General features: G+C 32.2%; 2 protein-coding genes and 1 long non-coding RNA gene across 4 annotated transcripts; 1 reads left to right on the forward strand and 2 right to left on the reverse strand.

Moving 5' to 3' along the window:
* Positions 1 to 5,475: 5,475 nt before the first annotated feature.
* Positions 5,476 to 33,651, reverse strand: LOC127717916 (uncharacterized). The gene is made up of 11 exons (XM_052223782.1): positions 33,475 to 33,651; positions 29,283 to 29,336; positions 29,050 to 29,071; positions 22,035 to 22,292; positions 15,899 to 16,837; positions 15,554 to 15,660; positions 12,015 to 13,259; positions 11,226 to 11,256; positions 8,555 to 8,823; positions 7,608 to 7,635; positions 5,476 to 6,828 (listed from the first exon to the last, which is right to left on the reverse strand). Exons 1-11 carry the CDS (start codon positions 33,592 to 33,594, stop codon positions 6,518 to 6,520), a joined length of 3,384 nt encoding a protein of 1,127 aa, XP_052079742.1. The 5' UTR covers positions 33,595 to 33,651; the 3' UTR covers positions 5,476 to 6,517.
* A 4,324-nt stretch (positions 33,652 to 37,975) lies between these two features.
* Positions 37,976 to 221,412, reverse strand: LOC127717917 (putative ankyrin repeat protein RF_0381). Its single transcript, XM_052223783.1, has 15 exons — positions 221,148 to 221,412; positions 191,761 to 191,806; positions 189,213 to 189,299; positions 147,447 to 147,545; positions 83,682 to 83,780; positions 79,569 to 79,667; positions 76,211 to 76,309; positions 74,017 to 74,115; positions 59,518 to 59,622; positions 54,639 to 54,737; positions 53,847 to 53,945; positions 49,412 to 49,510; positions 43,063 to 43,161; positions 38,988 to 39,086; positions 37,976 to 38,103 (listed from the first exon to the last, which is right to left on the reverse strand). Exons 2-15 carry the CDS (start codon positions 191,794 to 191,796, stop codon positions 37,993 to 37,995), a joined length of 1,329 nt encoding a protein of 442 aa, XP_052079743.1. The 5' UTR covers positions 191,797 to 191,806; positions 221,148 to 221,412; the 3' UTR covers positions 37,976 to 37,992.
* Positions 176,306 to 182,208, forward strand: LOC127717918 (uncharacterized). 2 transcript variants are annotated; one of them, XR_007989469.1, is made up of 5 exons: positions 176,306 to 176,636; positions 178,250 to 178,321; positions 180,639 to 180,807; positions 181,278 to 181,373; positions 181,788 to 182,208. It is a non-coding gene; the product is annotated as an uncharacterized LOC127717918 (long non-coding RNA). The 2 variants fall into 2 exon arrangements; XR_007989470.1 differs by lacking the exon at positions 176,306 to 176,636 and adding an exon at positions 177,645 to 177,666.
* Positions 221,413 to 288,358: the final 66,946 nt, after the last annotated feature.

The following is a 288,358-nucleotide window of genomic DNA, read 5'->3' on the forward strand; positions in this document are numbered from 1 at the left end:
CGAGTATTGTGAAAATAATTGTATAAAGTTCGAGATTGCATGTTAGTTACATAAGCGTGTCATTGTTTGTGATATCCTGTGGTGTTTGTCGTTGATGGAATATGTTCGTTGTTGTTCTGTGGTTTGCATCTTGTGTCGACTATTATATTATTTGTTTGTGCGTTTCTCTGTGATGAGTGTTCTTGCGTGTGTTTTTGCTGTATTGCTGTCACGTAGTGTTGTCATTTTAGCGATATTTTTTAACATTGGCATAGGGCGGGATGTTTAGCTAGCCATTTAACCAGGTCCAACCCACCATTTTTTCTTAGAATGTCCTGTTTCAAGTCAGGAATATGGCAGTTGTCATCAAATAGTTCGTTTCTATGTATGTTGGCGTTTGTTTTTGTTGCACTTCAGTGTTCCTGTTGTTCCTTTGTTTTCCTCTGATAGTTGATGTGTTTCCCTCGGTTTTAGTTTGTAACCCGGATTTGTTTTCCCTCAATCGATTTATGACTTTTGAACACCGGTGTACTACTGTTGCCTTTATTTAGTTGATGAAAAGACTCATAGGAATAACTATCTATTCGTGTTTACTTGAAAATAACAGATAGTCAATACAATGTATTATCGAAATTTGATTAACTGAGAATACTCAAGTATTTCCTATCTCATGATATATGAGTATGCATTCTAAATGTAGGTTCGAATTGTTTGTATTTCGCATATATGTATTTTACTTGTGCAGTTATTCTTGTTTAAAGTTTTTTTTTTGGCTTGACATTATGGTTCATAGATAATCCCGTTGTATCATCACAGTCAAGAGATCTAACAAGATACCAAAACTCATTAAATGATGGTCCTTTTACCTAGTAAATATAATGATTTGTTTACAATTCAAGACAATATGTGTCAGCCAAGTATTGGATCCATCATTTTTGAAAAAAACATTATTGTGTAAATGCTGATGTTAAAATGAATATACGTCAAAATGAAAACATCCCTAAATAGTAAAAATAACAAGAATTCTGAACTCTGAGGAAAATTCAAAAAGGTAAGTCCCTCATCAAATGGCAAAATCAAAAGCTCAAACACATCAAACAAATGGATAATAACTGTCAACCTGGCTTTATATCTAGCTAAACCTCCCTCTTGAATGATAGTCGCATATAATTCCGTTACATTGACAACAATGTGTGAACAAAACAAACATACATAGTAGGTAAACATGTCAAATATTGGGGTACAGCAGTCAACATTGTGTTATAATCTTAATCACTATAAACATAAACAAATATGTCGACAAAGAAAAACAAAAAGGCATATAGACAAAGCAGATTAGTAGATACGAAAGACTAGAATACAAATATTTACCATAGCACAATAACACAATGACGGGATGTATAAGTACCGAGCCACGTCAAATGATATTACCAAACATAGACTAAACAGTTAAAGTCATAATTTACAAAGACAAATTAAAGAACACTACAACACGTAATTAAGTTGATAATCAACGTCAGTACCTAGAATATATACTTCAAGAACATCGTGTATTATTTGTGAAGTTAATACGGAATATTTATCAACAAGGTCATGGTATCTTCTGATGAACATTTTTAGAAAAAGGACAAGACGTTCTTTGGTATAACCCAGGTTCCTCAACCTTCTGCTCAGACACTGATGATGTTTTACAAAGTCTGACTAGCAGCTGCAAACTCTTGAATATCGAATTAGTTGGGAAATGTATATCCCATATGCAGGTGAAGTTGGTATATTGCTACTAAGGTGGGGGAAATTGATAATTTCAAAATTCAAATCGTCTCGTTTGTCATAGATTCTGGTACTGAGATGATTGCGTATGTCAAATTCAAGGTATAACTCTAAAAATGAGTCAGAGGAAGTCGTGTCTGTTAATTTCTAGTTCTTGAGAACATATTAATGGAACCTAATCAGAAACGTTTGGACTGTTAATGGAAAGAACATCATCAATATATCTGTATGTGAAATTAAATGATATGGCTTCTTTGATCACCATGTTTTTGACAAGTGTCTGGAGGAACTCCGACTGATATGAAAATAAGAAGAGGTCGGCAAGGAGAGGCGCACCGTTCGTTCATATAGGAATACCGACATTTTGTTGAAAAAGTCTACAGCCAAATTCAACAAATATGTTGCCAATAAAAACTCTAGCATACTGATCACTTGTTCCAGCATGTTTTACCTTTTTGTTCACTATTAACAAAATATGCCGTATGTTATCCTAAAGAAATAAATTTATAGCGTATGCTACCATTTTTATGTTAAAAAGCATTGTGGATTATTTCTTTTTAACGATTTTTCAATTTCACATGGTGGTATACAGGGTTGAAAAATCAAAAGTTTTGATAAAACAAATTTCAGAGAAAGATCGAGATTTAAAATTATCCAGAAGTTCTTTAGAGTTTTTTAGAATCAACATATGGTTAATACCACTAAGCGAGTTTCACAGTATTTCTCAAGACCCTCTTTCACTGCGGACACAATTGTTGTCAATCTAATGGACAATTCTTTCGTCGAACATGCCGATGAGCCGGCAATGTACCGTTGTTTGTACGAATTTTGTGAAGCTTAGGTATCCAATACAACAATAAGTCCTCCGATTTGAAAACTACACTACACTACAAGCGAACTAAATAGTCATAACATCCTAAAGGATAACCAATTGTATATACACTGTCCATTTCTTTTTACATTGGCTTTTGTTTATTGTATCTTTGAAGATGGGTAGCACACCCTTTTTAACAAATAATGAATAGCCACAAACCATAAATTACAGAAACAACAACATTTGAGTATGTTTATTATAAAGCACATATGTATATAAAGAAATCACAAAAGCTATATTAGTATGGCAATTCAAACAATATAATTCTACATGCAATTGTTTATACTTTTCAATATTTTGACAGAATCAGTAAAAAAGCTATCTAAATATATTTGATAACCGATAGAACAATTTAACGTAATAGTGCTACGAAAAACAGCAATGCCGCAATTCGCTTGATCGTTATATTATGTTTAGAAATTTTTTCTTTTTCTTGAATATACTACTTGGAAGACAAGTTGAGAAAATATACTTTAATGTTATACTAAATTTTGTAGCCAATATAATAAATACTGGGTTTGTCTATAAGATAAACTAATCATGTTTAAAAAAATATTTTCTAAAAACATGTCCTCATTAATACCACCCTGAGTGTTGATGAGTTTTATGACATGTCTTAATATTATAAAATGTTGTAGATAGTGATTGAAATATTACTGCAATCAATTTTATTTATTAATTTTAAATTTCAAAATGATTTAGCAATGATGGGTTCGTGTTGCTTAGTCTATAGTTTTCTATGTTGTTTCATCTGTACTATTATTTGTCTATTTGTCTTTTTATTTTTGGCCATAGCGTTGTCAATTTGTTTTCGATCTATGAGTTTGACTGTCCCTCTGGTATCTTTCGTCCCTCTTTTAGCAATGGCGTCATTACTTTGTTGACCGTGATGACTAGTTATGCAACAGATGAGTTCGATTATGTTCTACGTGTCGTATTCGCAATCTGTTTTTTTGTTTTCTCTTTATTAGCAGCACTTGATGACGCTTATCATCACATGGGTATTAACAGGAGCACAAGGACATATGCTTCTAGCACTAATAAACAAATTTAAGTCTGAAACAGTCATTTTGTTCTAAATAACATCTAACAGTTGTTTGTCTTTACGTCATTTTTTTTTCATTTTTGTCATAATGTTGTTTTTGTTAAACTTATGGTTTTGATTGGCCTCTTGATTTGCCTTTTTTGCTAGTAAGTTGGATTATTTATAGATACACGATTGGTTAATTATAAAAGCATTCAAAGCAATAGTTTGTACATATTACCACGTCAAAGCTACGAAAGGAGTTACCAGGAATATTTCCCTTATTTTTATTATACCCCACGGAACACAGACCGTCAGTCCTTCTATTGTCATCGCAACTACTCTGAAACCACACACCATAATTGCATCCAGCCTTGTAGTTAATTAGGACATATTATCTAGATATGCATAACTACAGACAATTATGATTCATTTTTTTTATTCATGATTTATGTCCATAGAATGTTGGCCTACTGCTGCAACAGTTTGTCATCGCAACTCCTCTGAACCAGCAAAACAGATTTATGAGACTTTGTAAATAATAAGAACATAATGTGTAGATGTCCATATCCACAGGAATTTTTTATCGGTTGACTCTTAAAGGAGTTGTAGGTATTTGAACGTAGGAATCTGAAGAGATATTCTTTGCCAAGTGAAAATGTGGGTCTTGTGGTGATGCGAGCGTCCTCACAAAGGTTTACTTGATTGTTTTAGTGACCTTGATTTGTTATCTTAAACGATTTATGAGATTTCATTTGAACATTATCATATGTATGTCACAAACTTGAGACCAGCAATCACTCATTCTTTGGGGACTTTTGCAAATCTAAAATATTCAAAAACAAGTTCTACATCAATATAAAACCCAAAACAACGATAAATGGATTGTTTGTTGGTAAATAAAGGCATTAGTAGTATACCGCTGTTCAATAGTCATAAATCGATTTAACAGAAACAAATCCGGGTCACAAACCAAAACTGAGGGATACCATTACAACTATAAGAGGAAAACAACGGAACAACAGAATCACTGAATTGCTACAAAAACAAACGCTAACATACATAGAAACGGATTATTTGATAACAACTGCCATATTCCTGACTCGGTACAGGACATTTTAAGAAAAAATGGTGGGTTGAACCTGGTTTTATTGCTAGCCAAACCTCCCGCTTATATGGCAATGTTATAAATACCGTTAAAATGACAGCATTACGTGGCAGGAATACAGTACAAATAAATGCAAGAACACTCAGGACAAAGAAATAGAAAAATAAATAATATAATAATACATTTCAACATGTATACCACAGAATAACAACGAACACCTAAAATTAATTTACGACAGCACAATAGAGTTATGAACTGTGCGTCTAACAAAATAAGCAGCAAAATATAAAAACTTAAATGGACAAAACTTTCACAAATTATTAACTCCTTTGCAATAAAAATATCACAATATGTATATACATTTACATTGTTGAACTGTTTCTTTCAATTATTTATCACATGGAGTGTAGAGTACTTGTGAATGCTTATCGTTCACATTTCTGACACATAATGATCTAACAAACACTTAAACAACCTAAGAAAATAACCATCTGGTCTACACAAAATATGTAATTGTTAGCTCATATATAGATGCTACATATATCATGCTAAAGGTGACATTATTTGTCGAAATAAGGTTGGAAGCAACGTGTGCCATAATTTTGATAATAAGCAAAAGCAAAAGATTATTAAAAAATTATTTTTGTATTTTTGTTTCAAAGCTTGTTTTTGATATGAGGAGTTACGTAAGAATAAAAATAACACTCAAATCTAGAGCTCAAAAACATAGGAAATTCAAAAGAAAAGTGGTGGTTATAATTCCTCCACAAATCGTAGTTACCTGCTTGTACATTGCATGCAATTTGTGTAAATGAACACGGCCAATGTGCGTTTTTCTATTGCGCTTAATGGTAAACACACGTTTAGTATAGTACGAAACGCGTACTAAAGCACTGTGTCATGATATCTCGGATACATTGATTTACAATATCACATTACCAGTGAAATGAAAATGACCACAACCCTTTTTAATTTAGTCATTTACAGTTTATGTGTATATATGATACAATATATCCATGATGATTAGTATACTAGTATTGTAAAACACGACTATTTATTATTAAAAAAAAAAAGTATTTTGATGTGAACCATATGACCTGGGATAAAACGTGTCGTCGTTAAACTAAGACATGACATAGCTAGGGGTGTGAACACTGGATGAAAACAATAAAATAGGATTAAGGAAATCCATATAATTGACAAAATCAAACGATAGATATAAACGGATCAGGTGAAAAAAGCAATTGCTATAATCCTGACAAATGATGGGTTCAATCTGGTTCTTTAACTAGATAAACCTTTCACTTGTACACGTGTAGAACAGTTGTTTGCAAATAAAGAGAAATAACAAGACAGAAGACCCAAAAATCGCAATGAAGGATGACAGGAGAAGAAAAAGTCGTGCATCTTCTGGAAAAAAGTCACGCATTTTTAGTATATTTTGCAAAGTCATCACAAACAATGCGGGAAACAAATCCAACTTTGTACATAAAGTGAAAATTTCGAAGCACAAGTATTTGGAATTTCATTACAATTTGTGCCTTGCAGGTAGGATATACCAATTTAATAGAGATTAAGAAAATTTCTACAGAGTTAATTGAGAAAACATTTGAAAAGAAAATCATTTCTTAACCACATGGTTTTCAATGTTTGTTTATTTTTCAATTTCTTAAAATGTTGAAATAATTTATATGCAATCTTGAATTAGTTTGCACCAGATACATACAGGAGAAAATCATTCTTGAATAAAGATATTAAAAAGTTAAAATAAATCTGATAATGTGTTGTCAACGATTTTTATATGTTTGCCAATGTTACTGAATGCATGTGCGACTTTTCTCAAAGTTGGTTTCAGATTGTGCATTCTACAAAACTTAAATCTCCATTCTTCTAAGATGTCCCGGTTCAGTCTTACCAAATCTCTTTCATTTTGTCTGTGGCTGATCTGTTCCCAGGTATGAAAATCCATTCCAAGCTCGATTAGGAACGGGAGGGAGTTCTTTCCTACCAATGGAGCCAATCTGTCAATGTGTTCTGCTGTAGGTACCAGATCCCACTTCTCAGGTTCCATGTCTGTGTTGTTCAAAGATAAAAACAAAATATTTGCTACATGAATAAAATTTCAAGTAGAAAATTTCGAAAACTGGAAAACTATTTATGAAAACACAATCATAGATAAGCTATTGGTCTTATTTTAGGAATTGCAATTATTAATATCAAGTAAGGTATTATTGATGTTTCTAATTTATGTTCAAACACATTCTAAAGGAGATACCTGTATTTTAAATTCTTATAGATGCAAAGGACACATACATGCATTGCATGTTATTCTATAGAAGTCTTAAAAATTGTTATTTATATTACTGTACAGAAGCCAACAGAAAGACCATGGCCATTGGTGAATCACAGCACTACTGAACATAGCAATTATTGTTGCCTATGTGACAATAGTGTGGAGTGTTAGGGTAACATCATCAATCGTATAACTTGTCGAATGTACATAATGTAAATTCAGACATTAATGCATGCATTTAATATCGGAATCACTGATTACTAGCAAAAATGTGACATCTCATTACTGCGATTACAAAAACTTTGTGACAGAACATCACTTCTTAAAATCTTAAGCATTTTTCGCATTTATCAAAACGTTGCATTACTTTCTGAATTTACGGTACTTCTGTTTTACGTTTAAAGTTTTGTTGAACCTATTTTGATATTTTTATACGTGTAAAGACTATGCAATAAAATACATACATATCTTAAAATTGCTTCTTAATATTAAGGACAATCTATATCCACAACCATATTACTACACTTTTTGAAAAAAATACTGGATTCACATTACTTACCAAAATCGATAGGTTGGCCTTTCACAAGCTGACATAATAAAAAAGATATTATATACACAACTGTTATTATATGATTGAAAGCAGTTTTGATGTACAATACAGTCAAATGATAAAAGATATCAGGATACTAAATATCAAATAAAAAAAAAAAGAATTGTCAGAATAGAGATACAGGCTTTTATTTTTCTTCTAATTACTTCTGTGTGTGTAACATAAATGTTATGCGGTCTATTATCAAGATGTGCTTCAATTCATACATTAGTTCTGCCAATTTGTATGTGTGTCAAACAGGTAACTTTGTGTTTTTTCTTTCTATTCTCAGGGAGAATGTTTGGAAAATATAACATAACATTATTGATGCTTGTTATAGTCTGTAATGTGTTGCTTTAGAAAACCATTATTATCCTCAATGCATTTATGTAGATTGATCGATGTTCATCAAACAGGTATGAGAGCTGTTCTGATCATATTGTAATGTTTACTTTTGTCTAATTTCAAAGCCTCAATATGGTTGTAAAAGAATGCACACTAGTACAGTCGATTGTCCTATTCTTCAAATGATGTATATATTTCATTACACTAAATCATATTTCATATCTTTCATAGTGTTATGAAGACACTTTTAATTGAAATGAAATATTCCATTGCCTACCACCATCGTGATTCAAATATCCTATAAATTTTATATTTGTTTTTCCGACAATATTTTTTGTTTTTCATGTTGTTGGTTTTAAATTGTGTTTTCACCTTACATTTATATTCATCATATTTACTTGTATATCCCCGATATGCATAATATAGGCGATATTAGGATTTTTTTGTGAATTTGTTTGTCTTTGGTTTATATATTCAGGCTAATATTGTTATAAAACATATCACATAAACAAAAATGCAATGATTAGACAAACAATGTTACCGTATGTTGTGATTCATTAAAATGTATTTACCTTGCAAAGTATGTGGATACTTTCTTTCCCAATTCTTTCTAATGCCTCTTTGATGTGTTTAAATGACACCATCCTGCTATCTCGACATTGTCTCAATATTTCAAAGCTTGCTGTTTTTGGATCTTCAGTTTCTAATATGGTTTCAACGTCCCTGTTCGACAATCCCAAATGTATTGCCAGCTCTTTAGCTTCAAATGGACTGTACAATAACGACAGGCGACGTAAGTGTAGGTCTAATGGTGTCGCTTTCAGAAACTTTTCTTTAGTAACTGTATCGAAAATACTGCATACGTATCAAATACCAACATGATTGTTATTTAAAAAAGATTTAAGATAGTTATTAGACAGTTTGAAGAGATAACTCTTACCAAAACACCGAAACATAATATCCAGATACATACTACTGTGAAATAAACAACATTGAAACAGACAAACGCATATTTTGTACAAACAACATAAAACAAGAAAAACTGATACATAAAACATTATTGCAAACTAAAACTAACTGATGAATATTATCTTCAAACAAGGCAAAACATTCGCATCAGAAAATTTTCACATATTCTTAACATTCGTTCCGACCACTGAGAAGTCAATCCCAATCAGATGGACAGAAAGGTAAGCAGAAATATGTGTCTACGATATAATGTTAGACATTATTCTGGTAACGGGTCATATATTTATGAATCGAACCGTTTATAATTTAATGCTTTTCTATACATATCAGCCGTTTGCTCTTAGTCATTATATTTGTCTAAAACATGTAACATTTACAATTCACTGTGTTATATGCAACATTTATCATCAAACTGAATAACATATATACATAAGATAAAAAAAAAAAAACAGTTGTCTGAGAGAGAGAGAGAGATTAGTAAACAAAAACTAATACTTGAAAATATTTAACACATAATTCGACGATAACGCAATGAAAATTGACAACATTTACATGATTAATTAAAAATTGTCAAAATCATTTGAGAATCATATGCACACGGGATAAAGCAAATTTTTTTTTAATAAATCATTAAACAAACTCCAATATAACCAATCAAGGAAACACGTGATATTTCTGCAGCGTCCATAAAGCTTTCCTTAATTTACCTTCATTATGAACATTCAACCTCAATAGTTTGTTATGGAAAGCCAACAGAGTCAAAATTGTAAATTAGTAAAATTGCCAATTTGTAACTTGTAACTGTAACTGTGTAATTTCACAATGCTGAATTGGTAAATTCCCAATTTGTTACTTGTAACTGTGTAATTTTAAAATTCTTAATTCGTAAATTGTCAATTTGTTACTGTGTGATTTGTACATTTGTGATTTGTATATTTGTAATTCTTGAATTTGTGATTTGTCAATTCAATATTTGTATATTGATCATTAGGTGCTACAGTATTCCTGAATCCTGATAGGGGTAAATCCTGAATTCCCGTGAAAATAAAGGTCCAATTCCGATTTCCCGAAAAAGGTCCTTCCGCCTCTGTTTTAATTTTCTGAGCTTGTCTAGAACAGGGTTTGAATTTTCTGAGCGTGTCTAGAACACGGCATGTTTCAAATATTTTCTGTAAAGAACAGGGTATGATTTGACAAGTGCATTCGGCACAGTTGTACCCAAAAGGATGGCAAGTAACCCTCCCTCACCCCACCCCTGATTTCGGGTGTCCCCCTTTCCCCCTTTTTTCTAACTGGTCACACTTTCCACTAATAAAGAACAGTGTTAGGGTTCTTCTTCATTTTGGTCAGACATATCAATAATAACCCTGACACAGAGCGTAAACGGTTTGTTTTCTTTAATATTAAATGGTACAGTTGTAAAATAATTTACCTTTCTTCATCAACGTTATCTACATTTCGAAACTGGTATCCTTCCGAAGGATACAGAAAGTCTGACAGCGTCGCCATCTGTTATCATAATACGAAATGTAGCATAAAATGAATGTACAAATTTCGAATGAACAAATCACCTACTTTGCACTCATCGCGTTAGAAAAGTGTCGATTTACAAGTATAATACGCTTTTACAAATAACATAAAAGCATAGATGCCAATCGACATCTACAATTTACAAAATAAAAATGTACAATTTAGCAATTTACAGATTACAAATAAACATATCACAAATGAAGCACCTAATGATCAATATACAAATGTTGAATCGACAAATCACGAATTAAAGAATTACAAATGTTACGCAAAGAATAGCCATATCCATATTAAGTCAAATTTGCTTGACGTAGTTGAAAGCATAGTTTATTGAAACTTTCTCAAGGTATCAACTGCGAATTGTAAAAGGTGTGCACTGCATTACGTTAGTACTGATGCAGAGCTTACTGAGACAATACAAATGAGACTCTTCGACATTAAAGGTGTCCTTAATCTTGTCATCAGAAAAAAAAACAACTTGTTAACATATGAAAATGATTTGTCGAACAGTTCTCATGCTATCAGACGAAACGATACGAATCAGCGTATTTTAATCGAACACGAATTATGTACATTAATACATACAATAGTAACATCAAACTAGTTGTCTGTTTTATATGAGTACAGAACTATCAAAATGTAAAAATTTCTTAATTTACTAAAGCTAGTAGTCCTCCAAAAGATGTGTCAAAACATAAAACTTTAAATGACGTTATACGTTATTCGACAATTGAAATACAATACCTGTACACCCTGGCGTACACTTCTCTTCATCCTGAGAAAAAAATTAAATTACAAACTTATTGAAAGGTAATTATTTAATTTTATACATCATTCGGTATACATTATTAGTAGGTTTACCGCCAAATTGATGGGATAGAAATGGGAAAACGATCGTAAAATTTACAAATTATTTTTGTATTAGCATATCAGTTGTCTATACTGCCTTGGAATAAAGAATCATCCCTTTTAGTACCTAAATTCAATCTCAGAGTAGATATGCATCGTAACTTTTCATTTTCAAATGTGTATCTATTTTAAAGGCACGACAGATAAAGTAAAACCGGAGGAATACAATTTCTAGCATTTCACCCAAAAAAAGTGTTGATTTTGATCATCAACATTATCGTTAAGTTACTACCTTTTGGTTAACTGACAAAAATATCATTTTTTCTCGGATCTTAATGGTCAATTTGACATAATTCTAAACGATAAGCAAGTTTACGATGTAAAATTTGAATGTCGAATCGAACTATGTGTGTATTTTAGTATTTTGACTTCCATCCCCTCAAAAAGAAACATTCCATAACATATATTACTGTGGATTCATTTATTTTCGTGGGTATCAATTTTCGTGGATTGGGGAACACTTGCATTTTCGTGGATATTTGATTTCGTGGTTTTGCAAATCTCTGCATACAAAGACAAATTAACATTTGTAATTCGTTGAACATTTGAATTCGTGGTTCACCTGTACCAACGAAAACCACGAAAATTGGTATCCAACGAATAATAATGAATCCACAGTAATACCTCTTCTGTAATCCACGATGTAATTGTGTGTATGCTGTGTTCAATGCCATGTGAAGGACATATCCAAAATTGGTCTGTGTTTGCTAGATCGATGACTTTGAAGAAGCATGGGATATCTGGTGAGTTACAACATATCCTGGTTATAAAAGATGCATCACTGGCTTGAGTCTGGTCGCTACTTGCTCTAATATACAGCTGACTTATTTTCTCTAAGGCTGACGTTAGACATTCATAGATGCTGGTAGCTTCATCCCTCATTATAAGTGTGTTTGATGTGGCATGAACAAGACGGGCAATGATAATCTCATCTTCGCAGGCAATGTACATATCTAAAGACGGATCAATGGTGAACACCCCCGACCTATGGAATAACATTTCCTTGTTGGTCTTGCCGTGTGTTTTCACTGCCCAGACACATAGGCAGTAACTTATAAATCTAAATGATAATGCAGGAGGTATCATAAATGATGACGGTTCAAAGGCTATGGAAATACTCCTGTTTGTGAAGCCCGTAGACTGAAGGTATCCAGTATCATCTTTAGCTCGTACCATACTTGCAATATAGTAGAAATCAGCAGGGATACGGTTGTGATCAGAACCATATCTCTTTGGTTCAACCAATATATCTAGATGGGTCATGACATTTAATAGATAATCTTTGTGTTGGTAAAATTTTACATATTTCTTTCCTTTCCAAACGCCTTCTATTGCTTGTTTTGATACCACCCCTGTCTTGCCCATTGTATCCCATATTTCTTCTCTTTTCTTGTCTCCTTCACAAAATTGCCAATCTGTAACAATTGATTTAAATGCATCGATAAGAAGAGTGGGAGACAAAATGATACGGTCGTCCAATTTATGTTCATCGAAGTACAATAACTTGCCAATCGAATGTTGAAATTTCAGAAAAACCTTCAACTCAGCTTCTGACAACGGTCTAATAGGTTGCAATGAGTTTATTTTCTTTAGATGTTCTAGTGTAATCAGCGGGATGTTGCTTCTGACCAACGATGAACATTCTAACTCTAACGGGATAAAGCACTTTGGAAGGGGTTCTCCCCATGTTGGTTGCCTATCTGATTCCCTGATGATAGCGGCCTTGATCTTCGCCATTTCTGGATCATATTTGTCTTTAGCGTTTACAAATATTTTATCATCAATCACCAATTGTTGCATCAATGGATTTTTGTGAAACATCTTGTTGATTTCTCCAAATATGTCATGTCGTCTTTGTTCAACCTCATTCTAAAACAAATACCAATATGATATTTTTACCCCTATAGGTATATCAAACAATAACTTATATTTTCATAAAGCATTTACCTGTAAGATATACATGTTGTAAATATACCAAAATTGCACCAATAACAATATTGCAATCACACCATTGCTTGCGTTTACAAAATGAGTAAAAGGGGGATTTCAAAGTGGTAACACTGATATCATTTTAAAGAAGCAAAAACAAAAGATACAGAACAAAATTACAATGTTATTTTTATAACGTAAAAACTACAAACAGACACCGATCGGAAAATGATAATCCCAAGGCAGTTCAACCTTAGTATCAGATAATAACCCGAATGATTCGCAAAGTCCACAAACAAAAAAAACTAAAGAAGGGCACTATATACATAAGTACCGATGGTGTGTATCTTATAGTAAAGTCTTTTCAAAGTATAAACGTAATATGATTGTGACCGTTCTCAAGACACTTGCCTTATTATGACGAAACGCATGTCTGGTGTACTTAGTTATAAGCCTCATACCGTTTGATGAGGTTTTGTAAGGGAAAGTATTGTATGTATCTCATTATAGAGATATGAAATATAAAACAAATAATTCTTCAAGAAATCAGATAGAAAATGGGTTAAAGTCTTATTTCTTAAAATATAAAACACAACATAAATGAAGACCCTATTTAGCATTTTAGTTGGTTATATCGAAGTGTTCATACCACGTAGATATAGGCAATGTTAGGTATGTACATACATGTATGCACTAGTTATCTTATTATGAACTGAAGCGTTTTTTTTTATATGAACTGCTCTTACGACACTGAACAATAAATAATCTTTATAAAAAATAAGAAAATAAAGTATATAGCCCTTTTAAGCGCTTACAGTAGTGAATCCAGTACTGTTCAGACTATTCGCTGGAAAGTCAGCTACATGTACAAAACAACAACATTCTGAATTACCTTAAAATTACTGACCATTAACGGATTGACTGCAAGCAAATGATGTGAACAACAAGTAAGTATCTAAAAACTTGTTACCATACTTAACGTTTTGATGTTCAGACTTTTCAGATATTGCTGATGAAATGAACATGACCGATTAAAACTAAAAAAAAATATTACCAGTCCTCACCTCGGACTTTTAATTGATTTACATATATTTTTTGAGAAAAGATTACTTAAAAACGTAGTGCATTGACAATACGCAGTAAAATAACGATTACACATATATATATATATATATATATATAACTCGTCTAAACATCAGCCCAACAATGTTAGATCTGTAAATTTGTTTTCGCAATTTTTTTGTTCTTCCCTCGCCGGGATTCGAACATAGGCTACTGAGATATCGTGACACTAAATCGCCTGCACTGTATCCGACGCATTAGACCACACGACCACCTAGGCTTCACATAATAAAGCTTTCGGTGGCCGGGTGTTACCTTTCCTCGTCAGTTTTAATCTAGCGTCGTAATACAGTACATGATATATAAGGCATGAAGATGGAATTGTTACAGATCAGCTGAAATATCTATTGTAAAGGATCCTACAAATTAATGCAAGATACAGTCACATAAATAATTATATTTATAAGTACGTCTGAACCAGTGACAACTCTACAACAGATTTATCCATCGGATCACCAGCAGTGATGGTGATACATGTCTGTGTACATTCTGTATATACAACTCGTATAAACATCAGCCCAACAATGATTGATCTGTAAATTTGCTTTCGCAAATTTTTTGTTCTTCCCTCGCCGGGATTCGAACTCATGCTACTGAGATATCGTGACACCAAAACGCCTGCACTGTATCCGACGCGCTAGACCACACGACCACCTAGGCTTCACATAATAAAGCTTTCGGTGGCCGGGTGTTACCTGTCCTTGTCAGTTTTAATCTAGCGTCGTAATACAGTACATGATATATAAGGCATGAAGATGGAATTGTTACAGATCAGCTGAAATATCTATTGTAAAGGATCCTACAAATTAATGCAAGATACAGTCACAGTAATAATTATATTTATAAGTACGTCTGAACCAGTGACAACTCTACAACAGATTTATCGATCGGATCACCAGCAGTGATGGTGATACATGGCTGTGTACATTCTGTATATACAACTCGTCTAAACATCAGCCCAACAATGTTAGATCTATAAATTTGCCTTGGCATTATTTCCTCTTTTCATTCGATTAATAGACATGAGATATTTGTGTACGTCAAATCAAATTATTCAAAATCCGAACAGTCCATCATTTTAATTGTAAAAAAATGTACTACAGCATACTTACAGCTGTTACCTGATCTTTGTGTGTTAACACGATCATAATTTTAGGAAATCCCTGAATAAGTCCTTTGCAGTATGTTACGATTGTGTTTATCCAGAATAGCAGATAATCTGTAATAATAAAAAAAATAAAAAAAGGGAACATACTTACGGGGAAAGGTATCAAAGTCATTTGAATGTATACTTTCGCTACGAATTCTACTGTCTACTAAATAAATTACTTGAGTGCTTATTCTCGCAATAATGGACTAAAGTATGAGGATGTTTTAGTTTACATGCGTTTTTTTTTATCATATTTGGAAATTTTATTCATCTAGTTTATTGAAAATTGATGTATATGTATAAATACCTTTTGATGTTTTATGTCCACTTTTTCCTGGAAGGTACTGCTCATACGGACATGGATCATCGAGTTTTCTACTCCCATCCAATACAATTATGTAAATAGCTCTGTATGTTAAAAATGTCTGATGAGTTGAATAGAACACATCCTGCCCTCCAAAATCCCAGATAATTATAGGTGCTATCTTTTTGTTGTGTAACTTCTTTTTTCCAACTTTAGAGGACTTCTCTAAGAATTTTTCCTTTGTGATTGACACTTTGATTTCTTTGACTTGTTTGGTAACCCCAAACAAGTTTTTCAGCTTTCTGATAACTCCAGGTTTAGTAACAGTTTCTATAGGCAAATCACCAGTGAAGTCTGACTCCAAAGAAGTATCATGAGATTCATTCATTGGTTTGTATTCATCAAGCGAAGCTTCATATATTTCTCTGTCATTTGCAGCATCAGTATTTTCTTTTCCAGTTGTAAAATGCTGTGCGAATTGTTCGGTCCTATTGATGAAGCCATCTGAACTTTTCCCATCAGAAACAAATCTACCTGATAACATTTCTGAACTAGGGATTTTGTCTTGAACATCTGGCTCATGTATGTCATCGTTGTCTTCTATTTTTGATTTCTCTCCTGAAACATGACCTGATAGTTTCTTTTCATTACTTATTGCCAAACTACCAGCATAATCATGTATGGTTTGAAATTGATGCTCAGACGGGGTTTTGGCTTTCTCAGATTCTGTCACGGAGCTTTCAGTAGATGACTTGGTATAGAACGATGGTGATTCATTTGATGTATGTTTAAGATCTCCTTTGCTGGCCGACAATGATCCGTCCTTTGTCACATCTGATACAGCTGGACTGGTTGGCGTTGTAACTGGTAATCTAATATTTTTATTTCTTTTGTCTTCCCGTAAAAGGGATCTGCTAACTGTGATTTCTTCCAGAGAAAATTCTAAATAAGAAATTATTTAAAACTATACATAATACTTAGATGTTTTGGCAAAGTACAATATACATGTACCAACATTAAACTAGAGGTTCTGAAGAGCCTGTGACGTTCTCCTAGGTCTATGTGCATATTCAACAATGGACACTCTCCCATATTGTAGGCGTGAACAAAATTCAGGCCTTTTGGACCAGGTGAGTTAAAAAATGTAGCAAATAAATATCTGTAAACGTATAGACGCATTTTAACCAGTGATCATTCTTTTAAATTTAAATAACAAACAATATTGATACCTCAAATATCAAAAAGGTCATGTTACGAGACATAGCTAACTTGTGTAATGTGTTTTTATAGCTAAATACAATCTATGCAAGGCAATTTATATAGCACGAAAGGAGAGATATAGAAACTCTTTCAGAATCGAGTATGGCTGTGAGATTGTTGATGCAAATCAAGGTGAATAAACTTGTCATGCATACATCAAAATATGAATTGGAATCCCCTGAGATAAAGTCTCAAACCATTTTGTTTGCATATTGCATGACATTAAATGCTGGATAAAGAAATGCGGTGTTGATAACTAGTTGGAAACCAAAACCTGTACTAATGACAGTTACTAAACTAAAAGATAGGTCGGTTGTATGTTCCCGTTACATTTCATCCTTAAATGAAAAACTTGATTTTCTTTCAGTCGACTACCACAATGACTTACGGGTCATAAAAACAACTTTGAATTGGTTAATCAATCAAATGCACCATGTATGTTTTATCAGCAAAGCAATCAAAAATACCAGACAATTGTCCGCAAATGTGCGTTTTGTCTGCAAAAAACTCGTCAGGGGCGCCCTATTTAAAACAGTTAAAAAGCCCAGTAAATTATAAAGATGAAAAAAATTAAAAACCAAATATTCCAAAAAGTTGTGACGAATGATGAGAACATCAGTTTTCCGATTTTCAAATATCACACATATATTTAGAAGACAAATCAAGGTAACACACAAACGCTGTCAAAATCGCATAAATTCGTAAAACAGTTAGATCGAGTGTCAACAGGGTAAGCGACTTCTGCAATACATGTAATGTGAATTCACACTCAGTAAACATTTCACAATCGGTAATAGAACACAATCGGTACAGTTACCAAAAACGGCTTTTTAACCGAAATTTCAAAGTTACTTTGCTACTAAGAACGGACAGTGTGAATCAAACACTGGTACTGCAACTTTCAAAAAATATTTCAAATGGTCCCATCTTTGTGCAATAATATACAACATTTGACCACTCCTTTTTTTACAATAGTATTTCCTACTATTTCTAACTTAAAGACAGATTCAAAGATGAAGTCCACACTTTCTACAAATCAGGTTTATAATATTTGATGTGGTCTTTTTGTCTTCCTGTGAACATGTACATGAGATTACACACACTCATGCACACAAAACACACATATATATCATTGACAGTCACACATTTGATACACATCAATTATTATAATTGAATACTTTTATCTTTTGTTTCAGGTAGCATGGAAAAATTTCCTTGCCTAGCAGGACTAGGCTTTACTGTGTCTGTGAATAAAAGACTGGAGATAGATGAAGTAGAAGACAAATTTATAACTAATAAACTACTTCTTGAAACAAAATGGTCAACGCAAATACAGTAATCTGTTTAAAGCATAACCACATGATCTTTCACTTTGTAAAAATCCCTCCAATTGAAAATGACAAAGACGGTCGACTGAGAACTAACAGAAAGACAAAAGATACGATATCGATTTTCCCAATGTTAACATTACAGGTTTTTTTTAGCAACATTGCAGAATTGATACAATTGAAGTATATTTGTTCAAGGTAATACGAATTTCCAGAGCTTTCATTTCTTTGACTGTCTTCATACAGAGTTACTTCATACGAGTTTTATCAGCTGTTCCTAATTATATGATTGAGATGATCCCTCCGACAGTTTTAAGGAGGCCATCACAATTTCTTTGATTGTTAAGGAATATATATGCAATTGACCATTGATCTGTTTTAATTATTGTATCCACAATTTCGTTTTCTTTTCCACGATTGTGACATGACTATCACCATGCTATACCATGCTATACTTCTAATGAATCACACCACAGATGTTGTCGCTTGATGAGCAGGAACTGCTTACCATATAGTTCATCCAAACATTTTATGTAGACTTCGTGTTGTTCAATCATTTGTATCATGTAGTGTTTTGTTAGTATGCTTGTTATTATTTTCTACTAGTGTGTTTTCTGTTTTATTGGATTGAAACGTTTGCATTTCCCCCGTTTTATAGTATTGTCACGTTAACCTACTATGTCTGTTTGTGTAGCTTGCTCAATGTTGTCAATATAACGGAGCTATACACAACTGTTATACAAGTGGGAGGTTAAGCTAGCTATAAGACAAGGTTTAACCCACCATTTTCTTTGTAAAATGTATATATCATTTCAGGAATATGGTAGTTGTTTTTCACTTGTTGAAACATTTGAACATTTGAATTTGCCTTTGAGTTCAGTTTTTTTGTTATACTTTTTAAAATGTTTTCTCTCTCTTATTACAACTGGTCCTTAAAAGACATAACGAAATCATTTTATCATTACTCCAAATTATGAATTGATATGCCATCACAAAAAAAATGAAATGAGCAACAGCAGTGCTGTTATAGCCTTTATTTGAGACCTTTAGGCAAAAAGGAATAACCCGCAGTACTATTTGCAAACTGATTGAAGCCGATCAGCTACCAGTCGAAGAAAAACGAATAGCAAATTGACCCCACCAGAAAGTAATACAAAACAATGTTTCGCACATAGATATACCAAGCATTATTCCCCCTTCAGATTTTTACTATGTGTAATATTTCAAGATGTATGATGTTTTTTGATATTTACACCTGAAATATATTTTTCCATTGCTGATGTTTTTTTTATTATCTTTTTTGGCAGCGAGGGCATAAAATTATAGATTTTTAAAACTAATTAAACCTGAGGATGATTGTAGCTATAATAATTCATTGATTTGTAATGTAGATTTGTAGAGTAAAGTGATAATATGTAAGAAGAGTTAAATGTATCTCAGAACATTCTTGATATATTCATTTTATGAATGTGTGATTTACCTCTTTTTGTCAAATTCATGCATATGATATTAAACATCTTCAATTACCCTCTATCCTTATGATGGAATCTAATAAAAGCTTTCTAATAAAAATCTATAACATCATGCCAAGTTTAAAAGCATTAACAATCAAAAATGAGAAGAGAAAAAACAAATCATGTAGAACTATACCATCGTCTGCTTATGAGTGAGTGTCATTATTGCAACGGTTTACACCAGACTACTTTTGTCATGAAAACAATACTCAGTAACACGTTTGTGGGATTAATATAGTTAACTGACATTATTTTAACTTAATATTTTTCTGTTTTTATTTTTTGAATGACTATTGCCATTCGTTTTCACTGATTGTACAATTATATTGCTTACAGTATTCATTCAGAGATGCCATTATTGATCATTATAATTTGTATTGCAACACATTGATACAAATTGGTTACCTTTTATCAAATAAGAAAAAAAAGGCATTAATAAAAAAAATACCGAAATCTCTAGATTTTTTTCAAAATGGGGATGTCCATGAAACATGACAAAATCACACTATACTACCAACGAAACAAATATAAAATAATTGTTATATTTCAAACTTAGTACAGAATAGACATCATGTGAACTGGTATGATAACCAATGAGACTTCTACCCACCAAAGTTCAAATGAACTGGAATTAAGCAATTATAGGCAACCGTACGGCCTTCAACAATTGGAAAGACCAATACTGTATAGTCGGCTATAAAATCCCCGACATGAAAATGTGAAACAAATCAATTTAGAAAACTACCGGCATAATTAATAACAAAACAATTTACAAAGAACAAATATGACAGACATGAACAAACGACTACCACTGAACTACAGGTCTTGCCTGGGGATAGGCAAATAAAGAATGTGGCGGGGTTAAACATGTTTGTAAGGGCTCAACCCTACCCTAACAGGGGACAGTGGTGCTACAGCACCGCATAAGGACAAACTGTAAGTCAAGACGCAAATGAAAATGTTCTGGTATTCATATCTAATATAATTCTTATCAAGTTGAAACTGATATTGTTCAATTTATACATGTGATGTGTACAACAGGCAAACCTGAGGCGCCATGACTGATTATTTGCAATACAAAAACATAATTTTCTGTTAATCTTTGTTACTCGTTTTCTGATGATACACTGATTTTTCTTATATTTCATGTACGACATTTAGAGGTAATTATAGGAGGCAACGCCGATGACATATACTATGGAAATATTAAAATACACAGTGATACATATATGGGTAATTATCTTCTGTGGACAAGATATTCCAGGACCTTGTGCTGACCTAAATCATTGCTTAATTTCGTAACAATTCCAAACTCGCCTCGACAGAACTTTTATGACATTAGAATATGTAATGAAAGTTAATTAGAACAACACACATTCCTACTCGATTTGTTTTCATATCATAAATAGTACGTACTGCACTAGATGTGCATTTTGACTACAAATGTCTCGTCAGTGATGCTCGGGGATAACATATTTGAAAATCAAACATGCATTCAAAATCTAAGAGCTGGTGAAAAAAGAACAAAAGTATAATTAAAGCTGTGCAATGTTTCATAACTCCTCATATGAGAGATACATTCCTTTATGTAAAATAATCTCCAAAATGTTGTAGCACAAAACTTCAATAACACGGTATGCGCATTTTAATGCAAATACTGCCTGCTGGTGTGGTTATACCTTCGGGGGCTTAAAATATACCAGCAGTGGTATCGACCAAGTGGTAGTAACAAACATTAACTGTACCAATTTTTCTGCACCAAATCCACACTTAGGCAAAAATTGTCTCTTCAGTAATGCTTGGGGCAAAATCCAAATCTGTTTTTCAAAAATTGAAGAGCTACCTACGCAAAAAAAACCAAAAAAAAACAATCAAAACATAACGAAAACTTGCAGCGAAATCAGACCTTTATATGAGAGAGATATATTCCTGAATTAAAAATGGTTTCATAATTTTTTTACAGCAAATTTCAGTAACTTAATTTCCGTATTTTCATGCTAGTACGGAAGCAAGGCTATTGGGCTATTTAAGCGTTACCTGGCTTTCCTCCAAGCCATTCCTTTGTTTCACGGTCCATGTATGAAAGACCATTGTATAATTCTATTCCATCAGTTGACATTCTGATTCTAGTTGGACGTTTACCGACAAGATATCTGGCAATAGTTGTCTTCCCTGTTCCCTGTTCTCCAGCTAACATTACTCTTGACTCAAAATGTGGATAACTTTCTTCTCCTAATAAACTGGTAAACACTTGCGCAGATTTTTTATCCAACTTCTGAACTTCAATTGGAAGACCTGAAATTTCGAATAATAAGGTTTACAAGTAATATATCAAAATCTACAGATCGGTGCAGTCGGACTGTTTATCTTTCATCAACTATTTCACCCTTATATTGTGGGTGTTGTATTGGATCAAAGCAAACACGCATACATTTTTTGTACTATTGATTTTTGATTCCAGCGTAATTGTCTGAGGGAGTAAAAGACAAAATCTCTCCTGACCAGTTATGAAGTACTTACGCTAGGTGATAACTTATAAAGAAAGAGAAGATACCAATGGGGCAAACGTAAAGCATTTGAAATGAATTAATCGTTACCAAAAATAATAATAAAAAAAAAAAGAAAAGAAAAACAGCAATAACAAAACATAACACAGAAAACTAAAGATTGAATAACACAAACATGGTAGTGTCCCTATAACGTATACATTAACACTTTCTTTATCAAGAATCGTTCGTACAGCGTTCGATCATACTCTGTACAACATTTGTGTTGCGTTCTTAAAACATTGTGTCAGCGTGCTTACATCGTTCGTTCATCATACATATATGGTATATGAACCGATTACTCGACACAATATGAAGGCTTTTTGATCTCGTTCGCTGCGCTCACTCGACAAAAAGCTTCATAGTGTGACTCGCAGCTGATATTTTACAATATCAATATGCAGACAACCTGATAATCAATTTATCGGGCTGTATTTGGGTCTTTTGGAAGTGCTTTCTTTGTTTCACCAGCAAACCGGAAGATGACTTGATAAGTTCGGGTCAAACTTATCAACGTCGGTTCAAACATTATGACGTCGCTGATATGTCCGGGTCAAAGGTATTAAGGCCGGGTCAACACATTTGACGTCACAAAGCCGTGATATGCAAATTTATTAAGAGCTGAGCAGAGTGATATAGACAGTGGGACGACCGATAAGATATCGTTTAAAGCGTGTCGTTTATCGTATGGTATCTGATAGAATTTAGTGTTTCATTTATCGTATTGTACAAAATGAAATATAACTGAGGCAATAGCCTTCAGTTGTTTACATCTGCAACTTCTGGTCTCTGGTGAAAAGTTGCCACATTGACAAAAATCCAATTTCTCCTTATGTGTATACATCAAATAGGGAAGAAAATGAATAATTACAATAATGTTTTTTTTTTTTAAATAAGTAAAAAAGGTGCTCTTGTTGATATTGGAATTCAAGACCTTCCGATTACATTACAGCTGCTACATATCAAGAACTGATAAAAAAAGACGTAGTTCTCCTTCATTATGCCAATTCACAATTATAAGTTGGTGGTACTATACATTAACATTCAATCGCACCAGAAAAAAGTATGGAGTTTGAAACAAGTATTAAACAATTTCTGTTTATTTTCCCCAAATGCCCCTGTAATCAAAATCGTTATTGACAATAATCCCCAAATTTATTTATGTGTATACATGAAATAGGGAAGAAAATGAACAATTACAATAGAAATTGTTTAAAAAATAAGTAAAAAAGGTGCTCTAGTTGATATTGGAATGCAAGACCTTCCGATTACATTACAGCTGTTACATATCAAGAACTGATAAAAAAGACGTAGTTTTCCTTCATTATGCCAATCCACAATTATAAGTTGGTGGTACTATACATTAACATTCAATCGCACTAGAAAAAAGTATTGAGTTTGAAACAAGTATTAAACAATTTCTGTTTATTTTCCCCAAATGCCCTTGTAATCAAAATCGTTACAGTTCTGTCTGGACTTCACGTGTTTGATAGAATAAGGTTATGCATATACATTGTATAGATGTGAAGTTTTGTTCCGTCACGAAATTTTTAGATAATTTAGTTTAAAAGATTACCTACATGTTTTAAGAGTACAAATGGCACATATGGCAGCCAGTCTGAACTTCCTGTCAAAACTTAATACTGTAACAAATCTGCGTTTAAATTACATTGTTTAAATTCATGCTGTTATAAATACTATGCTACTTGTTCTTATATGTAAACGTTAAATAATAAAGAAGAAAAAGCTAACGTAAGATATATATATTTCTGATCAGTGAATACCGAAAGTCCTCTTCAGTCCGCCGTTCGTTTACATATTTCGATGATTCAATGATTCAAGGAATACTACGACGATTTTTTCACCTGTTTTTTAATCCTTCATTATTAGCGTACCTACGGTCATCGAAGGTATCTGAGATACAAAAACGTGTATATCCAAGGAGTGATAGTTATAAATATGATCGTGGGCCATATGTTCGCTCATATTTAAAAATGCAGAAAAAAACATATATGCAACAATACTTTAATTAAATCAGCACAAGTTGAAAAAAAAAATATTGTAGTTCACCAAGCTAAAGTTTTTAAACTTTAAAGATATAGAATAATGTGTTACAACACGTCAAAACTACTTTAAGGGAAAATTGCTGATACTTTTCGTACCTTTTGCAAATTTCCCTCGTATGAGAATAAGAAATAGCGGACATTATTATAGTTAATTAGCATAATCTTTTGTCCAATTTTGTTAGCTTCCGCCATAGGATTTACCGTATCGGAATAATAGAATGAATATCTGTTTCTTTACATTATTTTTGCTTACAATAGTAATTTGGTTAAGACAATTGTTAGTTTAGATACATTTCAGATAAAGTAACAATCGAAAGTACAACCTAGTATATCACATACAGGTACATGAAAAGTGAACTTATTGTTTGTTTTGTTTAGTATTCTTTGAAAATTATATAGTTTCAGCATTAGCATCAATGATACCAGTTTTACCACACTTGATGCTCATTTTGACAATTCCTTTGTCTTCATTTAACCTCGAGTCCAATCTATTTGACAAATATAAAACTTATAAAAGACACTGATGAATTGATTTAACAAAACAAGGACCAGAAAATAAAGGTTAATCCGAACAAGGAATCAGGGCTATGCATTCCATAATCTAAAAACAAATCCAAAATGTTATATCCGAAACTATAAATAGATAACAATATCTCTAAGTTCATATCTGTACCAAAGTACTGGCTACTCGGATGGTGCATCTACATGTTTTGGCAAATAAAATGTTTTAATTTTGTCATACTATAATTCAGGTTCAATAAGTTTAAATCGGTAAGTAATATGTTTGACATCTGAAATAAAACATGTTTCAAAAGCATCGTAGACAACACATTAATGATAACAATTGTTTTTTTTCTTTTAATTTTAAAATCTTAAACAAATATGATACACGCGTTTCTCCATGATAGCCAGACGATTGTAAACCGTTTCTTTTCGAATGAAACAATGACAATTTATCGCAAAAGGGGGATAGTTTCTGGTGCTACCCTTGATTAGTTCAAACCTGTTTAAAGGGTCTATCTGGTCCTTCCTTTTTCATTTTGGCCTATTTATCACTTGATAAGATTACTTCTTTCTGAAGTAACTAGACCAGAAATAAGATGAGTTCTACATATTGTTGAAAACTATGATCGCAGGGAATTTGAACCGTAACCAAAGTCTTCATTTCAAATATATATTTCAAAAAGGGCATACAAGTATTTTTTCGTAAAGATATATCATAATAAGAGGCATCGTCTACGTTTACTTTTCAATACTCGTGAAGTTTGTAATTGATTATACCTTATACCTGGTTGTATTTGTCGTACGCCACGGAAGAGACCACAGTTACAACGCGTCTGATATACATAACTGTACACCTTGCTTCTTTTTTTGTGAATTATTTAACAAATAAATCAGTTTCTGTTTCCTGACAGTTTGTTTTCTTGTCATCTCCCTTCTTGAGTGTTAAATGTTTTCTTTCTACAATTATCTCATATAGATAAATAAGCCTCATTGAAACTGACCTTAAAAAAGTGATGTGTTTCTTATTAAGCCTTAATTGTCTGTACAATTGCGAATCCATTTACCAGACATTATTATAGAGTTAGATTATTACATTTAGTTGTATTTTAGAAAAGGAAAAGATACGTTATGGTAAGACTGATACTGGCACCCTTTGGTCGCGTAAAACGGGCGGCCGCCGAAGTGAGAAGATCTATATAACTTCAAATATTATAGTTGTACATTGGAATATTTATCTATCGATTCTTAATTAACTTTATCATGAAAACATTGATTGTATGTTTTACATAACATGCATAACATAGTCCAACAAAGATACTGAACTCAAAGGTACACTCAAAAAGTAGAAGTCCATAAAAAATGACAAAATCAAACGTAATTAACGAACGGAACGAGTAAAAAAAAATGTCATATTCCTGATTTACCATTCAAATCATCCGCTGATATGAACATTCCAGGAACCTGTCATGACAAAGTGTGTGGAAACGGGGAATGTGTCAAAAAGACAACAACAAGACCAAAGATCAGAAAACAGCCCAAGGCCACCAATGTGTCTTTAGATCAGTGAGAGAAACCCACCATCGGAAGCGGGGTTCAGCTGGTCCATAAACAATAATGTTTACTAGGTCTTCAAAATGGACGGCAAATTAAACTCCGAAATATTCAAATGAACCAAAATTAAAACACCAGACTAACAAGTACAGGTTCCAGACTTGGGACAGACGCACACATGCGACGGGGTTAAACATGTTTTGGGTGACTTCAACTCATCCCCAATACCCCTATATCTCTAGCCAATGTGAAGTTAACAAACACAGTAAAACTCAGTTTAAAAGAAGTTTGATTTCGATAAAAGAAAAGGTAACAGAGAAAATAAGCAAAATGACAATGATCAACATAAACTTACAAATAACTGTAGCAGTTACGGACATGCCAGCCTCAGGCTTCTATTAAACTGAATGAAAGATTACGTCTTCATCATATGAACATTAACCACAATTTCTCCCGTAAGAGGTTAATTAACATGCCATCATAAATTGTGAGTAGTGAGAAGAACATAACCCGTATCATGCAAACAACTGGTTTTAGAATAAATGTGTTTATTTTCGATGTAGAAACCCTATGTGTGAAACAATATTATTCCATAAAATGCCATCTTTAATGACTTGACAACAGTATCGTAACTATATCACTTGTGAATAAGTCTGTTAGAAGGCTGGGTTCGCTTTTTAAGTGAATAACGACATTTTTGTGCTTTGTATAGAATACTACCATAAAAGATGGGATGTGAAATACCTGAACGTATAAGATGTACAATTTGAGCAGTACAAAGTCTACACTATTAAGCAGTGTTCTGGGCCCTTGGTTTAATGTGCAAATACTTCTTCATTTAAATGGAAATCATGAGCCGGTTTTCGAAATTGGTTCTTTCGGTTTCTCAAGATTGATTCGTTTACATACAACGTGAGCAATATGAGTTTCCGTCAGTGGATATAATTTTTATTTCTTTTCTTGTAAGAGTGCCGCTATTTGTTTGTTTTAAATGTAAACCAACAACCAGTTATAAACGGACAAAAGGTAAACACACGTTTACCAAAGTATGCTTAATAAATTAACTTTTTTACCGTGTGAAAGCAATTATTATATTTTCAAAAAAAAACAAAAAAAACGCAGAAACTAGTCGTAATCATACAATAATATTGATGCGGCTGCATGGTAAGTAATATCATCGTTTATCCCCTTTTACAAACAAAAAAAAAGCTTATTGTCATGCCACGGTACATCATGCAGATGACCCTAGATCATCTTCGCTAGCCAAGGGTTACGATCCAGTCCCCTCCTCTCCACACTTGGCGGATTAAGATAGAATTTCTGATCCACGACGTTATGAATTCCATTGGTCGCAGTTGTAACTGGCTGCATCCAATAAAAAAGCGCCTTTAAGATGATCACATGTAAACGCAGAAAATGTAAATAAACAATTTCCACGTGTTGATTGCGCAACAAGTCTTTACCCCCAAAACATAGGTCGATATTTAGTGACAATTTTAAAGTTCTTAATCAACTAATTGAAGTTCCTGGGTATGTTTCTTGCACTAATGTTGTCAACGTATATTTTCGGTTCCTGTCTCACGACATTTGTTAACACAAGAATCAACCATTTGTACACCTCCACACTGTTCGAGTACTGCCATTTGTCAAGAATGATGTAGTCGGAATGGGTGTAACTTTTATCTTCCGATAGATGGCGCAGCATTGGAATCACAAATGTTGGCTTAATCTGCCAAGCCTGGATCATAACCCTTGGCTAGCGAAGATGACCCTAGATAAAGTCGACGAGTAAAGGAAATACTCGAAAATTAAGCTATATTGAATAGCCTAAAGTTGGACGAATGATATAGACCGCTGGACACAGTGTAGGAGGTATTACCACGATTTCGCAGAAACAGCGATTTGAATCCTGTTGAGAGAAGAACAAATTGTTCTCCTGCAAATTTGCAGACCTAGAATTGTTGGGCTTAATTTCAGAAGAAGTTTATATGAATAGTGATGCAAGCTGTGTATAACTACCGGTTATCCAATGATTGCTGTTTATTGAGCAAGGAATACGTCATTTCTATTGCATTTGTTATGTCATTCTGTATTTATTGTTTAAGCATTGTCTGTATCCTTTACATAATCTCTGTTTTATTAACGACTGTCTATTGTTTTTTTCCGTTTTGTTTTCATTTTTATGTTTGCAATTGTTCCGAGGCTTTTATTGTGTACATTGAGTTTTGGGGTGTGCAACCTATATATATACCTGTAAAGCATTGTTTCAAATACTTCATACTATATCGATCAACATCAGTAATACTTCCTATACAATTTACATCAGGTGTACCCGTATAGTATGCTAATCAATCATTCCAAAACTATAGGTAACAGAATACTTACCAGGCAAACGTGATTGATAATCCTGCAAAACAACATAAATTGAAATTAAAAAAATATTTCAGGCATTGTATAATTTAATGTTTACAAATTTAACAAATATACTTTTTGATTATACTTTGAATCAGTAGAATGCATAATCGTGCAAATTTGTATACAGTTATTTCAATTCAAAATATACACAATTATTGCTTTATTTTAGTATCATAGAAAAAGAAGAACAATTCATTGATTACCTTAAATAGCTGTCTAATTTTCTTATTTCTTGCTATATCCATTGGCTTATGTCCCTAAATCATAATAATATATTTATTATATTTAACTGATTTATGTTTTTTTAATCCTAAATATTATTTCGTAGAATCTCCAAAAAAATGTATTGCATCATAGTCTGACCCTCGTTTTTACGCAACACATGTTTTGAGACGTCTAGATTTGCGAAATAATGTTATCTTTGCTTAAGTATCTGACCTCATATACACATTGATTGATACTTATAGAGATTATAGATGATTTTTTCCACCGAGAGGGTGTTTCTAAGCTACAATCTCATCAAACATGTCAAAGGGTTGACCGTTTATGCAACATAGTTTACCACGAACTACAGCAAGGGGTAAAATATCGACATAAAAGGCCAATCCGTGCTAAAATCAATACAATTCAAGTTTTATTCTAATAGTACTAAAACGACAATTCGTTGGGACGAATCGCTTAAGGCAACGGCACATAACTGAACAAATTATTGATATTGAAACAGAATACGAAGAAAACTGAATTGATGACAATGATAACTTTTTGAACGCGACGTTGTTCAATTATACGTCCTAGCGTACGCGGTGTCATATCTGTCATTATGTAGTTATATCGTAATTTGTTTAAATCTAAGAGATCCAAAAATAGATCAAATAAGAAGTGTGCAAGTAAAATAAGTTTGTAATTATTTTTTATTAGTATGGAAACTAACAAAAGACACATATCTTCCTCGCGCAGTCAAATGATTAAGGATGTTCGCTCAATTATTTCAAAATAACAAGCTTTTTTTAATTTGATAGTATATACTATAGAGGGTGTTTCGTGAAAGCCCATTATTTGTGGTCTTTGAAATGTGTCCTCACCTCAAAAGAATGTAGTTTGGATTATTCAGGAACAAAGTTTATTATTTTTATAGCTTAATTTTTTTCCGAAGTTTCGAATAAGTATGAAACAACGTTAAGCTGCAATAATTTTGAACTTAGTCTGTCAAATCAAAGACAGAAACCTTCGTATTCTGTTAAATATCTTATTAGCAAATATAGGTATATCAATTCATAGCAGCAATATTGCTAATTATATAATAAGTTTGAATCAGAGACCAGACCATTTTTACGGAATACATATTCGTTAATTATTATGACGGGTGCCACATGTGGAGCAGGATCTACTTCCCATTCAGGAACACTAGATCTCACCCCCGTTGTTTGGTGGGGTTTGTGTTGCTCATTGTTGTGTTTCGTGTACTTTTGTTTTCCTCTCTTTTATTGCCAGTTTTGTGACCATGGTTCAGGCATTTTACATGTAAAATATTATATTAAATTATATGTTTAATGTATGTACTTTAAATGAAGAATCAATGGGGTGGAGACTTTGTCTTTAGTTCCTTTTCTTCAAACCATAGAGGAGTGGCCATTTTATTAAATAATATTTTCGAATTTACGATTTTACAAAGTAAACAATATCAACATGCTGACTTCTTATGATCACATATCAAATTCGAAGATAACAATACATTATATGGTACAACTAGTGTTACCTCTGATTATATGACAAAAGTGGTGAAGTAATTGAGAAATTTGAAATCAGACTGTCATTGCAACAGGAGATTAAATAATTTAGTGCGAAATCAACCCTTGACACGTTTAATTACCTAAATATTAATATCCAAAAGCCGAAGAAAAAGTTCTATTTATACAGAAAATGTATACGACTGTCATACAAGTGAGAGGTTTAGCTAGCTATTAAACCAGGTTTATTCCGCCATATTCTACATAAGGAAATGCCTGTACCAAGTCAGGAATATGACAGTTGTTTTCCATTGGTTTGATGTGTTTGAGCATTTAATTTTACCATTTGATAAAGAATTTTCCGTTTTAAAATTTCCTTTGAGTTCGGTATTTTTGTTATTTTACTTTTTTCATAATATAATTGATCCCTTCAGAAGATTATATCAAAAAAGTAAAAGGTTTACTTTGAAGAAACCAAACCCTTAAATCAGAGGCCAGACTTGACTGAAATCTGGGGGGAAACAATGGCATAAGCATAGTTTAAAAAGAAAGAATCTCATAAATTAGAACGTTTACTAGAGGAGGATATAAACAAATATAACAAACAGATAAAATTTTGGAACAGATCGAAAAAAAAAAAGATTCAAAATTTCTTAGAAAAAAATATTGGGGGTCAGTATATAAGCTCAAAGACACAATGGGTAAAAGAAAGTGAGCAATCATCAAACTATCTTATGAATTTAGAGACAAAAAAATATGTTAATATTCTCGAATCTGGAAAAATAATTGAAAATCAAAAACAAATTGTAATCATATATGAAGTTCCCCAAACGCTTTGAGTACATACCCGTGGTAAAATATGAGTATATTGATATGTCAGCTGATCGTCAACGTCATGGATTCTTTGGACTGTTACAATCTTACTCCCACGTCGTTTGCTTTTTTAATGGGTGTTAATCACGTCATTGAACAATGACGTAAGAATATACGTATTCTACGGGAAAATGCACGAATGTGAAACTGATAGTCGTCAAACCATGAAAGCATAAACAAACGATGATAAGCGTGTGTTGAAAGCCGATTTTCTTAAGTAAAAGTAAGATTATCTTTTAAATCATCCAAACCTGTCTGAGTATGTTATTATAAATCGTTTAGGTATGTCACTTATTCAGTACTTCGTATTTTACGTCAATATTAAGAGTGTGTTCAATTACGGAAACAGCAAACATTTCCCTTCTTCTTGAGCGCTTCGATCCAATGAATTGCTGTCTTTGTCCTATTAGAATAGAAATAATTCATGGGGGCTTGAATTTATATTGATTTTACCACGGGTTGGCCTTTTATGCTAATAATATTCCCCTCGCTATCGCTCGTGGAAAAATATTTAGCTTAAAGGGCCAACCCGTGGTAAAATCACGATAAATTCAAGCCCCCCCATGAATTATTTCTTAATTAAGGCCTGCATCTACTACAAAAATCTATATTCCAAAAAAGAGACGATAAATTATATTAATTTGAATAATAATATACTAGAACTATCAGCAAATATGAAAGAGTCTATAGAAGGAGAAATACTATTTATAGAGTTGAGTAATATAATTAAAACAATAACAAATGAGAACAGTAACGGACAGCAACATTCGTTTGCTATGTTTTCGTTTGAAATCATGTAGCTAATTTACTGTATGAATCTTACAATGTAATGACTTGTGGTTAATCTATTTCCATCAGCCATATGCGTACGTGACATTAATGATAAACCTTTCAAACATATTGCCAAGACTTACTTCCTTTTTAAATGGAGAAATTTTGAGCCGACTTTGCAGTGTCATAAAATATTCTTCTTTGCTGGAAATATTTCGTTAATAAAAAAAAAACCAAAAACAATATACATTTCACAGTGACAAATCAATGTTTAGGGAATGAATATTCTAAAACCAGTTTTGTATGATAATTAATTTGTCAAAGCAATGGTGCCTGGATATTTTTGACATCACTCAATGGCAGTACTTGGATTAAACCCGAAATCTACAATGAGCTGTTTTCGTTTTAATAAAATATGTATTTACATCAACATTCGTTTTTTTTTAATTTTTTTTTTAATTTACCGATTTATATATTTTGCACGTTTAATTTTTAGCTGAAGAGTTATATGTGTGTTATTAATTTTATCCTTCAAAATGTCATGCTTGTCAAGGAATGAAAACAAAGTTCTAATAATATTTCTAGATCTTTGAAGAAGCGCTTTATTTCTTTAGCTTGTATATTAGTGCAACGTACTGACATTTTAATTTCGACTATCTAATTAAAAGTATAAACACAAAATGTCTACATTTTTATACATTTTGACAATCAGAACATGCATGTGTTATCTTAACATTGAAGTTTTGTTATCGTTTATACTAATATATATGTTTGTAGATAACTTTTAGGAGTTCAGTTTTTGCACGTGTATCATCTCGTAGTTTTGTTAAACAATGTGCTAGTTTGAAACCAGCGAATGGAAAAGAAACTCAGGTTTTGATACATATTTCTTTGGATATGCTTGCATTGATATCAAGTTGTTCATATGATATTTTTTTAAAATAAAGGCACACAATTCTTTTATATCAATTACAGCAATTTATGGATTTGAAATAACATGAAATAATCTTGTACTGCTACTTACGTCATTATTTCGTTTGTTTGGATTACAGTCTCTGTTTAATAAAATAGTTACTACCGCCTCATTACATCCTTTAGTAGCTAAATGTAACGCTGTATTTCCATCCTTGAAAACCGAAAACATCAAATATGAAAGTTAATATTTGGTTTTAGTAAAAATGATTTGCATACGTAATTTTTAAACAGATATATTTTCCATGTAAGTAGTTGAATCATTGTCGTATTTTCACACAATCATGATGATTGATGTATAATAATAGGAAGTTTATATAACCATCATTAGTAGTAGTGGTAGTATACCTTTGACCTTCAAACATGATATGAAAAAACAAGCATTAACTCTGGGTGAATGAACGGTCATGGATAGACAAACTGATGTCTGGACAATATATTGTCCTCCTCGCCGTACACTTTAACTAGTTGGTTGAAACGCTAATGCATATGGACAGCATTTTGCTCTGCCGTAATGTTACGATCAGATGTCAAGTTTGTTAAAGTTTAGATTTCTGTAAAATAGATTTATCAGCTGAAGGTTTGGCTACATTTGTTAAAGCTTTGTTCCGACTAATAACTTTCAGTAGGCTTAATAAGAAGTGTTATTGTGTTTAGTACTATAACTGGTGTTGAGACACCCTTTGGTTTAATTTTACTGGTAGATGATGTTCTTAAAGGAACTGAGAGGAGATGAGTAAAGACAGAAGAAGATGTTTGACATGAAGATGAATTAGACGTTTGGTTCCTTGGTGATAATTTATTCATTGGAGTCACGACAGGTTTTGAAATTGAGAGGTTTCTTTTAGTTGACCAATAATAATCAGTCAGTGTTCTGAAAATAGCAGCTGTCTGAGATGCAACTATTGCGTAAGACTGTTTTGAATTTGAAGCGTGCGAGGCAAATTTTTCTAGCCCCTGGATAAGTACTAATCTATTCTGCTTCAATTTTATTTAAAGCTTCTAAACTGACAGATCCCTTTGAAAGAGAGCCGCTTTAGAATTTATTTTTTAGACATATCGGATGATGTCATGATTGAAGGTCAGATTGTTATTTGGAGAAGCTATGATTGATATGGTGGTTATTTTCTGAGTTTTTAAAAGATCAGCATACTGGTATTTTTTGCTACAGTCAATGAGAATGCAACCATTCTTAATTATGTTACTGTTTTACATGTTCAGTACATTCTTTTATTGATTTCTAAAACATCAAGGAATTGTTTTTGCTGCTGGTTTTGCAACATTGGTACTATGTAGCACAATGAATACATGCCAGTTTGTATTTACAAATTTTGTAGGATGTTCTTCGTCGTCACTAATCGTCCAACAGTTCTTTATCTTTTCCTATCCCCGAAGCGTGCATTAATGTCTACATGGTGAAAACTAATGTGCATTACCTTGCTTCACTTCAATTCGGAGTGCCAACTTAAGAGATTGGTATGTCTCTATTAAAAAGGAAAGGTATATCTAACAGAATCTTTATTGTTAAAGGATAAAAAAAACCGGTCATAACATCAGTGATAAAAGGACAGTAAACTGGCCTATAACATTTGAATGCAAAATTTTGTGCCATGAGTAACTTATTGACACAAGCCCTTAACTCCGACCACGAACAACGATAATAGTCTACCGTGGGGTTAATTAAAATAGAAACAAAACCGAAAAAGAAAAGGAAAATTTTTTTTGCTGGTTCCAAATTCGTGTTTGGTTTGCTTGTCTTATTCTCTTCGTGTTTCTAATTGTGCACCACTACTGTCTCACATGAAGCATACTCTTCTCAAAGACAAAAGTAAAACATCTTGCAAAGTTCATTAATTTCACTTTCAGATATATTGATGATGTTCTGTCACTCAAAACCCAACTTGTGAATTATTGTTTACATCCTATATACCCCAGTGAACTACGTAAAAGGTGTGCTTCATATCTAGATCTTTTCCTCAATATTGACAAATAGGGATGACTTAAAACTAGAACAAATAAAAAACGTGATGACTTCAACTTTCCAATTGACAACCTCCCATTTCTCAGAAGTAACTTGCCATCTGCTCCTTATATAGCGTTTTCATATATCAGTTAATATGTTACGCTTATGTATGTTCACACTATATGGACATCATTCGCAGCGATGTTCTCCTCACATAAAAATGCTCCAAAAGGATTATGAGGAGAGACAAATGAAATCGACACTACATAAGATCGACGGTTAACATAACGAATTGGTTGACCAATAGGATATGTCGGCGTTAAACTCACGAACGCCATGTTTTTGCGGTCTTTATATCGTTAGATACCAGTATAGTCGTATAATCTTTAATTCAATAGAGTCTGTCCTATTCCCGATTGTTGCAATTCTAACAAGTGTGAATTCGCACGGGGGTTTTTACATGCATAGCAGGAGACACGTTCAGAATGCGCATATAGTATAGTATAAGTACTTTCGATATTGGTGTTGCTTTGTTAAGGAAACAATGACCACGGAAATTGTTTAGCTAAAGTATAAAACATTTATTCAAACAAAATAAGTATAATTACAAATGTTGACATAAAAAGATAACAGTAATTTTATCTGTGCATTATTATTCTGTTGTTCGTTCTTGAAGCAAACATTATCGTCAAGTTTTGAGATGATATAATTAAGCTCTTTTATTACAGTTGTTTACCATTACTATATTGACTTAAAGTCAATATCTTTATTTTATTTTGCATAGGTATTATTTAGCTGAACAGTTATTCAAATGGCTGGTCACAATCGCCGGCTATTTTTACTTTGTTGCCTTGTTTGATATGTAAACATCATCTGATAGAGTAGAGTCGCCATTTTCCAAAGTGCATTTGCTTATTTCCCTTAGTAACTTGCATTATTTTCTATCTTCTTAAGGTAGCACAATACAAAGATTTTTTTACTTCCAATCTCCAACCTTGAAAAAGATGTTACTTTCTTAAAAATGCATATAAATTAATAAAAGAGGTATATATAGATAGATAAAAGATTAATCTTTTAAATGAATGCAATATTTTTGTTATGCAATCATAATGTAATCAATTATTATGCAATAAATAGCAAAATCTTGGTCAGTTCACTTGAATGAATTTAGCTCTTTCATCTCTATAACTATACAGGAAATTTTAACGAAATCTTAATCAACACAGCAGGAGCTACAAAAGGGTGTCTCAAATTATTGCTATGGTATTCCATTCTCTCATAAATCTGTAATTAGTGTAAACATCCTTACCACATAAAAGTAGATAATGTTTGATTAGGTGTAAAATTTTATCTATACATTCTATCCGAAATCTGAGACACCCTTTTGTAGATAATGGCTCTAGGAACAACATATAATAAAATCAACTTTCTAGGGGTTACCATGAAGAAGCTAATTTCAATTGAAAGTGGAAATTTCTTGTAAAATTTTGTAGACACAGTTAACATTATAATTGATTACATAATTGTTGTATAATACTAACATTGCATTAATTTGAAAGAGTAATCTGTTAGCTATCCATAAATACCACTTTTATAAATTTTCAAGCATTATAAAGAAAGTTACAGCATTTTTAAACTGGGGAATCGGAGGTATGATATCTTTGTATTGTGCTACCTTAACTGGGATCCAATTCGACAGTCGTAATATATCAGCATTGATTTTAAGCTAGACACCAACGAATATAAAAACGTAGATTTTTTTATTTATTCGAGAACTCAATTTTGTTTATACTATAACTTAATCTGGCAAACGATCACCAACCCTAATTGATTTTTAATTCGGTAACTAAGATATTGTTTGTAGTTCGCAAAAATCTTGATAGAAATACAGGTATTTTTATCTGTGTTAAATCTAAAAATGTTCTGTATCTAAGTTTAAAAAGTCTTGTTGACAAAGTCGGTGTTTATACTTCGTATAGAACATCACTTCATAACTGCACACTAGATGAGGCATGTACGGCATGCATTGTTCATCTGTCAAAACATATCGTTAACAATGCTATTGCGCATATTGTCATGCTTATATCTGTATTAACTAACTTTTATATTTACAAGTTTCAATACAGACACATATAACTTGAGCACTTTTCAAAGAACAATACAAGTGTGTATTGCACTTTGAAACCTTAAGATAAAGTTTGATGCAAAAAGGACAACAACGACGTATGTACTTAATACAATGAGTTTACGGTCTGTGACGTACTTGTTTCACTGTTCGACCATTTTAGGTTTTGAGAACTTGAAAGTCCGTGGTAGGTCTTAAGTGTTCAATTGGACGTCCAGTGTTATTACATACACATTAAATGAAATATACACTTGATAAATTTTGCGCGTCTGAGGAGCTTTTCTGGATAAACCTTCATCTGGAACTCTCAAACCTACAAATTTAAAGGCCAGGGATCCATAAATACGCTTCAACTCACGCTAGAAGCTTTATCATCAAACAGGATAGCCAAGTTGATTATTTTTGAAATGTACACATGGTGCAGTAAAATTGGTAACTGTCATGTCAGACATTGACATTTGATTATTTTTCAGTGTGATTAATTACTCACTGACCTTGTCCTGTACATTGACATCAACACCAGCGTTAATCAGAAACTTGACGACTTCTGTTTTCTCGTTGAGTGCAGCAAGGTGAAGTACAGTTTTACCATTCTGATTATAAAAATATATAATAATTTTTACCTAACATTGAATGATGAAGGAGACAATTTATGGTTTGACTAAGCTTATTTTTAATACGGTATTCAATATTGGATTTCAACCATTTTGAATAAAAAATGAACTAGTATAAGATCTATATTAGGGGGTATCATCAAGGTCCTGCAAATTAAGAACTCATTGTAATTTGATATTGATATGTAATAAAACATTGAGGAAGTGTTGTCGCAGCCTAGACTTATTTATCATGTTTATGAATATAAATGAGATATCACATGTAAACTTCATTTACCGATTCCGAAAAGTTTGTTTACTCGCAAAGAAATTTAAATGCAGAGACAACTTTCTTGCTATGTATTACACAGCGACACACAAGCTCCCCACCCCGACTACGGACTACGATAATGATATACCGCGGAGTTAAATCAGTGTGAAAAAAAAGAAAACGAAATAGAAAACTTTATCTGTTGGTGCTAAACTCGTGTTTGGTTTGTTTGCCTTTTTCTCTCATTCTGTTCGAGGGTTGGAATTTTCGAGCCTTAAGTACAAATAGTTGCTAATTTCCTGGTCGTAAACTAGTACTTTTATTATAACGAAATAAGTTCCAAAAGCGGTCTGAAACAGTTTTTTTTTACTTTTGACATTTTACTTCAAACAAACGTGTTTTCAATCATGCAATAACACGCACAATATGTGATTGTTTTTTAGATAACAAAAAGTATAATGTTTACATTCATTTAACGAAATTCGGGTCACTTTAGAGAGAGAGAAAAAAACACACGCTAAAGTCGTTTGAATAATCAGACGAAACTCACATGTGATTGATAGTTTATTCTAATTCAGTTTTCAGTTTGATATACATCATATCTATAATTTACCTCGTTCTGAAGATTGATAACTAAACCATTGTCAATAAACAATTGAACTATTTCTGTATAATCGTTAAATGCAGCATTATGCAGTGCGGTCGAACCATCCTTGTTGAGAAATTAAAAAATAATCCATTTATGTAATTAACGTGTTAATAATGTATAATGATAATGTTTATTGCTTATCCTCTTAAATACAAAAAAAAGTATCTTGCAAACATTTAAATAATAAAAATACCGAAATCCTAGGAAAATTCAAAACGGAAAGTCCTTTGCAAAATGTCAAAATCAAAAACTCAAACACATCAAACGAATGGAAAATAACTCTCATATTCCTGATTTGGACAGGCATTTCTTTATGTAAAAAATGGTGGATTAAACCTGGTTTTATAGCTATCTTAATCTCTCACTTGTATGACAGCAACATATAAGTATATTATATTGACAACAATGTGTGTGATAAAACAAACAGACATAATAGGTAAACTGTCAAACATTGGGGTACAGCAGTCCACATTGTGTTATAATCTTAATCACTATAAAAACAAATAACTATTTCAACAAAGAAAAACAAAATGGCATATAGACACCCTTTCCTCGATCTTGATATCTATATCATTAACGGAAAGCTTAATACTAAAATATATGATAAAAGAGATGATTTTTCATTTCCTATCGTTAATTATCCATTTTTAGATGGTGACGTTCCCTTGTCACCATCTTACGGTGTTTATATATCTCAACTTGTACGATTCGCTCGTGTATGTAACAATGTTTTAGATTTTAACGAGAGAAATTTATGTATTACTGAAAAATTATTACACCAGGGTTTTCGATATCACAAACTAGTCAAAACATTTACTAAATTTTATCATCGGTATAAGGACATCATTCGTAAATATAGCTCAACATGCAGACTTCTTATACGTTCAGGTATTTCACATCCAATTTTTTATGGAAATATTCTTTATAAAGCACAAAAATGTCAGTATTCACCTCTGAAACTAACAAAACCTTTAAATTGACTTATCAAGAAGGGATATAGTTACGATACTGTTGTCAGGTCATTAAAGATTGCATATTTTGGCGTTAATATTGATTCACTTATAGGGTCTTTGCATCGGCACTAAACACATTTATTTAAAAACCAGTTGTTGGCATGACACGGGTTATGTTCTTCTCATATATGTTATGATGGTATGATACTAAACCCCTAACGGGAAGGATTGTGCCTGATATTCATATGATGAAGACATAATCTTTCAATCAGTTTAATTGAAGTCTGGAGCTGGCATGTCAGTTAACTGCTAGTAGTCTGTTGTTATTTATGTATTATTGTCATTTGTTTATTTTCTTTGGTTACATCTTCTGACATCAGACTCGGACTTCTCTTGAACTGAATTTTAATGTGCGTATTGTTATGCGTTTACTTTTCTACATTGGCTAGAGGTATAGGGGGAGGGTTGAGATCTCATAAACATGTTTAACCCCGCCGCATTTTTGCGCCTGTCCCAAGTCAGGAGCCTCTAGCCTTTGTTAGTCTTGTATTATTTTTAATTTTAGTTTCTTGTGTACAATTTGGAGTTTAGTATGGCGTTCATTATCACTGAACTAGTATATATATTTGTTTAGGGGCCAGCTGAAAGACGCCTCCGGGTGCGGGAATTTCTCGCTGCATTGAAGACCTGTTGGTGACCTTCTGCTGTTGTCTGTTCTATGGTCGGGTTGTTGTCTCTTTGACACATTCCCCATTTCCATTCTCAATTTTACTCTATGAGCAAAATACATAAGCAAAACTGACAGACAAGAATACTAAAAAGTCCATAGCACAATAGTTCATTTATTTCACTTCCAGATATATTGATGCTTTTCTGTCACCCAATAACCGTTATTATGCATGCTTCCTTAATGGGTCAGTATAAATCAGTATATAGTTAATGTTTTATTATAAATAGAAAGTTATTGTGACTGTATGGTATGCAGAAGCTCATCATTTAATATTGTCTCCTTACACTGAATAAAGTGTGCCTCATATCTTGCTTTAAATCTAAAATTTCACCGACGGTCGGTTGATAGCTAAAAATTTCGAGAAAAAGCATGATTTCATCATCTAAATTGATAACTTTCCATTATCATGTAGCAATAGACCTTCAGCGTCGATATGTATCTCCCAGTTGAAAAAATAGTCTAGGGTTTAAGTTCATTATCACGATTTACTAGATAGAGGGTTAAAGATATGCATCAAGTATTCCAAACAGACAATTTGAAACGAATGTGTATCGTGGTATGTTGTTATTAATACTTCTGTTGTTTTGAATCGGCTACTATCCATTTATGGTCAGTGTGAATCCCTTGATAGATATGATTTCTTATCTTTACATAGTAAACTGCAACATATACCGCATAAGGTCAATGTCTAACTAAAATCAACTGTCTTGTATGAAGTTTGGAAGCTGTTGTATATAATACAATACAGTTGATATTTACGGACATTGCTTTGCTCTAATATTGATTTTATATTGAATTTTACATGAATACAATAACAGGATCACGATGTAGGCGAGGAAAAACATTGTATGAGCCCCTATTAGTGCACATAAGTTTTTGACATCAAATTGACATTGTTCAAAATGCGCATCCGGTGCAGTACAACTGCTTTCGATAATAATGTTGCTTTGTTGAGCATAGAAATTGTTTAGCTGAAGTATAGAAAATGTATTCAAACAAAATGTGTATTATTTACAAATGTTGACATACAACGAAACGATAATAGCCATTTTATCTGTGCTTGATTATCTTTGTGTTCGTTCTTCAAGTAAAGATTAACGTCAAGTTTTAAGATGATCTAATCAAGTTCTTTTATTGCAGTTGTGTACCATTACTTTATTGACTCAAAGTCAATATTCGTACCTCCCTTTTCATAGATATAAAGTTTGTTAGTGGAAGTATGCTCTTGTTAAATATAGTTAATATGAAAGTAATATTTGCATTACGAAAACATTATACAACATTATCATGACTATTTTACATATCGGTAAACGTGTCTATTAAGGGTTTATATTCTTTGAAAATATGCCTTCGAAATTATGCTGAACGATTTTGGCGTGATATCAAAACGAAATTAAAGTAAATCTAGCTGTGCAAATATATAAAAGAACAATACCAATGATTAAACAACTTGAAATCAACTATCTTTTTTCACAAATCTTCGAGATGAACTACTTGATCCCTTGTTAGAACTGTTTTATGCGAAAACATTATTTAGTTGAATAGTTATTCAAATGAAAGGTCACAATCTCCAGCTAGTTTAACTTGGTTGCCTTGTTGGATCTGTGAAATTCATGTGATAAACAGAGTCGCTTTTTTCCAAAGTATATTTGCTTATTTCCTTGTAGTCTCTTGTACTATCATCTTCTCAACTGGGACCCAATTGGACAGTGGTATTATAACAGCATTGATTTTAAGCTAGACATCAACGAATAGAATTTGAAAATATTTTTTACTCGTTCGATAACTCAATTTCATTGATATTATAAATTGACATGGCAAAAGATCACCAACCATATTTGATAATTATGTTTAAAAAGTCTGACTGACAAAGGTGGCCGTTTATACTTCGTTAAGGACATCACTTGATAACTGCACACTTGATGATGCATGTATGACACGACACAAGTGTGTATTGCACTTTGAAACTTAATGTTTGGTGAAGAAAGGACGTACTTGTTTCACTGTCCGACCCTTTTAGGTTTTATTAGATCTTAAAAGTTCATGGTAGGTCTTAAGTGTTCAATTGGACGTCCAGCGTCATTGCATAGACATTAAATGAAATATACACTTGATACATTTTGCGCATCTAAGGTGCTTTTCTGCATTTACCTTCATCTGAAACTCTAAAACCTTAAGCTTTGAAGGCCAGGGATTAGTAAATACGGTTCAACGCACGTTAGAAGCTTTATCATCAAACATATAGCCAATTTTATCATTTTCGAAAAGCACATATGGTGCAGTAAAATTAGTAACTGTCATGTCAGACTTTGACATGTGATTGGTTATTTTTCAGTGTAATTGATCACCCACTGACCTGTTCCTGTAAATTGACATCAATACCAGCCTTAATCAGCAACTTGACGACTTCTGTTTTCTCATTAAGTGCAGCAATGTGAAGAGCAGTTTTACCATTCTGATTATAAAAAAGCATATACCAATTTTAACCTAATATTGAATGATAAAGGAAACAGTTTATGGTTGGACTAAGCTTATTTTTAACCCGGTAGTCGATATCTGATTTCAACCATTTTGAATAAAGAATATACTAGTATTAGATCTATATTAGAGGGTATCATCAAGGTCCTGCAAATTAAGAGTTGACACATTGTAATTTGACATTTATACATGTTATATGTAATAAAACATTGACGAAATGTTGTAGCAGCCTAGACTTTATTTATGAATATAAAAGAGATTACACATGTTAACCTCATTTACCTTTTAATCCGAATATTAAAAGTGTTACACTTCAAAATGTTTACGGACGCCAAATTCGTAGCCATAATCCGTACAATTGCATTGACACTATTTAGTGTTTTTTTTTTGTTTTTTTTTGCTTTTATAGGCATAATTAAAGTTAAATTGTATAAACTGATATTATATATTGATTAATATGCCCCAATTGCTTGATGGGTAGATGTTCATGATTTTTACAGTTCTGCATGTCGTATTCATTTGTGACTTAATTGTTAATTTTTCCAACGCACTGCTTTTCTGTTTTGTATTCCAACCAATTAAATAAAAGTATGAATTATATTAGCTAGTTAATTCCTTGTTTCTTATTCAAACTTGACATCATAGGCTTATTCGCATATGGCTCAATACCTGTTTTGTTCAAACTATATGGTAAATTAAAACAACGTTGAAAATATATTTACGACACATGGCAGTATTTGTCAGGCAAGAAAATATTTATGGCAATATATAGGTCCATAAACCATGTAAAGGCATGCAGGCAGTTGGCCTCATCTTGCGGGTCGACCAACACAAATAATGAAAAAAGCCATTAAAACAAAATAAAAGAAACATAGACTACCCTATGAGTTAGAATATTGTTTCTAAATAACTTTTCCATCTGTTTTCCTCCTAAATGTCAAAAGACAACCGGACGGTTTCTGAGCAGAACAATGTTCTTCGTATTTATACACCAATATGGAGTTATTTCCTTTCAGAACGATATTAGGTCTTTTTTAGGATACAACCCGGACTATAGTTTCGATGAAAAGTGCCAGGTCATTATTTATCCCAATCATAATACAAACTTCAGTTTGTGAAAACATCCTTTGATAGTAATCGAGTGTTGTTGCTTATTGGAGATTTTCTATACAATTGTCCGTCTTAAATATTCCTTAACGGTTTTAGGCAGAAACAAATAACCCTTTACTCCATTAATAAGTTTGAAATACTAGTTCCAGAACACGTTTTTACGCACAATTGTATGAGATAAAATTATAGAATATTCTATCCTAATTCTCAATTTTTTAAGAAAGACTGTATTGTCAAGTAAAAAAAAGAGAACAAGCTCCTTTAAAACTGTTGAAGAAAATGCTTTTTCACCGAACAAATGTAATTAAACCAGTGAAAAAACATACCGCCCCTTTTATTAAATAAATATAATAAATTACTTACCAAGTAACTTTTTTTTCATATATCAAAACAATTGTTTTATTTCTTGCTTCATGCAATAACAGTTAAATTGAAAAAAACAATCAAATTGGACAGTAATAACTAACATTATATATTTTATTTCACCATATAATTTAGCCGTTGTGTGTTGTTATACATAAACACACGAGAAAAGAATATCCTATTTCAATGTGATAGGTAAAATAAGATGCAATTTTCTACAAATCTTTGCAAAAAATAATGATGTTTGACGGAAAGGGAGTCAGGTAATGCATATGTTAAGGTTTTTCATGTCGTATTACACACCTCAGTGTGTCAGAATTGCCCCCAAAAAAGATCTCCTGACAACCCATCAGTGTGTTATACAAGAAGACCTTGTAAACATTTTTTTGGAAAAGCACGAAGAGGATTGTATCGTTCACTAGAGGAATGGTAGGAATGTTCAAATTACAAATTCGTATACAACAACTTGACGAAATAAACGTCAATATAGGGTCATGTATATACACAGATAATAACCAGGATGAGAGTACTCCCCATTGACCTGCTAACTGAGATATGAAGACAATGTCACAAGTAACTCCAATATATTGTACATGTGCACTTGTAGATTTGTCATACATGAACAGAATGTCCCATAGTTTGCCGGTTACACCAAATTCTATCAATTTGAGAAAAAAATCCGTCATGCCAGATTTAATCAGCCGCCTTTTCCTTATCTAGAAAACCAACAGAAATTTTATATACTCGTTGAGTGCATATAGAGCGGGAAAAGTCCCTTGTTCAGGTACAAAACCAAACTTTATCTGTTCGAAATACTCTTGTCCTTGATTTTCCCTTATATAACAGAATTAGTATTCCATGTCAATATATTAACAGTACATATTCGAATCTAAGTATCAAATTAGATATACAACAAATCCATTTCAACAAAGTTTTGCCGCCGTATAGTGTTCGTTGCATTGATTGTCCGGTCCTGGCGGCTTACTACATTTCAAGGTTTTCATTAGATCACATATTTCATCTTCAGTGTAGGGCACATCTAGAAAGAATCTAACGACTTGCTTGATTGACTGCTGTATTTAAGAGTTGCTTTCTGTAACTTCACGATAAAATGACTGCTCAAAATAGTCATGTTCTTATTTTACAAATTTCAAAACAAATATGCAAAGTGGCAATCAAAACCATAATGAAGTTTATATACTGATGGAAAACACTATCATATTTAACTTCGTGATTCCCGACAGGATATACTTTAAGCCCATCAGTAAAAATAAAAACAACACATTATAAATTTCATGTGTCCGAAGCGTAATTTACATATCTGTACACACACTGACAGGTATGTACTGTTTATACATAACCAGGACAGATAGCACTCCGAAATATTATAATGTATTACGGCTCTTTTGAAGAAGAAAAAAAAAACAGATGTATAACGGGTGTGGTGGCCAAACAAAAAACAAACGAATATATAACCGGTGTTCTGGATTAAAACGAACCAACGAACCCACGTAAAGCGGATGTTATGGAACACACAAACATACACTAAAACGCAATATCTGCTAGGTATATCATTAAATTGGAGCTATACAGTATCATTGCACACATGTGTTACGTCAACAAACGTTTTACGTATTTTTACATACATAATTGAAATGTTTCATACATGCATTTTTGCATGCGTGGTCCTGAACATGCGTTTTACGTGTGGTTTATAACATACGTAAGACGCCTGTTTACCACATGCACAATGGGTATATAAATCATGCTGTGTACATATATAAATATACAGTGTGTGTGTGTGTGTGTGTGTGTCTTCATTGTACATGTTACAGCAGAACGGATGTTTCCTCATTTCAGTGTCCTGATGATAGCCTGTTATTTGTTTTATCAATGCAAATTCACCTATATGATGTTATAAATGAATTGTTACTCGTGCTTGAGAAGTATTCTCTCATGAATTTCCAATTATGTCGTATTCAATACTGAATTAGAAACTATTGTGTGAACTACTTCATTTTTTACCGTCTGTCTTGTTTTTTTTAACAAGAAGATACATTAGAAGTATTTCTTCCTTGTCAAATACTTTGACAAATATAATGATATGCCCCATGTTTGACTGAATCAATATATAACGGTTGTTGTGTTTAACAATGATACGGTTTGTTGAATTCTTTTGACTCTGTATCGTCTCTAGCTTGTTATTACTACCATGCATTTATTTTCGCCAACGTACATATTATATACTGTATTATGGAAATCTAGCTGACTGGCTGTCTCGAATCAGCTAGGTTTTATTTTTTTTTTATTTTTCACGGAAGAACAGTAATTAAACATTGTTTCTTTGCTGTGTGTTTTCCCTATTTTGTGAAGGGAATTGCAACACGCCATAACATTTCCATTCATAAAAATAAATGCAGAAAGATATCAATACAGTATCGGTAAATAACATAGTAACATCAGAACAAAAGCTACACAAATACGATTATAAAAGATACAATACTTCCCATAATCCATAACTTAATTTTACTTTGTCCATCCTATCATTTTAGAACAATAGAACATCGTGTTTTTGTATTTTTCTAAACCAACATCACCGTGTAATTATTAGGTGGATTAGACCTGGGATTAAGTTTATGTGTTTAACCCACGAACTAGACAGCGAGTTTAGTCTACGTATGTTAAGCATGGGTTCTACGTGTGGTCTATACTCTGTATGAACCTATTGACATCAAAATAATTACATTGACATTTTTATTTTAAGAATGAAATACTGTAAATTCTGAAATTATTGCGATGTTTTTATTCTTGCGAAAAATGCGACAGGGTTATAATCGCAATAATTTAAACTCGCATTTTGAAATTTTTTATATGAATTAAACAGGATTTTTCTCAATATCGCAAAAATTTAAATCGCATTTTAGTCTAAAATGACAAAATCGCAATAATAAATGCACGCAATAATTTCTGAATTTACAGTAGTAGGAAGAATTATTACTTTGTCCCAAATACGCCAATAAAAACTTGCCAGGACGATACCGAAATTCAGTCCTTTCTGCAAAATGTTTAATGCAACAGTGTGTTACAGATTTATCAAGTAATTTACATGAGTAGAAATGATATGGGGTATCCATCTATGACACAAATTCAGTTTGTGCACAGCAAAAAATCACAAAAAGCGAAGGAACAGCGCTTTTATTGCTGCCCTTCGTCTCAAAGCCACAAAGAGGCCTTCAACAAGGAGAAAAAAAAACTCTAACCTCACTGCAAGTTTAAGACGGCCCTAGACGATATTCTGAAGGATAGTTTTAATATCCTATATGAGAATAACTTTATCGAAAAGATATTTTTGAAATATTACGGGATATCAAAATATCCTATAGGATGTTCATTTGATACAAACATTTTTAAAAGATAGATTATATCAAAATTCAAATATCCAAAGTATTCATTGTCTGACCGTAAACACGTTCCACTATCATCCGGTAACGAGTTGAATACTGTTGATTTAGGAATTTTTAAATTAGTTATTGCTTTTTTACCTCGTTTTTAAATGTAAATACAGAAGAAAATTCCATGAACTATATCTTCATCTATGTGCTTTCACTTTGTTTTTATACAATGCCATTGGCAATGTTGTGTCACCAACTATGCTGCATGACGTCAGAGGAGTGAACTTGTCGTTTTTTTTTTCCTCTACAAAATTACAGTATACTACTGCAAGCACTATTGTGAATTTTAGCCTAAAGTAAATATTGATGAAAATCAGAAACGACCCTATCGCATATTTTATAATATTGGTTCTACTCATAGGACCAAACTTCAAAAGAACAAATTATGCAACATTGTGACTTATGTACATCTCATGTTCAAACATTTTCAAACATTGAATACGTTTCAATTACCGGTAAAATTTTGTAATACTCTATAATTTATATTTTCTCTTTCCCGTTAGATTTTGTATTGTTCTAAATAACCTAAGTTTATCCCATAATAGTTTTGTTTTCTAAAAGAAATGTTATCGGGAAGAAATTGCGACAGGAATTCCATTTCTTTAATATTTACTATTGTTATAGGAGAACATGTATCTCATAAGATTGCTAAATGCTATAGGAGAAAAAAAAATCTGCAGGATGGTTTGAAATAACCTATATGAGTAGAGCTGTATCCAATAAATATTTTTGAAACCCTAACGGATATTGAAATATTATATAGGGTTGTATTTCTTGTTTTACCTGTTGCACCAAACCCCGTTGATTGTTAAAAATATATGTTTGTCACCTATTCACTTTACAAGGACAATCATGTTTGCCAAATTGGGCTGACCTACCTTAAACAAAATGGTGGCTTGGATTGGCACTCAGAATAAGTGCAAATTAATTCGAGGAACTGCTTCACACCAAATCACTATAAGAAAGGAATTTAGAGTGATATCGCTGCATGGAACTTGCAATCATGTTAGATACAAAAAGAATCACATCGACCTATATGCTAACTACACTAACGTGCTTGTTATATGTGCTGTTCATTCAATATCATATGTAAACACGTGTAGGTGGTAACATATAGGCAAACGTCTTACATTTAAAAAAAAAAAGCATAATTAGAAAATAAAACAGACTTCACTTATGCAAACATATGGCAATTGGTTGGTAACATATTCTGTAGTCTACAGGGTTTGACACGCAATAGCTTCATATTTGACCGATCGCCAATCTTTTAGTTAGTTAGTTTATATCCAATCTACAACTTACCTTGTCCTGCACATTGATATTAATACCCTTGTCAATAAGCCAGTGCAAAATAACTGTATTCCCTTTACATACAGCGTCAAACAGTATATTCGAACCATCCTTCATAGAAACAAAACATGTCGCAGTTATTAAATAACGTGGTTAGATATATATGAGAACAAAAGTTAATTTGAAGTAACTACGTAATGTTGTCTTGTACCTCTGTTCTTTTGACTCAAAGTTATTATTTAAACAAATAGAATTATTAAGCAAAGAAACACAGCTCCTATAGGTGTCATTTTGTTTCCTGTAGTGTATGTTAATTTTCTTAATTGCAGTTACATTTGTCATAAACGTCGCACATTTTAATTATCGTTACGATTTTCATTGTTTAAACGCACAAACTGGTTATGTAAGCATAACTTATCTAACTATCTTAATTGTATCAGTTATTTTTCCATGACATAAAATCATACAGTAATAGTGCAGGTATCGATATTTTTTTCTGTTACATTCATCAACAAATCTATCAAATTATGTTGCTGGTCTTGGTTCGATACCTATTCTTATATATTTTATAATTAAAATGAATCATTTAACAAAAAAGTAAATTTGGTGAATTCCATATTTGGCCTCGAATAATACATTTTTTTTTGTCAGTCTATTGTCTTCAGATACAAAATGTTTCAAGTTGATGAAAGTGAATTATAACTTTTTTTATCAATTGTTTTATTACATAGCGTTTATATTTATCACCAAACAATAGAAATTTTGATGAAAGCTTGATTTGAATCAAAATTAAGCCAATGAAACAAGGAGCGGAAGCTTTAAAAAACATAATATTCAAGTCCGATTTGCAATCGGTTATACCAATCATACTGTTGAAATATCTGTTTTGTCGAGGCATGTGCTGTACATGCTTTATATATCTAGTCCTCAAAATCAATGCAAGTGTAACAGATTTCATTGAAATGCCGTGGGAAACCAAAATTTGTGCTATTTGTCAGGTCATGAATAAAACATATTAATTTTCAACATTATTAGTTATCTTGGTGTAATCAGGGGTGTACAGAATTTTCAACACCGGTGTAAAATCCCGTACACCCCTGAGTACACCAAGATAACGAATTTATTTCTTATGAATCGTTCCTTTACTCCTTTTTAAACCGGGATGTAAAATTTAAAAATGCTAATGATGAATTTCCAGTGCAACATTTTTTCAACACCGATGATGCTGCGCATTGTCAAATATTTTTTTTTTTTTATTTTTCTTTATTTTCAGGAAATTTGGTAATTTTTTTATGTTTTTTTAATTTTTGGGATAAAAAACATTTTTAATTTTTTTTAATTTTTTTTAATTTTTAAATTTTATTTTTTGCCCCCAAATCATTTTTTTTTTTTTTAATTTTACCATTTTTTAATTTTTTTTTTCCATTTTTGCAAATTATATTTTTTTCTTCTAAATTTTGGCAAATATCTTATTTTTTAAAATTTTTGGCAAACTTTTATTTATCCCAGGGTGAACAAGGGTGGAGTGGGTAATAAACCATTCAGATTGCAGGATTTTTGCTGCATAAGAAATAAAAAGATTTATTTCCTGTCAATGTTTGAGCTTTAATATTAGTCAATAAATCCGTATTTTAAGTTTTGGCTGAGAATAAGGACTTTATTAAAGCCTTATAGAACCCACTCATTAAAAAAAAATATATACATACTTTCGTCATTCATACAAACAAACTAACATTTTTGAAAACAATCACTGACACTATTATCATCAAGATGCTTGATATTTATTGACAAAATATTTGTCGCGTTTGGATGATTTTTTTGGATGTATGTCAACAAATCATTGAACCAACTGTGTATCTTATTATAGGTTCTTGTCGACCTAAAAAAAAATCAAAGTTTGATGACTATGTCGAACGCACTTATCCCATTGAACTTGAAATGAAGGATAACATACATACAATCTACGTCTTATCTTGACTTATATTTAAACATTGACAATTGGGGTCGGTTGAGAACCAAACTGTACGACAAAAAGCCTGATTTCAACTTCCCAATTGAATGTAGCAACAGTCCAGCAGTGCCGGTATATATCTCCCAGTTGATGCGATAGTCCAGTGCTAGCGTTTCCTATCAGTATTTTATTTATATAGGATTACTGTTTACCAAGAAGCATAAACATCAAAAGTTACAAATGGTTAAGCGGAAGAAATCCTTTACACAATTTACGGACGCCATCTGTGTCACATTTGACTAGGGATATGTTCACTTATCGTAACGAAAATTCAGTCCCCATCTTTTCGATTATGCCTAGCTTTTATGTTACTTATGGATCGTTTGTTATTGTGGTAAAGTTTGTCCTTTTAATTATTTTATTTTTTATTTTTGACAATTATAATTTTTGTTTAATTGGATTTTTTAGTGTTGATGCTCCCTTGGGATCGTCTCTCTTTTTTATACTATATAATTGTGTGTGACAGTCCTATAGTAATTTGAAAAATCCTATTGAATATTGAAATATCTTAAAAGATTATCTATTTTTACATGCAGGCAATTGACAAGGTGTTTTGTCATGTATTACATCTACCATGACCGACATGTTTGGCAAATTTAGTTGAACTACCTAAACAAAATTGTGTCTTGGGAAAAGAGCAAATCAAACTCACCATAACAAATACACATTCTAACTTATATTGATGCATGGATCTTAAAATTATGTAACGTACAAAAAGGCAAAATTGACCTCTTTTCTACCATTTCTCTAACGTGCATATACTATTTTACATACATGTAACACCATATGTGGGTGGTTAAATATTGACAAGCACATAAAAAATAAATAACAAAAAATACAGAACTCCAAGGAAAATACAAAACCGAAAGTCCTTTATTAAACGAAAATATCAAAAGCTCAATCACATCAAACGAATGGAAAACAACTGTCATATACCTGATTTGGTACAGGCATTTCCTTATGCAGAAAATGGTGGATTAAACCTGGTTTTATAGCTAGCATTTACTCTCAATTGTATGACAGTCGCATATAATTCCTTTATATTGACAACGATGTGTTAGCAAAACAAACAGACATATTAGGTAAACATGTCAACATTGGGGTACAGCAGTCAACTTTGTGTTATAATCTTAATCACTATAAAAATAAACAACTATGGCAACAACAAAAAAAACAAAACGGCATATAGACATTCTATAGTCAAAGCACAAAAGCAAAAATGAAACACAAGAATAAAAAAATATCACAAAAACACAATGGCGGAATGTATAAATACCGAGCCACGCCAAAAGAATATTACCAAAAACGGATAAAAGAACAAAGGTTAAAAATATACATAAATACTTTATACATCCACTATAACACGCAATTAAGATGCTAACAGTATCTAACATCTATATTTCAAGACCATCATGTATTGTTTGTGAAGTTGATACGGAATATTTATCAACATGGTCTGGTTTTTACCGATGAACTTTAAAAAAAAAAGGACAGATAAAGGCAACAGTAGTATACCGCTGTTCTTTGACATAACCCTGGTTCATCAACTTTCTGTTCAGACGCTGGTGACGCTTTATAAAGTCTAAGAAGGAGCTGCAAGCTCTTGAATACCTAACAAGTTGGGAAATATGTATCCCATATGCAGGTGAAGTTGGTATAATTATTGCTGCTAAGGTGGGCGAAATTTATAATTAAAAATTAAAATCGTCTTGTTTGTCATAGATGCTGGTACTGAGATTACCGCTTATGTCGAATTCGAGGTATAAGTATAAAAATAAGTCGGAAGAAGCAGTGCCTGTTTTTCTTTAAATTCTAGTTCTGGAGGATATAGTAACGGAATCCGATCAAAAAAGTTTGGATTTTTAATGGAAAGAACATCATCAGTATATCTTAATGTGAAATTAAATGATCTGGCTTCTTTGGTCTTCCTGTTTTTGACAAGTGTCTGAAGGAACTCCGACTCATATGAAAATAATAAAAGGTTGGCAAGTAGAGGCGCACAGTTCGTTCCCAAAGGAATTACGAGAATTTGTTGAAAATGTATATCTCCAAATTCAACAAATGTGCTCCTCTCTATACGTTTTTATAAATGAAACATATTAAGAACAGTAAGAATAAACAGACTTTGGATTTACATACATATAGCAAATTCCTGATTGGAACAACAATTGGTTTACATTTTGAAATACTGTCTAACATTGGTAACACTTGTATGCTATTTGTTGTTACTTTACAGCAAAAAAAACAAAAAAACAAGAGAAGTGACATCAATTACCAGACAATAGTTTTTAATGCTCCTTTATAATATAACATTCGTGAATTAAGTAAACGCTGGGTTGGCATTGACCTGCACTCTGCACTGTTTGCCACGGAAGTTATGTATATTCTCATTTTAATTCAGTTTTTCGTTTGTTATATTTCAAATCTATAACTTACCTTGGTCTGAAAATTGATCTCAATTCGATTGGCAATAAGTAAATGGACAATTTCTGTATGTCCTCCATCTGCAGCACTATGAAGTGCAGTAGAACCATCCTTAATATAGAAACAGTAACGACATTATCGTGTTAGATGAAATTGATAACCTGCTGTTTTAAATTTTACAGCATTGGATCGATACCTTTCCTGGTGGACTATCAGTCCCGAGAGAATAATCAGTACGTCGGTACTGACATGATTTATAACAAACCATTGTTGAATATATCCTTAATAGATAAAACATGTTAAAGGAATACCAATATATATGATTAAGTCTGCCTCATATCTTGACTTATATTTAGAAATAAACCATAATTGTCTGTTTTAAACAAAACTTTAATACAAATGGCATGCATTCTGCTTCCCAATTGTAAACTTTCAATTTCTCAGAATAAACAAACTTGGGATATACATACATATGGCAAATTCCTAATAGGAAATTCGTCGTTTCATCAACAATTGGTTTACATATTGAAATACCGTGTATGAAACCATTATAGGGCACAAAAGTTGTTGACATGAAATTGACCTCACACAAAATGCGCATCCGGTGCAATGCAATTGCTTCCGTTTAAAATTATCTTCCTCAAGTTTCCTTGTCCGACCCTTTTAGGATTTAAAAGATGTTTACAGTTTCCTCATGTTTTAAACATTCAATGAGGTGTCCATCATCATTGGTGCAGAAAAATTGTCATTGCAGAAATTGACATGTGACTGATAATTGTTGGATTTGGTTTATCACATACTGACCATTTCAAGTAAATTGACATCAATACCAGCGTCGATTAGTAACTTGACGATTTCTGTTTTACCGTTCAATGCAGCAATGTGAAGTGCTGTTGTACCGTTCTGGATAGAAAAAAAAACATTTAAGCTTTACATTGACTGATAAATGAGGCAACTTAAAAGCAAGTAAAACAAAGTAGGGTTGCACTAAGCTTATATTGAACCCGGTAGCCAATATCAGATTTCAATCAGGAATAAACAATACTACATTCTACATAGATATTTTGATAGAATGCATCACACATTCAGACTAACAAACAAATATAAACTATACCTTGAAATTACGTAATGACATAACTAGTTTTTGTTTTTATTTGAATTCAGATTTGTCTTTTGTATCTATCAAAAATAGGAAAATACTTGAATTATACATACTAATTCTAGAACACTTATAACATAAGATACGCGAAATATCAAAAAGTCATTTGAACACCAAAATAAAACGAAAACATTGCAATATACATGGCAACACGTTTGAATATAGAATATATTATATCTATATTAAAGGGGATTATCAAGATGCTGCAAATTAGGAGTTTACACATTGTTATGTGATATTTATCTGTATGAAAACATTGACAAAGTGTTATTGCAGCCTAGACTAATTCTTGAATGTATAACAGAGGTTTGACAGGGCAAATTTCTTTACCTTAAAATCCGAGAATTAAAAGTATGACACCTCGAAAGTTTGACGGGATGCCAAGTGTCGTAGCCATAAGCCCTACAGTCGTTTTGGCACTATATAACGCTTTATTTTGCTTTTATATGTCAAAATAATTGAAAATTGACTATATGCATAATATTATTAATTTGAAGGTTCAGGAAGATCTAGCCAATGCTCTGGGCTCTTTTACCTGAATTTTCGACGATTTTAATTGAATTTGATTTAAACATATTTTCTTCATTAAGATATGAAAAGGATTGAGCAACAGGCACAGCCTATACAAGCTCTCTCAATATTACATGTACAAGGTATAAATCAAATATTAACAGTGAAACTTTTGTTTTAATGTCATTTGTTATGTACATGCTTGAGGCTACGTATATACGTTAAATTCGGAAGAAGTACTTACTTTACAGATGTTATCTTGCCTATTAATGTTATTTTTTTCTTTGCCCAGTCTGATGTTATTTCCTCACAGTGTTTTAAGTTGTTATTTTTGTCCGTATTAAATAAAGGCAACAGTAGTATACCGGTGTTCAAAAGTCATAAATCGATTGAGAGAAAACAAATCCGGGTTACAAACTAACTATAGTAGGAAACAAAAGGAACAATAGGAACACTGAAGTGCAACAAAAACAAACGTCAACATACATAGAAACGAACTATTTGATAACAACTGCCATATTCCTGACTTGGTACAGGACAATTTAAGTAAAAATGGTCAGTTGAACCTGGTTTTACGGCTGTAACCCGGATTTTTTTTCGCTTAATCGATTTATGACTATTGAACAGCGGTATACTACTGTTGCCTTTTTGATCACATTTAATACATTACTTTTAAAGTTGGTTCTTTTTAAAGTGTATAACATAAAGTTCCTCTCAAACGATTTAGAAATATCCACAAATAGTATACCTCCATATACTTTGAAGTTCTCTGAGTAATCTTTTACGTCTGATTTGAAGTCATATTAGTTCCTAATCCATTTTTAATTTAGGCTTTTTTGGTCTTTCTGTATGATTTTTGGTAAACTTATTTTAATCTGGGCAAGCGCATCAGGTAATAATTTTACATCATAATTCAACAAGGTTATAAATAAGGTTATATGACGATTGTTGTTTAAAAAAGAGAGAGGATCTTTTTCATATATAAATGATATGGCTTTTTCCTTTTGTGAATATTTTTATATAAACAACAACCAAAAACGGATATATTTGGCCTTTTAATCCTTCCCAAAATTGTTTGTAAATTTCAACATTAAGTCCATCTAAATCTGGAACCTGTTTTGTTCATTAAAGTACTGTGATTGTTTCATAAACTACTTTCACATTCATGCAATTAAGGGCATTCTTTGATATATTCTGAATATTGTGTAGTATTTTCAATAGCGGGATTCGTAGTGGAATATACATCTTTGCAATAAATTACTTCAAGATTAGTCACTTTAGCCTTATCAGTAACTCTATTTTTGTTATCATCATACGCTATAGTATTTTTGTTTGCATCGTCTTGTTTTTTCAAGCCTTACAAAAGATTATTTATTCTTTTCTCCCTCGTCAAGCCATCTCGCATGTGATCTTATTTGATTGCTTTTATTGTTACAAATCCCCTGATTACTTTTCCACGTTTTCAATTGGTTATCAAATTCTTATCATGACACACATTCGTGATTGTATCAATTTCGGTATTTAATTTTTTTAATTCATTTTCCAAAACATATATTTAGTCGTGCAATTACGAACTCTAATTTCAAGATCAAGAATATCAAGGGTTTTTGATTCATTTGCTTTTATTCTAGTTTGTGTATTATTTTCTGATAATTTTCATAATTTCAAACACTACTATTTGATTTCCAATATTTCCGCCCTTTTGTAGTTGTGGACATCTGTAATTTTCAGGATACACAATTATGGTCGGTATATCGAAAAACAATATGTCTTATGTCACAGAAGCAGCATTTTTTTTTAAACTTCAGAACCAACAAGAAGGAAGTCAGTCATTTCTTGTTGCCTCTGTTTGAATTTTTTAACACCAAGTGAATCGGGTTGTTATACGTTCTTTGCCCGCCATATATCTGTTATATTAAGTGTTAAAATTACAGATTCATTTCCAGATACTGAATTGTCAAATTATGTCTGTCATAAAAAGTCTGTTATTTTTATTTTAGATTATTTTACGAATAACATACGTTAAAATGTCCCCTGTTATCAATTCTCTTAGACTTTATTTATCAAAAAAGGTTTTAACTGATTGAAAGAAAGAGATTCATTCTGTCATCTATTTAAAATGTATCAATAGAAGCTTCCAGTCTTCGTCTTGATAGTTATCAATAATTGTATAATCCATGGAACTTCTTAGCCATATGGTTACCCCTCGTGGATGGCTTCGACCAATGCTAAAATACATATCTAATCTATTTTCTTTTTAATAGTATCTTCTAAATTGTTAGTAAAATGTGTCTCTTGGAGTTGTTGCTTACTCCTTTGAATCAGTTCTTAATTGTGTCAGTTTGCTGTAGACATTTTGTCATTAAATCTAATTTAGGTTAATGTAGGTTAATTACGGCATTGTTCAGGGGAATCACCCATTTTCTACAGTAGTCTTTATCGATTATATGCTTTCACCTGCCATAAAACATTGCCAAACTAGATACACAATCATCGTCTGTTGTGATTCTATTTTTAATAGTGCAATGTAAGTAATTTAGAGTAATAATATCAGCGCCTGCATACATAGTATATATATGCCTGTTGATGCGATATTCCAGGGGTTGAGTTTTCTATAAAGGATCCATCGATATGGGTTACTGATTAAAGAAAGCTATTACACCCAGCGTTGTAAATGGTCAAGTTGAATTCATTCATTGGAAAGGTTTACGGACGCCATCATGTTTTTTTTTACCGTTATCGAATATATATGCCACATAGGAACACGGATATGTTCCACTTGTCGTAACCACAATCCCTCCCTCATCTTCTGCATAGTGATATTACAATGTGCGACCGGATTTTTACCTGAATTAGGTAATTGGGAACAGCTTACCCGTCCGCAACACATGAGTTGACCTCAGTGTTAAATAGGTTCGTATTACCCAGTCTCTAGTTTTCTGTATGGCGTGTTGTTATTGTTGCTTGTCCTTCCGTTGTTTTTTTCTCTTGGCAATGTCATTGTTTGTTGTTTTTTGGGGGGGGGGGGGGTGCGGGTGGGGGTGAGGGGGGGACTTTATAATTGTAATATATTCTCTCTCTGTTTTATCTTAAAAGTTTTTAATAAAATCCTAAATGATTTTGTAAAATCCTATTAAATGTTAAATTATCCTATATGATTGATAATATTTTCCATCTAGCACCCAAACTAGGTGATCAAAGTAACATGTGTTTTTGACTTTTATTACCTGTACCATGTCAGACATTTTGGCCAAATGTGGTTGATCTGCTTTCAAAAATGATGTAGCTAATTTGCACTCGATAATAGTGCATGTATTTGGTATAGGAAATATAAATTTGAACCTATATTGCAAAGATCTTGAAATTATGCAAAATAAAAAATCTTTTCTTTTTATACTTTTACAAAAACATATTTTGAAAAGTAAGAATACAAAGACTTTGGTTATGCATACCAATTACAAATGCCTGATTGGAAGTGCATCGTTTCATCAACAATTGGTTTAAACATTGAAAGATATTCGAAAATTGGAACCATGTTCATACAATTGGGGGTCGTTTAAGGGCAGCTTAAAGCAAAAAACCAAAATATTATCAATAATCAAACTGCAATTTATAATGCTACTTTATATCATAACATTAGTCAATTGAACAGACGCCGTGTTTTCATTGTCCTGCACTATACCATGTTTGCCGTGGAAGATATTGACATTTGACCGACCGCTCATGTTCATTTAGTATTTTAGTGACAATAAATGAAGGAAACACTCAATAAATATCGCTCGGCGGAGAGCCTTCTCTGTATGTTCCTATTTTAGGAACGCTCAAACCTAAACATTTGAAAGATAGAAGATAGGGATGCGTAAACAAGGTGCAACGTTGGTTTATGTATGACCAAAAAGAACCCACTCAAAATAACTCAAATAATTGTGCAATACATATATAATGCATTCAACAAAATAACCGAACTCCAAGGTTAATTAAAAAAGGAATCAGTTTGATTTATCTACTACTGACCTTTTCCTGTACATTGAGATCAATACCAGCGTCAATTAGCAACTTGACGATTCCTGTTTTCCCGTTCCATGCAGTTGCAGTAATGTGAAGTGCAGTTTCACCATTCTAGATATAAAAAAAAAACATACAACAGTTTTAACATAACGCTGAATGATAGAGAAACAACTTATGTTATCAAACAAAGCCAACCAATGCAGTGTCGCACTATTTTTTATAGTCAACCCGGTAGTCGATATCAAATTGCAATAAGAAAGTACCATTAGTACATATTGCATGTATTTAGTGTGACTTAATACAAATAAATAATTAGCAATCCATATTATAAAATGCCTCGTATATTCAAAATGAAAAACGAATATATAATATACTTAAGACATAACTGTATTGTATTTGAAGCTTTGCGGACGTCCTTTGGTTAGTTACTGTCGCAAATGGAGTTTCCGTGGCGACAGATAAACGAATATTTGCGACATTAAAATTACCGATGGACGTCCGGAAAGCTTCAAATACAATATATGTATCTCTATGAAAAATAAACAAATCATTCAATTTTAGTCATTATTTCGATTTAAAAATTGTCCTTAAAAAAACATTCCTCGACATGATGTTATATTTCTTTGGCAACATAACTAGGTGACGTCATAGGTATACTTCTGGTGTCGAACGTAAACAGCCTCAGAATGTAATACAGATTGATCAATTGAAGATTTCTATATGTAGGTGCAACATGTTAGTATTTAGCTTATTATTGGATAAATAACATTTCAATACATTCCGGAATTCTAAATGTCAACTTCCCTTAGTTACAGACAGGGAAATAAGGATGTTATATCATGAATGTGTCATTTATGGAATCATAAAGGTGATATATCACAAAATATGTTGTACACTAAATCAAACTGAAAAATTGCAATAAACATGGTTTAAGTTATAGAGAAAGTCTAAATAACTGTCCATTCCTGTGAAATAATGGAGCTAATTGAAAATGCACCTTGAATATTTAGAACGAATCTCAGATTATAACATTTTAAAGAATTTTATTTCATTTGTAATGGTTGTCTTTTCATTTTCCCCGTGTTGTACCCAATAATCCGCAGTCAAAATTTAAGATCAAGCTGACCATCTACTCACTAAATGAAGTATTTATGAACTGTAGAATAATTACTATAAAAAGAATTTGAATAAAATTCATCCATATTTATGTTTTAAGTCATTGGATTCGCAAATCTTTCTTGTAATGGGATTGAAAGGATATTTATTTGTGTCTTTTGGTAGAGAAAAAAAAACCTAGTATTTATGCATATATTATGTAAATGGATGTGTATTTTTTCGTTTGATAAATATTGGATATATAATCGTCTGAGAAAAATTAAAAATGGTACAAGTAGAATAAATTCACAGGTATGTAACACTCTATTATAGGTATATAACTTATAAGGGTGTGCTCGTTTATAAGTCATATCGGAAACAACATGTGATTCTATACTGCAAACAATTATATTAGATGAAACAAAATTAAACAAGAACACAGTGTTTCATGCAATACATTTTTTTCTTTCCCCTTGCTCATTACAACGAACAAAGATATTATGCAGTTTTTTTAGATGAGTCTTAAATAGCAATACAAGCAAACTGAAAGTATTTTTCATTCTTCACTATTATCAGAAAGAAAGCAAAAAGGTTTTAGAAAAAACAACCGCATGATTAAAAACATTTCTGAATTCCGTTTTGTATGTCTTTAACTTAATTTAAATATTTCAAGATTAACGCCGTCATTTGCACTGTCATTATAACTGTTATATTTGCCACTGGATATATAACAACTGTGACTGAATTCGATTATGTTATGTGTTTCTGTTGAAAATTGAATAAAAACCCCGCCCAATATTTAACACAAGCCTTATTCAAATGCTATCCATACACCTTCAAACTCTATTCATTAGTGCTATATTCAAATTATAACAACGAACAATCAAATAATATACCGAATACGACATTTTGATCGTTTGAGTTTCTTGAACAATAATTTATTCTATTAAACCACAATAATATTGTACAAACTATCCGAGTAGTTTTTTCTGTTTTTAATGTATAAATCGAAATGCAACAAACGATTTTTGCTGTACAAAATTAAAATACAACATTTTGAATTTCAAGGAAATATATCTTAAACGGTATCATTAAAGCAAATCTTAAAGTGAAATATATTTTCTCTAATTTTCATTATTGAATAATGTTAATGTGTTCAGTCGTTACAAAAGAATTCAACTGAGTCAACACATTTGATATTTTGTAGATGCACAGAAGAGGAATGGCACCCAATGGAAAATATTTTACCCACTTGGATACTATTCCTGACAGAAAATCAGCCAATATTTGCATCCCGGAAAATAAATTGCGGATAATGCTGTAGAATTTTATTGAATACGATACTATATATTATACGATTGAATTACGACTCTCAAATAAAAGCTGTTTGTTAATAATGAGATATTTGGTGTTCATTGCATTACTACGATCCCAATTTAAAAAAAATCCAGTATCAGCCGTTTTAGTAAGTTTTCATCTTCATTCAACATGTTCAATATTGCGTTACTTCCTCTAGAATTATTTTCATGGGTGAACACTTTTTAAGAAAGTGCCCATGGAAACATTCAAAGGGCAAAACGTCTGGATGAATGAAGATGAACAATCGAAAATAACTCTCCATTCCTGAAAAAATAATTGAGAATTGAAAAAAGATTTACGTCACGGGTGTATTTGATTTTAACATTTGAATAATACAGATGCTAGATATATATTGATCATACATATCCTGTTAAGTCAAATTTTAACAGATGTAATGAAGCATTGATATTGTTGTGTCCTGAACACTTATTGATGAATATAAGGTTAGTATGACACGGCAACTTTCTTTACATTGAAATCCAACAATTTAAAGTATGATGCCTCGAAAGTTTGGTGACACTTGAAAGTTTGGTGACACTTGAAATTGACATTTGAAATTTTTATAAATAAAAAGTTTTAAGGACAAAAATTGCCATCAAAATTTTACGGTTTGTGGTAAAAACACATTTCTCATTAAATGAATAATATATTATTGCTTTTCAATATAGTTAAATGACAGTAAACTGTCCTCATGGAAGACCCCAATTTCATGGAAAATCTTTTAAAAGCTTTTTCTTATAGTTATCTCCCCTAATGTGATTTCTTCAATAAAGAAGTAACATGAAGCAAATTAGTTGAGAACGCCAAAGTTGTCACACTTGATTATAATAATATGCATGTGTAATAAGAGAGGTCTTATACAGTCAAAGAATAGATAAAGGTACCCTACTGATGTAATATATCACAAAAATTTTTCTCCTTGTGGTAGCTCCCATTATAATGCATCATCTGAGGATATCATACACATTTTGAAATGTGAGAAGCCAGTTTCGAAGCATCTTCGTGGGCTAGCCTGTGATGCAGATTTACAAATATCAGAGGGCCTTCTTATCTTGTATAGATATGGAAAGTTTTTACTGGATTCTTCAACTCTTGATACGTATATTTGTCCAAAACATAGACGTGATAGAGACAATCCTTATATATATTGGAGACGACAACAAAGAAGATGTCAATCAACATTCCATTCAACTAATAGCACAGCTAAAGTTAAAAGAGGTATCCAGGCACAAACAGCAAAAGTAATATGGGTGGAAAGTGGACTGTATATTCTTGTTGGTGCAGGTAAGGATCAGTAGTTTCATGTTTATATCATCAGTGTATCATATGTCTCCAATATAAATAACATGCGAAATATACATGTATATATAGGCCAAACACAAAAGTATGCATGTGTAAAGACTTCCGCCCAGGATTATTGTCTTTCTTCTTTTGCTAATTCTTTATATGGAGTATAACAAGTGAATTGACAGACCTACAATCCTGTCATGCTTTGTTAATTGTTATAAAAAGTGTCAATAATAAAACGTTTTAACGGGTAGGCTTTTTAGGCATACCCTTATAGATTTGAACGGTGAATCCTATATAAAAAATGTTTGGGGTAATTTGGGAATAGTATACTGTCAATATAGTTTGTTCCAGATGTGATAGACCAGCTAACTATATTGTGTCAGTTCATTTTAGTTGAAATTTAAAGAAAATAATTTGAGAGATAACATTAAAGCTCAACCTTGCAAATTTTATAGCTCGGTATCTTTTCCATAATTATTATTTAAAAGGGAAGTTGGCTTTACAGGTATATTTCGTAGTTGTGTCTTAGAGACATTGTAGTTGTGTGTTTATTTACATAGGAATCTCCATGACCTGTTTTATGATGGCGCATCGCCATCGTTAAAATATCTTCCGCCATCGTCAAATGATCCCCGCCATTGTCAAAATTTGTTTTCGTATCGTTAGCCGCCGCCATTTTTGTTAGCAATTACAATCAATTGCATAACCCTTATTGTATTATAATCCAAAGGGTCCTTATTGCAGAAGCCCTGAGGAATATCCGGCCAAAGATCGCTAATCACTTGTACAAGTAGATCGACACACCTGACAGGAAAACACTTGATCAAGACGATTAATTGCACTATTTAATTACGTTTTAGCAAATGCTAATGAAAATTTAGATTAGAAAATGAATTATGAATCCAGTTACGAAGAAAAAAGTTTAACAAGTCGAACAGGTGCTTTTATATTGACTTAAGAAATCAGCATCCCTCTTTGTAAACAAGTACAAAATAAGACGTAAAACAAAACATAATGTCATGCTAAATGACACGAGTACAACAATTATCGATAATATTGAATCACTTTACAGGTTCAAAGGTAAATACATGAATAGTTACTGCAACTTGATAATCTAAAGATATTTCGTATCGTAATTCCGAATTCATTTCGTAGTTTACAATCAAAATAATACATCCTGTTTAGATTCAGAATCTAAAGATGCATTATTGCATGGTCTATTACCATGAAATTTGCAATTTAAAGTCATTAAAACCTTTATGTTGTAAACGATTGCCCTCCAAATCTGTATCCAACGTTTTACAAAACGGGTACGCAACTTCTTGTTGTTGATGCTGCAAATCGTCGATACCGGTTTATGATTTCTGAATTTGACCATGTAAACAAAAAACCCCGATTGTTAATTCCTAAACAATTACCAAAATAGCGAGAAAACGACTTGGAAACCGTAAGGACAGCTTAATGTCATTCTTGACTAAAGGAGAACCATGCAGGCTTGACATTTGAAATGTTACAAATGACAATTAATGACAATATTGGTTATTCTATAATGAAACAAATATAATAAGCAATATATCAGTCTGTTCATCATTACTTACATAGAAATGGAGGAATGAAATACTTTCGATCACGACGACGGGTACAAATGATGTACACGATATAAAAGTTAAAACTGTTATTTTGATTGTTTTAAAGAAATAAATCTGAATACAAATCTATGTTTATCAATAGGTGTAGAATTTTGTGGCAGTGCCCCTGCGCCTCATGCTTAGTAATACATATACAAAGAAATGTATTATCACAGAGCCCACCATCTAAAAAAAAATAAGGCAAAGGGAAACTACTAATCTCACAAAAATGTATATTTTCTCAGTGTTATAAGGTATATTTTAAACCAAAATATGTACATGTCGATAACATTTTGATAAAAAATAACAGTGTACTTGTATCATCCATGATTTTATATATGCCATCAATACATTCTAAATTTATGCTTTAGTTGTAATATATCATACAATAAAAATGCTTGAATTGAACTGAATTTGTTAATTTATTTTTTATTTTAAATATGCTAACAATAAAGGGACGACCATTTGATCCTTCATGGATTGGGGTTTGGGGATTGGTGCCGGAGGATTTTATGAAGATGGAATACTCCTTTTTTATATTACAGCTTATGTATTTCAAGTGGCAACGCCATCCACAAATTATTTCCATGCTTGTACACACTTGCTTTCCTAATTCTATTTGACAGAAGTAATAACTTAACCACATTTAACTCAAACTTCACAAAACTGCATAAAATTTTACAATACACTTAATAAAGTCACAACCAATGATGGCTAAAAAGTATCGGTAAATTCTAATTTGATTTTGACAATTTTGATATATGTGGTTTCTGTCTAACAGAACTTTATTTATAAAACGATATATAGAAATCAAATTTGTTTTTGACATCAGAGATACATATAGTGACGTAACAAGCAAGATGCAGCTATCGAATTAAAAGTTTGAAGCTTTATGATAGTGACCATTAACGTTTTGACATACAATTGAAGCAAACATAAAGCAATTATTGCATTGTAAATGAATGTACATGGTGCAGCTATGAAAACGAACTAGCTAGAAAACTGACATGTTAGGAAGGGATCCATTTGTACATACTTGTGAAAGGCACATACAGAAATCATAAATACTGGAGATACAAACAAAGCAATACATATTCATGCCATGGGTATCATTGTATGTAACTTTTGACACCAGAAAATAATTCAGAATATGGTCTACTTGCAAATTTCAACAGCGTCCTACCCAAACATTTGATGTTCCATTTACCAAAAATGTTAACATACAGGCAGACAGACAATTGAAAACTATAGGACTCCAACATCCTTGTTTGGTGGCCCTTATAAGGCTGACCTTAATTTTGGTTATTAGAAATTTCAAGTAAGTTAGTTCTAAATAATAGTGCTTCAGAATAAAGGAGTTGAGGCTTATGTATTATGTTAGTCAAACAATGCCAGTCCTATTAAACGGTTACCCAAAATATATAAGTGTTATTTGCTTTGTAAAAAATCTTTTCTTGCTTTCAAAAAAAATAATATAAACATTTTTTATTGCAAATGTACTTATGATTCAATAATGAGGAAAGAACTGCTTAGTTAAATTTAATCATGGCTATTGCCTCTAAGTGATACATTTCTACATAATCAAGATAATTGTTTCTCACCGTAGTGCCTTCAACAAAGAGCAAAACTCATATCGTACAGTCAGGTATAAAGGCCCTGATACGACAAAATGACAAATCTTCATGATCACATGCGTTCAAGTTTTACACACCCATAACTTCAATGATTTTTTTCTCAGTTTTAATATATAAGTGAATGTCCAGGCAAACAAGAAAGTTATTGCATGAAATGTATGAACCCTTTATATGAGATTATCACAAGTTTAAATTTCTCTGCAGGAAAATAGTAGTACATGTAGTAGGTCTGCAAATGTTAATGAATATTTTTATCTTGGCATAATTTTTGTGTGAAGTCTATTGGCACATTGTATCGTTAGTATGTACTAGATGTTATTTTTACTGAACTTTCTTGTGTATAAAATCTACCTTTTAATTAAAATTTAAACATATATTCCTTCACGAATTATCCTGTTTGTAATTGAGCATGATGAGTAAACTAAGTTTCAAAATAACCATTATAATTCTTTTTTTTTTTTTTTAATTTTTGTTGATATATGAGATCTTTAATTGTTAGTCATATCTAAATATATTCATATCTTTTCCAGACTGGGTAATTTAGAGCTTGAACTATTGTGTAGAAACTTGTCTGTTATTGAAAACTGCTTGTTTCTTAAAAAAACTTGTTTATTTTGTGTTGTTGGGATGCTGTCTTGTAAAAATATACTCCACATCTGCTTTTGCATGTTTTGTTAATATGCTTATTTTTATTTACCTGTGTATAATATGACGCAGGTTTCTTCAAAAGTGATGATTTTCTAAAAATTGTTTGACATTTCACAGTGATATCATACTTTAACTTTGTTAGACCTGTTTATTTACTCTTGACTTTAATTATTTATCCCTTTTAATTTTTTATTAACTGTGTATTTGCATTCAGGTGTCACAGGTCAAATTTATTCGTTCATTGAGTGTTGATTTACGTTTTTTGATTGAGTTAAGCCTTCCAATTGATATTTGATAGTGTGTTTTTCTATGTTGTGATGTTATACTGTTGTTACAGAAAAATGAGAAGGTTTGGTACCATTAAAACGTTTAATCCCGCTGCAAATGTTTGCACCTGTCCTAAGTCAGGAATCTGATTACAGTAGTTGTCGTCTGTTTATGTAGTTCATACGTGTTTCTCGTTTCTCGTTTTTATATAGATTAGACCGTTGGTTTTTCCGTATGAATGGTTTTACACTAGTAACTTTTTGGGGCCCTTTATAGCTTGCTGTTCGGTGTGAGCCAATGCTCCGTGTTGAAGGCCGTACCTTGACCTATAATGGTTTACTTTTATAAATTATAACTTGGATGGAGAGTTGTCTCATTGGCACTCATACCACATCTTCCTATATCTATTAAATATGTGGACAAAAGGGAAAATTATGTTTTATGATCTGTAAAAATTATTATCGGCTGAATATGAGTATGCTAAAAGTCTTGGATAGAAGAATTATTATACTAAGATGCTGACAACAAAAAAGGGCTTTTTCCTTGATATGCATGTTTGGCTATTAATATTTGCATACTAATTAGCTAAAAGTTAGAAAAATATATTTTCTATTATTTTTGTTATTCTTTTATAGATCATTTGTAGATAAATATATGTTTATTAAGGAATTATAAAGGTATACATTTTTATATTAAACACAATTATTAATGAAAAAGAAATATCTACAGCATTTTTTCGCCTTTTCTGATCTATATACTGTTCACACAAACCAAGGGTATATTGCCAAGATAAAAGCATGCAAGATTTGTTCGTCTTGAAGATTTTTTATTGACTTTCAAGTTAATGATGTAATACTTTGCATTTTCATTTTATTTAGATAGGCGCCTGGATGAAAGAATTATTTTGGTTTTTGTTAAATTTCAGGAGCAGTTCATATCAGCTTGTTTTACCCTTTAAATTGGTTACTTAGATTTTTCTGATTTGGATATTAATGTATTAATAGTTTGTGTCAGATTAGAAATAATTTAAATACTATTTTGAATGCCCTTTGAAAATGTTTAACAAAATCTTGGTTTTCACTCAAGTTTTACTATGGTTTTTTCTTGATCTGTTTTTGTAAAATATAAACCAGGCCACATTTTTTGAAGAAAAAAACTGATAACTGTACCAAATATTTTTCAATTAGTTTCTAACAACAGAAAACTTTTATTTTGAAAAATATTTTTAAATTGAAAAGCTTTCCCATACAGAAAATGCATGTACATTGTATATTCATCCACCCCCCCTTTTTTTTAAATAGTTATTTTAGAAAATTCATATTAAAAAGAAAATGAACTTGCTGGCATACATTAATGATTCTTTATTAAGGCACTATTTAAGTGAAGTAATTTTCACTCGAGCAGTTAAGGGATAAATGCTGAATAGTTTATGAGCCCACCCCTGTTTTTATTAATTCATAATATTGATTTAAAAAATTAAGTGTTATTTTAGGAGCTATATACTTTTAAAATTTGAGAATTTTGGGAATTTTCATTTTTTTGGCAAATTGCCAACTTCAAAAAATAATTGTTCTGATTTGCCTTTGTTTTGTTGTCATTTTTAAGCCATTTTGAGTAAGGTATGATTTTTCAAGATGGACTCCGTGTGACAGCCATCTTGAATTTTTGCGAAAAAATACTTTGTCATTTGAAAGCTTATCCATGCTGCAACTTACTGTCCAAGTTATATACAATTTGGACAACATTGCCTCTGGACCATTTTGCATGGTTTTCTCTGAGATCACCTCCTAAATTCATTGACAATGACCTGATAGCATCTATTGTTTAATGACGTTAGATGAGTTAACTAACCATTTTTGTCTGAAGAAAATTGTTTTTATTAAACTTGGAAATCACAGTAAACAAGGCAACCAATCAACTTATAACGTTTTCTAGCTGAGTAAAGTTCTATTGCCAAAAAATCCAGTTTTTTCAAATGTTACATAATAACATTGGCTTATAATCAGAACGTTTTGATCTACAGTCCAGTAGCAACATTCCAGCAGCGGTTACAAACCGAGTATATATAGGCCAGTTGATACTTTAGTCCAGGGGTTGTGTTTCTTATAATGATGCCGTCGATACGGGGCAGCTATTGCATCAAGGGTTCCAAGCTGTAAAGTTGAAAACATCCATTCGAAAGGTTTAGGGACACCATCTTGGTTTGGTTGACAGTTATAGAATATCTTCGTTACATAGGAATACGGGTATGTCCAATGTGTCTTCCGCACAATTTTGTCCTTATCTTCTATGTTGTAATATTTTAGAAAGAAAATCTTACCGGATTTTAACTTGCTGAAGCAATATTATAGGTCCCTCATTTGAAGCAGGAACTGCTTACCTTTCCGGACCACCACATATTTTGGTAGGGTACATGTTGCCCAGTCTTTAGTTTGATTTGTGATGCTATTGTTGTCTGTCCTTCTGTTGTTTATCTTTTTGACCATGGTATTGTCTGTTTTTATTGGCCTTATAATCGAAGAATGCCCCGATTATATCCCTTATCTTTTTTTTTATCCTGTAAAGTGTTGAGAAAGTAATAAAGGAATTCGTAAATCCTATTGAATATTAACATTTCCTATAGGATTTATTGTGTTGTACATACAGCATGAAAACTAGGTGAGTTAAGGAACAGGTGTTTTTTACATGTATAATATGTACCATGGCTAATATTTTGACCTACTTTAAAATGAAAAAAAAATGCACTGGATTTGCACTCATCAATAGTGCACATTTAATCCGAATAACAAATTGTGATTCGAACTTATGTTTCTTCGTAGATCCTGAACTTGTATTACATTCAAAAGGGCCAAAATGACCTCTATCCTACATAATTTCACATGAGGGGTCGCTTTAGAACAAAGGAAAACGATAAAATAGAATATCAATTACCAGCCTGCACTTGTTAATGCTACTTGATATCATAACATTAGTGAATTAAGCAGACGTCTATTTGGTTTAAACACATTTAAATTTCATTGTTAAAAAAGTTAATCGGAAGATACCAAGACATTGTTAATAAATATTCTGTATCAACTTCACAAATAAAACATGACGGTCTTGAAGTATAAATTCTAGGTACGGACGCTTTTTTATCATCTTAATAACGTGTTATAGTGTTCTTTGTATTTGTCTTTGTACATTTTTAACCTTTACTGTTTAGATACAGATATATGTCTATCACTGTTTGTCCACCTTCCCAATATTTCTTGCATAACGTTGTTCACTTTACTTTGTCTTTTTCACTTTATATATAAAGTGGTATACACTAGTTTTAAACTTTTGTATTATGTTCTTTGTTATTTACATGTTTGAGGTTTCATTGCTTAATTTGGAAGAATTGATGATTTGACAACTGTCATATTAATGTTAAGTTTTTTCTAGTCCAGTATGATATCATTTTCTCACAATTTGCTAGCTGTTTATTGGTATTAAGTTTTTGACATATTTGATTGTTATACCCAAAGTAAAAACCAGGACTTTAAATGGGTTCAGTGTATACTCTTTATTGGTCTTTACTACTCTTAATATTTCACCGTAAAAATCTTTCTGTTTTGTTTCGGTTTAACTTTAGTCCTAAAAAGATACCTAAGGTTTTAATGATATCTACTTATAATTTAACATCTTTTGACGATTTCAGAAACAAGGTTGTATCGTCAGTAAGCTGACATATTTTATTGGAGCAGTTTTTACCATCTAAATTTACTTCCAGTCCTTTCAGACTTTTATTTTGTCTTGATTTATTTGCATTACTTTCAACTATTAAAACAAACGCTAAAGAATGTATGGGTCATCCTTGACGAATCCCACGAAAAATAACAAAAGTACTTGAAACCCTACCGTTATAAAGTATACACCCTTTTTATGATCGTTTACATTGTTTGAACATTTCTTATACAAATACTTTTAAAATGGTTTTTTAAAGTTTCTTACATAAATGGCCACTCAAGGGAGTTTGAGACAAATCTACAAAAAAGATACCTTTATCTACTTTAAATCTGGGTAATTAATTCGATCTAGTATTTGTCTTATATTAAAACGAATCCATCTTTTTTTTTTATGTAGCCTTTTTTGGTCATAATGAATGATTTTTTGTTGAGACTTATTTTAATCTTTGGGCAAGTTCATAAGCTTATAATGTTACATCATAACTTTACAAGGTTATAGGACAATTGTTATTTGATAACATAGATAGTCTTTTTATCATGTTTATATGTATATAAGTTATATAGCTTCTTAAAATTAAAAACGGATACAATAGTTTTTTTTATTTCTTCCCAAATGTAACCGTAGAATTCAACATTCAGTTCGTCTATATAAAGAGCTTTATTTGATTATATTTTGAATGTTGCATTTGCACATTCCTGAACTGTGGAATTATATTTACATAAACTGCTTTCTCATTCACTTACATTTGGGCAATTTTTAAAATCTTTTAAATATTTTATAGTATTTTCAATATTTGAATTCGTAGACGAATACCATTTTTCGTAATAGTTTACTTCTAGGATATGTAATTTCACGTGTTCAGTAACTATATTTTTGTTTTTATGATACATCGAGTAATGTTTTTTTTTTACATCCTCTAGTTTTTTTTCAAGCCCTGAGAAATACGATGATTTATCTGTCCCCCTCTTCAAGCCTTTTTATACGTGATCTTATTTGATTGCCTTTCATTTTTACAGATCCGCTCATTGCTTCTCGACTTTTTGATTTATTTATCAAATGTTTATTACCACACAAATTAGAGGTTGCATGAATTTCGTTATTCAATTCTTTTGATTCGTTTTCGAAAGCATGAATTTTACTCTTTTTTATTTTTTTATTTTAATTTACAAAATTGAATTGTTTTATCTCAAACTTCAATTATCCCATAGAATATTAAGGGCTTTTGATTCATTTGCTTTTCTTGTATAAGATGTTATTTGATCATTTATGACACTATCATTTAATTTCCAATATCCCTGCCCTTTTGTAGTTCTGGACATTTGTAGTTTTAAGGATACACTATGATGATCAGTATAAAAAATGAAATAACAAAAATACCGAACTCCAAGGAAAATTCAAAACGGAAAGTCCTTTATCAAATTGTATTGAATAACAATTTTTTTAACTTCAGTACCAAAAAGAAGGAAGTTATTCCGTATTGCTTCTGTTTTTAATCTTTCTATACCAAGTGAATTGGGTTTTATTAATGTTTTTCCCACCATATATCTGTTATTTTGCGGTTTTTCATTGATACTTTTAGTCCGTAAATTAGTTTCATCATTTTTTTTTTAAATTTATACCTAGTTTTAGAATGTTTTACAGATAAGATATCAATTGAATATCTCCCTATTTTTAATTGTAATAGACAATACTTATCAATAAGTGTTTTAACTGATTTGAAGAGAGTTTCTCAATATTTTATTATTATATACATTGACAACTGTATGCTTTCATATATTTCTAAATTCATCAAGGAGCCTCTTTTCTTTGATAGTTGTATAATCTAACCTACTTCTTTGGCATATGGTTACCAATCAAGCATTCCTCTTAAAAATATCTCCTTCGCTACTGGTTAATAGGTTCTTCTAAATTGTTCTTACAATGTGTCTCTTGCAGTTGTTTTGCTTACTCCATTCGATCAGTCTTTTTATTGTTTCAATTTGCAGTAGACCTTAAGAATCGATTGTAAAAATATGATTTTTTTATTTTGCCATAAATGGTAGTGTACGATTTAATTTAGGTTATTTTCGGCATTGTTCAGGGGAATCGGCCTTTTCTACAGTAGACTTAAACGAGTTGGTGCTTTCGCATGCAATGAAACAATGTCGTACTAGATACACAATCATCGTCTCTTGTGTCATATTTTTAACAGTGCAGTTTACGTAATTTCGAGTAATTATATCAGTGTTCCCCTTGATTAATTTTCACTTGGTTTGGGCATATTGAACAAGGATTTTTTTTTTATTTCGTATGATATTATTTCATTTATAGTTACATTTTCATTGATTGTAAAATTCATTACTAGTACAAATTTAGCTATCCTGTCGTGTGTTTGTGTACTTTTTTGTCATATAGCTCCTAAGGTTGTAGCCTATTTATTGTCAAAATAGAACCTTGTGTATTCGAGTATGTACAATCGACATTTTGTAACCTCAACTATAGGGTATTATTTGTTTGGGTCCACGAACGTTTGCATTGTCCTGCACTCTAAATTTGTCCATGGAAGATATGCAAATGTGACCGATCGCTAATGTTAATTCAGTTTTAAATGACATTAAATAAAAACAAAAACACTTAAACATGTTGTGCTTTCGAAGCGCTTTTCTACATTCACCTCTATCAGGAACGTCCGAAACCTTAACATTCGAAAGAGAGGTTTGCGTAAGCAGGCAGCAACCTCAGGAGCTATATGACAAAAAAGTACAAAAACACACAACAGAATAGCTAAATTTGTACAGTTAGGCATTCACATATGATGCATTAAAATTGGGTTTTGCTATTGCAGATATTGACATTTGTTTGATATTTTTTTTCAGTTTGATTGATCATTCACTAACCCGATTCTGTAAATGGATAGCAATACCAGCGTCAATCAGCAACTTGACGATTTCTGTGTTCCCTTTCCATGCAGCAATGAATAGTGCAGTATCACCAACCTGGATAGAAAAAAAAAATAACAGGTTTAACATAATATGAAATGACAAAGGGTGCAATTTATGTCATTTAAGAGGGTAAAACAAAATGATCTCGCGAAAAGCGTATAGTCAACCCCGTAGCCGATATCAGATATCAGTAAGAAATTGTCATTAGTACATACCGATACAAGGATATGTCTGACTTAATGAAGATAACTAAAGGAGCAATCCAGGTTATAAAATGATTTAACATTCAAATAAACAAAAACGAATATCAATCAAAATTTAGAATTGACGATAGTGTAATACTAATATTCTTGTGAAATCAGACATTGTTTTCTATCAGAAATCGGTCAATTCCTCAATTAGAATATTGCCTTCTAGAACACTTTTAACATTAGACACGTCATATACGTTTGTTGTACACCACATAACAGCAAAACGCTGCCAAAAATGGATTAAAATTGAAAGACGATCATCACTATCCTGCAAGTTAACATTTAACATTAAAATGTGAATTTGATATGTTATAACACTCTGAGGTAGTGGTGAATAGAGGTATGGCACGGCAACCTTATTTACATTTATAAAGCTTAAATCCGACAATAAGATGTAGTATACCTCAACATTTACGGATACCAGTTGTCGAAGCTATAAACCATACAGTTATTATGACACAATACAGTTTTTTCCATTGTGTGAATTTGTCACAATCATGTAAAGTTGCTTTAACTTGATTTAAATATTGAATGGCATGCTCCATTTGCTAGATCCGCGTACCGTCATGATTATTACAGTAATGTCGTATTCATTTCTGACCTAACATGATCAGCGCGCACTACTCTCCTTACTGTTTGTCTGTGTTGTCAACGAGAACTCCATTCACCTCAGTTTAAAGTATTGATGTCATTCATATGTCCTGCCTTAATCTTTGAGAAATACATTTTTGTATGAATGTTAGTATGTTTAGTTAAGATGGTTTATACACAGATTTTAGAATAACGATTGCAACAATTAAAATTATTACTGGAATTCAAAGTTAAGATATTATTGGATGAATTATTCTTTTTATGACGTTGTCTTTTAATGTAAATAAAGAAGAAAACGCTAGAATCTTTTTTTTCCCACTTCGTTATGATTCTTATTCATTGACAACGGCCTGGCAATATATATTGCTGAATGACGTCAAATGTGTGAAAAAACTATTTTCTTTTTTTATTTTACTTAGATTCTGAATTTTTTTAACCAATCAAATAATAGTTTTATTTTAAATGTCGACATTTTTCAGCTGATGCATATTCTAAAGTTAAGGTCGATTGCCTTTTATTACAGCTGTTTTCAAATGTTGCATAACAATATTCTCTTATAGTGATAACGTTTAAATCTGCTTTTTGTCAGTGCAGCAACATTCCAGCAGCGCCTGCATATGGAGGATAGTTGATGCAATATTCCAGAAATTGCGTTTTCTGTAATGATTCGCTCGATAGGGTTACTGCTTAAAAGGAAGTTATTGCATCAAGCATTGCAAATGATAATTTTGAAGTCATCTATTCGAAAGGTACACTGACGCCATCATGTTTTTTTATCGTTATGGAATATCTCTGCCACATAGGAATACGGATATGTTGCATTTGTCGTAACCACAATCCCGCCTTCATGTCCTACAATGTGATATTACAATGTGCAACTTATTACTGGATTTTTAATTGCTTAAGCGACAAGACGAGTGCCACATTCGGAGCAAGAGCTATTTACCCGTCCGCAGATTATGAGTTCACATCAGTTTTTAATGGGTTCGTATTTCCCAGTCTCTAGTTCTCTGTGTGGTGATGTTTTGTTATTGCTGCTTGTGCTTCCGTCGTTTTTTTTTTCGTTTTTTTTAGGAGGGAGGGGGGAGGTATAATTGTCGAATGCCCCCTTGATGTATTCTCTCTCTGTTTTATCTGATAAGTTTTCGTTAAAATCCTATTGAATGTTTAGATGTCGCATACGATTGATAATTAATTACATCCACCGCACAAACCAGGTGAGCAAAGGAACAGGTGTTGTTTACTTGTATTACCTGTACCATGGCAGAAAATCTTGGCAAAAATACAATTTTTTATCATCCACTGACCTGTCCTTGTATATTGAGATCAATACCACCGTCAATCAGCAACTTGACGGTTTCTGTGTTCCCTTTCTGTGCAGCATGGTGCAGTGCAGTGTCACCACACTGGATAGAAAAACAAAATAACAATTTTAAAATAATATCAAATAAAAAAGGAAGCAACTTATGTAATTAATAAATTAAAACAACATAGACTCGCACTAAGCGTATAGTCAAACCGGTACCCGACATTAGATTGCAATAAGAAATTGCCATTAGTACGGTCCGTGTATATTTGCGTCCATTCGTTTTTAGTTTTGAAATACTTTCGTTTTTCGTTTTCTTAAAACAAAAAATAAAAAACGGAAGTGTTTTCGTTTTTCGATTTTGATATCTTAAAACAAAAAATGAAAAACGGAAGAGTTATATATCACAAGACAAAAAAGAAAACGACATTTATTTCAATTCTGTATTTGGTACTATGTATTTCTCGTTTATAAATTAACAATGCTTCGATATAATGTTTCATAGTCATCAGAATTACAAAATGTCCACGTAGTTCAATTTTATTTACGCAATATTAACATGTAGACGTCAAATTTAATGTAGACAAAATAGACCGCCTGACTTATGAAGTGATATAAGGTAATTAATGAACAAAAAGACTTTCAAATTTTCTTGTTTTTATCTCTAATAAGATATAAGATTGTAATATTTAAATATTAAATGAATTACAAATTTCAATTATACAATGAAATATACTATAAAGATAGTAGTAATATATATATATCATTACTTTATCACATTAACAAGGGGAGGTTACCACTTAACCAATAAGAAAACTAGCCCGGCCGTTACAGTATATACAGAGTTTATCAGATCAATAGTATATAAATTAGAGATATAGCTGACAAATGAAGACGACTTTAACAATCTTAACAATTACGTGCGTGATCTATACTTTTGAGGTTTAAAGGCTGGTTAGAATTGATGACTTATGTGCATCAGCCAATATTACACGAACATTCGGGACGATATTAGATCATAATATGTATACGTTATTTATATAAATTCCAACAAAAAAGTTCACACTTTAAATCTTGATTTAGCGGACCATTTTATGAATCAACAGAAAGCAGTCCAAAAGAAGATGTGTGTAACCACGTTCTGGCACATTATTGTAATTCCCACCATACTTCGTTTACATCACAATATAAAACAAGTGATATGATTGCTGGGACTTCTGTTTTTTTTAGTCGCAAAACACAGAACATATCTTTATTTTACTTGAAATTTAATATTAACGTATATATCACATAATTAAATTTCTTTTTTGATAAGTTTACGCATTTATTTCCAAAAACTCAAAATGCTATTCAGCGCCACATGTTGCTGTTGTAGACATATGGATACAATTTGGAAATTTTATATGTTTTTGTCAAATTTTGCATCGAAGGACATCAATAACCAAAACGGATTACTCAGAGTCCGAAAGACAATACATAGCTTTACTTTTAACATAATTTTGGTTTTGGTTAACAATGAGCTTCTTATACAGTTGAGGAATGAATACTAAAAAGCAAAAGTTTGCACAAATCGCGGTTTTGAGATATCTGTAGGTGTTTATAATAGGTGATATGTTTATAATTAAATGATTATATTGTAAAAATAAAGTGTACACTTTGGGCTGTGGTACTATGAATCTCAGTAAAGATTGATAGACTTTTTGAAAATGACCCTAGTGTGAAAAAAAAATTAGGGTAATCGGCCCTACCCCTTTTATTTGTTGACTGTTAAATCGGCGGACGACGCTTACCAAAGTGAATTAATTTGTATCCAAAAGACAGTACATATAAAGATTTACTATATATCTAGAACTCTGAACCGCGATTGTACTCCAAACCGCGATGGTCAAAGTGAAATGGTTTGACTCTGAAGTGCATTTCTTCCGAAAGACAATACGTTTAAAAAATTTACTATATATTAAGTACTGTTGACCGCGATGATATTCCGAACCGCGATGGTCAAAGTGCGATGGTTTGACGCTGAAGTGCATTTTTGATCACATGAACATGGAAAACAATGATAATATAGTTGATGCAATCCATCGCACTTCAGCGGTACCACCAACCTACTTCGGCGTAGCTCTAAACAAGATAGCGCACAATGCTACCATCGTATTCCAGCTTGATCAAAATGCACTTCAGCGTCAAACCATCGCACTTTGACCATCGCGGTTCGGAGTACCATCTAGGTTCAGAGTCCTAAATTATTTTTTGCAAATCTTTGCTTTTTAGTATTCATTCTTTAAATGTATAAATAGCTCACTTTTTGAGGCGTTGATACATTCGTGTGACGCACAGTTCATTATTCTATTGTGCTGTATTTGTGTTCTGTCGTAAATTAATTTTAGGTGTTCGTTGTTATTCTGTGGTTTACATGTTGAAATGGACAATTATATTGTTTATTTATGTATTTCTCTGTCCTGAATGTTCTTGCATTTATTAGCACTGTATTCTTGTCACGTAATGTTGTCATTTTAGCGGTATTTTTAACATTGCCATATAAGCGGGAGGTTTGGCTAGCCACAAAACCAGGTTCAACCCACCATTTTTTCTTAAAATGTCCTTAAAATGTCCTGTTCCAAGTCAGGAATATGGCAGTTGTTATCACATAGTCCGTTTCTATGTATGTTGGCGTTTGTTGTAGCAGTTCAGTGTTTCTATTGTTCCGTTTTGTTTCCTCTTATAGTTGAGGCGTTTCCCTCAGTTTTTGTTTGTGACCCGGATTTGTTTCAGTTAAATCGATTTATGACTATTGAACAGCGGTATACTACTATTGCCTTTATTCATCGTTGACCAAAACCAAAATTATGTTGAAAGTAACGCTATGTATTGTCTTTTGGACTCTTAGTTATTCGTTTTGGTTATCGATGTCCTTCGATGCAAAATTTGACAAAAACATATAAAATTTCCATATTGTATCCATATGTCTTTAACAGAAACATGTAACACTGAATACCCGTCCGCAGATTACGAGTTCATCTTAGTTTTTAATGGGTTCGTATTTCCGAGTCTAGTTTTCTGTGTGATGTTTTGTTATTGCTGCTTGTGCTTCCGTCGTTTTTTTCTTTTTTTAGGGGGGATGGGAGAAGGGGGGTGTGGCAGTTATAATTATAGAATACCCCCTTGGTGTATTCTCTCTCTGTTTTATCTGATACGTTTTTGTTAAAATCCTATTGAATGTTTAGATATCGCATATGCTTGATAATTAATTACATCCGGCACCCAAACCGGGTGAGCAAAGGAACAGGTGTTTTTTACTTGTATTACCTGTACCATGGTAGAAAATCTTGGCAAAAATACAATTTTTATCATCCACTGACCTGTCCTTGTATATTGAGATCAATACCATAGTTAATCAGCAACTTGACGGTTTCTGTGTTTCCGTTCTGTGCAGCCAGGTGCAGTGCAGTGTCACCAAACTGGATAGAAAATCAAAATAACAATTTTAAAATAATATAAAATAAAAAAGAAGCAATTTATGTAATTAAAGAAAGTAAAACAACATAGATTCGCACAAAGCGTATGTTCAAACCGGTATCCGACATCAGATTGCAATAAGAAATTGTCAGTAGTACGGTCCGTGTATATTTGCTTTCATAAAACAAAAAATGAAAGTGTTATCATTTTTCGCTTTTCGATTTTGATATCACAAAACAAAAACGAAAAAACGACCATTTAGTTTCAATTTCTGTATTTAGTACTATGTATTTCTCGTTTATATATTAACAATATTTCTATATAATGTTTTGTAGTCTTCGGAATTATAAAATGTCAACGTAGTTCGGTTTTACTTACGCAATATCAACATGTAGACGTCAAAGTTTATGTAGACAAAATAGACCGCCTGACTTATAAAGTGAAATAAGGTAATTAATGAAAAAAATACTTAAAAATTTTCTTGTTTTTATCTATAATAAGAAATACAATTGTAATATTTAAATATTAAATGAATTACAAATTTAAATTATACAATGAAATATACTATAAAGATAGTAGAAATATATATATTTCAATGCTTTATCACGTTAACAAGGTAGGTTACTACTACTAGCCCAGCCGTTAAAGTATACCCAACGGTTATCAGATCAAAAGTATATAAATCTGAGATATAGTCGACGAATAAAGAAGACTTTAACAATTTTAGCAATTAGGTGCGGTTTCTGTGTTTCTTTTCTGTGCAGCCAGGTGCGGTTTAGTGTCACCACACTGGATAAAAAAACAAAAAAACAATTTTAAAATAATATAAATTTAAAAAGGAAGCAACTTATGTAATTAAAGAAATTAAAACAACATAGACTCGCACTAAGCGTATAGTCAAACCGGTACCCAACATCAGATGGCAATAAGAAATTGCCATTAGTACGATCTGTGTATATTTGCGTCCATTCGTTTTTGATTTCTTAAAACAAAAAATGAAAAACGGAAGTGCTTTCGTTTTTCTATTTTGATATCTTAAAACAAAAAATGAGAAACGGAAGTGTTTTCGTTTTTCGATTTTGATATCACAAGACAAAAACGAAAACGACATTTAGTTTGATTTCTGTAATTGGTACTATGTATTTCTCGTTTATATATTAACAATGCTTCTATATAATGTTTCATAGTCATCAGAATTATAAAATGTCAACGTAGTTCGATTTTATTTACGCAATATCAACATGTAGACGTCAAATTTAATGTAGACACAATAGACCGCTTGACTTATGAAGTGATATCAGGTAATTAATGAAAAAAATACTTAAAAATTTTTCTTGTTTTTTACTATAATAAGATATAAGATTGTTATATTTAAATATTAAATGCATTACAAATTTAATTATACAATGAAATATACTATAAAGATAGTAGAAATATATATACCTCATTACTTTATCACATTAACAAGGGAGGCTACTACTTAACCGATTAGAAAACTAGCCCGGCCGTTAAAGTATATACACAGTTTATCAGATCAATAGTATATAAATTGAAGATAAAGTCGACAAATGAAGAAGACTTTAACAATCATAACAATTAGGTGCGTGATCTATACTTTCGAGTTTTGAAGGCTGGTTAGAATTGATGACTAATGTGCATCAGCCAATTTTACACGAATATTCGGGACGATAATAGATCATAATATGTATACGCTAAATATATAAATTCCAACAAAAAAGTTCAAACTTTGAATCGAGATTTAGCAGACCATTTTATAAATCAACAGAAAGCAGCCCAAAAGAAGATGTGTGTAACCACATTCTGGCACATTATTGTAATTCCCACCATACTTCGTTTACATCACAATATAACACAAGTGATATGATTGCTGCGACTTCTGTTATTTTAAGTCGCAAAATACAAAACATATCTTTATTTTACTTGAAATTTAATATTAAAGTATATATCACATAATTAAATTTGTTTTTTGATAAGTTTACGCATTTATTTCCAAAAACTCAAAATGCTATTCAGCGTCACATGTTGCTGTTGTAGACATATGGATACAATTTGGAAATTTATATGTTTTTGTCAAATTTTGCATCGAAGGACATCAATAACCAAAACGGATAACTAAGAGTCCGAAAGACAACTCATGGCGTTACTTTTAACATAATTGTGGTTTTGGTCAACGATGGGCTTCTTATACAGTTGAGGAATAAACATTAAAAAGCAAATGTTTGCAATAATCGCGGTTTTGAGATATCTTTATGTGTTTATAATAGGTGATATGTTTATAATTAAGTGATTATATTGTAAAAAAAAAGTGTACACTTTGGGCTGTGGTACTATGAATCTCAGTAAAGATTGATAGACTTTTTGAAAATGACCCTAGTGTGAAAGTTTTATTTTAGGGTAATCGGCCCTACCCCTTATATTTGTTGACTGTTAAATCGGCGGACGACGCTAACCAAAGTGAATTAATTTGTATCCGAAGGACAAAACATAAAATAGATTTACTCTATATCTAGGACTTTGAAACGCGATGGTACTCCAAACCGCGATGGTCTGACGCTGAAGTGCATTTGCCCGAAAGACAATACGTCTAAAAAATTTACTATATATCTGGGACTGTGAACCGCGATGATATTCCGAACCGCGATGGTCAAAGTGCGATGGTTTGACGCTGAAGTGCATTTTTGATCACATGAACATGGAAAACAATGAAAATATAGTTGATGCAATCCATCGCACTTCAATGGTACCACCAACTTACTTCGGCGTAGCTCTAAACAAGATAGCGCACAATGCTACCATCGCACTCCAGCTTGATCAAAAATGCACTTCAGCGTCAAACCATCGCAATTTGACCATCGCGGTTCGGTATACCATCTAGGTTCAGAGTCCTAAATTATTTTTTGCAAATCTTTGCTTTTTAGTATTCATTCTTAAAATGTATAAAAAGCTCACTTTTTGTGGCGTTGATTCATTCGTGTGACGTACATTTCATTATTCTATTGTGCTGTATTTGTGTTCTGTCGTAAATTAATTTTAGGTGTTCGTTGTTATTCTGTGGTTTACATGTTGAAATGGACTATTATATTATTTATTTATGTATTTCTCTTTCCTGAATGTTCTTGCATTTATTAGCACTGTATTCCTGTCACGTAATGTTGTCATTTTAGCGGTATTTTTAACATTGCCATATAAGCGGGAGGTTTGGCTAGCCAAAAAACCAGGTTCAACCCACCATGTGTTCTTAAAATGTCCTGTTCCAAGTCATGATCAGGAATATGGCAGTTGTTATCACATAGTCCGTTTCTATGTATGTTGGCGTTTGTTTTTGTAGCAGTTCAGTGTTTCTGTTGTTCCGTTTTGTTTCCTCTTATAATTGAGGCGTTTCCCTCAGTTTTTGTTTGTGACCCGGATTTGTTTCAGTTAAATCGATTTATGACTATTGAACAGCGGTATACTACTATTGCCTTTATTCATCGTTGACCAAAACCAAAATTATGTTGAAAGTAACGCTATGTATTGTCTTTTGGACTCTTAGTTATTCGTTTTGGTTATTGATGTCCTTCGATGCAAAGTTTGACAAAAACATATAAAATTTCCAAATTGTATCCATATGTTTTTAACAGAAACATGTAACACTGAATACCCGTCCGCAGATTACCAGTTCATCTCAGTTTTTAATGGGTTCGTATTTCCCAGTCTAGTTTTCTGTGTGATGTTTTGTTATTGCTGCTTGTGCTTCCGTCGTTTTTTCTTTTTTTAGGGGGGAGGGGTGGGGGAGAGTTGTAATTAGAGAATGCCCCCTTGGTGTATTATCTCCCTGTTTTATCTGATACATTTTTGTTGAAATCCTATTGAATGTTTAGATATCCTATATGATTGATAATTTATTACATCCGGCACCCAAACCGGGTGAGCAAAGGAACAGGTGTTTTTTACTTGTATTACCTGTACCATGGTAGAAAATCTTGGAAAAAATACAATTTTTATCATCCACTGACCTGTCCTTGTATATTGAGATCAACACCACAGTCAATCAGCAACTTGACGGTTTCTGTGTTTCCGTTCTGTGCAGCCAGGTGCAGTGCATTGTCACCACACTGGATAGAAAATCAAAATAACAATTTTAAAATAATATAAAATAAAAAAAAAAGCAATTTATGTAATTAAAGAAAGTAAAACAACATAGACTCGCACTAAGCGTATGGTCAAACCGGTACCCGACATCAGATTGCAATAAGAAATTGTCATTAGTACGGTCCGTGTATATTTGCTTTCATAAAACAAAAAATGAAAGTGTTATAATTTTTCGTTTTTGATTTCATAAAACAAAAAACGAAAAACGAAAACACTTTTGTTTTTCGTTTTTGATTTCTGAAAACAAAAAATGAAAAACGGAAGTGTTTTCGTTTTTCTATTTTGATATCTTAAAACAAAAAAATTAAAGAACGGAAGTGTTTTCGCTTTTCGATTTTGATATCACAAGACAAAAACGAAAAACGACATTTAGTTTCAATTTCTGTATCTAGTACTATGTATTTCTCGTTTATATATTAACAGTATTTCTATATAATGTTTCGTAGTCTTCGGAATTACAAAATGTCAACGTAGTTCGATTTTATTTACGCAATATCAACATGTAGACGTCAAACTTTATGTAGACAAAATAGACCGCCTGACTTATGAAGTGAAATAAGGTAATTACTGAAAAAAATACTTTCAAATTTTCTTGTTTTTTACTATAATAAGATATAAGATTGTAATATTTAGATATTAAATGAATTACAATTATACAATGAAATATACTATAAAGATAGTAGAAATATATAAACCTTATTACTTTATCACATTAACAAGGAAGGTTACTACTTAACCGATAAGAAAACTTGCCCGTCCGTTAAAGTATATACACACTTTATCAGATCAATAGTTTATAAATTGAAGATATAGTCGACAAATGAAGAAGACTTTAACAATCATAACAATTAGGTGCGTGATCTATACTTTTGAGTTTTGAAGGCTGGTTAGAATTGATGACTAATGTGCATCAGCCAATATTACACGAATATTCGGGACGATAATAGATCATAATATGTATACGTTATTTATATAAATTTCAACAAAAAGGTTCAAACTTTAAATCGAGATTTAGCAGTCCAAAAGAAGATGTGTGTAACCACATTCTGGCACATTATTGTAATTCCCACCATACTTCGTTTACATCACAATATAACACAAGTGATATGATTGCTGCGACTTCTGTTTTTTTTAAGTCGCAAAACACAAAACATATCTTTATTTTACTTGAAATTTAATATTAAAGTATATATCTTGGATGGAGAGTTGTCTAATTGGCACTCATACCACATCTTCTTATATCTATTTACTGCAGGCTTCGATGGAGAGTTGTCTCATTGGCACTCATACCACATCTTCTTATATCTAATCACATAATTAAATTAGTTTTTTGATAAGTTTACGCATTTATTTCCAAAAACTCAAAATGCTATTCAGCGTCACATGTTGCTGTTGTAGACATATGGATACAATTTGGAAATTTTATATGTTTTTGTCAAATTTTGCATCGAAGGACATCAGTAACCAAAACGGATTACTAAGAGTCCGAAAGACAACACATGGCGTTACTTTTAACATAATTTTGGTTTTGGTCAACGATGAGCTTCTTATACAGTTGTGGAATGAATACTAAAAAGCAAATGTTTGCAAAAATCGCGGTTTTGAGATATCTTTAGGTGTTTATAATAGATGATATGTTTATTATATTGTAAAAAAATGTGTACACTTTGGGCTGTGGTACTATGAATCTCAGTAAAGATTGATAGACTTGTTGAAAATGACCCTAGTGTGAACATTTTTTTTTTGGGTAATCGGCCCTACCCCTTTTATTTGTTGACCGTTAAATCGGCGGACGACGCTAACCAAAGTGAATCAATTTGTATCCGAAAGACAACCACAAAATTTTGTAAAATTCAATGATGGTTTGACAAAGTTATTCAAAATCTTTTACAACAGACTATATCTCAAAGGTTGACTGCCAAAAAAACAATTTATTTGTAAATTACAAAAAAATGGGTGGAAAATTCTAAATTCTTCTCTACAGTGTCAGGTACTTATCGAGTATGAAGAATCTTCTTTAAAAGTTTCCTGAAATTACATGAAGGTTTGAGAAAGGTTATTGATATTTTGTTAGCTGGACTGTGTCTAAATGAAACTTCTGTCCCTATCCATAAAATTCCATAAAGTTATTGATGTCTCGAAACTTTAACACAATAGATATAAGAAGATGTGGTATGAGTGCCAATGAGACAACTCTCCATCCAAGTCAAAATTTATAAAAGAAAACCAATAGGTCAAAGTACGGTCTTCAACACGGAGCCTTGGCTCACACCGAACAGCAAGCTATAAAGGGCCCGAAAATTACTAGTGTAAAACCATTCAAATGGGAAAATGCCTTAATTTTTAGATTTAGTCTTGTGTTGAAATTTAAAATATTTGTTTAAATTTTCCTTACTTTACTGATAAAAGGCAGTAAAGTAAGGAAAATTTAAACAAATAGTTTAAATTTTACCCTTGATCTTGAAGAATCTAATTATATCATTCAATTCGACAACGTTATAGATATCTAAAAAACGTGAACCTCAGACTGTATCTAAATAAACTCATCATAGATACCAGGCATCAAATTTTGAACGTCAGACGCACGTTTCGATTACTAAAGGTTTTGCAAAATACAGATAAGGTAATCTATTTCTAGAATAAAAAAATCATTAGTATTTAGAAAAATTCAAAGTTTTGTAATCAGTTAATTTATAATAATATTAGTGCAGAAAAACAACTTATAACAGTAAAATATTGAAAAAAAGAAAACAATAATTCTCTGGATGCTGTCATTGTATAGAAGAAGCGTCTCTTAGTTAAACAATGTGCCTGTTGTACCAGAACATTAAATTCGATAACTCCAGTACACACAAAATATTTTTGAAAATAGAAGGTTAATTTAAAAAATCGTTCATTTCTTGTTCATATATGTATTGCAGACTTAGTTATAAGTTATATGCATTAATAAAAAAAATACTAAACACAAATACTCTGTTTTCAAATGTTTGCCTTGCCTTGCATTTACTTAAAAAAGGGAAAAGGGGGGGGGGGGATCTTGTGTATATAAAATTGAAAAGTCAGTAGAGTTTGCCACTAGCTGATTCTGATAACAATCTATGTAGTAACAGTATTTTTACAATCCATAGTACACAGGTGGTCATTTCTGGTCAGTCATCTACAATATTGTAGTAATCAGACGATTTCCTGCTGTGAAGATAAATAAACAAGTGTTTGAATAAATGATTTATCAATGAGCTGTTAATTGGTTAAAGTTCTTGCTATTTTGCTGAAGAAATCCAAAACCTGGAGTTTGTCCTATAACTGTAATATTTTTATCTTTATGAAAGTGCTCACTATACAAAATCCAAATGTTTGACTTATTGAATGAAAAGAATGGATGTTGTGCAAATATTGAAAAAAAAAAATGAACACAGTAAATAATCGATATAAATTATTTGATATATATTGTAAAAATTGATCTAGAAAAAAAAAACAAATGTTAAGCTCTTTACATGAATACATTTTCAAGTTGTTACTGATAATTTTATTTTCACAAAGTCTTCCGATTTTTAACCACTGTGTTTTCAAGCACACCGGTCTATTCACTTTCATCGAAACTTTTAATATAGTTATAATGTCCTATGAATGTTATAAATTGAAACTAAGTCTGCTCAGGTCTCAAAGATTTTATTTACGAAATAATTATTGTGATCGTTCACTTAAAACTGCTTTTGACAATAATTAAAAAACTAGAGGTTTTCTGGATTTTTATGATTCATTCATATCAGTTATTTATTACTTATATCCGACAAACTGACATGATGAATTATCATTGATCTTGTATGTGTTTGTGACGAACTTCGTTATGTGATTTTTATGTTTTATTAATTATTTGCTTATTATTCATAAATTGTAATTCATGAAATGCAGCTCACTATCTTATATTCATGGCTTATAAAGGTATGTATAAATTGCACCCTGATTGACACTCCACTCATTAATTTACGCGCCAGGTAAATCATGTGACATGCGGCACATGGGTTTTTATACAGGTAAAGTAGATAGGCAGAGCACACCTAGATTTTGATGTGAACAGACGTTTAGTCTGCTGCAGTTCATTCATATTTGTTGATACCTCAGAATTGTCAGTTCAGGACATGGAGTTTCACAGGACAATATATTGAATTTGCTCAGGGGTTTTTCTATTCAATTTTATGCTCAGTTTTGAAGCGGCAGCGTTGAAATGGGTCAGACAACGTACGTCCCATTTATTGACACAGATCTTCCCAAACACCAGTTACGAGGGTTAGCTTAACGTATCATACAACGGCCAGTATTTATGTTATGTGGCAGAAATTATGTATTTTGCGTATACAGAAGTTGGTGTTAGTTTTGCCGGAAGTTGGTGTTTGATTTACCGGAAGTTGGTGTAAATTGTTTAGTAGTTCCGTTTGATCTGAGAAACCGGAAGATATTGGTGAAATATAAATTGCCAGAGTTATTATAGCGTAAATGCTATTTATATTCATGTTTCGAAATATGTTTAAAGGTTGGTCATTGAAATGTGATGATGATATCAACCGGTAGTGTCATATCAGTAGAAAGCTGTGAAATTAGTGTAATATCAAATGAAGTGAATATATAGTGAGCCATACATCTTATTGATGTTACAGGTGTTATAAAAGTCAATAATAAATCAGTGAAAAGTTTAATAAAGTGAAAATTTAGATTAATTCAATCTGAAAGTATTTGATGTTCCAAGCAATGTCTTAGATCTTGACCGCAAACAGAGTGTATGGAAGTAGCTGTGATGAGACATTTTGCTGATTTTTTTTAATTTTTAATAACTAACATTTTAGTTGTGTGTATTATGTTTGAATTGTGACTTTTGTTTGTTTGTAATCATTCTTTCATTTGCATGTCCATTTAGTTGTGTTCATTTGCATGTCTATTTATTTGTGTTCATTTGCATGTTGTAATTGTGTTTAGTTTTGTTTGAATTTGTTCAGTTTAGTTTTAGTAAAATATTATTATTACATTTGTTTCTATGAATGATGGCCAACTGACAATCCGATTATCCTACGTCTTTACGGTGTTCCAACGATGTTACCAAAGTGTGTGCGTTCTATAAGCATGATAAGGGATAAAACATTTGAAGAACAAATGCATCAGTCGGAATATTTGTTTATCATAAAACAAGTTGTCGTTGTGATTCATCGTTCTTCAATTACTTTTTAATAAAGAAGTAATTCAAAACATCTACGTTCAAATCCAGAATGTCCTTTATTTTGTTTGTTCTTAACTGTGCATTTAAATTTAAAAAAAAATAACTTCAGCAAAATGAATGAAATTGATCATTCATAAAATTAGCGAGGAACTCTTATAGTTGAAATTTAATCGTATCATATTTTACTGTATATATGCTGAAGTGATAACAAACAAATACTTGTCACTGGACGTTAATCTAATTACAATCATTTCTGTAGACAGAATAATGTTTCTGGTAATTATGAACTCCCCACAGGAGACCAAATGACCAAGAAGTTAACAACTATAGGTCACCGTTTGGCCTTCAACAATGAGCAAAACCCATACCGTAAAGTCAGCTATATAAGGCCCCGAAATAACAAATGTAAAACAATTCAAACGAGAAAGAAAACGATCTGATTCATGTGCAAAACAATGAACAAAAATCAAATATGATTTACAGCAACAAACGACAACCATTGCATAACAGGCCCCTGACTTGGGACAGTCACATACAGAATGGCGCCAACCTGGGAGAGTTGTGTAACAGTACAACATAAAAACAAACTATAAAAATCAGTTGAAAAGGGCTTAACTCATCAGATCGATACAAAGCAGAAAAACATCTAACAAAAACGCAGAAAGGATGTGGCAGGGTATATATACATCCATCACAACACATAAACACAACCTAGAGTACTCGCAGTAACTGACAGCTTGTTTAAAGCAAATTACAACTATACAAAAAAACATGTATCTAAGGAATAGATTTAGTGTAAAGACTTCCTTCATTAACAGTCCGAGAAAAAACATGAAACATAGATAACTCAATTGTGCTAGCTTTTATTGTTTACAAAAAGTCTTAAACAGCATTAACAATACAGACAAACGTCGTGTTCAGTTACTAAAGTCGAGCGCATCATTAAATGTGTACTTGAATTGGTCCATATTTGTTCTTGTTTACAACTAATATTTTTATTTAAAAACTTGTCTTAGGGAAATCATTGCTATACATGCATGTAGTAATCCTCTATCTATTAAGTATAGAATTGTCAAATATAATTGTACCCGGGAAAAGGCCGTGGATTTTCTATAAAATTTCCATATGTTTAACATCGAAACAACAAAAGTGTACATAGTTGAACTTACTTTAAATAAAGCTAATACTAACAATGACCACTGTCCTTTCCTCGATCTTGATATCTATATCATTAACGGGAAGCTTAATACAAACATTTATGATAAAAGAGATGATTTTTCATTTCCTATCGTTAATTATCCATTTTTAGATGGTGACGTTCCCTTGTCACCATCTTATGGTGTTCATATATCTCAACTTGTACGATTCGCTCGTGTATTTAACAACGTATTAGATTTTAGCGAGAGAAATTTATGTATTACTGAAAAATTATTACACCAGGGTTTTCGATATCATAAACTAGTCACAACATTTACAAAATGTTATCATCGGTATAAGGACATCATTCGTAAATATAACTCAACATGCAGACATCTTATACGTTCGGGTATTTCACATCCAATCTATTATGGTGATATTCTTTACAAAGCACAAAAATGTCAGTATTCACCTCAAAAGCTAACAAAACCTTTAAACAGACTTATTAAGAAGGGATATAGTTACGATACTGTTGTCAGGTCATTAAAGATTGCATATTTTGGCGTTAATATTGATTCACTTATAGGGTCTTTGCATCGGAATTAAACATATTTATTCTAAAACCAGTTGTTGTCATGACACGGGTTATGTTCTTCTCATATATTTTATGATGGTATAATACTAAACCCCTAACAGGAGGGATTGTGCCTGAAATTCATATGATGAAGACATAATCTTTCAATCAGTTTAATTGAGATCTGGAGCTGGCATGTCAGTAACTGCTAGTAGTCTGTTGTTATTTATGTATTATTGTCATTTTGTTTATTTTCTTTTGTTTCCTATTATGACATCGGACTCGGACTTCTCTTGAACTGAGTTTTACTGTGCGTACTGTTGTACGTTTGGTTTTTCTACATTGGCTAGAGGTATAGGGGGAGGGTTGAGATATCAAAAAACACGTTTAACCCCGCCGCATGTTTGCGCCTGTCCCAAGTCAGGAGCCTCTGGCCTTTGTTAGTCTTGTATCATTTATAATTTTAGTTTCTTGTGTATAATTTGGAGTTTAGTATGACGTCCATTATCACTGAACTAGTATACATATTTGTTCAGGGGCCAGCTGAAGGACGCCTCCGGGTGCGGGAGTTTCTCGCTGCATTGAATACCCATTGGTGGACTTCGGCTGTTGTCTGCTCTGTGGTCGGATTGTTGTCTCTTTGACACATTCCCCATTTCCATTCTCAATTTTATAAGACGAGGGTCAGAATATATTTCATTTATTTAAAGCATGCATTGTGTTGTGACCGTAGCAAGGTGCGTTCGACTCAAATCCTAATTGACTAGGTATGCAAGTTTTTCTCCATGAGGTTGTTAATTTAAATGACTGTCCGTTATAAATCATTTTTACATTTTAAATATTTTAGACTTTCTTAACTCGCAACCCGACACTTGCAATTCGCAAATCTACTTTTTAAACTCGCAAATCTACTTTTTTAACTCGCAAATCTACTTTTGTGATTCGCAACTCTACTGTCGTGACTAGCAACTCGACTTGTTTAACTCGTAACCCGACACTTGCAATTCGAAAATCTACTTTTTTAACTCGCAAATCTTCTTTTTTAACTCGCAACTCCACTTTCGTAACTCACAACTCGACTTTTTTTAACTTGAAACTCGACTTTCTTTACTCGCAACTCGACTTTCATTACTCGCAACTCGACTTTTTTAACTCCTAACTCGACTTTTGTAACTCGCAACATGACTTTTTTACCAAGAGTTCTAAGTGGTGAAGTTGAAATCATCCCTTCGTAAATTTTACGGACGCCATCACGAGTTGGTTGACCGTTATGGAATATCCGTTTGACAGATGATAGTAGATATGTTCCAAATGTCGTAACTACAATCCCGTCCCCTTTTCCCCGAATGTGACCTACCAAATTAGACTTATTACCGGGTTTGAGCAACACAACGGGTGCCACATGTGGATCAGTATCTGCTTACCCTTCCGGAGCACCTGAGATCACCCCCAGTTTTTGGACCAGACTCAAGCTAGCGACCAATTCCAGCGACCAATTCTGTCGACCACTAAAGTTAACAATGAGCATCAACATGTTAGAGAATCATTCAGAGATATGTCTGAAAATTACAAATTGACATTATGCTACAACGTTCTACTAACAAGAAATACGTAATATATCGCTTTTAAATGTTTAATGGACCACATATGTCTACATTTGCAATAAATAGGGGACGGAAGAATAAATACATATACTTTTTAGAAAGGAAAAAGTAATTAATTTTGTTTTACTTTGGATTTCAATCTTTCTAACAATTAACATGAGTAGCGTGCTTGCTGAAAGCTTATGCTCTAAATCAGTAATTCAGTATTTGAAGATTTTATATTACATGGCATTATACATTTATATTAAATCGAGATCTTCGTCCCTTGCAAAATATGAATGAAAAAAAAAAGAATAAAAAAAAAAAAAAAAAAGGCAAAAACAAAACAAGTTAAAAAAACCAAAAGTATCTGGGATGTTATTGGTTTGCGATACTTTAAACTAAGATTTTTAACGTGTAACAATAACTACATATAGTATATTAGATGAATTAATAAAAGGCAATCTTAGTACATAACGGCTAAACCAAGTCTCAAGATTCAGAGTTGTATTAAGTATTGTAGAACAGAATAAAACAATCTTGGTACATTAGTGCAGATGTCAATTTACGATGAGAAAAATAAAAAGTTAAACTGAACAAGAAAGACGCTTTATGCGGTAGAAAAATCATATAACGGCTTTCTATACTCTCGGCATCCTCAAATATCGTGTATTTCCTTAAAATCCCTTTAGGTAAAGAATTATTATATCGGCCCGGTCAAAAAGAACATGCAAGAAAGTAGTACATATTTAAAAAAAAAATAGTTCCTACGCATATAGCCAAAACTTTGTCAATAAGTAAAATATTTGGTTTATTTTGGTATCAAATGCAAGTTTAATCACTTGGGATCACTATAGGACCCTTGTTGAAAGTCTCTTTAAATAATAAAAAAAAAGAAATTATAAAGCAGGGAATATTTGCCCTGTTGCTCAGATTTTGCTCAGTACCTGTTTTTGTACTTCCAAATTTCCGGGAACCAGTCAACACATATAGGTACTGTTATGCTGATTTTTTTCAAGGAGAAGTAATGATAATGTATATTTTGCCATTGAATTACTGTCATATAATTTGAAGTTAGGACAATGGTTATTATTTTTACCATACTGGATAAAAGGGCCGATGCACTTTCCCACCCAGGCATTTCCATGAATAAAAGGGCCTGGGACAAGCTTTCAATCCCACTAGGTGTTGGGTAAAAACTTTGCCGTAGGGAACTGTACACAAAGACTGAAAAATGTGCCCATACCCATAATTGATAGGTAACTCAGACTTTGGATGGCCAGTGAAGTCTTCAGGTGCACTTTCCCACCCAGGTATTCATATGAGTTGAAGATATGGATAATAGCTTTCAAACTAACCACCTGTGGTCAAGAACTTTGCCGTAGGGAAACGGGAGGATAGCGATTCCTGCCACCACCCCTGTGCTGAAAAATTAAAAATTTGGTATGTTGTTGTGAGCTTCCGGTGCACTTTCCCACCCAGGCATTTCCATGAATAAAAGGACCTGGGACAAGCTTTCAATCCCACTAGGTGTGGGTAAAAACTTTGCCGTAGGGAACTGTACACAAAGACTGAACAATGTGCCCATGCCCATAATTGATAGGTAACTCAGACTTTGGGTGGCCAGTGAAGTCTTCAGGTGCACTTTCCCACCCAGGTATTCATATGAGTTGAAGATATGGATAATAGCTTTCAAACTAACAACCTGTGGTCAAGAAATTTGCCGTAGGGAAACGGGAGGATAGCGATTCCTGCCACCACCCCTGTGCTGAAAAATGAAAAATTTGGTATGTTGTTGTGAGCTTCCGGTGCACTTTCCCTCCCTGGAATTTCCATGAATAAAAGGGCCTGGGACAAGCTTTCAATCCCACTAGGTGTTGGGTAAAAACTTTGCCGTTGGGAACTGTACACAAAGACTGAAAAATGTGCCCATACCCATAATTGATAGGTAACTCAGACTTTGGGTGGCCAGTGAAGTCTTCAGGTGCACTTTCCTACCCAGGTATTTATATGAGTTGAAGATATGGATAATAGCTTTCAAACTAACCACCTGTTGTCAAGAACTTTGCCGTAGGGAAACGGGAGGATAGCGATTCCTGCCACCACCCCTGTGCTGAAAAATGAAAAATTTGGTATGTTGTTGTGAGCTTCCGGCGCACTTTCCCACCCAGGCATTTCAATGAATAAAAGGGCCTGGGACTAGCTTTCAATCCCACTAGGTGTGGGTAAAAACTTTGCCGTAGGGAACTGTACACAAAGACTGAAAAATGTGCCCATACCCATAATTGATAGGTAACTCAGACTTTGGGTGGCCAGTGAAGTCTTCAGGTGCACTTTCCCACCCAGGTATTCATATGAGTTGAAGATATGGATAATAGCTTTCAAACTAACCACCTGTGGTCAAGAACTTTGCCGTAGGGAAACAGGAGGATAGCGATTCCTGCTACCACCCCTGTACTGAAAAATGAAAATTTGGTATGTTGTTGTGAGCTTCCGGTGCACTTTGCCAACCGGGAATTTTCATGAATAAAAGGGCGTTGGACAAGCTAACAATCCCACTAGGAGTGGGTAAAACATTTGCCGTAGGGAACTGCACACAAATACGGAAAAGCGAGCTATACCCATAATTGTTGGTCATTTGTACTTTAGGCATTTGAATAATTGAACTACAGTGTAAGCGGATTATGTTTGAATTGTTCCATCTATGTTGTAACGGTATGTCGCCTAGTTTTTACGTAAAGGTTTTTAGCTTGAACGCAGGCAGAGCGCTAGCAGATCATGGCTTCGGCAAAAATTGAACAGGTGATTGAACAAAGTATGAATCCGTCTATGCTTCGCTGACACAATGCACGGAAACCCTAGCTTGTTTAAAGTCTGTATCGATTGCAATGCGATGTTACAATTAGCATGACTAGTGTGAAGGTAGCCGGCGTTAAACGTCATGAGGCTAGCCTTCAATATTATTCATGAGATGAGACCGCGTTCGATGAAGTGGTGTGGGTAATAAAAAGACTGTGACAATGAAATTACTCTTAATTTTAAATATCCAATATGGTTCTGCTATTTATAACAATAGAAAATCTTAAATCCATAGGTGTCTTCTGCAAGGTCCGCGTCTTTTAACACCTTTAAAAATGAATGTAAATAAAAAGGTTAATGCCTCCATATACATAGAACCAAGAATCGATTGGTATCAGTGAATTAATGTATACTGAAACAATTAATTGTCATATGGGCATTCCATAATCTGTTTATTGACAAATAAAGTCCCGTCTCAAAAGTACTACATGCCGTAAATACGATCGTATATCTTTCATTTTAAACAGATCAGACATGCAAGAAGATTTATAGATAATGAAAAAAAACAGAAAAAATAAAAACTGTTACCATGACAAATCATTTTTCACAACTAAGAAGATCAATCAGAGTCTTTAAACACAACACTATCAGGACACTACCATTCAGAGGTTGGCATGGCCTCTAAAATGGCCCATAGCACTTATGTCCTAGATCCGTACGAGTTTGTCAGCATAAGGTGGGGATACCCAATATATCATATAGTCCAATCTACTATTACCGGCTGGCCAAAATAAGAGATTCTCCACATGGGCCATTATACTAAAGGTAGAGGTAGGCATGGCCTCTAAAATGGCCCTGAGCACTTATGCCCTAGACCCGTACAAGTTTGTCAGCATATGGTAAAGGGTACCCAGTATGTCACATAGTCCAACTTTACTATTGCCGACTGGCCAAACTAAGAGATTCTCCAAATGGGCCATTATACTAAAGGTAGAGGTAGGCATGGCCTCTAAAATGGCCCATAGCACTTATGCCAACTCATTTTCGGTGGATTTGATTTTTGTTTCTAGGCACAATTGCTTTCATGAATCGACTTCATCTATTGTATTACAATCGAGACGAACATGCCTAAGAGAGGGATGTTTTGAAAGGACTATTGGGACCAAGAATTAAATCAATTCCTTCGAAGAATTGTTTACTATTTTGTAAATACAATCTATCTCCAAATGTAGTGGGTAAGTTATCTGAGAGGTAATATAGACATTCACCTTATTTTGTGCACAACATACTCATATCCACCGCGTTTGAGTTAACTAATGTATGTATCTTGCGAAGACGAAAGCGTATGTGAACTGCTTACCTCTCAAAACGATAAGATGTCCATCTTGATCAGTTAGATAAGTGCTCCTGTGGATGTAACAGTTGGGACAAATCTGCAGATGGTGGTTTTTGGTGATCCATTGGCATAACTACCACCAAAGATTCCACTGTTGACTTAAATTCTAATTCTGTTTACAATCTGTTCACCTTCTATGTTATCTTGTTGTATCCGTAGGTTATTTTTCTCACGCATAGTGTTGATGCTGTTGAAAGAATTAAAGTCTACTTAATAGTATTTTTTGGCTAAGTTAGAGTGGCTTTCAGAGAACTACTATTGGCACCAATGACAATTTTGACTTATGTTTGTTTAGTGGTAACTGTCGTTGAATTTCATTGGAGATGATGTCGATATCGTAAGAACCAGAGTTTAATGAAATTGTGATCCAACTCACATCTTCGTCCAGAGAATACTTGATGGTGTTTTTTTTTTTCTCATGACTGTTTGGGAAAGAGTTGTAAGTCTCAAGCTTTAGTATAGCAATCTCATAACTTTTCCAGTCTTTCAAGATGATGGGTGTATCGTATCAAGTGGTGATCCGGCTACAATTGCTGACACGACAATTGTTTAGGGTCTGCATTGTCAGCAAAGCACTTACTACATATACTTTGTTATATTTCAATGGGTTCCCACTAATGCACATACACACACATTTACACTACCTTCCCCCCCCCCTTATCTACACACACACTTTTTGGATTCAATAAACGTTGCCCACTTAGCTATACGACTATACGACATCGATAGCAAACATCTCTCGAGTCATTTATCTTATCCTTATATTCTTAATCCTACTTTTTCATCCATCTGATGTGTTATTCCTTTGAGCGCTTATTACACCTATCTTTCCAGGGTGTAATATATATTCCAGATTTTGCTTCTGTCTCTAATTTAGATTCAGAGTCTTAATTTAAACTTTTATGAAATTCATCTAAACAATTTTTGCTCTTTTCTGGCTGGCAAGATCAACGGTGATGTACCGATGTGGTTCTGACCAACATCGATTGCACGGCTGACCAACACTCTTTTCTGGTGATATCACTACAGTATTCTCGATAAATATGATCAAGATTCTTGGTCGGTATGAGCTGTTTGAGATAATTTTGTGAGAGATATGCAAAGTCGACATTTTTGTGCCGTCAACTAACACAGTAATCTTCACACTTTTTTTGATTTCCCAACATCAAATCATCAAACACAATCCAGTTCGCGTGGTTCAGATACATCTTTGTTTTGTTAAAAGAAATCAATACCATTGGACTGTTTCGGATATTGTAAATGCATACTGTTCAAAATATCCAGTAGCAAAATAGGGACACTTATTATTTTTTTTGGAGATGAGATTATATTTGTCTTCTTTGGAAAACCTTTCGTTCAAACCAGTCCTCAAGAGTTAGTAGATGGGTTCATGAAGTGATTTGCATATACATGTACTTACAAACATAGTCCATCCAACCCGATCAAAGGAGTTGGTTATTTTTTATAGAGATGAAATTATATGTGTCCTCTTTGATAAAAACGCCTAGTCCAAACCAGTCCTCAAGAGTTGTAAGATGGGTTGATACAGTGATTTTCATGTACAAAACCATGTCCAACCAACCCGATTGAAAAAGTTAATTGTTCACTGCTTCTTGATTTCCAAATAATGAACCCTCTGATCGATTTCTGTAGTAGAAAAAGGTGGTTGTTTCTCTGTGTAGTATTTTCAAAAATGTAAATTAAATGATGATCTATTGCATGAACATACTCCATTCTATCCCCCACCCGCCTTGAACAAGCTGATGAATTGGTCCGTGTTTTGACGGCGGTAGATTTTTGCAATCACAGGTACATACTACTACTAGATACATCACATCTACGGGATATTAGTTTACTGACGAGTATATTTGATTATATTGACTATGATTTTCTGATGTATGTATGGCGTCCATAGTTTCCTATGAATTCGTGTTTTGGATACCTTTAACTGTTATGTCTTTTTTTATCCTTGGGCCCTTTTTTTGGGGCCCTTTATGGCTTGCTGTGCGATGTGAGCCAAGGCTCCGTGTTGAAGGCCATACTTTGACCTATAATTGTTTACTTTTTACACATTGTGACTTGGATGGAGAGTTGTCCCATTGGCACTCATACCACATCTTCTTTTTCTATTAGTTGTATGCACCTGTGGTGGCGTAAATCTACTGCAGTTAAATTACAAATAAATTAATCAGCTTTTTCGAGATATTCAGGATATTCAGGATATTCTTCCTCTACCATGTCTACAAGCCTGCTAACTTTTACAGAATTTAGATGATTAAACTTTGGATTATTAAGTTCACTATATTTGACGTCTGATCTTCTTTCTTACACTAATTCTTTTCTTTTCATTTTTATTATCATTATTTTTTATTTATAATTTGTGTTTCTTTAATACATTTTTTTTTAATTTTGTAGTGTTCATAAGTTAATGTATGACAAAGCAATCTTATTAATCTTAATAAGATATTGCGAAGATGACTCTTAATAATATTTATTGATTTGCTGTGATTCTAAACATTGTTTCTATTCTTCAAAAGTTATAGTTTGCTAAACACCTATTAGCCTTCTTCGTAATTTCACTATGTACTATGTGGGTGTACATTTTTGTCCCATAAACCAACAAACTAGGTCATTATTTTACCAGCACTTTTATATTTAAAAATGCCGATTACCGTTTTGTTATCAACAGTTCCTGATAAATGGTTATTTGGATAATTAGAAATATCGAATTTGTCTTGAACATATTGGAATATATCCTTGTAAACATCACCCCTTTGAATATCATGACTAAACTATCTGTATCGGTAAAACAAAAGCTTAACATTGTTTTCATATAATTGGCGTATAATTTTGTAATGACATTGATACATTAGAGTTTTTGAAAGATCTAAAAATGCAGTCCAAAGTAAAAGAGGAAAATCTAGGAATGTCCTCTTCGCGGACTTAAATATGCAAAATTCATTAATGTATCAAAAATTACCAAGTACAACAACTGTTTACTAATTTTTGCAAACGGCTTTTGATAACTTCAATGGTTAGAAGACATTTCGTCTCTGTAAGAAACAACAAAATTAAAAACTTGCGTAAAACTATGAGAATATTTCACGACACAAATTTCTTCTCTCAAACCTTAGAAGAAGTACATAGAGAGGTCATTTTAATGCAAGAAATTTCTATTATGGTTAGTTTGAAAGATATTATCCATATCTTCAACTCATATGAATACCTGGGTGGGAAAGTGCACCTGAAGACTTCACTGGCCACCCAAAGTATGAGTTACCTATCAATTATAGGTATGGGCACATTTGTCAGTCTTTGTGTACAGTTCCCTACGGCAAAGTTTTTACCCACACCTAGTGGGATTGAAAGCTTGTCCCAGGCCCTTTTATCCATGGAAATTACCGGGTGGGAAAGTGCATCGGCCCTTTTATCCAGTATGGTAAAAATAATAACCATTGTCCTAACTTCAAATTATATGACAGTAATTCAATGGCAAAATATACATTATCATTACTTCTCCTTGAAAAAAAATCAGCATAACAGTACCTATATGTGTTGACTGGTTCCCGGAAATTTGGAAGTACAAAAACAGGTACTGAGCAAAATCTGAGCAACAGGGCAAATATTCCCTGCTTTATAATTTCTTTTTTTCAATTATTCAAAGAGACTTTCAACAAGGGTCCTATAGTGATCCCAAGTGATTAAACTTTCATTTGATACCAAAATAAACCAAATATTTTACTTATTGACAAAGTTTTGGCTATATGCGTAGGAACTATTTTTTTTGAAATATGTACTACTTTCTTGTATGTTCTTTTTGACCGGGCCGATATAGTAATTCTTTACCTAAAGGGATTTTAAGGAAATACACGACATTTGAGGATGCCGAGAGTATAGAAAGCCGTTATATGATTTTTCTACCGCATATAGCGTCTTTCTTGTTCAGTTTAACTTTTTATTTTTCTCACCGTAAATTGACATCTGCACTAATGTACTAAGATTGTTTTATTCTGTTCTACAATACTTAATACACCTCTGAATCTTGAGACTTGGTTTAGCCGTTATGTACTAAGATTGCCTTTTATTAATTCATCTATACTATATGTAGTTTTTGTTACATGTTAAAAATCTTAGTTTAAAGTATCGCAAAAAAATAACATTCCAGATACTTTTGGTTTTTTTAACTTGTTTTTTTTTTTTTCATTCATTTTTTGCAAGGAACGAAGATCTCGATTTAATATAAATGTATACTGCCATGTAATATAAAACCTTCAAATACTGAATTACTGATTTAGAGCATAAGCCTTCAGCAAGCACGCTACTCACGTTAATTGTTAGAAAGATTGAAATCCAAAGTAAAACTTAAACAAAATTTATTACTTTTTCCTTTCTAAAAAGTATATGTATTTATTCTTCCGTCTCCTATTTATTGCAAATGTAGACATATGTGGTCCATTAAACATTTAAAAGCGATATATTACGTATTTCTTATTAGTAGAACGTTGTAGCATAATGTCAATTTGTGATTTTCAGACATATCTCTGAATGATTCTCTAACGTGTTGATGCTCATTGTTAACTTTAGTGGTCGATAGAATTGGTCGCTAGCTTGATTGGTCGCTGGAATTGGTCGCTAGCTTGAGTCTGGTGTTTTTGGTGGGGTTTTTAGTTTTCTATAATGTGTTTGTGTACTTTTATTTGTCTATTGGTCTTTTTCTTTTTTTAGCCATGGTGTTGTCAGTTTATTTTCGACTTATGAGTTTGAATGTCCCTTTGGTATCTTTCGCCTCTTTTTTGTTCTTTAAAAAATAAGCACTCATGCTTTTTATAAATGCTTGCTTATATATTTATGATACACATAATATAAAACGCAGGAATTTGAAGATGTGTGATTTGTTTATGTATTTTGAAGAAATTTAGGTGGTAGTAACTATAAATAAGAAATGTAGAATTTTATCAGTTCTTTAATGAGTTTCTTTAAATTCGTAGCCTCATAAGATATTACGCCAAACGTGGTTGTAATTTTGAAAGAAACTATCAAATAAAGAAGCAGGTTTGTCAAGTAGTGAAACACTACAGGGAGGGGGAATCGGGGCCTCCAAACTATGCAACGTTTGGAGTGGAATAGGAAAATAGTCTGCAGTAACCTTAAATGTAGCAGCTCCAAAAAGAGGGATCCGGACACCCTGCCTCCCTCTTCTCCCCCCAAATTCGCCTCTGAAGGTTAATATTTGTTGTTATAAGTATTCACAACTAGTAACCATGATCAGATATTTGTAACATTTTCATTAACTACTTAGCCCATCCAATTATATTCTTGTATTATATTTTGATATGGCATTACATCTGCCTTTTGTCAAAAATATAAAAATGCTGAATACATTTTCGAGGTTTAGAAAAAATATGATCTGGCTGGGATATCGGATGTCTTAATCCCCTTTAAAACACAGTGCCACCTTAAGTGGAACCCTTACAATCCCCAAAGTACCAACGAATTAGATAAACAACACAAAATTACTAGTAGACGATGATTTAATGTTTTTTTATAAGTTAATTTTATGAATATTAATATTATTTTTTTCTCGAAAACAGTGTCTGTCGAAAATTTATTTTTCAACAAGTAGGAGAGAAAATAAAATAAAATTAACGTAGTTGATGTCTCTTGAATATATAATTGATTGATCATGACTAGTTGTTTCAATGTTTAATAATAAAGAAAATAAATGTAAATGTTATAAAATTTTTACGATTCACATATCAAAGGCGGTCGCATAATTTACAATGAAAAAAACCCCACTTGTATTCAACTATATTTTCGATTGCTTATAGAGTGGGAATATTGAAGTTAGCAGTTTATCGTGCTAAATAAAACAGATGTGACATGTCAAAACTTTGTAAATGGGGTTTTCTCACCACAAAGAGATCATATGCCAAATCAATCCCTGAAGAAGAATTTCTAGCGGAATCTGAAGTGTTACCCAGTTTGACAACTTAAAGTATAAAAGCACATATTTATACACAACTGAACTGATCTTCAATATGAAAAAAGGGAATGCGGGATATGTCTTAACGAAACAGCAACCAAACGACAAAAAAAAACCCACCCAAAAGACCACACTGTCTTCTACAATTAACATAATTAAGTCATTTATCTAAAAAGTTTTGAATAAATATTAAACACAAACAATCCAAGATCTGCTGTAAACACTTAAGAACTAATATTGTGTATATCTTCATGTCGATCAGGAGATTAACAAAACATACAATAATAGAAAAGACAATACTACATGCAGGACAATTACTTAGCTATAATATAAAAGAGATACGATTGTTTATGTTGTTATCTAAAATTTTGAGCAGAGTGTGGTCAACTGTCGAGTCGGAAATGGAGTTCCAGTTCGACTTTAAGTTGAGATCAAGTTCGAATTCGAGTTGGGGTTCGAGTTAAAGTTTAAGTTATACATCGAGTTCGAGCAAAAGTCCGAGTAATAGTTCGAGTAAGAAATCGAGTTAGAAGACGAAGTAGAGTGCGAGTTAAAAATATTGTCAGACACAAACGAGATAAAGAGGTTTTATTGAAACATGGCCAAAATAATTACTAGTAGATAAAAAGGTGAAATTGGATAACAAACAGAAATATTAAAATAAGAAAAAAAAAACAATATTGATTCTAGAGGAAACGGGTAATTTACACACATGTTTAACTTAACCGTTAGTCACTAAATAAGTCTAATTTATAGAAAAGATCTAATGCATTTTAGGAACATAGACTTTTTATTTTGTGTGTGTCGTTTAATGCTTTTAGTCTCAATCGTATCTATATGAGGGTAAAGAACGGAACATGTGGTGCGCGAACGGCATTATGAAATACATGCACTCAAAAAAATAAATTACTTGAATTTACTTAAAACAAGTATTCATTTTACTCATATCAAGTAAAAAAACAAGTAAAAATGTTTGTCAAAAAATGAGTAATTGCTAGTAATGCCAAGTAATTATAAGTAATTACCTAGTAATTAAATGTAAGTAATTTTTCAATGTATCTTAAGTAATTCTTTTAATAAATACTAAGTAGTTTTTCTCCTATATATTAAGTAATTCTTTTTTTTTAGTAAGTAATTCATTTAATACACATTAAGTATTTCTCTTAATTATAGTAAGTAATTCCTTTAATAAAAGTAAGTAATTTTTTTAATTAAAGTAAGTAATTCTTTTACTACACTTTAAGTATTTCTTTTAAAAATAGTAAGTAATTTTTTTAATACATATAAGTATTTCTTTTATCAAAGTAAGTAATTCTTTTAATACACATTAAGTATTTCTATTAATAATAGTAAGTAATTCTTTGAATATTTCTTTTAATACTCTTAGTAATTCGTGTACCACTTGTAAGCCATTTTTTTACTTATGGCAAATTATTTCTGGAAATACAATTACTTGCAACAGTAAATTTATTTGTAGGTTTTGAGTAATTCTTTTACATATAAATTGTATATATATATAATATATTTACAGATTAAAATAAAAATTCTACACTGTTTTATTATAAATGCATATAATTTGAAAAAGTAACATACCTTTTTAAAGAATTATCATATACTATATCCTTTGTTATAATCCATTTCTATTCTTGTTTGTTGTAAGCTAACATGGGCTACCTCCCCAGCAACTCTTTGTGTTACATTTTCATTTAATTGAATTAGTACACAAAGAGTTGCCAGAAACATGAATACCCACAAAGTGTCCTTTTTGTAAGGTTCTCATTTCCTTTCATGCTTGTCAATCGTGCAAGTATTTCAACAAACTCAGTATACGTTTTGTTCAAATATAAATCTGAATGAGATCCAGCCAATTTTCAAAAATAGCTTACCAAAGTCAAATGAAACCTTAATTCTGATTGGCTGAATATTTTTTCAGTCTCAAATCAAAAACTGCTTATTAAATACAGGAAATATGATACAATTTTGTACATTTATAATAAATATTTAATTATCAATTTTAGTAAGACTAAGTCATGTCAGTTAACATTATAAAAATTATATCAAAAATTAATAATGATAATTTGAAGATATTTTGATATGAAAATAATTTAAGTAATGACTAGTAATTATGATACTTAGTAATTCCAATCAATTGTTTTAAGCATTTCAAAGTATTCTCTAAAAACAAGCTATTATTTCAATTAGGAATTATTTTTATACGACCGCAAAAAAAATTTTGTGGTCGTATATTGATATGACGTTGGCGTCGTCGTCGTCGTCGTCCGAAGACACATTAGTTTTCGTACTCTAACTTTAGTTTAAGTGAATGGATCTCAATGAAATTTTACCATAAGGTTCAATATCACAAAAGAAAGGTGGGGATTGATTTTGGGGGTTATGGTACCAACAGTTAGGGAATTAGGGGCCAAAAAGGGGCCAAAAATAAGCATTTTTGTATCTTCCAGACATAACTTGTGTGTAAGTGTATGGGTCTCTCTGACATTGTACGACAAGGTTCCATATCTCAAGGGGAATGCTGGGATTGATTTTGGGGGTAATTGCCTCCAAATTTTAGGAATTAGGGGCCAAAAAGGGGCAAAAAACAAGCATTTTTCTAGTTTCATGACAATAACTTGTGTGTAAGTGTATGGATCTTTATGAAATTGTACAACAAGGTTCCATATCATAAAGGAAAAGCTGGAATTGAGCTTGGGGGTAATTGCCCAAAAAGTTTAGGAATAAGGGGCTAAAGAGGGGCTAAAAATAAGCATTTTTCTAGTTTCCAGACAATAACTTGTGTTCAAGTGTATGGATCTCTCTGAAATTGTACTTCAAGGTACCATACCACAAAGGGAAGACTGGGGTTGATTTTGGGGGTAATTCCCTCAAAATTCTAGTAATTAGGGGCCATAAAAGGGCAAAAAAACAAGTATTTCTCTAGTTTCAGGACAATAACTTGTAAGTGTATGGATTTTTATGAAATAGTACTGCAAGGTTCCATATCACAAAGGGAAAGCTGGGTTTGAGTTTAGGGGTAATTGCCCTAAACGTTTAGGAATTTGGGGCCAAAAAGGGGCCAAAAAACAAGCATTTTTCTAGTTTCCAGACAATAACTTGTGCACAAATTTATGGATCTCTCTGAAATTGTACTGCAAGGTACCATACCACAAAGGGAAGGCTGGGATTGAGTTTGGGGTTGATGAATCATAAGGGGGTTCAAAAAATTTGGGGGGGGGATTTTTTTTCATTTTTTTTCTTTAAAATTTTCCATTTTAAATTAGTTATTTCTGATTTATATATAAAAGCAAATAATAATGATATGGTTTGAATAGGTAAATTAAAATTTTTTAAGTTTTTAGACCACTTTCATTCTGTGTCAGAAACCTATGCTGTGTCAAATATTTAATTACAATCCAAATTCAGTGCTGTATCAGGCTTGAATGTTGTGTCCATACTTGCCCCAACTGTTCAGGGTTCGACCTCTGCGGTCGTATCAAGCTGCACCCCAGCGGAGCGTTTTATTAATTATTGAATTTGCATAATTTCTTGTGCTTGAAATTTTTAATGAATTCCATGTTTATTCTGCATTATAATTTTTTAAGCATTGCATAACACTTTCCATACAATGTATTTTGTATAAATAGTGTTGTGCGCGGCACAGTACATTCTATTGAAAATATGATATCTTCTTTGTAATAGAAAGTGTTGTGCACCAAACAGAACATTAAAATACAGAATAAACATAGAATTTATAAAAAAATTTCAAGCACAAGAAATTATGCAAATTCCACAATTAAATAATTCCAAGTTAAAATTATAGCCTGTTTAAAGAAAATTGCTATAATAGTTATCCAAATTTATGCAATTTTCAGACTGTGAAACCTACATATGTTGAAATTGTTAAATTATGGAGTCAAATTTCATAGGAAGCATTTATTATTATATATAATAAGCCTTATGCAAGCAAACAACATTATGAAGTGCCTAAGCCGACTTAGTAATAACAAGTTTTATATTCAAGTTATCAGAAGTAATTCCAGTAACTTTCATACTGCATTTTAGTATAAATAAAAAAAGAAATATGTGTAGTTATATAACTTAATCTAAGTAATTTATTTTTACTAAAAACAGTATTTTATTAATTAAATAAGGACTAAGTAATTCATTTACTCGAGTGAGTAAAATCGTTATTAGTATTTGTTTAAATTTAAGTAATTTTTTTAATAGACACACATTTTCAGTAAAACAAATACTTGTTTCAAGTAACTATTTTCATATCTAGTAAAATATAAGTAATTGATAGTAATAGTGAGTAATTAGTAAGTAATTCCTAGTAATGAGTAATAAAAAAGAATACTTAATTTAAGTAAAATATAATTACTGAGTAATATTTTTTTTTGTGTGTGTTTGAATAAAGATATTAAAAAAAACCATTCTTAATTCATTTATCTTAATGTGTGTGTGTGTGTGTGTGTGTGTGTGTGTGTGTGTGTGTGTGTGTGTGTGTGTGTGTGTGTGGTTGGGTCTTTATTTCTCTATTTTTAATTATTTTGCCCATATTCTCTGAATACATTAGCACACCAGTATTCTCTATTTTTTTGGCCTGTTTTCCTCTACCCTTTATTTTTTTGTCTGTTATTCACTTTTTTTCACCCTTTATTCTCTATTATTGCCCATCATCCTATATTCTGAAAACCTCATTTAAACTCTTTTATCTGTATTCACGTAAGAATTAATTCTTGTTTATAGGGTACATTATAGGTTGATTTTAGACTAGAAAACAATGTAATGAAGAAAAATGTTGTTTGTTTTGGTCGTTTAATTATGAAACAACGTCAAATAGTACCGCATCGACATTTTATTCGATTTTATAGAGCTTGACATAGGATATAAGACTAGATTACATCCACTTCAATTGAACTTTGATGGATAGTTGACTACCATACCACATCTCCTTATTTTTATATAGGTCTCTTATTGAAGACCATTTGCTATAGATACTTTTTTGGTTTTGTTTTGTTGGTTGCCTTTTGGTCGTCGGGTTGCTTTCTTTTTTCATATAATTCATCTTTCGCAAATCTTCTTGTATTCATACTCTGAAATCTCCAGATTTATGACTTCAAAGATCAATTTTGCCACTCTGTGATTGCTTGATAGATGTTTGGTGGTTAACGCCACATTCAGCACTATCGGCTATATCGTGGTGGCCAATTAATATTGGCGAAGGAAGCTGGAGTGCACAGAGAGAACCACCGACTTTCGACGGGTAAACTGGTAATCCTAGTCAATTAGGATTGGAGTCGAACGCAATTGCCGCGTGCGAGGTTCGAACTCACAATCTCAGATTGACATGCCGGACGAGTTCAACTTGACATATTACAGTTTACCATTAATTTGTATAATTAGAGGCAACATACAAAAGTCTCCCTTATCCAACATATTATTGTTTTCTAGTTTAAGTCCAAATTTAACGCCCTCCTTCCTTTCGGTCAACATTGTTGAACATCTGTACCTATTGTTACACATTTTTTAAAAAGTTTCTCGTCCTGAATATATGCATGAAATATAATCGCCACTGGACGTTGAGCAAGCAACAATCAATCAATCAATCAATGCTTTCACCCAATTATGCTTGAAGAGTGCCCATCGGTGATAGAAACTGCTCTTACAGATCATTTCCCATAATTGGGTAGTGCCTATATGACATTGACACACGAAACTCTATTTTAATGATAATTGATAAAATAGTCTTCAAGATTCCAAGTACTACATTTTAGCACTGGGTATTATCTTACGATTAAAGAGCGAGTCGAAAAAACAATGGCCGTGACAATTTATTAATAAAGATAAACTAATTATTATGGAGACCGTTATTATGGAGTCCTAGTATACGACAGAGACATGCCGAGGTATACCAGCAGACTTCATCATGCAAGTGTGTATATTTTTTTAAATGTAGAATATATCAAGCTCAGTCCTGTAAATCGGTGCAGAGTTTTAAATAAGTTTTGACTAAAATTAGCAGAGCTATTAAGTTAAACGAAATATATCAAAGAACAAAAATAATGTGATATAAATATGGTCAACCACTGACGACCTTTCAGGCATGATGCTTGTGATAAAAGCATACGAAAATGTGGCAGAGTTGAAATAATTTTGAAGACTCAACTTTTTATTTGAACAGTTAATTAACAAACGATACAATACCTTCAAAAACGTGCATATGAAACAAGAACAGAAACAAGAACATGTGTCAAAAGGACACCATGCCCCGTTCGCACAATCACATTTACATGTTCAGTGTACTGTGAATTCTTGACCAAAACCCTAATTTGATTCTAATTTGGGTTACACATTGAACAGTTTAATTAACAAGGAACATATAATTTTATTTAATGTGATTACAAACTGTACACTGTTATCCAAAACTTTAACCTATCTAGAACGAATATTTAAACTTTTATATTTACATGTTCAGTTGACAATCAAATTTAAGTGAAAACCCTAATTTGGCAAGTACATGTACATGAATGTTAAACAGTTCACTTCATTATGTACATGTTTAAAGTTGATTTTACCAAAAACTACCCTAAACCAAAACTGTAAGCTAAAACTTTAACTTGATACAGAAGTAACAGAGGAACGCACAGACTGACAAAATACTTCACATGTTATTTACACTGTAATACCGACATAAATATATATGTAAAAGTAAAACTATAACTAATATCGAACTCATGCGAAAAAAACCTTGCTAGAAAAGGGGCGTCTGGTTGGTTGTGCGGGATATATAAATTCGCAGCTAGGTATACAGTCAAAATGCGTTCGTTAAATCAGATTCTCGTACAGGAAGCAGTGCATGTACTCGTAGCTTTTACTATTTGACTGTTCGATGACTAATCGTTGATGGATCGGTGACGGATCCCTAACGGATTGGTGACGTAGCACGGAAGCTGTTGGATCCTATCCGGACAACAGTCATCGATCAATCAATAAATAAATGATATGCACTAATCAGAACGGGTGCTTACAACTTTCACATGCTTACAAGAAACAAATGTATTTATATTTATTACCAACTGTGAATTGTGAATTGTGGAAATGCATGCATGTTGAATTTTTGCCCAGTTCTATAACATATTTAAGTTTACATTGTATTATGTTTCAATTATTTGAACCTATGCATAATTTTATAGTATGGCAAATTTTAAAACCGAATATGAAAATAGCTCGAATATACAACGATTGTATAACCAAGCTAATATGTTACTAACATGATCCTAACGTGTCATAGTTCTTGAAATATTATGGCTTATTTCACTAGAAATTACTAAATCTATGAAGCAAATGGCTCGAACTGAAATTTTGACATATGTTCAGGCCTTCATCCTTATCTATAGCTATATTAGTATTATAATATTAGCTATAAACCATGCACGATGACGGTCACATAGATGAGGATACAATCGGATATTTAAAACCAGAGAACGCCAAGCCTGGTCGATTGTATCTTCTTCCCAAAATACACAAGGTTAACAACCCTGGTAGACCCATTGTATCAGCAAACGGCCACCCGACTAAGAAAATATCGGAATTCGTAGACTTTCATTTAAGATCTCATGTAGAAAATCTTCCTTCTCAGATTCACGACACAACAGATTATCTTCGTAAAATGGAATTCATGAACCCTCTTCCTCCGGAAACCCTCCTTGTCACTTTAGATGTCACTTCATTGTATACCAACATACCTCATGATGACGGAATACAATCGTGTAAGGAAATATGGGACTGTCGCAACACCTTAGAAACACCTACCGAATGTTTAGTCCAGCTGCTCACTCTTGTTCTGAAATGCAACAATTTCACCTTTAATGGTGAACATTACCTTCAGATAAACGGGACAGCGATAGGGACAAAAATGGCACCGTCATACGCCAATATTTTCATGGGAAAATTAGAGAAACAAATTATTTCAACATCTTTATCCAAACCTCTGTCTTGGTTCCGTTTCATCGATGATGTTGACATGAAATGGATTGAATCGAAACAAAAATTGGATGATTTTATCAGACATGCAAACAACGCACACCAATCAATTAAATTTACATATGAAATCTCCGACTCCAAAATATCTTTCTTAGACACTACTACATCTATTAAGGACGGTGTCATATCAACAGATCTCTACTGTAAACCTACAGATAAACATCAGTACCTTTCTCCCCAAAACTGTCACCCCAAACACTGTACAAAAAGTATCCCGTCCAGTCAAGCTTTCAGAGTAAAGCGGATTTGCCCCTCTGAGGAGGCTGTCACTAAACGGTTACAGGAACTTCGCGGTTTTTTTACCAAACGAGGTTATAAGAAATTGGATATAGATAAGGGATTTGCGCGTGCTAATAACAACAGCCGCAATGACCTATTACAGTACAAACAGAAGAGGCGCTGCAAAATAGTTCCGTTTGTTTTAACATACAATCCCGCCTTTACTAACCTTTCACGTTTGATCCGTGCCAATTGGCAAACTATTGCCAAGCACCCAAAATTGTCCAAGATCTTTCCCAATTTTCCTGTCTTAGCTTTTCGAAGACCAGCAAGTCTGAAAGACTTATTTGTGAGAGCTGACGTCTCTTCATATAAAAGCTGTTCAACTGCAGGATGGTGCAAGTCGTGTTGTAACAGACGATGTCTGACTTGCCAACAAATACTGAATACTCAAACATTTACTTGCCACTCCACTGGGTCTGTGTACACTATATTTTGTAATGTAATGTAACTTGCAAAACACAGAATGTTGTATACCTTCTTCAGTGTCGATGTGGCATGCAGTCTATTGGCGAGACAGAACAGCCATTCAACTAACGCATGAATGGTCATCGAAGTGACTACACCTGCAAGCCCGACTTCCCCGTAAGTCGTCATTTGAGATCACCTGGGCACGCCCAAGCTGATCTCAAAAACCTTACAATCACAATCATAGACCACAACGAGGGTTGGTCAAGGGCCGAAAGACTTGCTCGGGAAAGGTTTTGGATAAGAAAGCTAAAGACAGTTTCCCCAGAGGGCATCAATGAAAAAACATAGAATGAGTCACTCATTTTCCTGACATCATTTGTTTCCAGTTACTCCGGCTTCCTTACTTGACTTTTACAGTTTTAAGGATTCTTTTGGAATTTTTGGAATTTTACTAGTTTAAATACCAGGGTTCTTTTCATTTGGTAGGGATGTACAAATACGCATCCACGTCCAATTTTTTAACCTTAGCCCAAATTTACTATTATTTTTTTTTCATTATAAAACTGCTATTTATTTGTGATGATAACTACGCTGCCTCTTTTTGACATATTTTACCAGCTTATATCGATCAGTTCTGTTTTTTGGGAATGTATTTACACGCAGTTGTTGTAACATCTTAACTGACGTCATTTTGGAATTTTAGAGTTGTGCCAGTTCATATCTCTAATTACTATTTTTATTTTAGGCATGTCTTTGAGTCGTTTTTTGGAAATTAAAAAAAATTATTAGCGTCTCTACATATGATGTTCGGGTGAAACTGTTTCACTTTTTTTATTGTATAGAATTCAAGACTGCTATAATTTAATAATCAGAATAGATTGATCTGATTCAGTTTACATCGTACTCATACTGATGAAGGATATCTGTTATCAGAAATATTTATAGTTACATTTGTTCGTTTATTGTCATTTTTTTTGCTGATGTTGTACCCTTTTAGACTGGTTATATATTATATTTTGAAGTGTACTGTATCACATTTATATGATCCATCGCCCCGTAAGATTTATCGTTGGCTATTATTCGGTCATTTAATATATTAGTATAATATATATATACTTTGCCTGAAAGTTAGCCCAACAATTTTGGAATAGCAAATTGTTGTTCTTCAGGACACCTCCTAGACCGATTGTACTAAGGGAATAAACACATGTTATTTTATCTGTAATACCGACACTCGGCCAACTCGGATATATAAAATAGGTAGTTGCTATTCTTCCGGTCAGCCGGCAAAATAGACAAAAATTCTATTTTTCCGGCTAGCCGCATTAAAGTTTTTTCTATCGGCCATCAGGAAGAATTACTTTTCTGTGATATAATGCTTTTTCCCCGGCCAAACAATAAATAATGTAAATATTTTTTGGTTAAGTCCAGTGGATAAAAAAAGTGGCAAAACATTTTCTCCAGTGCAAACACTGATAATTGGAACTCTTCAACGTCCTGGAAAATAGTCAGAATGAAACAAGCTCAAATGAAAAAGAATTGCCATATATATAAGTTTATCATTTCTCTTTTTATATAACAACAGAAAATGTCAGCAGGTTTAGAATTTTTGTGTAGAATTCATTTTTATTTGAAATGTTGCTTACGGAATACATTCCCAATTAGCTGTATACTTCGTTGGAACACACCTAAAAAGCTTTATTATACAAATTATATAAGGAACAGACCGAAATCACTAGACCAAGTGTTGTAGTTGCTGTTCATTTAAAGTGCATGCTAGTAAATAGAAATAAAAAAGAGAAGGGGACAACAATGTTAGCCATGTACCTTTTATGTGAAACAAGTGCTACACGATTTTCTGAAGGTAATTATTTTTCTATATGAAAAAAGTGTTACGCCAGCTTCCGAAGATTATACGTTCGTTTTTGCTTTATTTATCATGTTTATCACTATACTTTTCGAATAGATATACAAATATGCGGGGAAATCGTATGCTCTATAATGATCCAAAAGGAACAAAACCCCGGAAAGAATTTTATCGTCGCAAAATTATTGAAGGTCTGCCAATACGTTAGTGGTATGACAAAAATCGACCCTACTACCAAATTTGCTTCCTTTGGGAGCATATATTGGTCGTCTATGTAGTATCTACTTCCTTTCTCGTATATTTTAAATAACTCATTGTACTGTACATGTACTATGAATATGATAATATGTAATTATGAAAGACACCCCCCCCCCCAAAAAAAAAAGAAATATTCAAACCAAGCAAACAAACATAAAATTCTATAAAAAAAAATCAAATTAAAATCCAGATGAAAAGGAAATGCAAAAAGAAAGAAACAAAAACAATGAAACAAATAAAAATAAAAAAAAAATTAATGATAATTAAAAACCAATTGTTCAAAGAACAATTGAAGGTCTTTCCACATCAATTTTCTAAATAATTGATAGGAAGCTACTTCTGGTTTACTCAAAGTTATTGATAGCGTCAAAATATAGATTTCTTCATACTGATTCAATAAATAAATGGTTTCTATATACATTTGCCTGAAATAAGGGAGATAATTGCCAACTTCCGGTTTAGAAAATGTCACTTCCGGTCTCATATGATAGCTTTATTCACACTGATTCCAAAAATATATAGTTTGTATATACTTATGCCTGTAATAAGGAAGATAATATGCTACTTCCGGTTTATAAAATGTCACTTCCGATCTCAAATGATAGGTTAACCTATGATCATTCAAAAAATATATGGTTTCTAGGTATTTTTCCATGACATAAGTGCAAAAAATACTACTTCCGGTTCACTCAAGGTCACTTCCGGTTTACTTTTTTCAAGGTCATATGTCAACCAACAGTTTGCAAAAGACCCTATGGCTTTATCATGTACCAAGATGGAGTAATAATCAATTAACCTTAAATTGAATCATTTCAGGGACAATAACTCCTGTAAGATATCATTGGATTATTTCAGACCAAATGTATCATATCTTAATCACAATTAAGCAAACATTTTGCACTAGTTCTTTAATTTGTAATTTTAAAAGTGACAGAGGAGATCAAATAACAAGGAAAAGTCAAAATTTAGAATATGACCTTGACCTTTGACCTTGGCCTTAATTTCATTTAAATGAACCAAGGAACTCAAATCAATATACCTTAGGTCTCTATCACTTACCATTCATGCTATACATTTATATATCCCTTATGTCAAATACAGAAGGGGAAATAACTCTCATATGGAGTTTACGTATCGTTTCGGTCGAAATTGGACAAAACATCCTGAGGATATAACGAGCAATTTGGTAAAATAAATTTGTCGCTTTCTTTTACGGTTACGGAGGAGATGCATGCACAAGGAAAACAGTGTTCGGGGAGATAACTCCTACAAAGAAAATTATTTGGTTACGCAGGGTTAATTTCAAAGGCGCATAAACTGTTCGATATCATATACCAAACATCTAAGCGACATATTGCGAAACAAATATTTATCGCAAGAACAAAATTTGGCGGAAGAAAAAAAAAAAAAAAATCAAAATTCAAAGAACAATTGAAGGTCTTATCACATCAATTTTCTAAATAATTCTGGTTTACTCAAAGCTTCTATTGGCGTCCAATCATAGGTTTCTTCATACTGATTCAATTAACATATGGTTTCTATAGACTTTTGCCTGAAATAAGGGAGATGATTGTCAACTTCCGGTTTAGACAATGTCACTTCCGGTCTCATATGATAGCTTTATTTACACTGATTCCAAAAATATATAGTTTATATATACTTTTGCCTGTAAAAAGGGAGATAATTGGCTACCTCCGGTTTCAAAAATGTCACTTCCGGTCTCATATGGTAGATTTATTTACACTGATTCCAAAAATATATGGTTTATATATACTTTTGCCTGTAAAAAGGGAGATACTTGGCTACTTCCGGTTTAAAAAATGTCACTTTCGGTGTCATATGATAGCTTTATTTACACTGATTCCAAAAATATATGGTTTATATATACTTATGCCTGTAATAAGGGAGACACTATGCTACTTCCGGTTTATAAAATATCACTTCCTGTCTCAAATGATAGATTAATGTATGACCATTCAAAAAATATATGGTTTCTATGTACTTCTACATGAAAAAAGTGCAAAAATGACTACTTCTGGTTCACTCAAGGTCACTTCCAGTTGACATTTTTCAAGGTCATATGTCACCCAACATTTTCCAAAAGATCTTATGGCTTTATCATGTACCAAGTTGGAGTAATTATCAATTAACCTTAAATTGAATCATTTCAGGGACAATAATTCATATAAGATATCATTGGATTATTTCAGCCCAAATGTATCATATCTTAATCACAATTAAGCAAACATTTTGCACTAGTTCTTTAATTTGTAATTTTAAAAGTGACATAGGAGATCAAATAACAAGGAAAAGTCAAAATTTAGAATATGACCTTGACCTTTGACCTTGGCCTCATTTTCATTTAAATGAACCAAGGAACTCAAATCAATATACCTTAGGTCTCTATCACTTACCATTCATGCTATACATTTTTTAACCTTAGCCCAAATTTACTATTATTTTTTTTTCATTATAAAACTGCTATTTATTTGTGATGATAACTACGCTGCCTCTTTTTGACATATTTTACCAGCTTATATCGATCAGTTCTGTTTTTTGGGAATGTATTTACACGCAGTTGTTGTAACATCTTAACTGACGTCATTTTGGAATTTTAGAGTTGTGCCAGTTCATATCTCTAATTACTATTTTTATTTTAGGCATGTCTTTGAGTCGTTTTTTGGAAATTAAAAAAAATTATTAGCGTCTCTACATATGATGTTCGGGTGAAACTGTTTCACTTTTTTTATTGTATAGAATTCAAGACTGCTATAATTTAATAATCAGAATAGATTGATCTGATTCAGTTTACATCGTACTCATACTGATGAAGGATATCTGTTATCAGAAATATTTATAGTTACATTTGTTCGTTTATTGTCATTTTTTTTTGCTGATGTTGTACCCTTTTAGACTGGTTATATATTATATTTTGAAGTGTACTGTATCATATTTATATGATCCATCGCCCCGTAAGATTTATCGTTGGCTATTATTCGGTCATTTAATATATTAGTATAATATATATACTTTGCCTGAAAGTTAGCCCAACAATTTTGGAATAGCAAATTGTTGTTCTTCAGGACACCTCCTAGACCGATTGTACTAAGGGAATAAACACATGTTATTTTATCTGTAATACCGACACTCGGCCAACTCGGATATATAAAATAGGTAGTTGCTATTCTTCCGGTCAGCCGGCAAAATAGACAAAAATTCTATTTTTCCGGCTAGCCGCATTAAAGTTTTTTCTATCGGCCATCAGGAAGAATTACTTTTCTGTGATATAATGCTTTTTCCCCGGCCAAACAATAAATAATGTAAATATTTTTTGGTTAAGTCCAGTGGATAAAAAAAGTGGCAAAACATTTTCTCCAGTGCAAACACTGATAATTGGAACTCTTCAACGTCCTGGAAAATAGTCAGAATGAAACAAGCTCAAATGAAAAAGAATTGCCATATATATAAGTTTATCATTTCTCTTTTTATATAACAACAGAAAATGTCAGCAGGTTTAGAATTTTTGTGTAGAATTCATTTTTATTTGAAATGTTGCTTACGGAATACATTCCCAATTAGCTGTATACTTCGTTGGAACACACCTAAAAAGCTTTATTATACAAATTATATAAGGAACAGACCGAAATCACTAGACCAAGTGTTGTAGTTGCTGTTCATTTAAAGTGCATGCTAGTAAATAGAAATAAAAAAGAGAAGGGGACAACAATGTTAGCCATGTACCTTTTATGTGAAACAAGTGCTACACGATTTTCTGAAGGTAATTATTTTTCTATATGAAAAAAGTGTTACGCCAGCTTCCGAAGATTATACGTTCGTTTTTGCTTTATTTATCATGTTTATCACTATACTTTTCGAATAGATATACAAATATGCGGGGAAATCGTATGCTCTATAATGATCCAAAAGGAACAAAACCCCGGAAAGAATTTTATCGTCGCAAAATTATTGAAGGTCTGCCAATACGTTAGTGGTATGACCAAAATCGACCCTTCTACCAAATTTGCTTCCTTTGGGAGCATATATTGGTCGTCTATGTAGTATCTACTTCCTTTCTCGTATATTTTAAATAACTCATTGTACTGTACATGTACTATGAATATGATAATATGTAATTATGAAAGACACCCCCCCCCCCCCCTATACATTTATATATCCCTTATGTCAAATACAGAAGGGGAAATAACTCTCATATGGAGTTTACGTATCGCTTCGGTCGAAATTGGACAAAACATCCTGAGGATATAACGAGCAATTTGGTAAAATAAATTTGTCGCTTTCTTTTACGGTTACGGAGGAGATGCATGCACAAGGAAAACAGTGTTCGGGGAGATAACTCCTACAAAGAAAATTATTTGGTTACGCAGGGTAAATTTCAAAGGCGCATAAACTGTTCGATATCATATACCAAACATCTAAGCGACATATTGTGAAACAAATATTTATCGCAAGAACAAAATTAGGCGGAAGAAAAAAAAATTCAAAATTCATAGAACAATTGAAGGTCTTATCACATCAATTTTCTAAATAATTGATGAGAAGCTAATTCTGGTTCACTCAAAGCTACTATTGGCGTCCAATCATAGGTTTCTTCATACTGATTCAATAAACATATGGTTTCTATAGACTTTTGCCTGAAATAAGGGAGATGATTGTCAACTTCCGGTTTAGACAATGTCACTTCCGGTCTCATACGATAGCTTTATTTACACTGATTCCAAAAATATATGGTTTATATATACTTTTGCCTGTAAAAAGGGAGATAATTGGCTACTTCCTGTTTAGAAAATGTCACTTCCGGTCTCATATGATAAATTTATTTACACTGATTCCAAAAATATATGGTTTATATATACTTTTGCCTGTAAAAAGGGAGATAATTGGCTACTTTCTGTCTCATATGATAGCTTTATTTACACTGATTCCAAAAATATATGGTTTATATATACTTATGCCTGTAATAAGGGAGATAATATGCTACTTCCGGTTTATAAATTATCACTTCCGGTCTCATATGATAGTTTAATGTATGACCATTCAAAAAATATATGGTATATATGTACTTCTACATGAAATAAGTGCAAAAATGACTACTTTCGGTTCACTCAAGGTCACTTCCGGTTGACATTTTTCAAGGTCATATGTCACCCAACATTTTGCAAAAGATCTTATGGCTTTATCATGTACCAAGATGGAGTAATAATCAATTAACCTTAAATTGAATCATTTCAGGGACAATGACTCCGATAAGATATCATTGGATTATTTCAGACCAAATGTATCATATCTTAATCACAATTAAGCAAACATTTTGCACTAGTTCTTTAATTTGTAATTTTAAAAGTGACAGAGGAGATCAAATAACAAGGAAAAGTCAAAATTTAGAATATGACCTTGACCTTTGACCTTGGCCTCAATTTCATTTTAATGAACCAAGGAACTCAAATCAATACACCTTAGGTTTCTATCACTTACCATTCATGCTATACATTTATATATCCCTTATGTCAAATACAGAAGGGGAAATAACTCTCATATGGAGTTTACGTATTGCTGGGTCAAAATTGGACAAAACATCCTCAGGATAAAACGAGCAATTTGGTAAAATAAATTTGTCGCTTTCTTATACGGTTACGGAGGAGATGCGTGCACAAGGAAAACAGTGTTCGGGGAGATAACTCCTACAAAGAAAATTATTTGGTTTCGCAGGGTAAATTTCAGAGGCGCATAAACTGTTTGATATCATATACCAAATATATAAGCGACATATTGTGTTTCAAATATTTATCGCAAGAACAAAATTAGGCAGAAGAAAAAAAAAATTAAAAACCAATTGTGTAAAGAACAATTGAAGGTCTTTCCACATCAATTTTCTAAGTAATTGATAGGAAGCTACTTCTGGTTTACTCAAAGTTATAAATAGCGTCAAAGTATAGATTTCTTCATACTGATACAATAAATAAATGGTTTTTATATACTTTTGCCTGAAATAAGGGAGATAATTGCCAACTTCCGGTTTTGAAAATGTCAAATCCGGTCTCATATGATAGCTTCATTCACACTGATTCCAAAAATATATAGTTTGTATATACTTATGCCTGTAATAAGGAAGATGATATGCTACTTCCGGTTTATAAAATGTCACTTCCGGTCTCAAATGATAGGTTAACCTATGATCATTCAAAAAATATATGGTTTCTAGGTACTTTTCCATGAAATAAGTGCAAAAAATATTACTTTCGGTTCACTCAAGGTCACTTCCGGTTTACTTTTTCAAGGTCATATGTCAACCAACAGTTTGCAAAAGACCCTATGGCTTTATCATGTACCAAGTTGGAGTGATAATCAATTAACCTTAAATTGAATCATTTTAGGGACAATAACTCATATAAGATATCATTGGATTGTTTCAGACCAAATGTATCATATCTTAATCACTATTAAGCAAACATTTTGCACTAGTTCTTTAATTTGTAATTTTAAAAGTGACAGAGCAGATCAAATAACAAGGAAAAGTCAAAATTTAGAATATGACCTTGACCTTTGACCTTGGCCTCAATTTCATTTAAATGAACCAAGGAACTCAAACCAATATACCTTATGTCTCTATCACTTACCATTCATGCTATACATTTATATATCCCTTATGTCAAATACAGAAGGGGAAATAACTCTCATATGGAGTTTACGTATGGCTTCGGTCAAAATTGGACAAAACATCCTGAGGATATAACGAGCAATTTGGTAAAATAAATTTGTCGCTTTCTTTTTCGGTTACGGAGGAGATGCACACACAAGGAAAACAGTGTTCGGGGAGATAACTCCTACAAAGAAAATTATTTGGTTACGCAGGGTAAATTTCAAAGGCGCATAAACTGTTCGATATCATATACCAAACATCTAAGCGACATCTTGCGAAACAAAAATTTATCGCAAGAACAAAATTTTGCGGAACAAAAAAAAATAAAATTAAAAACCAATTGTTCAAAGAACAATTGAAGGTCTTTCCACATCAATTTTCTAAATAATTGATGAAAAGTTAATTCTGGTTTACTCAAAGCTACTATTGGCGTCCAATCATAGGTTTCTTCATACTGATTCAATAAACATATGGTTTCTATAGACTTTTGACTGAAATAAGGGAGATAATTGTCAACTTCCGGTTGAGAAAATGTCACTTCCGGTCTCATATGATAGCTTTATTTACACTGATTCCAAAAATATATGGTTTATATATACTTTTGCCTGTACAAAGGGAGATAATTGGCTACTTCCGGTTTAGAAAATGTCACTTCCGGTCTCATATAATAGATTTATTTACACTGATTCCAAAAATATATGGTTTATATATACTTATGCCTGTAAAAAGGGAGATCATTGACTACTTCCGGTTTAGAAAATGTCACTTTCGGTCTCATATGAAAGCTTTATTTACAATGATTCCAAAAATATATAGTTTGTATATACTTATGCCTGTTATAAGGGAGATAATATGCTACTTCCGGTTTATAAAATTTCATTTCCGGTCTCAAATGATAGGTTAACCTATGATCATTCAAAAAATATATGGTTTCTAGGTACTTTTCCGAGAAATAAGTGCAAAAAATACTTCTTCCGGTTCACTCAAGGTCACTTCCGGTTTTATTTTTTCAAGGTCATATGTCAACCAATAGTTTGCAAAAGACCCTATGGCTTTATCATGTACCAAGTTGGAGTAATAATCAATTAACCTTAAATTTAATCATTTCAGGGACAATAACTCCTATAAGATATCATTGGATTGTTTCAGACCAAATGTATCATATCTTAATCACAATTAAGCAAACATTTTGCACTAGTTCTTTAATTTGTAATTTTAAAAGTGACAGAGGAGATGAAATAACAAGGAAAAGTCAAAATTTAGAATATGACCTTGACCTTTGACCTTGGCCTCAATTTCATTTAAATGAACCAAGGAACTCAAATCAATATACCTTAGGTCTCTATCACTTACCATTCATGCTATACATTTATATATCCCTTATGTCAAATACAGAAGGGGAAATAACTCTCATATGGAGTTTACGTATCGCTTCGGTCAAAATTGGACAAAACATCCTGAGGATATAACGAGCAATTTGGTAAAATAAATTTGTCGCTTTCTTTTACGGTTACGGAGGAGATGCTTGCACAAGGAAAACAGTGTTCGGGGAGATAACTCCTACAAAGAAAATTATTTGGTTACGCAGGGTAAATTTCAAAGGCACATAAACTGTTCGATATATACCAAATATCTAAGCGACATATTGCGAAACAAACATTTATCGCAAGAACAAAATTTGGCGGAAGAAAAAAAAAAAAATAATAATAATAATCAGAACAAATACAATAGGTCTTTCCACAGAAAAGTGGAAAGACCTAATTAAAAACCAATTGTTCAAAGAACAATTGAAGGTCTTTCCACATCAATTTTCTAAATAATTGACAAGAAGCTTATTCTGGTTTACTCAAAGCTACTATTGGCGTCCAATCATAGGTTTCTTCATACTGATTCAATAAACATATGGTTTCTATAAACTTTTGCCTGAAATAAGGTAGAAAATTGACAACTTCCGGTTTAGAAAATGTCACTTCCGGTCTCATTTGAAAGATTTATTTACACTGATTCCAAAAATATATGGTTTATGTATACTTTTGGCTGTAAAAAGGTAGATAATATGCTACTTCCGGTTTAGAAAATGTCACTTTTGGTCTCATATGATAGATTTATTTACACTGATTCCAAAAATATATGATTTATATATACTTTTTCCTGTAAAAAGGGAGATAACTGGCTACTTCCGGTTTAGAAAATGTCATTTCCGGTCTCATTTGATAGCTTTATTTACACTGATTCCAAAAATATATGGTTTATATATACTTATGCCTGTAATAAGGGAGATAATATGCTACTTCCGGTTTATAAAATATCACTTTCGGTTTCAAATGATAGATTAATGTATGACCATTCAAAAAATATATGGTTTCTATGTACTTCTACATGTAATAAGTGCAAAAATGACTACTTCCGGTTCAATCAAGGTCACTTCCGGTTTACATTTTTCAAGGTCATATGTCACCCAACATTTTGCAAAAGATCTTATGGCTTTATCATGTACCAATATGAAGTAATAATCAATTTACCTTAAAATAAAACATTTCAGGGGCAATAACTCCAATTAGATGTCGCTGGATTGTCTCAGACCAAATGTATCATATCTTCATCACAATATAACAAACATTTTGCACTTGTTCTTTAATATATAACATTAAAAATATCGGAGAAAATGCAAAAGCAAGCAAAAGACAAAATTCAGAACATGACCTTGACCTTTGACCTTGACCTCATTTTCGAAGTAAGGATCCAAGGACCTCAAATAAAAAGACTATAGGTTTATACGGCTTACAGTTTATGAGTAACAAAAACATAACGACAAATTTATTTCATAAAGGTAGATAACTCCTATAAAATTTCATCGAGTCGCTTCAATCCAATTTAGCCAAAAATTCCTGAGGATGTAACAAACAATTTAGAAAAAGAATTTTGTCGATATCTTTTTTTGTTACGAAGGAGATGGACACACTTGATAAACAGTGAATAGGGAGATAACTCTTACAAAAATAATTGTTCGGCTTAGCAGGGTGAAATTTAAAAGCGCATAAATTATACGATACAATATGAGAAATATCTAAGCGACATATTAAGAAACAAATATTTATCGCAAGAACAAAATTTGGCGGAAGAAAAAAAAAATAATTAAAAACCAATTGTTCAAAGAACAATTGAAGGTCTTTCCACATCAATTTTCTAAATAATTGATGAAAAGTTAATTCTGGTTTACTCAAAGCTACTATTGGCGTCAAATCATAGGTTTCTTCATACTGATTCAATAAACATGGTTTCTATAGACTTTTGCCTGAAATAAGGGAGATAATTGTCAACATCCGGTTTAGAAAATGTTACTTCCGGTCTCAAATGATAGCTTTATTTACACTGATTCCAAAAATATATGGTTTATATATACTTTTGTCTGTAAAAAGGAGATAATTGGCTACTTCCGGTTTAGAAAATGTCACTTTCGGTCTCATATGATAGCTTTATTTACACTGATTCCAAAAATATATGGTTTATGTATACTTCTGCCTGTACAAAGGGAGATAATTGGCTACTTCCGGTTTAGAAAATGTCACTTTCGGTCTCATATGATAGCTTTATTTACACTGATTCAAAAAATATAGGTTTATATATACTTTTGCCTGTAAAAAGGGAGATAATTGGCTACTTCCGGTTTAGAAAATGTCACTTCCGGTCTCATATGATAGATTTATTTACAATGATTCCAAAAATATATGGTTTATATATACTTTTGCCTGTAAAAAGGGAGATAATTGGCTACTTCCGGTTTAGAAAATGTCACTTCCGGCCTCATATGATAGATTTATTTACACTGATTCCAAAAATATATGGTTTATATATACTTTTGCCTGTAAAAAGTGAGATAATTGACTACTTCCGGTTTAGAAAATGTCACTTTCAGTCTCATATGAAAGCTTTATTTACACTAATTCCAAAAATATATAGTTTGTATATACTTATGCCTGTAATAAGGGAGATAATATGCTACTTCCGGTTTAAAAAATTTCATTTCCGATCTCAAATGATAGGTTAACCTATGATCATTCAAAAAATATATGGTTTCTAGGTACTTTTCCATGAAATAAGTGCAAAAAATACTACTTCCGGTTCACTCAAGGTCACTTCCGGTTGTATTTTTTCAAGGTCATATGTCAACCAACAGTTTGCAAAAGACCCTATGGCTTTATCATGTACCAAGTTGGAGTAATAATCAATTAACCTTAAATTTAATCATTGCAGGGGCAATAACTCCTATAAGATATCATTGGATTGTTTCAGACCAAATGTATCATATCTTAATCACAATTAAGCAAACATTTTGCACTAGTTCTTTAATTTGTAATTTTAAAAGTGACAGAGGAGATGAAATAACAAGGAAAAGTCAAAATTTAGAATATGACCTTGACCTTTGACCTTGGCCTCAATTTCATTTAAATGAACCAAGGAACTCAAATCAATATACCTTAGGTCTCTATCACTTACCATTCATGCTATACATTTATATATCCCTTATGTCAAATACAGAAGGGGAAATAACTCTCATATGGAGTTTACGTATCGCTTCGGTCGAAATTGGACAAAACATCCTGAGGATATAATGAGCAATTTGGTAAAATAAATTTGTCGCTTTCTTTTACGGTTACGGAGGAGATGCATGCACAAGGAAAACAGTGTTCGGGGAGATAACTCCTACAAAGAAAATTATTTGGTTACGCAGGGTAAATTTCAAAGGCGCATAAACTGTTCGATATCATATACCAAACATCTAAGCAACATATTGTGAAACAAATATTTATCGCAAGAACAAAATTAGGCAGAGGAAAAAAAAAATTCAAAATTCAAAGAACAATTGAAGGTCTTATCACATCAATTTTCTAAATAATTGATGAGAAGCTAATTCTGGTTCACTCAAAGCTACTATTGGCGTCCAATCATAGGTTTCTTCATACTGATTCAATAAACATATGGTTTCTATAGACTTTTGCCTGAAATAAGGGAGATGATTGTCAACTTCCGGTTTAGACAATGTCACTTCCGGTCTCATATGATAGCTTTATTTACACTGATTCCAAAAATATATGGTTTATATATACTTTTGCCTGTAAAAAGGGAGATAATTGGCTACTTCCTGTTGAGAAAATGTCACTTCCGGTCTCATATGATAAATTTATTTACACTGATTCCAAAAATATATGGTTTATATATACTTTTGCCTGTAAAAAGGGAGATAATTGGCTACTTTCTGTCTCATATGATAGCTTTATTTACACTGATTCCAAAAATATATGGTTTATATATACTTATGCCTGTAATAAGGGAGATAATATGCTACTTCCGGTTTATAAATTATCACTTCCGGTCTCATATGATAGTTTAATGTATGACCATTCAAAAAATATATGGTTTCTATGTACTTCTACATGAAATAAGTGCAAAAATGACTACTTTCGGTTCACTCAAGGTCACTTCCGGTTGACATTTTTCAAGGTCATATGTCACCCAACATTTTGCAAAAGATCTTATGGCTTTATCATGTACCAAGATGGAGTAATAATCAATTAACCTTAAATTGAATCATTTCAGGGACAATAACTCCGATAAGATATCATTGGATTATTTCAGACCAAATGTATCATATCTTAATCACAATTAAGCAAACATTTTGCACTAGTTCTTTAATTTGTAATTTTAAAAGTGACAGAGGAAATCAAATAACAAGGAAAAGTCAAAATTTAGAATATAACCTTGACCTTTGACCTTGGCCTCAATTTCATTTTACTGAACCAAGGAACTCAAATCAATACACCTTAGGTTTCTATCACTTACCATTCATGCTATACATTTATATATCCCTTATGTCAAATACAGAAGGGGAAATAACTCTCATATGGAGTTTACGTATCGCTGGGTCAAAATTGGACAAAACATCCTGAGGATAAAACGAGCAATTTAGTAAAATAAATTTGTAGCTTTCTTATACGGTTACGGAGGAGATGCGTGCACAAGGAAAACAGTGTTCGGGGAGATAACTCCTACAAAGAAAATTATTTGGTTACGCAGGGTAAATTTCAAAGGCGCATAAACTGTTCGATATCATATACCAAACATCTAAGCGACATCTTGCGAAACAAAAATTTATCGCAAGAACAAAATTTTGCGGAAGGAAAAAAAATAAAATTAAAAACCAATTGTTCAAAGAACAATTGAAGGTCTTTCCACATCAATTTTCTAAATAATTGATGAAAAGTTAATTCTGGTTTACTCAAAGCTACTATTGGCGTCCAATCATAGGTTTCTTCATACTGATTCAATAAACATATGGTTTCTATAGACTTTTGCCTGAAATAAGGGAGATAATTGTCAACTTCCGGTTGAGAAAATGTCACTTCCGGTCTCATATGATAGCTTTATTTACACTGATTCCAAAAATATATGGTTTATATATACTTTTGCCTGTAAAAAGGGAGAATATTGGCTACTTCCGGTTTAGAAAATGTCACTTCCGGTCTCATATAATAGATTTATTTACGCATTCCAAAAATATATGGTTTATATATACTTTTGCCTGTAAAAAGGGAGATCATTGACTACTTCCGGTTTAGAAAATGTCACTTCCGGTCTAATATGATAGATTTATTTACACTGATTCCAAAAATATATGGTTTATATATACTTTTGCCTGTAAAAAGGGAGATAATTGACTACTTCCGGTTTAGAAAATGTCACTTTCGGTCTCATATGAAAGCTTTATTTACACTAATTCCAAAAATATATAGTTTGTATATACTTATGCCTGTAATAAGGGAGATAATATGCTACTTCCGGTTTAAAAAATTTCATTTCCGGTCTCAAATGATAGGTTAACCTATGATCATTCAAAAAATATATGGTTTCTAGGTACTTTTCCGAGAAATAAGTGCAAAAAATACTACTTCCGGTTCACTCAAGGTCACTTCCGGTTGTATTTTTTCAAGGTCATATGTCAACCAACAGTTTGCAAAAGACCCTATGGCTTTATCATGTACCAAGTTGGAGTAATTATCAATTAACCTTAAATTTAATCATTTCAGGGACAATAACTCCTATAAGATATCATTGGATTGTTTCAGACCAAATGTATCATATCTTAATCACAATTAAGTAAACATTTTGCACTAGTTCTTTAATTTGTAATTTTAAAAGTGACAGAGGAGATGAAATAATAAGGAAAAGTCAAAATTTAGAATATGACCTTGACCTTTGACCTTGGCCTCAATTTCATTTAAATGAACCAAGGAACTCAAATCAATATACCTTAGGTCTCTATCACTTACCATTCATGCTATACATTTATATATCCCTTATGTCAAATACAGAAGGGGAAATAACTCTCATATGGAGTTTACGTATCGCTTCGGTCAAAATTGGACAAAACATCCTGAGGATATAACGAGCAATTTGGTAAAATAAATTTGTCGCTTTCTTTTACGGTTACGGAGGAGATGCTTGCACAAGGAAAACAGTGTTCAGGGAGATAACTCCTACAAAGAAAATTATTTGGTTACGCAGGGTAAATTTCAAAGGCGCATAAACTGTTCGATATCATATACCAAATATCTAAGCGACATATTGCGAAACAAACATTTATCGCAAGAACAAAATTTGGCGGAAGAAAAAAAAAAAATAATAATAATAATCAGAACAAATACAATTGGTCTTTCAACAGAAAAGTGGAAAGACCTAATTAAAAACCAATTGTTCAAAGAACAATTGAAGGTCTTTCCACACCAATTTTCTAAATAATGTATAGGAAGCTACTTCTTGTTTACTCAAAGTAATTAATAGCGTCAAAGTATAGATTTCTTCATACTGATTCAATAAATAAATGGTTTCTATATTCTTTTGCCTGAAATAAAGGAGATAATTGCCAACTTCCGGTTTAGAAAATGTCACTTTCGGTCTCATATGATAGCTTTATTCACACTGATTCCAAAAATATATAGTTTTTATATACTTATGCCTGTAATAAGGAAGATAATATGCTACTTCCGGTTTATAAAACGTCACTTCCGGTCTCAAATGATAGGTTAACCTATGATCATATTAAAAAAAAATATATGGTTTCTATGTACTTCTACATGAAATAAGTGCAAAAATGACTACTTCTGGTTCACTCAAGGTCACTTCCGGTTGACATTTGTCAAGGTCATATGTCACCCAACATTTTGCAAAAGATCTTATGGCTTTATCATGTACCAATATGAAGTAAAAATCAATTTACCTTAAAATAAAACATTTCAGGGGCAATAACTCCATGAGATGTCGCTGGATTGTCTCAGACCAAATGTATCATATCTTCATCACAATATAACAAACATTTTGCACTTGTTCTTTAATATATAACATTAAAAATATCGGAGAAATTGCAAAAACAAGCAAAAGACAAAATTCAGAACATGACCTTGACCTTTGACCTTGACCTCATTTTCAAAGTAAGGATCCAAGGACCTTAAATAAAAAGACTATAGGTTTATACGGCTTACAGGTTATGAGTAACAAAAACATAACGACAAATTTATTTCATAAAGGTAGATAACTCCTATAAAATTTCATCGAATCGCTTCGATCCAAATTAGCCAAAAGTTTCTGAGGATGTAACGAACAATTTAGGAAAAGAATTTTGTCGATATCTTTTTTTGTTAAGAAGGAGATGCACACACTTGATAAACAGTGAACAGGGAGATAACTCTTACAAAGATAATTGTCCGGCTTAGCAGGGTGAAATTTAAAAGCGCATAAACTATACGATACAATATGAGAAATATCTAAGCGACATATTGCGAAACAAATATTTATCGCAAGAACAAAATTTGGCGGAAGAAAAAAAAAATAATAATAATAATAATAATAATAATAATAATAATCAGAACAAATACAATAGGTCTTTCCACAGAAAAGTGGAAAGACCTAAAAAACCAATTGTTCAAAGAACAATTGAAGGTCTTATAACATCAATTTTCTAAATAATTGATGAGAAGCTAATTCTGGTTTTACTCAAAGCTACTATTGGCGTCCAATCATAGGTTTCTTCATACTGATTCAATTAACACATGGTTTCTATAGACTTTTGCCTGAAATAAGGGAGATGATTGTCAACTTCCGGTTAAGACAATGTCACTTCCGGTCTCATATGATAGCGTTATTTACACTGATTCGAAATATATGGTTTATATATACTTTTGCCTGTAAAAAGGGAGATAATTGGCTACTTCCGGTTTAGATAATGTTATTTCGGTCTCATATGATAGCTTTATTTACACTGATTCCAAAAATATGTGGTTTATATATACTTATGCCTGTAATAAGGGAGACAATATGCTACTTCCGGTTTATAAAATATCACTTCCTGTCTCAAATGATAGATTAATGTATGACCATTCAAAAAATATATGGTTTTTATGTACTTCTACATGAAATAAGTGCAAAAATGACTACTTCTGGTTCACTCAAGGTCACTTCCGGTTGACATTTTTCAAGGTCATATGTCACCCAACATTTTGCAAAAGATCTTATGGCTTTATCATGTACCAAGTTGGAGTAAAAATCAATTAACCTTAAATTGAATCATTTTAGGGACAATAATTCATATAAGATATCATTGGATTATTTCAGACCAAATGTATCATATCTTAATCACAATTAAGCAAACAGTTTGCACTAGTTCTTTAATTTGTAATTTTAAAAGTGACAGAGGAGATCAAAAAACAAGGAAAAGTCAAAATTTAGAATATGACCTTGACCTTTGACCTTGGCCTCAATTTCATTTAAATGAACCAAGGAACTCAAATCAATATACCTTAGGTCTCTATCACTTACCATTCATGCTATACATTCATATATCCTTATGTCAATTACAGAAGGGGGAATAACTCTCATATGAAGTTTACGTATCGCTTCGGTCAAAATTGGACAAAACATCTTGAGGATATAACGAGCAATTTGGTAAAATAAATTTGTCGCTTTCTTTTACGGTTACGGAGGAGATGCGTGCACAAAAGAGGAAAACAGTGTTCGGGGAGATAACTCCTACAAAGAAAATTATTTGGTTTCGCAGGGTAAATTTCAAAGGCGCATAAACTGTTCGATTTCATACCAAATATCTAATCAACATATTGCAAAACAAATATTTATCGCAAGAACAAAATTAGGTGGAAGAAAAAAATAATTATCAGAACAAATACAATAGGTCTTTCCAAAGAAAAGTGGAAAGACCTAATTAAAAACCAATTGTTCAAAGAACAAGTGAAGGTCTTTCCACATCAATTTTCTAAATAATTGATAGGAAGCTGCTTTTGGTTTACTCAAAGTTATTAATAGCGTCAAAGTATAGATTTCTTCATACTGATTCAATAAATAACTAGTCTCTATATACTTTTGCCTGAAATAAGGGAGATAGTTGCCAACTTCCGGTTTAGAAAATGTCACTTCCGGTCTCATATGATAGCTTTATTCACACTGATTCCAAAAAAATATAGTTTGTATATACTTATGCCTGTAATAAGGAAGATAATATGCTACTTCCGGTTTGTAAAATGTCACTTCTGGTTTCAAATCATAGGTTGACCTATGGTCATTCAAAAAATATATGGTTTCTAGGTACTTTTCCATGAAATAAGTGCAAAAAATACTACTTCCGGTTCACTTAAGGTCACTTCTGGTTTACTTTTTTCAAGGTCATATGTCAACCAACATTTGCAAAAGACCCTATGGCTTTATCATGTACCAAGTTGGAGTAATAATCAATTAACCTTAAATTGAATCATTTCATGGACAATAACTCCTATAAGATGTCATTGGATTGTTTCAGACCAAATGTATCATATCTTAATCACAATTAGGCAAACATTTTGCACTTGTTCTTTAATTTGTATCCTTAAAAGTGACAGAGGAGATCAAATAACAAGGAAAAGTCAACATTTAGAATATGACCTTGACCTTTGACCTTGGCCTCAATTTCATTTAAATTATCAAAGAAACTCAAATCAATATGCCTTAGGTCTCTATCACTTACCATTCATGCTTCACATTTATATATCCCTTATGTCAAATACAGAAGGGGAAAAAACTCTCATATGGAGTTTACGAATTGCTTCGGTCAAAATTGGACAAAACATCCTGAGGATAAAACGAGCAATTTGGTAAAATAAATTTGTGGCTTTCTTTTACGGTTACGGAGGAGATGCACGCACAAGGAAAACAGTGTTCGGGGAGATAACTCCTACAAAGAAAATTATTTGGTTTCGCAGGGTAAATTTCAAAGGCGCATAAACTGTTTGATATCATATACCAAATATATAAGCGACATATTGTGTTTCAAATATTTATCGCAAGAACAAAATTAGGCGGAAGAAAAAAAAAAATTAAAAACCAATTGTGTAAAGAACAATTGAAGGTCTTTCCACATCAATTTTCTAAATAATTGATAGGAAGCTACTTCTGGTTTACTCAAAGTTATAAATAGCGTCAAAGTATAGATTTCTTCATACTGATACAATAAATAAATGGTTTTTATATACTTTTGCCTGAAATAAGGGAGATAATTGCCAACTTCCGGTTTTGAAAATGTCAAATCCGGTCTCATATGATAGCTTCATTCACACTGATTCCAAAAATATATAGTTTGTATATACTTATGCCTGTAATAAGGAAGATGATATGCTACTTCCGGTTTATAAAATGTCACTTCCGGTCTCAAATGATAGGTTAACCTATGATCATTCAAAAAATATATGGTTTCTAGGTACTTTTCCATGAAATAAGTGCAAAAAATATTACTTTCGGTTCACTCAAGGTCCCACCGGTTTACTTTTTCAAGGTCATATGTCAACCAACAGTTTGCAAAAGACCCTATGGCTTTATCATGTACCAAGTTGGAGTGATAATCAATTAATCTTAAATTGAATCATTTTAGGGACAATAACTCATATAAGATATCATTGGATTGTTTCAGACCAAATGTATCATATCTTAATCACAATTAAGCAAACATTTTGCACTTGTTCTTTAATTTGTAATTTTAAAAGTGACAGAGCAGATCAAATAACAAGGAAAAGTCAAAATTTAGAATATGACCTTGACCTTTGACCTTGGCCTCAATTTCATTTAAATGAACCAAGGAACTCAAACCAATATACCTTAGGTCTCTATCACTTACCATTCATGCTATACATTTATATATCCCTTATGTCAAATACAGAAGGGGAAATAACTCTCATATGGAGTTTACGTATGGCTTCGGTCAAAATTGGACAAAACATCCTGAGGATATAACGAGCAATTTGGTAAAATAAATTTGTCGCTTTCTTTTTCGGTTACGGAGGAGATGCACACACAAGGAAAACAGTGTTCGGGGAGATAACTCCTACAAAGAAAATTATTTGGTTACGCAGGGTAAATTTCAAAGGCGCATAAACTGTTCGATATCATATACCAAACATCTAAGCGACATCTTGCGAAACAAAAATTTATCGCAAGAACAGAATTTTGCGGAAGAAAAAAAATAAAAATAAAAACCAATTGTTCAAAGAACAATTGAAGTTCTTTCCACATCAATTTTCTAAATAATTGATGAAAAGTTAATTCTGGTTTACTCAAAGCTACTATTGGCGTCCAATCATAGGTTTCTTCATACTGATTCAATAAACATATGGTTTCTATAGACTTTTGCCTGAAATAAGGGAGATAATTGTCAAATTCCGGTTGAGAAAATGTCACTTCCGGTCTCATATGATAGCTTTATTTACACTGATTCAAAAAATATATGGTTTATATATACTTTTGCCTGTAAAAAGGGAGATAATTGGCTACTTCCGGTTTAGAAAATGTCACTTCCGGTCTCATATAATAGATTATTTACACTGATTCCAAAAATATATGGTTTATACATACTTTTGCCTGTAAAAAGGGAGATCATTGACTACTTCCGGTTTAGAAAATGTCACTTTCGGTCTCATATGAAAACTTTATTTACACTGATTCCAAAAATATATAGTTTGTATATACTTATGCCTGTAATAAGGGAGATAATATGCTACTTCCGGTTTATAAAATTTCATTTCCGGTCTCAAATGATAGGTTAACCTATGATCATTCAAAAAATATATGGTTTCTATGTACTTTTTCGAGAAATAAGTGCAAAAAATACTACTTCCGGTTCACTCAAGGTCACTTCCGGTTTTATTTTTTCAAGGTCATATGTCAACCAATAGTTTGCAAAAGACCCTATGGCTTTATCATGTACCAAGTTGGAGTAATAATCAATTAACCTTAAATTTAATCATTTCAGGGACAATAACTCCTATAAGATATCATTGGATTGTTTCAGACCAAATGTATCATATCTTAATCACAATTAAGCAAACATTTTGCACTAGTTCTTTAATTTGTAATTTTAAAAGTGACAGAGGAGATGAAATAACAAGGAAAAGTCAAAATTTAGAATATGACCTTGACCTTTGACCTTGGCCTCAATTTCATTTAAATGAACCAAGGAACTCAAATCAATATACCTTAGGTCTCTATCACTTACCATTCATGCTTCACATTTATATATCCCTTATGTCAAATACAGAAGGGGAAATAACTCTCATATGGAGTTTACGTATCGCTTCGGTCAAAATTGGACAAAACATCCTGAGGATATAACGAGCAATTTGGTAAAATAAATTTGTCGCTTTCTTTTACGGTTACGGAGGAGATGCTTGCACAAGGAAAACAGTGTTCGGGGAGATAACTCCTACAAAGAAAATTATTTGGTTACGCAGGGTAAATTTCAAAGGCGCATAAACTGTTCGATATCATATACCAAAACTCTAAGCGACATATTGCGAAACAAACATTTATCGCAAGAACAAAATTTGGCGGAAGAAAAAAAAAAAATTAATAATAATAATCAGAACAAATACAATAGGTCTTTCCACAGAAAAGTGGAAAGACCTAATTAAAAACCAATTGTTCAAAGAACAATTGAAGGTCTTTCCACACCAATTTTCTAAATAATGTATAGGAAGCTACTTCTGGTTTACTCAAAGTTATTAATAGCGTCAAAGTATAGATTTCTTCATACTGATTCAATAAATAAATGGTTTCTATATACTTTTGCCTGAAATAAAGGAGATAATTGCCAACTTCCGGTTTAGAAAATGTCACTTTCGGTCTCATATGATAGCTTTATTCACACTGATTCCAAAAATATATAGTTTTTATATACTTATGCCTGTAATAAGGAAGATAATATGCTACTTCCGGTTTATAAAACGTCACTTCCGGTCTCAAATGATAGATTACCTATGATCATTTAAAAAATATATGGTTTCTATGTACTTCTACATGAAATAAGTGCAAAATGACTACTTCCGGTTCACTCAAGGTCACTTCCGGTTGACATTTTTCAAGGTCATATGTCACCCAACATTTTGCAAAAGATCTTATGGCTTTATCATGTACCAATATGAAGTAAAAATCAATTTACCTTAAAATAAAACATTTCAGGGGCAATAACTCCATGAGATGTCGCTGGATTGTCTCAGACCAAATGTATCATATCTTCATCACAATATAACAAACATTTTGCACTTGTTCTTTAATATATAACATTAAAAATATCGGAGAAATTGCAAAAACAAGCAAAAGACAAAATTCAGAACATGACCTTGACCTTTGACCTTGAACTCATTTTCAAAGTAAGGATCCAAGGACCTTAAATAAAAAGACTATAGGTTTATACGGCTTACAGGTTATGAGTAACAAAAACATAACGACAAATTTATTTCATAAAGGTAGATAACTCCTATAAAATTTCATCGAATCGCTTCGATCCAAATTAGCCAAAAATTCCTGAGGATGTAACGAACAATTTAGAAAAAGAATTTTGTCGATATCTTTTTTTGTTACGAAGGAGATGCACACACTTGATAAACAGTGAACAGGGAGATAACCTACAAAGATAATTGTCCGGCTTAGCAGGGTGAAATTTAAAAGCGCATAAACTATACGATACAATATGAGAAATATCTAAGCGACATATTGCGAAACAAATATTTATCGCAAGAACAAAATTTGGCGGAAGAAAAAAAAAAAAATAATAATAATAATAATAATAATAATAATAATCAGAACAAATACAATAGGTCTTTCCACAGAAAATTGGAAAGACCTAAAAAACCAATTGTTCAAAGAACAATTGAAGGCCTTATCACATCAATTTTCTAAATAATTGATGAGAAGCTAATTCTGGTTTACTCAAAGCTACTATTGGCGTCCAATCATAGGTTTCTTCATACTGATTCAATTAACATATGGTTTCTATAGACTTTTGCCTGAAATAAGGGAGATGATTGTCAACTTCCGGTTAAGAAAATGTCACTTCTGGTCTCATATGATAGCGTTATTTACACTGATTCGAAATATATGGTTTATATATACTTTTGCCTGTAAAAAGGGAGATAATTGGCTACTTCCGGTTTAGATAATGTCACTTTCGGTCTCATATGATAGCTTTATTTACACTGATTCCAAAAATATATGGTTTATATATACTTATGCCTGTAATAAGGGAGACAATATGCTACTTCCGGTTTATAAAATATCACTTCCTGTCTCAAATGATAGATTAATGTATGACCATTCAAAAAATATATGGTTTCTATGTACTTCTACATGAAAAAAGTGCAAAAATGACTTCTTCTGGTTCACTCAAGGTCACTTCCGGTTGACATTTTTCAAGGTCATATGTCACCCAACATTTTGCAAAAGATCTTATGGCTTTATCATGTACCAAGTTGGAGTAATAATCAATTAACCTTAAATTGAATCATTTTAGGGACAATAATTCATATAAGATATCATTGGATTATTTCAGACCAAATGTATCATATCTTAATCACAATTAAGCAAACAGTTTGCACTAGTTCTTTAATTTGTAATTTTAAAAGTGACAGAGGAGATCAAAAAACAAGGAAAAGTCAAAATTTAGAATATGACCTTGACCTTTGACCTTGGCCTCAATTTCATTTAAATGAACCAAGGAACTCAAATCAATATACCTTAGGTCTCTTTCACTTACCATTCATGCTATACATTCATATATCCTTATGTCAATTACAGAAGGGGGAATAACTCTCATATGAAGTTTACGTATCGCTTCGGTCAAAATTGGACAAAACATCTTGAGGATATAACGAGCAATTTGGTAAAATAAATTTGTCGCTTTCTTTTACGGTTATGGAGGAGATGCGTGTACAAAAGAGGAAAACAGTGTTCGGGGAGATAACTCCTACAAAGAAAATTATTTGGTTTCGCAGGGTAAATTTCAAAGGCGCATAAACTGTTCGATTTCATACCAAATATCTAAGCAACATATTGCGAAACAAATATTTATCGCAAGAACAAAATTAGGTGGAAGAAAAAAAAAAGAAAAAAATCAGAAGAAAACCAATAGGTCTTTCCACAGAAAAGTGGAAAGACCTAAATAATCAGAAGAAAACCAATAGGTCTTTCCACAGAAAAGTGGAAAGACCTAATAATTATCAGAACAAATACAATAGGTCTTTCCAAAGAAAAGTGGAAAGACCTAATTAAAAACCCATTGTTCAAAGAACAATTGAAGGTCTTTCCACATCAATTGTCTAAATAATTGATAGGAAGCTACTTCTGGTTTACTCAAAGTTATTAATAGCGTCAAAGTATAGATTTCTTCATACTGATTCAATAAATAAATAGTTTCTATATACTTTTGCCTGAAATAAGGGAGATAGTTGCCCACTTCCGGTTTAGAAAATGTCACTTCCGGTCTCATATGATAGCTTTATTCACACTGATTCCAAAAATATATATTTTGTATATACTTATGCCTGTAATAAGGAAGATAATATGCTACTTCCGGTTTATAAAATGTCACTTCTGGTTTCTAATCATAGGTTGACCTATGGTCATTCAAAAAATATATGGTTTCAAGGTACTTTTCCATGAAATAAGTGCAAAAAATACTACTTTCTGTTCACTCAAGGTCACTTCCGGTTTACTTTTTACAAGGTCATATGTCAACCAACAGTTTGCAAAAGACTCTATGGCTTTATCATGTACCAAGTTGGAGTAATAATCAATTAACCTTAAATTGAATCATTTCAGGGACAATAACTCCTATAAGATATCATTGGATTGTTTCAGACCAAATGTATCATATCTTAATCACAATTAAGCAAACATTTTGCACTAGTTCTTTAATTTGTAATTTTAAAAGTGACAGAGGAGATGAAATAACAAGGAAAAGTCAAAATTTAGAATATGACCTTGACCTTTGACCTTGGCCTCAATTTCATTTAAATGAACTAAGGAACTCAAATCAATATACCTTAGGTCTCTATCACTTACCATTCATGCTATACATTTATATATCCCTTATGTCAAATACAGAAGGAGAAATAACTCTCATATGGAGTTTACGTATCGCTTCCGTCAAAATTGGACAAAACATCCTGAGGATATAACGAGCAATTTGGTAAAATAAATTTGTCGCTTTCTTTTACGGTTACAAAGGAGATGCATGCACAAGGAAAACAGTGTTCGGGGAGATAACTCCTACAAAGAAAAGTATTCGGTTAAGCAGGGTCAATTTCAAAGGCGCATAAACTGTTCGATATCATATACGAAACATCTAAGCGACATCTTGCGAAACAAAAATTTATCGCAAGAACAAAATTTGGCGGAAGAAAAAAAAAAAATAATCAGAAGAAAAGCAATAGGTCTTTCCACAGAAAAGTGGAAAGACCTAATTAAAAACCAAATGTTCAGAGAACAATTGAAGGTCTTCCCACCAAAAACCATGTATTTTAATATGAAAGTAGTAAAATTATGTTTAAAATGTTATTACAATCGTCAAATGATAGCTTATAGTACGCTGATTCCAAAAATATATTGTTTCTATACAATATTTTTTTAAATAAGGGAGATAATTTGTTACTTCAGGTTTGAAAAATGTTACTTCCGATACTATTTGAATATTTACTTGACACTGATTCCAAAAATATCTGGTTCTATATACTTTTATATTAATAAAGTACAAAAAATAGTTACTTCCGGTTTAAACAAGGTCACTTCCGGTTGTATTTTTCAAGGTTAAATGGTTTGAAACCTATTGCAAAAAGTCTCATGGCTTTATCATGTACACATATGAGGTAAAAGCAAAGGTCAAAATCTAGAATGTCAAATTAAGCTATGACCTTGAGATTAATTTCAAGGTCATAAAACAAAGACCTCAAATCAAAAGACCATAGGTCTTAATTATATTTGGTTAATGAGTTATATCACCATACGCGTATTTTTATATACAAGAGGGGAGAAAACTCCCTTTTACGTTCAACGTACCCATGCAATCAAAATTAACATGTTACGACATGTCGCAACTAAAAATTTAGTAAAAATAATTTGTCCATATCTTATACGATTTTTGGAAATAAGTGAAAATAAGCCAAAATCAAAATTTTGAATATGACCTTGACCTTTCACTTTGACCTAATTTTCATTTTATTTTGGGACCAAGGACCTCAAATAAAAAGATCCTAGGTCTCTATCACTTATGGTTTACAAGATAGAAATGCATATCACTTATATCAAATGCATAAGGGGAAATAACTCTCATATGGAGTGTTCGTATGGCTTCGGTCAAAATTGGACAAATCATGCGAAGGATATAACGAGCAATTTTATAAAATAAATTTGTCGCTTTCTTATACGGTTACGGAGGAGATGCAGTCACAAGGAAAACAGTGTTCGGGGAGATAACTCCTACAAAGAAAAGTATTCGGTGAGGCAGGGTGAATTTCAAAGGCGCATAAACTGTTTGATATCATATACCAAACAGCTAAGCGACATCTTGTGAAACAAAATTTATACGCAAGAAATAAAAGTGGCGGAAGAAGAAAAAAAAATAATAATCAGAACAAATACAATAGGTCTTTCCACCGAAAAGTGGAAAGACCTAATAATCAGAAGAAAAACCAATAGGTCTTTCCACAGAAAAGTGGAAAGACCTAATAAAACCAACAACAAAACAACAAAACAACAAAACAACAAAATTATCAAAATATTAATATTGAAATCAGTTTGTAAGGCGGGAATGAGGGATCACATAGTGTAAAGACGTCATTATCAGTCAGAGAAAGAAACATGACCTTGTGTACACTATTGTTTCATGCATTTTGTGTTGCAGAATATTCTCATCCCGCCTTGTGCAAGATTATTATTTACAGTTCTTACCAGGTCAGGCTATTTATTATTTATTCGGAAAGACTTCGGAACATCTCGCAATTGGTTCGCTTAACAATTTGAATTGAGGAGGGAACAGTCAGAAAAGTGTTTCAAAATAGGATATACCTCCACCATCTGATAAGGTTAGACATTTTGTTTTAAATTTAAGACGTTTGTCTGCAATAATAATGACAGAAGTAAACCTAAGACTGTTGAATAAACTGTCAAATTGCCATTCAAAGTTCCGAAAAAAAATCGCTAGGAACCTGCTACGAGAGAAAAGCGACACTTGACAAGACTTCGTGAGCCCATAGCAACAGTATACGGAAAGGTCCAATGACGAAAGGATCCCCCGGTCGAATGAAGGAAACTGGCAAACGCTTCGGCTTGAAGTTAATTGAACATTCAAACCGGACATTTATACACGGGTTTGAGAATTCCTCCTACAAAATATAAATGAATGGACACACGAACGCTAGAATGTTTTTTTTTTTTTTTTTTTTAAATATGATATAGCAATGGGATGCAATTCCATCCCGACAATATATCCAATAAGAAATAATTGACCCGAATCCCAATGATCGAGTCATAACTTTCCATTTTCTGGTAAATGTTTACCATGCAAGTTTTGAATCTAATTAATATCATATGTGTTGAACATCTTTTTTGAAATGTTATTAAATAATCCTTTTCACTAAAGTGTAATGTTGTTTGAAAAAAGTACTTTCTTGTAAAATAAAATAAGTTAAGCCTTTTCAACTGATTTTTATAGTTTGTTCTTATGTTGTGCTGTTACACCACTGTTCTTAGGGGAGGGTTGAGGGCTCACAAACATGTTTAACCCCGCCACAGTCTGTATGTGTACTAAGTCAAGAGCCTGTTGTTCAGTGGTTGTCGTTGGTTCATTGTCTGTCATATTTGTTTTTCGTAAATTGTTTTGTTATAAACTAGCCCGTTAATGTTCTCAATTGACTTGTTTCATATTTTTCACATCGGGGCCTTTTATAGCCGACTATACGGTTTGGGTTTTTCTCATTGTTGAAGGCCGTACTGTTGCCTATAATTGCTTTCATCCACTTCATTTGAACTTTGGTGGATAGTTGTCTGATTGGCAATCATACCACATCTCTTACCTTATTTTTTTATTTCTTGTACGATATGTATGTTGAAAGACATAAGTTGATTTTATGTTAATTGTTTAAACGCCCATTGGCAAATAATTCACACATTTGGGACGACAACACAGTGAACACTTTTTATGGATATAAAGAATACATTTGGAATCTCAAATCAATCACTTCCAGAACTATTTTCGAGGTTAAATAAAGAAGATTGCAGTTTATTGCTGGATACATTAATATTCTCCCTAAACTTTAAAAGAATATGTTTTAGGGTGTGATAAAAAGATATGAACTCATGATGTATGTCCCATGTATTATCATACAAACTTGCAATTAAATTTGAATATGTTATTATATATATATATATATATACCTGCCTGCCATTGAAAATGTTGTAATATAACTACAAAACAGTGACCGTTTATTTGTCCTTAAACTGAAAGACAAGACAAGACAAGACACATCACATACTTTTAAATTATATACTTAAACACAGATGTATTATACCATATCCGCTTATGGAAATGATGGATTGGTGTAATGCGGCAAACATTACATGCATAGCAGGTCAAGAACAAGTTAATATGAAAGGAATATGAATTCTTCTTTCTCCGAGACCAATACGTTGAGTTCACTTTTAATGTGCTTGTTAAGGCCGTTAGTTTTCTCGCTGAATTGTTTTATATTTGTCATTTCGAGGCATTGTGTGGCTTACTATGCGGTATGGGTTTCGCCCATTGTTGAAGGCCGTACGGTGACCTATAGTTGTAACTTCTACGTCATTTGGCCTCTGGTGGATAGTTGGCTATCATACCACATCTTCTTCTTTTTATGTCGTTAATCGAAATAGATCAAAATATACTGTATTAATCAAACCATAGATGTATAAAGCTGTAAACATATACGGTCAAAGTGTATGAACACATGTTGTACATGGATTGAAAAAACAGTTAAATTTGTAGTGTAGTTAAAGAAAGGTTTAAAGGAAATTTAAGGACTTTAAGCTTTTGTTTGTTTAAAGCCAGTAGGTTAAACAAAAATTCCAAAAGAACATAGACATGATAGAGATGGTAAAATTTGCAAAATAGTTAGATGATGAGGAACACGTTTTCCTTCACTAACAAATAGTAACTATAGTCGAAAACTTATAAATGAGATTGAAAATGAGATTTAGTGCATACATGTAGTTGTAATAAATGTACAGTGTTGTGATACGTCTTGCCTGACACGTACGTTTTTTTTTTGCGGAGTGTCTATTGTTTCGGCAAGCCAGAAGAATAGGTAAAAATCTCTATTTTCTGGCCATCAGTTTGCGCATGCGCAAATGTTCAATATCAAGAGCAATGTCAATTGACGCGGAAAATTTCCCGGATGAGGTGTAGGATTGCAAACACACAAATGCAATGGACGTTTGAAGAATTGAATATATATTTAATATATAAATAGTTTTATATTTAAGGATGTCCTAAAAAAAATAACAGAGAATTTGATTGCTTTAAAAACAAATTTCTATAGGACAAACTACAGAACAATAGAGTGTGCACGTAAACTGAGAGGAATAAAGCGTGTTATCATATACTTAGAGTAAATAACTTATAATTTTTACAGTATGATAATAGCATTAAATTTACGTGAATTTCATATTTTCCGAAATGGTGCTTGATATGAAAAATTTATCAACTGCTTCCAGCTATTATCACATGCCTTTCCGTAACGTTATCGCATGGCGTTATTCGGCAAATTCCGGAAAATACACCTCAATTGTAAGTTTTCAGTGAAAAACATAACAAAGTAGGGTACAAAACAAATATTAGGAAACAGGAAAATATATTATGTAAAATGCGAAACAAATGATACAATAAATGCATTTTTCAAAGTTTCCAGCATAATATAGCAAGTTACTTTACAAATGTTGACTTTTCCAAACAGTGTTCAGTATGTTTTGTTGTTTTTTTTAACGTCAATATAAAAAGATATTACACTGTTGTTTTTCTCCTCTGTTGAGGCATATGATAGAAAGATTTAATATCGGCAGTACTAGTATAACATTTGGCGTCCGTCGTCCGTAAACTTTTCACTTTTTGAACTTCTACTTGAGAACCACTTAAAATGATCAATATATTAAACTGTTATTTTTTTTCAATTGTTGAAGCATATGATAAAAAGATCATAACATGTCATTTTTCATATCAGATGTATTATCAGCCCTCGGTCAATATCAGCCCTCGAGCCTTCGGCTCTTGGGCTGATAATACATCTGATACGAAATCAAATATCCTTGGCTGCATGATTTGTAAGTTCTACTACAATGAAGATCTATGAACATGCACTGATAAGCCTTGGCTGGGGAAGTTAACCCCCCCGTTTTTTTTTATTTTATTCTGTTTTATTTATGTTCTTAATAAAAAATTATTATGCTTTGCTATTATAAACACAATCTTACTATGGGGACGGTTTACATGTTCATACCCTTTTCTCTTATTTTCTATGTTAAAAATATTCGAACATTTTATATAAAAAAATCATTTGACGACTTCATTGGAACCAAACTTCAAGGAAATCTTAAATTCGGGATCTTCCTTAGGAATCATAGATATCCATTGCAGCCATAAATCACTGACCCGACTACTAACCTTGCAGTAAATTCATAGGTAGAACATAAAAAAGCCAACATTTTTTTGACATGGCCTCCCATCGTTTCTATTGAAGTAATCAAGACCAAAATTTAGACCATCTATATACCTCATCATTAAGTATTACCAGATGAGGCTGTGTAGGATTTCATCATCCCCTTTAGAAGTTATCTCCCTTTTATTGTTTTTTTTTCGACATGGCCCACCACGTTGTTTTTAGAGATAGCATGACTTTATCTGGACATTTGGTAGATCTCATCATGAAGTATTAGCAGATGAGACTGCGTAGGATTTCATCACCCCTTTGAGAGTTATATCCCCTTGAAAAAATTTCTTTTATTTGCATTTTTCTTAAAAACTATTACAGATAGAATCGATTTGAAAATGGCTACATGTACAGGAATAGATGGCAATGTTAATAAACATAAACAATTATTTTGTTATCAACCCTTATATGAGTTATTTCCCTTGAATTATTATGCACAGTTTTTGAAAAATATCTATTTTGAGAACGGGAAATCGTGGAGACTTGGGACCTTTACCAATAATCTTCAGTTCATGTGACCTTTTATTTGCACCCAAGGTCAAAGGTCACCGAGTGCAAACAGTTTTTATGCTGAAATTTCAAGCTTACATATTAAGAAAACGATAAGAGATTGCTGCATACATACAGTGTTTTAAATGTTCCTCTCGAAGTGCTCTACATTTTATACATTAGGCTCAAAACTGTCTGGCCATCTGTTCAAAAGTTACGACGAGATAATTCTTAAAAGTATAGTATTTTGTGTATATCTTTGAAACGGTAACAGATATCAACCTACTATAAATTGCAAAAATGATCAGTGTTTTATAACCTTCAATTTGAGGTCAATATCAAGGTCATGAGGAAATTTCACCTTGACCTTCAAAGTGCACTATGACTTTGACCTTGTGACATTTGAAAGGTCAAGTGGTCCTGAGTTGAATGGTGGTAGTGCCATGTCTCTACGACTTCTGGTTCTCAAGTTTGGTATTGCATTTAGCAGATTTGAGATATCTGTTGTCGTTTTAGAGATAATGCAGTTTGAAATTTTGCGAGCGGGGGCATTTATTTCTGAATCAACAACAGCTATACACCTGAAATTTTCAGAAATTGAAGAGTTTAACATGGTTATATATTTGATTAATTACCAAAAACATTCAAAGAAACCCCCCCCCCCCCCCCCAAAAAAAAATTGAAATTTTCATGTTTAGCATTGACTTTGTAAGTTTCATTAATTCTATTTATACAATTGATATTGCATCATTTTTTTTTACCTTGCCAACTGGGGTCATTATGTATATCAAATTGAACGTCTAAATGAGCTCTACTCAAAAATGAAAATTTCAAACCCCCTTTTAATCCCAGTGAGACGGTAGGGGTCATTTCGTGCAAAAAATAAAACTTCTAAGATGGTTAGGTTGTCGAATATCAAATGAAAGTCCATAAAACGAACGTTTCAAATATCAAATTTACGTCCCCCAAAAATAGGTTGGGTGGGGTCATTGAGTGCAAAAAATAAATTGTCTTTTAAGGTAAGGTTGTTGTATATCAATAACCTGTCCTCCAAAAATGAGTTGGATATGGTTATTAAGTGCAAAAAATCTAAATTTCTAGAAGATGGTGTTGTCGCATATCAAATGAAAGGTCATCAAGTCTACATTAAAAATATCATAATTTTGATCGGTTGTAGAAATAACTATTTTCTGTTTAATTTTCAATTTCAAAGTCCAAATTAGGCATTCGGCTACTATATGTTCTTCCAAAAGTCACTTAAATATTTAGAGACAATTTTTTTCAGTGATTGATGGATATTTATTTCTCAATGTCCAGTGGCTAATATTTAGGGTGATGATTTGTTTTATTTACGACTAGCTATAAACTAAATAGAAACATGATATATCTTGGTATCAAATTATTATATATGTTTGTTATAATCTAAAAATGACAGGACGACGAGAAAGCCTATTTCAAATCTAAAGATATGCAAATATCATCACTTCATCAACAATCAAACGCTGCATTTAAAATATTAAAATAAAGATAAAAAAAACAAAAACAAAAATGGCGTAGTAGTAGTTTCTCAAATAAAATAAAAAGAAGAAAAAAATCAATATATTTTTTTCGACAAAAAAAAACAATAAAAAAAAACAATGCGACAACAATGAAAATACTCAATTCTTATTTGCTAATAATAATAAATTTATTGAACTTAAACTGGTTGTGACATTACTGGTGAATTTCACCAATAGAGTCCAACAACTATGCACAAGAAATCGCATCAAAATGATGTTGGATTGAAAATCAGCCATACCACTTAGAAACCACAAAACTTTCAAATACATGTGTCACTCCAATTATAAGGTTGTTAGTTGAATACCACATGCTTGGTTTTCTTGATAATATGTGGTAATTGTTGCATGAATGAATTAATAGTAAATACAAATATGAATATTTAGTTAATAACAAACGTAAACATGTAATACAAATTAAAAATTATAGGAAGACAAATAAAACATTTCTTTCAATTTTTTTAATGTGTAGGGAAATATAACATTACAAACTTTCCTTCATCCTTTTGATATTGAATTTCCATGAGTAGTTATAAAAATGTTAAAATAAAAAGAATTTCAAATAATTTTATTGTTCCTGTCCTGGAGTGGTAATATCAGAAACTGGACACACTGTGTATTATCATCTGTTCTGTTTGATTTGTTCCGTTAACTTCAATTTCAATCAAGAAAATTGTCAATCCATAATTTTTTTTAGGTTGTAGCAACCTACCTTTCAACCATCTTTGTAATTTTCTTTTGTAATATCGGAAAGTACGCGTTTCCGGAATCGGAAAGCAAGCGTTACCGTCTATTGAATCGGAAAGCAAGCGTTCTGAATATACACCGTGCATTAGTAAATACTGTATTAATGTAGTTTGACTTAAAAATAATTCCTGATGGGAAATTCGTCGTTTCATCAACAATTGGCTTACATATTGAAATATAATCAAATATTGGTAACACTTCTATGCTACTTGTGGTAACTTTAAGAGTAAAACAATGCAAGAGAAGTAACATCAAATACCAGACTAACGCTTGTAATGCTTCTTTGTATCATAACATTAGTGAATTAAGCAAGCTCTGACAATAAGCAAATGCACAATTTCTGTATGTTCTTTACTTGCAGCATTATGCAGTGCATTCAACCCATTCTTAATAAAAACAAATTACGATATAAACGTGTTAGATATTCATAACAAAATAGCTACGCAAATTAGCTGTAGTGAAGTAGTGAAGTATAAGTGTCCTGCAGCGTCATGAATTGCATCAGAAATGTAACATGTTGTTTTGTCTTTCTTTATGTCGTTTTCCGTTTTTTACAATGGTATTGTCCCAACTAAAACGTCGCCAGCAGTGATATTTGTTGTTGTAAGACATGATAACTATACTAAGGTTCATCAGGTAGAAATTACAAATGTCCTCATTTATTCACTTTGCAAATGATGTTGAAAATATAAACTAAGATATGATTTTTTACTTTCACAGCATATACTGCATTTGGTCAATGTTTGACATAAAACAACTGTTTAAATGTTTAGAAGCTCTTATGTCAAATACAAATTATTGGTGTTTTCACTCATTTCTCTAATATTGATAATAAAAAGTATTTACACAAATACCGAACTCCAAGGTAAATTCCAAACAGGGGAAGTCCATGAAACTTTAAATAGCAAACGTCAAATGTTATCAACCAGCAGAACAAATAGAAACATTCTGTCAAATTATTGACTTGCTTGATATGTGGTATAGGTTATGCTCATTTATGAAGGCCGTACGGTGACATGTAGTTGTTATTTTCTATGTCATTTGATGGAATGTTGTGTCATTGGTAATCATATTAAATTTTCTTATTTTTATATTGTTACAGACATTTTCTGAAGAAAGTGTAGGGTTATACCTGGTTTTACAGCTAGCAAAATCTCCTACTTGTATGACAATTACTTATAGTTCAGTTATGTTGACAAAATTGGGTGACATTTTATATCAAAATAATAAATGGATACAACAACAGGCATCAACATGTGAGCAAATATATACATTGTATGAACCCATTATAGGGCACAAAAGTTGTCGATATGAAATTGAACTTATGCAAAATGCACATCCGGTGCAGTACAATTGCTACCGTTTACAATTATCTTCTCAAGTTTCCTTGTCCGACCCTTTTAGGATTGAAAAGATGTTTACAGTTTGTATCATGTTTAAGCATTTATTGGGATGTCCATCCTCGTTGGTGCAGACAAAATAGCATTGCAGATATTGATATGCTACTGATAATTATTTGATTTGATTTGTCATATACTGACCTTTTCAAGTATATTGACATCAATACCAGCGTCGATCAGTAACTTTACAATTTCCGTTTTACTGTTCAATATAGCAAGGTGAAGTGCAGTTTTACCATTCTGGATAGTGAAAAAAAAGCATAACATTAAATGATAAATGAGGCAACTTAAAAGAAAGTAAAACAACGTATGATTGCACTGGGCTTATATCAAACCCGGTAGCCAATATCAGATTTCAATCGGAAATGAACAGTATTACATACTGCATGTATATTTATTTTAATAAAATAGACTGCATCACACATTCAAATTGACAAACAATTAGAAACTATACCTTGAAATTGACGTGAGAATATAACTATTTTTTTTTAATTTGATATCAGAATTGTCTTTTATCTATCAGAAAATTGTAAATACTTTAATCATAAATACGATTTCTAGAAACTGTATAACATTAGAAACGTGAAATATCAAAAAGTCCGATTGAAGAGTTTACACATTGTTATGTGATATTTAATGGTAACAGTTCTATACAATTTGGTGTTGATTAAGAACAAGGGAAAGCAATGAAATATAGTATAAATAATCAGACTGCACTGTTTCATGCTTCTTTTATATCATAACATTAGTAAACTAAGCAAACGCCTAGCTTTGATTTTTAACACACTTATATTTTATTTATTCAACAATCAGCTGAATAATAATATGTTTAGCTTACATCAAGTAAGTTATTAAATATCCTGGGAGAATATGTATTATATACAGAACAAAGGTAACACAAAAACGGGCTGGTAACAACCGTTGCCGTATAGTGCTGTCAGCAGGACAAGTCAGATAAATGTCCGAGTCGATAGCCGAGTATGCAAACTAAAATTTTAAAAATATTTCTTATAGGTGCTCTTGCCCTTTAAAAATCATTTGTACCAATTTATGAGATTTTTTCACTGAAGAGAAACAGCTTAAATGAGTAGCTATAGCTCTTTGACAATTATTGCGCGAAAACACTTATTTTCTAAAATTTGTGATTTTATAATTATCGCAAAAACTTTAATCGGGAGAATATGAGAAAATGTTAATACCAAGATAAAATATACGTACAAAGAAGGAAATTTTGCAGAACACACAATGTACTGTTATTTTTAAGAAGGAGAGGTCTTTCAAGAATTCTCCACAGAATAAAAAAAAAGAGATGTACAATCATGTCTGTGTAATACAATATGTGATCTTTAACGGAAATAGTAATCTATAGAAAAACTACATCTTTGATATTAATTTTGTCGGATTTTTGTCCAAATAAACCCGAACATATACATATGTATGATTGCTAGGCATTTTTCCAATAAAATGTGCGGTTGCTATGCACTTCCCCAAATCAAAAGAATGGTTGCTAGGCACTTTTCCACTATAAATGAATGGTTGCTAAGGACTTATGTGATGACATTCATTTCTGACCTTTTAATAGGGTCTATGTCTAGTGTTCATCAGTACGTCAAGTAAGCGTAATGATGGTTATAAACTAACAATGTTCAAAATATCTTCATCAATCTTGAAAAGCCAAATATTAGAATGTTAATTTGAATATAAATAAAGGCAACAGTAGTATACCGCAGTTCAATAGTTATAAATCGATTAAGCGAAAACAAATCCGTGTAACAAACTAAAACCGCGGGAAACACATCAACTATAAGAGGAAAACAACGGAACAACAGAAACACTTAGCTTCAACAAAAGCAAACGCCAACATACATAGAAACGGACTGTATATAACAATTGAAATATTCCTGACTTGGTACAGAACATTTTAAGAAAAAAATGGTGGGTTGAACCTGGTTGTATGGCTAGCCAAACCTCCCGCTTTTATGTCCATGTTAAAATACCGCTAAAATGACAACACTACGTGACAGGAATACAGTACAAACAAACGCAAAACACTCAGCACAGAGAAATACATAAATAAATAATATAATAGTACATTACAACATGTAAACCGCAGAATAACAATGGACACCTCCCATGAATTTACGACAGCACACAAGGACACCACAAACGAAATATAAATGTGGATCAATGTCACAACAAACGATTTGTACTTTTCGGTGGCACCGTTTTGATTAGATAAAACGAAACTACGATTCCATAGTTTACAAGAGAACAATGTTACGTAGTAAAGGTCAATCCAAATCAATACGTCCGATCCGAAGAATCTAATAAGTCTGAAAGATGAATGACGTAAACTTTACGCTTACTTAACTGATCGACCACGGATTGTTGACTGCCGACTGGTCACTTAAAGAGTAAAGTCTAACGTTACAAGTACGTTGACCTCCTCAGTGTGCACGAAAGCGATTGACATGAAATTAAACTTCACATCTTGTGCAATAATATATATAGTGTAACGTTATTTATATAATTATTCTTATATATTTTGGAAATAAAAACAACAGTTTTCATTGCAACTGAAGGATACGTAAATTTGTCTAGTACAAATCTAGTTATTTACACATTTTGACCTGGACTGAATAGATGTAAGCCCCTTCAGTTAGTTTAATTAAGTTCATTCTGAATCATAGAAACATAAATCAAATCGTGCAAATAGTACTCATGTGCATCTCCTCTAGTATATTTTCTTTTTCTTGATGGTAATTTTTCTTTGTCATAAACGTAACATATCTTAATTATCATATCCAGTATCATTGCTAAAACACCATTTTCAGAACAATGTAATACTGAAGATCATAAACAAGACTAAAAAAACTTATTTGGAACAGGATAAACTTGACGATCATACATGTTATTTTCGTGTTATTAAATTGCTAAAAGAGGAATTCATTTATCTTCTTATATTGTATATGTAATGACCTTAATCACATGTTAATACCTTCACTAGTAACTGTTTTTACTACTGAAACGGTCATTTTAAACTGAACAACTCTTAAATGCCTGAATTTACCGCAAGGAAAAATGTCAAGATCTTTTTCAGTTATTCAGTACGTGTTCAGTACCCTGACCCGCGCAGTAGATCCAGTACAGTTCAGTACTGGTTCAGGTATTTAAGACAAAACGACTTGCATTTGATTCAGTAGCGTCAAGAACGTTTTCGAACAAATCAGTACATCGATAAAATAGTTGTTTTGGGAATTTTCAGTAGTGTTCAGTGCCATGTAAATCTATCGATTTTGACATAAAATAGTTTGTGCAGATTTATAAAGCTTGTCTCCCTTTATTCGAGCTTGGACTATAATTTTCAGTACATTGATCGATTTCTCAATGATATTGATTTCTTTCCGTGAAAAATACTTCTGCTTTGTTCAGTTGTCCAAAATGAAATATGTTTGAAAGTTAAATGATTATAAATTACAATGAAAATGAAATCTGTAGTCGGAATTGCGTACAAATTTTTACCTAGCTTTAACGACGGAAGCGGCTATTGAAAAAATGCAAACCTTTAAACTGGGAATCCCCGCTTTCAGTAAAAATCGGGTGATTTTATGACTTCATATTTTATGACTTTATATATCTTGCTGAATAAATCACAAACGTAGAATATATTTTGTTATTGTAAATATCAATTTTCTCTGTGACTATGACACGTAGATTTATGAGAATAATGTTCATTAATTCACTTTTCAATTTTTTTGTTTATGTTTTTTTCGAATACATTATCATTAAGTATGTAAACCTGTTAAATGTGATACATTAAATCAGCCCCATTATAAATAATGCAAATACGTCATAAAAATCTCAACTTGATTTTGATTTTGACCCTATATGAATCTTTGCAAAAATCTTCCTATGACATATAAAAAAAATAAATATATAATATTAAAACTGTTCAAGACATTTTTGTATCAACTTGTATATATAAAAATATAATATAAAGAGGAGGAAGATATTTTGCAGATGAGTATTGAATTTTCTAAAATACACAATTTCTTAAGTACATGTTATTGGAATCCTATTAAAATATATTCAAAACAATATTCATAACAATATATAATAATATGTAATAATTGGAACAAATTTGGAGATGTGCTTATTTTTTTCTAATTTCACTATGATTCTATTATTCTCTTAAACACCTAAAAGATCATTCATAATAAAAAATAGAAAAATAATTTAAAATTCCGAAAAAAAATTACCTAACACACAAATGCAAGAAATGTGAAAGAGTGTGGTTGTGGGTTTGCACAATAGAGAATAATGGGCATAAAATATATAGAATAGAGAAAAATGGACCAAAAAGAAATAAAGAATAGAGAATAATGGGCAAAAAATATAAAGAATAGAGAAAGATGGACCAAAAATAAATAAAGAATAGCGAATTATGGGCAAAAAGTATAAAGAATAGAGAAAAACGGCCTAAAAAATTAAAGAATACAGACTGAATGAAAGACCCCGATCCAGACCCTCATGTAACACCGATTTGTGAATTATTTTATAGCTGTAACACATTCATATATTAACTTCTATGTTAATTTGGGTCTCTGGTGGAGAGTAACTTCATTGGCAATCATACCACATATTCTTATTTTTATATATAACATTTCGAATAGCTCAGAACATGTCTCATAAGTCAACTATTGCTCGGAATTTGTCTTTTTATTACTGTGCGGTGTATATTATATGTATTATACTTTGCATGCAACCAGCTAGAATTGAATCCTATATAAATCCTTGTTTCGATAGTAAAACAGACTCTAATAGTAAAATCAGTTGAGGATCCAGAGGGCCTTTGATCGCTAATAAAATTTCAAATTTCTCACGATCTACTAGTATATGACGTTATAGCATAACATTGTCCAACCATAATTCTCTGAAATTAAGCCCCCCCAGTCCCCTTTTCAAAAATCCTGGATCCGCCCGTGAAAATAAATTAGTATGATTATTCCTTTGTGTCACATGTATGTAAGTTTTTTTACTCGAACCCCAAGATAAATATATGAATAAATAAATATACACATTTTTTCAGAATAGTTTATTTTCTCGTTTATACTGCAAGCTCTTGAAAGACGTGTAGGCCTTAAAGTTTTGTTTTTTGCTTGTCGGTGGAAAACGAATTGGTTGATAGTTGTCTCTTTGTCATCATACCACATCTCCTTATTTATATTTTGAAAAAGTCTAGCCATTGGTCGTTTATAATGAATAATAATAAATTAATGTTTCTGTATACGTAAAACCAAATATCAACAGTTATCCTTACTTTATTCATCAGACCGTCTGACAAATTTTATAATAAACATTTTTATATCAAGCTTTCCATTTATTTTCTCCGTGTATTGTGTTTGATTTGTTGTTTTAAGTGAAAACAAAAATGACTGTATTTTTGAGAGTTTACTTGGCAGTTATGTTGTTCAAATAAATGAACGAATGTCAAGTATATATATATACAACAGCCGTGTCACAGTGAGTACACATGTACACAGTAAGTACATAAATCATAAAATGTAGCATTCAAGTTGTATAATTATCATGAAATAGATGAACAAAAGCACAATTGACATATTTATCCAATACATGGATGCCAACACACAGCTAGAAAATGCGGTATGATCGTCAATGAGTCAACAAAAGACCAAATAAAGTGGATATAAGCTATTTATTCTTTGAACAAGGCTTAAAAAGTTTATAAATTTGCTTGTTTATATTAACATGATTAAAAGGTAAATCAATGTGAATGCTTGCGTTTACATGTTCACTCATAAGTACAACCAAAAAGGTAATAAATGTGTTGGTTTTGGTTTTGTATTCATCCCAGGTTCAAATACCTGTATTTTCAGTTAAAATGAGTAAACACAACAAAACGGCAAGAACAGAGTATGAAAAGAAGAGAAGACTTAAAAAAAAAGAAGGCAAAACAAGAACAAATTAGCTTGCATGAAGCAAATGAAAAGAAAATAACAGTTAATGAAAATATTTCCAAAGGATATTCAAGCAGTATAAAAATGAGTGATACTGCAAGCCAAACAACTGCTGAATCACCTTTTCATAATTCTAGTGATCAGCAATCAGCAACTACATCTCACTTTTCTGTTAGGTCCAGTCGATCATTTTCATGGGAACGTGCTTATGCGACAGATCAACTTCTTGTAAAATGGGAAGAATATAAACTTTTACAAACAAGAATCCAGAAAATCAAGCAGCATAAATTTTGATTTATTAAAACATTTTATAATTGAATTGAAATTGTGTTTGTCAATTTTCATAGTTATAAAGGAACATTCAGCTTATTAAAACAATTGTTAGATGTCTGAGCTGACAATTGTACTGTTATGAAGTCAAACACAAATTATGATATTAAAAAGGAGAGATATCAATTTTATTTTTTATTATTACAAATCAAACGTTCAGTTGTAAATCGACATTGAGTTAACCAGATACAGTTACGCATGATACATGTACATGTAGGATTACCATTCTTGATTGGGAAGGTTAACGTTGATGCTACATGTATATCTGATTACCTGCAATTCTGAAAACCTGAATCAAACTGGTGGATATTTTCCTTTTTAACAGTTACATGTAACTGAGCATTAGTGGTAATCTTGGTATTTAATTTTTTTGTAACAAGTGATGCGTTTGTAAATCTTGGCAACTTCAAATGAAATTAAGTGAACTACTCCTGTTCTAAATTCATGTAAATATGAAAATAAGAAGATGTGGTATGAGTGCCAATGAAACAACTCTCCAATCAAGACTCAATGTTGTTAAAGTATGAAAATATATATATAAAAGAGGGACGAAAGATACCAGAGGGACAGTCAAACTCATAGATCGAAAACAAACTGACAACGTCATGGCCAAAAATAGTAAGACAAACAGACAAATTATAGTACAGATGACACAACATAGAAAACTAAAGACTAAGCAACACGAACGTATAAGTTATGTGTAAATTAAATGGTCAGCTTATTTCTGTACACTTTGCTTTACTTTGGTTAGTCTCAGCTGGTCTTTCTCTCAACTGGTGTGCGTTTCTAAGAAATTACAAATGTTTCCTGGTGCTCAATTTCATTTTTGTGGTATAATCTTATCAGTGGGCTCTGTTTCTTGAATTTCGTGGTTATCTTGGTATTTTGTTTTTAACAACAAATGACGCTTTTGCAAATCTTGGCAGTTTCAAATGAAATTAAGTGAACTACAAATACAATATATGTACTGGTCCCAATCTGTTTTGTAGGCTTCCTTTGTATGCTCTGAAACTATGCATTATATATAAAAGGTTTAGTCTCCAGGAGTTTGTCAGTTGTTTTTCATGTACATTACCAATAAATGATATATTCAATATGTATTAAGTGTGAGTATTCGTAAGTAACACGAACAGTGCATAGTTTAATAGCTGTTTTGTTGTAAATGCTGCCTTATTTCCTTGTTATCATTTTTAATTCCAATATATACATATTACTATATATATATATATTTATTTTCATCACAGGTTTAAGTTAGTTGGTTAAGACTGGATATACCAGTATTTTGATAACAGCTCAGATATTAGATAAGAGACATTGAAAACAAAAGGCAAGTTCATGTACGTGTATAATAAAAAGGCATCATGACTTATTCTGCATCTGTCATTTAACATACATTTTTCGTACAGTGTACATGTATAGTAAATATAGTAAAGTATATTTATTTCCATACAACTTTTGATATTACATTTAAAAAATTCTATATATAATGCATTAATGTACAAGCTGTGCATTTGAATGTAGAACTTACAAAATACTTCTTTTGCACTATAGATTTGTGCATAGTCATGAATAAGAATTTACCATTACTTGTGGTGTAAACGGTTGCCAGAGAATATATTCAGTAGTTAAATCCTTATTAAAACACATGAAACGCAATCATCATCTTTTTTATAATACGAATATTTCAAACTTTCGTGCGAGTCAACAAGATACAGATATATCAGAACATCTCACGTTGGTGGACTTTAAGGAAGATGATGATGCATACACATGTAATGACGCAACTGAAGATGGAGAAATAAATGCTAAATCTGTAGAAACAGAGGTTTATCTTAAGAAAAAATCCGCAGTTATTATGTTAAATCTTCGGGAAAATTGTAAACTCCCCCTTAATTCATTACCTATAATTGTAGAAGAGTTTAGTGATATGATATGCTTACATCAATCTGAAATGACACACAAACTTGACAAAGTCATGTCAAGTTTTAATATTGAACAGGATATCAAAAACGAAATTAAGTCAGTAATGAAGGAAAATTCAGATGTTGAGTCTGCATTTATATCATTTGAAACACCGAGTAAGCTAAACCAGTATGCTATCGAAAATATGGGCATGGTAGAACCAACTGAATATTTTTTAAACAATGACCAGGATGTTAAAACAGCATCTATGCAGTATATTCCTATCATTAAAACCATTGAAAAACTTTTAATTCATGAGGATGTTTTATCTTATGTTATGAATAATCACAAATCAAATGATGGTGTGTTTAGATATATATGTGATGGTACAAGGCACATGCATTCAGATTTTTTCGCTCAGGGAGAAAATAAACTCCAGATTCTACTTTTCTATGATGATTTTACAGAAACAAATCCAATAGGCCATGCAGTTAAGAAATACACAATTGGTGCATTTTATTAATGCAAATCTACCACCAAAGTATAGGTCACAACTCCATGTAATACAGCTTGTTGCTATGGTGGAAGCAATTCATTTGAAAACTTTTGGTTTTAAAAAGGTTCTGCAACTTCTAATTGAAGATCTTAAGGTACTGGAAAATGATGGAATTACTATTAATAAACTAGAAGGTGAAATAAGTATTCAAGGAAGTATCATTGCACTTAGTTGGGGAAATCTTGGAGCCCATGCTATTGGGGGTTTTACAGAAAATTTTACTACACTGAGATGTTGTAGATTTTGTCTTATCCCTAGACCACAAATGCAAGTGTGTATTAACTGTGAAAATTTGCCGCTTAGAACAAGAGAAATGTATGATCAGCAAGTAGCAATTGTTGCAAAAAATCAAGACTTTAGAACTACGATGGCATAAATCATAGCTCAGCTTTAAACGAATTAAGTTTTTATCATGTTGTGGGAGGAATGCCTTCTGATTTGGCTCATGATCTGTTTGAAGGAATTGTGCCACACGTTATGACACATGTTAAAAAATACTGTGTTCATAGTGGTTTCTTTAGTCTGAATTATTTAAATGGGCAAATAAGAGATTTTCCATATTCCTACATTGACAAAGCCAACAAACCAAAAACAGTTCCTGAAATTGTTTCCAAATTTAAAGTCAGTCAATCTGCATCTCAAATGTGGTGTTTTCTTAGACTCTTACCATTGATGATTGGTGAGTGAGTTCCACTTGATGATCCAAAATGGGAAACAATACTTATGTTGTATGATGTTGTGTTTTATGTTTTTGCCCCGGCATTACGAACATGTCATACTGAATATCTAAAAGAACTGATTGAGGACTTTCTTGAATCCTTTTTAAGAGAACTCCCTAATTTGACATTGAAACCAAAATTTCATTTCATGCTTCATTATCCTGACCAGATCTTAACATTTGGACCTCTAGTGCACTTGCAGACTTTAAGATTTGAGGCAAAACATAGTTACTTTAAAGAACTTGCCCAAAGAAATAAATGTAAAAAGAATGTATGTAAATCTCTAGCCAAAAGGCACCAATTCATGCAATGTGTCTCACAAAACCAACAACTGTTTTTACAATCTGATAAGCTAGATTCTGTTAGAGGCAAAATGATGCCTATTGATTTGCTACTAAATCAAGTAAAAAATCTTCTCTCACCATTTTCAAATGGTTTAGATGAAGTATTTCAGTGCAATTCCATTATCTTTAGAGGCATTATATATCTTAAGAAGAGCTGTTTTGTAACGGGGTTGAAAGAATCACTGTGTCAGTTTTTAAAGATAGAATACTGTTACATTATTAATAGTGTTCCATATGTTGTTGGGAAGCAAATGCGCACAGTTGCTTTCAATCGTCACCGTTATGGGTTCATTGTCGAAGAAAGTCAAAATTACAGTATTGTGATCTTGGATCAGAATGTTGAAGCTCAGACTTTGGGTCTTAACAAATTTTCAGATCAATTTATTATTAATATGAAATCAAAATTATTATTTGAGGATGAAAACTAACTCTGTGGGTGGGTCATACACATTGGTTAGGTTAAGTTTATATTGTTCATGGTTTACTAAGAAGAGTAGCTTGCTGGGCATTTCGAAAAGCATGTGTAGTCTGTACATTTGTAGTAGTTTTAACTGCTCGTGCTCTTAAACTGCATTGGTGAAACGGAAACAGTAATATGGCTTTGTTTTTTTTTTTATTTAATTTTTTAAATACCCTGGCTTTGGTTTTGCTTTTAGTGGGCAATTTTTTCATGACATTTCAAGTATGTTGTTATTTATAATAACACTGGACATAAATTAATTCGTTCGTTTGGTATTTATATTTAAAATGATGTTGATATGTCGTAAAACATTATAGAAAATATGTTCAAATTGAATTATGTTTGTAGGTTGCAGGATAAATTTAATGAATTTGTAATGGTTTTATTAATACAAAACAGCTTTTATTACAGGAAAAATGGTGAAGCAGGTCTTAAGTAGTGGATATAGGACAAAAAAGTTAGCTTGTGATCTTTCTGTAGAAAGTATCAAAAAGACAGTGAGAGATAAGTTTGGTTTAATGGGGGAATTTCACCTCCAGTATTATGATGCAGATGTTGAGGAGTGGATCGACTTAGACGCTGACAGCATCAGTGAACTGGATGAGCCAGATAAGTACTTTAAGGTAAAAGCAGTAGAAGACTAAAAAAATAAACCAGACAGTACAAAAGCAAGTGACAGTTTTGATCAGCTTCCATCGCTAATCTCTCCATCACAGTATAGATCCCGTACTCCATGCTCAGTAGTTTTTGAAGAAACTGTGTCAAGGCCAGAAGCACCTGCATCAAGACCAGAAACACCTGTATCAAGGCCAGAAACACCTCTAGCTACATGTTTTGATATAGTGCCAGATACTCAAAAGACGTCTAAGAAAAGCCTTTGAAGTAAATTTGAAGAAAGCCCTAGTACTAGTATTACAAGGTAATTATTATAGAATCTTAATCCAAGAATGGGTTAGAAAATAATACTTTTATGTTCCTTTAAAAAGTTGGTTTGGTCTGCCTACATGTTTATTAACTTTAAAATTGAGAATGAAAATGGGGAATATGTCAAAGAGACAATCCGACCAAAGAACAGATAACAGCCGAAGTCCACCAATGGGTCTTCAACACAGCGAGAAAATCCCACTCCCGAAGGCGGACTTCAGCTGGCGGGCTTCAGCTGGCCCCTACATAAAAATGTGTAATAGTTCAGTGAAAATGGACGTCATACTTAACTCCAAAACATATAAATGAACTACAATTAAAAACATACAAGACTAACAAAGGCCAGAGGCTCCTGACTTGGGATAGGCACAAAAATGTGGCGGGGTTAAACATGTTTTGTTGACATACCTTCACTTAATGACACTTATTACTTCAAACATTGCAATGTAATGCTAATATTCAGTCATGATAGTTTTGTTATTGTATAAATAGTAGTTTTGCATACACTGTATATATTTGTACGATTTCTGTAAATTATAGGAATCTGAGCCTGAATATATGGCCAAGAGAGTACAGGCTTCCAAGGCACACCTTTTCTCAAACAACACTGACAAAATTGGATGAAAGACAGACATTAGAAAAAAAAAGAAAAAAAGGACATACTATCTGTCATTTACACAGATGTGACAATGTACGAGGGTGGATTGTAAGTACATGTATAGTATACATGTTTTAAAAGATATATATTCGGACATCAAGACAGCAGAATAACTTTGTAAGAGCAATTTTTCAGTATAGAATAACCAGAAAACAAATTTGAAAAAAGAAGCCCCTGTATTTGTTCAGTTATTATATAAAGTATAAACCATCTAACATACCACTGAATACAGCAGAAACCTGTCTAAAGCAAACATGTTAATCTAAACATCAGTAAATTATGGTTAACAGACAACTGCTTAAATGGAAATTTAGGAGTACCAAGTGTTTTAATATTGTATTACCATTTTTTTTTCTGGAAAAAGAAATCCTTTGATGGACTATTTTATCATAATTACATAAATACAAATATACTATTAAATATCATATATGAATGTGTAAGTTATACATGTTATATTTATCCGTATATTTTAGGTACCCAACAGCTGACAAGTATAATTCCATTGTGGACAGTCTCCTTAGATAGTGCCCTTATTCAGCCCATGGTGAAGGTGTTGCCTTACAAAGTGCAAGGGTAAATATGCAAGATGTTTTTTTTTTAACATATTTTCCAAAATTAATGAAAGCTGGGCCATATATTAGGAAACAGAACTTACATGTTTTCATTTTATATTCAGAAATCCTTTTAAATGGTCTTATATATTCTTTAAATTATGAAAACACAAACACTAGAAATATGAAATATGTTTTGAATGTTTGTAAACTGTAGTTTTGATGTTTATTTTAAGTTTTGATGGACACTAGCTGCAATCAGAATTTGTCACCAGTCAAGAGTAAGCAACATAATTACTGTCTTTTTTCAGGATCTTTAGAAGGAGAGACTCTTGCACAAATTCCAAAACTCAAGAAAAAGGCAGGACAAAAACCTTCCTGAGGTCAAGGCCAATAAGTACCAAAAGACTGATTCAACAATAAAGATTTGTCAAGGTCCTTCAACCTTGGGGTTGAAAAACTACTTGCCAAATAAACCTTTATCTGAGGATGAAGCCACTGTTGAAAAACATATGCAGTGGCTTCAAAAAGAGTATAGAAAAAAGATGACCAAGATTATTGACCTATTGATTGACCTTACGCTGCACCACAGAAGAACGCTTGTAGTCAGCGAACAAAAGGATGTTGAATCCATTCTTAGTGATTATCCATGGCTGAAGGCAACAAATGAGGTACATTGTACATGTTTCTAACCTTTATACTTGATTGAAGTACTAGAAAATCAAACGTACATCATAAATGTGCATGCCATATTTAGTTAATATATTAACCTTGAATGTAATCATATTAAGAAAAAAGAAAGCCATGCATGCTTATTTTTATTTTATAAAGAATAATTGACGATTGTCTTCATTATTTCCTTAATTTAGTTTACATTATAGAGAATGCATAATTTAAATGACATATTCTTTATAATATAATTATTGCTTGTGAAAGAGCAGTTCAAACATTAACAAAATTTTACTCATACATATTTAATTGACACTATAGAATGTAAGGAAAATAACTGCAACTTATCAAATCCTTTTGTAATATTATATTCCCTGCATACAAACAGTAAATTTCGTAATTATTGACAAAATGCATGTTTATTTCAGCAGTTTAAAATTAGCATGGATATACATTGATGCATGATGCATGTGAATGATGACATTTCACAAGGTAAATTGTAAGTCTGCAAATATTTCACTTAACCAATATTCACTGTTCGATATTAAAAAAGAAACCAAATTGTTCATAAATATTATCATACTTTTGTATTTTTTCTGATCTGATTAAAATATAATAAATAAACATTCAAATTGTTTTGAGATGTGAGCAACAGAAGAATAACAAATATTGTATAAGTATATTACTGAAATATTGATCTGTCGAGCTAAATTTGATCATTTTAGCAAAATATTTAAAAAAATATAAATTAAACTTGGACATGTTTTATTTCAGTTGATAAAGGAGTTTGTCAGACTTGGTCCTTCAATGGTTGAAGAGGATGTAAAAATAATATTTCTCAGAAGTTTGGACAGATATGCTGGTCCTATTTTGAACTTGACAAAAGGGAGGAAAGGAGGACAAAAGGCTGATGATATAATACAGAGACAGGCAATCTTGAGGACTGAACAAGAGCGTGAAGGTATTCATGAATAATTCAATCAATTTATCAAATATTAAAATCTTGTATTTATATGCATTGAGATCCTTTATTATGTTACACAAAGTAAAAGTTGTATGATGATTACCACAAAAAACAACAAAATATAAGTGACTTCTATGCTTATTAATCTTTCTTAAATTATAATGTTTACGTCCAAATGTTGATTTTGTTGATTTGTTCATATAGGTTAATAGAAAGACAGTGATTAAAATAATCTTCAGCTACTATTTTATCATGTCTTAAAAAAATTTCAATTGATTATTAGTCATTAACCAATAAGGGATTTTTACTAAATAAAGTTCAGCAATATATCAGTCAATGAATATAACTAAACAAGTTTTGTTTAAATCTTTTGTCCTTTGTTTTATTTTTAGCAGCAAGAAGGTGTGCAGCCATATTGAAATTGCCTCTGTTATTTAAGGAGAGAGTGGATCATCTGATCATGTCACGTGAAGAAATACACAATTGTGAAGAGGTAAGTCATTATAGTTTTGTAAATGTTTTAGTTCGGACTAAATTTGAAAGGTCAAATGCAAGGTTAAAAGAATTTTACTGGAAAACATTGCTTGTATCTATCATTGATAATATCTGAAAGCTGACAAATTTAAAAATAAAATGTAAATTTTGTCATTACACTCGTATTTGAAATTTTTATTTAGTTTTAAAAAAAAATGATAAAAATACAATTTTAAACATTTTACATTTCATAAGTTATGTAAAATTGTGTTGGTTAAAAATTGGTTGTAAGAAAAGACATCATATTACCTGAAAAACATTGGCATAATTGTAAATATGACTGTTAAGTTGTTCTTTTGAATAGTTTAGTATATCACTGACATGTAAAAGTCTTATAAAGAAATATTATTCAAATTCTTTTCTAATTCAGCCTCGCAGGATTATAATTTGTCAGGAAAATGATGTTCTGTCGAGAGAAAATGATGCCTTCAAAGTTACTGTTGAGAATGTGATTGTTAGCAGATCATGTGACATGATCTCAGTTGTGTTGGGCCTAATTATGGCAATATATACATTTAATTTGGCGTATCCAAAACACATTAAAAAAACTTAGCTATTTTGTCAACGTGTGTTATTAAGTCTTGATGATGAAGTAGCAATTGATAAAAAAATCCTAAATGTTACCTCCTTGTTGAATCAATAAATGAGCAAATAAATTTTATTTTGATGTTCAGGTAAATTCTGTTTCTAGTATAATGATGTGAAATTTGTAATATAGAAATTATGGCATTATAGGAAATTTGTTATTCTAAACCATAAATATGGCAATCTGGTTAACAAACAAATCATTTGTCTACGCTTTGCTCGCAGGGATCTGACAACACTTCATTTTACCTTCTGTTCTGGTAATTATTATATCACCCAATGAAATTTAAGCCTACAAACTTTAAAGGTGTGTATCAATCTGACAAAACAAGAGAATCCTAAAAGATCTTTATAAACAGAAAGTAGAATGGAGCGTTTTCAGATCGTTGTAGGCAAAACACTGACACACAGGATCTTTATCTTAATCAGATTGTAAATATGGAGTCTTGATTCATCTTTAACTTGATTAGGGAATTAGTCATTTACATGTATTATTTCTTCAAAAATGTTTTGATTTATGCCCATTCAATTAAACTTTAACAATTAATGTATGTACATATTAGTCTGAATGAAATATATTTTTTTCTTTCTGATTTGCAAATTGGTCTTTAATTTAAGTTTGGAAAAATTATAGAAAAGTGTCATTCAGTATGTGAACAATAATCACTTACAAATATAATGTGTTTAGTAAATTCTTGTATCTTCCAATACCAATTGTAGTGTATATCAATGTTTTATTATCATGTAAGATATGTCAAATATGATTTAGTAGTACTATAGAAATAAAGATTATATTTCATATTGAATATTTGTCAGTATTTCGAAGCAGTTTATACTGTTTAATTCTCACTTAACTTATTTCCTTCCTTTATAAAACACTATTGTTCCTAAAAATATAATTGAACGTTGATGAAAACATATTACTTATTTAATCCTCCAAAAAATGAAAACAAAACCGAATTTGGTGGTTGTCCTAGCCCTTTAAGATACCATAGACATTTAAACAATGGGCACATTTTACTCAAGTTTGAATGGCCTACTGAGTTGCCTTGAGGTAAAAGTTTATTTAACAAGTGTAATACAAAACAAAACAAAAACAAAATACTGGTACATCATGTACATGAAAAAGATCATGAATAAAAATGAAAACCAGAATCATGAACAAATACAAAAACAAAATGAAAACAATTGTAACAGTCCATCAGCAAAGAAAAAAAACTGTGAATAGGGCTTTACTTTATTAGTGTTTTTGATATATATTGGTATTTAAGTCAACTGTTCCTGATGACCAAACTTGTAGTCAAACAGACTGAAAAACTAGTCAATACTTGACTGACTGACGATCAAAATAGTCAAAATGACCTTTTACATTGTCATCTGGAGGACAGTCATATTGACCATCTAAACTTGTCGATTTTACCATCTTAAATAGTCAATTTGACTATTTACAATAATCATGCTGACAAACCAGCATTGTCAGTTTTGACTGTTTCTGTTAGTCAAACTGATTACACTTAATTGTCAAACTGACAAATGTAAATTCTCAATTAGACCTATAACATTAGTCATAGTGACTTTACATATTAGTCATTTTGACTACCAGACATTGTCTTTATGACAATCTTAAACAGTCAAATGTGACTAAACACCTAGTTAGTTGACTATTTCCCTAGTCAAAGTGATTAAACGCATTGTCATCTAAGGGACAGTCAAAATTACCAACTTAATTGGTCAAATTGACTAATTTATATTTTCAGTGAGCCGTCTTTGGAGAATGCAGTCATGAAGCCATTACTGTGAACGTATATGCAAATCTTCCATACATGTAGGTTTACATACAAGTTATTATGATCTAATTTTATATAATCCTAACGAAAATCCTTTGTCTGAAACTTACATGTATGTGCATTTCTTGCAATGTGTATTTTTGACAAATAGTTGGTAGATTAAGCAAAGAAAGCTTAACATGACTTGTGTTCTATAGAAAAATTAGAAACATACATATACATGTAGATCTACAAATAACGTTATTTGATGCATTTATATCTCCTAAATTGCTGTATGGTTCCGAAATATGGGGATTTGAAAATACAAGTATTATTGAAAAAGGTCATATGTAGTTTTGTAAAAGAGTGTTACATGTAATGCATTGCATTTGCGCCAATTTTTACAAAATCCAATCTTTCATTTGCGCCACAAGGTTAAATTTCATTTGCGCCAAAAAATAAAAACTACATTTGCGCCATTTTACAGGTAACATATAACGACAAAGTTTAAAATATTCATTGCTACATCGTGAATAAGATTTTTAAAGTATTCCCCCTGGGTAAGTAAGTTCATACTCATTTTTTTAATATAAAACTGAGAGTCACTTCGGTTTCAAATTATATAGTGTTCACATGTTTGAGGTGTCAAGATGGACATTGTGAATTCTTAGACAAACCGGCCGTTAGTTTTTCTCAGAATTGGACTGTTTCATATTTTTCATGTTGGGGCCGTTTATAGCCCACTATAATACGAAATGGTTTTTGAAGGCCGTACGGTTGTCTATAATGGCTTTCATCCACTTCATTTAAACTTTGGTGGATAGTTGTCTCATTGGCAATTATACCACATCTCCTTATTTGTATATAGAGGAAATAAGTCTGTAATTTGTTATGACCACACATATAGGTTATCCAGTGTAAATGACTACATCCGAGCCGTTGCTTACAAGTCTCGAGTCAGAACAAACTTTTGGTTTACTCCAGTGTATAGTGCTTTCATTTAGGTTTTATGATCTCGTTAATTTATAACAGAACTGTGTTTTTACATTATTAAAAACAGTATCTTATTAAGAACGTATGAGTGTATAGTGCTTTCATTATGGTTACCATGACTGACTTCGGAGGAATATGCTTTATTGTGCAATCAAAAACTGTGTTTTAGAGTTATTATTAAAAGTCCCTTTCGAATAAAACTTTTTTTTATACTATTTACCTGTATTATTGGGGCAAATAAAGTGTTTTATTTTGGCGAAAATGAAATATGATTTGTGGCGGAAATAGAAGATTATTTTGGCGCAAATGGAAGATTATTTTGGCGCAAATGGAAGATTATTTTTGCGCAAATGATCGAAATGCCAATTGGCGCAAAAGCAAAGCACCGTGTCATGCCTGTCAGAACTAGCACTCCAAATTATATGGTTTGCGGTGAACTTGGACGGGTGCCTCTAGATTGTCAAATAAAAACAAAAATAATTTCTTTCTGGTGTAGACTTTAGCAGTGCAAGGATAAATAATCAAACATACTTTACAAGGTGATGCTTAAATTGTCCGAACATCGATATTACGAATTCACCTAAGGGACATTTATACTCCTTTATAAAATCGGAATTCCGGTTGGATTCATATCTGTCGAAACTGTCAAGTTCAAGTCGAAATTATATATATAAATTACATACCTGCCTATCGAAACCGGAAGGTAGTGTATCATACCACGCGATGAGATATTCTGCACTTTAATCCAAGATCGCTTAATTGGAGACGAATTCCATAACTTATTCATTTGTAATCATCCTTTAGTTGCACAGGTTCGTCTAAAATCCATACCCCCGTACTTTACTTATTTTCCATCAAATTATAAAATGTATGGTTTATTATCGCACTGTAATATTTCGCTTTTGAATAAGCTAGCATTATTCATCTTAAAAATATCATCACTATCTGAATGCATTAAAATTTGATTATTCTCTCATCGATGTCACTACATTACACTAAGGGATCAGTCTTGATAAGCACGTGTACACCTGTCGACTGGGATGAAGAGCGAATATCTAACCGTCATCCGTCAAAGTATAATGTGGATTAATGAGTGCCCTGCTGCAACTGATTAATAACGGATCATCAAAAGTGTTCTTGAAAAAGGTTTGTTTGTGTGTCTAAGCACCGTCTAAGGCCGACCTATGCGCCAGGTTTAACGTCTCAGGTCAATTTATCCTGTTGATAAAATACTAGTGTATCATGTAAGTAATCCCCCTTTTTATACACACTAATAAAAAAAGTAATTTGTTATAAATTAAAAGAATAAAATTGTCCAGGGTTTTAACACAAGTGAACATTTTAGTCTTAGATACATGATGTTTTTATTAGTTGTTATTGGTTTTGAACAAGCTGTCAGTAACTGCGATCCGTAATTTGTGTCTCTTTTGTTGAGAGGGATGTATAAATACCCTGCCACGTCCGGTCTGTGTTTTTGTTGGTTTACTGCTTTGTATCGATCTGATGAGTTAAATAAAGGCATCAGTAGTATACCGGTGTTCAAAAGTCATAAATCGATTGAGAGAAAACAGATCCTGGTTACAAACTAAAACCGAGGGAAACATCCTGTCAAGCCTTTTCAACTGAGTTTTATAGTTTGTTCTTATATTGCATTGTTACACCACTATTCAGTGGTTGTCGCTGATTCATGTCTGTTATATTTGTTTTGTTATAAATTAGGCCGTTATATTTCTCAATTGAATTGTTTCATATTTTTCAAGTCGGGGCCTTTTAAAGAAGATCATACGGTGTTTTTTTTTCTCACTTTAGAAGGCCGTAGTGTTGCCTATAATTGCTTACATCCACTTCATTAGACCTTAGGTGGGTAGTTTTCTCATTGGCAATCATACCATGCACATCTCCTTATTTCTATATACCCTGCATTAATGGATACAACTATATATGTCCGACACAATAACTCTTGTCGGTTATTTTGATACAAGTAAACATGTTTCAAAGAAAGAAACTTACCACGTTCTCAGACAAGGAGATAAAATCTCCAGATTGTTTCTGTTTAACTTATTCACAATTTTTATAGGTGATTTAGAGCTCGTTATATTCTATAGACACTGGTCTTTTGTTAAATACTACATGCTGCCTTCAAGATGCCTGTTGGTTGTTTTTTGTCGTTCGGTTGCTGTCATATTGACGTATAACCCACAGAAATGCTCGACTAGCTTATACCGATATATTATACATCCTGTAAACAGCGAACGAATACTTTTACCTTGTTTTTGAAACTTTTAATTTCTCCCATAAATCTGTCGACAGGTTGATTTAATTCGTACTCGCAAAGAGGAGGTTTGACCAGAATGCCAGACTACTTAAACTTCTACGACTTACTAAGACTGGAAGGGTGGTTTAGGGTACATCCTTTTACTACCGAAGCCTAAAAAGCACTATTAACTAAAACATTTTTAAATGCGTCGTTCACATGTGACATAAATGTAGCTATTGGGTGAGTTTACAAAATTCAAATATAAGTTAATTGCGTATCTTATAAAGTCGTAAATTCAAATTTGAAAGGGGCAGTTTGGCACGTGTCCGGAGATGTTACGGCACATTTATGTTAATTGTGATTATTTAACCAGAAAAAAAATGTGTTAATCGGGGGGCTTTCCACAAATTATATACAAACAATAACTTAAATGTTGCCGTTAACTGTTTCCTGAATCCAAGAAAATATATGAATCCACAATACTTAGGGTCTGGATGGGGTTAAATGAATCGAGAATAATAGCCGGAAAACATAAAGAATAACAGTGGAAAATAAGAAAAGAATTAGTTAAAACAATGCTGATTACAGAAGAATAAAGAAATCATCTTTAATAGCTAATTAAATGAAATTTAACATGTTTACTAGAAAAATAATCATTTTCAGAAGAATTTTAACAGAATAAACATTATTTTCAAAGATAAAGAAAAATGCTTTAAAAATTTAAAGAATACAGAAATTATGTTAGCTTCGAATTATAAGTTTTCTAATTGGTTACTCAGACATGACAGAACAAGATGTAAAGAATTGGTATTTACGATGTGGTTATATGATTACTCCAAAATTACTTTCGAAATCATGAAAATACATGCATCATAAAAAAATTTTATTAGCTATATATATAGGCTGATGAAATGGTATCACATAACACAATAGTTCAGTTCAATAAACAATTCTAAGAATTGTCAAGGTAGAAATTCTAAAAAATTAACCTTAAACTAGTAGATCATAATATAACACACTGTTATATTTAGGGTACGGGTGGGCAGGTTAAAATTTCTCATCAACTGAAATCAAATAAATTGTATATAAAAAAACTAAGTGTTTACCGTGTGAAAACCAATCTTGAAGTGAATATTGCAGGTATGTAATTTTAAAGGTAAATGCAGGTGAGTAGATTTAAACTGATGAGTCAATTAGAAAATGTATTACCAAACTTTGGTAAACAATTTTGAAACAGTGAAGTAGAATAAATCTTGCAAGAATGTAAAATTCTTTCTCAGTAATTCATCATTTTTATTAGAATAAAAATTTCCAGTTGTGGCAAATTTATCCATGTTGTTGAACATAATTTGCAAATAAATATAAGTAAATCACAATATCAACTTTCTGATTCAATGAATGAAGTTGGCTATACATCAAATGGCAAACACTATGCATATTAAGGACAATATGTTAATATGTATGAAACCTGCATTGTAGTAGGCCATTAGCTTTTAACCGGATTTTAAGCATACTACATACATCAGTCTGCTGAGGGACATTCAACTCTTTTCCTAAATGCTATGTGCTTTCCCATGTATAGTGCGGAGCAGCAAATACCAATTTTTACGTTTAGAATAAGAATCTAACTAACAATCACTCATACTTAAAACAAGCAGGCAACTTTTAAGTAGTTGTTGTAATATATATTCTATTTTTTATTCGTTTGTTTTGTATATAAAACAGGTTGTTGGGTTTCTGTTTTGCATTGTTTTCAATTTTGTTATGTCTGGCCTTTTATAGTTAGCTATGCAGTATCGGTTTTGCTCATCCTTGAAGGCTGTACAGTGACCTTTAGTTGCTACATGTAACATCTACTTCATTTGGTCTTGGGTGATAGTTGTCTCACTGGCAATTATACCACATCTCCTTATCTTAAATTACTTCACAAAAAACTAAAAGACTAAAATATAATTACATGTATTTGAATGTTTATAGTTGTCTGACTTTTGTTAGCAAAAAGGAGTTGTGATCAATGGTGATATAAACAAAGTGATACTTTGAAGTATTGTTTAATATGCTTGACCAGTACAAAAATGCCAGTTTGGCTATAAACAGTACATTTGTAATCCATATGATAAATACATGTATGCATTTAGACTTTAAGCACGGTAAACAGTCATTTAACAGTAAATACTTAAAAGTGTCTAGAAAATCAGCCTAACAATGTTAGAGTAGATCTGATTCTTCACTTCCTCCCCTAGCGGGCTGGAACCTGTACTTTTCACTTCTCACTTCTACGACAACACCGCCTAGCATTGCGCGGACGCCTTATCCCCTCCTCTAACTATAGCTGATTTTTTCGTTTCGGGAGGTGTTACCTTCTAGTAGGAATTAAACAAGGTCATCTAACACAATACACGAAGTATATATAATTATAATTCAGATGTGATGATGCACTTTGATATAATTAATATTCACTGAATCTATGAATTCCTATTATTCCAAATTGATATTTTGAAATAATATTTATCCAAAGCACTAATCAAATTCAGATGTGATTCACTACAAATATTCACTGATACTTTGAATTCTTATTATTCCAAATTGCTATACCTGTAGTTATGTCAAATGAATAATTTTCATGATTATCATGATTATCCAAGTTATTCACAGCCTACAACTTGTGTGATCTTTCTAACAAATTACAAGTTTGCAATTTATTCAATGGACAATTTGCTTCTTGTCCAGATTAATCCCACCATCATTTCATAGTACTGTAGAATGCTGTAGGCAATTTTCATTTTTTCCAAACACAATTTACACCAAATTATGAATTCACCCACTCATATATATGCACTGCCAACTACCAATTCAATTAATTGACATCTTTATTTCCATTTCCTATGCATCAAAAGTGCATCTTTATCATTTGTACACGGTTCATTTTCTAGCTGGGATTCAAATTCACACCAATCAGAATTCTACAAAAAAAAACAAAAAACAAACATATATTGCAAGTGAACTTGTAACTTTAGTTTATTGTGTATGAAAATATATTGGGAAAACTTGCATTCATAATTTGCTTAATACATGTAGCAACAAGAAAAAACATAAATTTTTAGCTTTACTTTGTTCAAGCACTACCGAGGAGAAAAAAGTGTTTCGCAATGCAAATATTAACCCAAATAAAAGAAGAATGTTTCTGAGGGCACGGATGCCCCTGCTCTTAAAGCTTTGCAATTTTCCAAATCAAAAAGGGGCAGAACTCTTGAACGATAAATGACTCACTACCCAAATTTGAATTCTGTCTGTGAGTGTTTGTTTTTAGCATTGTGTATGAGTTTCATAAAATTTGGAGGAAGAAAACATAAAAACTCAGACTCTCCCTGTAATCAACCTCTCCTACTTTTTAAAGTTGCCTTAAAAGATTGTGCCTTTCGTTCTAAATTCATGATTTCTGAAGTGTCTGCTATTACTGTAAGGTTACTCTCTAATTGAGGCTTACACCATCTCTTTTTTTTATTGATTAATCTGGCGAGGGTCTGGATAAGGGTCCTTCATTTCTGTATTATTTAATTTTTTAGATCATTTCACTTTATTATATTTTTTTTTTTATATTTCAGCACACCATTTTTCACTTTTTTTTTTTTTTTTTTTTTTTTGGCACTTTATTCTGTGCATTTTGCCCATTCTCTTTTCTGTAAACTACATCAAGACCATCTTCCATCAGGTGATTTCTATTTTAATTTACAGTTTTTTACATCTTAAAATTGACCTTTTGTCTAATGTTATATAGTTAATAAATTACTTAAAGAATATTCCTTGTTCTGCTGTGGACTTTGTAAAGTGCTAGAATAAATAAAATTGTCCTTTTATATATATATATATATATATATATATAAAAGTCTAAATTGAAAACAACGTTCAAACCTATGATTGCGTTGGATAAAAACCGCAATTTTTATACGTGTGCATGTAAAACAAATTTCGTGGTAGAGGGGTCTAAATACAGCACAAACAACAATTTCCAAAAGACCAAAAAAAGTGAAAAAGTCTATTTTAACAAAACGCATTTGACTAACAGGTCGAACAACTGATGTTCTTAAACCCTGCTGACTTCCATTGGCGATTGCCAAATAAATTGGTCACCAGATCTAACAAAACGGATCTTAATATTAATTTAATACCAAACAGAAAACAACAAACTTGTGGTAAAGATGGTATACCACAAACATGAGGTGCAAAAATTTGTACACCATATCCGGATTTCGACAATTTATGTCTCTTCAGTTATGTTAGGGATCAAAACGGTATTTGGAAGGCCATATAATTTACCTCAATTTAGGAAAGACTCTTGAATTTTAAAGAGTCGAAATAGGATGAACGGATCATATAAACCCGAAGGAAAATATAATACAAGCCCAAACGAAAAAATATATAAAAGTCTAAATTGAAAACAACGTTCAAACCTATGATTGCGTTGGATAAAAACCGCAATTTTTATACGTGTGCATGTAAAACAAATTTCGTGGTAGAGGGGTCTAAATACAGCACAAACAACAATTTCCAAAAGACCAAAAAAAGTGAAAAAGTCTATTTTAACAAAACGCATTTGACTAACAGGTCGAACAACTGGTGTTCTTAAACCCTGCTGACAGCCATTGGCGATTGCCAAATAAATTGATCACCAGATCTAACAAAATGGATCTTAATATTAATTTAATACCAAACAGAAAACAATAAACTTGTGGTAAAGATGGTATACCACAAACATGAGGTGCAAAAATTTGTACACCATATCCGGATTTCGACAATTTATGTCTCTTCAGTGATGTTAGGGATCAAAACGGTATTTGGAAGGCCATATAATTTACCTCAATTTAGGAAGGACTCTTGAACTTTAAAGAGTCGAAATAGGATGAACGGATCATATAAACCCGAAGGAAAATATAATACAAGCCCAAACGAAAAAATATATAAAAGTCTAAATTGAAAACAACGTTCAAACCTATGATTGCGTTGGATAAAAACCGCAATTTTTATACGTGTGCATGTAAAACAAATTTCGTGGTAGAGGGGTCTAAATACAGCACAAACAACAATTTCCAAAAGACCAAAAAAAGTGAAAAAGTCTATTTTAACAAAACGCATTTGACTAACAGGTCGAACAACTGATGTTCTTAAACCCTGCTGACTGCCATTGGCGATTGCCAAATAAATTGATCACCAGATCTAACAAAATGGATCTTAATATTAATTTAATACCAAACAGAAAACAATAAACTTGTGGTAAAGATGGTATACCACAAACATGAGGTGCAAAAATTTGTACACCATATCCGGATTTCGACAATTTATGTCTCTTCAGTGATGTTAGGGATCAAAACGGTATTTGGAAGGCCATATAATTTACCTCAATTTAGGAAAGACTCTTGAATTTTAAAGAGTCGAAATAGGATAAACGGATCATATAAACCCGAAGGAAAATATAATACAAGCCCAAACGAAAAAATATATAAAAGTCTAAATTGAAAACAACGTTCAAACCTATGATTGCGTTGGATAAAAACCGCAATTTTTATACGTGTGCATGTAAAACAAATTTCGTGGTAGAGGGGTCTAAATACAGCACAAACAACAATTTCCAAAAGACCAAAAAAAGTGAAAAAGTCTATTTTAACAAAACGCATTTGACTAACAGGTCGAACAACTGGTGTTCTTAAACCCTGCTGACAGCCATTGGCGATTGCCAAATAAATTGATCACCAGATCTAACAAAATGGATCTTAATATTAATTTAATACCAAACAGAAAACAATAAACTTGTGGTAAAGATGGTATACCACAAACATGAGGTGCAAAAATTTGTACACCATATCCGGATTTCGACAATTTATGTCTCTTCAGTGATGTTAGGGATCAAAACGGTATTTGGAAGGCCATATAATTTACCTCAATTTAGGAAGGACTCTTGAACTTTAAAGAGTCGAAATAGGATGAACGGATCATATAAACCCGAAGGAAAATATAATACAAGCCCAAACGAAAAAATATATAAAAGTCTAAATTGAAAACAACGTTCAAACCTATGATTGCGTTGGATAAAAACCGCAATTTTTATACGTGTGCATGTAAAACAAATTTCGTGGTAGAGGGGTCTAAATACAGCACAAACAACAATTTCCAAAAGACCAAAAAAAGTGAAAAAGTCTATTTTAACAAAACGCATTTGAATAACAGGTCGAACAACTGATGTTCTTAAACCCTGCTGACTGCCATTGGCGATTGCCAAATAAATTGATCACCAGATCTAACAAAATGGATCTTAATATTAATTTAATACCAAACAGAAAACAATAAACTTGTGGTAAAGATGGAATACCACAAACATGAGGTGCAAAAATTTGTACACAATATCCGGATTTCGACAATTTATGTCTCTTCAGTGATGTTAGGGATCAAAACGGTATTTGGAAGGCCATATAATTTACCTCAATTTAGGAAAGACTCTTGAATTTTAAAGAGTCGAAATAGGATGAACGGATCATATAAACCCGAAGGAAAAATATATATATATATATATAAGTCTAAATTGAAAACAACGTTCAAACCTATGATTGCGTTGGATAAAAACCGCAATTTTTATACGTGTGCATGCAAAACAAATTTCGTGGTAGAGGGGCCTAAATACAGCACAAACAACATTTTCCGAAAGACCAAAAAAGTGAAAAAGTATATTTAAACAAAACGCATTTGACTAACAGGTCGAACAACGGATGTTCTTCAACCCTACTGACTGCCATTGGCGATTGCCAAATAAACGGATCACAAGATGTAACAAAATGGATCTTTATTTAATTTATTAATTCAATAATACCAAACAGAAAACAATAAACTTGCGGAAAAGATGGTATACCGCAAACATGAGGTGCAAAAATTTGTACACAATATCCGGATTTCGACAATTTATGTCTCTTCAGTGGCGCAATAGTGCCAGAGACATTTAAAACTTTTTTCAATTTAAAAAAAAAAAATAAAAATTGTGTTCAACAGTAAACTTTCTTAAAAAAAAATCTATATAGCTAAAATAGGGTAAAAAGTGCAATAAAAGGGGGTTTTAGAGCCTATTTTGATCAGGTGTTGTAAAAAAATGCAGCCATTTCTTATATTGTTGATTATATGAATAGAGAGAATGGATTAAGGTTATACAAGAAAAGAAAAAAAATCAGTGGGCAAACTTGACTGTGTTGAAATTAATTGACCCTGAAAAGTTGAGTTGTCCTGTATTTACCTAATCAAATTACCTCCCTTTACGGAGTTCTCTTGTAGAGAAACAAATTAAAAACAGGAGGGAAAATGTAAACAAATGCAGACAACAATGTTATTTTGCGAATTTCTTCATGTTTTATATTCAAGCATAATGTGAAATGGATAAATTTTTCACAGTGATGTTAGCCTACACTTATATATATGGTTAAGTTGGTGTGATTTGCTCATATTTTGAAAATATTGTCAGAACAATGGAACTGTGTCTGTACTAAGTCTAAGACAGTGTATTTTATAGTTTATTTTGCTTACCGTAACTAACTTTTTTAATGTATTTATTTATATAATCTTCGAATAATTGTTATAAAATGTGTAGCATAAAAGATTTCGTAGACAATTGTGACAACTGCAGTGACGACAGGTATTTTTGAAAATGCTTCCATTGGAAAAAGAGACATGTAAAAATTTTTGTCAGAAATTTCTTTACTTAAATCTGACCATACATTGTACGTCACAACTGAGGATCTGTGATATTCATAGAAATATTATCATCGAAACAACTAACAAGAGATATAGAAGGAAAGATTGTGGTGTGCCTTCAGTAAATGTCATTTTGAAATATCATAATACTACAAAAGCAGTGGATCGACATGTTACACCCGAGATGTTTCAAAGAATTGTTACAAAGACAGGCATTTTAATTGCTATTGGAACATGTAAGTAGATACTATTTACCTAATACTATTTTTCTTTAAAAAAGATACAGTGATAAACCTCTTATAAAAAAGAAATCAAATGCAGCTGTCAGGTACCCCCCCCCCCCCCCCCCCCCCCCAAAAAAAAAAACAAACAAAAAAAACCTTAGGGTTAATATTATCTACCATTTGGCTATGAACCTTAAGCTTATTGTTTTTAGCATGTGACAGCCATATGAACTTCTTTAATACCCCCTTTTTAAACTATAAAACATAAAATTATGTGAAGTTCTTTGAATCTTGTTTTTGAGAGACAAAAATTATAACATGAATGCTGTTTCACGTTTCCTTTCCTTTACCAGATTTGTAAGGTTTTGTACATGATAATCACATCATTTCATACTGGTCCTTATGAAATAAAAAATGTTGCAGCAACAATGCTGCAATGTTGCGGCTGCTGATCAGGTTGCCAGAAAATTGATGCCGGATAAGTGCTGAATGACGCTGCTAGCATCATTCTGGCAACAGTGCAGCGCTATTTCCTTTCATGACAAAAAGCGCCACAATGTTGCCATAAAGCACACATATAATTTTCTCATTCTTAATCTACTAAAATGATGCCAGAATAGAGCCAGAACATTGATAATGTCATTGATGATGTCACCAGTGTTTGAGCTTTTTACTGTGGTCATGGTGGTGTGTAAGAAGTGGACCATATGTTGCTTGAGCTTATGATTTTAGTGAAGAATTGGGTGTTCTGTTATTGAGAAGACTTGTATGAAAACTTAGATTAACATGATTAATTAAATGCATTATATAAAAGTTCAATCTCTCATTTAATTAAATCAAGGAAATAGTCTTCTTCCTGATAGACCTGGAGAGCATTTTCAAAAAATCCTAATTAACAGGGACGAACTATCATCTAATGGGGCGAATTGGTACCTTCTGAAACATAAGTCATGGTTTCTCTTCCCTTTCTCAATTTAACCCTTGCTAAAATTTTACAGAGCATGCTGAAAGAAGTTTGGTCAATTATGTCTTTGTAACCCTCTAAAGACGGCTTGAAAGTGCTATTTGTTTGGAAAAAAATGTAGTATAATCACGAATTTAGATTGCTAATCAGACAAAACACAACACCTTTGACTGAAGTGAAGGGGCTCCTGTTGGGATCATGGAAATTATGTTGGTGTTATTGAAGGTATAGATGTTGCATGTTGACAGTTCATGAGTTACACATTTTAACTTTCCTTTTCCTCAATGTGGGAAAATTAAGTACATTACATATAGGAATAACTTCTGAGGACAGAACTTTACTTTCTTTAAAAGAAAAAAGTTATAATAATAACCCTGAGCACACAAAAAAATCATAACGTTAAATAAAGGAGTTAAAACTTTTTCTCGGGTATTCTTATCACTAAACTTGCCTGGTCAGACGTTACTTTACCTTTTTAGTCAATAATTAAAGGAAGCCAGAATTTAAAGGCATTAGTGGCGCAATAGTGCCAGAAAACTAATTTGCATACAAAATAAAAAACAATATCTGCATTGAAGCCACAACATGTTGCGGCAACGAAGCCACAGCATTTTCTGGCACCAGTGCCAGAAAACTAATTTGCATATGAAATACACTAATGCAGCATCATTGCCACAACATGTTGGTGCAATGAAGCCGCAACATAGCCCTAATGTTGTCACAACTACATGTATGCGCCAGAAGGCTTATATTCCGATAAGGGCGCGGACAGCCTTCTTATACTCATGTTTACTTGAGATACATGTATGTTTTAAAATTCATGTTTTTATGTACATACATGTACATGTATATGACCCAACAAAAAAGTATGTGGGTTTACTGTACACCTACCTACCCTAATTTCAGTATATGACCCAACAAAAAAGTATGTGGGTTTACTGTACCCCTACTTACCCTAATTTTTGTCCCCTACCCTAAAGTTTTTTTGACTATTTTTGATTAAGTACTGTTAAAGTCACAATGTTGCTCCCATAGACTCAATGTAAAAAAAAAAAAAAAAATCCCTACCTACCTACCCTTTTTTATTCAGCAAGTGACAGTAAACACACATATTTTTTTGTTTGGCCTAAATAGTTTTGATAGTGATACACAGAATGAGATCAATTGTGTATCTATTTTCTTTTATATTACAGCAATGTGTAGACTGTGTAGAGAAAAACTATTTGGAAATAACAATATTGAGCATGTTGAGGAGGTATGTCTTTTCATATACATGTATAAATATGATTCCCTGTACACATGTATACTCAATAGTCAATAGTGAGTTTATTATGTCATGTATGTATGGGATCCATATTGTAACTACATGTCAAACTGCATATGTACTCAGTTTTACTATGACAAGAATAAGAAGATCTTTCAATTCAGAAATAACATTAAACTTTAAAGTTCCAATTTGGTCTTCATATTCACTAAGCTTTTGCACATTTTATTTGGTAAACTAGTTTCATCATTAAGCATTAGTAAAAAATCTATTAAAATAAAAACCAAGATTTTAATTGATCTAATTTACATGTACACTTAGGGCCAATAGGGGTTAAACTATGCATTCATGCATGCATAATTGAGGGTAAATTAAGGGTAAATTTCTAAATCATTTGTGTATAAAACATACCTCAACTGAACCCTAACCCATTCATATACTACTAAACCCTCTAAGATAGGTTGGTTTTTGCTTCAATATTATCATGTGTATTCCAGAATTCATTATTGTTCCAATTTCAATTAGTACCTTGTTTAAAATATTCTTAAAAAGTTTTTCTTTTCTTTTAATTTAGGAGAACACTATTGAGACAAATACAAAGAACAAGATTACAGAAGCTGAAATACTACCACCTTAAAGAAAGAGGGTAGGTATAACTGTATATAAAATAGTATCATTGCATACACTTTATAAGAAGTCTCATAAACTTGACTTTATAAGATATCTTGTAAAAGTATTTAAGATATCTTGTATAATATCAGATTATTACATGGCATTTTTCATATCGCATGTATTATCAGCCCTAGGTTTAATATCAGCCCAAGAGCCGCATGGCTTGAGGGCTGATATTGGCCGAGGGCTGATAATACATGTGATATGAAAAATGACATGCTATGATCTTTTTATCATATGCTTCAACAATGGAGAAAAATAACAGATTAATATATTGATCTTTTTACGTGGTTCTTAAATAGCAGTTCAAAGAGTGAAATATTATAAGTTACATAGTGTGCTAGTGACCTAATACGGTATATATGGGGTCAGTAAATTCCATATGGGGTGAGAGCAAAGCTTAACTGTGTATGAAATAAGCCCCGCCTCCTTTCTAACCTTATATGGAATATAAAGGGGACGTAACTCCACTACTAACTGTGTATGAAATAAGGCCCGCCTACCTTCTAACCTTATATGGAATATAAAGGGACATAACTCCACTACTAACCGTGTATGAAATAAGCCCCGCCTCCTTACTAACCTAATATGAAATATACACAGTCTCGCCGCGGACGCTTTAAACCAATCATATTCCTAGAAATGTATAGGAGGTAAGATAATCACGGATGTCAGACCCCAAATGTTGTACAATCGATATGAAATCTTTCTATCATATGCCTCAACAATGAAGAAAAAAAACCAGTATGTTATATTTTAATACGGACGATAAAAAAATAATTCAACAATATACATAATAAACACTGTTTGGAAAAGTCAACATTTTTAAAGTAACTTTCTTAATTATGTTAAAAATGCATTTATTTTATCATTTGTTTATTGTTTGTTTTTTTCCATTTTACACAATATACTTTCCAGTATACAAATAATTGTTTTGTACCCTACTTTGTAATGTTTTTCACTGAAAACGTTCCATTGAGGTGTATTTTCCAGAATTTGCCGAGTATTACCAGAATGCCATGATATAACGTTACGGAAAGGCATGTGATAAAAGTCGAAGCATGTGATAAACTTTTCATATCAGACCGCTAAGCACCAATTCGAAAAAATATGGAATATACATAAATGTAATGCTATTATCATATGGTAAAAATCATATGTTATTTAGTCTAAGTATATGATAATATATTTTATATCTTTCATGAGATATCTTATAAAGAAGTTTATAAAGATATCTCATATAACTTTAGAAGATATAAGATTTTCAAGATATCCAATTAGGAGCTTACTGTATTGAATTTGCAGATTTGGAGCCATCAATCATGGATTTGATGGTCGCAAATTGAGTTTACTAGCGACACGTTAGCGGAGCCAGTAAATGGATATTTGCGACCATCAAATCATAGATTGATGGCTCCAAATCTTCAGATTGATATATACCCTGAAAATTACGACTTTATCCAATGAAATTTGACGTACGTACGTTACAACGAATGTTGCATTAGAATGAATGTTATAGGACATCTGATATAATTTATAAGATATCTTATAAAACAATTTTGTAAGATCTCTTATTGTCCCCCACCGGAGGGGACATAGAAATACCGGTGTCCGTCCGTCCGTCCGTCCGTCCAAAATCAGTTTCTGGACCGTAACTTTTGAGCACCTTCATATAATTTTTTCAAACTTAAACAGTTGAATGTTTATTAGGTAAGGAAGATCCGTATTGATTTTGATGTTTATAGGTCAAAGGTCGAGGTCACAGATACTTAATGATGTTGAATTTTCAGCTGACAATCGGTTTCTGGACTGTTACTTTTGAACACCTTCATATTATTTCTTCAAACTTACACAGTTGAATGTTATTAGGTAAGGAAGATCCCTATTGATTTTGATGTTTCTAGTCATTCAAAGGTCAAGGTCACAAGTGCTTTATGGAAATATTATATTTTAGCACCAGTGGGGAACCCCGGAGCCTCCTCTTGTTTAGTTTATAAGATATCTTATTTATTTTATAAGATATCTCATGAATTAGATATAAGATATTTCACTAACTTTATTTGATATCTTATCTTTTTATTCAGACATAGGAGCCCTATAGTAATCAGCTTTCCGTCTGTCCGTCACAAACAGTTTTCACAAAATAAATCAAAAAGGCTATCACAAATCAATGTGAAAGTTTGATGGCTACCTATCAAAAAGCAGGGATATCACTAGTGAGCAATGACTCACAGCACATCTTGTTTTATATTGTGTCTATCAGAATTCATTTAGTATCCAATCTTTTGTAGGCACTTGATAAAGTACCAGGGAAGCGTTACAGGGTGAAGGTTGTTGAAACAATCCTTGATTTAGATGTAACCAAGAATAAAGAAACTATAACCAATATTACAAGTTTTTACAACTTTAGATTTGAGAGCAGTCATTTGAGGATGTGGCAAACATACAATATTGATGAAGGTATTACTTTTATATTCAACATAAAGAAAAAAACAGATTACAAATAACATATAGTTTTAAACATAACACAACCACTGAAAATACAGGGTCTGGCTTGTACACAGGTGGGTAAAAGAAGTCTATAAGTACTCAACCCTCCTCCGAAATCCTGGTTCAGAGGTTATAAGTCTATAAAGACAATTAAAAGCAATACCAATACTAAATTCAATAAGCTCAGCACTTCATCTTAAAACATAAAAAATTAAATCATCTTAATAAAAAGGTTGCATTGAGCCTATTGATAAAAAGACCACAAACTCCTAGACTAAAATGGATGCTATAAAAATTCACGTAATTTTATATCATAACGACATGAAAAATCTATAGAGTTTATGATCTTGAAGTTGGTTATTTTTTTTAAACTTCCATATTGATCAATTTAACAAACAATAAAATGAATACAGGTTCTTTAATTACAATTTTCATTTCAGGAAAGCTTGTGACTTTAAAATCAACAAAGAATTCTGTGCAGTTAAAAGTACTCAATGACTGGACAGAGATGTCTTTTAATGACCTCATTACTGAAGGTAATTTTATAATTATTTCATTTACTAACTGTCATGTACAAAACTTAAGCACACTTGTAAGACAATGAGCATTATTATATTTTGTCACAACAACCGAGAAAACCAACACAAAACTCAAATAAACATTGTTATGCATCATTTAAATTCCCTGCTTGTGGGTTTCAGGATTATGGGTATCGACAGAATCTTATTATAGATAATCAGGCTGTCCATTGTTGAAAGAGAAATTTATACATGTTGTATCGTTGTCCTTTTTAGGTCACCTGGCCCATTTTGAGTCCGTCTGGCATAAACTTTTTCAAAAATCTTCTGATACAACTGGGCCAATTGGAACTGAACTTGGTTAATGTAGTAAATTTGAATTTTTCTATTTTTTTGGGAAACAATTTTTATTTTATTTATCCTCTTTTTTAGGAACAGAACAGGCTTCAAAACAACAGAAGCAGACATTCATTTGTTCTATGGATGGCTGCATTAAAGAGTTCAAGAACCAGATTAGTCTTGATCAACACCTCCTTCAAGGCAGCTGTGAATATAAGCTAGAGGAAGGCCCATTAAAAGATCAGGCAAAAGTTCTATATGCCCAAAAGCTGTCAAATAATGTACATCATTGTCCTGATATGCAAGCAGTCTTACTAGAAAATGCATTTACTACAGACTTGAGTGCCAAAGAAATGTGATGGGCATTGAAAGTGAAAAAGAAAAAGATTTTCTTTAGCATCAAACAGAAAGAATTCATGACGGATTTATTTTATTTATCTTGAAAGGATGCAAGAAGCAGCCATATTGGATTCAACGACATTATATTTTCCCAATAAACAGGCGAAATAGAAAAAAAAAATGCCTACCTTAAACTACTTTTAATAGCTTATATCCAAATTTGAAGCATAAACAAAGCCCCAAAATATACTATATGTTACAGTTTTACACTTGAAGTATTCATATGACGTCATGATGTTGCTATGAAGATTATGTGCCAAAGAAGTCAACAACATTTTGTGGAATTTTTATTTTAAGCAACTATATGTCCAAATAAAAAACAGAAACAATATCTTTATTGACTATTGCATTAGAATGGATATAACTGTATTGTATTTTAAGGTTTGTGGACGTAAATCTAGATTTTACTGTTGCAATTATCCGTTTACCTAGCTCTGCTACAGGTCGCTAGGTAAACTCAATTTGCGACAGTAATAACTACATTTTATGTCCGAAAAGGTTAAAATACAATACAGTTATCTCCTAAATTACCTACACATGATTGCACCAATAGGAGTTTAATATAATGAAACTTGCATGTACTTAGAAGGTGTTTTATTCTCATTTTAAATATTTAAGTCGGACCAGCATTTAACCCACATTGCTTTATAAATAGCAAACTTTGTTGATCTGTATCAGTTAAAAACTAATATGCACAATCAGTTCTTTCTTCCCTCTGTATTCAATTACAAAATTAAATCTTTAAAAATGTAAAGATACATACTTAATTTTAGAAAGAAAAAAAAATTGTAAAATTTTCGAAATTCGGTTACCATAGCAACCATTTTTATTAAATTTCATTAAACAAAACTATTTTTCTGGACTGAAAAATTTAACTGATCAATTTTGTTAAATTGTAAGAAATTTAATGCCATCTTTGTATTGTTTAAATATGGAAATTACTTGGATCATTATTGACTTGTAGAAAAATACAATTTAAAGAATTTGAAAATCTTGTGTTTTTCATTCATTAAAAATATTTTTTGCAATTATTTGCCCATTGATTTTATTTTATATTCTGGAAGACCTATATTGGTTCTTTCTAAATATACCTAACATTTTACTAGGAGATGCTGCCTTCAAGAAAAAAATTCCATTGAATACCCTGTATTTACGCATTTTTCACTGAAATCCAAATTTGCCATTTTAGCATATCTTTACTAGCTGGTAGCAAAATAACTGATAATGGTAAAAGTAAAACATATGTGAATTTCAAACAGCTTGAAGGTCAGTTATATTATATTATTCAGAAAAAAAGGATATGTTACAAATAAATCAAGTACTAAACAGTGCAAAATGTCGTTTTTTCACTTTTTCAAGAGTTAAAATATGACCTTTTATTGCTAAAATCAACCTATGTGGTTTCCATGGCAACCGGAATATTCCGGAACAATTTGTTGCCTGTTATTGCCTTTAGGTATGGTACTGGCTATTATATAAAAGTTTCATCAAAATCTGAGACCATGTGTGCCAGACCCTATTAGAATTTCTTTGGTGGTTACAGAGAATTGCTCTTAATGTCTCTTCAGTGATGTTAGGAATCGAAACGGTATTTGGAAGGCCAATTAATTTGCCTCAATTTAGGATAGACTTTTGAATTCTAAAGAGTCGAAATAGGATGAACGGATCATATAAACCCGAAGGCAAATATAATACAAGCCCAAACGAAAAAATATAAATAAGTCTAAATTGAAAACAACGTTCAAACCTATGATTGCGTTGGATAATACCGCAATTTTTATACGTGTGCATGCAAAACAAATTTCTTGGTAGAGGGGCCTAAATACAGCACAAACAACATTTTCCAAAAGACCAAAAAAGTGAAAAAGTATATTTAAACAAAACGCATTTGACTAACAGGTCGAACAACGAATGTTCTTAAACCCTGCTGACTGCCATTGGCGATTGCCAAATAAACGGATCACAAGATGTAACAAAATGGATCTTTATTTAATTTATTAATTCAATAATACCAAACAGAAAACAATAAACTTGCGGAAAAGATGGTATACCGCAAACATGAGGTGCAAATATTTGTACACCATATCCGGATTTCGACAATTAATGTCTCTTAAGTGATATTAGGAATCGAAACGGTATTTGGAAGGCAATATAATTTACCTCAATTTAGGATAGACTTTTGATATATATATATATATATATATATATAAATTGTAAACTTATTGTCATAGTCCTTATCTTAGACTTTTATACCACACTGTGTCATATCTCAGTCCTCATACATGTAATCAGATGCGTATCCAGATTTCGAAAAAGAGAGGGGGGCTTAAGGCCCCTCAAACTAGGTAATCTATATCAGGAACAGGTAAAAAGTCGCTATAAACCATAAATGTAGCTCCACAAAGGGGTGCACGCACTCTGCCCCCTAAATCTGCCTCTGGTTATAGGAAAATTTTACCTCAAGTGAGCCAACTAAAGTAGCTATCATTTCCTTGTAATATTCAGCAGTAAACCCTGAGTTTCTTTTTACATTTGTATTTTATCTTCTTACTCATAACAGTTGTATTAATGAATGCTTTGCAATTATTATCAACGTTTAAATGTATAAATAAATACCCTTATAATCTTTATAAAACTACATTCCTTTTATAAAATACCAGAATAAAAGTACATCATGTTGCTTCATATTTCTTCCTTTTTAAATCGTTTTGAATATCCCAAAAACACTTGAACATGTTAAAAACAAGGGGGCAGTTATACATTTTTGAAAATCATTGAAGTCATCTGCAATACCCATGACAGTTAGAAATTCACCCCTGCAGGCAATTAACTGTTTTGTTGACATCTGTTTATTACCTACAGTATGTACATTTTAATTTCTGATTATTACAAATACAATGTTGACTCCCTGATTATTACATAAATGCATATTAATCTAGAAAATAATCTAGTTCGTGTCTGTTTGAGAATTAATTTAAAAATAAATTTGCTCCTAAAAAATATTTTTGTACCAATAATACAGGTACAAAATATATAATATATTTACTGAATATGAATAAATGACCATGAAATTTGAAATTAGAATATTCTAATTACAAATTTCATGGTCATATATTCTAATTTCAAATTTCATGGTCATATATTCTAATTTCAAATTTCATGGTCATTTATTCATATTCAGTAAATATATTATATATTTTGTACCTGTATTATGGTACAAAAATATTTTTTAGGAGCAAATTTATTTTTAAATTAATTCTCAAACAGACACGAACTAGATTATTTTCTAGATTAATATGCATTTATTCACCCGAGACCAAAGGACGAGGATGCTAACAGCTATAGGACACTGTACTATAATCAACAATGAGCAGAACCCATTGGGTATAGTGAGAATAAAAGGCCCAGCATGATAAACTCTGAATATTCAAAAGAGAAAACCAATGCCATGATTTATGTTCTAATAAACTTAAATAAAAATAAGGAGATGTGGCATGCCACCTAAAGAAATGTTGTATGATTACCAATGAGACTATAAAAGATCTATACACAAGAGTTCAAATGACAAAAATATAAGCAGTGATAGGTCATTGTTTGGCCTTCAACAATGAGAAACCCATATCAAATGTATAGTCAACTATAAAATTCCTGACATGAAAAATGTAAAACAACCTACATTTTGTAAATGAGAAAAAATGGCCTATAAATCTACATGTATGTCTAGATCTGTTTGTATAAAAGAACCGTCAGTTGTTGATGTTTTAGGTTGCCCTCTTGGGCCCATCTATTTTTTAAACATCTAGATGTCTGGGTTATTTGTCTCGTTGGGTTGATATCTCATTTATATGTATCCTACATCTACTTTTATTCATTAAAAGTTTGGCCCAATCTCAATGATTTAATTATGCTGAAGGTGAAAGGCACAATATTTTTGAAATATCAGAAAACTTGCTATACACATGTATATATTTCAAATAATATGTTAAATAGTGTGTCAAACAATTTGGAATTGATAATACATGTAGATATTTAAGTTGTAAATGAGGAGGAGGAGGATACTTTTATTGTTCAGACAGAAGTGTTTGTTTTGGATCTTACACATTTGAATTTTCAATATTATAAATTGGCATATTGTTATTATCCAAGATTTAATATGCAACATTTTAGCATAGACATATATACATGTCTCTGATTTTTGTTTAATAGCTCCTGCATTATGACATGTATGACTGGGACAGTGTTATAACATGTTAGTACAAAAGGGGACGGTGTTATATGGACCTGTTAAGTTCTTAAATTTTGTAAAATGATATTCGGATTCAGCTTGGAAGGAGGGACGGAAGGTGAGAGTCAGGCAAACGAGAGTCAGGGACGGGACCCTGGCAAGAGGGGCAGTATAACAGGGATAATTCTGGGAAAGCTTTTGACCGATTTTCATCTTGGAGTACGGGGAGGGAAGTGGGGAATATGAAAGTGGGAATCAGCTGGGACCCCCTGTCCACCCCCTCTGATAAAATATCCCCGCTGAGCTGTCCCCGATTATTTGGATGCTGAGGCTAAATTTAATACTATTAATGCTAGAAATGATCACCTGTCCATTTTAGATTATTTTGTTATAAATGTTAAGGACGAAGAACAGGATTTCAATGAAGAGCTGTATAACCAAACCCCCCTTTTTTATGAAAATGTTTGGTCTGGCCATCAGTATCAACATTTAATTATCATTCAAGGAGTTATTTCACCCAACAAACACTCTTGTACACAAGGAATGTACGCAAACATATCAAAACTGTCAAAACGTTTTTAAACAATGTACTTACGTTACTTCAATCAGACGCTGCAAATAATTATCAAATGACAAATGGCACGAAATCATAGCGTGGATAGTTTCGGAAGATATCGGGATTCTACTCCATTCTTACATTTATACGAATGAGCTATTGCCGAATTCGATATACTGTTTTCAATATATATAGTGCGTGACAATATTAGAAGACATTATCATTTTTCATTTGGTTATTGAAAAATATTATAACAGCTGGGACTATTATATTATAAAAAGTTTTCAAAAAACGAAACTCATGTTAACTAAAAAGTGTATCCAATACAGGTGCCAATTATGTCTCTTTATATTAATGTGTTTATTTAATGGTCTTTAATTATTCATCAATTATTTGTTTTTATTTCGATTTACTTGTATTGACTCTCTGCTTACCAAAGGGAAGCAATCCGTATATTATTTTGATACACTGAACACTACTTGACAACAATTCTATCGATGAACTGACATGATCTAAAACGTACTTAACTCTACTGAATTGAATGCAAGGCGTTTTTTCTTAATTACCTGAACCAGTACTGACCGCTCGAGGTAGCCAGTGTACTGAACATGTACTGGACAACTGAAAAAAAGTCTTGACATTTTTCCTTGCTGTAAATTCAGGCATTTAAGAGTTGATCAGTTTAAAATGACCGTTTCAGTAGTGAAAACAGTTACTAGTGCTTCCTATTTTGTTAACACCGAACTACCAAGGTTTTCGTATACGTAGAAAAAAATAATAAAAATGTTCTATGCAGTGCTGTGAGGTGCAGTAATATCAATAGGGTTAGAAAAACACATTACAATGCTAACATCAATTTAAAGATAACAGAAGCTATTAATGTTACCAAAGAAAGTAAAACAACCTAGTGTCACAAAAAATGTACAGTCAACCCAGGATCCAACATCATTAGCACATACAGCACTCGTGTATTTTAATATAATGAAGGATAGATCAGTAAAAAGTAAAACAACAAAAGTACCGAATTCCAAGGAAAATTCAAACCAGAACTCCCTAAACAATTGGCAAAATCAAAAGCTCAAACACATCAATCGAATGAAAAACAACTGTCATATTCCTGACTTGGTACAGACATTTTTTTATGTAGAAAATGGTGGATTAAACCTGGTTTTAAAGCTAGCTAAACCTCTCAGTAACCGATATCATACAATGCATCATTTGTCCTTGAAATTACTGACAATGGTTTATTCGCAGCAGTGGAGAATTTTTAATATTCTGTTCATCTTCACGTTGTATTGCTTTCTGCCATGTTTACAAATTGAGAAATAATTCTTTCATGTCATACTCTATGCTCATTGTCATTGTAGGCACTTTAGTGGTCAATATCTTAATACCGAGCTGAATGTTGACAAACTATAATGCCTACCTATATTAAAATGAGCACAAAGCATATCATGGCAGAATTATATCGATTCTATTTAAATTTGTTAATTTACGAGTCATTATAATTATTATACTGACGGAAACATTGCTTTAAGAAATACATTTGCTTATCAAATTGATGATGATGATGATGATGATGATGATTAAGGAATCATTAGCTTACAGATGTTCAGATTTCGGATATCCATTGATAAGAGACAAATTAAGGTAACAAACGAAAACGGAGGGAAGTAAAACCAAGGAGTAAATCAACAAGACAAAGAAAAAACAAATCACCAGCACCTACCAATAAAATACACCGAAACAGCAATGTGGGAATACCAAATCCTTTCAATATGATGCGAATGTTATTGAGGATTAAATAGTAGCATATAATCTAGACATCTTAGTACAGCAATAGCAGTTATGTTGCCAGTATGACATGGTCATGTTTTAATAAGGTTTAACAAATGCAAATAAAAACCGACGCCTTACTCCAAACAATATCTTATCCACTCAATATCTGTTGCAAAAATATATTTTTGTGTAATGCTTTGCATGATATATAAATATGAATTCCTGGCCTTAACTTGGGACTAACTTGCCAATTTACAGTTTTTCATTACATGAAAGAGGTCTCACAAGTGAAAGGTTTAGCAAGCTATAAAACCAGGTTTTATCCACCATTGTCTACACCAGAAAATGTCTGTACCAAGTCAGGAATATGACAGTTGTTTTCCATTCGTTTGATGTGCTTGAGTTTTTGATTTTGCCATACGATAAGACATTTTTCATTTTGATTTTTCCTTGGAGTTTTGTATTTTTGTTATTTTACTTTTTAAGTTCTTAATAATAAATGAAAGAAAAAAAATCAGCCGAATGAAAAGTGTAATTTTATACTATTCACATAACTCACCCAGTTTTGATTGTTTACATTTGCTCCTCGTTTTAAACACCTCTTTAACGTCTCCATGTGTCCGTATCGAGCGGCATCTAATAAATCCTGCACAAAATTAAAACACTTGTTCATATTATTGTAATGAAGATAACGATCACGAAATACAAAAGCTGAACAGATTGGCATCAAATGTGTGTTTAACTTTTAATCGCGTTCCGAATAAGTAATACTATACAAACTCGTTGTCTTGGGTAAAGAAAAGAGACAATTTGAATAGTTACAAGCAAAGCAATGGGTTTTTTTTACATTTGCACTTTTTTTGGAACGTATGACTGCAGGCAAATGTGAAATTAGCAAACCCATTTTTCTTTTTTCCATTAATTTCTTGAACCTTTTTTACTCTTGCCATCAAGCCGATAACATACAGAAGAGTCAACAATCCGACAAATAGTTTGATAACTGTCTGTTATGAATCCTTTATTCTGTCAACGATTCATTAAAACCATATTCTTATCAATGTAAGCAAATATTTGGATGTTATCTGAAAAACTCCAGATTGTTTTGAACATATATTTATCATTTCTCCACCTACACTTACTCTTACCAAATTGTATAGTGATTGGTTTACTTTTGAATCTTGATATTATAATTTTACATGGAACATGTGGAATTATTCATACCAAAAACGACCGACTTTTCTTCCTTTATGTTAATTCTCTTTTCTTTTCCTTGATGGCGATGATTCGATGACTTCTTATGAAGTGTATATTTCTCATTTTGTTCGATTTGCTGAGTGTTTGCACAGAAGTTTGGAATTTAAAATTAACTTTATACATGTAATATGTACCTTACTTAAACAAAACTAGGAGGGATAGAGATATTGTGTTCATCATTTTAATTAAGATTGATTGTAAAAGTACGATTCCACTTCCATTTAATAAAAAGTGATTTTTATTATTCAACATTTGACATTAATAGTGATTTTAAAGCTAGCAGAATCAGTATAAGTTTATGTCCTTCAAATCAGACGCCTTGGCTTATCGATAACGGTTATGATTATAGGTCATTGCTATTAGGATCATTACGTAATCAAGTACTTATGCAGCCCAGCTTTGCCATTGTTGGTGTTCAGGCGTTCCTGAATAAGGTAAATACAGATCAGCACTTCGGACGCGCTAATTGTGAATACCTTATGTGATTCAACTGTATATTTCTAAAATATTTATACGACACCACTGTGTCTACCCAATGTATTCCATTAGGCTGGTGATATGGAAGTGGTCAAGGCCAGGCCGCTGTCAGTTTGTTTTCGACCTATAAGTTTGAATGTCCCTTTGGTATCTTTTGCATCTATCTCGTAATTGCCATACACGTTATTGTCGCGAGAGAGGATACTATAACCGCTTCTAGACGTGTTAGGCTATTTTTGGAATTAGGTTTTTGTCTATTAATGTATACCTAAAAGCTAGTTCATTCATATTTGGATAAAATTTTACATTTTGACTGATGTATTTATTTTATACCTTTCATAACTTATCTGTTGGTAAATGGAGACATGACTAAAACAGTAAGATCCAAAAAGACTCATGCAGTGTTAATCTTAGGTTGATATTTTAAGGTTAACTTTAATTATTTGGATCATTACGTAATCAAATCTGTACACAGCCCTGCTTTGCCATTGTTAGTGTTCAAGTGTTCCTGAATAAGGTAAATAAAGATTATCACTTTGGACGCACTAATTGTGAATACTTATTGTGCTTCTCTTAAGATTTCTAGAAATAGTAATATGCCACCACTATGTCTACTAAGTTTATTCCAATAGTCTAATTGTATTTTACAACTAAGGGCATCACTTAGTAGATTGTACAATTTGTGTATATAAATTATTGACGTACTTATTAACACTTAAGGTGGCTCGGGAGTCTTCCACCATTTTGGATTTTGAAATAGCAGATAACGTTGGTCTAGATATTTGATGAAATGTGCAAATTTTGAGAGTAGTATGTAATTTATATGTACGACTTTTGATGTAAATATAGAAAATTGTGTGTTTTATCATAATTGCGGCTGTAATTTCTAAAAAATACCTTATTTGTGTTTGATTAATTTTTTTGCAACTTTGCCAAATAAGGGGAGATAACCCAGATAAAGTTATTTTTATAAAAGAAAGTGTTGTGAATTTACCTATTTTAATCTGTAGCAAGAAAACAAGTTCGGTTACCCCGTTTTTTCTTTTTCTTATCTGAAAGCATGTTATAAGAGCTATCTTCTCACATTTTATCTTAAAATTCTATCATGTAGTTTTCTTTTTATCACACACAATTTAATTTTCCATGCATAATCTATGTAAAATCTGACAATTTTTCACAAACTGTAGCGTGAAAAAAAGTCCGGTGACCCATACTTTTTATTATATTTTTGAAAAAAGCATGATAAAAACTTCATTATGACAAATTATTAAAAAATTCTATCAATTTTAATTAAGACGCCCTAGCCACCTTAAGATACAGAAAACTGTTTAACAATAACTAATTTGTCAGTTCTTAACACTAGTTATTTGTTTTACCTCGCCAAGCTGTCTACTGTTTTTTTCCAAGCTCATTGTAAAATTTCTGAAAAGAGAGACGACATCGATTTATAGTAAAAATTCATATGATTAACATTTTACTTTCCACGATTTCACCCATAGAATAGAAATTAATAAATGAAATCAATTGAGACCAACAAATTTAAAATATTGCGCTAAAATAAGAAATTATGATGTTTATTATCAAAAAGTACAAAACAAAAGGCATATACATGTTTCTTAGTCAATGATCATTACACAACACCAACTTAAGTTGATAGAAATGTTTTTTGTTCTATAAGTAATCAGTTATGTTTGAATGACATGTTCAGATATATGTCATGTTCTTTAAACCTCATTATAATTTATTAAGATGTTATACTCTCACATTTTAGTTGATCCTTTTTTAAGAAACTGTATGCTGGTTATACATGCTAGAGATTAAGTAGAATATACACATTCAGTCGAAAAGGAATCGACATCCCTTAATTCAAACAGAACAAATTTGTCGAAGGACCATTTCGTATTACATGCAGTGTTAGACATGCAAATCATGAGTTTGTGTTTTTACAAAGAGATTGGAAAATGTCATCGATACTTAAAGCCTCCTCAACATGACATTTTCAAACTCGCTACAGCTTATTCAATCGTGGTTTCCTCTTACATGACATACGAAATAGTTATAAATAACAACAGATATTTAATGGAAAATTGTGCAAAATTGGTTAATTAGACAAAGTTTAGTTCAACACAATTTGAATGAGTTTTTGATAGCCGTTATATGTTGAGAGGGAACTATTCCTGATGATTTTACGTCAATAAGCTGTATAACCCCCCTTTTTTCTCGAATGTAATTAAAGTTCAGTATAACAAATTAGCCTTTCAGAAAGCTCAATTGACAGACAACCCTCACGTTATGAAGTAGTTAGACTTATTAGGGCTTTTGTATTCCCTTAAACTCTTGCATTGTTGCTTCAAAATCATAAACTGAACAAACAACATTGGAGCTAATCAATTATTTGTGGACTTGATTAGTTTCATTCTTATCAAGCAACTACTGACCTTCTGAGGTCTACAGACTCTTTGCCGTGTAAATGATAAAATATAGTCATTAATCCGATGGATAAAATTACTGTATATTCTCCAGGTATTACGGAAACTTTACAATCTTACTCATTGTAAAAAATTACACAATTGATGAACTGTTAACTAACCATACACATAATTTTTACCAAGGCCAGGACAGAATTGGTTAGAAATTTTTAGACAGTCGAAATTATGAATTTCCATATAAGTTGTTATTAAAACATGTTGTATCATTGCAATTGTACTAGCTACATCATCGGCATGAGTAAAGAATCAAAACATAGGGCAATTTGAAATGAGAATCAATCACAGCTTCTCCAATCAACATCAAAATCTAAAGACATGACTTATTGAGAACCTTACAATACACCACTTCAAATAGAATGGTTAAAACAGGCTTTACAGAAAAGGTGACGAAACCATTATGAACTTTTGGATTAATGTAGAAATAAATGTACGGCCTTGAAGGAAATAAAATAAGATTGTTGTAAAGAGTTTTTAAATTATAATTACTGCATTGTAATTTTTGGAAGGACAGCAGTGCAGGGGAAGAGAGCATTGTGATATCAGGAAATTTCAAATTTGCCGTTCAAATTGAGAATTGCATATATGTGAACAATGTTCATACGGGACTTTTAATTTATAATTTCAACATGTTCACTTCGGTTAGTTGCTTTAAAGGTGGCCAAGAAGATAAATATAGATCAAAAGCACATAGCGTCGACATAGACAACTACTATAGAGCTATTGAACTACCATTTTTCTTTTTTCGTTTCTGAAAATAAATTTGGTACAGGAGTTCGCGGATATTCTATTGTTCTGTTTTTACCAACTTAGAACCATTTCAATGTGTATCATTAAATATTAATTGTAGATCAGCTTTCAAATTATAATCCTTAATAATTAGTTGGTTACTAATTTAGCCGTTATGACAAGCATCAAATTTCTTCTACAGTCGACTCATTCGTCATTACTAGTGTTAACACTTTTATAAGTTTCGATATTCTGTCATTTGTTTTTGCTGAGTTTATCCCGACTATTTCACACCGACTTATGTACATACTTCGCTACTGTGAACAACAAAACAATATCTTGTTGAGTGCGGGGATAAAATAGGTGCATGATACATGTATTAAGAAATGTCACAAGACTAAATGAATACCAAATTCGACCTTTTCAGCGTTCCTGATGAAGGTTAATTCAGAAAAGCCATTTGATCGAACAAAATTCATTAAATCTTTTGTTTTTGTTTTTTTCATTTTGAGTAATCTTCATTATCTATTCTGAATACACACTTATTTTGGAAGGCATCTAGTTAACCTGAACACAAGGAATTTATTTTTCAAATGTAAACTAGTTTTAAAAGTTTTCAGTAAAATTACTGTCAAGAAAAATCAACTGGAATCATCTGGCTGAATGCAGATAGGGAGATTATAAATTGATATCAACTATTATATCACTAAGAAAACAACGCGCATGAAGGGCAAACAAACTAAAAAAGGCGCTGATCCATGTCTATTACATGCTTATCTATGTTTTGTTTTTCATTGGTCTCATTCACAACTCTTAGAAGGGCTATTAACATATACACAACTTTGCTAATACATTAAATGCGCTTTATTTTTCCTGAATCTTGAATCGCTGGTAAAAATGGCTCATGCCAGGGTGCCTATTTTGCAATCAAATGATTTTCAAAGCCTTGTTTTCGTGTCTTGCACAGCTGTAATCAGATTTCTTTGTTATCATTTATTGGTACATGTAAGTGAAGGGCACACCATGATATTGTTTGAAGGGAAAGGGCAGGTACAACGTAGAGAACATATTCAAATAGATTCCTACAGCTTGTTTCTTCTGCATAAGCTGTGACACTACAACATATGACGAGTTATCATTTCAGATCACCTGGTCCAGAAGCCTTTTTCACGTGTTCCTAGAGGCTAGGACTCAAGTGTTTAAACACGAGCACTAGACTCTCAATGCCTTTTTCACGTGTTTCTAGAGGCTAGGTCTCGAGTGTTTAAACACGGGCACTAGGCTCTCAATGCCTTTTTCACGTGTTCCTAGAGGCTAGGTCTCGAGTGTTTAAACACGGGCACTAGGCTCTCAATGCCTTTATCAAGTGTTCCTAGAGGCTAGGTCTCGAGTGTTTAAACACGGGCACTAGGCTCTCAATGCCTTTATCACGTGTTCCTAAAAGGCTAGGTCTCAAGTGTGTAAACACGGTCACTAGGCTCTCAATGCCTTTTTCACGTGTTCCTAGAGGCTAGGTCTCGAGTGTTTAAACACGGGCATTAGGCTCTCAATGCCTTTATCACGTGTTCCTAGAGGCTAGGTCTCGAGTGTTTAAACACGGGCACTAGACTCTCAATGCCTTTATCACGTGTTCCTAGAGGCTAGGTCTCAAGTGTTTAAACACGGGCACTAGGCTCTCAATGCCTTGTTTACGTGTTCCTAGAGGCTAGGTCTCAAGTGTTTAAACACGAGCACTAGGCTCTCAATGCCTTTATCACGTGTTCCTAAAAGGCTAGGTCTCAAGTGTTTAAACACGGGCATTAGCCTCTCAATGCCTTTTACACGTGTTCCTAGAGGCTAGGTCTCAAGTGTTTAAATACGAGCACTAGGCTCTAAATGCCTTTTTCACGTGTTCCTAGAGGATAGGTCTCGAGTGTTTAAACACGGGCACTAGGCTCTCAAGGCCTTTTTCATGTGTTCCGTGTTTAAACACGGGCACTAGACTCTCAATTCCCTTTTTGCGTTGTTCTAGTGGATCGGCCTCTTGTGTTTAACCAACCAACCAACCAACCATTACATGCTTGTTGTGGTCCCTTGTGTTTAATACAGGTCCGAGATCTCATTTGTTTCGTGTTTGCTTGTTTCAAGCGACCCTATCCTACGTGTGTAATCAATCAATCAATCAATCAATCAATCAATCAATCCATCAATTAATCAATCAATCAATCATGTTTCGGAGGGGAAAGACCGTGTACAATTGTTTTTAAAACAATTGATTTATATTTATTATTATATTATTAGGTCTTTCCACTTTTCGGTGGAAAGGACCTTTTGTATTTGTTCTGATTATTATTATTATTATTATTATTATTATTAGGTCTTTCCACTTTTCTGTGGAAAGACCTATTGTATTTGCTCTGATTATTATTATTATTTTTTTTTTTTTTCCGCCAACTTTTGAAATTTTTGTTTCGCAAAATGTCGCTTAGATATTTCTCATATTGTATCGTATAGTTTATACAGTTTTAAATTTCACCCTGCTAAGCCGAACCATTTTCTTTGCAAGAGTTATCTCCCTATTCACTGTTTATCATCTGTGTGCATCTCCTTCGTAACAAAAAAAGATATCGACAAAATTCTTTTTCTAAATTGTTTGTTACATCCTCAGAAATTTTTGCCTAATTTGGATCGAAGCGATCCAGTGAGATCTTAAAGGAGTTATCTGCCTTTACCAAATTAATTTGTCGTTATGTTTTTGTAACACGTAAACCGTAAGCCGTATAAAATTTTTTTTTACCAAAATGTTAGTCGCGACATGATATAACTGGAAAGTTTTTGTCAAAATGGTACGCGTCACTGTTTTTAGGGGTTCCATGTCACTGAAATAGTAAAATGAACAAAATGAACTAATTATAGCCTCAAACTTTGCAGCTATCATGATGTATACATGTATAGATGCATCTTATCTTAATTTATCAACCAAGGTCCACCATCCTCGACCTCCCGTTATCATGCATTAAAATACAAATCTATGCTCCCGTAAACATGTGTACGTAAGATTGCATGCATCAATGACCTGTAAATAATAAAACCAATAGTGATCATGTTTGTCCGATCAGTACACATGTGCTGTGTTCAACGGTCTCCCCTGAAACTCCAGACATATATATTCGAGGGTCACGTGAATTCACAACACCATCTCGCGCGCGGACCTAAATTTAGAATAAAACATTCCATATCCAAATAAGGAAAATGAAACTTTCAAGATAAAATTTACTCCGTTTTCCTACAAATTCAATTAAAATGCATACACAACAAATAGATGAAAAATGGAAGTCCGAGGTAACATAGAAACTAGAGAAAATTAATAAACGAATGATGCTAGGATCAATTTTTATGAGGACATCTCAGGTGTCCGTTTGGCTGTGCGAGATGTATAAGTACGCAGTCACGTTCGGTCAGAATATAGGCGTTATTTAAGTTAGCTGCGTCGCACAGAGAAAGTGCCATGCAATCAATAAATCAATCAATCAATCAATCAATCAACCAACCGACCAACCAACCAACCAACCACAAAACCAATAAATCATGTTTCGGAGGGGAAAGACCGTTTGACAATTGTTTTTAAAACAATTGATTTATATTTATTAGGTCTTTCCACTTTTCTGTGGAAAGACCTATTGGTTTTCTTCTGATTATTAGGTCTTTCCACTTTTCTGTGGAAAGACCTATTGTATTTGTTCTGATTATTATTATTATTAGGTCTTTCCACTTTTCTGTGGAAAGACCTATTGTATTTGTTCTGATTATTATTATTATTATTATTTTTTTTTTTTTCTTCCGCCAAATTTTGTTCTTGCGTTAAATGTTTGTTTCGCAATATGTCGCTTAGATATTTCTCATATTGTATCGTATAGTTTATGCGCTTTTAAATTTCACCCTGCTAAGCCGAACCATTTTCTTTGCAAGAGTTATCTCCCTATTCACTGTTTATCATGTGTGTGCATATCCTTCGTAACAAAAAAAGATATCGACAAAATTCTTTTTCTAAATTGTTCGTTACATCCTCAGGAATTTTTGGCTAATTTGGATCGAAGCTATTCGATGAAATTTTACAGGAGTTATCTACCTTTATCAAATAAATTTGTCGTTATGTTTTTGTTACTCATAAACTGTAAACCGTATAAACCTATAGTCTATTTATTTACGGTCCTTGGATCCTAACTTCGCAAATGAGGTCAAGGTCAAAGGTCAAGGTCATGTTCTGAATTTTGTCTTTTGCTTGTTTTTGCATTTTCTCCGATATTTTTAATGTTATATATTTAAGAACAAGTGCAAAATGTTTGTTATATTGTGATGAAGATATGATACATTTGGTCTGAGACAATCCAGCGACATCTTATTGGAGTTATTGCCCCTGAAATGTTTTATTTTAAGGTTAATTGATTATTACTTCATATTGGTACATGATAAAGCCATAAGATCTTTTGCAAAATGTTGGGTGACATATGACCTTGAAAAATGTCAACCGGAAGTGACCTTGAGTGAACCGGATTAGTCATTTTTGCACTTATTTCATGCAGAAGTACATATAAACCATATATTTTTTGAATGGTCATACATTAATCTATCATTTGAGACCGGAAGTGATATTTTATAAACCGGAAGTAGCAAATTATCTCCCTTCTTACAGGCATAAGTATATATAAACCATATATTTTTGGAATCAGTGTAAATAAATCTATCATATGAGACCGGAAGTGACATTTTCTAAACCGGAAGTAGCCACTTATCTCCCTTTTTACAGGCAAAAGTATATATAAACCATATATTTTTGGAATCAGTGTAAATAAAGCTATCATATGGGACCGGAAGTGCCATTTTCTTAACTGGTTGTTGACAATTATCTCCCTTATTTCAGGCAAAAGTCTATAGAAACCATATGTTTATTGAATCAGTATGAAGAAACCTATGATTGGACGCCAAAAGTAGCTTTGAGTAAACCAGAATTAGCTTCTCATTAATTATTTAGAAAATTGATGTGGAAAGACCTTCAATTGTTCTTTGAACAATTGGTTTTTAATTATTATTATTTTTTTTTTTCCGCCAACTTTTGAAATTTTTGTTTCGCAATATGTCGCTTAGATATTTCTCATATTGTATCGTATAGTTTATGCGCTTTTAAATTTCACCCTGCTAAGCCGAACAATTATCTTTGTAAGAGTTATCTCCCTATTCACTGTTTATCAAGTGTGTGCATCTCCTTCATAACAAAAAAGATATCGACAAAATTCTTTTTCTAAATTGTTCGTTACATCCTCAAGAATTTTTGGCTAATTTGGATCGAAGCGATTCGATGAAATTTTATAGGAGTTATCTACCTTTATGAAATAAATTTGTCGTTATGTTTTTGTTACTCATAAACTGTAAGCCGTACAAACCTATAGTCTTTTTATTTGAGGTCCTTGGATCCTAACTTCGAAAATGAGGTCAAGGTCAAAGGTCAAGGTCATGTTCTGAATTTTGTCTTTTGCTTGTCTTTGCATTTTCTCCGATATTTTTAATGTTATATATTAAAGAACAAGTGCAAAATGTTTGTTATATTGTGATGAAGATATGATACATTTGGTCTGAGACAATCCAGCGACATCTTATTGGAGTTATTGCCCCTGAAACGTTTTATTTTAAGGTAAATTGATTATTACTTCATATTGGTACATGATAAAGCCATAAGATCTTTTGCAAAATGTTGGGTGACATATGACCTTGAAAAATGTCAACCGGAAGTGACCTTGAGTGAACCGGAAGCAGTCATTTTTGCACTTATTTCATGTAGAAGTACATAGAAACCATATATTTTTTGAATGGTCATACATTAATCTATCATTTGAGACCGGAAGTGATATTTTATAAACAAGAAGTAGCTTATTATCTCCATTATTACAGGCATAAGTATATATAAACCATATATTTTTGGAATCAGTGTAAATAAAGCTATCATATGAGACCGAAAGTGACATTCTCTGAACCGGAAGTAGCCAATTATCTCCCTTTTTACAGGCAAAAGTATATATAAACCATATATTTTTGGAGTCAGTGTAAATAAATCTATCATATGAGACCGGAAGTGACATTTTCTAAACTGGAAGTAGCCAATTATATCACTTTTTACAGGCAAAAGTATATATAAACCATATATTTTTGGAATCAGCGTTAATAAAGCTATCATATGAGACCGGAAGTGACATTTTCTAAACCGGATGTTGACAATTATCTCCCTTATTTCAGGCAAAAGTCTATAGAAACCATATGTTTATTGAATCAGTATGAAGAAACCTATGATTGGACGCCAATAGTAGCTTTGAGTAAACCAGAATTAGCTTCTCATAAATTATTTAGAAAATTGATGTGGAAAGACCTTCAATTGTTCTTTGAACAATTGGTTTTTAATTTTTTTTTTTTTTTTTTCTTCTGCCTAATTTTGTTCTTGCGATAAATATTTGTTTCGCAATATGTCGCTTAGATATTTGGTATATGATATCGAACAGTTTATGCGCCTTTGAAATTTACCCTGCGTAACCAAATAATTTTCTTTGTAGGAGTTATCTCCCCGAACACTGTTTTCCTTGTACAAGCATCTCCTCAGTAACCGTAAAAGAAAGCGACAAATTTATTTTATAAAATTGCTCGTTACATCCTTCGCATGATTTGTCCTATTTGACCGAAGCAATATGAACGCTCCATATGAGAGTTATTTCCCCTTATGCATTTGATATAAGTGATATGCATTTCTATCTTATAAACCATAAGTGATAGAGACCTAGGATCTTTTGATTTGAGGTCCTTGGTCCAAAAAAATGAAAATTAGGTCAAGGTCAAAGGTCAAGGTCATATTCTAAATTTTAAATTTGGCTTTTTTTCACTTATTTCCAAAAACCGTATAAGATATCGACAAATTATCTTTACTAAATTGTTATTTGTGACATGTCGTAACACGTAAATTTTGATTGCAAGGGTACGTTGAACGTAAAAGGGAGTTTTCTCCCCTCTTGTATTTAAAAATACGCGTATGGTGATATAACTCATTAACTAAATATAATCAAGACCTATGGTCTTTTGATTTGAGGTTCTTGGTTTAGGACCTTGAAATTGATCTCAAGGTCATAGATTAATTTGACGTTCTAGATTTTGACCTTTGCTTTTACCTCATATGTATACATGATAAAGCCATGAGACTTTTGGCAATAGGAATCAAACCATTTAACCTTGAAAAAACAACCGGAAGTGACCTTGTGTAAACCGGAAGTAGCTATATTTTGTACTTTCTTAATATAAAAGTATATAAAACCAGATATTTTTGGAATCAGTGTCAAGTAAATATTCAGATAGTATCGGAAGTATCATTTTTCAAACCGGAAGTAACAAATTATCTCCCTTATTTAAAAAGATATTGTATAGAAACCATAAATTTTTGGAATCAGCGTACAATAAGCTATCATTTGACCAGAGTTATCTCCCTATTCACTGTTTATCAAGTGTCTGCATCTCGTTCGTAACAAAAAAGATATCGACAAAATTCTTTTTCTAAATTGTTCTTTACATCCTCAGGAATTTTTTGCTGATTTGGATTGAAGCGATTCGATGAAATTTTATAGGAGTTATCTACCTTTATCAAATAAATTTGTCGTTATGTTTTTGTTACTCATAAACTGTAACCCGTATAAACCTATAGTCTTTTATTTAAGGTCCTTGGATCCTTACTTCGAAAATGAGGTCAAGGTCAAAGGTCAAGGTCAAGTTCTCAATTTCAACTTTTCCTTGTTTTTGCATTTTCTCCAACACTTTTAAAGATATAGATGAAAGAACAAGTGCAAAATGTTTGCTTTATTGTAATGAAGATGTTACATTTGGATTGAAACAATCTAATGGCATCTTATAGGAGTTAGTGCCCCTGAAATGTCTTATTATATGGTTAATTGATTATTACTTCAACTTGGTTCATTATAAGCCATTTGACCTTTAACAAAAGGTTTGGTGACATTGAAAAATGTCAACCGGAAGTGACCTTGAGAAAACCGTAAGTAGCCTTTTTTCCACTTTTTTCATGGAAAAGTACTCAGAATCCATATATTTTGTAATATAAATACATAAACTTATCACTAAAGACCAGAAGTGACTTTCGATAAAACGGAAGTGGCCAATTATCTCCTGTTTTACATGCAAAAGTATATAGAAACTATATATATTTGGAATCAGTATAAAAGAAGCTATCAAATGAGACCGGAAGTGACGTTGACTTCACCGGAAGTAGCACATTATCTCCCTTATTTCACTCAAAAGTATATAGAAACCATTCATTTATTGCATCAGTTTGAAGAAACTTATGATTGGATACCAATTTTAACTTTGAGTAAACCGAAACTAGCTTCTTTTCAATAACTTTGAAAATTGATGTGGAAAGACCTTCAATTGTTCTCTGAACAATTGGTTTTTAATTATTCTTTTTTTTTCGCCAAATTTTGTTCTTGCGATAAATTTTTGTTTCGCAATATGTCTCTTAGATATTTCTTATACTGTATCGTAAAGTTTATTTGCTTTTAAATTTCACCCTGCTAAGCCGAACAATTTTCTTTGTAAGAGTTATCTCCCAAAACACGGGTTTTTATGTGTGCGCATCTCCTTCGCAACCGTAAAAGATTACGACAAAATTATTTCACCAATTTGCTCGTTATATTCTCAGGATTTGAAGAATTATTTTGACTGAAGCCATCCGGAGACTCCATATGAGAGTTATTTCCCATTATGCATTTGATATAAGTGATATGCATTTGCAACTGGTAAACCATAAGTGAAAGAGACCTAGCGTCTTTTGATTTGAGGTCCTTGGTCCAAAAAAAAGAAAATTAGGTCAAGGTCAAAGGTCAAGGTCATGTTCTGACTTTTTATTCTTGCATTGTATCGTACAGTCTTTGCGCTTTTAAATTTCATCCTGCTAAGCCGAACAATTTTCTTTGTAAGTTATGTCCCAATTCACTGTTTATCTTGTGTGTGCATCTCCTTCGTAGCAAAAAGAGATAACGACAAAATTCTTTTTGGGAATTGTTCGTTACATCCTCAGGAATTTTTGGCTAATAGCTTACCCTTCCGGAGCACTAGAGATCACCCCCAGTTTTTGGTGGGGTTCGTGTTGCTTAGTCTTTGGTTTTCTATGTTGTGTCATCTGTACTATTATTTGTCTGTTTGTCTTTTTATTTTTGGCCATGGCCTTGTCAGTTTGTTTTCGATCTATGAGTTTAAAATCCATGCATTATCCGACATCAATGACCTGTAAAAAATAAAACCAATAGTTATCGTGTTTCTCCGATCAATACACATGTGCTCTAGATCTGTTCAACGGTCTCCCCAGACATATATATTTGAGCGTCACGTGACCTCACAACACCATCGCGCGCACGGACCTAGAATAAGAATATAACATTCAATATCTAAATATAGAAAACGAAACTTCTAAGACAAAATGTTTCTCAGTTTTTTCCTACAAGTTCAAACAAAATGCACACACAACAAATAAAAAAAACATGAAGTCCAAGTTCCCGTAGAAAATTTAAAAAAGGAAGATGTAAGGATTTTTATTCATTAGGAAATACAGGCCGTCCGTTTGGGAGTCCGGGTTGTACAAGTACGCAGTCACGTTCTGTCAGGATATGGACGTAAAGTCCGATGCCTCTCATAGAGAGAGTGTCATGCAAACTTTCAATCAATCAATCAATCAATCAATCAATCAATCAATCAATCAATCAGTCAGTCAATCAATCAATCAACCAACCAACCAACCAATCAATCAATCAATCATTGTTTCGGAGGGGAAAGACCGTTAACAATTGTTTTTAAAACAAATGATTTATATTTGTTTTTTTTTTCTTCCGCCAAATTTTGTTCTTGCGTTAAATTTTAGTTTCACAATATGTCTCTAAGTTATTTCTTGCATTGTATCGTACAGTCTTTGCGCTTTTAAATTTCATTCTGCTAAGCCGAACAATTTTCTTTGTAAGTTATGTCCCAATTCACTGTTTATCTTGTGTGTGCATCTCCTTCGTAGCAAAAAGAGATAACGACAGAATTCTTTTTGGGAATTGTTCGTTACATCCTAAGGAATTTTTGGCTAATAGCTTACACTTCCGGAGCACCTGAGATCAACCCCAGTTTTTGGTGGGGTTCGTGTTGCTTAGTCTTTGGTTTTCTATGTTGTGTCATCTGTACTATTATTTGTCTGTTTGTCTTTTTTTTTTTGGCCATGGCGTTGTCAGTTTGTTTTCGATCTATGAGTTTAACTGTCTCTCTGGTATCTTTCGTCCCTCTTTTAGATCGAAGCGATCCAGTGAGATCTTATAGGAGTTATCTACCTTTACCAAATAAATTTGTCGTTATGTTTTTGTAGCACATAAACCGTAAGCCGTATAAACCTAGAGTCCTTTTATTTGAGGTCTTTGGGTCCTGACTCAGAAAATGAGGTCTAGGTCAAAGGTCAAGTTCGTGTCCTCAATTTTGACTTTTCCTTATTTTTGCATTTTCTCTGACACTTTTAAAGATATATATAAAAGAACTAGTGCAAAATGTTTGCTTTATTTGCTTTATTGAAGATATGATACATTTGCTTTGAAAATATCCAATGACGTCTTATAGGAGTTATTGCCCCTTGAAATATTTTAATTCAAGGTAAATCAATTATTTCTTCAACTGGGTTCATAATAACGCCATTGGGTGTTTTGCAAAATGTTGGATGACATATGACCTTAAAATATGTCAACCGGAAGGGACCTTGAGGAAACCGGAAGTAGAGATTTTTGCACTTTTTTCAAGGAAAAGTACTTAGAATCCATATATTTTTTAATATACAAACAAAAACTTATCATTTGAGACCGGAAGTGACCCTTGATATCAGGAAGTGACTAATTATCTCCTTTATTAAAGGCAAAAGTATATAAAAACCATATATTTTTGGAATCAGTGTAAAGACAGCTATCATATGAGACCGGAAGTGATATTTTCTTAACCTGAAAGTAGCACATTATCTCCCTCATTTCTCACAAAAGTATATAGAAACCATTTATTTATCGAATCAGTATGAAGAAACATATGACGGACACCAATAGAAACTTTCAGAAAACCGGAATTAGCATCTTATCAATTATTTAGAAAATTGAGGTGGACAGACAATCAATTGTTCTCTGAACAATTGGTTTTCAATTCTTTTTTTTTTTCTTTTTTTTTTCTTCCGCCAATTTTGTTCTTGCGATAAGTATTTGTTTCGCAATATGTCGCTTAGATATTTCTTACATTGTATCGTACAGTGTATGCGCTTTTAAATGTCACCCTATTAAGGCGAGCAATTATATTTGTAAGAGTTATCTCCCTATTCACTGTTTATCAAGTGTGTGCATCTCCTTCGTAACAAATAAAGATATTGACAAAATTCTTTTTCTAAATTGTTCGTTACATCCTCAGGAATTTTTAGCTAATTTGAATCGAAGCGATTCGATGAAATTTTATATGAGTTATTTACCTTTACCAAAAAAAAATGGTCGGTATGTTTTTTTAACTCATAAAACTTTAACCGTATAACCCTGGAATGTTTTTATTTGAGGCCCCTAGGTCCTAACTTAGAAAATGAGGTCAAGGTCAAAGGTCAAGGTCAAGTTCTCAATTGTGACTTTTCCTTGTTTTTGCATTTTCTCCAACACTTTAAAAGATATGTATAAAAGAACAAATGCAAAATGATTGCTTCATTGTAATGAAGATATGTTACGTTTGGTCAGATACAATCTAATGGCATCTTATAGGAGTTAGTGCCCCTGAAATGTCTAATTATAAGGTTAATTGATTATTACTTCAACTTGGTTCATTATAAAGCCATTTGACCTTTAACAAAAGGTTGGATGACATATGACCTTGAAAAATGAAAACCGGAAGTGACCTTGAGAAAACCGTAAGTAGCCATTTTTGCACATTTTTCATGAAAAAGTACTTGGAATCCATATATTTTGTAATTTAGATACATTAACTTATCACTAAAGACTAGAAGTGACTTTCGATAAACCGGAAGTGGCCAATTATCTCCTGGTTTACAGGCAAAAGTATATAGAAACTATATATTTTTGGAAGCCGTGTAAAAGAAGCTATCAAATGAGACCGGAAGTGACGTTTACTTCATCGGAAGTAGCACATTATCTCCCTTATTTCACTCAAAAGTATATAGAAACCATTCATTTATCGCATCAGTTTGAAGAAACTTATGATTGGATGCCAATTTTAACTTTGATTCTTTTCAATAACTTTGAAAATTGATGTGGAAAGACCTCAATTGTTCTCTGAACAATTGGTTTTTAATTGTTTTTTATTTCTTCCGCCAAATTTGTTTCTTGCGTGTAAATTTTGTTTATAGCAACATGTTGCTTAGATATTTATCAAACTGTTTATGCGCTTTTAAATTTGACACTGCTAAACCGAACTGATTTCTTTGTAAGAGTTATCTCCCCACATTTTCATATTTTTTGGTGGTTTTAATAGACGTTTGCAAAAATGGAATTCAAAGTAGCAAACTTACTTCCACTCATTATCGGAGAAATCAGTTTTGTAATTGGTATATAGGCTTGGAATATCAATTTCTTTTATGTCTATATTTTGGAAAATATGATTTTCTATAACAGGACTCCTGAATAACAAATTGCTTACACATCTATATACTGCTTCAAATTCGAACCATTCTAAAATAATACAAGAAAGGTAACATATAGGCTAGGGATACCTGATGAGGATATGCCTAGGTCTACATGACCATACACCTCTTTTGGTATTAGAAACACAGACCAGATCCAATAATTATACTACAAGCATGCAAGTGTGAATTTCTTAAAACAATTGAAAATAAATGCTGCAAAATGTATTCCACAACAAGAAATATGTATCATTCACTGATTATACCAGCTTTAAATTACTCTAAATATATGCTCATAGAAAATGGAATTAATTACGAAGGATTATAATAGGGTATACTGGATTGGTCCTGGACCGGATTGATTTTATTATAGTTATTTGGAGCCTCGCTTCATTCCGTGGTCTATCCTGAGTATTGTTTTGTTATTATCTAGACAATCTTCATATATGCTTATTATAACCCTTTGTCTTATAGCTTATTAAAACCATGATAAGGGACAAAAAACTGAAATATAAATTTGGAAAAGCTATATAGAACAACTCTTGACCAGAGGAAAGGACATTGAAAATACATTAAACAAATGAGAAAAGTAAAAGGGAAGATCAATAATTTACAATGAGGTAACAAATAATTATGTCCGAAACAAATGTGCCAGATGAAAAGAATACAGGAAGTACTAAATATGATATGTCAATTAAAGTCAAATGACAAGAAATATTAATTGCATCAACAGAATGTTAAAATTTCTAAACTTATACATACGAGTCACATAAAAGCAATAAGCCAAGATATTCCAAGTGCACAACCTACAAATATAGCTGTGATTCCTATAAACTTTGACATGGATAGCTGGGACAATTAAAATGACAGTGAGGGTTAAACACTAATTGATAACTGTGTGAAAAAGATTGACAATCTTCTATCCAAAAGGCACAATATATCAACCTTGGTTCGGAACTTAAGTAGATATGATAATGATGAATTGCCAGTATATGCGATTCTGAAGGATGCGTCCTTTTCATCTAAATTTGGATCGGACGAGGGAAAAGAATTTTCAACGGAAGAATAAAACATTTCAACATCGAAATGAGAAAATCATACAGGGAATTTATTACAACATAATCAAAGGTTAATGTCAACAGTGCAACAGAGGACATAAACAAAATATAGCAAGAAACCACTAGAGAAATAAGAGGCAGAAGGAAAGACAGTTCCAGGACAATATTGAAATTAAACGAAAGAATCAGACAATTGAAAGAAAGAATGGGCAGAAAAATACAGATGAGCAAGTAATGAAACAGTAAGTGAAAGCAAAGAAAAAATGAGAGAAGTCAAGAAAGAAGTAGAAGAGGAGAGAAATAGATCAAGAAATCAGCAAGAACAAATGCAGAGTGATAGGGAAATACAGAGATTGAAAAGAGAATTTAATGACTTAAAGAACGTTGTCGAAGGGAACATATCTAGAAGAAGAGGTCGCGGAGGAAGAGGTTATAGAGGTGGTTATCATTCATCGCGATATTAAAGGAAAAAACAACATTTATTACAAAAACATTTCGAATAAGGAAAAGAATATAAACTAACACCATATTGATTGGATTATGTATGTTTTGATTATATAAAGTCACATACTGGTCCGTCTATCTTTGTTCTTTTTCATTTATTTTAATGCTAGAAATACTCAATTGGTTCAGCGGTAGATATTTAACAGGACAATAAATGCCTCTATCAAATTTAAAAGAAACGCAAAATCTCAGTTTGCAAGAAAAATACACTTAATTTTTTTTTTTTATTATTATTGTATCTATCTCGATTCTATAGCTAAATAACAAATAAAAGAGGAAATGGAATCAAACTCATACGGAAAAAAGAATTTATTCATACATACTATAACCTTTATTATTATTATTATTATCAATCTTGATATTAAGTTAATGCATACTACAACTTATCAAAAGGATCAAAAGAACATAAAACGAATATTACAATTATTATAGTAAAATATTCAACAGCTGACAAATAATAGGTTTTCTACCAAATACTAAACAAACAAATGAAAAATACTAATTGACTATAACTATCAAACTATAATGCTTTAACTGATCAGCAAATAATACTATTATTTTAATAGAGATACGAAATATATATATACAATGTATGTAAAGGGCTTTCTGTTTATTTTCATTGGTAATATCGATCCAGAAAAAGAATATAATGCTTTATTATGTGTATCTGTTACGGTCGGCAATCCTGAACTATTTTAAGATACAGTAAACAATTCATGATTTAGGTTAGGTGAGGTCAAACATACACGTGCATGTATCTGTGACGTACATAGAATTAACCAAATCAGCATGCGAGATCTTAAAATCACGTGGAAGCAATTAGATAGAAATATTTGACTGATAAAATACACACATTTATCTATTACACATTGCAGGATCTATTTTAACGCTATAACATAGGAGGAAAAAAACTGTTTTGTTTTTTGTTTAAAAACAATAATAATCATCTCTCAAATAGAGACTGGTAATAAAAGTTATTCTCAAATAGAATAACACCATATAGTAATCTGTCAAATAGACACTGTTAATCTAAATTATTCTTAAGAAGAATAGCAAAAATAAAGTAATCTCTCAAATAGAGACTGCTTATCTCAAGTTGTTCTCAAATAGAATAACAAAATAGGATATTTAATCTCTCAAACAGAGTATTAAATTTATAAGCAATGAGCAGACAAAAAAGATGCTTTCAAAAGAAAAACAAAACAAAAAAATATTTGAGTAAATCAAATACTCATAATAAAAGGAGAAAACAATTTAAAAAGAACAATCAACACAATGCAAAAATTGAGAAAGCGTTAAATTATATAGATATATGTACTTAAGAAAACCTTACCGATGATGAAATACTAGTTTTAGCAAAAGGTTTAGAATTTATTCCTAAACCTGGAATTAAATATGCAAAACAAAAACTATCACATGATTTCGACGAAGTGGCCAGGAAAATGAGATGTAAATTTCAATTTGAAGATATTTCCAATACATATCCATGCCAACCATTCAGGAGAAAATCGGGATATAAAACCGAAACATGCAAATAATACAATTGAAAGTTATCTATTTGCTACAAAACTTGAACTCAGCAAATTAAAACTGAACAAAATAAGAGAAAATCTAAGTAAAAAGGAAAGAATAGCTTTGAACAATTTACGAGCGAATAAAAATATCATAATTAAAAAATCTGACAAGAATTCATCCACAGTCGTTCTTGATATGCAATTATACATTAAACAGGCAATGGGTATACTTATTATGAACAAATCCAGGAGTGTCATACAGAAGAAATTTCAGAAACTATAAATAGGATGCTGAAAAGGTTACATGATAACAGTTACCTTGATAACACTACGTATGAGTATTTAACAAGATGCGAAAATAAGAGACTAGGAAGATTATATACATTACCAAAGATACACAAATTAAGTCAAACTGATCGAGAAAAGATAAAAGCAAACAGTGAATACTTAAAGGAAATTCAAATCCCTGGCAGACCAATTGTATCATTATGCAACAGCCCTGTAGAAAGAATTGGTCATTTAATAGACTATTTTCTCAAACCAGTTGTAGGCAAACTTTAGACATATACAAAGGACACGACCGCTTTCATCAACAAAATTGAAAGTGTAAGAGTACCGAAAAATATCATATTTTGCAGTTTCGATCTTTCGAGTATGTACAATTCACTCACAAACAAAGAAATAATTGAAGCAGTAGATAGAGCCTGGCCAAAAATGCTTGAAATTAAATATGATATAGCTCTTCCACCTAAAAATAAAATTCTCGAACTTTTGAACTACGTACTAACAAATAATGAATTTGAATTTAATGCGATAATATTCAAACAGAAATGTGGAATTCCTATGGGAAACACAATGAGTCCTAGTTTAGCTGATATTAGAATGTTTGAAATAATTTCAAAAATACTAGAACTATTTCCGTTTAAAAACAATATCACTCATCTATCAATTTATCGGGATGATGGCTTTGTCCTATTTAACTCCAGTAAGAATCTTCTAGTTTTCTTCGACATCGCTAATACTATACACCAATTAATTAGATTTACACATGAGATATCATCGGAAAGTATACAGTTTCTAGACATAACTGTCTTCAGAGGTGAAAAATGGGAAAAAAAAAATTTAGATATCAAACTATTTAGAAAACCGACTGATAATTTTTAATACCTAAAACGAACATCAACCCACCCTACATCAGTATTCAAAGGATTCATTACTGCAGAAATTATTCGCTTTATAAGATCTTGCAATTACCCAAAAGACTTCAATAAAGAAGTTCCACTTTTTAAGTCTAAACTTCTAAAAAGAGGACATCACGAAAATGAGATTGACAATATTATAACAAATACAAGAAAACGAGAAAGGAAACAAACTTTGAAATATAATTATAAAAATAAGAAAGCGGCTCCACCACTCGTTTTTGCAACAAGATTTAATCCAGCACTTAAAGGAATCGGCAGAGCTTTAAGGAAACATTGGCACCTAATCGAACAAAACAGAGATGCAAAAACTCTTTTTCCAAAACCACCGACTATTGCATAAAAAAGACATAAAAATCTAAAAGAGTATTTAACGAACTCAAAGATGAAAAATGATATAAACAGATAAATTCAAATTAAAGAAAAAAATATCACGCACAATAAAGTAACAGAATATCTTAAATAAAAAAGGAAATAAATAACAAAAAACAGAAAGAAGAAAAAAGAAAGAAACGAACGAACGTATGAACAGGTGTCGTATCCCCATAAGTGAAATCAAATTCGAACCATTCTAAAATATTACAAGAAAGGTAACATATAGGCTAGGGATACCTGATGAGAATAGGCCTAGGTCTACATGACCATAATGGAAACACCTCTTTTGGTATTAGAAACACAGACCAGATCTAATAAGTATACAACAAAAATGCAAGTGTGAATTTCTTTACAAAAATGAAAATAAATGCTGAAAAATGTATTCCACAACAAGAAATGTGTATCATTCACTGAGTATACCAGCTCTAAATTACTCTAAATGTATGCACATAGATGGAATTAATTACGAAGGATAATAATAAGGTATACTGGATTGGTCCTGGACCCGATTGATTTTGTTATTATTATTATCATTACTGAGAGAACTAAAAGAAAGAACATAGCAATAGGAAATGAGGATATAACCATACAGGGCAGGAAAAACGATCTACCAAAAGTCACTGAGACACAAATCTTGGAAGAATTTTGTGATTGTGGAATAAGTCCTCTGTCATGAATGTCTCAATTCATGTAAACACGCAAGTCTGTACATTTATATATAGAATTGCAGCAGAATCTTATAGATGAGGTTAGTTACATTTCAGAAGTCATCACTAATTCCCTTGCTAACCGTGATGAACTCATTTGTGGGGAAATTGTGTTTCTCAAACAAGACACACTCTTGCCATACAACGACTCTTTAGGAAGACCATACCGGTACCGATTCAGAGAAGATTTGTTGAATATGAAATGAAATGATGATATCTTACATCATTGGACAAACTCTAATATTTCTAACATAGACATCCCACATGCGGAAACTGATGAAGAATATTGTTCTTCATGCTATACTTTAAGTATGCATAAGCCTTTGTCTTGGCAATCATCTCTTGAATCTGTCGAACATACTCTATACAGGCGTTTTACAAGACTTAAATTCTCAAGAGCTTGCATTAAATTATTAGTCTGTTTCCATTGTTGTCTCGGTTACTCAAAGCTCAGGTGCAACACTGAGTTAGAATGAGTCAGAGAGAAGACTCAAAGAAATGGCAAATGAAGACCAGTGTTATTTTATCACATATTTGCACAAGTATGAACTTGAATATGACACTGAAGCTGGAATATGTAAGAAAACAATTAACCTGAAAGACTGCCACCTAATACTCTTTATGGACTATTTAGTAAGACTAAAGTTTCGAGCTGACCCATCTTCAGGAGAAAGTCGTGCTATGTAATTATGTACTCTACCAATTACACTGAAGGGAATACCCAAAGATTCAAAGACAGTTGCCTCTTGGCATGTAGCAGATTGTGATGGGCATGATCATTGCAATTGTAAAAAGGAAAGAAAACTAACCAAGGAAGATTTTCACAAGGAACTAACCACCTTATCAGCCAATGAAGTCAGTATGGTGAATCGATTTAAGCACCTCTTATCATGGGGATTTGAAATATTGTGGGATTCCATTATTGAAGGTAAGAAAATAAAAAAAAAAACAGATTTAAGAAAATATTAAAATTATTACATCTATAAACCGCACTCTTTTTACTGGCTTCATTCTGTATTGTCATGAACTTGAATTATTTATCTATTTACCTTTACACTCCAATACTCATAGATAAAAGGTTTACTAGTTTTTTATGTCTTTCTTCCTTCATGAGACTTTACTCTATTTGCATCAAATATCAGTATCGTAATTCAGCTGGTCCACTCTGATTTTGGATTAAGTACATATTAAAAACAAAGTACTGGAATTTTTTAAATAAAACTTAATAAATTATGTGCTTCTAAAGCTCTTTTCTGGCTTTTGGTATACCTTTTAACTTTTTAGTTTTTCAGCTATTCAATTTTTGTTGGATTTTTAAATAATTTGGCTTCTATCATCAATGATGAGACATTTATTAGTCCCCTACCGACGAAGTCGAAAGGGACTTTAAGTTTGCACTCCGTCCGTCTGTCTGTCTGTCCATCAGTCAGTCCGGCAAATCACTTTTCCACACTTTTTTTCTTCATGCTTAAAAATATTGATTTAATATTTGGTGTATTGTTTTATCATGACAAGTTACAGATCAAGTTCGAATTTTGTTCCGGTCTGATGATTCTGTGCAGAGATATGGTCCTTTGACTTAGAAAACTCACTTAAATGATCAGTTTTCCGCTCTCTCTTTTGTAGATGTACGAAGAATGAAAATGAAGTTTCCATCTACTAGAAAAGAAGGGAAATTAAAAAATCCACAGCTTTGGATGCCTCCTGCTTCTGCATTACTCAAATTTGCTTCAAATGCCCAATGTTTAGTTGATTATTATCTGACAGCTTGTCACCACAACAAGGATTTACCAGACTTTATATCTAAAGGTTGTTTATTAAAGGCAGAATCAGGAGAAATAGAATTTGACCTAGGAGATGATGGAAAAATCATCAACATCGAAACTATTTGAAAAACATCAGAGGTTACTTCACACACTAATCAATCAGCCCTTTGAAAAAGAAAGTCCACAGACACACCACAAAAAGAACGAAGATGAAAATATACGCCAGTAGCATCCACACCAGAGAAAGATGATGACTTGTATGGATCAGGATCTATACCTTAATAACATGCCACATAAAGTACTCTAAGTCGATAAATAGAGATCACTCAATATTATCTTATTGTTTGTCATAGTTATTACATTCAATGTCTGTTTTCACAAAATGTATAAAATTTTATATATTTATATATTGTGAACTTCTTTACTTCATTGTTTTAGAAATCCTTACTTCTGTTCAGTTAATTGTTGCTTTTAAAACATCTGACAGGTACAGCTATTTTTAATATTGATAATCTTGCATTTTACATTTAAAAACTATATAGATTTCTATAATCTTCGGATTTGTATCGTTTTAATTACATTTGATTATTTGTATATGTGTATGTTGTTAAAATAATTTTTACAATCATGCCGCAAATATGTTGCATTAGGCAATGAATTTCCGTATTTTTTTTTGACTTACATGTTTGATGTATTTTATAATCTTTAATGTAACAAACAATTAACTTTTAAAATTTATGTCATATTTATTTTTTCTAACTTTGGCACTTACTTGACCTTAAAAATCAAAACCAAAGTTTTATTCAACCACCTTAAAATGAACCCTTTACAAAATATAGCTCAAGTGACTTAAGACAGGTAGTCACTTTCACTTAAAAACAGGTAATTTTGCATTTTATTACAATGATGTTCATCACTTCAAAATAATAGATTTACACATCCAACCTTTGTTCTAGAATCAAACTGATCTGCCTGTACTATTGTTTGTCTATTGGTCTTTTTTTCTTTTTTAGCCATGGCGTTGTCTGTTTATTTTCGACATATGAGTTTGAATGTCCCTCTGGTATCTTTCGCCCCTCTTTTATATAATTGCCTGTGGGAGATAAGAATAAAATGTGAATTTTGCAATGGGTGTTCGACTTCGGATTGCAAACGCGCGCATGCAATCGACGTTTTGAGAATTGGAGATTGTGTTTTATATTTAAAGATGTACGTCCTAAAGAAAATTACAGAGGATATGATTGTTTAAACACGAATATCTATTAGATCAAGATAGTGTTGTTGGCAGTTGTAATGTTTTCTTTTTTATTGTTAGTTTTATCTCTACGATATATGGTCTAGACAGGGAAACAGGGGGCGTTTTTACTCCACCAGCTTATGTGTTTGTTCCGGTTTATCTTGTCCAGGTGTGTGTACCTCTCAGTTTATCTTTCACAGGTGTTTGTACCTGTCAGTTTATATTGCCCAGCTGTTTGTACTTGTAAGTTTATATTGCACAGGTGTGTGTTCCTATTCGTTTATCTTGCCCAGGTGTTTTTAACTGTCAGTTTACATTGCCCAGGTGTGTGTACCTATCAGTTTTTCTTGCCCAGGTGTGTTGCCTGTCAGTTTATCTTGCCTAGGTGTTTGTAACTGTCAGTTTATCTTGCCCATGTGTGTGTACCTGTCAGTTTATATTGGCCGGGTGTGTGTACCTGTCAGTTTATCTTGCACAGGTGAGTGTAGCTGTCCGTTTATCTTGCCAAGGTGTGTGTACTTGTCAGTTTATTTTGCTCAGGTGTGTGTATCTGTCCGTTTATCTTGCTCAGGTGTATGTACCTGTCCGTTTATCTTGCTCAGGTGTGTGTACCTTTCAGTTTATCTTGCCCAGGTTTGTGTACCTGTCAGTTTATCTTGCTCAGGTGTGTGTACATATCAGTTTATCTTGCCCAGGTGTTTGTAACTGTCAATTTACATTGCCCAGGTGTGTATACCTATCATTTCATCTTGCCCAGGTGTGTTGCCTGTCAGTTTATCTTGCCTAGGTGTTTGTAACTGTCAGTTTATCTTGCTCAGGTGTGTGTACCTGTCCGTTTATCTTGCTCAGGTATGTGTACCTGTCCGTTTAACTTGCCCAGGTGTGTGTACCTATCAGTTTATCTTGCCCAGGTATGTGTATCTGTCAGTTTATCTTGCCCAGGTGTGTATACCTGTCAGTTTATCTTGTCAAGGTGTGTATACCTATCAGTTTATCTTGCACAGGTGTTTGTAACTGTCAGTTTATATTGCCCAGGTGTGTATACCTATCAGTTTATCTTGTCCAGGTGTGTGTACCTGTCAGTTTATCTTGTTAAGGTGTGTGTACCTATCAGTTTATCTCGCCCAGGTGTGTGTGTACCTGTTCGTTTATATTGCTCAGGTGTTTGTAACTATCATTTTATTTTGTTCAGGTGTGTGTACCTGTCCATTTATCTTGCTCAGGTGTGTGTACCTTTCCGTATATCTTGCTCAGGTGTGTGTACCTGTCAGTTTATCTTGCCAAGGAGTGTGTAGCTGTCCGTTTATCTTGTCCAGGTGTGTGTACTTGTCAGTTTATTTTGCTCAGGTGTGTGTACCTGTCCGTTTATCTTGCTGAGGTGTGTGTACCTTTCCGTTTATCTTGCTCAGATGTGTGTACCTGTCAGTTTATCTTGCCCAGGTGTGTGTACCTGTCCGTTTATCTTGCACAGGGGAATGTAGCAATCCGTTTATCTTGCCCAGGTGTGTGTATTTGACAGTTTATTTTGCTCAGATGGTTGAACCTGTCCGTGTATCTTTCTCAGGTTTGTGTACCTGTCCGTTTATCTTGCTCAGGTGTGTGTACCTTTCAGTTTATCTTGCCCAAGTTTGTGTACCTGTCAGTTTATCTTGCCCAGGTGTTTGTAACTCTCAGTTTATCTTGCCCAGATGTTTGTTCATGTCAGTTGATCTTGACCAGCTGTTTTTGTTTTTGTATTTTTTTGGTTGGTGAGTATTGATGATCTGTGTGGTTTATTGTATTATTTAGTATTATTTGCAATACTTGATGTCCTTGATAACTCAAAGCAGCAAAATTTTTACCAATATAAAGTTTGAATCAGAGACCAGACCATTACTACATATATACTAATATATGTTTTGTTATTTACTCACTACTTAGTGTCAGATGTGTGGGACATAGTGCAGTCACCAAACATCTAAATAATATTATATTAAATAATATGTGTCATGTAAGTACTTTAAATGAAAACAATAATCGTATTCAGCGTGTCTCATTCAAATGCCAAGGACTTAATTCAATTGCAAAACGAAGAGCTGTTTTATATTATCTTAAAGCAAATATTTTTAACTTACAATGTATATTGTCTCCAAGATACACACATTTCTAATAAAGACGAGCAATTTATCAAGAATCAATGGGGAGACGAAGTTTTCCTCAAAACAAAGAGAAATGGCAATTTTAATTAATAATAATTTTGAATATACAATTTTACATAGTTAAAAGGGTCAAAATAGTAACTTCTACGGATTGAATATTAAACTTGAAGATAGCAATGTAACTTTGTTTACATTGTATGGTCCAAATAGTGATTCCCTTGACAAAGTTGGTGAAGTAATTAATGAAACTGATAACCAGACTGTCATTATAACATAATAGTATAATTTAGTAAAAAAACAAACCTCGATATTTTCAATTACTGAAATAATAATAATGCAAATGCCAAGGAAAAAGTTCTAGATATAAAGGAAATTCACAATCTAATTGATCCTTTTAGAGATTTATATCCAGAAAGTAAAAGGGTAACTTGGAGGAAATAAAACCCTATAAAACAGACCAGACTATACTTCTTTTTGGTTTCACAGAGCTTTTATCCACATATACATCCCATAAAGATACAAAATAGTTATAGATCAGATCAATCACTGATCAATAACTTCAGTATTAGGAGGGTTTGGTAGACATTTAACAATTCTCTTTTGTATGATCCAGAATATGTTAATATTGTTTAAATGGTTATGAGTTAACTAAAGGACATTATGATTCTCTTGTATACAACAGAGAAAATATAATTTTGGTAGGTTCTAGTGGTCGTGAGTTCTTGATTAGTCATCAGTTATTTTAAGAAATATTACAGACTAATATAGGAGGAAAACAATATCATTTGCATCCTTTAAAAAGAAAGAACTAATAAATTAGAGCATGTACTTGCTGAAGATATAAACAAATTAGAACAAATATAACAAGCGTGTGAAATTTTAGATCTGATGTATACACAAATGGTTTTGTTTTTAATTTTTGTGGATAGATGTAGGTAAACGTGCTCAAATATCAATAAAATATGGTTATGATTAGGGTGAAATTGCTATCAAACATAAAATCAAAGAAATTATCACTTACATCCCTAAAGACGACGAACCAAAACAATACATGAACAAATGGCGTCGAATAAGTCTTTTAACCATAAGTAATAAGATGTGGTATGAGTGCCAATGAGACAACTATTCATCCGAGTCACAATGTATAAAAAGTAAACAATTATAGGTCAAAGTACGGCCTTCAACACGGAGCCTTGGCTCACACCGAACAGCAAGCTATAAAGGGCCCCAAAAAGACAAGTGTAAAAATATTCAAACAGGAAAACCAACAGTCTAATCTATATAAAAAAACGAGAAACACTTATGAACCATACCAACAAACGACAACTACTGAACAGCAGTCTCCTGACTTAGGACAGGTGCATAAAAATGCAGCGGGTTTAAACGTTTTAAGCACCAACCTTCACCCTAACCTGAAACAGTGGTATAACATTACAACATACAAAGACACAATAAAATATCAATTGAAATGGCTTAACTCGACCAAAAAGACATTGTTTTAAAAAAGCATCAAGTTGCATTGCAGAAAGAATAATATCTGTTTTATCAATAATTGGAATCAATAATGACCAGGCAGGATTCATACCTAGTAGATTCATTGGTGAAAAGTACCAGAATGATATATAATTTACTCCACTACACTAAAAGAAATGATTGATTTTGAAATAGCTTTTGATTTCATCTCCTGGATTTTCCTAAAACAAGTTCTTGATTATTTCTACTGTGGACATTCTATTAAACACTCAAAACAAATACCAAATCAGCGGTAAAAAAGAATGATTATCTTTCAGATGTTTTTACAGTTCAAAGAGGTTGCAGACAAGAACATCCTTTATCTCCCTACATGTTGTATATTTTTGGGATACTATTTAGAAAAAAAACAAAAATATTAACAGTATTGCAATTGGAGACTCATAATTGATTATATCACAATATGCCAATGACACCACACTTATTTTAGATGTTTCATCAGAATCTTTAGATGCATATATTTGTATTTTAGAATTGTATGCGAAATGATCTGGTCTCAAGATGAATTAAGAAAAAAAACAAGTAGTATGAATTGGGAAATAGAAATATAGCCAATATACAATGTGTGTTCAGTGGGGACTTGAATTGGGTTCCAGCAGATTGACGCTCTCTGGTATGAAATATACTGAAAAAATAATAAATCCAGCGGCGAACAATGTACACGCAAATTGTTTTGTATATATTATATATCAAATAGGAGCCTGATATATGCCGCATTTGTGCAATCAATGACCAACAGGAAAAAAGCAAGAGGTTTTTTTTCTATTTTATAAGTGTCATTTATTTGTTTAAGTTTTTAAATGTGCACAAATTAAAAAAAGCGAAGGAACCATAATTATAAAAGAAACCATATTCATATCCCCGTTGTTTCATTTAAACAGATAAAGATAAAAGAAGTATGGTTAAGTAAAATCTAGAAAGCGCTTACTTTATTTTCAATAGCCAGTTATAACAAAGACACAATATACTTTATAGTATCATATTATACATGAATTCCGTTCTATGTTGATACGTCTTTCCTGTTTATCACTTTAACATGACTGTTTTAATGGTAATAAATTTGTGTATGAAATACACCGGCATATGCATGTACATATACTTCAATGTTCATCGACTGCTTATCTTATAGTTTTATCACATTCAATTCTACAAATCTACTAAAAGCCTAGCAATTTTCACCCATAGCTCAAATTATACTAAGATTGGTCAACTAGACATGGTTTTCCTGGTATAGATAGTACACTACATTTCATTCATTAACTTAGTAAAATATATGCGTTTCCCTGTTCATTCGTCTGATACGACACATCCGTTTAATACTAAAAACAAATTAAATAATTCACGATAATCAAAATCAAAGAATAAAAATCCTTTAATAAGTGAAAAATAATTCAATATACTTTTTATTGAATATAGTTGTGTCAAAATTACCCACTTGGGACCATTTTACTATCTAATGCGTGAATTAAATGTACTAAGTAGAAACGTTAAAAATGTTTACAAAACAGTTCCTCGTCATATAATATTTATAGCCTCGTTGAATAAATTTTCAACCTAAACTGCATTATTTTGCATATATAAACACATGTGGCGAATATCCAAGAAAGGAAACACGAATGAAAAACAAGACATACATTATTTAGAAATCATTTAGATAATCAGAGAATATTTCAGAATTTGCTGAAATGGGTGTGGCAGATTGCATTTGTGAAGGAAATGTTGACATTGAAGGGAAACACAATATACGAGATATAATGCTGATAAAATGCGCCAGAGTGTTTGCCATTACACTACAATACTAATATCCTGATCGACTTGTACCGTTTTCTATAATATTTTCTTATGAGTCTATTTGTTAGTGTTTCGTTATCAGGTTCGTATCTGTTAATTTTTTATCAACCGCAAAAATAGTACGATATAGTTGATATTAGGGAAGTTCTTACGTCTATAACAGTTAGAGCTAGACCTGATGCACAAACTAATTATGTTAGAAAAACAATGTTTCAGCCAATTGTCTTAAACAGTTACAGACCCCACACAAATACAGACGCTTTCTTTTAACATTATCAATTAAACTGTTGGTAGTGTTTTAACTTAATGTTGTGTGTTGTTTTCGTAAACAAAGGCAGTCAACAAACAGCCCGCATGGCTTTCTTAGCTAACTCCCAGTAATGGAGAGAACATTTTGACCCTGCCTATCTAAATCATGACCCGTCTTTAATTTCTTTGTCCAATTAGCAATCATATGGTTGATTTATGCACTTACTTTTGTTTTTTTTGTTGTTGTGAGTTTCCTTTAGTGACATATTGTCTAGATAAACTCAGGTGGGTTTTAAGTCAGGAATATGACAGTTGTTATCCATTCGTTTGATGAGTTTGAGCTTTTGATTTTGCCATTTGATTAGGGACTTTCCGTTTTAAATTTTCGTCGGACTTCGGTATGTTTGTTATTTTACTTTTTACCCCACTGGCTGATGTGTCTAGTCAGGCTTTTTTAACCATGTTTTGCTCCATGTTGTCTTTAACTCGAAAGAGTTGGCGAGGGTGTGGCCAGTATTTATAGTAATTCCTGTCATTCGTGTATGTTGTATTCAATGATTAGTGGAACTGAATTGATCACGTATTAATTTAGTTTCATACATCAAATGTGTATAATTATATCATATACTTCAGACTATCGTAGTTTCAATCAAATTCATTTTATTTTTATAACCTATGTTACCCCTTAACACAATGTTTTAAGAGTGCAATACAAGGACACATTTTACAGTTTGTGTTATAGTTTTGTCACATATAATCTACATACAAGTATAGCAAATAACTAACCTTAGCTATGATTATACATCATGAATAGTCAGCTAGCCATGGTTTTTTCCAGATCCGATAGTACAATGTATTCCATCAGTGAAATAAGAAAATATTTGTATTTCTTTGTTCATTTGGTTGAAACGACACATCCATGTTATATAAAGTACTTAACTACATCCACTTCAGGTCATATGTACTAATAAATACTTTAGAGAAATGTGATTCGTTCAAACCGGAAAATATGTCCTCGTCATTTAATATTACCAGCCAAATTTCATTGATATTTATATCAGCACAAACAAACACTGCATGTATGCAATACACATTAATTTGTAATTTTACGGAAAACACAATTTAAGATATGTAATACTTACACGTGTGTGTTTTCCATTATATTAAGATATATCTACCTCTGATCGGGATGAAGGATATTTTTATGAACGGTCATGGTAGTATACATACACACGAACCAACGCTGCATATATATCATTTTGTAATTTCAGGGAAAATACAATTAAAGATAGTTAATGCTAACATGTGTGTGTTTTCATTATATAAAACATACATATACCCATGATCAGCATACATAATATTTTTGTAAATGTCAGCAGATTTTTAGTGCTGCATGTGAAACTTCAGATACATGCTTTGCCTAAATAATTGCCAACAAATTTGAATCATTAAAATAAGAATTGCAATGAAATTAAGGTTGTTTTTAATGCCGTTAATTTTATTCTGAACAAGTTTGGTTGACATCTTCTATTTGAATATGATAAAGGGGATATGGGGCGTACGTCAATGCAACAGTAACCCAATAACAACATGTACAAACAAAAACTCAAAGAAATCTAGGGGACAAAGCTAATCTCTTTGCGCCATTCTTTTTTTGAAATTAAGTTTCAATGTCATCGCATTTTACTTCACATTTGTTTCATAAGGGTAGAGCTGATCATCCGTTCTTCTTTTCTTTTTTTCTTTTGTCGTTTTATTTTATTTTCAGGGTAGTGTGTGTCCATTTGTCGTTTGTATCTTAGACATGGTATTGTCTTAGTTTTTTTCCTTACTTTTCATTACTATTTAAAAACTGACCAATCGGATTTTGAAAAAAAAACACTCATTAATACATCAAGCACTTGACAGAAAGAGATGACGAGTTTTAAGCAAGGTCATTAAAAATGTCAGCAACATTACAAAATGATAGTGTTAATGTATTTAGTACGTGTGCAGTTAATGCAGATGCTCTGCATTATCAAATCTCTTAAGCTTGTACAATTCGAATTCAATTTTGATATTCCTTTCTTTTTAAGGTAGATGTAATAGTCCTAATAAAAAGTTGTAAACGATTAAATAGTTTGGATTGAAACTACGAATGGTCTATTTAATCAAGGCTATCAGCATGCAAGATGAACCGTAAGGCCTACATTGACAATGTTTAAGTAGTATTCATCCTATTGCTGTTTTGTTTTGTTTTTTTGCGTGTGCAAACTGCAAACTAATTATATCCCTGCAGATAGGTCGAACATTAATATTAATTATCTAGTCAAGCAAGACCTTTCACGAACATCAAGTGGTTAGGAACCTATTGAAAGGAGAAGGTTCACGAAAGGTTAATATTGGCCCTAAATTTTTGATGTTTTTTAAATCGGGCCAAAAAATTACAAATCTCACATAGAAATACTTGTAATAATACTATTAAGACAAAAACATTTTTTCTGGCACTTCCTTTACAATTTATGAAGCTATGACCCCTGAAATAAACATCATTTGTATTATACTGTCAATTTTGGTACTTTTTTCCATAATTTTAATTGTTTTTGTCATAATTAACCTTGGCCGCCATCCACGATCCAAAAAGTTTTTATATTGATGAATTCTATATCAAAATTGGAATCTTTTGGTTACAACACATTTTGGATCGTAGGTGGCGGCCAAGGTGTTTCTAAAGCTTTTAGGTCTGAAAATTGCACAAAATCATTATATTTTGATAAAATGTCCAAAATGGTCTCACTTTGGAGAATATTATGTACTTTTATGAAAAAAACTAATATATTTAGCATTACGACTTTTGAAATAGACCCATTTACGAACCAAATTGAGACCTTTGTGGTGTTTTATGATAAAGTTGATATTTTAGGCCATTATGTGCCATAAGTGAACCTTGTCCTTTGACAGATAGGTACAGAGGCGCAATTCATTTCAGGTAATTTTCCTCAATTCTTCAACTCATATCGTAAACTTGGATATGTATGATTACTCGTTTCGAAGCTGAGATATTTTCACATAAGTGGTTAAATTTTCGGGGTAGTACGAAGTGAGATTCGTTTTTCCATAATTAAGCACAACCCGAAAGGCCTTCAGCGGCTTCTCGCGGTAAAAAATCCCTTTTTTCAAACAAAAAGTTCTTTGAAAATTTAGTTCTATGCATACATTTAATAACTTCATAGTTTTGTTCACCTTTTTTCTATGGGCCAAATCAGCATAAATGGTTAAACTCAGTCATTTGTAAACAATTGAAACATGTCAAATATCACTACACAGAGATTTTTTGTGTTCCTCAATTTGAGGCGCATTAGGGAGATGAGTTCCAAATCAGTCGATCATTTAATAAAACACACGCTAGTGCCGAGTTAAGTTTGGTTTAAAATAACAGATATGTATGAAAATTGTCCAGTGTACTGTTGTGTTTGCCAGTTTATTTCCGACGTATAAGTTTGACTGTCCCTTTGGTACCTTTCGCCTCTCTTTTTCAAGACATGGATACCCCAAAGCTAATGATATTTCAACTCTGGTACGGCATTTTTACCTATTTAGATAGAAGACTTAGGTATATTTTGCTGTCGATATATTTTATGCTCCTGGTCTAAAATGTCCAAATAAATGTCAGATCTGTATATTACGTATTAATGATGGGGGGTCTCAATTGAAATCCAAAAATTTCACAAAATGTAGTATATATCATGTTTTTTCAAAAATATAATAAAAACTATAGGTCACCGGGCTTTTTTTGCACGCTATAGGTTGTGCAAAAATGTTAGATTTTATATATATTATGCATGAAAAACCCGATTTTGTGGTATAAATAGAAAATAATACCATAAAATTTTAAGATAAAATATGAGAAGATAGCTCTAATAATATGCTTTCAGATAAGAAAAGGAAAAATGGGGTCACCGGACTCGTTTTCTTGCTACATAATAAAATAAAATTTATAAATAAAGGCAACAGTAGTATACCACTGTTCAAAAGTCATAAATCGATTGAAAGAAAACAAATCTGGCTTACAAACTAAAACCGAGGAAAACACATCAACTATAAGATATAACAAATTCTATTATAAAAGTTACCTTATTTGAGTTATCTCCAGTTATACGGCAAATTTGAAAAAAATTGAATCAAACAAAAATATTCTGTTTTTTGTAAAATACATCCGTAAAATATGATAAAGCACATTAAGACTTGTTGCCTGATACGATATTTGTGTTTTTTCAAGTAACGAAAGAGAGAGAGTAAGTGAGAGAGTACCTGCTAATTGTGTGGCCATCTCGCGTTCGGAAATTCTGACTGGGTCTGAATTTGCATTATAACTAAAAAAGTACATTCTTTTCTAGTCAATGCAATATCATATATTGTTTCCTCCTGCCTTGGAACGAATTTACTATATTCTTCCAACAGAAATGCAAGGTTACAGTAGTTAACCAATTTTTAAATCTCGTTAATTGAAAAAGACGAGACATACCAAACTACCAATTACAATATAACCACATCGCGTGAACTAAAAATAAACAAAACAGGAAGCAACGGCAGTTTAAATGTCTCAAACCATGCATCAATCAGCCGCCATCTGAAACCACCATCAGTCAAAATGTCAGAATCATGAAAAAGTCACAGTCGTTTAAAATACATGACAACTATTGTTTCCAAAGATCTAAGACTGCGAAAAAATGTCGAGAAACAGATATATTTTATCGGTAAACACAAGCTTGATGACGATGGTAAATCTTATAAAGTGTCGAAATCACTCGTTCTTACTCATATTTGTTTAGAGCAGTTTTGTAGAAGGAACATACCCCTGCAACTTAAGTCAGTAAACTGTGAACATGCATGAGCGTAAGGTGTCATTGAAATACATGTATGTAAACTCACGAAGGGCAGACGGTATGTTCTTGCGGAAAAAGTTGAAAAATAAAGATTGGCAATTCAAATGATTTCGTTTGTCATATACTCTTGTTTGTAGACATTCAATTGTGTCAATGTCGTAAAAGATCAAGATGTGAACATGGTGAAGCAAACATGGTACTTTGACCTATGCCTATAATGGTTTACTTTTATAAATTGTGACTTGGATGGAGAGTTGTCTCATTGGCACTCATATCACATCTTCTTATATCTATATATGGTAGTAACGTTAGTATTTATAATTTCATGATCACTCGGATGTATGAGATTCGCCCATTCATTGCAATTTGGATTATTGAGAAACAGGAGATCATCATAATATATGAAAGATAACGTAAAGAACTGTGTTAGACATGTTGATGTCTTTTTTTTTTCTTTGAGTAGTTTTGATTAATTTTTCTTCATATGAGTACAAAACGAAAACCGGAAGTAGAAGCGTACAATTCATCCCTATTCTGTTGGAATATCAATGTAAATCTGAAAGATTATTAGCACTAAATTCTTCCTAACTCATACTCATATCCGGATAGTTCACAAGGTAATAATCTAAAACAAGACATATAACCCTACTCGGAAACATTCTATTGCAGACTAGACGTTCCTTTTTTTTCTTAAATAATGCTTGCTTTGGGGAGAAACAACCAATATCAATTGTCAAAGGGGTGCAACATCAAACCTTCATCAGTACACAAGCATACAACCTTGAGACCACCAATGTGTTTTGTTATCATGCATAAAGAAGTATACCTCTGCTCCAAACCAGTTAAAACCTCCAGAATGAAATTTGTACGTTGATCCACCAAAGTGAACAATAGTCTATGGACATGCTACAAAAACCAAGATATCAAATATTATTGGTTTTTGACAATGATTTTGTCTTTATTTACAAACAATATGTAAGGAACTTTACTATGTGTTAGTTTTTTTGTTGTTTTTTTTCTGAGAAACATGAAAAGATAAAAGATATACTTTTTGCAACTTCGTTTTGTAGATTTTGACTTGAAATTTCAATATATGTTGTGTCGCAATGCCAATGAAAACCAGGCATAACTTAGAAATCCTGTTAAACAAGATATTTTTTTTTAACTTCATTTTGCATTGTTTACTCTCTGTTTTGTATGGAAATTTTAATTTTAACAGTGGCATTTGGGTTATTATCTTTAGAAAATTGATTTTGATTTTACAGTTAATTTGATTGGTAATGTAGTGAAATTAGTTTCTGGACAAAAATAGCCTACAATAGAATACTGTATATGTACTTTTTTAGCGGTGTATTTATTTTCACCGATTTTGCAATAGGAATACTTTCGCGAAAATATATACACGCGAATACAAATGCAACGTACATGCATATAAAATACATTGAACACATATCACTGGAATTTACGACCACCTGCACATGCAAGTTAACCTTGTTTACCTTACATAACATCATTTGAACTGTGTAACTGTTAAAACAACACCAGTGATCCATACAGAAAACCAATTAAGGATTATAGGCTAACAATTTTTTTAAATAATACATATTCTAAACGATGACCATGAAAAGAGCAGGAAATTATAATAACATCTCTTGTATTTGTTGATATGCAAATGATCTAATGCAGTAAACTGTCCGGAAACAGTAGTTTATTTGCAGCTTTTTTGTATTTAGACATACCAAAGTGATGACTGATACAGATTGAGATGTTTTGATGTAAATATGAACATTTCGGGGCCTTTTATAGCTGACTATGCGGTTTGGGCTTTGCTCAATGTTGAGGCCGTACGGTGACCTATAGTTGTTAATTTCTGTGTCATTTGGTCTCTTGTGAAAAGTTTTCACATTGGCAATCATACCACATCTTCTTTTTTATATTCTTTTATATATCTGTTTACATATTAAAACATTTTGACATGATTTAACAATAGTATAAAACTTTGTTGTGTTGGGAAACTCATTTCCCTTACCAGGAGATAGTAGCATGTCTACAGGTGATAATAAATTCATAGAAACAGAGACAAATTATTTACAGGATTAATTACAACACTGAAAATATACCGGACATATGGAAACTAATGGATTAATAGCCATACATTGTACGTAAGAACGTTTTGATAATTAAATGGGAAATCTTAGTCTGCGCCAATCTTAAAACAGTACATGGAATATCATGGACACCAAAGAAAGATTTAAATGCCATAATTCTGTGCATCTGGAAAAGAGAAAAAGGCAAATCACTTTGAAATTGTCGATATATATATAAGAATTCTTTGCGAAGGTAATACCAGTTGGAACAGGTAATAATTTTAATTCATAGTGAGCTGTTCCTGCGAATTGGAAATCATGAAGTTTGAAATTATTTCTGGGATGAATTGATACAAATAGGTTTCATTCAAAGCATTTTTAAGATGTAATGAATTTTAATAAACATACTGTACATATGTCTTTTAGATAGAATAAAAATCAATTTCCTGTGGGAAGTACCAGGCATATTGTTGTTTGACTCCACTTTATTTTGAAAAAAAAATACTAGATATCATTGTAATCTAGATTTTTACCAATGTCAATGTTTTCCTTACTGACAATCATGACGTCATTCATTTAGTACAAAACAGAAAAAACTGCAAAAACAGTCTCATATTGATCTTGTCATTAATATTTAGATACATATTTGAGCATGATGAGAATTTAAGGTCACACACAATACACAATGTTCGACATGTTCATGACATCACAATTGACCTTTCTGCACAAAAGTGTTTAGATTATATTGACTGTTCATTTCTTAATAAAATTAACCTAATTTTGAAAGGCTTGAATAAGTTTACTATTTTTGCAATTTTCGGGGGCCAAATTATACCTCCTCCTTTTTTCATTTTAATTCAACTTAAAAAAAGGCCGAAACATTTCACATTAAAATATTGAAACAGGAATTCGAAAGAATAATAGAATGCTATGAAAATGAATGATGCTCAAGATTCATTGTATGAGTTATGCCCCTTCATGACCAATAGCGCTGACAGACTGGAAATTTGAAATTTAAATCTTTCCATTCAGGGCTCTACATCAAGACTTGTTTAACTTGTCCTTACAAGAAAAATTACTTCAGAAAGATAAGTCATAAGTAAAGCAGGTCATATATATATATATATAAATATACTGTAACAAGATAACAGATACAAATATACACGTATTGAAAAAAATTGCAAAAATTATATTAAATTGAAAATCCCTAATGTTTCTTTTATGTGTCACATGATCTAGAATTGGGAATGTAATAAGCTGCCAATAGATCATAATATATTTTCAATGGGTTCGTAAGCTAAGAAAATATTTAATTTGGTTTTAAACACAACTTTCCAAATTCAAATTCCAAGATTACCTTATAATCTGATATATCGTTTTAAAAGGTTAAAGATGCATCAGATGACACTGACTTAGAGAAATCATTCAACTTGAAGTTGACCGACTGGATATTAACAATGAAATTTTAGCACTTCGTAAAGGTTTATGTACATTTTTTTATGAAGACAGAGTACCGTATAAGAAAAAGTATGTGGAATAATAAATCCACTATACTAGACATTAAATCGTTACATACATAATGCAAATAAGAATAAGAAAGCACAAATACAAATAAGAGAACTGTCAAAAAGTATACACAAAGTGGTATGGGCCATATAGTGTTACCCTTATAAATCTGTCATTCCGCCATTCTGTCTTTCCGTCATTCCGTCATTCTGTCTTATAACAGTTATACAGACTTTTTTCAAAACGCCTACACATATTATGCTGATTTTTAGTATGTGAGTCTACTATGATGAGTAACAGATTGAGTTTACATTTGGTTCCGCTCCGCTGATTGTTGTCGAAGTACGGGAATTGGACTTTGAAAATTTCGTGAAAATAACAGTTATACGGACTTTGAGTTTACAATGATGATCAACAGATCAAGTTAAGGTTTAGTTCCGCTTTATTGATTTTCTCTCGAAATTACTGTCTTTGGACTTTGAAAATTTTATGAAAATAACAGTTATACTGATCTCAAATGGCCACTCCTAAAAAAAACTCCAAGCTTTGTTTCGGGGGGGACCATTCATGTCGTTCTGACACATCAAGTTTTTCCTCAATTTTTGTATTGTAACATCATTATGTAATTTCTATCTGAACAACAAAATCACAGACAGCACGACCAAAAAAATGAACATGATGAATGAGACCATGTACTCCAAATATGCCAGAAGGGTTTCAATCTCCTACTATAAATGTATATAAAGTCCTGCATGTCAAATCCGAAAAAAAATAGATTTAACTAGAAATATATGTGTATATTGTAGTCATGTTATACATAGAATTTAAATTGGTCTTATTCAATATCTTTGACAAAGTCGTTCAACAAAAAACTGGTGTATACATGTATAGCTTAAATTTTTTTTATTTCAGGAGACTGAGCAAGATGAAAAACACACATGGAACTGTGACCTGTTTAGGACCCTCAAAGTGACCAACAGAACATGTCAATATCTGTTAAATTTTGTTTTGTATATTTGACTATTTGGGATATTGCTGTTGTGACTTCATTGTTTGATAGAGGACAATGTTCAAACTGTCATTTAATCATTTATGGATTTTTAAAAGCTTATTATTGAATGATTGAAGGAATATTTCGAATTTTGATTTGTAGGCTAACATTTATATGTTATATATAAGCATTTCTCTAATTCTATGGAAATTTATCCCTTTCCGAACCCATTGTATAAAAAAATTTAATCAACGTGTGGTTGTCAGTGATCTCAGAAGATGATTGGATGAGTTTAAGGGTCATAACCTTTCTCAGCTCACTGGATGCATCAAAATATGCTAACAGGTGTTAATGAAATTGACAACTTTATGGAAAGTGGAAGGCACTCGAAGGGGATTTTAGTTTAGCAAAAAAGGAAAATTTATTTTTTAATCATTAGAGAAACAGATTCTTACATAGTTACTCGTGGATTATCGGATTTATCCAATCTCGATAGTTAAATTATAAATTTTAAAGTCCTCGCCCAGGCTCGGACTTTAAAATTTATAATTTAACTATCTCGATTGGATAAATCCGATAATCCACTGGTATCAATGTAAGAATCTATATATATCTATATATTTAACTGGACTTGCTATAATTTTTATTCACATGTACCTATAATAATTTTCATGTAAATTAAGGCCAAATAAAAGTCTCCTGAAAAGCTTTATTATCATGATTTTTGGGCCAATTTAAATGGCAAATTTGATGCAGGATTTATATTTCATCAATTTAATAAAGTTGTATATTTGTTGTTATAAATTATTTGTTACATAGTATGGGAAAATGGGAACAATTTATTTCAAAAATCGGTTAAAAGAATAAAAAATGCCAAAAGGTGTTATTTTTCAAAAAGTATTATTCTTGCACAAAAAAATCACTAAATATCAGTTTGGTATGTCCTTAGTAAATTTTTTGCAGTACATGCTTTTGTTTGTTCTAAATGTATTGGTTAAATAAACTAACTATTATGTTATTCACACTGAAACCAAGTATTCGTCACATTTTATGTTGTCCAGTTATCAATCTTATAAAATAAGGAGATGTGATATGATTGCCAATGAGACAGCTATCTACCACAGTTATCTTGATGCCACAATTATTTCTTATAGTTAATCAGCATCATTGTGACTTATGGCAGTACTCTTCTGTATATTCTGACTTTTATACATACCAAGTGATGGAGATAAAAAGTGGTTTTGTTCAAAAGGTTTAGAAGATGCTAAGGCACAAAATAAAAATAAGGAGATGTAGTATGATTGTTATGAGACAACTCTCCGCCAGAGACCAAATGACGTAGAAGTTAATAACAATAGGGCACTGTACCGCCTTCAATAAGGAACAAAACCAATCTGCATAGTATGATTTGGCCAATAGTAAGGGCTTGATTATTTGTAGGATTTGTCACCATCAAGAACATCATATATGACTAAATTCTAAACAATTGTATATACTGATGTATTAGTGTGGCAGCTTTAACTGTTGCCCTCTCCATAGGCTTGAATGAGTTAAAGTCCTGGGCAATAACTTTAAAGTCATCAAAATCAATCATAAAAATATTAACAAATCTGCCAAAAGTATGCATTACACATATATATATATATATATATATATCTTGGCACAAATCTGTGTTTCTACATCCTCCTCATTGAGCATAATTCATATGAATTGGTAAATGTACTAATGTATAACTGCCCACAATGTGTTTGTCAATATGTATATTAATTTGGTAGAAACTGGTTAATAAATTCATACTATGATGTCAATCCTTTAACTAAAGTTGCCCTTGGCCTAACGAGCTGAACATTTCCCCTCCCCCTTACCATGGACAAGATCTATGGTCATGGAAGATGGCAAATCAGAAAATATAAGGTTTAGAGATGAGTTTCTAATCAGTTTTTAATATAATTGACAAGCAGGAGGGAAGGGGCATGACCCCTAGCGAAAAAAAAACGCAAAAAAAATCTATGTTGTGCTTAAACAGTGTTGTATTGACGATTAAGATTATATACAGTTTAGAGTTCAGGATGTGCATAGTTTTCAAGATCTTTAACAATATATGGTATGAAGGCAGGATATGTCTTCGAGGGACTAAAACTTTGATGAACTAGGGAGGTCTTATCAAATTAAGTAAGACTAGGAACTGTTTAGGTTGGAGATCTGTACTATTTTTGAGATATTAAATGATTGACTATATGAGGGCTCCCTGCGGGCCATGATCTGAAGGTACATATTTTAAGTTGCATGGAAAAGGTCTTTCCATGGCAAGCAAGAGTATACTGTTTATTTAGAAATGTTTGCAATGAAGAGGTCTTGTCATGGCAAGCAAGAGTATACTGTTTATTTAGAAATGTTTGCAATGAAGAGGTCTTGTCATGGCAAGCAAGAGTATTCTGTATATTTAGAAATGTTTGCAAAGTTATTTATTATTGCAAAAATTGCAACAAGATAGGTGAAGCAAACGTATAAAAATAATAATTTGTGAAAGCATTATTTGTATGCAGTATTTAATGAAATTGCAATAATTAACCTCGTGTGTGTGGATTGTCCAACAATCGCAATAATTTCTGAATTTGAAGAATGTAATTTTAGAGTGGACATATTAAACTCAATTATTTGACCTTTAATTATATTATGTCAAGGTCAGAAGTCATCTTCCATGGGACACAACACCTTGTCTGCAGGTGCTGCATCCATTTACCAAATATCAAAAGCTTATGTCAAAGGGTAAGCAGGACGTGTTCCCGACGCAAGAGTTTTAAATGATCGTCTTTTGACCTTGAGGTCAAAGTTCAAAGGCCAGCAATAATTCTATCTTAGGTAACTATGGCATTGACTTTTGACCTACTGGCCCATTAAATTAGTATTTTCTTACATTTTCAAATTAAGTACTATCATGGCGAAGATATGTACAAAATAATCAAGAGAAACACAATGTTAATGAACATTGTACATAGTAATGTTTGCTATGGCAACCAAATGAAAAAAGTGAAGACGAGACTACACTTTTTTTTATAAAAACCTATCACTTAAACATCTTTCATGCAATAGAAATTCAAAATAAATGGTATTTTGCAATTTAATTTATGTAATACCATTTCGGTTTGCCAAAGTATAGTTTTCTCATTTTTTACAACTTTCTCTATTTTTGCAATTGTTTACCTTATTTTATAGAAAAATTAAAAAAGATGCTAAAATTTTTATTTTCATTTTTAAACCCCTTATAGTACCAGACTTCCATATAGATAGTTCAGTCATAAGTGTTGTTTTCTTCTGGGGATGGGTAATTGAAAACTGGTAGAAACTGGTTTTTTCCCATGCATTTCATTGAAAATTCGCTGTTTGTGCTCTTCTATTGAATGTCATAAAAAAAACTGTAAATTCGCAAAAAATGTGTGTATACTCCCAGTCAGTATGTTATACTGATTTGGTAAAATAAACTTTTTTTCGTTGAACACTCCTGCCTGGTGCTCTCTGGCGTTGCCTCTTATAAAGCCTGCAATATTTAAGTCGTGTTGACTAGAAATTTTTATATTTAATAAATATTAATATGTTTCTGACATGCATATTCCTTATTCTATGAAATACAACACTTGCAATTCACTATTGTGAACTAAGTTACTGGCAAAGATAACTAAATGTTAGTTTAATATAATTAGATTTGTAAACGTTCATAGCTTCATATCACCTACAGTCGAATAAGTGTTAACAAAGCTTTTTTTCAGTTTGACGTCAATACAAATCATGTATCTTATCATGACCTTTGTAAAAGAGACGTTCTAACATTACTTCTATTCCAGAAGGCCTAAAAGAACCTCTTCCGACTGCAACCACACTGACGATTTTGGAAATGTGGAAATGTTATAACCCTTTACATTCAGATTTAACTATACATTAATGATTTTTATCACGTTTATAAATATATGATTTCTAACACTTTTTATGAGAACCGTTGTGTAAGTATAATAATAATTGTTATCTTTCTTGGTCAATTAATATTGTTATACAAACCATTATGGGATATGGAAACTACTGATTTTTAATGCCAGCTAAGTATTTTGAAGGAAAAAAAACAAGAGGAAATGCTTGCACTCTAAATTGATTCGGACAAAAATGTGTATTCATTGTGTACCAATATTGCTGTCATTTGTATTATACCATCCATACTGAGTAACACTTTTAATGGTTTTAATCGCCATATAATGTTCATACTCAGCTACACATATGGCCATTTTTTTTATGTTGCGGTTAAATATTTTTTGTCATAAAACCATGAAATATATGTGACAGTTACACGAACTGCTAAATTTTAAAACGGATCAGAACTTTAATATTTTATATACAATATATATGTATCGAAATCTTTTCCGCAAGTTTATTGTTTTCTGTTTGGTATTAAATTAATAATAAAGATCCATTTTGTTACATCTTGTGATTTAATTTATTATATCGCCATATAATGTTCATACTCAACTACACATATGGCCATTTCTTTTATGTTGCGGTTAAATATTTTTTGTCATAAAACCATGAAATATGATATGTGACAGTTACACGAACTGCTAAATTTTAAAACGGATCAGAACTTTAATATTTTATATACAAAATCTTTTCCGCAAGTTTATTGTTTTCTGTTTGGTATTAAATTAATAATAAAGATCCATTTTGTTACATCTTGTGATCCGTTTATTTGGCAATCGCCAATGGCAGTCAGCAGGGTTTAAGAACATCAGTTGTTCGACCTGTTAGTCAAATACGTTTTTTTTAAATATACCTTTTCACTTGTTTGGTCTTTTGGAAACTGTTGTTTGTGCTGTATTTAGACCCCTCTACCAAGACATTTGTTTTGCATGCACACGTATAAAAATTGGGGTTTTTATCCAATGCAATCATAGGTTTGAACGTTGTTTTCTATTTAGACTTATTTATATTTTTTCGATTGGGCTTGTATTATATTTGTCTTCGGGTTTATATGATCCGTTCATCCTATTTCGACACTTCAAAATTCAAGAGTCTATCCTAAATTGAGGTAAATTAGATGGCCAACCAAATACCGTTTCGATTCCTAACATCACTGAAGAGACATTAATTGTCGAATACGGATATGGTGTACAAATGTTTGCACCTCATGTTTGCGGTATACCATCTTTTCCGCAAGTTTATTATTTTCTGTTTGGTATTAAATTAATAATAAAGATCCATTTTGTTACATCTTGTGGTCTGTTTATTTGTCAATCGCCAATGGCAGTCAGCAGGGTTTAAGAACATCCGTTGTTCGACCTGTTAGTCAAATGCGTTTTGTTTAAATATACTTTTTCACTTTTTTGGTCTTTTGGAAAATGTTGTTTGTGCTGTATTTAGACCCCTCTACCAAGCATTTGTGTTGCATGCACACGTATAAAAATTGCGGTTTTTTATCCAACGCAATCATATATTTGAAAGTTGTTTTCCATTTAGACTTATATATATCGAAATCTATATATTACCGAACTATACAATATACGTTTGCTGTTTGTTCTTAATCTGTAAACTTATATCAAGAAACTGAGACATTTTAGAATATTTTATCAATTTAAGTAAACAGGTCCTGGTCACAAGTTAACTTAGTGTTGAGCAGACATTCCAAATTTTTGAACACTTCTGGTTCAATCGGGGTGTTCGAGGTCAAAGTTAACTTAGTGCAGGACTAGTCGCAAAGTTAACTTCCTTAGCGGCCTAGTCTTAACTTTACTTTTAAGGCAGTAATAAAAACAGTCCTCGGACCAAGTCTGCTTTTTAAAATATCATAATTGTGGTTCTAGGACCAGTCGAAGCAGTCCTTAAACCTGGCGCAGGTTAACTGTGACAAAAATTAGTAATTAGACAACCCTAGGTTTATACATCTAAGTTAATGAAGTCCGTACCAAAGCATATTGGAATGTAGTCATTCCATCCATCTTCGGTGCATGTGATTGACTGGTTTCCAAGTAACCGATACCCAGTGTCACAGGAAAAATTTACAGTAGAACCAACTGTTGTGCCGGTTTTGGTAACTTTCCCGTTTTGAATCTGTTGAATGTCCTCACATTGAACTGCAATATATATTTAAAAGTTTTCTTTTAATCATTATAAATAAATAATGAAACAATAAACGGTCATCCCCTTTTCACTAGTATTATGTCTGCAAAGCATACATGTCTCTTGTGGAGAGTTGTCTCATTGGCAGTTATACCACATCTTCTTATTTTTATGGTTAACAATACATTTTACGACGTGACTTGACTTTAAGGGCATACGATACAGTTTTGATCCCATAATGAAATTTTGATGAAAATTTGCATATAGGCTATGTTTTACCTGATTAAATCAAATATGTAATAAAAAATATACCATCATGTGCTACTTTTTGAGTAAATTGAGGTTGAAATTTCAGATATTTACTCAAAATTCGGATTTGTGGACGTATTTTTCCTTTCGACAGAAATATAGCACTTTTTTTGTTTTAAAAGATAAACACACGCTGTTTTTTGTTAAATTATTTGTAATTTCTGTTTTATATAAATGTTCTATAAATTTGTATATCTTATTTTTACAAATAACTCATATTTATCAAATGTTCATGAATGTAGAAAAAAAACGTCATTTTTTGCTGTATATTTATCAAATTAAAAAAAAATGCACTATTGACTTTTTCATGAATATTGGTACACACAATCTTCCTACGTAATCAAACCAAATGTCATTTTAAAAAAGAGGGGTCCATGAACTCGTTTTCAAGTTAAATCAGTTTGAATGATAAAAATCAGTCGAAAACTGCATCTTTTCCCGATAAGTCACAGTTTGACGTCGCGAAAATAACAATTTACGTTAGCAACGTCATTACCTCCCCTGTAACTGTATCGTATGCCCTTAAATGAATGTCTATGAGAAAAGCATCCAAAAAGCAAAAACCATTATGAAAGGGGGGTGGAAACTTTTTTTGAATTTGTGTTCCTGACAATGTATTAAGTACATAGTTTAGTTTAAAGATATTGTATTTGCGAAAGTAGCAAAAGGGATTCGACACAAGTTATAACAGCAGCAGTGACGTCCTCTCCCTATTTAGTACATCAAATAGCCCTATGGTTGAGAAATGACAATTTACCTCAAATACAGTAAATACAGGGTAATTCACTATTGGTACCAAATTTGCTTGAACATGTTGATAAAAATTGACATTTTTTATTTTTTTATATAATAGCCCAAAGTTAAATATGACAATATTTTTTTGTTTTGCCTTAAAATTTAGACTGTGTACTTAAATAAAAATTCAAGTTGAGTCTTATGTTTTACCTTCATTTTTGTTAATATATATTTTTTTTAAAAACAAATGTGTTTATTTTTCTTCTAAAATTTGAATATAACCTGCACTTTATATGTCCATAAAACCTCAAAAGTCACTCAATATTTTCTTTCTTTTTCTTCTTTTAACAAGGTTTTGATTATTTCTGTTTCATATGAGTACAAAACCAAGACTGCAAGTAATGTGCACAATCAATTCCCATCCCATTGTAATAAGAACTGTCTGTTGAGAACTAGCATAAGGTCATAAGCACTGATTTTTCCTTAACTCACACGCTGATCATGAATAGTAAAGTGCTAGTACACAAGGTAACAGTCTACAACAAGACATATCACCATACCTTTAAACACTATTCTGACCCATAGCCGACTCGATTTTGCTCTTTTTTCTAAATATTGTGTTTTTATCGGAGAAGAAACATACATCAATTGCCAAAGGGGTGGCACATTCAGCAATACATAAGCATACTATCCCGATACCACTAATGCGCTTTGTTCAGATGGAAAAAAAGAAGTATAACTTTGCTTCAAACCAGGTAAAACGTCCACGGTTGAATTTGTATGTTGATCCATTAAAGAAAACAATGGTCTCTGGATATCCTTCAAAATTCAAGATATCAAATATTATTTGTTTTTGACAATGTCTTGATGTCGTGCATATTTAAAAACAATATGTAAACAAGTTTATTATTTGTTATTTTTTTTTCTGATAAAAAATGAAAAGATAAAAGAAATCAATGTAATTGTGCATATTGCGACATGAAATTTCAAAATATCTTATAAAGCCTGCAATATTTATGTAGTGTTTACTAGAAATAAATGTAAACTAGTTTTTAGCGGCTTGCAACATTAGTAAAGATGTATTCAATGAAGATATAAACGATTTTTAGAACCTTTCTGATATGCATAGTCTTAGATTAGATTAGTCTTAGATGCATGATTTTTTCTAATAGTTGTTATTGGCTTTGATCTAGCTGTCAGTAACTGTGAGTACTCTCAGATCTATACTTAGTGTCTTTTTATGTTGTGATGTACAAGTACCCGGCTACGTCCACTCTGTTTGTTTTTTATGATGTATTTCTATTTGTATCCATCTGATGAGTTAAGCCTTTTCGACTGATTTTTATAGTTCGGTCTTATATTGTACTGTTACACAAATGTCCCAGGTAAGGAATGGGATCCCGCTTACATGTTTAACCCCGCCACATTCTGTAAATACAATCAGGTGTATAAACGTTCAAATTATTATCTTAGTTGATTTTCTCACGAACATAGATGCCTCTCACAAAAATACACAGTTGTGCCAACCCTTTAATACAGAATTTATCTATTTCGATGAATCGGTTTAATTTGGTTTCATCCATAAATAGCATACACTACAGATGGGTAAATTCTGTATCTGTATCTGTATTATTCTAAAAATATTACTGAGTAAAACGTATATAGTGAGTAGTGCCTAACCTGTACATACGTTAACTTGGAACATACTTATTGACTCACAATAAACAGAGTCAGAAACAAACGTTTTATACTTGTTTTTGAGATTTATTGACTATTTATACTGAACATGCTATATGAAAAAGAGAAAGAAATAAGATATATTTTTAAGAGACGAAAATACTGCTGACATTGGATTATTTGAAAATGGATGTTTTATGTAGGAATTTAGAATCATACACACACTATGATTACAAAACAGAAAGATATCTACATGTCAACATATAAACGCTCTCCCGCAAAAGAATATGTTGAATATGTTAATTCAGCATGTTTAGCATTAAAGGGTTAGTTCGATAAAGGCCTTATTCTTCTCTCAATATCAATTCAATCATGCGACAAAGTGAAAAAAAAAAAAAAAAAAAAAAAATAGAACGAATTTTGCGGAATGTTTCGAAAGTTACGTTGAATTTATACTCGAAAAAGGCATACACAAATCCCATTAGCTATGAGGCGGCTAGCTTTTCAGAAAAGCTTTTACTTGTCATATATCCATTCATAACGATCGTACGATAAGTATTTGTTCGTTGTAAATTTCTTTATATTTACAAATCAAATCAGATGCGGCTGCTAATATCATCTGTACTCTACAATATTACCGATCAACTGTAACACATGTAGTGCGGGAATATAAAAGTCTGCAGTTTATCTTGATTTTATCAGATTAATCATATGTCAAAACATCAAAACTGCACTTTTGTAAATGAATGAATGGGGTTTTCTAACCACAAAGATATCAAATGTTATGCCAATCCTTGATGTAGAAATTCTGGCGGAATCTGAAGTATTACATGTATTCAGTAGAAAAACTTTTTTTTTTTTGTATTAACTTATTAAGATAGATTTTTTTTGGTAATTCTCGGAAAAGGGGGGGGGGGGGGGAGTCAAAGGATTTTTTCCGGTATATTCATTGTCATCCTGTCTTGTTAAAAGTTATTTATTTTCATTTCCTTCTACCAATATACTGATGTCTATATCCTACAGCAAGCTCTTATCTGTCTCGAGTATATAAGTGCACACTGGACGTTAAGCAAAAACATCGAGTCTATAACAGTTGGTTCGTTACAAAAAATGAGAACCGTTCAACAAATGTATTTTTTTTTTGTGTGTGTATGTTGTTACTTATCACAAAATGTTAGAAGTTTAATATTGACGATTTTCGCTCCTGTCGGTCAAGAATTAATTGCTCTAACAATATTAAAACCATATAACGATAGTATTAACCCCCCCCCCCCGCACACACACACACACACAGGAAGTTAAAGACATACATCGTAATTGTCATCGGAGTTCTGTTGGTCTCGTATAGCTCACAGAAAATGTAAAGTCCAGCGCTGTAGATTTAAAGTCCAACACTGTAGATCTAAAGTCCAGCGCTGTAGATCTGAAGTCCAGCGCTGTAGATGTAAAGTCCAGCGCTGTAGATGTAAAGTCCAGCGCTGTAGATGTAAATTCCAGCGCTGTAGATCTAAAGTCCAGCGCTGTAGATCTAAAGTCCAGCGCTGTAGATCTTAAGTCCAGCAATGTAGATCTTAAGTCCAGCGCTGTTGATCTAAAGACCAGCACTGTAGATCTTAAGTCCAGCACTGTAGATGAAAAGTCTTGCAACATGCGACCAACGCACCTCTAAAAGACTTGTTGCAAGGATTCGTAACGTGTAGAGAGCGTGGCATTCTTTAGTGACCATATTTCCAATCAGGCCACAGCCACCCGTGGGGTTAAAATGTAAGTGAATTGATTGATTTACCCCATTAATTGAACACTATTAAAAGACCTTTTAATGTATTCCAGAAAATTTTCGACGAGTTTGAAACAATTGCACATATATTATAATCTTGTAAACAGAGTGTTGTGCTGTTACACCATGTTTTTCATTTAAATATGGTTCACATTATGTCGTGCCGGGGCCCTTTTCATAGTTAACTATACATTTCGGGTTTCGATCATAGTTCGAGACCGTACAGTGACCTATATAGTTATAAATGATCATTATGGATTGGAAAAAGTCTTACAAATAGCTACGTATATATATACACATAAGCTTTGTTCGGAAACACATTTATAGGAGGGTTGTTAGGTTCAGCCAATTTTTGTCACACGTTTACAATACATCCAGAAAAGAGAAGAAATTAATATTGCTGTTAGTAAATATCTTTACCGACTATAATCAGTATGCTACATTTATAAAAACGAGGGCATACGATTTGACGAACTAACAGGACATACTTGTTCAATTAAGGGTATGATTAATTCAACCTTAGTTTATAAAATAGGATGTCTCAATATTTTCACGTACATGTACATGTACAGTTTTCGAGATGCTGTAATGTTTATATCGGAATTAAGCCCGTTTAAAAATGCTTAGACTAAGTGTCTTAAATTAAAAATTATGTGTTAATATTTGCTGTATATAAGTCTTTTCTTTTATATCATGTTCTGAACTTCTTTCCGGCTTTCCGGTATTAAAACCTTTGCCTAAGAAGGACGTTTGTTTAGATCTGATGGATGTATAAATACACAGCCACGTCTGGTCGAAACTTGGACGTTAAATTGGATGCTTCATGTACAGAAAGCCGCACTCTTTGCACGCTTAGGAGACTTCGTGGGGTCCGTTTTCATGTAGCTGACATGTCTATCCCTATCCAACATACATTTGTTCTCTAGTCACAGTCCTAAATTCACACCCTTCAATCGGATCGGCGCGCACTCGTTTTGTGAAATTGCTCCAACTCACACAGTTTCGGTTGGTTACATGAATAAATAAATAAATAAACAAATAAATAAATAAATAAAAAGAAAAGTGTCCGGCTGGGATCGTATTTTTTTTAGTGTGACCACGTATTTTTTTCGCGTGAATATGCTAAAAATTTAAACAAACAGACTTCTTTTTTTGTAAGACGTGTAATAGATGCTTAAACTGAATATACAAGATCATATAAGGTACGTAATTAGAATTGGTGATAAAAATAAATCATCACCCCTACATTTTTTTGTATTCTTAAAGTTTAATTTAGCGTTACGTACACTGCTTTATTATAAAATATAAAGCTATTTTTATACAAGGACCGAATGCAAATGTCAAAAGAAGTGTATAATTGGATTCTATATATCCTTATAGTTATACAGACACTTTATAAACATTCTTGTTATTGCATTGAGAAGGACATTTTTTGAATAAATTCATTTATATATGTCCGTGCGATTACGTTTAAAAAATGAGCATAGATTTATAGGTCACCGTACGGCCTTCAATAATGAGAAAACCCTATATCTTATAAACAGCTCTAACAGACACCAACATGAACAAATTGAAACAATTAAAACGAGAAAACTAACGACCTAAGTTGTACGATACAAAGTACATAAAACAAATATAACGGACATGATCCAACGACAACCACTGCATTACTGCAGTCTCTCGACTTGGGACAGACATACAAAGATAGTGGCGGGGTAACTAAAACTAAAACATGTTTGTCAGCCCTCTACCCTCCACCTAACTTTGGACAGTGGTGTAACAGCACAAATAGGACAAACTGTAAAAATCAGTTACAAATGGATTTACTCTATAGATCGGTACGAAGCACAGACAAACCAACTAACATAAAAATAATAGATACAAAGTATCGATACATAGAGTACTCGCGGTTACTGAAAGCTAGCTCAAATATAAAAAAGAAGATGTGCTATGATTGCCAATGGGACAAATCTCAACAAGAGACCAAATGACACAGAAATTAACAACTATATGTCACTATACGGTCTTCAACAAGGAGTAAAGCCTATACATCATAGTCAGCTATAAAAGGCCCCAAAATGACAAATGTAAATCAATTCAAACGAAAAAACTAACGGCCTAATTTATGTACACAATAATGAACGAAAAACAAATATGTAACACAGCAGAAAAACGACAACCACTGAAGTATAGGCTCCTCACTTGGGACAGGCACATACAGAATGTGGCGGGGTTAAACATGTTAGCGGGCGCCCAACCCTCCCCCTTAACTGGGACAGTGGTGTAACAGTACAACACAAGAACAAGCTATACAAATCAGTTGAAAAAGGTTTAACTCATCAGATGAATACAAATAGAAATACATCTAACAAAAACACAGAGTAGACGTAGACAGGTACTTGTACATCCAAACAACAAAAAGACACTAGTAAGTAGAGATCTGAGAGTACTCGCAGTTACTGACAGCTAGTTCAAAGCCAATAACAAGTTACAACTAATAAATAAATCATGTTTTAGGCAGTTCACTATTGGATTGAGAAGTACGGACATTGTGGGTGTTAAGCGTGTATGTGTATTTTTTTTTTAAAAGAAATTGCATCCTATATGTTTCATTTACTATGTATCTTTCTATGAATGGAAAACAAGAACAATTTTCAAATGCTACTACTGCGATGAGGAGGATGACCAAGCGTATGTTATACTTGGTCACACAGCAATAAAACACCATGATAGCTTCCTTTCCATCAGTTAGCAGTTTTTTTTTTTTTTTTTTTTTTTTGGGGGGGGGGGGGGTTAAAATATTGTAGCATGAAATGATATAGAAAAGATTATGAGTACCCTGTTCTCGGTTCTAAAGACAGTTTTACAAAGAATCCAGTAATTTCTAATATATCTTAATACTGCAAGGTTATGGTAATATGATTTTAGAACTGAAAATTATCGTTACATTGAAAAGGTTTGAATTTGATCGCATAGTAATATTTTGTGTTACTTATAGGAATATGTGATAATGTCCTTCGCTATTTTACAGTTACAAACTAGAAAAAGTTAGTGTTAAGCACAAGAATGCCTTCTTTCTTGATAACATTTTCTTTGAAAAACCCGGTCGTTTTAAATGCTGCTCTCGAAAAAAAAAAATCCACGGACAATGTAAAACACTGAATTGTTACTGAACTACAAGGAAATTGTGCGTCATTTGTGATCAAAAATGAGGTAAATCTCAGCATTGCTCGTATAGTGCAGTCCTATCACCCTTGTTTTTCTAACACATATAAGAATCAACGATACTATTAAAAACACGTTACAGATACCTACTAACATTAAACAAACAAAAGCTAACCATCTCTTCTTTCCTTTACATGTAAGCTATTCTACAATTGTACCACCAAATCAACTGCATGTTCATACAACATGTGCACATGCACCTTGACCGTTTTTGTATATAATATCTATAATTTGATCAATACCTATTATTTGGACCAAAGTTAGCAGTGTAGTATAAAACAGGAGACAACACTTGACTAACTATGTTTAAGAAAATCACTACAGCAAGAGTACCTAATTATAATAAAAAAATCTTCATCTTTAAATATATATTTATCTAAATAGGTTAACTTGTTTGGGATCTAACCAATCTTACAAAATGCTCAAACGAGCGTTTGGTTTGGAATTTTCTCAATTTCTTTTTAATATATATATGCATGACTTCTCCTGCTAAGTATAATGCCATGATATGTGTTAAACACTCAAGCATTTAACTTTGCAATAGGTAAAAAAAGTGATAAATTTTAATACATGCAGCCTCCTCCATTAATGACAGCGGCTTCCTTTGAAACTTAAATAAGAAATAAGATAAAACAAATGTGTGCGTTATAACGCAAATGTTTGTGTTATTTCGCAAAGGTTTGCGCTATAACGCAAACATAGGAAGACATATAAAAAAAAAGTGTGTGGCGCTAATACGCTTGCGTAGGAAACTATATTGTATATTAAAAATGCTACTGAAATATCATGATAAAAAATGTCTCTCTCTTGTCTTTTTAAATCTATTTAAATATCTTTCAGGTGTTAAAAAACACAATAGAACAGCCCCTATTTGGTCTTAACTTTAAGCCGTGGAACTGTGTCACTGATTATGTAGATTAGAAAATCTTTCTCTGTAGGTGCCCTCTGGTAAAATTATCAACAAACACAGATGTGTGTCAAAGAAACTCTATCCCAAATTATCTGCATTTACATAATACATTATAATATGACTAATATCCTGTGAATATGTCTGCAAGGATAATTTATTTAATACTTCATTGTGTTGCCGAACAGGACCTGACCTACACTGCATGAAATGATGCATTTAATAGGAAATTAAATGCATATTTTATGCATATTAAATTTCAAATTGAAAAAAATTATATGCATTTACTTCACTGGAAAATTTCTAATTTAACATAAGTTTAAACTAAATTTAATAAAGCAAATAAATTCCCAAATTTCAACCTAGTTTAAAGATATTTTTAAACCTGAATAAATTTCAAATTTAAAGAATTTTAATATGAATTAAATTTAAATAAATTTCAAATTTAAAGAATTTTTGATATAAATTAAATTTGAATAAATTTCAAATTTAAAGAGTTTTTAATATAAATTAAATTTGAATAAATTTCAATTTTAAAGAAATTTAAATAAATTAAATTTGAATAAATTTCAAATTTAAAGAATTTTTAATATAAATTAAATTTGAATAAATATAGAATTTAATTAGAATTAAATTTCCAGTATAATAAAAAAATTAAATTCAAATAAATTTCAAGATTATTTATGAAATATTTTTAAAATTCAATTATATGTAAATTCAAATAAATTTCTAGTTTTGTTTATGACTTATTTAGATTAGAACTTCCATCAAATTTAATACAATGTAAAGTCAACATAAATCCTGTATATCTGAGGTACCTACAAAACAATCGTGGAAATAAAAAATAAAGAAAAGGCAGATTTTTTCTCTCTGCCTGATTTTTTTTACTGGAGGATAGGTGTGGGTTTTTTTTTTTTTTTTACTTTAACTCAAATATCTGGTTTGGAAATATCTTATTAAAGAAAAAACCGAAATAAAAAGAAAAAAAACTATTGAAACAAATCATGGATCCTCCAACTTTTCTTATCCATATTTACAAAGTATAAGACTTGAAAGGCATGGATTGTTCCTCTGTTAAATAACAATAGAATAATATTTGTGGTTTCAAATGGCAATGTGCAAATGTATGATTTGTCAGTACCATTGAAGCCTGTAAAGATGAAACTACAACTATAATCCAAAGAATATAAGTCATTCATTTGCAAAGCTAAATACCAGTTTGTAAGTTTGCCTTTACCAATATGTAAATAATGCCAATGCCTCTGAATTTATATCAGAACTTGAAGGTTTAGAATTTAAGACATACAAATAACACAAAATCAAGATATAAACTACAGGACAAGGCTATCGCTATGTGTGATTTGGATTTTTACAATATATAATACAGGAAATAACAAAAACTTTTGGACAAAGCATAATCATACACAACAATTTCCTGCATTTTCTTATTGTCATCCTGTCTTGGGCATAGCTATTTTTATCACTTCTAACCAAGTTAGAATAATAAAAAACAATTTTGAATTATCTCCCTTTGTATATACTTCAATAAAAGAAACAAAGTCTTTATCAAATTAATTTTATTCAGATACTGACAAAACAGAGTTGTTTTGATTATCAATAAAAATGAACTACAATTTTACTATGCAAACAAATATAAAAAACACTTTATTTTTAAATAAGTTCAGTTCTACATCAAATTCAAACTAGTTAATAAAATAATGGTATGTGGCAAAGCAACATGCTTACTAGTTAAGTTTGCTTGTTTCAGAATCATTACAATAGAGTTATAACAAATAGCAAACATAAGCAGCTTTTTTTTCAAGTTTGGCATCATAAAAATATTTATGAATAATCTCCCTTGCTAGCATTATTTGTCAGTCTAAAAAAAACCCAAATACATCAAAAAGCAAAAAACAACAAACATAAACATAATTGCTAATTTCAAAACCAATCAGGCTGCTCAGACATTAATTAAAATTTTATGGGATCTCATCCCAATTGCTGTATGCAAGTCAAAAATAATTAAACATTAAGTAAATTTTTCAAATATGTTCAATTGAATAAAATAGCACACAAATAAACTTTTATCGACAAAATTATATGATTTCAAGAATACGGAAATGCTAAGATGCACTCTCATGTTAATACCCCTCCAAAAATAATACAAGTAAGTGTATTCACCTATTTCCGATGAAGTCATCATAGAGTATGTTGCTTTGATTACAATATTAAGAAAATAAGAGGAGGCATGGTATTAATTGAATTTAAGTAAAAAGTAAAGATACAAATTTTCTTATTTTTCAGATGTTGCTTTACCGTATCTTTGAATGCATCCTTGTCGTATATTGTGTTTATATTTTATGAAAGCGCATTTCCATCTTTAATAGTATAAACAGAAAAAGATGTCCACTCTCTTAACTTTAAAAAACAATGAATTGACGTGATCTACATGATCTAGTGTTATATCCGTGTTGTTCATCGACTTTTCTGAAACTGTCTTTTAAATATACTAGACCTCTCACTTGTATGACAGTCGCATATACAGTAAGTCCATTATATTGAAAACAATGTGTTAGAAAAATGTATTGCGTCCCCTGTAAATAGGTTTTGGTCTAAATGGACATTGGAGATGAAACAATTGTGTTCTTATGTAACATGCAGGAAATCCGATGTTTTCAGAACTATTAATTCTTACCCCCTTTTCTAAAATATGGTTTTTGATCAAATATGTTCAAAGGCATCTACAAAAACAATTCAGTAGATTTCATTTCAAGGAACACTATACGTATGTAGTGTATTAACAATTTGCACATGTTTTGTTTATTAAGCTTGTGTAGGATGCCTCTCCTAATTAGTACTTCAATTCAGTAACAATGAACTAACCTCATTATAGCAAATTATTTTATCTATTCTAATATACAGGCGAACGTAATTTAATCCTTCTTTAAAAGAATGTTAGTTAAAACATTCAGGTTCATATAAAAATGCTTACCTCAGCCGGAAATCATACTAAAAGTAAAGACATATCTTGCATACTTTTGGTTGTTTGACCAAATGTTAAAAACGTTCACAGCAATCCGTCTTTTCACACATTATTTCAGTCTAAACATAGCCAAGTACCTGTTGGATAACTCAATCAATTTAACAGTTTTAAACAACAATGTTAACAACAATATTTAAACGTATTCATTATGTGGTTACCGTATTGACATAAGCTGATAGCAAACTTAATTGTTTATATTTGAAATATTGCTTGATTTCTTTTTTTATGGTACCTGACTTTAACAATGTCAAGTATCTGCAAAAGTTTTCAAAAAAGATATTTATATTGCTGTACAAAATCTATCCACACATGTTGTATGGGTATTTAAATGTATGCAAAGTTGATTATAAAGATAAGATTTTATCTATTGTAGAAATGGTATTAATCAGTATTCGATACCATTTGTATTCTGTCGATGAAGCATATTAATATTATCCCATTTAAAAAAAAAAACATAAAAGATGAAAGAAATATTTAAACATATCAACATCGGTTATAGTTTTTTTCATTTTTCTTTACATATTTATATTATTCTCCTTAAAAAAAGGATGAATATTGTTTTAGAAGGTATCGTCATTCAATATTAGATAAACGTAATACTCCTTTGAGGTACAAAGAATAAGAAACGACAAGAAAACACCAACGTTTCCAATAAGAGACTCTGATAAGCAAAAATACATTGGCCTTTACAGACATTGCAACTTATCACTTACTAGTATATACAATCAAATTAACTCATTATAATTATAACTCCCAAGGGTGACTGGGGGTAGACATATGGTCACTACAGGTCTTCATCCAAACGGCAGTAAAACCCTCGCCGAAGTGGTGCGTCCGTTTGGCTGTGCTGGGAGTATCAAGTACATAGCCCCGTTCAGTCAGAATGGGGACGTTAAATCCGATGCCTCGTGTAGAAAAAGTGCCACGCTCTCTGCAGGTTAAGAATCCTTACAACAACTCTTCCGAGGGGTCCGTAGGTGGCCTGTTGCAAGGCCAAATTGCTGTCCCCATCCTATATACAATAATTTTTTAGTGGCAGTCGAATTTTACACGACTTTCATCCCTGACGGCCTCTATTACATTAAACCATTGTCGTGACGTCAGCCTATTCATTTACCGTGGATTCTTTTTCCAGAATCAACGCTTTCTAAATCTTTCACTGAAATTGATTCATCAAATTATATTCAATTGTTTCCTTTGTGTGCCTAATTTAATTAAGTTTGAATTAGCTAATTTACTGATGCTGTTCACTAATGGAAATAATTTAAAAAACTTACCTTTAATTTTTGTAATTTTTATATTCCTTCACTGGCAATCGAACCGTCCTTGAAATCTGTTATGTGTGACTGACATCTACATATCGACGAAATCTCTTGGCTACCAATTGGTTACAATTTAAATGTCTATTTTATATATATAAATGAACATATGATATACATCGGTACAACGGACACACAGGGCTTGTACCTCTATATATACATAATAGGCAATCGTATAGTATACATTGGTAGCCGCGAGGTTAGCATGGTTAAGATCAATGAGTTAAAGGTAGGGACTTGTCGGTTTAGGTTCGAATCCCTGTATTCTCTTTGTTGTCCCTATTCTTTAGTTTTCTGGGATTTTTTCTTATTTTGTATGTAATTGTGGATATTTTTGTAATGATAGCCAGTTTTAACGTTTATTTTTGGATTATTATTAGCTATTTCACATATTTGAAACGAAAATGATTACATTCAATTTGGCCATTTTTGTTTATAGTAAGATTTCATCTGTTTTACTACATAGTTTTACAAATGTTTATCCGCAAATTCCTATGCGAGTAAATCGTGATGTGCCTAGAATTAGGCTTCTTGCTAGAAATTTCGGTAAAATACTTATTATATATACTTTATATATGCTCTTTGGTCAGGTTGTTGTCTCTTTGACACATTCCCCATTTCCATTCTCAATTTTATTAGAAATAAGTTCGAATATGTCTTATTTTGTAAACACAGATAATATTCAGATGCCTGATAATTTAAAGGCAGACGTGTTGTGTTATATTTGTATTTATCTAACCAATTAATTGTGATCTTATATTTAGTAATGCATCGTTGAACATGATACCATGGTTATCTAAACTCACTTACAATACATTCTTATTAAGAAAAGGCTTTAATTTTGAAAAGACATTAACACAATAGTTTAAGTTATAGATACAATGGATAAGCGTTTATTCATGAAAAAAACAAACCATTCGACCTCCGGGCTCATGGTTTCTTTTTCAAGAATCAACGCTTATTCATTGTATCTATATTACGGACCTACCTATTGTATTATTTGTTAAATTGTTCTCGTCCTGAACATGCATGAAATATTTGCCACTGGACGTTAAGCAACCAACAATCAATCAATCAATCATTATAATTATACATAAGTAGATAGGAACACAGTGAAATTCCTATAAACTGAAAGAAAAAAACAATGATATGTTATGCCAACACAAAAGTCCTTTTATCAAAACTTTGAACGGCGAGTGGGTGAAGGAACCACCAAGGAGGTATGTTGATGATTTTCATACACTTGTATTTGACACGGGAGTTTTAATCTAGTTTATTGTTATATAACTTCTTAACCCCGCTAGTTATGATTGTAAATTTTACTTTTACAATGTGTTCAGATTTTAATGTTTAGTGTCATCGAATTCAGAAAATAGTCTGCAGTTGCTGTCATATCTTAACGTGTATTTTACTGAGTCTACCGTACAAATGAAACAACAATGTTCAAGCAGGAAAACCAACGGTCTAATCTATATAAAATATCGAGAAACGAGAAACACTGATGAACCACACCATCAAACGACAACGACTGAACAACAGGCTCCTGACTTAGGACAAATGCATAAAAATTCAGCGGGTTTAAATGTTTTAACAGGCGCCAACCTTCATCATAAATGAAACAGAAGTAATAAAAAGACACACTATAAAATATCAATTGAGATGGCTTAACTTGACCACAAAGACATTTAAACAAAAACAAATAAACATACATTGAACGAATAAGGTTGATCTAAGCCACAATATAGATACAACATTAAAACGTAGGTGCCTATACAACGTAGACGTTACAGGTTGTCATAAAAAAAAGTAGGAACAGTGTCAAAAAGACAACTCTTACCTGGCACAAAATTGCGTTCAATAAAATAACGTACACAGGTAAACTCAACTATAATAATTTTGTTGTGAGGAATACGAAAGTAAACATTTTTACAAAATTAACAAATTTGTTGTTAAGAGTACAAATACAGAAGTGAAAATGTATCGTCATACTAATAAATAAGTAAACATTGAATTACAAAAATGCATTAAAATTTGTGTCAACAGGTCAAATTAACATGAAAGTACGATTTGAGAGTACTCGCAGTTACTGAAAGCTAGTTAAAAGCCAAAAGCACTTAACTATAAAAAATCATGCATCAGAGACTAAAATCAATTAAAACACATCCCAGGGATTTGGTGTTTTAACGCAAAGGACAGGCAAAGAAGAAATGACTTGTGCAATGCAAAAATAAAAGTTTCGGCAGGCAGTAGGATCGTTACGATTTAACCTTATAACAAATATGTATTATGTTATATATATATAGATAAAGCAATCTCTAAATAGAAAATAAACGTGGATGTGTATTTATACATCCAAAAAATCATCCAAAAAGAATTCAAATTTAGTCATGTTTTAATTTGTTGATGACAAAATCGATTTTAGTGCCATATTCAAAGATCTTATTACAACATTAATAAGATAACCTTTACTAATAAGGTTTGTTAAAGGTTCGATAAGTTTACACGGATTACAAAGTTATTTCCGCGATTTTAGTACTACAATATTATCGTAAAATTTTGGATGTGAAATACTGTTTTAATAAGGTACAGACAAATTTACTAATCAAATCTGTGTATCTATGAAAGAAGTCTGCTATCTCGAATGATTTGTTATATCAAACATTAAGACAATAGTGCCTATTTCGTTTTACTTTTACTAACAAATCCATTTGGATTGATATAATTTTATATATCTTAAGGATATTTTTGTTTCTTACAATGTCCTGTACCATGTCAGAAATATGGCAGTTGTTATCAATTATTCCGTTTCAATGTATGTTTGTGTTTGTTTTTGTAGCAGTTCAATGTTTCTGTTGTTCTATTGTTTTCCTCTTACAGTTGATGTGTTTCCCTCAGTTTTGGTTTGTGACCCGGATTTGTTTCAGTTAAATGTGTTTATAACTATTGAACAGCGTTATACTAGTTTACTTACTATCCGTAAATAGCTAGACATTAGAGCACTGCATGTAATTAGTCAAAATGGTGGATGGAATTTGGGGGTTTGCTCATTCCCCCATTATATTTGTATTTAAGTATCTATAAGATGTGATTCGAGTGGTGCTGATGAATGTTGTAGACTGAATGCGCGACTGATAAAGTTTTAAAGACGAAATGCGCGTCTGGTTTACTTAATTATGACCCTCGTATCTTTGTTCACATGTCACAACCACAGTGTTTCCAGAAGTATCACAAGCCCAGTATTCAGTATATATGCACTGGTATATTACATTATTGATGAGTACATTTACTGTAACAGTGCTCATCAAATATACAAATATAGGTTTCCTACCTAATGCAAAAGCAGGTTCATTCACCTGTTGGACATTTTGTGTGTGTTTTTTTTTTTTTTTGTGCATTTATGGTCTTCTAAATTGAGTTAACCGTCCATTGTTTGTTTAAGATCACAAGATTCAGCTAATGAAGGATACATTTACAGTCATGTTGACTTTAACAAAAGAAGAATATAAACATTCGTATTGCAAACTATAATTGAAATAAAATCCATCAAAATGAAATTCACCCGGTTGGAATGACTTAATTTGATTTGTAGAAAGTATACCTTCATATATAATGTGGTAATTTACAAAATGTTGCACCAGGAATCCACTCGTAATTTGACGCCACTAATCCAATCTTTGCAGTCACATTAAAAAGTCTCACACTTAAATCTACAATAAGATGATAGCAAGAATGTTATTAACATTATGGTTTTATTAATATGATAAAAGGTTTCTAGTATATTTCAATTGTTTACTCTGCAAATCAGTTCCCACGTCGACTATATATACAAAAATGCCTTCGCAATTGATCTTAATGCTTTGTTTTTCAAATGATACTGCAAGATTAATGTTTCTTCCGTACATTGGTTAAATGTTCCATTAATAGTACTCATGGAATTTGGGTGCAACTATTAGTGCAACTTATATAGTGTTCCAAAACATTTTCTTAGATACCCGAAACTACATCATTACCCGTTTTATCAGATGATACTGCAAGATTAATGTTTCTTTCGTACATTGGTTAAATGTTCCATTTATAGTACTCGTCGAATTTGGGTGCAACTACTAGTGCAACTTACATAGTGTTCCAAAACATTTTCTAAGATTACCCGAAATAACATCATAACCTTCTGTTCTCTATCATTATGGATAGCAAAAATATGCTAAAGGTGAAATAGTGAAACTAATTTAACATTCAAAGATGATTTCTATTGATATAACAACACATGTAGGGAAATAACAGAGTTATGAAGAAAACGACGCCTGAAATATTCATTACTTAATTCTCACGGTCACCATCTCAAATTGTTTGACCGATACAATGTGTCGGTTTTTTTTTTGCAACTCATTAGATATTCAATCTTAAGATACCGTTTCATCGTCTGATCGGTAATGTAAGCAGGAGACGCTTACTCTGTCGACGCACCCGGTATCGATGCTTTCGGAGTTCAGGCGTTTACTGCAGATTTTGTTTTTTGCCTTGATTTTTCTCTTCCTAATCGGTTAACGAGATATAAATACCGCTAAACTACTATCGCTTTAACAATTGGGAGGTTAAGTTAGCAATAAAACCACGTTTAACCCTTCATTTTCTTTGCAAAATGCCTGTGCCAAGTTTGGAATATGGTAGCTGTTTTTCACTTTTCCGTTGATTCATAGCGTTTGATTTTGTCAGTTTTTTTGAACTTCCTCTTTTTGAATTTGCCGTGGAGTTCAGTTTTGTTGTAAAAAAAATTTAATATAATGCATAATCGTACCATTTTATACTACCAAAATGATATAATAAAGGCATCATACCTTGGTTGACCGTGATGAATAGTTATACAACAGATGATTTCGAATATGTTTTAAGTGTCGCAATCACAATCGTGTTTCTCTTTTCTCTTTGTATTGGCATCACATAATGACGCTTATCATCACATGTGTAATAACTTTGACATTTGTCACTAGCACTAGTAATAATATTCTGAAACGCTCATGCTGATCTTAAGACCATCTGGACAGTCTGACCTGATAACTTTATTCAAGAATTACAATTATTGCTCGGGTATTTTCTATTCAAACATGTTTTGTACAGGTGTATAACAACACATGAACAGACTGAACATAGACTGAACCTACTTTAATTGACTGCAAGCAAATTATCATAACAGGACTAAATTTACAGCAAAAGATAAGTCTGCAAATTGAACGAAAGACTGAATATGACTTTTAGTGTATTGCTTAGTCATTTAAGAGCTGTTCAGATTAACTTGACCGTTTCAATTCAAAATGGGTGTACTATTGTTGCGCATCAAAATATCCTTTTTTAACATAAGAATGTTAGAGTTCTCTACATTTATTGAAAGTATTGTGTTACTCAATGTCTAGTTTGGTGTCAATGCTCGTTATTGTTGTTAGTCTTTTCGTCTTTTTTTTTCCATTTTGGTTATTATGTTGGCTTTGTTTAACTAATGGCTTTGATTTGCCTAGCTAGATGGATTATTCATAGATCAACGAATAGATCTATTCTAAAAGCAGTTTTAAAAACAATTGTTTTATTTCATAACGACGCACTCTGTCTCGCTTCTTTTGGAGTTGATGCGATTCCCTCAGTTTTTAATATTTCCAAAGGAACAAAGTTCTATAGAGTATAATGTGTTTTACCTGTCCGTCTGTCCGCCAGGCTTTCCGTCAGTCGGTCAGTCCGTCCATTAGTCTTATCGTCATTCCTGTTCTTGTTATCGCAACTTCTCTGAAACCACACAACATAATTTCATAACACGTTGTAGTTAATTGGGACATACTATGTAGATGTGCATATCGACAGGAAATTATGATTCAATTTATTTTAGAAGTTATGTCTCTTTTAACTTTGAATTCTGGCCTAAACATAGTACTACAACAGTTGGTCATCGCAACTTCTCCGAAACCACACAACAGAGATTGATGAAACTTGGCAGATAAGAAGGACATAAGATGTGCCCATCCACAGGAAATTTGCATCAGTTGACTCTTTTAGGTGTTATGAATCTTTGAACGTAGGAATCTGGTGTGAATTTGGTTGGCCAGTGACAATGTGGGGCGTTGGATACGCGAGCGTGCTCACAAAAGTTCTTTTATGAATTTGATTTGTCTTCCCCATACAATTCATTAAATCTCATTTGAACATTGGAAACTAATATTACAAGCTTCAGACCAGAAATCAATCATTCGATTGTGACTCTTGCAAATCTGAAATATTTTAGAAACAAATAAAATTATGACGTGTTTCAACGACCTCACAGTCTTAATTCAACTGGAGAGTGAGTGTATCTACCTCTTCTTTATCCATTGCTTGGCATAATCCCCGACTGAATCCATCAGTATTTTGAAGTGATGTTTCCAATTGATGGATTTATCATACTTTAGATCGGCCCATTTGATAATAAATTTTGCAGAGAAGTGTTATTGACAATGCTTAGGTAATAACGTGGCCAGTCGGATTATATATGAATGGGGAACTTGCATATTTGCAATCAGGAGGTTAAAACTTGAAGTGGTTACTATTGATATCCTACGTGTTTTTAATTAAAATGAATACCCACTAGGTCAGTAATAGAAACATCAAGGAGAGTAAGTGATGTATGATGATCATGACTACGTCTACGTTAAGGAGTAGAATTGAAAATATTTATCATATTAACCGAGCTACAGGAAAGACTAGATAAAATACAGTTGCCTTTGGAATCCTTTTATTGTTACTATGGCTTAAGGCGACAGTGGTGAACGGATGTTTAAAGGTTGTAAATCGGTAACAAAGAGACAAATTAAGGGAAATAACAAAAACAAAAACTGGGAGACTTAAATGAGGTCAAAAAGGAGCTAGACCGGGTACGTCGACAAGGTAAGCGTATCCTGTTACGTATGCATCACCCGTCATGCGTCAGTCCAAAAGTCACAATTGGAAATTGGGCACAATCGGTTAAATTACAGATCAGATGGTATATGTACAGCAAGATTTTGTTGTTGGTATTCCAAATAACACTTGATTGAATCTTATATAGTTTGTGTGCGTCAATTTACAGCTTTTAAAAAAAGTATTTGTGTCAATGATTTGTGTCACATAGAGAAAATGAAATGAAAACAAACAACAAACAACAAACAAATACAAACTGTTGTGTTTTTATGTGTACCTATATATATGATTTCAATTCCAGAAATAATAATTCATACCTTAGAGTTTCTTCGTCGTTATCAAAAACTTCCATTGTTTAAAGGTTGTTGTATGACGAGGTATGATGTTGAATACGTCAATTATGTAACGTCACAATTAACACAAACAATAAAAGGACATAAAAAGACATGCAGGTATCAACATGACATCCTCAAATATGACATTTTGTTTCAATTTTATAGAAAGAAAATAGAAACTTAGGAAACACAATTTTATTGTATAGTGTGTATCACAATTTTTATAAGCACTTGTTCTTATACAGTCTAAAGTCATTACAAAAGCTAAGTTATCTTAATAATTAACTCGCTACAATTCTGTAAATAATTCAATTGTTAGTATATCCTGTACATGCTGTATTTGGAACAACATTGAAAATTAAACTGTTTCAAAGTAATAAAATATATGCGGTAAACTAAAGAATACAGTGATTGATTGAATATTGATATCAATAAACGCAAAACTGTTAAATCTTATGTAAATAAATGGTACATATACAATGAAGGAAAACAAGTCCCATTTAGTATGGTATAGTAAGTCTTTTTAGCTAAAAATTTGGTCTACTGAGGAAACTTCCAAGCATAACAGTAGTAATTCTAAAGTTAAGATTACACTATTTTTGATACCCACCGAGGCTATTGATATTTTTTAACATATGTCATATTAGTATACATGTTCAATGTTTGTATCTGTAATCCCTTTCAAATTTCCTCGATTGTGAAATTACTGAATGCGACTTTATAACCAATTTGTTCGCCACTTGCACGAGCAACACGCTGGGTGCGTCTAGTAAAGCGGAGCTGCTAACCCATCTGTCGGAATAAAGTTAACCCCTGGACATATTAATTTCTATTTCATTGCGCTTTGTAAACACGACATGTATAAACTGTTATTAGTATTACGTACAACTGATTCGATACCGCTGCTGATGGACTGTAAGTCCCCGAGGGTATCATCAGCTCGGAAGTCGGCGTTTCGGTACTAACATGATATATAACATACTTATCTAAAAGTCCTTTTGATAAATGATGAGGATATTAGGAAGCTAAGGTTTATCTTTTTATGTATATATTGGTTCTATAGCTCGTAACATTTAATATATCACGTCTTGCTGATCATTCTATATCAACTATAGTTTTCGCAATAATTCAAAAAATGAAGAAAACACAAGATTATTTGAAGGACAATTATTACGCCTATCAGGGGTCAATTAACCATTTCAGATATTTTCCTTTTTGTAGCTCTTAATGAACACTATTGATGTGAACAAAATAGCTGTAGTTTCCGCCAAAAATTACAAAATTATTAAAAATCGTATTTCAATGAAATACGGTGCCAAAAGAATATGTCGTTCATGTTGATTGAGTTTTATATCATTTTTGCAGATAAAATTTTCTCTTGATCTACTATAAGTACTGCCAAAATGAACCAAAAAACTCAAAATGGGTAAAATTCGACTTTCAAGGACAATATTCCTATAAGGAATAAACTTACTATTTCGACAATGTTGACTTATTTGTAGATATTGTACTGATGATTAAATACGTTATTAACACTTTATTTAAAGTATAGCCTAACAAGAAGATGCAAAAAAGAGTAAAATGACTTGTCTGTAATTAAGTCCTGCTAGTCATTTTAACTATTGACATTTGCAGTTTTGTTTTATTATTATAGTTGAAAGAGATAAAATCATGATTTAACGATAATAGCTGTGAGTCGTAAAATTATGCTAGAAACACGTGGGTCGCTAAAACGATTGTGAAGTACCCACTTAAATCCAACTATTTCTATCAAAAAAATCCTTAGGTGACATGTGACATTTAACCACAAAAATTCATTTAACAATACAATCAACACCTTTATTGATTAGTTCATTGTTGTCGATAGCTATAAAATGCAATCAGTTCATTGTTGATTTTATATCAAAATCGTTACGCGTGACGAGTTCAAGGTGAAATCCCAGTATTATCTGATCCGGGGAAAAAGTCTGAGAAACCCGAAAAAAAATAGGCAAGACGGACGAAGTTGGACCGTCATATTTCTTTTGCCAATAATCAATTTTAATCAACACAATTCTTATTTTTTTTTTTCGCAAAATGCAAAAATGGCGGCCGGTAGCAGAACCCTGGCTGTGACCATAGTGTAGGTAGATATATTCCTTCAAACCAAGTTTACCAAACCTAAACTTCATAATATCTAACAATTTTTGTGAAACCCTCATACAAAGCTAAACTAATCCAGTTAAAATATCACATGCTTCGTTTAAATATACACGCATATATACAGTAGTAAAACAGGAAAATCCTCTATAATACATACGAATAAATTTAAGAGATTGAATTCTGAATATACAAATCAAACATGACAACACATAAAAAATTTACATAACAAATAATAGTCAGCAGAAACTAAAATAGATCGATAAGCAAAACAACTACCATTATAGTTTTAACTCCTTGGTGTAGAGGCATTTCTTTTCGTAGATTGCTCTTGAGTGATTCGGCTGTCTGGAAGACAATGCATTGACTGCGTATTTAGAAGTTAGATAATTGGAAATATTCCTCTGCTCTAATGGAACGCACTATAAAGCATTACGTTGAGTAACAATTGTGTCCTCGCATATTTTGATTTCTTCTTAAATGTTACATTAAAAAGGGCTCTCCAAACAATTGCCAAAATAACCAATCAAACTGAAAACTTACTTTTGTTTACACCTCTCTTGTGCTGTCAGATTTGTTTCTTGTTTTGACACGTACAATCAGTATGATTGTGTCACATGAGGGGAAACCACTATTTGTTTTATATTCAAAATCATCAATTATGGAGATACATTTTTGTCTGCTCACGCCTTCCTGGAAGTATTTGTGCATCAATAGCACTTGTCAAATGCGGCAATTGTTTTGTCAAAAATACTTAAATTGAATAAGAAATATTAGTAAAAGTTTTTAGTCATGGCATTTCCATACGCTGATATATATATATATATTCAATGGATTTCCTGCTAAATAGAAACATTGAAATTTAAGGTCCTAAAGTTATCCCCCAGGGCAAATTTGTGTTTCGCGCATATATAAGACAAAATGAAGTATATATGTTTTTATATAGAAATAAGAATATGTGGTATGAGTGCCAATTAGACAACTCTCCATATATCCATTGGTTTTATTCTTTTAATACGTTAGAGTTTTAATTGGTACAGTTGATATGAAATAATTTTGAAATGGGATTATCATGCATGCATGAATTAAATGTAATGTAATTGATTATTTTGCTCATTTATATTCAGTGCAATGATAGTTTCTTTTATGTTTTGATAATGCTTAAACTTAATAATGTAGCAAACTTTTTGAGAACACAATAATCCTTAAGTGCGAAGAGTTTTACATAAAAATAAAAAAATTTCAACAAAATAATATATTGTCTTAATCATATAACATCAACCAATATTAATTTTCTAAATGGACAACACAAGTCAAAATCAAGCACCCCTCACTATAGTTAGACAGGCACATATACATGGTGTCTAGTAACACTACTACGGAGTACTCACTCTTCTTAAAAAAAATTACAATAATAAATAATAAAGTTTACGCGTACTTTGATTCATTTATTTTCTTTGATACAAGTTTTCGATTAAGGATCTCGAATAAATAAAGTAGTCGCAATTTGTTTAACTAGCGTATGCATAAAGATTGACATTTCCACATTGTGTTTATGCATACCAGAACGAAATCTCTTAAACTGCATGTCTGAATTTCTTTTCATAAATTTTAACTTTCTAAACTTACATGTATGCAGAATAAGAACCGTGTACAGTTGTTGCTTCTTTTTAAATAATTTAATTTTGGATGTGACACGTCTTCTGATTGGCTGAACGTGTTTTATCTATAAGCTCATAAACATAATTTGGTCATGTGACCGTGAAGTAATCTACGGTTTTTTTTTTCATTATTTACTCCTTCAAAATGGAATTTACAATTAAATCATAAGGAATGACTGTAATATTTGTCTGTCTATTCGAAATAACATGAAACATGTGTTGCACACTTTAAATAAACCGTTACGCAGGTTATTCAGTGTGCACCACTTTTTTTATGTTTATTTTTCATAGACAGAAAACATATTAAAGTAAGAGTATCGAGAGGTAGATATTAAGTTTTAAAATGTGTTAGTGCATTTCTATTGCAGCTTTTTCTTTTGAAAATATAGTTTGAAATTAATCATTCTCATTTTAATTTGATTCAATAATATGTGTAATAGTACCACAACAAGATACAGGTTCCGCGGAACAACCTCTTCATTTAAATCTTCAAATATCATAAATCATTTCTACTACAGCCTATTACAATAAAACATACACATATCATAAATGTCCTTCAGGAATAAACATATATATAACATCAGATTTTTAAAAAAGCATTATGTACAATACAGTATATTTCATTTGTATGTTAATCCACTATTAAGTTCCATTTTGGTTATATAGCTTTTCTCGTGCGTCAAAGTCGGAACTTTTACTTCCTTGGCTTTCAAATATTTAGTTTGAGCTTTCCTGGTGAAGTAAATCCAGAAAAGAGCTTCGGACGCATAGTATTTAGAAAGTTTTATTTTCAGCTTTCTTGTTATTGTCCTATTGAGAAAAAGAAACGCATTTTTTTTAATTTAACTTTTAAAATATTTGAAAATCAAAAGCTTTAGACAATTTTTGAAAAGCTACTCTAACCAAAATGGATCCAATCGAAATAAAACATCATAATTGATTACAATTTTGTAACTGAGTAATCAACAACTATGCTATTACTTTTTATTTCCACTATGCTGTGTTTTATATAACTTTGAGCTGTCAATTTGTATACATAGTTGAAGTTTAAATATGTTTTTTCTGTTTAAAATTGAATGTTTTTAAACAAATGCGAAGTTATGCTTAACTTGAAGCAAACAGGTGACAATATTTCTGGCATAGAAAAAGTCAAAACATGTCTAATAATGTGTTTTCAACAGTTTTTATATTTTTGCCAATGTTACTAAATTCCTTTGCAATTTTCCGCAATGTTGGCTTCAGGCTGTGAATCTTACAAAACTTGGTTCTCCATTCTTCTAGAATATCTTTGTTTAGTTTTCCAAATAAAGGCAACAGTAGTATACCGCTGTTCGAAACTCATAAATCGATAGAGATAAAAACAAATCCGGGTTACAAACTAAAACTGAGGGAAACGCATCAAATATAAGAGGAGAACAACGACACAACAAAAACACAACATTAAAAATGTAACACACACAGAAACGAACTATAATATAACAATGGTCATTTTTCTGACTTGGTACAGGACATTTTAAGAAAAAAATGGTGGGTTGAACCTAGTTTTGTGGCATGCCAAACCTCCCGCTTTAATGGCAACGTCAAACACAACACCAAAACGATAACATCACATGACAGGACCACAATACAAATAAATGGGAGAACATAAAGGACAAAGAAACACACGAATAATAGCTAACAAAAGGTACTAGGCTTAAAATTCAATACGTCAGACGTGCGTCTCGTCCACACAAGACCATCCAGTGACACTCAGATGAAAAAAGCTTGAAAGCCAAAACAAGTACAAAGCCGAAGAGCACCGAGGACCAAAACTTCCAAAAAGTTGCGCCTAACACGGCCAGGGTTTGCCTGGGACAAAAACATCCTTATTATTTAGAATAATTTATAATTTTGCAAACAGTAAATTTTATAAAATGACTATATAATAGATTTAAATGATAAAACCGAAGTGGGGTCTAAATCTTTTTTACTTGTGTGTCTGTAGGTTATCTGTTCCCACGTCTTGAACTCCATTTCAAGTTCGATAAGAAATTGTAGGTAGTTATTTCCAATTAAAGGAGCAAGTCTGTCAATGTGTTCCTCTGTAGGTATCAGACCCCACTTCTCAGGTTCCTGATCTACATTTTGAAACGACAAGGAAGTAGTGTTTTTCATTTGAATTAAGATTTGTAGTAATATATCTTACATATTTAGTGATAAAGTATTACGTGAAAAGAACTAGTTGCATTAATTCATGTAAAATCGAGAACATTTGCATACTGTGTATTCATTATCATTCGTGGGTTCCCAATTTGCGTGGGTTACGTTGGTGCAAGGTTCAACTAATTATAATGTTTTTAGAAGCTTAACTGCAAAATCAAATGTCCGCGACAAGCCAAGTTTTAATTAATCTACGAAATCAGTATCAACGAAAATAAATAAAATGAGTGAGTGTCATTATCGCAACAGTTTATACCAAACTACTTTTGTCATGAAAACAATATTCATTTATATATTTGTGGAATTGATATAGTTAATTGACATCCTTTTGACTTGATCAAATAAATTTGAAATAAAAAATAATTTACTTTAATTTGTCATTCGATTGTTAACAGCATTAAGCAATTACACATAATAAACATTGCAAGTCGAATTAAAAAAATAAAGTTATATTTGAATCAGACTTGACAAATCATAATTTAGTTTATTACCGTAAAGAATACATTGGTGATACTATAATAAAGATTACTTCTTTAAAGTTTTGATTTGCATTTTGACATTTGCAACAAGTTGAAATGCATATAACAATTTCTAAAATGAATATCGTCATCAGTATTCACTGTTACTTCCTTATACGTGAGGTTCCGGTGGGTCATTTTGTACTGAGTGGTTAGGGTTAGGGTTAGGGTTAGGGTTAGGGTTAGTTCGTTTGTGGTTGGAATTCTGTATTTTCGGTACATTTCACACATATATTTGTCTGTATAGTCGAGTTACTCGTGGTTCGGCTACAGGGTTTTTGTTTATATATGATGTTTGTTTTCATGTGTGTTTTTCTGTTTGGTCTTGCCTTATATAACAGTTATTTCATTTAAATTTTCTATATGTATGTAAAAGTTAAGATATAAAATCAGCTATTTAATTTATAGGATTTAAAGTTTATACATAAAATAACATTACAAGCTCAATCTTAATTTAATGTTCTTGCACGTGACACAAATCTATTTTATTTTTAGAAATTTCCCTGTGATAATATAAGCGTCACAAAAAAATACGTCACTTTTTGTGACGTTGATCAATTCATGTGACTCGCAGTTTATTTCTTTTGTAGTGTCCTGGTGTGCTGTCGTAAATCCATTGGAGGTGTCCGTTGTTATTCTGTGGTTTACATGTTGTAATGTACCTTTATATTATTTATCTATGTATTTCTCTGTGTTGCGTTTGTTTGTACTGTATTCCTGTCACGTAGTGTTGTCATTTTAGCGGTATTTTCAACATTGCCATATAAGCGGGAGGTTTGGCTAGCCATAACAACAGGTTCAACCTACAATTTTTTTCTTAAAATGTCCTGTACCAAGTAGGAATATGGCAGTTGTTATCTACAGTCCGTTTCTATGTATTCTGGCGATTGTAGTTCAGTGTTTCTTTTGTTTCGTTGTTTTCCTCTTATAGTTGATGTGTTTCTGTCGGTTTTAGTTTGTTTTTGCTTAATCAAAAAATGACTATTGAACAACAGTATACTACTGTTGCCTTTATTGCATATTTATATTGCTTATTTATTCGGAGATGCCATGATTGAGTATAACACTTTTTATCGCAACAGATTTAATTCAAAATGGGGAAGTCCATGAGACACAACAAAATCATTCTACACCACCAACGAAACAAATATACAGCAACTGTTATATTTCAGACTTGGTACATAATATAAATAAGTAAATGTAGTATGATTGCCAATTAGACATCTATCCACCAAAGTTCAAATGAAGCGAATGTAAGCAATTATAGCTTTATATTGCTTATTTATTCGGAGATGCCATGATTGAGTATTACACTTTTTATCGCAACAGATTTAATTCAAAATGGGGAAGTCCATGAGACACAACAAAATCATTCTACACCACCAACGAAACAAATATATAACAACTGTTATATTTCAGACTTGGTACATAATATAAATAAGTAAATGTAGTATGATTGCCAATTAGACATCTATCCACCAAAGTTCAAATGAAGCGAATGTAAGCAATTATAGAAAATCGTACGGCCTTCAATAATGAGAAAGACCAATACCGTATAGTTGGCTATAAAATCCCCGACATGAAAATGTGAAACAATTCAATTGACCGGCATAATTTATAACAAAACAATCTACGATGAACAAATATGACATGAACCAACGACAACCACTAAACTACGAGCTCCTAACTTGGAACAGGCACATACAGAATGTGACGGAGTTAAACATGTTTGTTAGCGCTCAACCCTACCCTTACCTGGAACAGTGGTGCTGCAGCAAAACATAAGACCAAACTTTAAGTCATGACGCAAATGCAAAAGTCCTGGTATTGATATTTAATATCAATCTTATCAAGCTGAAACTGATAATGTTCAGTTTATATATGTGAAATGAAACAACAAGCAAACCTGAGGCGGCAATACATAAACATTTTTTTTCTGTTATTCACAAAATTATTGAAACTTATGTTAATCTTTGTCACAATTACACTTTTACCCGTTCAATTATTTTGCTTATATTTTACGTACTTCAATCCATTTAGAGGTAATAATAGGAGGCAACGTCGAAGACATACACTATGGAAATATTAAAATACAGTGATACATGTATGGGTGATTATCTTCTTTGGATAAGATATTTCAGGACCTAAATCATTACCTAAATTTGTAACATTTCAAAACTCGCCTTGACAGAACTCTTATGACATTAGAATATGTAATGAACGTTAATTAGAACAAACATTTATACTCGAACTGTCATTAATGGTGCTTACTGTACTAGATGCTCATTTCGACAACAAATGTCTTGCCAGTGATGCTCGCGATCGGGGATAACGTATTTGAAAATCCATCAAAATTTAAGAGCCGTTAAAAAGGAACAAAAGTATAACCAAAGATGTGCAATGAGTCATAAGGAAAATATATTCCTTAATTTAAAATAACTTCCAAAATGTTGTAACACAAAACTTTAATAACATGATATGCGCATTTTAATGCAAGTCCTGAAGTACTTGCTTCTGAGCTGTTTAAAAAACAACAGCAGTGGTATCGATCAAATAGTAGTAATAACATAAACGGTACCAAATTTACTACACCAAATGCGCACTTTGACAAAACATGTCTCTTCAGAGATGCTCGGGGCCAAACTATTTAAAAATCCAAATCTGTATTCAATGAACTGAAGGGCTATACAGCCAAAAAAATACACAAAATATAGCCAGAGCTGGCAACAAAATCAGATCTTTGTTTGAGGAAGAAACATTCCTTAATTAAAAATGGTTTCCTAGTTTTTTTAACAGCACATTTCAAAAAAAATACTGGCTATTTGGCTACGTAAGCCTTACCTTGCTGTCCTCTAAGCCATTCCTTCGTTTGCTGTCCTCTAAGCCATTCCTTCGTTTTACGGTCCATGTAGGAAAGACCGTTGTATAATTCTATTCCATCTGTTGACAATCTGAATCTATTTGGGTGTTTACCGACAAGATATCTGGCAATAGTTGTCTTCCCTGTACCCTGTTCTCCAGCTAACATTACTCTTGACTCAAAATGGATAACCTTCTTCACCCAATAAACTGGTACAAATTAACGCAGTTTTTGTTATCCAACTTCTGAACTCCAATTGGAAGACCTGAAATTTCGAATAATAACGCTAAGGTTACTTGTAATATATCATAATATACAAATTTGGTGCATTCGTACTGTTTATCTTACATCAAATATTTCAAAATTATATTGTGGGTGTTCTATTGGATTAAAGCAATCACACATGAATTTGTTTTGTACTTATGCTGTTTGATTCCAGGTTAATACACCTTTCCACTCTCCTGTCAATCATTAGGAGATAAATCAATAGCAGCAGGTTAATTTATCATGTGTGTAAACAAATGATTGCTACACGTGTTGTCGGCCATAACCTCGGTCAAACATTCTTATCTAAACAGTTATCTACATCACACAAATCTACAAGTTTTGTGAAAAATGGTTAAAAGATGTTGTAAGGGGACATGTGATTTTGATACCAGGTATCCAGATAGAGTCCAGAATATTTTTGTTATACCATTTCCAAATCCGAAAACAAATTTTGACGTATGTTTGAGATGGATTAAAGCATTAGGGAGACCAATTGACCAACTGAATGTCAACAATATAACAAAGGCTACATATGTTTGTTCCAAGGTAAGCTATGAATTAATGATACATATGATAGTTTTGCCACAAATTCAATTTCTATTTCTTAATATCAACGAATCTGTGTATCTTATCTTAATTTAATAATAACAAATTATGCAATAAAGGTACATGAAGTGAAATGAAAACATGTAAGCTGGATATGCTAACGAAATAAGTAAACAAAGATTGAAAGTGATAAAAGGTACAAATTTAATTCGTTTAACATATATTCCTTAACACACATTTGGTGCATTCTTCTAAATTTGAAATAAAGCATTTCACTCTTTTTGTCCGGTAGCACTTCATTGATGGAAAACCTTCACAAAAATATCCTGATCCTTGTCCTGCTACAGGTGGAGGGGTATTTCAAGCAAGAAGAAAACCAAATAAAAGGAAAATTGAAACAATTGACATTGAGAAAACTGTTTCTGCTCCAAAAAGTCTTCAATTGAAGATCAAAATGATAAAGGGTGTCAAACAGAAGAAACAGGTACATTACTACTCATATTTCGAAAATAAGGTATTGCATGTAATTTGTAAAATTCACACAGTTTTACAAACATAGACATTTTAATTTTTTTTCTGGTAAAACTTTTGCAACAGCAAAGTCATCTTTTGCGTAAACAATAAATTCACAATAGGGTGCTCCTGTAACTAACAACTGACCTTGCATTTGATAATAATAATAATCACGTGATGTATTTATGATATCAGCTTTTAATAAACAATCATTTGCTGAATCCAGCGCTTCCTCAATTGTCATGTCACGTACAGAATATGGACATTTGATTTCTATGATTCTAGTTTCTAAATTTTTCATCTGGTGTAGCTCCCAGGAAACTGAAACTTGGATTGGATGTAATTGGATAAAGGCTTATACTCCAAAGGAAATCAGCGTGGAACAGACAAAGGACAAAGATTTGAAATGCATCATTAAATGGTTTGAAAATAATCATCAACCTACCATCTTAGAACTACAATTAAGCAGTCCTGCAGTTAGACATTTTGGGACCTGTCGCTCCCAATTGCGAATGGTAAACGATGTGCTTTATTGTGAATGGGGAGAACTTATTAAACTAAGGATGTTGTTGATGGTTCCAAAAAATATGAGAAGGCAAGTATTGGAGTTTTGCCATAATTTATTTTTGTCGGGTCATATGGGACAGACTAAGACCTTAATGAAGCTGAAACAGTACGCTATTTTGGCATGGCATGTCTACCGATTCCAAGATATATGTTAAATCTTGCAACAAAAACAAGAGAGCAAGAAAACATTCTAGGGCAAAGCTAGGCTAATATCACTCTGGGATACCAGTAGAAAGAGTGCACATGGACATACTTGGTCCTTTACCACTGACAGAACAAAGAACAAGTACATATTAATGGTAGTCGATCAATTTACCAAATTGGTCGAGTGTTATCCTTTACCAAATCAAACTGCAGATACTGTTGTGAAAGCCTTGGTGGATGGATTTATCTCTAGGTTTGGTTGTCCGTTAGAATTACACACTGACCAAGGAAAAAATATGGATGGCGTTATGATCAGGAAACTATGTGATCTACTACAAATAAAAAAGACAAGAAAAACACCGTACCACCCTATTTCTAACGGACAAATTGAAAGGTATATTAGCATCATTCTACAGGCTATCAGATGCTTCATCAAGAAACAGCAAACAAAATAGGACAAATATTTGCAACTACTTGCAGGGGCAATCAGAACAACACCGAGCAGACAGACAGGTTTTTTCTGCCAATTTTTTTTTTTTTGTTTGGTAGAGAGGTTAACCAACCTATTGATTTATCTTTTGGACTTTAGGCTGTAAACCAACATGAAAAAGAGAATGCAGAATACATACAAGATCTAATTATTTCGCTGAATTTGATACATGATATTACTAGGGATAATCTTAAATCAGCACAGCAACGACAAAAGAGAGATTTTGATCTGAGGGCAAAATTTAAAACCTACTACAATGGGGACGCTTTTACAAACGTGATTCAGTTACTAAAATCGGACAGTTTAAAAAACTCAAATTGCCATGGAAAGGACCCTATATAGTAACTAAAGTGATAAATCCTGTTTTGTTTCAAATAAGCGACAGAAAGAAAAACCGGATCGTACACCATGATCGCTTAAAAATATTTACAGACGGTGAACTTCCGGTGCGGCTACAACGAAAAGGATCTGACCTATGTAAACAGATCCAAAAAACAGATGCAACAATCCATGAAGATACAGATACAGATATCAATTTGGATCCATTATTTGACGAGTCGTGTCTAATCACATCGGAAATTCTGATGTACCGTGATGCGTCAATAGAAACATCGGATGTTACGATGGACCGTAATACTGCAGTTGAAACATCAGATGTTCCAATGTGCCGTGATGACACTGCAACGAATGACGCTATCCGCATAAGAGACTCGCTTAATCTCCAAAACAAGGCATAAGATGGACTCAGAATCGTCATTAAAAATTTGAATGACATCGATATTGTTCAGGAAATAGATGATACCGCTATCTACGACTTTGACGACGATTACAGGGATGTTTATATGCAAGAATATATAACAGAAGAGTCCAGCACAAAGCGCAAAGTTAAGAAGCCGGCTTATTTGTGCGACTATGCATAATAATGTGTAGACAAGATGTTGTTTTATTTGTATATATGTATAGTATTGTTTAGTGCTTTGTGATTATACTGGGTTGTTCAATAAATGTTGCAGTATACGTATTCGTCCTGTATATTTTGAGTATGTCCTGTTTATTTGTATTGTTTTTGTGCGTCCTAGCATCAGAGCTGTTTGTCTGGTCTTGTAAAGGGTTTGATATTTTTGTCTGACGAACTTTTCAGTATTTTTAGTGTGTGTTTGTTTGCGTTTTTATGCTTATATATAGACTCAATATATAATATGTATGCATATGTATCTGTGTAAATAGTCTATTATAGATGATGGACGATGCTTTTGAACCAGATTATGAACCTATGGAGGGTGAAATTCCTGAACCTCGTTCAACAATTAGAAGCAGTTCCAAACGTAAGAGAAAATAACAGTCTTGTCCAGTTTGTCCAGGCAGATTCACTAATGTGAGGAGACATGTTATTTGCATCCATCTTCCATGGTATACCTCGCCAATCACTGCATGTTGGACCTGTAGACTACAGTTGGCACAAGAGAAGTTAGTACATGTACATATGATTAACACACTTAGCAGCCGAGAGAAACCACATACATTTGATATCTTGAAGCATGATAATAAATGAATATACCTTATGAACGGTTTGCTGGATGAAATTTGTAAAAAATGTATCAGTTAAACTTGAAGGTTTGTTAAAACCTTTCCAAGAGCACCGTGATTTTTCTATTTGTTCCGGTGGGGTAAAAACTGGTCGGATATGCCTTTACTAAAGCTGTTCAATGAAGTAAACCGATAAACGCCGTCTCATCTTATTCATTCAGCCTATCCACCTACTGATCCACATTCACTTCTTCGCTGGAAAATCCTTGCTGTTCTTATATCACATACATAATCTGGAGAGAACCCAATCACATTTAAGAAAGAACTGGAACTACGTCCTATTCCAAGACGAAAACAATTAATAACACTAGTAGATAACTATTTTCATTTGGATTTGTACTTTAAAGGGACCAGACATTCTGGTCTACCGTTGTTAACGTGGGAAGAAACAGACTGAAGCGTGGAAATTCAGTTTCTGATTTCCAACTATTGCTTTCCACGTAATTGGCCATCTAGCAAGGACGACATCCGTTGAGGAAAGATAGTAGATTGCGGTTTAATTTTGGTATTCACCCAAGAATTAAAACATCAAATTGAAAGCTGGTTGTCGGATCTTGAAGTTTTGGTAGAAGCGAAGAAGGTAATTGCAGTTGGGGAATGTTGGTTAGACGCTCAACAAGCTTCAAATCGGGATATCAGCGGACAAATGGATGTTTTTGAAAGTCAGTTGCAGTTGGCAAAGGTGAAACAGCTTCCAATTGTAATCCATTGTAGGGGTTTGGCGGGAGAAGATGACACAGAAGATAAATGTTTAGGAGTGCTGAAGAAAGTGTTGGACAGGGACCATCTTATACATAGACACTGTTTCGAAGGTAACATCAGTATGTACAGAAAATGAAAGATTTGCTTTCCAAATTGTTAATTTGGGATTTCTCCTTTTTTTAATTATGGAAGATAAATACCCTTATATACGATCAACTGTCTGTAACATGGATATCAATGATATAATCATTGAAATGGATGCTCCCTACCTAAGTAGTAAAGGAGGAAGAACAGGTTGTCCATCCATGACTTACGACATAGCTAGAAAATTAGCCAACTTGTTCAATTTATCACTTCTAGAGGTGGCCAATATAACAACTTCAAACGTTTGAAGTTGTATAGCATAAAGCAGTAATTCATGGATTCATAAATATGATTTTAAACTGTATAAAGATTTGTTTATTCGTTAGATGTACCTTCATCTTGTATGTGTTCTTTGTTTGTTCGGGATAAAAACATTTATCACATGTGCGTATCTGTATATATGTTTGTGTGTTCACGTTTTAACGGCTTTAGATAACCTAAGATACTTGTATGTTGGATAATTCCTATCTACAGAAGAACTTTAGACAACTCTTAATTCTGAAAACTTGAACGGTAATCGAATCTACCAAAGAAAAGGGAGAGGAATGTGGAGTACGCCGGTTATTAACAAGCAAACACGATAATCAAGAGAGTTCCGAATGATCGGGGTTCTCCTCAGAGTTAATATAGACGGCCAAACTGACAGACGTGTTCCCTGATCGTAGGAGCCTGGAATTCGGTGCTGTACACGGAACCTTAAAACTATCAGCCTAAGAGTATTCAGCAGCACTCTTGGGTAAGTTGTATATATCTATAAGTATACAAAAGGCACCACAGAATTGTAAAACAATAAAACGAATATATTTTCATAGCTAGCTCCTTAGGTCTCAATATAAAATCCGAGACTACTATTAGTAGTGTGTTATAGTCGTCTCAGATAAAAATAAGGAGATGTGGTATGAATGCCAATGAGATAACTATATATATATATATATATATATATACAAGTCTAAATTGAAAACAACGTTCAAACCTATGACTGCGTTGGATAAAAACCGCAATTTTTATACGTGTGCATGTAAAACAAATTTCTTGGTAGAGGGGTCTAAATACAGCACAAACAACATTTTCCAAAAGACCAAAAAGTGAAAAGTATATTTTAACAAAACGCATTTGACTAACAGGTCGAACAACTGATGTTCTTAAACCCTGCTGACTGCCATTGGCGATTGCCAAATAAATTGATCACCAGATGTAACATGGATGTTAATTAAAAATTAAATACCAAACAGAAAACAATAAACTTGCGGAATAGATGGTATATCGCAAACATAAGGTGCAAACATTTGTACACCATATCCGGATTTCGACAATTAATGTCTCTTCAGTGATGTTAGGGATCGAAACGGTATTTGGAAGGCCATATAATTTACCTCAATTTAGGATAGACTCTTGAATTTTAAAGAGCCGAAATAGGATGAACGGATCATATAAACCCGAAGGAAAATATAATACAAGCCCAAACGAAAAAATATAAACAAGTCTAAATTGAAAACAACGTTCAACCTATGACTGCGTCGGATAAAAACCGCAATTTTTATACGTGTGCATGTAAAACAAATTTCTTGGTAGAGGGGTCTAAATACAGCACAAACAACATTTTCCTAAAGACCAAAAAGTGAAAAGTATATTTTAACAAAACGCATTTGACTAACAGGTCGAACAACTGATGTTCTTAAACCCTGCTGACTGCCATTGGCGATTGCCAAATAAATTGATCACCAGATGTAACATGGATGTTAATTAAAAATTAAATACCAAACAGAAAACAATAAATTTGCGGAATAGATGGTATATCGCAAACATAAGGTGCAAACATTTGTACACCATATCCGGATTTCGACAATTAATGTCTCTTCAGTGATGTTAGGGATCGAAACGGTATTTGGAAGGCCATATAATTTACCTCAATTTAGGATAGACTCTTGAATTTTAAAGAGTCGAAATAGGATGAACGGATCATATAAACTCGAAGGAAAATATAATACAAGCACAAACGAAAAAATATAAACAAGTCTAAATTGAAAACAACGTTCAAACCTATGACTGCGTTGGATAAAAACCGCAATTTTTATACGTGTGCATGTAAAACAAATTTCTTGGTAGAGGGGTCTAAATACAGCACAAACAGCATTTTCCAAAAGACCAAAAAGTGAAAAGTATATTTTAACAAAACGCATTTGACATATATATATATATATCCTCCAAAGTTAAAATAAAGAATCATGTCACGATTATGCAACACAACAAAGTTATCATATACGTGAATATGGGGGAACGGACAATATTCGTAGTTGGATTGCTGTATATATGATGTGACGGTATGTCTCATACGTACTATATATGTACTCATATAACTTGTTTGTTATTTGCCCTTGAAGATTTAACAGGAAATAAAAAAGAAAACGGAATAGACGCCATAGCATGTACTGCAAAACCTTGTGAGTGAAACAAGCCAGCAAAACGAAGTAAAATTTGTAAAACTGTAGATGAAATTGAATTTAAAAGAATAAAAGACAATGGTGATACACATTATAGTAAAGCCGCATGTAGTCGTAAACCAAAAACAAAAATAAAACTACATGTAATTTTAGAGAGAAGCTTTGTTCCATACTCCCAAATGCACGAGCAGTTTTGTTTGATATTACTGAACCAAAACCGACCTTGCATACTGAAGGAAGCAGTGATCTTAATGTAGGCAGATATGATGATGATGTAGAGACCTCTGATCATATAACATTCCAATCTGATAGACATATCAACCTTACATTCACGATTCATGACGAATCACTCTCTACCGACAGTTTTCTGAACTTTGTTAATAAAACACCTCATCATGTCATCGAAGAAATTGAGATACGCACAAGGGGTCAGGCAGAATACCCTCTATCGTATGCATTTAGAAAAGCACGCGTTACAACCTCAAATTGTCACGATATCAAAACCAGGAAACCAAGCATCCCACCATAAAACTTGGTAAAGAAGATAATAAACGAAACTGATGGCAAAATTGCACCCGCTTTAAAATGGGGGTAGGAAAATAGAACCGATAACCAAATAATGTTACAAAGCCACGAAGAAACTAAAATATAAACAAAATATAACTGTGATGGAAAAGGGACTATTAGTTTGTTTTTGTTGTGGTTTTTTGGGAGCTAGTCCCGATGGAATGATCAGAACTGGTAATGAGTTTCACCTCATAGAAGTAAAATGTCCCTACAAATACAGATTTAAGATGACTGAAAGTGCTTGTAAAGATAAAACTCTTTGTTGTTATTTAGACAGTGGTAACAATGTTCACCTTAAGCAAAATCATAAATATATCACACAAATTCAGGAACAGATGGCAATATGTTATTTTCAAAAGAGTTAACTTGTTATATATACATCAAAAGGTTTGAAAATAATCTAGATTCAATTTGATAAATCTCTTTGGGATTGTCTTTTACAGAAATTGAAGTTTTTTTTATACAAAATATGTGGTTCCTTCATTATTCCAGAAAACATAGAAAGATTTATTAAACTTGTATATAAAGTAGGACATTCGTTATTGAATACTTTCTGAATTCGCTTTTTTAATCATGTTCGTGCTTTTATTGAAACCTAGCATTCCTACATCTTTGAACAAAATGAAATTATTTGCAGCATATTCAATTTCAACAGTATGCTGTAGGATTAACTAAAATAGTTATTATATGAAAGTGGATAAATTCATGAAGTATGCATAGTATTTGTTAATGTCCTTTATGTTCATATATTTTAATAGTTTTTGCAAGTTAACTTTTGAAATTTTAAATTGTAATGTTTTAAATTGGTCATAAAGTAGATAATATATTTCTATACAAATTGTTTCATCATACTGAAAACTGGAGTTTCTTTAGTCATTGTGTTCCACAGACAAGAGCATTGTCTATAAACAACAATACATAAAATCATGTGTTTTTCAAGCCCTCCTACTTTATAATGGGGATTGCAAAAAAATGTGTCTTCCTTGCTCTTTTATGTGCCATTTTATTTTCGAATGTGCAATGTAGTAACATATAATGAGTTTCGAACAGCATGATTTTAGTCTATAGGCGATGTACTTTGATCTTGCTTTCAATAACTATTCACTGTATAGAATATAAAAAAATAAGATGTAGTATGATTATAGTGCGGCAACTATCCACCGGAGACCAAATGACAGAAGTTTACAATTATAGGTCACCTTTAACATTGAGCAAAACTCATACAGCATAGTCAGCTGTGTTTCTATCTAGCAAAGACACAAATTTTGGTTTTTTATCTTGTTTATTTCTATATTGTACTGTCTACTAGTGTTTTTATGTTCCATTATTTCATTATTGAAGGTTCTTTTCTCGTGTAAGTTATGTATACAAAAATAAAAAGATGTGATACAACTCTCCACCAGAGACCAAATGACATAGTCCCACATTTCCTCTTGGCGTGCCTTGTGTATGTGACAGCATCACCGATGACATTTCCAAGAAAACTTTAGGAACACCTCGGGTTTCCTCATAGATGAGTACAAAAACTGGAGGTCACCGTACAGCCGTCAACAATGAGCAAAACCCATACTGCATAGACAGCTATAAAAGGCACAGAAATGACAAATTTATGTAAAATGAGAAAACTAACAGTCTGCTTTGTGTACAAAACAATGAAATCAAGGTCAGATGAAAACAGTCAGACTGACATGTACCCATAACAAGCATTCCATACACCACATATAGTTGACCTACTACTTATAGAATTTACGAAACGGACCTAACCAACTAACTTAAACCTTTATCACTGATCCACGAAAGTATGACGAGGTGAGGTGAACTCAATCTTACAGACATGTAGACATTGCAAGTGACCTGTACACCAAATATAGCTATCCATAACTAATAAGTTAGAAATTCACATGAAAAAAATAAAACACATTTTTTTCAAGTAGTCACTGAACCGTGAAAATGAGGTCAAGGAAAATGGATGACAGATGAAAACTTCATAATGTAAGGTATCTGCATACAAGAAATGAAGCATCCAGGTCTTCTATCTTCTATCTTCTGAAATACAAAGCTTTTTACAAATAGTTTACCTCGCAGCCACTGGATAGTAATACATATGTCTGGCATACTGCGACTTTTGTTGCAGGCGAGACAAACATTTATCTGATGGATGCAATGTATGTGATCAGCCTGATTAATTATTCACAATATTTTTTTAAGACTTCGCTCTTATGCCTGGTTATGGTTGACCTCTAGATGTCTTCACTTTTTAAATGCTTTTTTACTGGATTGCTGTCTCATTGACAAATATAAAGAATTTCCTTTATTCCTACCGAAAAGATTATTGTTTGTGAAATTCAAATTGAGACATACTGAAAAACATAAATATTAATATCCCATCCATTTTTGTAGACCATTCTTTAGATCAGGTCATGCATGTTGAAGATTGCTTAAGACGAAAAAAAAATCAAATACTAGGTAAATTGTATATACAATAAATGAATACATTTAGAAGATCATGAAGACAGAAAATAATTTATTTAACCAAAGGTGGTAAAAGGTTAGTCATGGCTGAACATCCAAAGAAAATATTACCTGCTATTGGATTCAACGCTAATGGTAACGTTCCTTGCAATATTCTAAAGTTTTTTATTTGTTCCATTTCTCTTTCAAAAATGGATACGTGCAGAAGCTATTCTCCCCGTACATTCCACTTCTTCTTTTGTAAACTGTTCCTTTGTCTTAAAAGGATGACAGTAAAATTTGACTTCTTTTTTGATAAGGTCAGATTTGATATGTATAAAGCCTTTATTAACCATCACTGCATCTCCAGGTACTAACAATTCAATTAAACCACTTTTTCTAGTGATCTCTTCATCAGGAGCTGACCCTCCTCATAGTTTAGAAACAAAAACAACTGCTCCTTTTGTGCTAATTCCTATGAGTGCCTTAAATGTATTACGCGACTTGTAGTTCGAATAAGTCTGACTTTGATTCTCAAGAGATGATGGTGTTTGTATAAAAATTTCTGTCCAATCCAAAATAACTCGTGTGTCTGAAAATTGTTTAAAGCATGGTGGAACATTAGACTTTAATACATCAAGGGATGGCAAGAAAACCAGAGATTTCATCAAGTTTGCCATAATTCTAGTCCACCTCCAAAATATTCTGGAAACACTTGATGTTGATATTTTAAATCTGAATTCTAAGTTTTTCACAACATGCACAAGTAATCATAGCCTTAATCTCATTAAAACTAATAGGAATTCATCAACTAATCTCAGTTTTGGTTTAGGACCAGAAGAACTACATTTATCAAACGTGAATTCTACTACTGTATCATACAAAGCTGTAAAGGATTCATAGTTTTGTAAGCCTGTATCAAATTGTATACTCTCGTCCTAGTCTTTAATACTTTTGATTGTTAATTCTGGAAGAATAGCAGTAAAGGTTTTGTCCAATGTATCAACTGAAGCTTGGCTGTCTGTACTGGTTGTACTTTTACTGTGTATTTCAACACTTATCATGTCATCACTGTAACATCTTGCATATGGCTAACATTTTCATCTTTATGATACCTGCAAAAGAACCAAAAAAATGCACATTTTGTTCAAATGAAAACATGAAAATGTGACAGGTTTCATTTGTATAATCTAATTTGTAACATGTAATTTAAAATACATCTTTTTATTGAATAGCAGTTATAAAAAATGACAGCATAAAGTATCTGTACATACGTGTACATTGAAGAAGGTCTTGCAACTTGAGTGAAATGAAGACTGGCAAAGTGTGACACATGCTATTTCTTTTATTGCATGTACATTCAGTGTATACATGTACAAAATGAACATGTATCCCTTTTGCAATTTAGAACATAAAAGTTATGATCTAATCTTGATTGATCTGTTTTTCAGGAAATAATAATAGTACAGTGTCAGTCAGTTAGGGTCTAAATGCATGACTGTTTTCTGCTCTTTGGTTGGGTTGTTGTCTCTTTGAAACATTCCCGATTTCCATTCTCAATTTTATCTTTTTTCACACCTCCACAAATGTAAAATGTATCATATTTATAATTACAAGTGTAGAATTATATTTTACACTATGGTTATGACAGGACAGAAAACTTAAAAGAGAAATTTGATAATACATGTACCGGTATATATATATATATATATATATATAGGTTCTTCAACATAAGTTTGATACAGTAGAAACAAGCCTATCTGTTTCATGTTTTTGACATAACAAAGTTTTGATCTAAAACCATGACATGTGTACATGTGTTTTAGTCTCTATACTGACTTTCATGTCAATGACTGACGAGGGGCGGGGAGTGGGGGCTAGGGTTGGAGGTTTGAGCGGTTAACGACCTTGACTACCCATTAGGGTAATGTTAATGTACTAATAGGCTGAAAATGCATACAAGTTTTGATATTCTTATTCAACATGGTTCAAGTACAATGTAACGTATCACTTATAGAGGTTGAAGTGACGTGACATCAGACACATTTACTTTGAGGGTAAAAATGTAGCAGAGGTAGAAATGCTTATATCATGTAGGAAAAACTGATCAATTTTAGTATTCTTTAGTATGTGTTTACTGTTTAGCCTAGATGTTGACCTACCACTTATGTTACTTACATGAATTGACATAGTTTTGGGTGGGGATCGTGTTGCTTAGTCTTTAGTTTTTTTATGTTGTGTTTTGTGTACTATTGTTTGTCTGTTGGTTCTTTTTCTTTTTCAGCCATGGCGTTGTCTGTTTATTTTCTACTTATGAGTTTGAATGTCCCTCTTGTGTCTTTTGCCTCTCTTTTACAATTGTCGTAACTTTTTTCGGCCCCTTTTCACAAATGTTACCTTCCAAATTAGACTTACCAATGGGTTTGTACTAACATGAGAACAGGACGGGTACCACATGTGGAGTAGGATCTTCTTACCTTTCCGCAGCACCGGACATCACCCCAGTTTTGGTTGGGTTCGTGTTGCTCAGTCTTTGGTTTTCCATGTTGTGTTTTGTGTACTGTTGTTTGTCTTTTTCTTTTTTAGCCATGACCTAGTCAGTTTATTTTTCGACTTATGAGTTTGAATGTCCCTTTGGTATCCTTCGCCTCTTTTATAACACCATTTATCATTAAATAAAACACCTCCAGAGCACCTGAGATAACCCTCAGTTTTTGAGGGGATTTGTTTTACTCGGACTTTATGTTGTATTATGTATACTGTTGTTTGTCTTTCAGTCAAAAGCAAAAGACAGACATTATAAGATCCATAGATATAGGAGACTGTGCAAGTCTGCAATATATCAAACGATGAGATTTATTTATTTTTCATTTGCCAAAAAAAATTATGTAAGAAATAACTCAAATTGAGAGAATTATTTAAAAGGTATTATAGCAAAACCAACAGTCATTGCAGTATAAGCTACATATACAAACTGAGTTCATAAGACAATTTTTTCTAAAAAAAAATGTATTAAACTTTATGTTCAGCTGGTTTAATTATTTTATTTTATTTTTTAATTTTCTTGTCATTATCACAGTTAAATTGAATTTAACAAACATAGATTTTAACGGAGACGTACCATATACAAGACAAGACAAGACAAGACAAATGCATGTACATTAACAATGTATCTGAGACACTTTACCTGTAAGCTATTTAATGTTATCATTTAAAATGCAATCATGATTCCCCTTAACCCTTGACTAGTTTTTGAGTAATACCTTATGTATTAATTAAGCAATAGGGGGTATAATGATGGACATATAGGGCCATCCTGGTGGACATAGTTTTATGGTAACCATTAATCAGAGATTGTCACAGGTAGTACTGTATGTGCAATGCATTGTATAAGGTTTTCTTGTAAATCCCTGTATTATGGATGACCATGCTTTTGGTTTTGCCAAGCGTACAAAAAGTTCGAAAGAGAGTTTATGTAAGAGGGAAGTATCACGTTTTGCACTTATAGTATAGTTCTTTTTTGTCAATTGTTCAACAATAGTAAATACAATGTATATACTGTTTGCTATGTTGCTGCTTGGATATCGCTTGATATCAACTCCCTGAGTTTATTATTGCTATTTAAATAAAATAAGGCGAGTTGATATCAAGCAATATCCAATTCACATGAGTTGTCAAACCTATTTCTCTTATGGTCAGGTCAACATTATTATTATTTAAATTAGAAATATTCCGCTTAATCGTTGATCAAGTCTTTTGCACATATCAGAATGTCGTCATCTGTCCTGTTCCGGCGTCAAACGTTAAAATCAGACATTTTAAAACTTTTTTTACGCTTCAAAATGTAATATTTTTTTACAAATAGATGAAAAGTGTAAGTGTTTTATATATTATTATACATCATTATGTGAAATGTCTTTATATCGTCTTATGACGCTGGATAAGCCAATCAAATTATACAGTTTTCGTATAATTTTTTGTACGCTTCAGAATGTAATATTTTTTTACAAATAGGAGATTTTTATGTGAAAAGTGTAGGTGTTTTGTATACTATTGAATTGCATTGGACGAAATGTACATCGTCTTAACCTTTCAAAGTCATCAATGAACTAGCGTCTTATGATGCCAGATAAGCCAATCAAATTATACAGTTTTCCCTTGTTGGTATTACACTCCGTGCGGTGTAATACGAGAAATATCTCTTCGTCCTAGAAATAGATAACAGATCACAACCATAATACAAAAGACTTTATTAATTAACTGGATGAATAGTTTTATCTTTGCTAGGTATATTTGGGTACAACGACACAGCCGGTAAACGTACTTTACAATATACAGTATGGCATGACACGTCACGCTAATATTATCAGGTTATTGTAGTGGACAACCAGTCTCAGAGGATATCATGAGCTTAATAGTCAGTCATTCGGTACTAACATGATTTATAACAAGCCTTTCTTAAATTGCCTGTTTACAAATTTTATAATTATAAAGAAACTAAGGAAACCTAAGGCAAAGTTGACCTTAGATAGAGTTGGTTATTGTTTTAGGTCCTTTTTCGTCATACAGTTCTTAAACTGTTTCGGTTCTTATACATCCTTCGCTTTTAAATATTCGGCGTTGAGTGTTCTTGGTGAATATAAGTCCAGAAAAACGCTTCGGCGCATGATATTTATAACGTGGTGTTTTCATTTTGTTCACTACAACTTAGAAAATGTAACTTTTACTATTAACTCCGTGGACGGATATTTATTTCTGCAGATGTTAGAGGTCCCAGATTTCTATAATTTACTGTTAACCGTGGGGATAGTTTCGTTACGCTAGCAATTAAAAGTTGATACAGGACAGCAATGTTTTCATGCTAGGGTTATCAAGTTTGAATAGCACAAAACGTAAACTTACATTAACTATTAACTGCATGGAAAGTTCTTGCACACTAATGTAAACGGCACAGCAGATCAACGTACTATTACTTATAACTGCCTAGACACTTTCATAATGCTAGTTATATCATTTTATTACATTACAGCAGGTTAATTTAGTTTTGCTATAAACTGCATTGTGAGTATTTTCGTGTAAGGGATCAGGAGGTCAGGTCAGGACAACAAAGCATGTTAACCTACTTTTGTCATTTACTTAGTAGACAGTCTTGCCACGCTAGAGATATTATGCTACTACTACAGAGCAATTAAAAGTCATGCAGTTTTTACTACAGCATAGCAGGTAAACTTTCTTTTAGTATTAACTGTTTGGACATTTATTGAAAAAAGAATTGCATGTCACAACCACAAAGCAGGATAACTTACTTTAATATTTACTACATTTACAGTTTATTCACCCTATGGATAGCAGGTAACTTAGGCATACGGGGGGAAATGTACTTTTACAACTAATAGGGTGAATGTGCGTACAGTCTTTTCTCATATGGGTAATCGGGTTACTTCGTCTTGACAACTGATTTTACAATTAACTATGTGGAAAGGTTTTTATTCACGCTGGGATAAATTGTTACTGTAGCATAAAAGGTAAGCATACTTTTAATAGTAACTGTGAGGACGGTTTGTTTGCCTCATAAATTTACTTTATCTATTGATAGTGTTGACATTTTTTACTAGTGCACAGTAGATAAACTTACTTTCACTATTACCTAGATGGAGTTTTCACTCTAAGAATAGCACGTGACAACGACACAGCAGTTAAACCTATTTAAATCCTAAGATATTGATTTTGATTCATGCTGTAGTTCTACGGAATTATACAAATCCAAGAAAAGTTTATGACAAGATGTGATTTGGTTGCAAGTCAGACAAATATTCATTAGAGATCCTAAGACAAGGAAATTTATTACATGTCACTATACGAATGTCAAAAATGACCAAATCCTTACCGTAATACAAGCTCTAAAATATCCCCGGATAAAACAATGGGAATCATTTAAAAGAGAATTAATTTAATTGCCTGAATTTTGCTTAAAAATGTAAAGCAACAAGCAATATTGACATTCAACAACAAATTGGCTTCATGTGTTTGAATACTCCTTACCCTCAAAACAACCTATGACATTAATGTAACAGCACAACATTACAACAAACAGTTAAAATATGTTTCCCCTTTCGGACCACCTGAGATCATTACTGGTTCATGGTGGGGTTTTTGTTGTTCAGTCTTTAATTTTATATTTTGTGTTTTATCTTTTCGTTGTTTTTCGTTTTTTTTTTTTTTCCCCATGGCATTGTCAGTTTGTTTCGACATAGAAGTTTGAATTTCCTTTTTTGGTAATTTTCGCCTCTCTTTAACAAGGGCTTGATCTGTTAGATCGGTACTAATGAAAAACACGTATAACAATATGACAAAAGACTCAAAATTTCCACCTTAGAGAACTTGCAGTTACTGAAATCGACCTCAAGCGCATTTAAAACTTGTAAATTAACAATGTAGCACATGATGATATATTTTTTATTTAAATATTTGAATTAACTAGTTGAAAAATAGCATGTATGCAAATTTTCTGGAGAAAATAACCGTGGGATCAACACTGTATAGTATGCCCTTAATGATACAACGGGTTTGTATTTGCATGATCAACACGACGGGTGCAATATGTGGAACAGGGACTGCTTACCCTTCCGCAGTTCATCAGTGCTCCCTGTTTTGCTAGAATTCATGTTTATATAGTGTTTTTGGACTTGTAGGTCTATTTGTTGTTTTTCGTATTTTTATCATGGAAATGTCAGATTTTCCCCCGACTTATGAGTTTTGTATGCCCCATTGATAAAGATTATTCGTATATGACCTACAATTCTTGCAATTTGCTACAAAATCTAAATGGAACCTAGCGTCGCTTCATGATGTGTTGTTTGGTGTTCGTCAATAACTTGAAAAGCATTTAAATATGGTAAAGCCCTTATATTAGTAGTATACTGACTTTTACCAAAAATGAAGATAACTCCAAGATGGCTGCCAAATACAGTTGTCAAGTACCTGTAACTTTTCAATCTTTCTAATTATATTAATAAATTATTCTGAACAAACCTAATTTTATGTAACCTTTTGCCTTTATCACTTGCCTCAAACGTCTTGGAATCGAATCACAAAGTGTTCTTAGGAATTCTAAGAATTTTATTATTCCATATATTCCGAATTGCTGTCTCCATCTGAGCCTTTGTGTTGATAGTATGTGCCTGGTTTTGCAGTTCAAGATTAACTCTACGCTACATATTCTCATTATAAGTATATTAAGGTCTGGACTTAGCGCTGGCCATTACATGCAATGAAGTTTATTTTATTTTATGTACTCTTTCACATAATTAGCATTATTCACCGGAGCATTGTCATCTTGTTATATGTATTTGTCATCAACGAAATGACGAGCAATAACAGGCCACATAAAAATGGTCAACAATCTCAATATACTTTAAAGCATTAATATTACCAGTTACAGCAGTAATAGTATCATCACCTTCATATGTAATGCCGCTCCGTATCACCAAATTCGATCGAGTCCCATGACCATGATTTTAGCCAGAAGGTGTCCATTCTTAACCGGTCCGTCTCCATTTCAATTTTCACTCCAAAAATGCATCACTATAGATTACTTATCTCCAATAATCATCCACAGTTTTGTGCCTGTTCAATTTACACCATGCCAGCCTTTTTTGACATTTGCAGCACGAATTCATATCATTTTTTTAACAACACACTTTTTAAAACCCTCTTCATACAACTTTCTCTGAATAGTACGCTTAGACATTGGTTTATCCCTCAATTAGTTAAAAACAGCAGTTATTTCATGAAGTGGACGTTTTTAAATGTATTGGACAGTGGTGCGAGTATCCCGCGGTGTTAGCTGATTTTGCCTACAAGTTCCCTCCTTGTACTCCATAAATAGTAGGAAGTTGATGTCCTGTTTGCCGTGCAATATCAGGTCCCTTCATACAAGCTTTATGCAATGCTGCAATGTCATTTTTCTCCGACAATGACAATTCCTTACATTCTGGATCCATTTTTGAAATGTAAATATCTTTATACTAAATCCATTGGATGTTGGATGTGTACTGGTTGATATTTTAGTCTTAGATACATGATTTTTATTATTAGTTGTTATTGGTTTTGAACTAGCTGTCAAGTCTAAGTGTCCTTTTTGTTGTTAGGGATTGGGGGATGGATAAATACCCTACCACGTCCACATATTTTTGATATCGGGGCCTTTTATAGCCGACTATACGGTATGGGTTTTTCTCACTGTTTAATGCCGTACGGTAGCCTATAATTGCTTACATCCACTTTATTTGAACGTTGGTGGATAGTTGTCTCATTGGCAATCATACCTCATCTTCTTATTGTTATAAAGCAGAAGATTCCAAACTTCGGGTGACGTATCAGGCCAATGACCAACTGTAACATACAATAATGTCCCCCATGAAATATTTTCATGTAACATTTTGTCTGCAGACAATTTTTCATAATGCAATACTGTCCTCGACAATATTTCATTATAAAATAGTGTCCTTGTTCATGAAATTGTGTCATCCCCTTCTGGACAATATTTCACTGTAAAATTCTGTCCATGACAATATTTCGTATTGAAATTCTGTCCATGACAATATTTCGTATTGAAATTCTGTCCATGACAATATTTCGTATTGAAATTCTGTCCATGACCATATTTCGTAATCTAATTATGCATAACTTTTTCAAGTTAGTCTCCGTGGGTTACCAGATTTTGTGTAACAGTTTTTGTTTATTAGTTTGTATAAAAAAAAAAGTAGCCTTTCTTCTAATAACTCTTTACTGCTTTTCAGATATTCCATCTGTTAAAGCTTTATGACTAAGATACACAAAGTATCGTGTATTCCTTGCCATATTATCAATCAAATAAAACACTTTAAAAATATCATTATCCAAAATAATATATGCTAATAACCTCGACAAAATTTCATGACAATCCATCTATAAAACATTTTCTCAATACACAAACTATAACCTTGGATAACCTCCCTTTACCAAGACAAAATTTTATAAGATTCATCTATGAAATATTGTCTGTCTATCGACAAAATATCATATGAAAATTTGTTCTTCCCCGGACATTTTTTCTTAGATGGAGACATCATCTCATGATACATAGTCATGCAATATTGTCTTTGGGGACAACATTTCATAGGATACACAACCTCATATTTTTTTTATTTTGTGCAATAAGAGAGATAACTCCAACTTATTTACAGAGAAAACCGCTTTTGACGTTGTCACTTCCAACCTGCAATTGGCAAAACGTCGATAAATTATCCTCACTTTTGGCACGTTGTGTATATGGATTATATATTTAAATATTTGTTATATAACCATTGCACGAAGTGACTATTCAAATAGTTAGCTACATAAATACATTATTCCTGCTTGCAATATTCCAAACCTTTTTATTTATTCTCGTCTTATATCTAAATTGCTTACATGAGAATACAATAAATGAATCATTCCTACATCGTAATGATAAACGTTTGGACGAAGAACATTCATAAATAAGACATAACTACTATTTTGCATCTACATTTTGAAAAGGAAAGATACCGAAGCAATCATCAAAAGATATAAGTTGAGGAAAAACTTACACCAACTCTGGTGGAAAGTTGTCTCAGTGCAGTCATACAACATCTCCTTATTTTTATATGATATAAAAGTAGAATGAACAAAATGACAACAAAGAGTCTACTAGTCCAACACGTAAACTTAAAGTACAGCTTTGTTCATACAATGGCTTGGTTAAAGATGCATTGTGTATCTGTCCTGTCTGATAGATAAGTTCATTTATCTGCATCTGCATCTACATACTGTAAATTCAGAAATTATTGGGTGCATTTAATATTGCGATTTTTGCAAAATGGACAATACTGCTAGATTAATTATTGCGATTTCAGGAACATCTGCATACATATATATGTATTAGATATAAGAATGCGAATTTTTATTGTAGCGATATTTACCCAATCGCATTATTTGCATTAATAAAAACCTCACAATAATTTCTGAAATTACAGTATATACTCTTTCGATCTTTGAGTATAATCTTTCTTCTTTAAACACTTAAAGGTTTTGTATCATACTATCAAACTAGGACCAAAGGTAAGCAGTCCATGGTCAATGTGCAAAAACTATGATCAAAACAACTTGACCTTTGTTTCTTATGTTTAATTAATATATATTGCTAACACGTGGAAAATGTAAATATTTTTCAGTCTTATTACTTAGATTTCAATTAGCAACACTAACAAAAGTCATATTAATGGGGTTACTAGTGAAACTATACTGAGTCAGGTGATAAATGCTTTTCCTATTGACGTTTTCTCTCTCCTATTTTTTGATCTTGCGATTACCTCAGGTTTAGTTTTTAATCTTGATATGAATTTTCTAAATGGATTCGCGAGGAATGCCTTTTTAGTTATACATGTATACTTATCAACACTTCATAATAAATGTGAAAGTACATTTTGATATTTGGTTTAATAAATTAACACGAAACATTTGTTATATTTGCTAATCATTTTTCTTTAAAGCTGGATATAATTCAATCATGATCTTTAATTATTTTCTGGAATTCTCATGGCAGCGCATTATCTCTATAATGCCTATCTCTATCATGATATGTAAAAATCAATAAGTATAATTGGAAACATTTCAAGCAATGACACCATCTATCTAAATATATCAATTACTAGTTCATGTTTCATACGTTTAAGAAGTAAAAAGTGTGAGATTGTGCGAGAAAAAATAGATATTAACAACAGTTGTGACAAAAACACACTAGTAAATGAATATTAATCTAAAACGGTCATTTTAATCTTTGCATCGTCTGAAAAGTATGAACAAAAAAATATTCAGTCATGTTCAAACTTTTTATTTAATTTCTAGACTTATCCACTGCTGTAAAGTCAGTACGGTTCAGACAATTCGCTTGCAGTCTATTCAGTACTGTCCAGTAGCTTTTCGAACAATTCAATATGATGTTGATATTTACAGGTAAATAACAACTACTAAACAGTCTGGACACAGTCGGAACACAGTCTGAACAGATCTTAATTGACTGCGAGCAAATAGTCTAAACAGTACTGAAATAACCGCACTGGATAGGTCTGAAAATTGACTGAAAGACTGAAAATGACTGAATAATTCATTGTTCGGTCTATTAAGATCTGTTCAGATTCAAATGACCGTTTCAGATCAAAATTTGTTTTCTCGTGACATACATTTATCTTTACACCTTTAGAAAATGTCAGTCATATATCTGCGGTCAAATATGTGCTATTCTTCACCCTTTTTTAATAATCTTATAAATTGGATGGTACGTACCTTATTGGAATATTTTTTCCTGTTCGAAAAACCAAAATAAAAGATACATTAGCCCTTGTGTGTAAAGCATAAATTTACCGCGAAAATTTAAGGAGGCAATGTTACTACCAACGTTTTGATTTATTTTTATGTTCAGATAAACAATTTTATCATCGACTGGAAAACAGAAGGAGTTTTCCCTATCCTGCATCAAATTGCAAACACATACTTAAGTCTGGGAGAACATGATTTATTTATTAGTTGTGATTGGCTTTGAACTAGCTTTTATTATCTGCGAGAACTCTTATTTCGGTGCTTTGTGTCTTTTGTTTTTATTTTAGTGGTTTTTGTGTGTCTTACCGATCTTTTGCAACTGATGTTTACTTTTTCTTCTTATGTTGTGTTGTTACACCACTGTCTAAGGTTAGGACATGTTTCACCACGCCACATTCTGGATGTGTCTGTCCCAAGTGAGGAGTCTGTAATACAGTTATTTTCGTTGCTTCATGTCTGGCTTATCAATTTTTCGTAAATTGTTTTGTTACAAAAAAAACTGTTATATGTCGAAGGGAACCTGAAATCGACATGGCTAAAAATGAAAGACGACAACATGACAAACAAGTTCACGCACTGAAGCGTTGAATTCAATATGTTGGTTTATTTTTCAACTTGATGATAAAGATGAATCAATTCTTTACGATTTCATGATAAAAACTGAATGATTGCCATGCACATGTCAGTCATTAGTTAGGCCGTAAATTTTCTCAATTGAACTGTTTCATATTTTTCATGTCCGAGCTTTTTATAGCACACTATACGGTATGAATTTTTCTCATTGTTGAGGGCCGTACGGTCGCCTATAACTGTTTACATCCACTGCATTGAAACTTTGGTTTAAAGTTGTCTCATTGGTAATCATACATCATCTGCTTATTATTACATAAGTCCTGATATAACTAACGACGTTTAAGACTTCAGTAAGTAAACTCATCATAGATACAAGGATTGAAATTGTGTACACCAGACGCGCATTTCCGTAGTGTTATCTATGTAAAAATGGTAAATAATGAAGTCAAATATTGATTT

The sequence above is a fragment of the Mytilus californianus genome, unplaced genomic scaffold (genome assembly GCF_021869535.1).
Source record: "Mytilus californianus isolate M0D057914Y unplaced genomic scaffold, xbMytCali1.0.p SCAF_10, whole genome shotgun sequence".
Lineage (NCBI taxonomy): Eukaryota > Metazoa > Mollusca > Bivalvia > Mytilida > Mytilidae > Mytilus > Mytilus californianus.

Coding starts and splice junctions, on each gene's coding strand:
- LOC127717917 (XM_052223783.1), bottom strand. CDS start 191,796: ATGAGCTTGGAAAAAAACAGTAGACAGCTTGGCGAG. Junction 189,300..191,760: donor ACAGTAGACAGCTTGGCGAG/GTAAAACAAATA, acceptor AATTTTGTGCAG/GATTTATTAGATGCCGCTCG. Junction 39,087..43,062: donor ATGTCAATTTACAGGAACAG/GTCAGTGGGTGA, acceptor TTTCTCAACAAG/GATGGTTCGACCGCACTGCA.
- LOC127717916 (XM_052223782.1), bottom strand. CDS start 33,594: ATGTTTTCGGTTTTCAAGGATGGAAATACAGCGTTACATTTAGCTACT. Junction 29,337..33,474: donor CAAACAAACGAAATAATGAC/GTAAGTAGCAGT, acceptor ATTATGATTTAG/GGACATAAGCCAATGGATAT. Junction 8,824..11,225: donor GTGTACGCCAGGGTGTACAG/GTATTGTATTTC, acceptor TTTTCGATACAG/TTACTAAAGAAAAGTTTCTG.